General features: G+C 46.1%; 3 protein-coding genes across 13 annotated transcripts; 1 reads left to right on the top strand and 2 right to left on the bottom strand.

The window, feature by feature from the left end:
- The first annotated feature begins 72,430 nt into the window (after positions 1 to 72,430).
- On the top strand, positions 72,431 to 103,645 carry FOXN4 (forkhead box N4). 4 transcript variants are annotated; one of them, XM_055236602.2, is made up of 10 exons: positions 72,431 to 72,619; positions 73,416 to 73,504; positions 91,292 to 91,437; positions 93,405 to 93,529; positions 93,631 to 93,741; positions 94,056 to 94,183; positions 94,822 to 94,918; positions 96,038 to 96,245; positions 99,844 to 100,236; positions 101,697 to 103,645. In XM_055236602.2, exons 2-10 carry the CDS (start codon positions 73,419 to 73,421, stop codon positions 101,954 to 101,956), a joined length of 1,554 nt encoding a protein of 517 aa, XP_055092577.1. In that variant the 5' UTR covers positions 72,431 to 72,619; positions 73,416 to 73,418; the 3' UTR covers positions 101,957 to 103,645. The 4 variants fall into 4 exon arrangements, with proteins under 4 accessions (XP_055092577.1, XP_055092576.1, XP_055092575.1 ...); XM_055236601.2 differs by having other exon boundaries at positions 73,419 to 73,504; positions 93,628 to 93,741; positions 101,697 to 102,883; XM_055236600.2 differs by having other exon boundaries at positions 93,628 to 93,741; positions 101,697 to 102,883.
- Positions 103,646 to 113,632: 9,987 nt separating this feature from the next.
- ACACB (acetyl-CoA carboxylase beta) lies at positions 113,633 to 271,922 on the bottom strand. Of its 6 annotated transcripts, XM_055236594.1 has the most exons (54): positions 271,535 to 271,922; positions 269,288 to 269,442; positions 242,064 to 242,725; positions 213,780 to 213,912; positions 212,733 to 212,871; positions 208,802 to 208,911; positions 208,360 to 208,441; positions 206,494 to 206,592; positions 204,690 to 204,799; positions 204,467 to 204,577; positions 201,431 to 201,640; positions 200,649 to 200,819; positions 194,467 to 194,628; positions 192,084 to 192,247; positions 188,451 to 188,601; positions 188,260 to 188,363; positions 186,347 to 186,428; positions 182,969 to 183,114; positions 180,559 to 180,709; positions 178,465 to 178,599; positions 173,031 to 173,177; positions 170,536 to 170,724; positions 167,635 to 167,735; positions 164,994 to 165,082; positions 164,779 to 164,903; positions 159,107 to 159,220; positions 158,815 to 158,928; positions 157,826 to 157,915; positions 154,233 to 154,351; positions 149,152 to 149,289; positions 148,113 to 148,212; positions 147,917 to 148,024; positions 146,597 to 146,653; positions 146,319 to 146,360; positions 144,582 to 144,797; positions 141,934 to 142,089; positions 140,627 to 140,830; positions 139,317 to 139,472; positions 136,092 to 136,214; positions 135,394 to 135,663; positions 134,139 to 134,236; positions 131,748 to 131,868; positions 129,711 to 129,821; positions 128,701 to 128,844; positions 127,528 to 127,648; positions 125,613 to 125,709; positions 123,499 to 123,595; positions 122,745 to 122,880; positions 121,206 to 121,383; positions 119,383 to 119,495; positions 117,484 to 117,638; positions 116,578 to 116,748; positions 116,333 to 116,469; positions 113,633 to 115,616 (listed from the first exon to the last, which is right to left on the bottom strand). In XM_055236594.1, exons 3-54 carry the CDS (start codon positions 242,714 to 242,716, stop codon positions 115,490 to 115,492), a joined length of 7,377 nt encoding a protein of 2,458 aa, XP_055092569.1. In that variant the 5' UTR covers positions 242,717 to 242,725; positions 269,288 to 269,442; positions 271,535 to 271,922; the 3' UTR covers positions 113,633 to 115,489. The 6 variants fall into 6 exon arrangements, with proteins under 6 accessions (XP_055092569.1, XP_055092571.1, XP_055092572.1 ...); XM_055236596.1 differs by lacking the exons at positions 242,064 to 242,725; positions 269,288 to 269,442; positions 271,535 to 271,922 and adding an exon at positions 226,922 to 227,183; XM_055236597.1 differs by lacking the exons at positions 170,536 to 170,724; positions 242,064 to 242,725; positions 269,288 to 269,442; positions 271,535 to 271,922 and adding an exon at positions 226,922 to 227,183.
- Positions 271,923 to 271,996: 74 nt separating this feature from the next.
- Positions 271,997 to 285,286, bottom strand: UNG (uracil DNA glycosylase). 3 transcript variants are annotated; one of them, XM_055236603.2, is made up of 7 exons: positions 285,035 to 285,286; positions 284,192 to 284,398; positions 283,546 to 283,641; positions 280,828 to 280,925; positions 279,770 to 279,858; positions 279,088 to 279,266; positions 271,997 to 273,169 (listed from the first exon to the last, which is right to left on the bottom strand). In XM_055236603.2, the coding sequence occupies exons 1-7, from the start codon at positions 285,164 to 285,166 to the stop codon at positions 273,029 to 273,031; spliced, it is 942 nt and encodes a 313-aa protein (XP_055092578.1). In that variant the 5' UTR covers positions 285,167 to 285,286; the 3' UTR covers positions 271,997 to 273,028. The 3 variants fall into 3 exon arrangements, with proteins under 3 accessions (XP_055092578.1, XP_063470590.1, XP_063470591.1); XM_063614520.1 differs by lacking the exon at positions 271,997 to 273,169 and adding an exon at positions 275,800 to 277,612 and having other exon boundaries at positions 285,035 to 285,273; XM_063614521.1 differs by lacking the exons at positions 271,997 to 273,169; positions 285,035 to 285,286 and adding an exon at positions 275,800 to 277,612 and having other exon boundaries at positions 284,192 to 284,655.
- Positions 285,287 to 288,358: the final 3,072 nt, after the last annotated feature.

Here is a 288,358-nt window from a genome sequence, read left to right as displayed (position 1 = left end):
TCTTCTCTTTTCTCCCATCCAAAAATTCTGGTTCAATGACATGAGCAATGTTTCATTGGCTTTATTAACAATATACACACAACAGTCTCAAAATAATCATACCAACGCTGTCACCAATGGGATTACTGAAAACCATCTAAAACTTTTTGAATTCTTTGTCCTCAGGGTAAACCTCACTGGAATTGTAGAGACACATTACTGTGTTTTTTAGGTTCCCTTGAAATAGTCAATCTCTCTTTCTATGCTAGCAACCAGATGTACATTTTTTTTTCATTTTACTGTTCATATCAGGGGATTGATTTTTAAATTTAATTTTGTTTTATAAGTATGTAGAATATTTAATGATGCCAAGGAATAAAATAGGGCATATTCAGAGAACTAGCTCCTGTTCTTACCCTTTCCTCTCCATTCTCTTTCTCCCCCTGTAAACAACTATTTTTTAAATGTTAAAATTGGTCCGGGTGTGGTGGCTCTCATGTGTAATCCCAGCACTTTGGGAGGCTGAGGCAGGAGGATCACTTGAGGCCAGGAGTTTGAAACCAGCGTGGGCAACAAAGCGAAACCCTATCTCTACAAAACGTAAAAAATGAAATAAAAATTTTAAAAAGTTAAAATTGCTGGCCGGGCCTGGTGGCTTATGTCTGTAATCCCAGCACTTTGGGAGGCTGAGGTGGGCGGATCACGAGGTCAAGACATTGACACCATGCTGGCCAACATGGTGAAACTCCATCTGTACTGAAAATACAAAAATTAGCTGGGTGTGGTGGTGAGTGCCTGTAGTCTCAGCTACTTGGGAAGCTGAGGCAAAAGAATCACTTGAACCTGGGAAGCGGAGGTTGCAGTGAGCCGAGATTGCGCCACTGCACTCCAGCCTGGCAACAGAATGAGACTCCATCTCAAAAAAAAAAAAAAAAAAAAAAAAAAATTAAAATTGCTAAAAGTTTTTTTAAATATAAGCAATTTACATGTAGATTTGTTTTCCTCCTTTCTTAGGCAAATGTTTGCAAACTATATATGCTATTTTTCAATCTTGTCTTTTTTGGAGCTCACTTGGGAGTTGTTTAGAGAGATATTCCTCATTTTTTTTTAGAACTGCAAAGTATTTCACTGTTTGTGCTTACTATATTGCAGTTTACCAAAACAACCCCATAGTGAGGGATCATAACTAGCCTTTCTCTGATAGAAACTGACAGAAACCAATGGCAAAAAGCCCTCAATAGCACATAGAAAATCAAACACCACAATCAACTAACACATGTAGACCACTGCACCCAACAACTGGAGCGTATACATTTTAGTTCAAAAGCACATAGAACTTTTTAAAAATGGACATTATTCCCAGCCATAAAGTAAATCTCAAGTTTCAAAAGATTGAAATCCTATAGAGCTGAATCTGATCTAGCCCCTAAGTCAGCGCTGTCAAATAGAATCTTCTGACATGATGAAAATGTTTGATAGCTTCACTGTTCAGTACAGCAGCCAATAGCCACATGTGTGGCCTTTTAGCACTTGAAATGTGGTGAGGCTGAGGAACTGAAATTTGTATTTAATTTTAATTTATTTAAATTTACATAGCCATAGGTGACCAGTGCCTAGTACTCAGGGAGCACAGATTTAGATCTAACTTCCAATTCAAAGGACAGTAAGGAATGGAAAAGACATTAAACAATGCTGTAGTATACCATCACGTAAATCCAGACTGGGAGATGCTACAGGAAAATCTAGTTAGTTTCTTCAACATTTGTTGAAGAAAACTACAAGGAAACCTATATTTTAAAAGAGATAAAAGTAGAAAACGCAACTCAAAACCACAATGAGATACCACTTCACACTCACCCCCATCCCTCCCTCTCTCCCTCTCTTGCTTCATCTCACACCATGTAATCTCTCTACATGCTAGCTTCCCTTTACCTTCCACTATGAGTAGAAGCAGCCTGAGGCCCTCACCAGGGAAAATATCAGATAACAAGTGTCGGCAAGGAACTAAAAAAATTAGAACCCTCATGCATTGTTGGTGGGAATATAAAATGGTGCAGGTTGGGCACAGTGGCGCATGCCTGCAATCCCAGCCTTTTGGGAGGCCCAGGCGGGGACCTGAGCTCAGGAGTTTGAGACTAGCCTGGGTAGCATAGCGAGACCCCATCTCTACAAAAAAATGAAAAAAAAAATTAGCTGGGTATGGTGGTGCACACCTGGGGTACCATCTATTTTGGAGGCTGAGGTGGGAGAATTGCTTAAGTCTGGGAGGTCAAGGCTGCAGTAAGCCGTGATCACACCACTGGACTCCAGCCTGGGCAAAAGAGTGAGACCTTATCTCAAAAAAAAAAAAAAAAAAAAAAAAAAAGAAAAAAAAAGAAAAAGAAAAAGAAAAGAAAATGGTGCAGCCACTTTGGAAAACATTCTGGTAGTTCCTCCAAAGATTAAACAGAGCTACCATATGACCCAGCAGTTCCACTCTTAGGTATCTACCCAAATAAATGGAAACATGTCCATGATGTGGTGATGATTGCATAACCCTGCAAATATACTAAAAACAAGTGAATTGTACACTTTAAATAGATGAATTGTATAGCATATGAATTAGATCTCAACAAAGCTGTTATTTTAAAAAAGAGATGAAAAAGGGTTATCAATAATCACAATGTATGGCATAGTGGTTATGTTTTTAAAAGATTCTGTATCACTTAGAAATAAATACTGAAATAGGGAGGAAATGACATTGTGTCTGGAATTGTATCAGAGTAACCTGGCTATGGGAAATAAGTGGGGAAGGAGGTAAGACATCACTGGCCATGAGCTGATTATTATTCTGGTGGTGACAGTTACTAGGAGATTCATTATACTATTCTTTCTACTTTTATACAAAGCTTATTGGTTGCATGACATATAGAATGTTTATTTTTCATAATACGTATTTAAAATGTTTCACGATAAAGTTAAAGATTCTTTAGGAATAAATCTAACAGAAGATACATAAGACTGCTATAGGAGAAAATGATAAGACATTATTGGATAAACAGAATTGATAAAGCCATAGAGGCAGAATGCAGATTGGTGGTTGCCAAATGCTTTGGTTTAGATATGGTTTGTTCCCACCAAGTCTCATGTTGAAATTTGATCCCCAGTGTTGGAGGTGGGGCCGTCTAGGAGGTGCTTGGGTCATAGGCTCCATCCCATGGATCCCTCATGAATAAATTAATGCCCTCCCTCAGGATGAGTGAGTTTTCACTCTATTTGTTCCTGCAAGAGCTGGTTATTTAAAAAGAGAGAGCCCATAAGGCGATAACTCCACCTCCTCTCTCTTGCTTCCTCACTCACTGTGTGATCTCTGCACATGCTAGTTTCCCTTTATCTTCCACTATGAGGCCCTCACCACGTGCAGATGCCCAATCTTGAACTTTCCAGCCATCAGAATTGTAAGCCAAATAAACCTTTCTTTCTTTATAAACTATTCAGCCTCAAGTATTCCTTTATAGCAACACAAAATGGACTAAGACAGCAAGAGATAGTGGGAGGGAACATGAGTGGAAACTGCTTAATGGGAAGATATTTTACTTTGGAGTGATGGAAATGTTTTGAAACTATTTCAAACATATTGAAACTGCACGATATTGTGAGTTTACAAAATGCCACTGAATCTGATTACTTTAAAACAGTTAATTTTACATTATGTGAATTTCACCTCAATACATTTTGAAGGAAAACAATTAGAAGAAATTAAAGAACAATGAAAGGGTATACCATATTCATGAATGGAAAGACTCAGTATTCTAAAGATGTTATGTTCTCCCACACTGGTCCTTAGATTCAATACTATCACAATCGAAATCCCAACAAGTTTAAGTAAAACTTGACAAGCTGCTTCTGAAACTTTTGTGAAATTGCAAAGGACCAAGAATAGCCAAGATAATCTGTATGCAGAACAGCTTACTGTTGTCTGATGACTTGCTCTACTAGTTACCAAGCCATACTGTAAAACTACATTAATCCAAATAGTATGATATTGGTATGGGGATATAAAGACACCAGTGTAACAGAATAGAGTGCCCAGGATCAGACCTACAAATAAATGAACACTTTATGTTGACAAAGGTAGCAGAACAAAAGCAGTGAGAAAAGGGCAGCCTTTTCCAAATATCATCCTGGGACACTAGGAGGTGTGCACAAAAAAAAAAAAAACTGTATGCCTACCTCATACCATACAGAAAAGTAATTTTCAGTGGATTAAAGACCTAAATGTGGCAATAAAAAGGAGTACTAATGCATGTTACAACATGGATGAACCTTGAAAACATTATGCTAAGTGAAAGAAGCAGTTACAAAAGGACAACTACTATATGACTTCATTTATATGAAATATCCAGAACAGTGAAATCTATAGACATGGAAAGTGGATCAGTGGTTACCAAGTGCTAGGCAGTTGGAGGTGACTGCTAAAGGGCATGAGATTTCTTTTCAAGGTGCTGAAATGTTCTAAAATTGATTGTGTTGATGGTTGTGTAACTCTGTGAATAAACTAAAAACCTTGAGGTTATCTACTCTAAATTGTATGGTGTATGAATTGTATTTCAGTAAGATGGTTACCAAAAAAAAATCTAAATGTGAAAGGCAAAACTATAAAGCTTTAGAAGAGAATATAGAAGATATCTTCATGGCCTTGGGGTAGGAAATAATTTGTTTCTTTCCATTGATTGATTGAGACAGGGTCTTGCTCTGTCGCCCAGGCAGGCTGGAGTGTAGTGGTGCTATTATAGATCACTGTAGCCTCAAACTTCTGGGCTCAAATGATCCTCTTGCCTCAGCTTCCCAAGTAGGTGAGACCACAGGCACTCACCATCACACCCTGCTAATTTTTGTATTTTTTTGTAGAGAAAGGGTTTTGCCATATTGCCCAGGCTGGTCTCAAACACCTAGGCTCAAGTGATCCATCTGCCTCGGCCTTCCAAAGTGCTGGGATTACAGGCATGAGCCACTATGCCCAGCCAGGATTTCTTCATAATTCACATGAAAAAGCATCAGCCATAAAGAATCTTGATTACATTAAAATCAATATATTTTGTTTATTAAAAGATATAAAAAGAGTGAAGCCCAAAGCTATGGAGTTGGGGAAGCTATTTCCAATACATAAAAAGGATCTAGAAATGAATAAGAAAAATCAAACAGTCCAATCTAAAAATAGAATGGTGGCAAACAGGCATTTTATATAAAAATTGAATGGCTGGCCGGGTGTGGTGGCTCCCACTTGTAATCTTAACATTTTGGGAGGCCAAGGTGGGCAGATCACTTGAGGCCATGAGTTTGAGACCAGCGTGGGCAACATGGCAAAACCCCATCTCTATAAAAGATATGAAAATTAGCTGAGTGTGGTGGTACACGCTTGCAACCCCAGCAACCCAGGAGGCTGAGGTGGGAGGGTGGCTTCAGCCTGGGAGGTGGAGGCTGCAGTGAGCCAAGACTGTGCCACTGCACTCCAGCCTGGGCAATAGAGCCAGACCTTGTCAAAAAAAAAAAAAAAAATCCGCCGAGCACGGTGGCTCAAACCTGTAATATCAGCACTTTGGGAGGCCAAGGCGGGTGGATCACCTTAGATCAGGAGTTTGAGACCAGCCTGGCCAACATGGCGAAACCCCGTCTCTACTAAAAATACAAAAATTCGCTGGGCACAGTGGCAGGCACGTGTAATCCAGCTACTCAGGAGGCTGAGGCAGGAGAATCGCTTGAACCCAGGAGGTGGAGGTTGCAGTGAGCCAAGATCATGCCACTACACTCCAGCCTAGGCAACAGAGCCAGACTTTGTCTCAAAAAAAAAAAAAATCAAATGGCCAATACAAATATGAAATGTGCAAATTAATATGCACCGGAATACAATTTTATACTTACCAAAGTGACAAAAATTTTAAAGCCTAACAAGACAAGCTGGGAAGGATGTGAAGCAAGAGAAACTCTTATACTATATGGATGGGAATGTAAATTGGTACAATTACTTTGGAAAACAATTTGGTATAGCCTAGAAAAGTTGAAGACACATATCCTCTGACCAAGCCACTTAATTCCTCTTGTTTATGTGCTGTGGCAGACAAGCATAGGAAGTCACACGGCAGCATTATTTATAACAACTCCAAAACAAGAAACACACTCAACTTCCACCAATAAAAGAATATGTTACTATTATGACTGCACAGTGGTATAGTCATATCACAAACAATTATATAGAACTTACAGCCTGCCAGGCACTGCCCCAAGTGCTTCTTATATATGAATTCATTTGAAACCTTTCAATAACCCTAATGAGGTAGTAGGTATTTTAGCTCCCATTTTACAGACGGGGAAACTGAGACCCAGAGAGGTTAAATAACTTGCCACATAGCTAGTACATGTCAACTGAGATGGACACTAAACAGCCTGACTCCAGAATCCATATTCTTTTTAACACACTCCAGAAGGACACAAAAGATGACTTATAGAAATGGAAAAACAGGCCAATTTGGGATTCAACAAAAATGTTTAATTCAATCATGCTGTGTACAATTGTGGAAGTGAATGCATCATGTGCTGATAAACATGGTTCAGTCTCAAAGAATAGCATTGTTCCAAGAAAGCTAGTTATGTAAGAGTATATGTAGTTTAATTCTATTATAACAAGGGCCCCAAATAAGCAAAATTAAGCAATCTATTGCTTTCTTTGAGACAGAGTCTCACTCCGTCGCCCAGGCTGGAGTGCAGTGGTGTGATCTCAGCTCACTGCAGCCTCCACCTCCCAGATTCAAGTGATTCTCCTGCCTCAGCCTCCCAAGTAGCTGGGATTACAGGTATGTGCCACCATTCTGGCTAGAGAATACTTTTACAGGTGGTAAAACAACAAAGAAAACCAAGGGTAGGTTTTGTATCTTTCACTGGGTGGAGGCATATGAGTGTTTGTTATTCTTTAAGGTATACATACTCATATATACTTTTCTGTGTGTGATATTTTGTAATAAAAATATAAAAGAAACTAGACCAACCTCATCTTAGGAATGTCAAAACCAAATTCCTCAATAAGTGATTAGCAAGTTGAATTCAACAAAACATAAAGAAATAATAAAATATGACCAAATGGGATTTATTCCAGGAATGTTATATCAGAAAATCTAGTAATAAAATAGATTATTCTAGGGATACAATATTAGAAAACCTATTAATAATAGATTTACCAAATCAATAGATGATGTGAAAAATTATACATCTCTATAAATTTTAAAAAAGCATTTGATCAACTCAATTTTCATTCTTGATAATTATAATTATATTACATTCTTGATAATTACAAAAACAGTAGACACTTATTTAACATTATAAAAATACAGCTATGTCTCAAAAGCTAGCACTATACTTAATAAACATAAAAGCACGCCTCTTAAAGTCAAGAAAAGGACGTAAGTTTTCTTTATCATCCTAATTGGAAGTACTGGCCAATGCAATTAGATAAGAGGAGGAAATAAAAATAGAAACATTGGAGAAGAAAAGCATCTGCCGATTACTATTTCCAAGGAAAATCCAAACATTATATATGATATGTAAATTCAGGCCATATACAAAGTTAATAAACAAAAATCAATAGCTCTAATGTAACCAAATAATTATTAGTTAGAATATGCAATGGTAGAAATAACTCCCCTTAAGATATTGACTAAAGAGATAAAGTATAGAATAAGCTTATCACCAAATGTGCCAGATTTCTATAAAAATAATTTTAACACACTCTTGAGGAACACACAAAAAATTCAAACAGATGGAAAGATACACTATGTTCTTGGATAGGGAGATTCAATATCATAAGTTATTAATTTACCTAAGTTCAACCATAAACTCCCATTTAAAATACTGCCATGATTTATTGCATGCTAAACAAATTGAGTCTAAAGCTCATATAGAAAAATAAGTAAGAATATCCAGGAAATTTCTGAAAGAAACAAAAAGATTAATGAGAAGGTACCAGCCTTAGGAGATATTATGACATAAATTCAATGTTAAGACATAAATTAAGACATAATGACATATTTCTTTAATTAAGACATAAATTCAATAACATATCCTTGCACATGAATCGACAAGCAATTCAATGTTGCTAAATGGAAAGAATAGAATTTATCCCAAACATACAGGGGGATTTATTAAATGGTTAAGGTAGCATTTCAAATTCATGGTAAGAAAATGAGTTATTCAATAAATGGCATTATGCAATTGTAAAAACTCAGAGAAATGTCATCTAAAAGTGTGAATTTTACTGAATGTAAATTATACATTTATCAACCTAATTTTCAAAATTAATGTTGGAAACAATGGATAGTTCTATAAAAGGAAGGCTGGACATCTATGTCATATTTTACACCAAAACAATTTCGGAAGGATCAAAGATTTAAACACTAAAAAATAATGAAAGGAAAGTACTAGAAGAAAATATGAATGAAGCAAGACATGCCTAAGTATGACTAAAAACAACCAGAAGCCACAGAAGAACAGACTGTTCATTCAACTACGTAGAAAATATTTCTCCCTAGGCCGGGCGCGGTGGCTCATGCCTGTAATCCCAGCACTTTGGGAGGCCGAGGCAGGTGGATCATGAGGTCAGGAGATCGAGACCACGGTGAAACCCTGTCTCTACTAAAAATACAAAAAATTAGCTGGGCGCGGTGGCGGGCGCCTGTAGTCCCAGCTACTCAGGAGGCTGAGGCAGGAGAATGGCGTGAACCCGGGAGGCGGAGCTTGCAGTCAGCTGAGATCGCGCCACTGCACTCCAGCCCGGGCGACAGCGAGACTCCGTCTCAAAAAAAAAAAAAAAAAAGAAAAAAGAAAATATTTCTCCCTAGAAAAAAACATTATAAGCAGAGTTAAAAGACAAATCAATTTTGGGAAAAATATTTACAATTTATAGCTCAGATAAATCATTAGTTTTCTTAATATATAAAAAGCTTCCATAAATCAATAAAAGCCCAACACCCCATACAAATACACCAAAAATGAAGGATGTAAACAATAATTCATAGAAAATACAACTTTGTGTTTTAAATATATGTAGAAGATACTCCATTTCACTCAAAAGAAGAATGCTATTCAAATATACTGAGATACCATTTTCATTTTTGGCACTCTGATAGCTAAGTTTGAGAACACACTCTCAGTGAGTGTGGAAAGGAATTACTAGCATCTACTACAGGTGAGAAGGTATGTATATTATAGAATCTTTATGAAATGTAATTTGAAAGTATATTTCAAAAATTAGACATATATTCTTTGACACAATAATTTCATTTGTAGATATTTATCCTCTAGATATGCTCTCATGTGAACAAAATAATAAGCAACCTCAATAGCCATCAATAGGAAACAAATAGGTAAATTAAATTATGGTTCATACATCCAATGAAAGACCATAGAGCTATAGAACCTCCTAAATAGAATGCTACCATTTGTAAGAAAAACAAGGCTGGGCATGGTAGCTCACACCTGTAATCCCAGAGCTTTGGAAGGCGGAGGCAGGCAGATCGCTTTAGCTCAGGAGTCTGAGATCAGCCTGGGCAACATGGCCAAACCGCATCTCTACAAAAAAATACAAAAATTAGCCAGGTGCGATGGCACACACCTGAAGTCCCAGCTACTTAGGAGACCAAGGTAGGAAGATCATCTGAGCCCGGGGAGGTAGAGGCTGAAGTGAGTCATAACTGCACCACTGTACTCCAGCCTGGGTAGCAGAGTGAGACCCTATTTCAAAAAAAAAAAAAAAAGAAAAAGAAAGAAAGACAAAAAAGAAAACCAACGTACGTGTGCATACATAGATGCTTATAAAGTCACAACATCTCCCTAAAAGCATGCCCAAGGAATTGAAAACAGTAGTTGCTTCTGGAAAAGAAGGCTTAAGCTTTGTTATATATATCTGCCAGCTCTTTCTAAATTTTGTAACTTGTTTTTGAAACATTTATAAAATAAGCAAATTCCTCCATTATTAAATATCTCTTCACCCTATTTCTTTATAGCATTTTGTACAACTTACAGTTGTGAAACTGCTGTTATCCTAATAACTGCTGCTGACAGCGATTCTAATTACTTGATTCCTTGATCTTAGGCTGAGCCCTTCTAGAAGCCTCTCAGGGGTAAGTCTTGTTCATTGTGTGTCCCCAGCTTCTAGCTCAAGTCTTGCCACATAATTGGTGCTCAGCAGATTTGTCAAATGAGTGAATAAATTCCGTGCCATGTATAGATTTGAAATAATCTAGAGAATTCAAAGAGGAAGCATTCTAACTAAAGCCACTGGTCTGAGAGCGAGCACAGGTTAAAGAAGGAAAATCAATATTGATTTACCCAAATGTACCTCCCTGCCAATCAAATGTAATATTAAAATGGGTAGTAGCCCTATTTATTGAGTTTCTACTGTGCACAGAGCCCAGTAACTGGGCAGTTTACAAACCTCTGTCTCATGTATTACCCACAACAACTCCATAGCCAGATGGTATTTTCCTCTTTATGAAAGTAGAAACAGGGAAGCTAAGTGATGGGGGAGGCTGTGGAAGGGATCAGAATTTCAGCCTCATCCCACTGCTGGGTAGACATGTGACTTTGACTAATGTCACTGCCTCCTTTGGACCTTGGCATGATAGAGATGCCAGGAACTACCTTCCCACCTACATCCTCTTCCAAGAGAATCCTTCCCCTGCTCAGTCCTGTTGAAGGGGTGAGCTGAGCTGGTCACATGTAGACAAGGGCATGGCACTACCCTGGCTTCAGCCAAGGAGGGGAATAGACCTACATTGGCAAGACAGAAATGGGCCTGGGAATCTGGGTCAGGGAGTGATATGGTTTGGCTGTGTCCCCACCCAAATCTCATCTTGAGTTGTAGCTCCCACAATTCCCATGTGTCATGGGAGGGACACGGTGGGAGGTAATTGAATCATGGGGGCGGGTCTTTCTTGTGCTGTTCTCATGACAGTGAACAAATCTCACAAGATCTGATAGTTTTATAAAGGGGAGTTTCCCTGTACAAGTTCTCTATTTTCTGCTGCCATGTAAGACGTGCCTTTCGCCTTCTGCCATAATTGTGAGGCCTCCCCAGCCACATGGAACTGTGAGTCCATTAAACCTCTTTTTCTTTATAATTATAAATTACCCCATCTGAGGTATGTCTTTATCAGCAGCAAGAAAATGGACTAATACAGGGGATCCTGTGAGGCTTAATTCATTTTGTCATGGAGAAGTGAATTACAGGGTTATGACGACCTATGCTGCTGACCATACTGGCCAATGCATAGGCAAAGACATCAATTTGCAATCCCAGAGATAGAAAGACAGACACAGACTCTTACAACCTCGTAACTTCTTGGTTCCCATGAGATCTGGCCATATGTCCTATAACATGGCACACATGTACATACATGTGTATGGGTGTATGTGTGTGAGAGAGAGATTTTTAAATATTATCATTAATACCCATCCAATTTTTAAGCATTAAACAGTCTGAAAAGCAAAAGCCACTCTCATCTCTTTGAACCTCAGTCTCTCCCCAGAGGTTTACTACCCTTCCTTGTGCATCCTTCCTGAAAATTTATGCCTCGATATCATTTGGTTTTTGTATTTACCCAGACAAAATCACATAAGATGCAGCATACTGCATTTTGCTTTTTTCTTCCTTAACAATGTATTCTCTTGGATAGAGAAAATTTGGTACATATACACCATGGAATACTGTGCAGCCATAAAAAAGAATGAGCCAGGCATGGTGGCTTACGCCTGTAATCCCAGCACTTTGGGAGGCTGAGGCGGGTGGATCACCTGAGGTCAGGAGTTTGAGACTAACCTGGCCAACATGGTGAAACCCTGTCTCTAGTAAAAATACAAAAATTAGCCGGGCGTGGTGGCACATGCCTGTAATCCCAGCTACTTGGGAGGCTGAGGCAGGAGAATTGCTTGAACCCAGGAGGCAGAGTTTGCAGTGAGCTGAGATCACAACACTATATTCCAGCCTGGGTGACAACAGTGAAACTCAATCTCAAAAAAAAAAAAAAAAAAAAAAAAAAGAAATCATGTCCTTTGCATCAACATGGATGCAGCTACTGGCCATTACCCTAAGTGAATTAATGCAGGAACAGAAAACCAAATATGGCATGTTCTCACTTACAAGTGGGAGCTAAACACTGGTTACTCATGGACATAAAGATGGCAATAACAGAAACTGGGGACTACTGGGGGGGAAGGGAGAGAGGGGGAAAGGGTTGAAAAACTAACTATTGGGTACTGTGCATCACAAAATAAGCCCAGGTAACAAACCTGCATGTGTACCCCCTGAATCTAAAATAAAAGCTGGAAAAACCCCAATATATCCTTAACATCTTTTCCTATCTGCAAGAACTCTCTTATTCTTTTTTTTTTTTTTTTTTTTTTTTTAGATGGAGTCTTGCTTTGTTGCCCAGGCTGATATCAGCTCACTGTAACCTCCACCTCTCGGGTTCAAGCATTCTCCTGCCTCAGCCTCCCAAGTAGCCGGGATTACAGGTATGTGCCACTGCACCTGGATAATTTTTATATTTTTAGTAGAGGTTGGGTTTCGCCACGTTGCCCAGGATGGTCTCAAACTCCTGACCTCAGGTGATCCGCCTGCCTTGGCCTCCCAAAGTGCTGGGATTACAGGCATGAGCCACCACACCCAGCCTATCTTATTCTTTTTAATGACTGTACATTGTCCCATTGTTTATTACCTTCAATTATCTGCCAAACATCTATTGAGCTCTTTTTATATCTCAAGCCCTGCTTTAGGCACTTGCTTGGGATATTTCAGTGAACAAGCCAGAAAGATATTCCTGTCCTTGAGGAGCGGACAGTCCTATAAACAAACTTTAATGTGTTTTTAGTTTTGCGTGTCACAAACCATCTTGTAATGGGTATCTTACTGCTTATTATTTGGCCTCTTCTTTGAGAGAACCAGTAGGAGATACTTGCAGAGGAGGAATTGCTAGGTCAAGACAATTTGGTAAACTTACTTAGCAAATATTCATCAAAAAGATTGCTGCTGGCCACGAATGGTGGTGCAACACCTGTAGTCCCAGCAACCCAGGAGGCTGAAGCGGGAGCATCACATGAGCCCAGGAGTTTGAGGTTGCAGTGGGCCATGATTGTGCCACTGCACTCCAGCCTGGGTGACAGAGCGAGACCTGGTCTTTAAAAAATAATTAAAAAATAGGCCAGGCACGGTAGCTCACGCCTGTAATCCCAGCACTTTGGGAGGCTGAGGCGGGCAGATCATGAGGTCAGGAGATCGAGACCATCCTGGCTAACACGGTGAAACCCCGTCTCTACTAAAAATACAAAAAAATTAGCTGGGCGTGGTGGCGGGCGCCTGTAGCCCCAGCTACTCAGGAGGCTGAGGAAGGAGAATGGGGTGAACCTGGGAGGTGGAGCTTGCAGTGAGCCAAGATTGTGTCATTGTACTCCAGCCTGGACGACAGAGAAAGACTCTGTCTCAAAATAAATAAATAAATGAATAAATAAATAAATAAGATTGCTGCAACTTCCCCTTCCACAAACTGGGTATGAAAATGCATTTTTCCCCCAAATCTCTTTAGTACTTGTGTTATGGGTCTTTTAAAAAATTTTCTCCAGCAACATAGCTGGAGATGGAAGCATTCCCTGAATTGCAAGCGGGAGAGAACATATTTTTGTATAGATAATGGGCTTTTGTATCTCTTTTTCTATGATCCACCTACTCATATCCTTCCTAAGGGTCTAATGAGAACTTATTTTTGTCTTTCATTTGTACAGTCTCTTTGTAAAGTTAGGAAATTAGCCTTTTCCTGTGCACTGTGAATATTTTTCCCCATTTTCCCATTTGTCTTTTGACTTTGCTTATGAAACTTTTCCTGCAGAGAAATATGTGATGAAGGTAACTATGTAAAAGTAAGTTTTTCTTCCCCTGGAAGTAGCAGATAATAAAATAAAAATTGATGTACAGGTTGAGTATCCCTTATCTGAAGTGCTTGGGACCAGAAATACATGAGATTTTGAACTTTTTTCTGATTTTGGAATATTTGCATTATAGTTGCTGGTTGAGCATCTCACATCTGAAAATCTGAATAGAAAAAAAAAAGAAAATCTGAAATCCAAAATTCTCCAATGACCGTTTCCTTTGAGCATCAAGCGGGCACTCATAAAGTTTCGGATTTGCGGGCATTTTGGATTTTTGGATCCGGGAAGTTCAATCTGTAATAATAAGTGACAATGTTTCTACAGCTGGTAAGTGGCAGAGCTGAGATTCAACCCACGTCCATCACGCTTCTTGCTCATCCTTCTTGCCTCTACTCAGTTTGGCCTTTTATATATCAAATGCAAATATTTTGTCTACATCTGTTCACTGCTCAATTTTGCACTTTGTTGCTTTGCATCTATAATTAAGTTTTTCTGCATCTGAAGGAGAGTCACTGATTAGTCTGGCACAGGGAGCTTCCCGTTCTTTGGCAAGGAGATTGTTCTGGAAGTTCAGAAGGAGGCACCTGAGTATGGTTTCTTGTCCTCATAAACCGTGAAACAAACCCCACAGCTATGTGGTCTCAAGCCAGTTCCACATTTGTTTCAAGGATTCTTACATGGTTAGCCTTGAGGGTTACTGAGAGGCCCCTGACTTCTCCAAGTCTGCCCCCACCTTGAATAAACTATAGCATTGGCTAACAATTCACCCCTGGATCCCTTTACTTCAGGCATTTAAAAGTTGATGGGCCATTGGTACACAGACTGAAGCTGACAGGACTTAGATTGAAGTTAATGGGACATTGGTACACAGATTAAAGTTGATGGAACACGGGTTTGGGATATTTTGCAAAAAGAAATGATTGGAAAGAAAAGGCATAAGAAGTTCTGAAGAAGGCACATCTGGGTGGTCTAGGTCAGTGGTCAGTTGTCCCCAACCTTTTTGTCACCAGGGACTGGTTTCGTGGAAGACAATTTTTCCATGGACGGGACAAGAGGGAGGGAATGGTTTCAGGTTGAAACTCCTGTTCCACCTGAGATCACCAGGCATTAGATCCTCATGAGTGTTCAATCTAGATCCTTCACATGTGCAGTTCACCACAGGCTTCACACTCCTATGAGAGTCTAATGCTGCCATGGATCTAACAGGAGCCGGAGCATCGGCAGTAATGCTAGCTCACCCACCACTCATCTCCTTGCTGTGCGGCCTGGTTCCTAACAGGCCTTGGACCGGTACCAGTCCACTGCCCAGGGGTTGGGTACCCCTGGTGTAAATGGTAGGAGCTCACAGAAGCATCTAGGCCTCCCGTTCCATCATGCAGCCTGCATGTTGGCTCTGGGCCATGGTCTCACGTTGATCATCTCATCATCTTATTTAATCCTCACAAACCCCCTGTGAAATAGGTATTATCATCTCGATTTTTCAAAAGAGCAAACTAAGGCTTAACTATCTAAGACCCACAGATGGTAAGCAAGGAAGGCAGGATTCAAAATCAACAGCTGAACTCCAGAGCCTGTGCTCCCAACCAGCCTCCAACCAAGCTCACCACCTCCGCTGAGGCTCCAAGTGTCCGAGGGAGGGGAAAAGTACCAGAAGAAAGAGACTGAGAAGAAAGCCCCAAAGCCATAATTCTAAATAGATGCTTGATCTACTTCAGTTTTACCTAGATACAGCCATCTGCCTGGGAAGTATTTTCAGTTTCATGACAGAGATGGAATTGGCCCATGCTGAGCTATGTTACTGTTAGTTCAGTTGCTGGTTCCTGTTCAAAGATTACCTTGTTTATTTATTTATTTTAAAAGATGGGATCTTGCTCTGTTGCCCAGGCTGGAGTGTTGTGGCACAATCATAGCTCACTGCAGCCTTGAACTCTGGGATTTAAGTGATCCTCCTGCCTCAGCCTCTTGAGTAACTGGGACTACAAGTACACACTACCACATCAAGCTGTCTTGCTTTTAATTTTTTGTAGAGACAATGTCTTACTATGTTGCCCAGGCTGGACTCGATCTCCTAGCCTCAAGTGATCTTCCCGCCTCGGCCTCCCAAAGCACTGGGATTATAGTTGTGAACCACCACACCCTGCCTGAAGATTGCCTTTTGACGCTCAACATCAGTAATAATTACATGTATGCAAATTAAATCAGCAGTACCAAGTTATTACCATAAGGTGACAAGTAAGGGAAAGAATAATACTTGTGCATTAATTAATACTGACAAGGTTGAAGTGAAATTATAACCCAAACACACTGGAGATAGCATTGTAAATTTTGATTATCCCTTTGAAAGGTAACATTATCATATGGAAAAAAAATATATTGCTATTCCTTAGGACTTTGACTAGGGAAATATTTTAAGCAATTACAAAAATTATCTGTGTTTCTTTGGTGTTATCTAAAATGGTGATTTACATTAAATTTACAACAATAAGACATAATAGTAATACCTACGAACATTACTTAACCAATATTTTCTGCCTTTTAAAAAAGAACGTGGGAAGCCGAGGCAGGTGGATCTCTTGAACTCAGGAGTTCAAGCCCAGCCTGGGCAATATGGAGAAACCCCATCTCTACAAAAAATACAAAAATTGGCCTGGCATAGTGGTGCATGCCCAGTAGTCCCAGGTACTTGGGGACCTGAGGTGGGAGGATTGAGCCAAGGAGGTCGAGGCTGCAGTGAGCAGTGTTCACGCCACCACACTCCAGGCCTGGGCAAAAAAGTGAGACCCTGCTCAAAAAGAACAGCAGAATACAATGTATATGGACACTATGATTATTAAATATGTATGTATGTGTATGCTTATCCACACAGACTGGACTGGACAGACAGTTACATGAGGCAGGAGGTACAGGTACTGGATTGCCCATGCTGTTCCCACTTCTTCTTCTTTTTTTTTTTTTTTTTAAGACATGGTCTCTCTCTGTTGCCCAGTCTGGAGTGCAGTGGCGTGATCTTGGCTCACTGCAACCTCTGCCTCCCAGGTTCAAACAATTCTCCTGCCTCAGACTTCCTGGCTAATTTTTTTTTTTTTTTTTTTGTATTTTTTGATAGAGATGGGGTTTCACCATGTTGGCAAAGCTGGTCTCAAACTCCAGACCTCAAGTGATCCACCCACCTCAGCCTCCCAAAGTGCTGGGATTACAGGCATGAGCCACTGCACCTGGCCTGCTAGTTTTCATGACACATATTAAGACATAATTGTGCTCATCTCTATGCCAGTTAGAATCATCTAGATACTTTCACTTTGTGAAACTAGTTTGATTTTTTTAAGCTTTTTGGGGGGTAAATCCTCAGCAAATGACTCAAAAACGAGTCATGAAAATCCGAATAGTGGTTATCTTTAGTGGGTATGAAGGGAGTTAAATGGAGGAGGTATATGAGGGGCTTCTGGGGTGCTAGAACCTTCTATTTCTTTACCTGGATGGTTACTACATGGGTGTACGCTTTATAATAATTAAGTTGCACATTTATTTTATGCACTTTTCAGTGTGTGGGTTATGTCCTACAATAATAAGCCTTTTAAAAACATTACATGGCAAAATTCGGTTGTATTTTCCTTCAAAGAAAAGAATTGGGACAACAGTTCCAATGGTCAGAGAAAGGCCACACTTTGATTTTTTACTTATTCTTCATAAAATTACAGGTGGGGAAGCCAAGTAGGTGAGAAGCCTTATTTTATCTGGAAAATTAGACTTGTGGAGATAGCAGGGAAATAGCAAAAGGGAAGAACAACTTGACAGACGTGAATTGTGTTCATAGGTTGGGAAGGAGACTCTATCAGTACTCCGTTATACCTTCAAAAAGTGTTGATTATTGTTTCTATTTCTCCCCTAACATAGAATTCTGTGGTTGTCTCATGTCTAAAACGTAAAAACCAACCAAGATTTTAGGCAGTCTTGTAAACAAGACCTATTTCTGTTAACCTCTCTAATTCACAATTGAGAAATGCTCATTTGTTTTTTTCTTTATGGAGTTCAGTATGATTATTCTTATGGAGAAAGAGCAACACTATAGATTTTTTTGACTCCAGTTCACACATCTTCCATCAGGACTAAGGAAATATTTTTCACGGAACAAACACACCTACTCTCTACCCTCATGAAGGCAGAAGCTTGAGAAGTTAGAAAACTGTGTTCCACAAAACATTTAGCCTCCAGTCATCAGAAAACAACAGCTATTCTTGTCTTCAGTCCTCAATATTATTAGTGAAGAGAGAGAGACAGGGGCAGGCTAGACCCTGGCTATGGTGGTCGCCTAATTGGCAACAAAACATCATTGAAACTCTGAAGTTCACATCTTTGCATTGATTCATGAGGCACCAGAAACTCCCATTAATTTTGTCATAAACCGATTAGAGCTGGTACACAAACTCAAGGGTCTCAGTATTTAGAGACGCAATGAATAGCCACCCAAATCCCAATACTTTCCCCAGTAAAACCCACTGGGAAACTCTGAATAAGTTCACAACGAGGTGACATTTGAAATTCCCTGCAGTCTCATATTTATCCACATACATGCAGGAAATTAAAAAAAAGAAAGAAGAAAAAGAAAAAAGAAGAGTAGCCAAGAGAAAGTGCCAGCTACCCATTCCTGGGACCTCTTGCTTGTTCCTAACAAATAGGCTCCAAGAATCTTGTAAAGGGCTGACCGTCCGGCCGCCGGAACAGGACAGAGGTCGGGGGGAGTCGCTTCACTTTCCCAAATCAAAAGGGGGGAAAGTAAGTGAGAAAATCTCCCGAGTTCAAACATTCCTTTAAACCCCGCAACTTTAAATACTAACTGCGTTTCATGGCTGCCATCTTGAAAAACATTAGTTTGCCAAAGACGCCCTTTGATTCCCATTTGGGATGGAAACGCTTGCAGATAATCCATTGAAACAGGTCCGCACAAAGGCCTTTTCGCAACAATCATGGTGCTTGTGAAGGACAACATTTTTGTGCGCAAAATAAAACATTTTAATGCGCTACAATCCATTACACATATAGCCCTCCATTTCCTTTCAGTAATTATTCATTAGAAAACATTTAACGTCACTGTGGATTTCACACTAGGCAGTCCGGACACAAAGAACAAGAGATGGCCCATTTATAAGGGGCTGGGGCCTTCTTTTCTAATCTGAGAAACTCCAAGGAGGTGGGGCCCGCGGGACACAACAGGCAGGCTAAATTGTGCGGTTAACGGTCAAAGCCCCCCTGCCTACTTTGACACTCATTTAAAGATGACAGGGAACAATAGAGATTTGTTCTGTGCAACCCTTTCTTGTTATGCCGGCGACATCAGCTCCACACATGAAACTGCCCGATATTTCATTCCACCTGCCACCTCCCTCCCGCCTCGGTCGACTCTCTCCTCTGCTACTTTGCTTGTCCCCACTTTAACACAAAGAGACAGGTAAAGAATATCGTTAAGAAGGGTCCATTCAGCATGTCAGTTTTCATAATACAATTGCCTGTCAGGTTCCCCATGAGCTATGAGGCGCTCAAATGTCTGGGTTTAGGCCAGAAATCCGAACCACGGTTAGGTTAGTGAGCGGGGACAGCTCCCCGGCCACCTCCTGCCCTCCCGTAGCGGAAGGCCATCTCCCGGGCACAGACACCGAAAACCATCTTTGCTAACAACAGTTTGAAACACTTGCTATACATCAGCGAGGGACCACATGCCAGCTCCTGATGGGCTGGGTGTATATTCCTTGAATGCCTGTGTTTAAAAATTTTACTAAAAACTCATACTCAAAGGCCCAAAACCCTGTTGGAAAGGTTGGGAAATATTTATCTTAGAGCCATTTTTTTAAAAAAAAACACCACAGGATACTTCCCCCAGAAGTGGTGGAGGAAAAAAAAAAAATCTTAAAGCCTCGCCAGATTATCTGATGTAACTAACCATACAGGAATATGTACAGACCTAAAACGCTCCTGGTATCGCTTTTACTCTGCATACTGCAGAGAACACACTATCTCGTGATGCTTGCAGAATGCACTGAGAGGAAACCAGTGAGTCAGAATAGGAACTGGCTTTCATAAAAAGCCTTTCAAAAACACTGCATGGCAAAATTCGGTTGTATTTTCCCTCAAAGAAAAGAATTAGGACAACAGCCCCGGAGACGAAGTCCACACTTTCATTTTCAACTTACTCTTTATAAAATTACAGTTGGGGAAGCTGAGTAGGTGAGAAGCCTTGTTTTATCTGGAAAATTAGTTAGCCTTGTGGAGATAGCAGGGAAATAGCAAAACCAAAAGAGATCAACTTGATTATACCGTCAAAAAGGGTAGATTATTGTTTCTATTTCTCCCCTAACACAGAATCCTGTGGTTGCCTCATGTCTAAAGCTTAAAAACCAACCAGGACTTCAGGTTTAGAGTCTTGTATACCTTTTCACATTTCTGAAAAAATGACTTGTGTCACTGTGTTGTTATTTTTATGACAGCAATCCTGATATTTGCACATTACATTTGCTTCTGGTAACTGTCATGATGCGTTATTGAAAACTGCCTCTGATCATTGAGCCAAACCTAAGAACATACTAGGTATCAGTGGATGCTTAAGTAGAAAGCAATATTCATAATGATGCCAATTGTAGAAACTCAGTGAGTGGTCAAGGAAATTCAAAAAGCAAACAGTTTTGCTGCTCTGCATGAAAAATCAGCAAATGATGGCTCATGGCCCCAATCCAGCCCACTGCCTGTTTTAGAATGACCCTTGAGCTAGGAATGGCTTTTACATTTTTAAATGGTTGGGAGAAAAAAATCAAGAGAATAGTATTTCACGGCATGAGAAATGGTTGGGAGAAGAAAAATCAAGAGAATAGTATTTCATGGCATGAGAAAATTATATGAAATTCAAATTTCAGTATCCATAAATAAAGTTTTATTGGAACACAGACACATTTATGTTTGCCTGTGGCTGCTTTTATGCTAAAAAGAGGTGAGCCTAAGATACTTACTGTCTGGCCCCTTACAGAAAAAGTTTGCCAACCCTGTTCAATGTCCTGTTTAGCACACATCCTTCTTTAGGAACCATATTTCTGAATCAATGGTATTTTAAAACTGCACACACCGGCCGGGCGCGGTGGCTCACGCTTGTAATCCCAGCACTTTGGGAGGCCAAGGAGGGCAGATCACGAGGTCAGGAGATGGAGACCACGGTGAAACCCCGTCTCTACTAAAAATACAAAAAAAAAATTAGCCGGGCGTGGTGGCGGGCGCCTGTAGTCCCAGCTACTCGGAGAGGCTGAGGCAGGAGAATGGCGTGAACCCCGGGAGGCGGAGCTTGCAGTGCGCCGAGATTGCGCCACTGCACTCCAGCCTGGGCGACAGAGAGAGACTCCGTCTCAAAAAAAAAAAAAAAAAAACCACACACACCAAGAGAAGCAAAGTGGAATTTCAAATATAACCCTTTTCCAACCAATGTTTAATGGTTTGTAATACATCCCTCAAGTTGGGATACTTCTAAATTAGGACCTTTTTTTATTCCCAGCAGCTCTGTGTTCACAGCACCTAACAGTGTTGAAAAAGAATGTTATTTAAAACCCGAGTTGAGACATCATCTTTCCAGACCCATGATTGCTTCCTGGCTCACTAAACACGAACCAGAAATTAATGCTGCAAAGAGCAGGCAGTAGTTTCCTCATATAACTGAATGCATTTTTGTTCAATGATCAGACGGAGAGGGCTGCTCTCTAGGAAGCCTCTCAAAAGGTGCTGTCCCCAATTTGGAATAATACTCAGTGGCAGCTAAAATGTAAACCAAACACACATCAAGAAAGAAGCACGGTCTGATGCTTTGATTCAAGGGGTCTTAGCTATGGAATTTACAAGAATCAAATCTGAGAATGATAATATTGCAAGTTTTTATGTGTTTGACTTACCCAACACTGACAGCTCTACAGTTGAAATGAAGGATTATCTTTTTATCTAACAACAAGGAGACTGTTGGTGTTTTATTATCCAGCTGCAGTCTCTTAATCACCACTGAATGCGTATAATTATGAATATCAGCAAACAGAATAGTGCTTCTAAATTACCTTAGGGATTAAATAGTCTCCTAGTAAAAATGAGAGCAGTTCATAGTCTTAATTGGCCCATGGCAGTTAGAGGTGGAGGGGAAAAAAACATGCCATTACATGACCATCATTTTCAGCATAAATAGAGGGTTAAAAAACATTAAATGCAAAGCCTAGTCTTCTTGTACTACTTCCTACTGATAAATATTAGAAAAAAAAGATTGTTGGAAGTTTATAGCAGTTTTAAATAGAGGATATATATTCTGATCACATTTAAGCTTTCCCAGAGCCCATGAAGTTCTTTGAAGTTGTTTACCTAAAAGAGTTTGTAGCTGATCTTGTAAAAAAACAAAAAAACAAAACAACAAAAAAAACCAAAAAGGGCTTTTCTTGCCTTAAGGAGAATCCTCCTGGTATCCACAGCTATCTTTCCCTGGAACAAAAGATATTTCATCGTCTGGGAGCCTTGCAAACACTCAGTAGAAATTGGATATCGACAATGGATTATGTTAAAACCTGTTTGGACCATCAAATGCAATTTTTTTTCAGGGTTTTGTTTTTTCATCTCAGTCTGAGTCCCTTGGGTTAGTAAAAAAATTAGTAGACTTCACACAGTAGACAGCTTTCAACATGGCTTTTAAATTATTCATCACCCAAAAAGGGGAGTTTAAATAATACTTGGTTAAAAGTGGTTGTGACTTGAGGCACATTTGGAAACCACTTAAAGCTAAGGCTGTGGCCAGGTGTGGTGGCTCACGCCTGTAATCCAAGCACTTTGGGAGGCCGAGATGGGCAGATCACTTGAGGTCAGGAGTTTAAGATCAGCCTGGCCAAATGATGAAACCCTATCTCTACTAAAAATACCAAAAAAAAAAAAAAAAAAAAAAAAAAAAATTAGCTGGGCGTGGCAGCACACACCTGTAATCCCAACTACTTGGGAGGCTGAGGCAGGAGAATCACTTGAACTGGGGAGGCAGAGGTTGCAGTGAGCCAAATCAGGCCACTGCACTCCAGCCTGGTTGACAGGTTGAGACTTCATCTCAAAAAAAAAAAAAAAAAAAAGAAAAACCAAAAACCAAACAAACAAAAACCAAACAGCAAAACAAAAACAAAAACAAACCAAAAAAACCAAAAACCTAAGGCTGTGGTTCTCAAACCTCAGCATGCAGGAATTTTACATGCAGGATGCAAACTTTAGCATCCTGGTGGATCTAGGAAACCCACAAGAGAGGGTCCAGGAAGCTGCATGCTTGACAGGTATATCGTAGATCATTTCTATAAGGGTATCCCAGGCCCATAGCTATAAGCCCTTAAATTGTGGTCCATGGATGCAGTTCGAGCATCCATAGAACAAAACCTCAGGTCCTGCTTGAGTCAGAATCTGCATTTTAACAAGTTCCCCAAGGTAATTTGGGTGCACTTTGCTGTTTAAATTACATGGGTGTGAATACGACCCAGTCATACATTTCCCCAGTGATCTAGGGAAAATTTAAAGATTAAGTTAAGGAAGATTGAATGTAAGGAGAATTGTTATTCCCTTGAAGTCGTGTGAATACAGAAACATTCATATTGAAGTTGAAGACCACCAGAGACAGAAAACTCCACCAAACACTGTGGGGTGGAAAATGGGGCTCACAGAGGAGGGACGAAGGAACCAAACCACCAGGATAGACTTCTGCTAGCTCTGGCTACCAGGAACTCAGGGCCTGTTGACTGTGCGGATGGCAAGGCCAGCTTTTCCTTCTTTTCCCACAACTAGACCTTATTAGAATTTGTCCATCCCCTTTTCCTCCATATCAAATGCAAGTCAGGCTATTTCTCTTTTGTAATACTAAACTTGCCAGGGAGGACAGGCCCCCTCTTCTCTTCTCTTCCTTCTGGAGAGTTGGGCCAAAAAGGTCTAATCTCAAATCTGTAAAAGTAAAGGCTAGGCAGACACCAAAACCAAAAAGATACTGCTAGTCCCTAAGATTCCTCTTCTTGAAGAAACATATTTTTTTCTGTCCCAATTTTTAAATAAAAAGCAAAATATACAAGCTCTTTAGCCAGAAACTGGCTATGTTTACTGGAAACATTCATTCCCTAAAGGGTAGACATCTTGGGCACTTATCCTGGGCATGTGGTAACCTGGGAATTGCGGGCTGGGATTTCTTTCTTTTCTTTTTTCTTTCTTTCTTTTTTTAGACAGAGTCTCGCTCTGTCACCCAGGCTGGAGTGTAATGGCGCGATCTCGGCTCACTGCAACCTCCACCTCCTGGGTTAAAGTGATTCTCCTGCCTCAGCCTCCTTAGTAGCTGGTACTACATGCGTGTGCCTCCACGCCCAGCTAATATTTTGTATTGTTTTCTTTCTTTTTTTTTTTTTTTGTAGAGACAAGAGATTTCACTGTGTTAACCAGGATGGTCTTGATCTCCTGACTTCATGATCCGCCTGCCTCAGCCTCCCAAAGTGCTGGGATTACAGGCTTGAGCCACCGTGCCTGGCTTCAGGCTGGGATTTTTAGTTTATTATGGCAAGGGAGGAGACAGAGAATAAAAGAAGAGGAAAGAGCATACACAGTCACCCCTTGTGTGACAAATATGCAAGAAATAAAGATAAATGTGTACAATTCTTACAATTTTACTTTTCTGAATTTTGCTATTGCACTGAATGATTTGTGATAAGACAGATAGGGATGAAAAATATACTTATTAAATAAACAGCTATTAAAAGCCCCTAAAACTCTTTAAAATGGGATCTTTTTGTTTGATTACAAAAGAACTACACCTTTATTTTAGACATTCTGGAAAACATGCAACAAAGAGAATAAAAATCATTCGTAATCCCACTGCTCAGAAATTACCATTGCTGGCCAGGCACAGTGGCTCATGCCTGAATCCCAGCACTTTGAGGGCTAAGGCAGGCAGATCACCTGAGGTCAGGAGTTTGAGAGACCAGCCTGGCCAACATGGTGAAACCCCGTCTCTACTAAAAATAAAAAAAATTAGCCAAGTGTGCTGGTGGGTGCCTGTAATACCAGCTACTCAAGAGGCTGAGGCGGGAGAATCACTTGAACCTGGGAGGCGGAGGTTGCAGTGAGCTGAGATCGCGCCACTGCACTCCAGCCTGGGTGACAGACCAAGACTGCTTATTGTGGAATATTCCTTCTAGTTCTCCCCACCCCTATGCATGTGTGTGTGTGTATAAATAATACTGGGATAACATTTTATATATGGTTTTAGATCATTTAAAAAATAACATGATTCATCTTCATAAATTAAGAACGACACACCTAAATATATTTCAAATATCACATCATTTAGATTGGAAACATCTAGAATTACAAGTTTAGGAATCAAAATTCAAGCAACAGTTTATTTCCCGATAAGTTCTATAACCACAATAATTTTTTTTTTTTTTTTTTTTTTTGAGACAGAGTCTCGCTCTGTCGCCCAGGCTGGAGAATAATTTTTTAAATTAATTAATTACTTTATTTATTTACACCCCCAGGCTGGAGTGCAATGGCACAATATTGACTCACTGCAATCTCCGCCTCCCGGGTTCAAGTGATTCTCCTGCCTCAGCCTCCTGAGTAGCTGGGATTACAGGTGTGCACCACCACACCCGGCTAATTTTTGTCTTTAGTAGTGATGAAGTTTCACTGTGTTGGCCAGGCTGGTCTCAAACTCCTGACCTCAGGTGATCCACCCACCTCGGCCTCCCAAAGTGCCAGGATTACAGGCATGAGCCACTGTGCCCAGCCTCACAATAATATTGTTTATGAGTATTTGGGGCAAGTACCCTTGATTATAGTATTAATATTAAGGACTAAAATTATTTTCATCAACAAATGTTACCACTTAAAGGCTCTATTAAAAGTGATATTATGTTGGGTTGGGGCATGAGAACACCTTTTGAGGTAATAGTGGTGCTCTGTGTCTCAACAGGGATTTGGGTCACACAGGTATATACCTTTGTCAAAACTTACCAAATGATATATCCAAGGTTAGTGCTTTAGATTGTATATACTATTTACCTCGAAAGAAAAAACGTTGAACACTAGCTAATGGCAGGTGTGCAAAGCATTTAGGGGGAAGTATGCTGATGTCTATAACTTTCTTTGAAATCTATCCCCCCAAAATAAGATGGAATAGTGGTTACAGGGATAGATAGACGAAAAGTAAGCATAATAGGTTAATGGTAGAATCTAGGTAGTGGGTGTTTTCTGCACAATTTCTTCTTTTCTGTATGTTTAACATGCTTCATCATACAGTGTCAGGGAGAAAAATAATCTGTTAGATCTATGCTAAAAGGCTCAAGGGATGTCTACAATGAGACATGCAAGAGGTAGCAAAAGTGTGTGTAATAAGGATTCTAGTTTTGTAGAATAAACAATGATGAAAATACATTCATATATGTATGTGGGTAGCTACCCAAATAGCCCCATATGTTTCTATACCATGAAGACAATTACATAAGGTCTCTGGGGGAAGGAGGTGGAGAGTGGGAGGTGAGAGGTGAGGACTGAATATGCTCATGCACATGAAGAAATGCAAGATGCATGCGCCCCAACATGCCGTTGTTAGCCAGGGCTGGCAGAATTTCAAATCATTGTCATTTTCTTACAATTTCCTATACCGTTTAAAAGATCCTCTCTACAATGGTCATTTATCATTTATGTAGTTAAAAAGCAATCTTCATGGAAAAAAATAAAAGTGGTATTATGAACAGAGCCAGGCTTATATGACGACAAGGAATCTATTCCCCAAAAGAGAAAAAAGGCTTCATCTTCTGGACTGTATTGAGAGAAACTTCTTGTCCCACTCACTAGTAAAAGTTACATTCTGAAGCAAAGAGAGCAAAGCATATCTTACGGAATCCTGAATGTCTAGAAAATAACATGGAAGGGAAAATAGAGTTTCCTTTTCTACATATGACAGTGATGAGTAAAAGCATGCAGTAATTTGAAGCAGCATCTCCAACCACCATGGAATCTTCCACATCAGATGGTACTTTTACCAAGCAGAGACTAAATGAAATAATTTTGTGGCATCTGCAAAAACTACTATTAGAAACGTTTACCCCAGAATCTGTGTTTTCAGCTTAAGAAGCAAATGATCACACTGGAAATTTGAGTGACTCTAATAGGGACATGAATGTGATTACAATCATCCTAGCCATGGGGGCTTTCTTCTTATTTTTCAAGTGAACCCAGCAGCTGAACAACCAATCAGCAAATATTTTCTGAGTATCTACTGTGTGCAAGGCATTATAGGAGGTACCTGGTCCCCAGGAATTTACAATCTCTTTAGAAATATAATGCAATTACAGGAGCAGTGAACAAGGCACCAATTCTGGACACAATGTCTAATCTTTTAGAAGGCTTTTAAGCAGATACCAGTAAAAAGATGGTTAATTAGGAAGTTACTTAAAATATTGTCATAAGTGTCTGTGGTGAAAATGTGTGATTTGGCTTTTTCCCCTCACAGTTTTGATATAAAATGTTTATTTTGTTAGTCAAAAGATAAGGTAAGATGGTAGAGGTTGATGGGAGGAAAGTGTTCATATTTTTACCTGGCATAAGAGTCTTTACAGTGATAATATAAAAACATCCTGGCCAGGTTTAAATTCAAGCTTTGATGTGAAAATCAGCGATAGTAAGATCAGTTGCAAAATTAAAAATAAAGGTCTCTGAAATAAGAGCCAAGAAGCAATTTATCTAACCCAGTTATGTGCTAAACCCAACATATTACTTGTACACCACTTCACCCATCTTCTAGTGAACCTGCCTACTAATGGAACATGAGAATGAGTCTATTCAAGGCTTAATGAGCTTAATTAATTAGCACTTAAGACACTCAGGGTAAAAATAATTACTACTGATTGTGGTTGTTCCATAAATCTACAGATGTAACAAAATGGCATGTAACTGTATATGCACATTGTACCAGCATTATTTGTCCTGGTTTAGATATTGTGCTCTAATTAGGTAAGATGTAATCATTGAGGGATATTTGAGACCTCTCTGTATTATTTTTGTTACTTCTTGTGAGTCTATCATTATTTTAAAATAAAAATTTTTAAAAAATTATATCACTTTGATTCTTTGATGTGTTATAAAGTCATGAAAATATATTTGAACCATGGAAAAGTGCTCATCTGAAACAGTAGAAGCCACCTTCTATAAATATTGAATGAACATGGATATAAGCCATGAGTCTCTTCCTCATTATCTGACAGGGAGCTGTATTAGTTCGTTTTCACACTGCTAATACAGACATACTTGAGACTGGGCAATTTACAAAGGAAAGAGGTTTCATGGACTCACAGTTCCACGTGGCTGGGGAGGCCTTACAACCACAGTGGAAGGTGAAAGCCATGTCTCACATGGCGGCAGAGAAGAGAATGAGAGCCAAGTGAAAGAGATTTCCCCTTATAAGACCATCAGATCTCATGAGACTTATTCTCTACCACGAGAACAGTATGGGGGAAATTGCCCCCATGATTCAATAATCTCCCACGGGTCCCTCCCACAACACGAGGGAATTATGGGAGCTACAATTCAAGATGAGATTTGGGTGGGGACAAAGTCAAACCATATCAGGAGTTTATGGATTCCCTACAACCCAACTAACTTGGAGAGAAGAGGCAACTGCCCAAATGATTTGCATAAAGTGAACTTTTGAATGAATCACCTGTGAACTAAATATGCTACCATGTGGGCAATGGCAATCAATAGCATTCAACAGCACGAAGCAAATGCTCGCTAAAATCAGAATTGTTATTCATGGTGCTTCAGCTCTTCATTTTGCTTTGTTCATCAAACTCAGCTCCTTCCGAGGTCATTTCTAAATGTCTCCATCTCTAATATTTAATATAATATTATATAATAATATAATAATATTAACATGGGTTTTTTTTTTTTTGAGACGGAGTCTTGCTCTGTTGCCCAGCCTGGAGTGCAGTGGCGCAATCTCCGCTCACTGCAAGCTCTGCCTCCCGGGTTCACGCCATTCTCCTGACTCAGCCTCCCAAGTAGCTGTGACTACAGGTGCCCCCTACCACTCCTGGCTAACTTTTTTGTATTTTTAGTAGAGATGGGGTTTCACCGTGTTAGCCAGGATGGTCTCGATCTCCTGACCTCGCGATCTGCCTGCCTCGGCCTCCCAAAGTGCTGGGATTACAGATATGAGCCACCGCACCCAGCCTTTTTTTTTTTTTTTTGAGACAGGGTTTCACACCATCACCCAGGCTGAGTGCATGGCATGATCACAGCTCACTGCAACCTTGACCTCCCTAGCTCAAGTGATCCTCCCACCTTAGCCTCCGGAGTAGCTGGGACCACAGGCATGTGCTACCACATCCAGCTACTTTTTAATTTTTTTGTAGGGGGGCGGGTCACACTATGTTGCTCAGGCTGCTCTCGAACTCCTAGTCTCAAGGGATCCTCCCACCTTGGCCTTCCAAAGTGCTGGGATTATAGGCACAAGCCACCATGCCCAGCCCAGTTTGCTCTTTTTTAATTTGGAGTAAACTGCATCCAAACAATGTTTTACCAAAGGAATCTGGGAATTAATTCAAAAGAAGGAAGAGCTTCCTCCATTTTTCAAAAAAGTGTAACTATGTATAAGTCAATCTGCATGGTTACTTCTACATGCATTTTGTAAAGCCATGACAATTAAAAAAAGGCACATGTGACCTTGAGGACAGACCTATCTGTTGTCTTTCATTGCAAGACCTACAGCAAATACTCCTCTCCATCAACTAAATTATTTTCTCCCTATGAATCATGCTTCCTAGAGTTACCACTTTGAGATATCACGCAAGAATGGCAACTAAAACCAGGACTTTGTTCTGGGCATTCAGATACATTTTCGGTCAAGGACAGTGCCATTTTGAGTTACCAGTTGCCAAGGTGACAGTATTCAGTGCTATAGAAATGGGTAATCGACTGAATGGATCAATGACAAGCTGTAGCTAGGGTTTCTTCATGGTGCCTGAGGCTTCTGTGAACAGCTACTAAATTATTCTAACTACATCCATAAATGTTTCTGTAAGCTTTTTGGCTGTCTAGGCAAGAGGAGAAACAATCCTTCAGCAGATAATGTTTTCTAAACAGAGAACACATGAGATGATTATGCTATCGAAACCCAGAAAACCTGTCCTTGGAAGTCTTTATGCTTATAATTAACTCCTGGAAAGAGGCAATAGGTTTGACACTCAAGTTCTGTCTTCTATCTTCCCAGGAGAGCTTTACCATTGTCTACCTGATAATAAAAACAGCTGTTCTAGCTTCTTAAAATGATCATTACCTGGGACAATTTGGGCTTATTGCATTTAAAAGGAAACACAAAGTATCTAGGGTAATGAAGAAAACGTACCAATAGTCTTACATGTAAGACCAATTATTACCTACAATTTCCTTCAACATGAGGTCACCATCTATTATTTAAGACCCAACCATGCTAACGCAGTAGCCACTAGCCACGTGTGGCTATTTAAATTAATGAAAATTCAGTCAAATTTACAATTCAGTTCCCCAGGCACCAGCCACAGTTCAACCACTCAGTAGTCACACATAGCCAATGGCTCTTGCATTAGGCAGTGCTAACAGAGACCATTTCTGTCTTTATTGCACAGCACGCTGTTCTAGACCAACATGAAATGAATCAGTAACTCTCCCACGCTTTGGTTCTAAATCATCATACTCGCCCCCACCAACAGAAGGAAGATACCTACATGATCATCTTACATATAATTTTTCATCAAATAAATTGAGAATCTTATTCACAAGCCCAGTTCTCTCCAGGCCTGGCAGAGGCCCAGCATTATAGTCATTTGGAAAGTTCTTGGTAGAAAAGAGGTCACCAGGTGTGACCACCTTCAAGTGTTCAAGTCACATTACCTTGGATTCCATCACGCACAGAGGGAGAACAGGTTGTTAACAACTATTCCTCTTGAGCCACTCAAAACTTGCTTCCCACTGACTTATGATTCTGTGATGCCGGACACCCAGCAACAAGGTATGAGGCTATTCTAGCTTGCGGGGTGGAGCTAAGTTAATAATTTACAGTGGGAGGCAGAGACTGCATCTTATGGCCATCTACCTGTAGGCACACAGGGCTGCTGCAGGGAGATAAGAACTGGAAACCCGACCTCCCTTGAGTTTACGTTACAGACACTGCTGATCTTTGATTAGTTGCTTATGTTCCTGACCAGTCGCTGACTATTGAAATAATGGCAGGACTCTCGGTGAGCTATGCTTAAAAAGAAAAAAGAAAGAAAAGAAAATTCTCCCAATCTCTTAGCCTAGGATCCAGCTCCAGGGAACTCCTGCTGGAAGTACCTGTTAGCTCTGTGTGAAAAACTTTACATCCTTAAACTTCAGGGAATCAAGTTGATTGGGTAACTTCAAGGTTTCATAATACGGAGACTCTGGACTTTACTTTCATTTTATTATTATTTTCAGATGCTAAAGTGATACAGGGGTACTATCATCTTGTAAAAAATCACAAGGTTGCTTATACTGGAGGCTGTTCAGTTACAGATGGGTTTACCATGAAGCTCAGAGTTCACCCCTTCCTGGTCTGGACCTCATCGTATGTTTATAAAGTTCTATTCTTGTTCTTTCAGACAACCCCACCCATTACCCACCACATTGTATGCCTCGGGCCCCCAAACTTGAGCCTGCTACTGCAACAGGATCATGGCTAAGAGTATGGACAGTGGATTCAGTGCTGGGTTCACTTGAACCTAAACAGCACCCCCTGTTGGATGGAGGACTGTGGGCCAGCGACTGACCTCAGGATGTGATTTATTAATCCCATTTCATGTATCTCTCTCTCTGTATATATATCCTATTGGAGAACCCCTAACACAAGCCCTGACAAGAGCAGAAACATGCTAATAATTCTTTGGACACTCTAATTTTTGATCAATCGACTTTTTTAAAGAAATGATTCCATTTTTTGTAATTGAATAGGTAATATAGCATATCCTTGATTTGGTTACAAAGGGACAACCAGAAATAGTATACTAAAAATGTTTTTTTAAAATATGTAATTATATATATATTTTTTTAATTTTTTAATTTTTTTTTCTTGAGATGGAGTCTTGCTCTGTTGCCCAGGCTGGAGCACAGTGGCAGGATCTCAGCTCAGTGCAACCTCTGCCTCCCAGGTTCAAGTGATTCTGCTGCCTCAGCCTCCTGAGTAGCTGGGATTACAAGGCATCTGCCACAATGCCCAGCTAACTTTTGTATTTTTAGTAAAGATAAGGTTTCATCATGTTGACCAGGCTGGTCTTGAACTCCTGACTTCAAGTGATCCACCCGCCTCAGCCTCCCAAAGTGCTGGAATTACAGGTGTGGGTCATTGCGCCTGGCCTATTTGATTCTTTATACATTTTTGCATGTCTGAAATATATTTTTAATTGAAATATAAATCACATATAACATTCACTTATTTAAAGTATACAGTTCATTGTTTTTGAAGTACAGTTGTACCTGTCTGTGGGGGATTTGTTCCAGGACCTTCGAAATCCATGGATGCTCAATTGCCTGACATAAAATGGCATAGTATTTGAATATAACCTATACACATCCTCCTGTACACTTTAAATCATTGTCAGATAACTTATGATACCTAATAGAATGTAAATGCTATGTAAATAGTTGTTATACTATATTGTCTAGGCAATAATGACAAAATATATCTGTACATCTTCATAGAGATGAAAATTTTTCCCCGAATACTTTTGATCCAAGGTTGATTGAATTCATGGAATTGGAACCCATAAATATGGAGGGACTATTATAGATTCACAATGTTGTGCAATCATCATCACTATCTAATTCAAGAACATTTTCATGACCCCCAGAAGAAATCCTATATCCATTATCTATGATCTCCCTTTTCCCCACCCTAGCACCTGGAAACCACTAATCTGCTGTCTCTATAGATTTGCCTATCATGCACATTTCATATGAACACAATCATACAATATGTGACCTTTCATGACTGGCTTCTTTCACTTAGCATTGTGTCTTCAAGTTTCATCCATGCTGTAGCGTGAACCAGTACACTTCATTTTTATCGCCACACAATGTCTCTGGTATGGATATACCACATTTTGTTTATCCATCAGTTGATGGACATTTGGGTTTTTTCCACTTTTTGACTGTTGCAAATCATGCTATGAACATTCACATGCAAATTTTTGTGTGGACTTGCTTTCATTTATCTTGGGTATATGCCTAGGAGTAGAATTGCTGGGTTACGTGTTAACTCTATGTTTAACTTTTTAAGGACCTGCCAAACTGTTTTCCAAACTGGTCACGTCATTTTACATTCCCACCAACAATGTATGAGGTTTCCAGTTTCTCCGAATTCTTGCCAACACCTGTTATTGTTGTTCACCTTTTTTATTCTGGCCAAGCTAGTTGATGTGCAGTGGTATCTCATTGTGGTTTTTATTTACATTTCACTGATGATGACGATGCTAAGCATCTTTTCATGTGTATTTACAATTTCTATACCTTCTTTGGAGAACTGTCTATGCAAATCCTTTGCCCATTTTCAAGATGGGTTGTCTTTTTGTTGTTGAGTTGCAGAAGCTCCTTATATATTCTGGATACTAGACCTTTATCTGACACTGTATATGATTTGCAAATATTTTCTCATTCTGCAGGTTGTCTTTTCACTTTCTTGATAGTATCCTTTGAAACACAAAAGACTTAAACTTTGATGAAGCCTAATTTATCTATTTTTTCCCTTTGGTTTCTTGTGTTTTAAGTATAATATCTAAGAAACCATTGCATAATTCAAGGTCACAAAGATGTACACCTGTGTTTTCTTCTAATAGTTTTATAGTTAATTCATTTGGAATAAATTTTTGTACATTATGTGAAGGAGACATCTAACTTTATAACATTGCATGTGGCATGTTGAAAAATTATTCTTTCCCCCATTGAATCATCTTGGCTCCCTTGTTGAAAATCAACTGACCATAAACATAGTAGTTTACACCTGAACTTTTAATTCTATTCCATTGATCTACATGTCTGTCCTTATAGCCGTACCACACAGTCTTGATCACTGTAGCTTTGTAGTCAGTTTTAAAATCAGGAAATGTAAAACATCCAATTTCATTTCCTTTTTTAAAGATAGTTTTGGCCATTCTGGGTCCCTTGCATTTCCATAAATTTTAGAGTCAGTCTATCAATTTCTGCAAATAAGCCAGATAGTATTTTGATAAGGATGGCGTTGAATGTGTAGGTCAATTTGGGGAGTACTGACATCTTAATGATATTGTCTTCCAATCTGTGAGCATAGGATATCTTTCCATTTATTTAGGTCTTCTTTAATTTCTTTCAATGACACTTTATAGTTTTCAGTGTTAAGTCTTACACGTCTTTTGCTAACTTTATTCCTAAGTATTTTATTCTTCTCGATGTTTTTGTAAGTAGATTTATTGCATTTTCAGATTGTTCATTGCCAGCATACAAAAATATAATTGACTTTTGTGTATTGATCTTGTATCCTGCAACCTTGCTGAAATCATTTATTAGCTGTAACAGTTTTCTTGGTGTCATAATATATTTTTGAGTTTAAAAAGAGGTCAGGTCAACATAAACTGTTACATATCATGTTGACAGTATGTGCCCTTAATGTGATGTGATGAAAATAACACCCTGCCTCTGTGGTCTTCCCAATAACCCGTAACACCAATATAATGATGAGAAGAATATCAGACAAATTTAAATATTGGGGCAACCTACAAAATGCCTGCCTTGCACTCCTCAAAATTGTCAAGGTCATCCATAACAAGGAAAGTCTGAGAAACTGTCACAGCCAAGAGAAGCCAAAGGAGACATGATGACTAAATGGAATGTACCTTGTAGGGGATCATGGAACAGAAAAAGGACATTGGGTACAAACTAAAGAAATAGCTTATGTAATACACCTAGTGCAATGCCTTGTACATTGCTCAATGAACAGAAGTCCCCAGAGAGTCAGCTAGGACACAGACTAGCTCCCATCCCACTTCTGTTTCCCACACTTCCTCTTGAAAAGTTACCACTTCAATAATGTCTTCTATGTTCTTTCAGTCATTCCATTCATCAATATGTATGTATGTAAGTACATTTATTGCTTAAAACACATGCAAGTGGGAGCATATAATATACACACACTCTAGTCCTTTCTTTTGAATTTTTTCCTTACTCTCTCATTGTGATATTCGATTCTGTTAAAGTATCTCCAGTGGCATATGGGTTGGGGGTTGGGGATAGCAGGAGTACTTAGGTGTCTGTAGAAAATTTACAAATAATAATAAAACAATTAAGTCAGCCTGCTTTTTATTATCACCAGGCACTAGCAATTCTAAGCAATGTCAGTGATAAAAATATTCCTCCCTAAAAAGAATTTTTTTGTTAATTGAATGATTAATTCAATGATTAATCATTGAATTAATCATTGCTGTGGTTTTGAATTGAATGATTGCTGTGGTTTCTGTTGAGTTATAATAATGGACATATAAACTTCACATGATTTCACTTTGTTGATTATCCCTTAAAAAGCATTGCATTCTACATTCTACACAGAAGTTTTTCTGGAGAATTTCTAGTTATGCTAACATCCCCTGGCACATACAAACTTACGTATGTGTGTTCATTTTCTGAGCAAGATCTTATCAAATTCGCATTGTTTGAGCTTACTTCAGGCACGATTTGTGTTTCTAGTCCCTGTGATACTACATATTTTTGACTTTATACACTAAACTAGAAATAAATCATGATAGCTAGGTGCAATTTTTTTTCTGAGTTAATTTTTGCTTATGTGATTTTTTTTTTTTTTTTTTTAAAGAGATGGGATCTTGGTTTGTGGCTCAGACTGGTCTTGAATTCCTGGCTTCAAGTGATCCTCCCCATCTTGGCCTCCCAAAGTGCTGGGATAACAAGTGTCAGCCATCATGCCTGGTCCTTATGTGATGTTTTAAGTGAGGTTAATCAGTCATAAAAATATTTGGGAAGAGGCAGAATTAGCCTGACCACCAACCTTTGCAATTATCTCTGGGCCAGGTACAGTGGCTCACACCTATAACCTCAGCACTTTCAGAGGCCAAGGTGGAAGGATCACTTGAAGCCAGGAGTTCGAGACCAGCCTGGGCAACATAGAGAGGCCCTGTCTCTACAAAAAATTTTAAAATTAGCCAGACATGGTGGTGTGCACCTGTGATCCCAGATACTTGGGAGGCTGAGGTGGGAGGATCGCTTGAACACAGGAGATCAAGGCTGCAGTGAGCCATGTTCACACCACTGCACTCCAGCTTGTGCGACAGAGCATGACCCTGTCTGAAAAAAAAAAAAAGTCTCCTGAAGATCCTCACACAGAAATTGTAGAGAAAACCATAAACCACCCAACAGAAAAATAAAAGGAAATGAATATATACATTAAAAAAAAAAATCAGGGCTGGATGCAGTGGCTCACGCTTGCAATCCCAACACTTCGGGAGGCCAAGGTGGGCAGATCACTTGAGGTCAGGAGTTCAAGACCAGCCTGGACAACATGGTGAAACCCCATCTGTATTAAAAATACAAAAATTAGCTGAGCACGGTGGCACATGCCTGTAGTCCCAGCTGCTTGGGAGGCTGAGGAAGGAGAACTGCTTGAACCCAGGAGGCGGAGGTTGCGGTGAGCCAAGAGAGTGCCACTGCACTCCAGCCTGGGTGACAGAGTCATCCAGATGGAGATTTGAGCCTCTGTCTCAAAAAAAAAAAAAAAAAAAAATCAAATTTCAAAGCAGCATGGCAGAAAAACAACAAAACATACTGATTTTACCGAAAGAAATGAAGTATTTAAATGCTTTGATCATTTCTGAAACATGTTCTGAAACAAAGGACAAAATAATATTAATGCCATGAAGGACTGAATATACAGATTATCAATGACCAGGCCATATATAAAACCAGAAATCTGACCCACAGCCTGCAGCAACCTACCCAGAAAGCCAGCCTGTTGTCTGCAGTAACCAATCCAGGAAGCCAGCAAACTACACGTCACACTTGTAAGAAATCAGACCACTAACTCTAGTAACAACCCAGGGAGTCAAACAATAACCTTAGAACAATCAACCCAAGGTAGCCAGTACTTGATTCATCACTGACAACTTCCCTAATTTTTATCCCTGCTTTCTACTTAGGATCAACTAGAGTAGCCCAAATATGCACCCCTAACCCATCACAGAGGATGCCCTGCTTCTGGCTAGTCCACCTGCAGCTTCCTCCCTGCAAACAGCCTCCAATTAGGGCACACCTGAAGCCTTCTTCCTTTTCCCCAGTATGAAACTTTCCTACTCTTCTGCCTGCCATTGAGTCTCCGCCACAAATGCATGCGATGATGGCTGACTCCCTTGCTATAGCAAACTCTGAATATTTGCTTATTCTCATTTTGTTGGTCTTCATTTATTTCCACAATTGCTGTCATTCAGCCATTTTATCTGATTTTTTGCAGAAATTCTTAGCAAATATAATAGAAATGTATGATGAATTCTGTAGTGAAGATGTCTTAGTGGAAAATTTTCAACAATGGAGGCATGTGAAAACTGCAAGAATTAATCTGAAGAAACAAAGACATAGACGATATTACCATTTCTGGAATGTGCTGTGAAAAAAAATTTTTTTTTTTTTGAGACGAAGTCTTGCTTTGTCACCTAGGCTAGAGTGCAAGTGGCACAATCTCAGCTCACTGCAACCTCCACCTCCTGGATTCAAGCAATTCTCCTGCCTCAGCCTCCTGAGTAGCTGGGATTACAGGTGCCTGCCACCACGCGTAGCTAATTTTTTGTATTTTTGATAGAGATGGGGTTCTCCATGTTGACCACGATGGTCTTGAACTCCTGACCTCAAGTGATCCGCCCACCTCTGCCTCCCAAAAGTGCTGGGATTACAGGCATGAGCCACTGAGCCTGGTCATGAACAGGAATTTTTATGAATCTCTACCAACCTATCCTTAAGGCTTCCCCCAACCATTTATATATCTGTTGCTTTCTATCTACTGAACATGCATATGCAAAAAGGATCAATATTGATAAAAATCATTGACAGATTTGCCAGAATTGAAAACAGAAACTAATGACAAATATGTAGATATAACTTTTTAATCTTTTGTCAAAAAAATACATGAATGTAATTTAAAAAGACTAATCCATTACTACTTCTCCCATTTTGTACTGCAATATTTAATTTTGAATTTGTTTCTTTTACTGCATGATTTTATATATCCAAAGTTCAATGAAACATCTCACTGTCTCTACTTCTTTTCTGGCTATTAGTGTTACTTATTTCATTTCATGACCATTGCTGAAAATAATTTTGTTGTAGAGAACAGGGGGGTGTTAAAAATGATCTCTTGCCAGGAACGGTGGCTCATGCCTATAATCTCAGCACTTCGGGAGGCCAAGGCAGGTGGATCACCTAAGGTCAGGAGTTTGAGACCAGCCTGGCCAACATGGTGAAACCCCATTCTACTAAAAATACAAAAATTAGCCGGGCGCCTGTAATTAGTGGTGGCGGGCGCCTGTAATCCCAGCTACTCGGGAGGCTGAGGCAGGAGAATCGCTTGAACCGGGGTTGCAGAGGTTGCAGTGAGCCAAGAATCGTGCCACTCACTGCACTCCAGCCTGGGCGACAGAGCAAGATTCCATCTAAAATAAATAAATTTAAAAAATGAACTCTTACAGGTGTGTGATACTGTAGGTATGCCACTGTATCACCTAATGTACTTTTAAATGGATATTGTGTGGATTCTCCATAGAAGATTGAACTAGGTCCCAGAGGTTAGTGTTTAAATTGTTTCAAGTTTTGCTATTAATACTATAAACAATGCTGTAATCTGACTCTAAGACATACATATATGGAAAATTGTAGGATATGGAGTTCCTATAAGTTGAATTACTGAGTCAAAGTTTACATGACATTTATTATTTTGCTAAACACTGTCATAATGCCTTACATCAAAGATGAACGAATTGACATTTCCAGCAGTGCACAAAGATACTTGTCTTCTATACTCTGGTTATCACTTTGTATTAGCAAGTCTTGATTGTTGCCTATTTCAGGATTTTCATAATTGTAAGGAAGCCTGATCCTCTTTTCTTATGCTTCAAAGCCATCTGAATTTATCTTTAAGCCTTCCTCTCCCTGCTTTTGTCTTCTCTCTTCTTCCCAACTTTTTTGGATTGTTGGTCTTTTTCTCATTTATTTGCAAGAGCTCTTTATATCTTAAGGCAATTTGTCATTTGTCATGTGCTGCAAATAATCATCCCAGTTTGTTTCTTCCCTTCAACATTATTTAGGATTTTTCAAAATTTGTTTTCAATTTGTACATAAATTTTGTCAGAGGTTTTTTCTTAATGGTTTCTAGGTTAGAATTTTGTTTGTCAAGGACTTTGCCACTCCAAATATTCTCTGTAGTCTTTTAAGCATAACAATAGCTTAAAAGTGGAAATGTTAACTTATTTTTATTTTTTTGAGGAGTAGGCTCACTCTGTCGCCCATGCTGGAGTGCAGTGCAATGGCACTATCTTGGCTCACTGCAACCTCTGCCTTCCACATTCAAGCAATTCTCCTGCCTCAGTCTCCTGCATAGCTGGGATTACAGGTGCCTGCCACCACTTCTGGCTAATTTTTGTAATTTTAGTAGAGACACGGTTTCACCATGCTGGCCAGGCTGGTCTCCAACTCCTGATCTCAAGTGATTCACCCACTTTGGCCTCCCAAAGTGCTGGGATTACAGGCATGAGCCACCACACCTGGCCGGAAATGTTAATTTATTAATGAGAAGCACTTCTTTCCTCCTGAAAATTTACATATGAAACAATAGTGTTATGAACAAACTATTCTCTTATGGAAAAATATAAAGATTTTGAAAGCCTCCTGTAAGCTTGAGCATCGTAACAGGAACCCTATTGCTTCCCCACAAAAGGACAAGACTTTATCAATTCACTTCAAGAAATAAGGGCAGGCTCTAGGGTCAGAGGCCTAAGAATTCTGGAATCCAACAAGGTGGGTGTGAGGTCTCTCTCCACCACTTCCTCCCTGAGTGGCTTTTGGAAAGTGTTTGAATCATGCTAAGCCTCAGTTTCTATGTCTGTGAAATGGGAGCAAATGATATTTCCTACTGTGCAGGGTTGTCTTTGGATTAAATGAGGTAATTAACCCATGAGTGTAGCATGATTCCTGGCTCATCACAAACACACTGCTACTGATTTAAATGGAAGTAGGGACAATGTCAGCTACTCCCATTTACTAAACAACTACCCTACAGGAGGCAGGAAATACAGAAACACGACGGAAGAGCATAAAAATGCAATATGATTGGGTGAGGCAAGAATACAAGTCACCAACATACCAGGGCAAGGGAAGGAGATGAGCAAAATGGCTGTCAGGGTCAAGAACAATCTGAAGCTTTCATGCAGGAGGGGATATATGAGATGGTCCCTGAAGGACGGGGTAGGAAATGATTTGAGGCAAAGGGAACTAGAAAATTGGCAGAAGGCTGGGCGCAGTGGCTCACGCCTGTAATCTCAGCACTTTGGGAGGCCAAGGCAGGCAGATCACGAGGTGAGATCGAGACCATCCTGGCTAACGTGGTGAAACCCCGTCTCTACTAAAAATACAAAAAGTTAGCCGGGCATGGTGGCAGGCGCCTATAGTCCCAGCTACTCGGAGAGGCTGAGGCAGGTGAATGGAGTGAAGCCGGGAGGCGGAGCTTGCAGTGAGCCGAGATCGCGCCACTGCACTCCAGCATGGGCGACAGAGCAAGACTCCATCAGAAAGAAAGAAAGAAAGAGAAAGAGAGAAAAAGAAAGAAAGAAAGAGAAAGAGAAAGAAAGAGAGAAAAAGAAAGAAAAAGAAAAAGAAAGAAAGAAAGGAAAAGAAAAGAAAATTGGCAGAAAAATCAGCCAACGTTTAGATTTACGTGGAGTACAGGGTACCTAGAAGTAAGTGGTGGCTAGACATGTAAGCTGTAGGCAGTCAGCTGTGGTCCTTTGTAAGGTCTTTCACCAGTAGAAAATACATCTCTCTTGTCACTTAACTTCATGTTGCAAACAGCAGGGACCTCATGTGGCATGTTCCCCTTTTCTTTTTAGGAATATACCCCCTTCCACAACTGTTGGCCAGGCACGTGGCTGTCCAGCTAGAAACTACATTTCCCAAGCTCCTTTGCAGTCAGGTATGGCCATGTGACTTGGTTCTCACCAATGGGATGTGAGCAGAGTGAAGCCTGCACATTCTGTATCTCTGTTGCCCAGGCTGGAGTGCAGTGGCGCAGTCTCGGTTTACTGCAACCTCCGCCTCCCGGGTTCAAGCTATTCTTGTGCCTCAGCCTCCTGAGCAGCTGGGATTACAGGTGCCGCCACCATGCCCGGCTAATTTTTGTGTTTTTAGTAGAGACAGGGTTTCACCATGTTGGCCAGGCTGATCTTAAACTCCTGACCTCAGGTGATCTGCCTACCTCAGCCTCCCAAAGTGCTGGGATTACAGGCATCAGCCACCATGCCTGGCCCTATATCTCTTTCTTTAAAAGGAAATTGTTTGGCTTCTACCCCTCACTGTTCCCCTTTTCCTATTGGCTGGATTATATTAATATCTCTTGTGGTAAACTGGTTTTGACCATGCAGACAAGGACAACTCCTAGGAGATAGAGTAACAAGATGGAAGGTATCTGTGATCCTGGATAGTGTGGCAGAACAGACACCTACCAGCGCTGGACCACTTATCTGCCTCCGACGGGAGAGGGGAATAGGTTTTACCTTCTTTGAGACTCTGCCTTTTGGAGTTTCTGTTTTAGTAGCTGATATGGTTTGGCTGTGTCTGCACCCAAAACTCATCTGGCAGGTCAGAGTCCCCAAAGGTATCCAAATTAGATATGCTGTGCTGTAACATTTTATATTCTATGAATTATTGTAGTTTACTTAATTTGAATTTCATTGTGTCTCCACTTGAACTGTAGGCTTCTTCTGAGCAGGAATATCATTACATGTCTTTCTACCTTCCACTCAAGACCTTCCAGAGGTTGTGGGGGGCCTGGGTCACTCAAGTTTTCTGACATTTCAGGCAGTGCAAACCACAAGGCAATGCTAAAAACAGAAGCACAGTCATTTCTCTTTTGTCACAGTCCACATAACATGGTGGTTGGAGACTTCTAAACCAGACTGCCTGGGGTTCAATTCCCAGCCCCACAAGCTCTGTGACCTTGGACAAGTCACCTTGCCTCTCTGTGTCTCAATATCCCCATCTGTCAAATGGAATAATGATACCCTACTTAGTTATAACTTACTAAGACTAAACAATTATTCTAACAAACCCCTATTAATTAGTAGTGTTTTATTAATGTCCTCCAATCACTTGGGGGAGAGTTCCCCTTTTTTTCTTAGCTTTCCGGTTTCTGATACAGATAGGCCCTAGATTGAACCCTTGCTGAGGTCTGGGGAGCTTTCTGTATCTGTGTAGAGAGCCATGTTTACAGTCACAAAGATCTCAGAAAATCATTGCAAACGATTAGTAGGGTTTTGATAGAATAATTGTTTACGTTTAGTAAGTTATAACTTTAAACACAAAATCAAACACAAAGTAATGTAAATGTGTTCTTCAAGATAATTCCAGAATTCATAATCTAATAATAAATCCTTGGTACACTACAGGAGGGGTCCCCAACCTCCAGTACTGTTCCGTGGCCTGTTAAGAACGGGGCCACCCAGCAGGAGGTGAGTAGTGAGTGAGCAAGCATTACTGTCGAGCTCCGCCTCCTGTCAGATCAGCAGCAGCAGATTCTCACAGGAGGGTGAACCCTATTGTGAACTGCGCATGCAAGGGATCTAGGTTGCACACTCCTTATGAGAATCTAATGCCTGATGATCTGAGGTGAAACAGTTTCATCCCAAAACCACTCCCGCCCCTCCCTGCCCTGGTCTGTTGAAAAATGGTCCTTCCACAAAACCAGTCCTTGGGGCCAAAAAGCTTGGAGACCACTGCACTACAGGTTGAAATGTTGTAAGTTGAACCATGGTTACCTTCTTTCAGTCTCATTGGTGTTTCTTTGTGATTATATATATATCCTTACTTGGAGATGATATCCAAAATCTAATCAATGTGGCTCTTGGCAACCATGAAGCTCAGACAGAACTGCCCTCCAAGCCCCTCGATATACCATAAAGTGCACTGCCTCCAGGGTACTAAGCCCCACTAGCCACTTATAATCCAAATGTTTGAAGTAAGAAAAAGGGAAGGAAGGAAGGAAGAGGAAGATTGAAGGGAGGGGAGATGAAGAAAGGAGAGAGGGAAGGAAGGGATGGACTTGAAGCAGAAAAGCAGAAAGCAAGGAAAAAAAAATTTTTTTTTTTTGAGATGGAGTCTTGCTCTGTCATCCAGGCTGTAGTGCAGTGGCACAATCTCAGCTCACTGCAACCTCCGCCTCCGACTCAAGCGATTCTCCTGTCTCAGCCTCCCGAGTAGCTGGGATTACAGGCGCATGCCATCACACCCAGCTGATTTTTGTATTTTTAGTGGAGACGAGGTTTCACCATGTTGGCCAGGCTGCTCTCTAATTCCTGACCTCAAGTGATCTGCCCATCTCGGCCTTCCAAAGTGCTGGGATTACAGGTGTGAGCCACCATGCCTGGCCAGAAAATTAACTTTAGATGTGATCAAGACACCCAAGAGAGGTCAGACTGGAAATGTGACCTTGGAGAGACAGGGGTGGTCAGAAGCCAGCCCTCAGACGTCTGTTTTTGCCCTCTGAGTTGCCATCCATTCAAGTGATACAGTTGTAGTTGAAAGAGAAATACTGGGCCTATGGCTTCTTTTTTCTAGGTTGGTAAAGTACAATGCTTGAAAGTGTCTCGTCTGATGAGGGGTTGGTATTCTAAATGGTTTTAAAGGCTGAGTTCAGTGGCTCACACTTATATTCCCAACACTCTGGGAGGCCAAAGCAGGAGGATCGCTTGAGCTCAGGAGTTCAAGGCTGCAGTGAGCCGTAATGGCGCCACTGCACTCCAGCCTGGGCAACAGAACAAGACCCTGTCTCAAAAACAAAAAATCCATCAAGTAAATGATTTTAAGCATTTGGGAGACATTTCCCCTTTTTTTCTTAGCTTTCCAGTTTCTGATAACAGACAACCCCTAAATTAAACCCTTGCTGAAGTCTGGGGAGCTTTTTGTACCTATGTGGAGATCCACATATACATTCACAAAGATCTCAGAAAATCATTGCCAAACATCCCAACTGTCTACTGAGTTGGAAAATTCATGGTTTGATCAGCTAGGTCTGTGCATATTGTACTACCCTCAGATTAAAGCTTCTGTGATCACAAATGAGTACATAACAGGTTTCACTCCTCCCAAAAGCAGGGTTCCAGAAGTCAAACCCTTATGATATGGTTTGGCTATGTCCCCACCTAAATCTCATCTTGAATTGTAGCTCCCATAATCCCCACATGTCATGGGAGGGACCCTGTGGGAGGTAATTGAATCATGGGGGCAGGTCTTTCTCATGCTCTTCTCGTGATAGTGAATAAGTCTCACTAGATCTGATGGTTTTATAAAGGGGAGTTCCCCCGCACATGATCGCTTGCCTGCTGCCATGTATGACGTGTCTTGGTTCCCCTTCAGTTTCCACCACAATTGTGAGGCCTCCCCAGCCATGTGGAACTGTGAGTCAATTAAACCTCTTTTCTTTATAAATTACCTAGCCTTGCATTATGTCTTTATTATCAGCATGACAACAGATTAACACACCCTATCAAGGTGGGATTTACATTTATCACTGATAGTTCTCTGCATGGTTCCCCGGGAGTGGGCATACTATTACTACAGTTATGGTCTTCCTCATATTTGAATTATAAGAATATATATAGCTAATTCTTTCAATTGTTTCAATTCTTTGAGAGGAAAAAGAGGAAAAAAAACCTCTCTGGAAATCACAGGAGAAAATGCTTTCAGGTTTCTTAACCCCTGGAAGCAAAAATGGACATGAAAAGTTACAATGTATCATAGTCACTGTCATTTAATCTCTGTGCTTCCTTCCTTCCCTCCAATGACTGTGTTCCAGCTGGAAGGTAGAAGAGAGGTTCTATAAGTGTCTTAGTTTTGGGATGGGGTAGTGGGTTCCTGTTTTTTTCTGCCCATCAGCCTCCCTCCTTCTAGTAAGTGTATTTTCCTTTGCCTTGACTCCAGGCCTCCAACTCCATGTTTGGCCCATGTTAGTCAACTCCATGCTTCAAAGAAGCCCCATGACCCAGAGCACTCTATCACCTATGACAACGGCAGTTGGTTCAGGAATGGACATGTGACCCAGGCTTGGCCAGAATTCTGCACCATCTCTGACCATAGTAATTGGTGGGGGACTGGGCATGTGACCCAGGCCTGGCCAATCAGAGTTCTGTATCACCTCTTAACCAGAGTGGATTGTTCAGGAATTAACTAACTAACTAGAGCCTCAAGGCACTCTGACAACAGTTCATTCTGGATTTTTTCTTTTAACGTCTGAGAGAGAAAAGTCCTTATTTTTTTCTACCAAAATTGCTAAACTGTTGGTACTTAGCCTATAGTACGTGGAGACCACCTTAAGGAGAGAATCTGCCTGAGAATAACCACCAGGGGAAAAACAGAGCTGAGAGAGAGCACAAGACTAAGTGTTGATGTCAGTATTGAACCCCGTGATCCAGCCAAGTGTTTTCAGAAGTGCAGTCTAATACTCAAGCCAGTTTGAGTTGCATTTTTTTCTTTTTCTTCTCTCTCTCCTCTAACATTCTAAATGAATACAGATATGATTGCAGAAGATGTGGTGGTAACAGGGGTTAGAAGGCAATGAAGTTGTCAAGGTGGATTGAAAAGTGAGGAAGAAGGAATGGGCTAAATAGGGAAAGGTCTGTGATTGGAGGAGAGTCTTAGGGCTTGGGAAGAACAAGGAGAAGTAGAAATAAGAGACCTGAGAGGCAACATCAAGGGACAGCAAAACGGATTCATAGAAGAGTCAGGGAACGTTGACTGCTGTGTCACTTGAAGGTTTTAAAAATCAAGAGGATTGGGATTGCCTGAGCCCAGGGGTTTGAGGATGCAGTGAGCCATGATTGTGCCACTGCACTTCAGCCTGGACAGCAGAGCAAGACTCTGTCTCAAAAAAAAAAAAGAAAAGAAAAAGAAAGAAAAAGGAGAGGATTGAAGATGAAAGCATGATGTGCTTAGAAAATCTAACAGAAACCATGCAAAAGTCCCTAGAATTAATGAGAAAACTCAGCAAAGTGGCTGAATATAAGACAAACACATTTTTTAAATTGCCTATTGATTTATTAACAGAAACTGGGAAGAAAATGTCAGCTACATAGCCAATAAAATATCTGGCACCAATATTGGAAAGAAATGCATAGGAGCCTTATAAAGAAAACTATAAAACTTTACTAAGAGAGATAAAAGATGGCTTCAGCATTCCTAGTGAAGAGACTGAATATTATAAAAAATGTCAATCATCCCCCAACTAATTTTACATAGATTTGATGCAATTCCAATTCACAGGTCAATGCATTTTTGAAAACTGGCAAAATACATATATGTATATATATGTATTTTTTTTTTTTACAAAAGAATAAACAGATTGTAATAGCTAAAAATAAAGAGTATGATTGAGCGGGGATAGGGTTTGAACTGGTGTCCCCACCCAAATTTCATGTTGAAATGTAATCCCCAATGCTGGAGGTGGGGCCTGGTGGGAGATGGTTGAATCATGGGAGCAATTTCTTATAGTTTAACAACATCCCCCTTGGCGCTGTCATCACGATAGTTCTCATGAGCTCTAGTTGTTTCAAAGTATATGGCACCTCCCCCACACCTGCTTCCTGCTCTGGCCATGTGAAGTTCTAGTTTCCCCTTTGCCTTCTGCCATGATTGTAAGTTCCCTGAGGCCTCCCCAGAAACATCAATATTCACAGTAGCATTATTCATAATAGCCCCAAATCAGAAACCACTCAGATTTTCATCAACTGACAAACAGATAAATAAAATGTGATATATTATTATAATGGACTATTATACAGCCATGAAAAGGAGCAAAGTATTGCTACATGTTACAACACAGATGAACCTTAAAGATATTATGCTAAGGAAGCCACTTATATGAAATTTCCAGAATAAACAAATCCATGGAAACAAAAATCTGTAGAGACAGAATAGCTTACTGGTTGCCAGGGACTGAGGGGAAAAGGGAGAGACTGCTAATGGGTACAGGGTTTCTTTTTGGGGGAAGAGAAATGTTCTCAAATAGTGGTGACAGTTCATAACTTTGTAAATATGCTAAAACCTACTACCCTTTTACAACCTATTGTACATTTTTAAAGGGCAAATTTTATGGTATGTGAATTCCCTCTCAATAAAGCTTTTATTTTAAAAGCAACACAAATAACAAGCCAGAAGGAAAATTGATCACAGAACTAATAGGAATGCTAAATATAAGAAGAGGGAAAATATCTGTAAGTAAAACAAAGGCTTTGAGATACATAGCCAAGAAAAATACCCTGCTAAAAAGGAGAAGGAAACTTGAGCTGGTGAGAAGTGTAATAGCTTTAGCAGGCAATTTCAATGGATCTGGTCCTGGCTTTCCTAGATGCTTAACCTTTTTGAGCCTTATTTTCTCATCTACAACAATGTGGATAATAATATCTATTTCCTTGCTGGGCATGGTGCCTCACACCTGTAAGCCCAGCTATTTGAGAGGCTGAGGCAGGAGGACTGCGTGAGGCCAGGAGTTCAAGACCAGCCTGAGCAACATAGCAAGACCCCTGTCAATCAACCAATCAACAATAAATAAACATGTAAATAAGTAAACAAATAAGTAGGGCTGGGCGCAGTGGCTCATGCCTGTAATCCCAGTCACTTTGGGAGACGGGGGCAGGGAGATCACCTGAGGTCAGGAGTTTGAGACCAGCCTGGCCAATACGGTGAAACCCCATCTCTACTTAAAAAATACAAAAATTAGCTGCGTGTGGTAGTGTGTGCCTATAATCCCAGCTACTCAGGAGGCTGAGGCAGGAGAATCGCTTGAACCCAGAAGGTGGAGGTTGCAGTGAGTCAAGATCGCATCATTGCACTCTGGCCTGGGCGACAGAGTGAGACTCTGTCTCAAAAAAAAAGTAAACAAATAAGTAAATAATGAGTACATAAACAAGTAAATAAGCAAATAAATAAGCAAGTAAATATATAAGTAATAAATAAAATTTAAAATAGATAAATAAACTAAATAAAATGAATCAATGAAATTTCCCTGGGTTGGTAGGAGGGTTCATGAGGTGACTTCTACAGGTGCCCCTTAACAATGGGGTTACATCCCGATAAACCCATCATAACCTGAAAACATTCTAAGTCCAAAGTGCATTTTCCACTTGATATTTTCAATTTAGGATGGATTTATCCAGATGCACCCGCATCATAAGCTGAGGAGCATGCTTGGGTGTGTATTGCTTTCACGTCATTGTAAAGTCAGACGATCCTAAGTTGAAGGATCGCCAAGTCAGGAACCATCTGTCTCCAGGCCCTGGCACACACTTAGGACCCCTCCTTATGCTGGCCACAGTCACGTGTTCCTGTGTGCTTCTGGCTGCAGTCTTAGTTCATCTCTTAGAGACAAATAAAGCAGCAGGGACTAGACTGAAAAGGCAAAGGTGGAGAGAGAAAGAACCTTAGAGGAGATTGGTGCCTACAGAGAAGGAGAGAAAACCAGCAAATGAACAAACAAGCAAGAGAAGGCAATGGATGATCCATGCATCCATGAGTCCTCAGAAAGGACGCGATACAACATAAGGTCCCTAAGGCCTCTAGGTAACATCTGAACTTTTTTTTTTTTTTTTTTTTTTTTTTTTTGAGACAGAGTTTCACTCTTGTCTTCAAGGCTAGAGTGCAATGGTGTGATCTCGGCTCACTGCAACCTCCGCCTCCCAGGTTCAAGTGATTCTCCTGCCTCAACCTCCCATGTAGCTGGGATTACATGCACCTGCCACCACGCCTGGCCAGTTTTTGTATTTTTAGTAGAAATGGGGTTACACCATGTTGGCCAGGCTGGTCTCAAACTCCTGACCTCAGGTGATCCACCCACCTCAGCCTCCCAAAGTGCTGGGATTACAGGCGTGACCCATGGCACCTGGTGTTTTTACATTGTTTTTTAAATTAACAAGTCCAAAGAAAACCTTCATAGAATTGCGATCATAATACAAATTATGGCGACCTGCATATAAAACCTGGCACCAAATTTGGCCTTCGGGGAACATTTGTGTAGAAAAATGTGCATTAAGATCTGCACCAGGCTGGGCACGGTGGCTCACGCCTGTAATCCTAGCACCTTGGGAAGAAAGGCAGGAAGACTGCTTAAGCCCCAGACTTTGAGACCAGTTTGGGCAACATAGTGAGACCCCCATCTCTACAATAAAAATTTTTAAATTATTAGCCAGGTGTGGTGGCATGTGCCTGTAGTCTCAGCTACTCAGGAAGCTGAGGCAAGAGGATCACCTGAGCCCAGGAGTTTGAGGCTGCAGTGTGCTAGGATTGCACCACTGCACTGCAGCGTGGGCAACAGAGCGAGACCCTGGCCTCTAAGAAAATAAAAATGAAAATGAAAATCTGCACCAGGGCACAGTGCAGTTGCAGATGGATGACCTTGACAGGAACGGCCACAAGGGCACTTGGTCTGTGGCCACAGGAAGCTCTTGGTCTCCAGCCTTAGGCCTGAGCCCTACATGAGCATGTCTGCTCAGAGGAAGGGCCAGAAGAGCTTGTGTCTGAAGGCAGGCCCCCTTCATCCAAAATGCCACAAGCCTGGGATGAAACAAAACTGGTCCTGGGGAAAAGGGCAGGAGAGAAGGGCTCATCTTCCCATCTCCTGTTTCTGGGCTCTGACCACTATTGGAGGATTCTAGCTGTCTGGCAGACATATCATCTTTAACTTTGGAACTTTTGCAATTTCCAAATACTACACTGTTTTCCAAGTAAGTGGACCAATTCTAACTTAAATTTGGGAGTTGGCTTAAAATGGACTGAGATTCATGAAAATCCTACTGCTCTCTGGTAAACAGCAAATCCCAATACAGCACTTGCTCTCTGCCAGACACTGTGCTGAGTATTTTATACATTTTAAATCATTTGCTCCTTACGACACCCCATAAGATAGATCTTATTATAACATTATTCCTGTGCTCAAATTAAGGAAATGAAAGCACAGAGGAGTTAAATAACTTACTCAAAGGCACACAGCACCAAAATCTGATCTTTGTACTGGAGACAAAAAGAGATTTCAAGAGGATCTCAAACATGAGAGGGTTAGGCTGTATACACACTGCAGAACTGCACTAAATGCAAAAGCATTAGGAACAAATTAGACAAAAGCAGCTTATCTCCAGCTGTCATGCAGGAGCTATATTTTCAAGCTGTTTGCAGGAGGGAGAGTAATTGCACGGGAGAACTGCAGGGATGGACCACTGCCCCATCCATTTTTCACATTCCCTGGAATGACTGCCCCAGCCTTTTTCTCTTTCCTGAAAGGTCTAAAAAGTGTCCCTGAGGAAGCAGAGTGACAGCTACCGCTTCCAAAGTCCTCCTTCCAGGGTGGTCTTCTTTTCTTACAAGAAGCCTTTGGCTCCAAGGAGGGCCCAGACTTTGTGTCTGAATGTTTGGCAAAATGTCTCAGGCTCTCAGCACCCCACCCCCACCCCACCACACCCCAGTCTGTTCCTGCTCTCTCAAGGGGTACGGCCCATGCCAAATCTCAGAACTTCTACCTCGAGTGGAAGCAAGTCCTCAAAAGGCCTTGGAAAGCATTCAAGCTTGTTAAAGAAAGGTCAATGTCTATGTGGTGGGATGAAGAGCATATTAAAAATTAAAAAGAGAATGTGTCGCTACCTTGGATTGTTAAAATATTAGGAGAGCTGGGACAACTAAAAACTATCAAGAGTGAGTAAAGACAGACTCTGCTATGGATTTCCTAAAATGAATTTCCTGCTTCTGGTGCTGACCGATTTTAGCAACATCAGGATAATGATGAAAAAACAGGAAAGCATATATATTTGTGAAGGATTGCCTGCTCTATAGTAAACTAGAAAAATGAGCAAAAATGAGTGTCTTTAAGCAAGGGAAATTTATCCGTGGCGTAACGCCATGCCCAAAGCAGTATGCAAATGATACTTAAGTGAGCAATCTGTCAAATTGCTGCGTATTATCATATTCATTAATTTTGAAAGAAAAATCTACACGACCACCACCCAGATGCTAAAAACCCCTCCGACATAAACACGGACAGTCCCCATTCAAATATTATTTTTAGTCTGACGACCCAAGACTACAACTGTAAAGTTAGCTGGGGGAAAAACAGGGCAGAAAAATAGTGTGATTTCCTGGAAATCCCACAATGCAATTTCACTTTGAACTTGCAAGCAAATATCCAGGCATGATCTGCATGAAACTGGGTGGTGTTTCGTTCTAGAACTATGGGTCCCAATTAAAAATAATGAGGCCTGTCTCCAGCCGCCAGACCCAATTAGAGATAATGAGGACTGATGGTTCCTGAAATAGATTCATTTTTCTCTGATATACGAATTGGGACAGGGGTCTTGGTAGGGGTCACTGGAATAGACCTGGCAACAAAGCATGGGTCACTCAAGCTTACGAAGCCCTTACGAATCCAGTTATTAAATGAGGAAGTGGGAAGTTCCTTAGCTTCCAAAGCACAGGAGTAACCTTGCGAGACATGTGCCCATCAAGCACATTCAGATATACATCGTTAGCCAAATGGTAGTCTGTTGCTATTAAAAATTTATAATAACGACAGTATCACTTAAGTAATTGCTTAAAAAATACTGAAAAAGTATAGCCAGCTTCATGTATGTATGTATATGTGTGTGTGTATGTTTTCATGCACGTATCCACACACACACACTTTATTTGGAATAATTTTAGACTTACAGAGAGGTTGCAAACACAGTGCAGGCAGTCCCATATACCCTGTCTCAGTTTCCCCTAATGTTAGCATTTCACCTAACCCGGTACAGTGGGAACAACTAAGAAATGAAATTAATGTTACCATTAACTAGACTCCCGATTTGATTCAGATTTCACCAGTTTTGCCACAAATGTTTGTTTTCTGTCCCAGGCCCCCAATCCGGTTCACCACCATGCTGTCCGAAATTATCTTGCCATTCACTTGTTTACTTCCTCATCATCTGCCTCCTCCCCCGTAAATTCCTCGAAAGCAGAGACTACGGCTGTCCTATCCACAGCTGCAGCCCCAGTGCTTAGCCTTGATCACAAGGTGGAATTCTAGGAACAAATGCATACTATCGTCCAAGTGTGTAGAAGGTTCTATTGTCAAGGGCTCGGCATAATCACTGGCATATAATTGGCACATGATGTATGAGGTTGAATTGTTTTTAAGGAGCACAGCATCATGGTAAGAATACGCACTGGCAGGTGGTTAATTATTATTAGTTGAATGAGTGAAAGGAAAAGCCATTATTCAGGGAAGGCAGGAACCAAAAGATCTACAGACAGCTCCTGGATTATGAGCTATTTCAACCACCTGCATTTAAGCCTTCTTTGAATCATTTTCTAGCTTAAGAAGTGACAAAAGGCTAGCTCACAATCCCTGAGTAGTCAAAAATTCATCTCAGCACCCACTGAGGATGACTGGTTAATCTGTTCTTTCCAGAGCCTCCGTTGGAAAGATTCTCTCCCTCTCTGTTCGCCTTCCTAAGCCCAAGAGAGAGAAAGCAACCCTACCGAAGGCAAGGTTCAGCAGAATTTTTCTGGGAAGAGTTAGACAGGAAATATTTTAGGCTTTCAGGTCATAAAGGGCTCTGTTACAACTACTCAACTCTGCTCTTGTGGCTGAAAAGCAGCCATGGACAATATTGTACACTAATGAACATGGCTGTACAATAAAGCTTTACTTATAAAAACAAGCCGTGGGCCACAGGCTGTTTTTCAATCTGGGGCATACCCACCCATAAAAACTACACAGATATATACAATAAACACGTGGAACAGAAGATCAGGTACAAAACTGAAAACACCATCCAATTAACAGAGTTTGTGCATATAAAGAAAGGAGGTTCCTAAAAACAGCCAGATTTACAAAAAAAAAGAAAAAGAAAACTGATTTTATTTTACTGAGAGCTGATGTACCATAACTATTAGGAACAAAAGTCTCATCACTTTACACAGTTACCACTTTTTATGTGTGGTGAGAACATTTAAGGTCTACTCTCTCAGCAAATTTCAAGAATGTGTTAATTAGCTTAATCATGCTAATCATTCCACAAAATATTTGTATATCAAAGCATCGCATTGTACACCTTAAATGTATACAATTTTATGTGTCAATAATACCTCAAATACAGCTGGAAAGAAGAAAATACTTGTGACACAATATTTAGCGAAAATATAGGTAAAAAGATATGTCTCTGTAAAACAGAGGAAAAAAACATTAGAAGAAAATCCATTTTTAGAGATGTTATTTTTATAATTTCAATGTTGTTTTGGATTTATTAAAATGCGTGAAATGCAGAAGGGGAAAGGAACAAAAAGTTCAGAACCAGCATTATCACAGCCTAGCTCTGTGACCTATTCTGTAACTTCACAGTGTGTCAGTTGTCTCATCAGTTTAAAAGGGATACTAAAGCCAGGTGTAGCAGCTCACACCAGTAATCCCAGAACTTTGGGAGGCTGAGGTGGGAGGACTGCTTGAGCCCAGAAGTTCAAGACAAGTTTGGGCAACATAAGCAAGACCCCCATCTCTTAAAAAATAAGATAAAATAAAAGGAGTACTGATAGCATCTCTCTCACAGGCTTGTTGTAAGGATTAAGAATTAATGCATGTTGCTTGCACAACATTGTGAATGTACCAAATGCCACTGAATTGTTCGGTTGGTAATACCTAATTTTACAGTAATGAGAATTTCACCCCAATTTAAAAAACTAAGGTAAATCACATATGCATAAAACACACACACACGTGTGTGTGTGTGTGTTACGATCCCCAATGATTATTCTCAGAATTTTACTCAGAGATCAAAACATCTTGACAATAGTGAAGCAGCTACGATGGGACTTTTTAGCTATCACCATCCTTCTTCTGAGCTTTAAATTCTAAGTGGTATATCAAACAATGCAATCAACCTAAAATACTTTCGGAAGTCTAAAAAGAGTTGATGCATAGAAAGCATTTAGGACAGGACCCAGCACTGAGCAAACAGTGAATAAATGCTAGTTATTATTATGGCTGTTAAGTTATGAGTGACCAGAATATTTTTAAGTTGAATTAAATTCTAGAAGAAAGCACATTGGAAACACCACATCAGGCAGAAGAGGCACTTTTTCTTTTCTGTTTTTCTTTTTTTTTTTTTGTTTTGAGACAGCATTTTGCTCTTTCAGGATGGAGTGCAGTGGCACAATCTCTGCTCACTGCAACCTCTGCCTCTTGGGTTCAAGTGATCCTCCTGCTTCAGCCTCCTAAGTAGCTGGGATTACAGGCACCTGCCACCACACCTGGCTAATTTTTGTATTTTTAGTAGAGAGGGTTTTTGCCATGTTAGCCAGGCTGGTCTCAAACTCCTGACCTCAGGTGATCCACCCTCAGCCTCCCAAAGTATAGGTATTACAGGCGTGAGCCGCCGTGCCCAGCCGGCACATTCTCTTCCTTTTTAAAATAACTACAGAAGGCCAGGCACGGTGGCTCATGCCTGTAATCCCAGCACTTTGGGAGGCCAAGGCGGGTGGATCACAAGGTCAGGAGTTCAAGACCAGCCTGGCCAAGATGGTGAAACCCCATCTCTACTAAAAATACAAAAAAATTAGCCAGGCATGGTGGCGGGTGCCTGTAATCCCAGCTACTTGGGAGGCTGAGGCAGAGAATTGCTTGAACCTGGGAGGCAGAGGTTCCAGGGAGCTGAGATCGAGCCACTACACTCCAGCCTGGGTGACAGAGGGAGACTCTGTCTCAAAAAAAAAAAGAAAAAGAAAAAAGAAAAAAAAATTAAATAACTACAGAACCTGGGGACACATTCTACTGTAGCGTAAAGAAGAGTTCCCTCCTCATCCTTGCTCCATGAGCAAAATTTTAAACTCTAATGTAATAACAGTGTTAATATCTAGGAGATGTACTGAAGAGGTGTATTTTGTCAAAGGTATCTTACCCATAGAGTGGGGGGAAAGCCTATAAGTTTGGCAGAATAGATTTTCCAAAGATGGTCACAATAGTGCCTCCCATCCCACTTGCTCTTCTAAACCTTGCCCATTCCCCCATCAAAAGGTAGAGTCTGGGCCAGGTACGGTGGCACATGCCTGTAATCCCAGCACTTTGGGAGGCTGAGGTGGGTGGATCGCTAGAAGCCAGGGGTTTGAGACCAGCCTGGGCAATACGGCGAAACCCCATGTCTACTAAAAATACAAAAATTAGCCGGGCATGGTGGCATGCCTGTAATCCCGGCTACTCGGGAGGCTGAGGCAGGAGCATTGCTTGAATCCAGGAGGCGGAGGTTGCAGTGAGCCAAGATTGTGCCACTGCACTTCATACTGAACGACAGAGTGAGATGCTGTCTCAAAAAATAAAATAAAATAAAATAAAATAAAAAATAAAAAGGTAGAGTCTAATTCCCTCCCTTGAATCTAGGTGGCTTGTTACTCACTTGTAACCAACAGAACGTGGGGTAGCATGGATGAAGAGTTCCTTCCTCATCCCCCATGTGGAGGAATGGTGTGTTCCCAAGACCCACTAGCCTGGGAATGGGAGAAGACAGACCAAGAAGGGATGACAGAAAGCATGGAAGTAGGGAGAGAGGATGCAGCAGGAAGTGATCTAGAAACATACAAACTGCTGGGGCCCTGGGCAACTGGCCAGTGATGGAATCATTCACCTGGTGGACGAGGAGGATGCCTGGACAGGCACAGGCAGGCCAGCAGGTTGTGCCTGAGAAATCTGATTCACCTCTTCAGGTAAGCACTGCTGCATGCTGACAGGGCCTCAGATAGCAGTCTCCTTGGACCACAGAAAATACTTTCTAGACAGGGCCTTTACCCAATACTGAAGAATTGCTATCAGGGATGGTCTTGTGTAAGCCTTAAAGAATGAGAACTAATTTACACTCCCACCAACAGTGTAAAAGCGTTCATATTTCTCCACAGCCTCGCCAACATTGGTAGTTTCCTGACTTTTTAATAATCGCCATTCTGACTGGCGTGAGATGGAATCTCGTTGTGGTTCTGATTTGCATTTCTCTAATGATCAGTGATGATGAGCTCTTTTTCATGTTTTCTTGGCCGCATAAATGTCTTCTTTTGAGAAGGGTCTGTTCATATCCTTTGCCCACTTTTTGATGGGTTTTTCTTGTAAATTTGTTTAAATTCCTTGTAGATTCTGGATATTAGCCCTTTGTCAGATGGATAGATTGCAAAATTTTTCTCCCGTTGTGTAGGCTGCCTGTTCACTCTGATGCTAGCTTTTTTTGCTGTGCAAAAGCTCTTTAATTAGATCCCATTTGTCAATTTCGGCTTTTGTTGAAATTGCTTTTGGTGTTTTAGTCATGAAGTCTTTGCCTATGCCTATGTCCTGAATGGTATTGCCTAGGTTTTCTTTTAGGGTTTTTATGGTTTTGGGTTTTACACTTAAGTCTTTAATCATCTTGAGTTAATTTTTGTATAAGATATTTTTAGGAAGGGGTCCAAGTTTCAGTTTTCTGCATATGGCTAGCCAGTTTTCCCAGCATCATTTATTAAATAGGGAATCCTTTCCCCATTGCTTGTTCTAGTTCAACCATTGTAGAAGACAGTGTGGCAATTCCTCAAGGATCTAGAACCAGAAATACCATTTGATCCAGCAATCCCATTACTGGGTATATACTCAAAGGATTATAAATCATTCTACTATAAAGACACATGCACACGTATGTTTATTGCAGTACTATTTACAATAGCAATGACTTGGAACCAACCCAAATGCCCATCAATGATAGACTAAAGTAAATGTGGTACATATACACCATGGAATACCATGCAGCCATATAAAGAATGAGTTCATGTCTTTTGCAGGGACATGGATGAGGCTGGAAGCCGTCATTCTCAGCAAACTAACACATGAACAGAAAACCAACCACCACTTGTTCTCACTCATAAGTGGGGGTTGAACGATGAGAACACATGGACACAGGGAGGGGAACATCATACACCAGGGCCTGTTGGAGGGTGGGGAAAAAGGAGAGGGAGAGCATTAGGCCAAATATCTAATGCATGCAGGGCTTAAAACCTAGACGATGGGTTGGATAGTGCAGCAAACCACCATGGCACATGTATACCTATGTAACAAACGTGCACATTCTGCAAACGTATCCTGGAACTTAAAGTAAAATTTAAAAAAAAAGAAAAAGAAAAAGGCTTTCTCAGATAAGGTAACAAATCTAGAAAGAAATCAGTGTTCACCCATTATCTTCACTCTTGGCTCCCTGAGCAGAATTTTCGACCCTAATATCAATTACACAATTTTAATATCTAAGAGACACATTGAAGAGGTGTGGTGTTTTGTCAAAAGCATCTTAATCATGGCAGGGGGCAGCTTATAAAATAAGTTTGGCAGATTAGATTTTCCAAAGACATTCACAACAGTATCTCCCATCCCACTTGTTCTACACCTTGCCACTCCCCTATCAAAAGGTAGAGTGTAACTCTCTCCCTTGAATCTAGGTGGCTTGTGACTCACTTGTAACCAACAGAATGTGGCAGAAGGGACACTGTGTGGCTTCTGGGGCTAGATCAAAGACAGAGCTTCCATTGCAGCATCTGGCCCCCTGAGGCCGCCAAGCTGTAAGAAAGCCCAGCGCATGGAAAGGCCACCTGTAGGCATTCTGGTCAGTTGGCCTCATCCTCCAGTCCCCCGAGTCCAGGAGCCAGGCATGAGAGTGAGTCTTAGGATGACTTGAGATCAACTATCAAGTCACTCCCACCCCAGCCTTGGGGTCTTCCCAGCTGAGGTCCCAGACATTGAGGACCAAAGACGAGCCAGCTCTGTTGAACACTTTCTTTTTTTCTTTTTCTTGAGTCAGGGTCTCACTATGTTTCCCAGACTAATTTCAAACTCAGGCTCAAGGGATCCTCCCGCCTCAGCTTCCCAAATGTTGGGATTGCAAGCATTAGCCACCACACCTGACCAACCATTATACAATTTCTGAATTCCTTGCTCACCAAGTTGGTGAGAATAAAAGGGTGATTTTATGCCACTAAGTTTGGGGTAGTTTATTACTCCCCAGGAGTAACTGAAGCAATAAGGAATAGACTTTCTTAACTGACCTCTATGAATCAAACCCCAACTCGTTACTGCTTTCCATACCCTGTTGGACACACTGATGCTACCAGGCATGCTGAACTGTCAAAAACAGTAGAACTTCTAGAACCTTCTTACCTTAGGTCTGGGGCCAGCAGCATCACTACCCTCTGGGAGCACTTAGAAATGAAAAATCCCAGATCCTCTCCCAGACTTAACTGAATCAGAAACTGCTTTTTAATAAGATCCTCAAGGGACCTAAGTGCGCTGGCAAGTTTGAGAAACAGGGCTCTCTAGAACATCCATGCATTTCTATTCCCATCAACAAACACAGGTGACTCATAAGAATTCAACTCAGCTGGTGGGAACAGAAATGCAAGGATGTTCTGTTTTTGTGCCCATGACACTTGCTATTTTAATTAATTCATTTCAACATCAGAGTGCATAGACATCTTTCAATGTGTATTACAAAGAGAATGTAGCCTGTGGGTTAATTTCCATTAAATTTGGTAAGGGGAGAAAACTGTAAAAGATCTAGGATAAAAACCTAGAAGGTATTCTATACTCAGATTGCTTTGCACGTGTTAAGTCCCCATTGCACAATAAAGAAACTGACCCTGGGAATTACAGACAATTCATTATGGGTATAGTTTTTTCTTTTTGTTTTTGAGACAGAGTCTCTGTCGCCCAGGCTGGAGTGCAGTGGTGTGATCTCAGTTCACTGCAACCTCCACCTCCCGGGTTTAAGCAATTCTCCTGCCTCAGCCTCCCAAGTAGCTAGGACCACAGGCGCACACCACCATGCCCAGCTAATTTTTGTATTTTTAGTAGAGATGGGGTTTCACCATATTGGCCAGGATGGTCTCAATCTCCTGACCCCGTGATCCGCCTGCCTCAGCCTCCCAAAGTGCTGGGATTACAGGGGTGATTTTTTTTTTTTTTTTGAGACAGAGTCTCGCTCTGTCACCCAGGCTGGAGTGCAGTGGCATGATATCGGCTCACTAGAACCTCCGCTTCCCAGGTTCAAGTGATTCTCCTGCCTCAGCCTCCTGAGTAGCTGGGATTACAGGTGCCTGCCACCATGCCCAGCTAATTTTTGTAATTTTAGTAGAGACAGGGTTTCACCATATTGGTCAGGCTGGTCTCGAACTCCTGGACCTCATGATCCACCTGCCTCAGCCTCCCAAAGTACTGGGATTACAGGCCTGAGCCACCACGCCTGGCCTTACAGGTATAGTTAAAGCAAGAACATTACTTGGCTTTGTCCCACATCCTAAAACAAACAAACAGTAACTGTGATCCCACTGAAAAGATGTATAAATCAATATGCATTAATATGGTTACATTAAAGACCATAAAGAGAGCCAGCTCATATGTGGCTCTCTGCTTGATCCACCTTGCCTAACCCATCCATTTCCCCAAGGATAGATATTTAGGTCAATTCTAACTCATCGCTGTCTCAGACAACAGTATGATGAACACCTTCAGATGTGTTCCCTTTGGGACCTGTGTACAGTTTCTTGGGGGCATATGGCCAGAGATAAGAGTGGTCATAAGGGCATTGCATGCGTAATTACATCGTGTTCTGCAAAACTCTTTTCTGGAATGGTTGTAGTCATCAGTCCCTCAAAAGCGCATTACAATTTTCCCTGTATGTCTATTTCTCTGTATCATTGCCATTAGGTGGTATTTTCAGGCTGCACAATCTTTGCCAGTTTGATGGGTATAAAGTGGTATTCTGTTGTTTAATTTTGTATTAATCTGATTTTTTGATGAGCTTATAGAAGAGTGATTAACCACAAATGTTTATTAGCCAGTAAGCTTCTCATTCTGGAAATGGTCCAGTCATATGAACACCTGACCTTTTCTACAAGCGTCCTATCTTTCCCATTGATTTGCAGTGTTTCCTTTTTTTTTTTTTGAGAGGGATCTCACTCTATCGCCCAGGCTGGAGAGCAGTGGCACAATCTCAGTTCACTGCAACCTCCACCTCCTGGGTTCAAGCGATTCTCCTGCCTCAGCCTCCTAAGTAGCTGGGATTACAGGTGCCCGTCACCACACCTGGCTAATTTTTGTACTTTTAGTACAGACAAGGGGGTTTCACCATATTGGCCAGGCTGGTCTCGAACTCCTGACCTTAAGTGATCTGCTTGCCTCAGCCTCCCAAAGTGCTGGATTACAGGCGTGAGCCACCATGCCTGGCCTCAGAATTTCCATTTGTATTCTAGGTCTAGAGCAGAATCCCTGGCTGGTTTAGACATTGCAAAGATCTTTGAGTCTGTCACCTATTGTGCATGGTATCCTTAATTGAACATAAGTCTTTAATTTTTATGCAGGCAGATTTACCCACTTATGCCCTTAATTTGTGTTTTGGGGGGTTTTTAAGATGGAGTATTGCTCTGTCGCCCAGGCTGGAATGCAGTGGCACGATCTTGGCTCACTGCAACCTCTGCCTCCTGGGTTCAAGCAATTCTGCCTCAGCCTCCCAAGTAGCTGGGATTGCAGGTACCCGCCACCATGCCCAGCTAATTTTGTTATTTTTGGTAGAGACGGGGTTTCACCACATTGGCCAGGATGGTCACACTATCTCTTGACCTCGTGATCCGCCCGCCTCAGCCTCCCAAAGTGCTGGGATTACAGACATGAGCCACCGCGCCCGGCCGAGGATCTTCTTTAACAAGTCCTTCCCAATATTCTCCTATATATTGTTTCAGATTGATATTAATCCTTTTACAGTTTGTCTTCTAAACCCTTCTAGCATTTACCTTTGTATATGAGATGAGGCAATAACTCAACTTACTTTCCTTCACATACAAAAGCAGTTTTTTTGTTGTTGTTGTTGTTTTTTTTTTTTTTTTTTTTTTTGAGAGAGAGTCATGCACTGTTGCCCAGGCTGGAGTGCAGTGGTGCGATCTCAGCTCACTGCAACCTCTGCTTCCCGGGTTCAAGCAATTCTCCTGCCTCAGTCTCCCAAATAGCTGAGATTACAGGCACATGCCACCACATCTGGCTTTTTTTTTTTTTTTTTGTATTTTTAATAGAGATGGAGTTTCATCATGTTGGCCAGGGTAGTCTGGAACTCCTGTCCTCAAGTGATCCCCCCACCTTGGCCTCCCAAAGTGCTGAGATTACAGGCGTGAGCCACCACGTCCGGCCCGTTTTTTCTTTTGAGACAGGGTCTTGCTCTCCCAGTCTGGAGTGCAGTGGTACAATAATAGCTCTCTGCAGCCTCAAACTCCTGGGCTCAAGTGATCCTCCTACCTCTGCTTCCCAAGTAGCTGGGACTACGGGAACCTCCCACCATGCCCAACTGTTTTTAATTTTTATTTTTTGTAGAGACAATCTCTCAGTTGCCCAGGCTGGTCTCAAACTCCTGGGCTCAAGCAATCTTCCCACCTCAGTCTCCTAAAGCACTGGGATTACAGGCATAAACCACTATGCCTTGCCAATAAATTTTATTTTAAATTTACATAGCCCCCTATGGTTCATGGCTACCATATTAGACAATGAAAGTCTAGCCAATTTAGTAATTCAAAACAAAACAAAACAAAACAAAAAAACAATCTGTTTTGTTTCCTCTCCAGTCTTCTAAGGCCAGTGGTTCTAACCTGGGGGCAATTTTGCTCCTGAGCCCCAAGGAACATTTATCATCATCTGGAGGTAGTTTTGCTCGTCATGATGTGGGCAACATCTAACATCTAGTGGCTAGAATCCAGGGAGCCACTAAATATCCTACAACACACAGAAAATGCCCCCAAACAAAAAATCATCCAGCCCCAAATGTCTTTAACACCAAGACTGAGAACTTTGCCACAGGCCTTTCTCATGGCAAGCAAAGGTTTTCCTAACTTGTATAATTGTTATACTCATTTCCTTGATTTAATTGTGGTAAAAAAAAAAAAAAAAAAAAACAAAAAAAAAAACCACCACCACCACCACCTAACAAAATTAACCAACTAACCCATTCTAAGTGTACAGTTCATTAGTGTTACATTCACCTTGTGCACCAGATCTCCAGAAGTTTTTCCATCTTGAAAATCAGAAACTCTATACCTATTAAACAAGCACTCCCAGTTTTTCCCTTCCCCCAGCCCCCTGACAACTCTCATTCTAATTTGTTTCTGAGTCTGACTACTCTGTGTATCTCATATAAGTAGAATAATGCAGTCTGCCTTTTTTGTGACTAGCTTATTTCCCTTAGTATAACATCTTCAAAGTTCATCCATGCTCTTGCATGTGCCTGAATTTCCTTGTTAAGACTGAATATTCCATTGCATGGAGATGCCACGTTGTGTTTATCCATTCATCTGTTGATGGGCAGTTGGGTTGTTGAGTTGCTTCCACCTTTTGGTTATTGTGAATAATGCTGCTATGAATATGAGTATGCAAATATCTCTTTGAGATCCTGCTTTCCATTGTTTTGGGTATATGCTTAGAACATGGATGTATCATTTTCTTGATTAAATACACTTTTTGGTTTTGAATGATTTTAGAATTACAGAAGAGTTGCAAAGAAAATGCATAGAGTTCCCAAATGCCTCACACCCGATTTCCCCTCCCCTCACTCCCGCCCATCATTTCACATTACCATGGTACATTTCTCACAAGTAAGACATCCACTTTGGTGCATTCCTATCTAAACTCCAGTCTTGATTTGGACTTTACCGCCTTCCCCAGAAATGTCCTCTTCCTGCTGCAGGATCCAACCCAGGACCCCACACTGCATTTCACTGTCATGCCCGCCCAGTCGCTTCTGGTCTGGGACAGTGTCTCCTGCTTCCTTGTTTCTCATGACCTTGACAATTTTGGAGTGTGTTGGTCCGGTCTATTGTAGAATGTGTCTCGACTTGGGGTTGTCTGATGTTTTTCCTCATGAGTTGAATGGGGTTATAGATTTTGGGGAAGAATAGCATGGAAGTGAAGCACCTCTGTGCCTTCATCATTTATCGGGGAAGCATGAGAGCCACTGACAGTGCTGCTGACCTTAACCTTTATCACTTGGTCAAGGTCACGTGTGCCAACCTGCTCCACTGCAAAGCTACTTTTTATTCTTCTCCATACTCTGTTATTTGGAGGCCAGTCACCAAGACCAGCCAAACAGTGAAGGGAAGGAGTGAAGGGAAAATTAGCCTCCACCTCCTAGGGGAAGGATCATCTACATTTATAAGGAATATTTATAAATTCTTTTATAAGAAATATTTTTTATAATAAATATAAACTTGTTTCAATGTAGCATAAGAAATATGGTTACACTGGGATTCTAAGAAATATTTGTTACTTCTCCCCCATGTAAGTATTTCTTTAATCAGCATTTACTGACAGATACTTGTTTTATACTTTGGGTTATAACCTAAATTTGTTCAGCTTTGACCACTCCTTGCTTTTTTAAGCTATGCACCAACAACTATAGGTTTTGTTCGATACTTTAATGTATGTTTTAAACCTGATAGAACAGACTTTTTCCAGGGAATAAATCTTGCTGCACAATGTCATAAATGTCATTGATAACCGTGACAATAAAGGCTACCCTGGTCATTTTGAACAAGATGTTATCCAGACCCAGTGCCTGAGAGACACAGTTGAAATGAGGACCAGTTGCGCAGCACCTCTAGAATTACCCTGAGAAGCTTACAAGCATCCTCTCAAGACAGAGCTGTAAAGCCCTTCTGGGAGGGTAATTAATTGGTCCAATAGAGAGGACACTGTCATTAATACTCAAGCTGGTCCAATGCTGTCCCAAATCCCTGGCTGAGTTCAGGGAAAAGCCACAAAACCAGGGTGGAGGCTGTATCTCTAAAAGGAAACAAAGCTCTGTCTTCAGCCAGACACAGACATTCAGGTGCAACATCGCCTGTGCTTTTATTTTGCTGTGAGCCCTACATCAAAAAGGTGGGTGGAAAAATAATATTTAGGATAAACAACAGTTCACTGGAATAAAGAGTTTCTTGAGAAGCCCTGAAAAAGGCCAGGGAAGTGTGTTTTTCTCTGAGAATATATTCTCCTGGCTGCAAAGTTATTTCTCATCTTTGCATCTGAAATCAAGTAGAGATTAGGAGAACTTATTTGAACTTAAATTACTATCGAAATGGTTATTACTCTCTGATTTAAATTTTTAATGAACAATTGGGTAATGAGACACTGTTTCTTTAAAAAATTAAATTATTTAAATAGAAACAGACTTATTACTTGGTTATTTCAGTCTCCAGCACATGCTGGCTGGCCACTACTGTAAAGTGATCTGCATTCAAGATTGTGTGTATAAGTGTGCCATTTTCATTCTCAACATCAAGCATGTCATGGAGTTTACAGTGAGTCAGGCAAGTGACAGTTTCAAAATCAGGAGAATTGTATTTCAGAATCAGTGCTTTTCATCTCAAGGGCAGATTAATTTTTGAGGCAATCAACACATCCCAGCTCATACAATGCATGACAACTTCCTTCCTGATGATTAGTGAATCTGCAGGTATTGGTTTTGATAATGAACTATCAGCAAAGTACATCTACCAAACCCTCACTGCCTCCTCCACTGTGCAGTTGCTCTTTAAACAAATTCAAATGGAATCTAAGCACTAAAGCTAAGCACACTGAAAGAACATTTCTATACATGCACTTGGTAGGTTTCAAAGCTCACAGAACAGACCGCAGAATTTCACATATGCAAGGTGATGAAACACATTCTTAGGGACCTGAGGGTCCCAAACAAGTCAGGCGCTAGGACCTCCACCGTATTCTCCAGGCCCAAGTTGTGGAGGTCTTTTTGTCCGTTACACCCATGCATGTAATCAGCGATTGTTCCCATTGTAAATCCTAGATTCACCATCTGTATGCTCCAAAAGGCTGGGGGATTGTTAAGACCCCGTCCCTATGGGATTAATCTGCAATTTCACACTAAGTGATTTTTAAGTATAATTTGTTACAATGATACATTACCATTTCTAAAACAAACAGTCAGGATTGTTAGGAGGCAAGTATCTGGGGAGTGCTATATTGGAACAAGTTTATATGCCCCAGTTTCACGTTCACCTCACTTTAGACACAAATGGGAAAAGATGGGAAAAGCCCCATCTAGAACCTTGGGAATGGGCTGTTGGGAAGTGAACATGCCGCTTTTTGTTACTGGGGAGCATGATCCGAACACACAATAGTGATAAGACTGAAAGAAAGTTCTCTAAGCAGTTCTTTAAAACCACTCAGGGTTGCTGGGTGTTTGCAGGATAAAGCTGTTTGCAGTGAAAAGTACGAGTTTGGATTCTCTGTTGAGCAACGAACTATTTAAAAAGGCTTTTTTGTGGACAAAGGAAGAGCTCCCCTCCAACCACCCAAATCAATCTGTGACATAAAAAAGAGGTGGCTTGAAGCATGCAGAGGAATTATGCATTTTCATGTAACACTCTTACTTTTGTCTTAGTTTATTCCACGAAAGACATTATTCTAACCAAAAGTTACCATGAATTTCAAAGTATATTACACAGAAGAATATACTTATTTGAAATCAAGTCTAAAGAAAGCAACAGCACCAAACGCCCACCTCACAGCATCATCAGGAAGTCAGAATGAGATGTATAGAACTTAGCGCCTTGTTGGGCAGAGTAAGTTGTTTGAAAGGATAGCTTATACTTTGTATTAGCTACTGACAATTTTTGAAATTTTGATAGCAACACGGAGACAGAAAATATTTTATTTTTGTCTTCACTGTATTATAAGACAAAAGAAAGACATGTTCCAAGTCTTGGGATTGGGTGATAAGGACTGGTAAGGTCTGGGGCATACTGAAAACCCTGGGACCAGCCCTTTAACAGGCGGCAAGCTGCACTTGGTCCCAGCTGATAGCTATCTTGAGGGATCGTGGGCCTAGTGTGGCCAACTTTTTGATTTTTAAAGAAAAAACCCCAACGTGTAGAATTGAAAAATTCTGGCATCTAATTCAAAATTTTTAAAAGAACACCTTTGAGCCAAACAAAGCCTGTCTGTGGCTGAATGTGGCCTGTAGATCCCTGGCTCAAGATCCCTGATTTGAAAAAGTAGAAAAACACATACAAAGAAAATAGAATACAGAATAGAGTAATAGTCCCAGTCTAATAATGTAGACCCAGATTAGACATGGAAGTATACATAAATGCACCTATAACATAAGTTCAATGGCTAGAGCAACAATCCTGCACGATATGAGAAAATAACACTAAAAGAGATACACAAAGTGGTCAAATTCAATCAGCTATAGAATTCAGAGGCAGGACAGCTTTTCCTTGATTGGTGATTGGTGAATGGAATTTCCTGATGGAAAATGAAGGCAAGATCTTAGATTGGGTGAGGTAATGGATTCAGGGCAGAAGACAAGGGCCCTGAATATTTTTTATTTTATTTTTGATACAGGGTCTTGGTTTGTAGCCCAGGCTGGAGTGCAGTGGCACGATCATGGCTCACTGCAGCCTCCGCCTTCCGGGCTCAAGCGATCCTCCTACCTCAGCCTCCTGAGTAGCTGGAACTACAGACGCACGTCACCACACCTGGGTAATTTTTGTATTTTTTTGCAGAGATGGGGTTCTACCATGTGGCCCAAGCTGGTCTCGAATTCCTGGGCTCAAGTGATCTGCTGACCTCGGTCTCCCAAAGTGCTGGGATTACAGGTGTGAGCCCAGCCAACTTGATTATTCTTTACTTTTTCTGGGCCAATCTAGATACAGAACAAGGAGAAGCGCCTTTAGAAACAGTCACCTGAAAACATAGCTGTTGCCTGTTGAGCACCTTCTAGCATCAGGTGCTGTCTTTAAGCCTCTCAGAACCCTGAAAGATGAGTGGTGGTATTCGTTTTTGAGAGATGGGGAAGTGAGGGTACAGGGAATACTTGTCCAGAAACACTCAGCCAGGGGGTACTAGGGGAGGGACAGCTTTGAGACTTGAACCTGGTCTGCCTCACAGCGGAGCCATCACGAAGCCCTTTTCCTAGAGGGCTGTCACCCCGTTGAAAGAGCCTGCTAGCAGCAGGGAATGGGTGGTTTTGAGCAAATATTCTAATTCATATGGAATCACTGGGTTAATACATCATGGATTATTCACTAGCCAACAATAAAACATGCTTAAGGTTAAAATGATGCCAATTTGTTATGTCTTTGATGATTCAGAAGGTATCTCAGAATTTTCCAGGGCCTGGTAAGTATCAATTAGCAGCATAACAATGTAGATAGATATTCAGTAGTATCAGCCAAGAGACAGCCCAGATTTTTTTTAAAAAAAAAAGCTAAAAAAAAAAAAAAAAAAAAAAAGAAAGAAAAAAAGAAAAAGAAAGGAAAAAGAAAAAAAGTAAAAAAAGCCGGGCATGGTGGCTGATACCTGTAATCCCAGCATTTTGTGAGGTCAAGGCGAGCAGATCACTTGAGGTCAGGAGTTCTAGACCAGTCTGGGCAATATGGTAAAACCCCATGTCTACTAAAAATAGAAAAATTAGCCAGGCATGGTGGTGCGTGCCTGTAATATCAGCTACTCAGGAGCCTGAGGCAGAAGAATCGCTTGAACCGGGGAGGCAAACGTTGCATTGAGCCAAGATCCCACCACTGCACTCCAGACTGGGGAAAAAGAGCGAAACTCCGTCTAAAAAAAAACAAGAAAAAAAAAAACTCCAAAGAAAACACTTTTCATAAAGGAATGCCTGGACATATTGACTAAAACCACCACAAAATTAAATTAGGTTATTAAAAAAGGATGGAAAAGAATTTTTAAAAAATGCTCTTGCAATTTGCCCAGTGCACATTTGTGGATCATAGTCCATAACAGGCTTGATTTTGTTAGCTGCTGTGTCCGCTTTTCTGGGAAGTAGAACAGAACAGTGATGGACCTGGATCTGGGCTGAGGTTGTAGGATGATATCACAAAGGTGCAAAGACATTAGAGCATTCCCTTCCTGGAAACATCCAAGGGTTTAGCATCCTCTTATTAAATAAGACATATAACAACAATGATAAGCAGTTCTTCTGCAATCGCATTCCCAAAGAGAACGATCATACACATATCAGTCATGCTAACAGCGGCGGAGATCAATGGCCAGTGTATTTTCATGGTCTCCTAAAGGGGAAAAAATAATCTATGCTCCCATCTTCCGAAGTTGTTGTTGGACATTAAATGGCGGCTCCACAGTGCTACGGAACTGTACATCTTAGGAAACCAGAATTCGAAATTACTGGCATGCACCTTGGAGAGGGGACACTGGATAAACTCTCCTGTAAGAACTTGTGGGGTTTTGTTTTGTTTTTTTGAGACAGGTTCTCACTCTGTTGTCCAGGCTGGAGTGCAGTAGTGCAATCTTAACTCACTGCAGCCTCAACCTCCAGGGGCTCAAAGCAATCCTCCCATCTCAGCCTCCCAAGTAGCTGGGCCTACAAGCATGCACCACCATGCCTGGCTAATTTTTTATTTTTATTTTTTGTAGAGACAGTGTCTCACCATGTTGCTCAGGCTGGTCTCGAACTCCTGAGCTCAAGCATCCACCTGCCTCAGCCTCCCAAAGTGCAGGGATTACAGCCCTGAGCCACCACACCCAGCCTCCGTTGAGAACTTTCTTATAAGAAAATATCACCTAGCTTTTAGGAATTGACAAAGCAAGGGAAAAAAAGTGCCTATAAATCTCCAGGGTACTTACTATGTGCCAGACACAGCCCAGGGAGCCATGGCCCTGGAGGGTTCTAGTTTAATGGTTCATGGGGGAAAAAAAAAAAAAAGACCTTGGTATTTCTGCTTCATAGACATGCCCTGCAGTTCACTAGACCAAGCCAACGGTCAAGGCAAAGAAAGAGACCTGATCATTACAATAAATCACATATTCCAGACCTCACTCCCTTTTCCTCCTCACCATTGGAAAACTAGACCAATAAGCAAAGCAAAAGTTAATGACTTGAGAAAAAGGAGAAGAAATGGTCATGACCTGTTAATAAAACCGAACTTGTAGGCCAGGCGCGGTGGCTCACGCCTGTAATCCCAGCACTTTGGGAGACCGAAGCGGGCGGATCACAAGGTCAGGAGATCAAGACCAACTTGGCTAACACGGTGAAACACCGTCTCTACTAAAAAAGAAAAAAAAAAAAATACAAAAAATTAGCTGGGCATCGTGGCGGGTGCCTGTAGTCCCAGCTACTCTGGAGGCTGAGGCAGGAGAATGGCGTGAGCCCGGGAGGCGGAGCTTGCAGTGAGCCCAGATCATGCCACTGCACTCCAGCCTGGGTGACAGAGCGAGCCTCCATCTCAAACACAAAAAACAAAACAAAAAAAACCCTGAACTTCTTGATCAAATAAAACCTGCTTTCAGCTTGCCAAGTGAGTTAATATTCTTAATCCTTCAGTATAAACACTTTCTACACATTGCATGTGAGGAACTGGTGTTCCCAGTTATGACTGAATTGGTTTATAAGCTTATCAGCAATATGAACAAATATTTGTTACATAGCCATGGGCACCTTAGCTTTGAACAGACCATGCAGATAACAGATCAGGCAGATAACTACACTGCTTAACTATCAAACCTAAGCAACCAAGACGCAGATTAGAGCATTTTCCACTGCATAGAACTGGAAAGGAAAGCCAAAGCCACATACCTATTGCTTTTTCTTTCTTCTGCAAGATTTCCTGTATAATCGGAGGTCTGGTAAAATGGGTTTGTGTTGGGCCTCGTAGAAATCGTGCTAAGAGGGAATCTGAAGAAATCAGGACCAATATAAGGCCTGGGATCCTCTCCCTACACCGGAGCAAAGGATCATGTGTAATGAAGCTATGGACGCAGGTGAATTTCACATTCTTTCATTTAAACAAGAAAAAAAAAAAGGTGGGTATTGGCTGCCTTTAGCTCAGTGAAAGCATCACCTAGTACAGGTGTCCTCATTTGCTTGACCATAAAATCACCTGAGGCACTTGTTAAACAATAAAGATTCCTAAGCTTTGCATTTTATGGTTCTGACGTCACCCCAGGTGACCTACTACAATTGAAAAATGCCATGTATTTATATAAGGGAGAAACAGATTGATCTAACAAAGTGAAAGCAGCGTTTTTGTTAAGTTCCCTGGGTTTTGTAGCAGTAGGTGTTTTAGTGGCAATATTTTTACCAACCAGTCCTGAAGCAGTGAACTCAAAAATCTCAATTTTTTAATTAAATGACCTCCCCAAACACCGTCAACCTCCCACCCCACTCCTTTTTAGTGGGAGGGGCTGTCTTTTAGTGAAGGATTCTTGCTTTTCTTTTCCGTATTTCATGAGTCTACAGAACTCACAGACTGGATGCCTTTTATTTTAAAAACTTTACTGAATCCATCAGCTTTCAGAAGAGACAATTTCTTTCCAAACCATTCTGAAGATATAAAATTATACCTTAATGAAAAGGACTGTGACCTCAAAAGGAGGTTGTCAGGTCACCCACGTTTCCTTACAACTCCAAGAAGGATTAACAGAAATAAACCCAAATGCTTTGAATGCTTACAACTTGACTGGTGAATTAATTATATGTCATTCAGGGACATTCAAAGCAACATAAACTATGTAAACCACTTTCCTAACCGGTCAAAACACATTTTAAATACATGCTGGTCAGGGGGAGATGAAAACTGAGAAAGTTTCATGACTGTGACCTCAACTAACATCTGTAAACTACATCTTTTTCCTCCCTAGAGAATGAAAGCTAATATATTTCCTCCTGGCAAAGAAGAAAGGCGGAAGGACGTCCAGGTGCTACCAGAAAACCATTTGTGCGGACATGGACCAGTGCCAAGGGCACAGCCCACCTGAATAGAATTTGAAATCCAGGCACACCCAGTCCAGGGGAACCCTGAGTTCTTCCTGAACTTAAACACCGGGTTTTAAAATAAAAGCTTCACAGTCACAGGTGCGGGGACACTGGTCCCCTGCCTGCTGCGAAGTAGATAACTCGAGGACAGCCTCAAAACAACTCCAGACGCTTCGGGTGCCTGAGCCTCACTCGGTGGGGGCGGCGCAGACGTCCACGTGCAGTACGCGAGCTGGGGAGGTGCGGAAGCCCGCGCTCTGCCCGTGCGCCGCCGACCCACTCACTGCCGCTCGGGGCTTCGGGTTCCCCCCATGCAAAAGGGGGACCATGCTATGTCATCAAGGGCTGATGCGAAGAAGAACCCAGAAGGAGGCGTCAATAAGTAACGAAAGAATAGGGGTGGCCGTGCCTAGTATCGTCGCTGCCGTGGCAATTACTGCAACGGAGGCTCGAGAGTTAGGACGCCAGAAACGCAAACTTTCCAGGGGACCAAACTCATCCAAGCCTCCTAAGGGGCCTGTGGAGACCTCTGCCCGCGCTGGGCCCCGCCGCCGTCCGCGGTCCGCGCCACCTTTCCCGCGGCTGGCTCCAGGCGGGGAGGGGCAGCGGCGGCGCGGGCCGGGCGGCGGGGCAGGGCGGGAGCGCGGTTGCACACGCGGGCCACTGCCCCCAACGGCTGCGCTGGACTCGCGGCGCCGTACCCCGAACGCCGCAGCCTCCACCGCCGGCACCGCCGTAGTCGTCGTCGCGGCTGCTCGGGCAGCCGAGCCCCGCCGCGCTCGCTCCGGGCGGGCTCACCCTCCTCGCGGGACAGGGGGGCGCAGCGCGCAGTCCCGGGGAGCCCTCCTCGCCTCGCCGCCGCGCTCGGCTCGGGCCCCCCCCCTCGTGGCCCCAGCAGGTGGAGGCGCCCCGCGCCCCGCTCCGCAGCCCCCTCCCGCCGCGCGCCAGCCAGCGCGGGCGCAACTTTCTTAAAGGGACAGGTGGCCCGAATCCGCGTCCACCTGGGGCCGCGTCTCTGCCTCCCGGCCCGTCCTCCACTTTGGGGGAGAGAGGGGGTTGCAACAGATCTTTCCGCCCGCCCACGTCCTTTGCCCCAGGCGGGATTGCAAGTTTTAATGCACCCAGCCTCCTTTTGCAACTTAATTCCCTTGGCCGAAATCACCCTCCCACTGCTCCTCAACGCATGCTCGCGGGCATGCAGTTGTTGTCACTGTTGGCAAAGTTTGAAGAGGGGTCCCTACCCGTGCACCCTTCCGCCCCGCCCCCCTCACACACACCCCCAGAACCCCGGGGCGTGCAAGGCTCGCGGCTGCTGGGAAACGCCCGCTGCAATCCCCTTGACCCTGCCCTGTAACTGACCCTTGGAGAAAAGCCCCCCGCACGGCTACTGCGCATGCTCTGAGCTGGACAGCTCCAGAGAGGGAAATTTAAAAACGGTTCGAGCTGCGACGGCGGCCAAATTGCGGAACGCGAGGGGCGAGCGCGAGGGAGCCCCCCTCCGGAACCCCTGCCCACCCCCGGAGCGCCGGCAGCGGCGGCCCCGCGAGGATCAGCTCCAGGTACCACCTTGCAGGGTCGGCTTTGCTCCCTCCTCCCGGGCAATGCCGGGCATTGCATTTCCAGGGTAGAGACCCGGGCGCAGGGGCTGCGGGGCCGCCTCCCTCTGCTCCCTTTTCCTCCTTCCTGGGAATCCTTCGATGGCGTTGGGGGCGGAACTGAGCCTTTGGTGGGCTTTTATGTTGGTTCAGGCTTGGAGTTTGAGAAACTTAGGGAACTCAAATATTTCTATTATTTTTTTAAGGCAGTGTTTGTGTGTTGCGGGGATGTGGGTGTTTGGATTGGTTTTCCAGTAAGGGCTTGTGGCATTTCTGAAGGCATTTCAGGGCAGGAGCTTGCGGGGATTATTCCCTTTGCAAGTGGGAATTTGTTCTCCCAGAGAAATACACGTCGCATCCAGCTGCCCCTTATTTTCAAAGTGATCATAACCAAACTGAGGTTGAAAATATAAGGCTTGGAAGGAAATCGTTTTTCTGATTCCTATTTTGTGAGTCCACATTTTCCAGGTTTGACATTTGGATTCTAGAGGCTTCCCTTGCTCTTCCCCCATTAATTCGAAAGAATCGGAAATTTCATTTCATTCTCTTCATTTGCTTCTAAAACCCTGTAGAATTGCCCTGGGAAAGTGACCTGAGATGCCCAGGAATCCTCTAGAACTTTTTTCTTTAAAGAAAAAAAAAAAAGTGTTCTGTGAGTTGATTGCGCTCCATCTTTCTGAATTGCGGGAAAACTGTGGGTTTCTGCCCTGTCCATATCGTCGCTGATGGGAGCTTTGTTTTCTGCTTATCTTTTCCCAAGGAGATGATAGAAAGTGACACCTCATCCATAATGTCAGGAATTATTCGAAACTCAGGGCAAAATCACCACCCCTCTCCACAGGAATACAGGTGAGGGCTCCAACAATAACAAACTATGTATTTTTTCATTACTCAAAGTGTTTATATGCTGTTTATGGTTTCTGAAACTGCCCAAGAACTATTGTTATGTTCAATTCTGTGATTTTTGCGGCAGAGCTGGAAGGTCTTGATTTCAATGTTGGTCTTGCTAAGGGTGGCTGGGCCACAACCTGGCCCAGTGGGACCACGAAATGCCTGCTGTCTCTTGTCCCCTCCAAAAGAGGTCCCTTTCTGCATTTGATACTGTTTGGGCATCCTGGTGAATGTTAAGATGACAATAGCAGCTACTGCTTCCCCTCCAGTGGCCTTAATGGGGGCTGTGGGAAATGCTCCCCCCCCCCCCCCAAAACAAAACCTTCTGGGAGGAATTGGGTTCTGTCCTCCATGGATGTTAAGAAAGTAGTCAGATCTGCTAAGTTCTCAGCCAGGCTGTGTGACATTCAGCAAGTCCTTTGCCCTGAGCCTCACTTCCTCATCATTTAATTGATCTTATTGAATTAGATGATCTTAAGGTTTCTTCTAGGCCTCATGTGTTTGAAGAGTAAATTAGATGGAAACTGAGACAAAATAAATTATTTCTTGAAATAGGGTGAAGCAAGATACAAGTGAGAGGATGCATGGAAGACTTCAGAGCCCTTCTGTCTTTTTTGTCTTCAAACCTCATAGCCGAAAAGGCCTTTAGGAGGTCAACCGGTCTGCGCACCCCCTATTTTTTTTACAGTTGGGGAAACTGAGGCCAAGAAAGGAGAAAGGGCTTGTCTAAGGTCTCCAGGAGGGAAAAGGAGGAAAAGGAAGGACCTGGAGTCCCCTCCCGGCCTCTCTCCCCTGGAAATGAGGTCAGGGCTCCCCCGACAAAGCAGGCAACATGTCTGTAGGCTGAGGGGGCACAGTCCAGATTACGGAATGGGGACAGGACCAGGGCTGGCCTGGGAAGAGCAGGCTGTCACCTCCTATCAGTCCTGTTTACCTAGGGGTTGTCTGGCCCCCCGGGGTCACTGCAACTCACCAGCAGTGCCTGCTGGGGCAGACCGCAGCCCCCAATTAGAGGGAGGCTGCTTCCTGAGGGCTGTGGGCCTGGAGGCTGCCTTCTGAGATCCAAATGAGGACACAGATTCAAACAGATATTTGCAGAGAGCCTGCTGTGTGCAGAGCTGGGGCCAGGTACGTGGCAGTTTGCAAGCACCTACTGTGTGCCATCCCCCATCGCTCACCTCATCTCGGGAGGTTGCTCTGATGAGCCCTGTTGTATAGGTGAGGAAACTGAGGCTCAGAAAAATGAAATGGCTTCTCCCAAGGTCACACAGCCAAGAGCCTCTAGGCTTCCTTCCAGCACTCACAGGGTTTAAATAATGCCAAGTGATTTAGGGCAGTGTAAGGGTTAGCAGCTTAGGCTCTCAAGTCCATTATAATCCCAACTTCTCTGGCTGTGTGGAGCTCTCTGAGCCTCAGCTTCTTCATCTGTAGAGTGGGGATAGAAATAGTACCCACTGCATGGAGTTGTTATGACAATTTAGTAATCATTTTTGGCTCTGCCATTCACCAATTATGAGCAGATTCACCTGTGAACTTTCATAGTTTTGTACAATGGGGATAATAAAAGCTAGCTCTGGAGGGTTAAATGATATATGTATCATATTATCTATGAAGGTACCTGACACCCAGCAGGCACTGAATGTATCCAGGGTGAATCTACTTCTGCCCTCCTAGCTGCAAGCCTGGGCGAGCGCATCCTTCCTCCAGGTTGGCTTTAAGAGCTCAAAGACATTGAATCTTACTGTTGCCTAAAAGCATCCCTTAAAAGCACTGGAGATAGGGGAGTCAGAGAGTGAGAACAATTCCTAGGATTCAGACACGTGCAGGTTCAAAGCCCAGCTTTAGGCAGGGCCGGTGACTTGCTTTCGTTTCTCATCTTTAAAATGGGCATGATCATGGCTCTTCCCTCATGCAGTCACTGGGAGGATTAAGTAAATAAAGCTTGTAGAGCAAGAAACACATAATCAGTAGTTGCTGTTGCTGTTACCACTTAGTTACATTAGAGAGTCCAGCTTCCCGAAAGAGACGCGTCTATGGAGGGCTCTCACGGTGGCAAGTGGGGAGGAACTTGGAGGGTGGGAGAAACCCTGAATCCAGGTGCCCAGGTGCTGCCCAGGAGGGGCTCCCATCAGACTCAGCCCCGGAGTCTTGGGCTTGTTCATCTGGGCCACCCAGCTGACAAACTCTCTGGGGCACTAAGCAGCTGCCCTTCTCCAAAAACAGGGCAGGGCAAGCAGAGAACTTCTTGGGGGCCTGGCAATGCCTAGCCAGTCCACTGCCCAGCTAGCAGGGGTCAGGGGTTGGGGAGTGAGGAAGAGAAGCAGGCCTGTTCCCATCAGCACTGGATCCAGAGGTGCCCAGGCTCCTGGTCTGGCGCAAGCCTTTCCTATTCACGTGGATTCAAGGCTGGTTTTTGGTTTTTTTTTTTTTTACACTTGTATTTTTTGTGTGTATGCAAGTCACTCCGTCACCCAGGCCGGAGTGCAGTGGTGTGAACTCAGTACACTGCAACCTCCGCCTCCCAGACTCAAGCAATTCTCCTGCCTCAGCCTCCCTAATAGCTGGGATTACAGGCGAGAGCAACTGTGCCTGGCTAATTTTTGTATTTTTAGTAGAGACAGGGTTTTGCCATGTTGGTCAGGCTGGTCTCAAACTCCTGACCTCAAGTGATCTGTCTGCCTCGACCTCCTCCCAAAGTGCTGGGATTATAGGCGTGAGCCACCGTGCCCAGCCGTGTTTTCTTATATCAAATAGCCAGAGTATCCAGAAGGCAAAATAACATAATAACAACAATAATAATAGCAGCTGGTAGTTTCTTAACCTTTTACTGCCTGCTTCCTTGTGCCAGGCTCTTGGCATAAATCCCCATCAAATCCCATCAAATCCCCAAAACCACCCCATGAGGGTAGCACTCTTGGGCCCATTTGGTGAATGAGGAAACCAAGGCTGAGCCTGTTTAAATGGCTTAACAAGATGGCACAGCTCATCATGGGTACAGTGGAGACTTGGCCCCAAAGCGGTTGCACCCTGAGAGTATTTGTAACCACCATTTGTGACCACTGGCCCCAAGTCCCACTGGCCATGAGCACGGGTGTTGGAACAGAATAAGCTGCTCCATCACCTCACTGCAGTGTGACCCTGGACAAGTCACTGCCTCTCTCTGAGCCTCAGGTTCTTCATCAGTGAAATGGAGCCACCCAATTTGCAGGTTTGCTGGGAGGATTCTGCACCTCAAATGGGTCAAGGCATTCAGAGGGGCCTGGGAGAGAGTGCTTTCTTGTGGAGGGGGTTTTATGATTACACAGTGACTTCCCGCTTCCAACCACTCCCATTTTTCTCCCCAAATAATAGCCCAGGAGAAGTTTATGGGCTTCTCATTCGCCCTCCTACATCCCAGAGAAGGGCTCCAAGGACCACTCAGGCTGTGGGTCCAGCCTCTCGTGCAGCCGCCTGGCTCTCCATCCCCCTGGGGCCGAGTTTGGCCGTTAATTTTCAATGGCTGTGTGCAGGAGGGCGGGGGGCAGCAGCTAGAGGCGGCTGCCCTGTCCCTGGGGAGCTGTCAGGAGTCAGTGGCGGGGCTTAGACAGCAAACTGGCAGCAGCCTCTCAGCCCTGCTGCTGATGAAGGGGCAGGGGACCAGCGGTGGTCCTGACCTCTTGGGCAACGGTAAACAGGGCTCATGCGCAATGTGGGTTAGCTGGATTTCTCTCTAGCTTGGGGTGGGAGGAAAGTCCACCCTTAGAGGTGCTAAAACAGAGTTATTAAGTACCTACTGTGTGCCAGGCACCTGCAAAACATCTTAGCAAGGGCAGCATCCCATTTCATCTTTTTCTTTCTTTCTTTTTTTTTTTTTTTTTTTTTTTTTTTGAGACGGAGTCTGGCTGTATCGTCCAGGCTGGAGTGCGGTGGCGCGATCTCGGCTCACTGCAACTTCCACTTCCTGGGTTCCAGCAATTCTCCTTCCTCAGCCTCCTGAGTAGCTGGGATTACAGACACCCACCACCACACCCAGCTAATTTTTGTATTTTTAGTAGAGATGGGGTTTCACCGTGTTGTCCAGGCTGGTCTTCAACACCTGATCTTAAGTGATCCGCCTGCCTCAGCCTCCCAAAGTGCTGGGATTACAGGCGTGCCACTTTTTTATAGTAACAACCATGAGACAGGTACTGACGTTATCCCAATCTACAGATAAGGATACTGAGGCCAAGAGACATGACTTGCTCAAAGGCGCACATTTATGAAGGGGCAGAACTTATTAATCACCCGCCCCCACCTTTTAGAATTTATTCTAGAGGTCAGGTCCAACAAGCTCCTTTCACAGATTGGGAACCTGAGGCCCAGTGAGATGACGGAAGGCAGGCTTCTGGCTTCTTGGACCCTCACCTTCTCCCAGGGCCACGAGGCTCCATGGTCCTCCTTCCAGATCCTTGTGCTGGATGTTCACTTCCCAAAATCTCAGTCCCTGCTCTAAGAAGTGAGGCGACCTTGGGGGAAAGCCCTTCCTCTCTCTGGATGGTGGTTCTCTTATCTGTGGACTGCAATGCTGGGCACACGGTAGATAAAAGTTAATACGTATGTACTGGATAGATGGTTGAATGGACAAATATCACGTGAAAATAACACATCCATGGAAACACAGGGAGGCTTCATGCTCAAGGGATGATAAATTCCTCTTGAACCCACACTGCGTGTGGGGATAGTTTAACCTGTATCAGGTGGCTTCACCCATCAATTGTGATCTCCTCGGAAGGGGCTCCATTTCTCAGGGGCAGTAACCATCCCAATGTCTTCCCATTCCTTCATCCTCAGGGTGGAGAGGACAACTCCTCAGGCGACCTTATGGGCAAGGAAGAGAGGTAGCCTCTCTGTGGTCCGACTCTTTCCAGGTCTTGCAGTTTCATCCCTAAAAAACACATGTGTGCATGTACTCACACACACATGCACGTTCTAAGTCCCAAGCCAACACTTGTTCTAGAAAGGAAAGATTCTTTTATCCAAATTCCTAATCAAATCATTTCACACTACACTGACCTTTGGCCAAGTTGGGAATTTCTGAGCTTGCTAAATTGTATTTGATTTTCTTTTTCCTGTACATGGTTACAAAAGATGTGTTAGCTAAATAAACACCTCCATGAAATGCTTAATCCCTTTTTGTGTAATGGTTGGATTGGGAACAAGAACAGCTTTCAGTGATGTAACAGCTTCTTACCAACCACATCTCAAGAAGGCAGGCAAAACCTTGTTCAGGGCGGAGTTGCCGCCCAGGTAGGGCAGGACATGTCTCTCAATCTCTGGAATGGTGATCTGAGCCCCACCCTGAGGGAGGCAATATTTGTCAGGCAGACCCCTCCTAAATGACAACGCAGAGGAGAGAATGAAGTGGGAAGAGAGAAATGTGGTCTGAGCACCTACTATGTGTCTGGCTTTGTCTTAGAGGTTACCTGATCTTATCCTCACATCTGCCCCCTGTGGTGAGAATTATTATTATTCCATTTTACTTATGAGGAAACTGCGGCACAGAGAGGTCAAGTGACTTGCCCCAAATCACACAGCTACAAAGAGGTTGAGATGGGATTTGAACTAAACTCAAGATGGATATTCTTTCCTCTGTACAATTCCTGTATCAACCTAAGGAATCCCAAGGTAGGAAATAAAGAGTTAATTGTGGTCTCTGGACTTCAGCTATGTAGGCAAGGATTCCCACAGAAACCATAATCCATCCATAAATATGTGTGACCTTGTGTGGGCACCTGCCAGGCTCTATGGCAAGTTCATTACATTTCACGTTTACGGCAACAATCACAGGACAGTGATCATGGGGGTCCAGTTCACATTGGGGGGACAAATATTTGTCAAATGAAAGGCTCAGAGCTGGCTGCTATGGGTCTTGTAATGAGGTGTAAGACACATCCATCTTTGTCCTCTTGGCATTTAGTATCTAGAAGGGAGGAGTGGGTAAGAACAGATGCCTGGGTTACATTAGTGGTTGATCATGAGTGGTCTGTGCTACATGTAGATACTGACAGCGCTAACCATTTCAGGAGAAGGGAAGACTGGGAGATGCTGAACTGGTCTGGGAGGGTTTCCTGGAGGAGGTGTATTTAAGCTGGGCAGGAAATGGATGGAGATTGAAGAATGCAAGATATGTTGGGGCTGGGCTGGGCTGAGGACTCTTCCTCCCTTTCTGACTCTAGCTTTCATACTTGAGAGTATGTAATAGATGCCCACAGGGTGTCGGGTCCTATGCCAGGTGCTAAACAAAATAGAGGGCCTCCTGGTCCTTGCCATCCTATGGCAGAAAGACTGGGAACATGTATAAGTAAATATCTCATTGCAAAAGAAGTATTCTGTGGACACACACAGGAAGAGATAGGGAGGGCCTGGAGGGCCTCTTGTAGGAGAGATCATTTAGGCTGAGAAAGAGCCAGCGATAAATGAGTACATGGAACAGCATTCCAGGCAGAGGGAACAGTGTGTACAGTGATCTTAAGATGGGTGAGAATTAGAATGTTTGAGGAACTGAGAGATGGACAGATTGCTAGAGCAGAGAGAATGGAAGGAGAGAGGTGGGGAAGGAGATGGCCGAGTGCCAGGTCAAGGTGAGGAGCTTGACTCTCACTCCCTTGGTGGGTTTTAAGGACAATGACAGGTTCCGACGTCCCTTGTAAAAGGTCACTTTGGCTGCTAGGTGTTAGATCCATTCCACAAACAGTTCTCCAGTGCCTACCTGGAGCCAAACACGGCGCCTATGGTTTGCCTACCCCGAACTAAGAGGCAGGCTCTGTTCTCTCCTCTGTTCCGTACACGAGGATGCTGGGGTTCAAAGGGCATTGAGTTATTTGCCCAAGACTTCCCCATTAAGAGTGGAGCTGGACTGGAATGCAGGTTTCCCTGGTCCCTGTCTTCCTGTTCCCTGCCAGTTTCTTTCCTCCCTCCAGCAACACAACTGATTAAGGACATTGTCCATTAAAGTGGGTTGCGTTGGTCTCCCAGTCAGCGTAGGACAGAAACCATGGACTCCAGTGGTGTCTTGCCTTGCCCAGAGCCACCACAGGGTCCCCTGACAAGTGACCGTGACACCATGGGGATACCTGGCAGCTGGATTTTTTTATTTTCTATTTTTATTTTTTAGAAACAGGGTCTTGCTCTGTCGCCCAGGCTGGAGTGCAGCAGCGTAATCATAACTCACTGCAGCCTCAAACTTGTGGGCTCAAACAATCCTCCTGCCTCAGCCTCCTAAGTAGCTGGGACCACAGGCATGCATCACCATACCTGGCTAATTTTAAAAAAATTTTGTAGAGGCAAGGTGTCAGTATGTTGTCCAGGCTGGTCTTGAACTCCTGGCCTCAAGTGATCCTCCTGCGTCAGCCTCCCAAAGTGCTGGGATTACAAGCATGAGCCATCACGACTGGACACCCCCTGATTTTTTAAATAAATGATATGATGAGGGTTTGCCCTTCCTGCATTTCAACCAAACTGGTAGAGCAGCTGAGTGAAGAGGCTCCAGGCTCTGAGTGCGTCCCTGGTTCAAATCCCAGCTCCTTTGCAGATATGCTATGTGGCTGAGACATGTCACTCATCTCTCTGGGCCTCAGCCGTCCCATCTGTGAAATGAGGATGACAGGTAGCTGCCCCCACAGGCTATCAGGAGACTAGAGAGTTTTGGACCTAGGGGGTTGGCAGGAAGGTGGCATCCCATGCAGGGGTCTCTCCTGTGCATTCTGGCGTCAATTGGAAAGTTACTTCCTCGGATGCAGAGAGTTGCTTCTGCCTGTCAGAACACTGCCTGGCAAGTGAGAGTTCAAGAAACGCTGTGGAATAAAGCAGACACTTCCCGAGTGCAGGACACCCTGCTGTTGGCTGTCTTCACAGGGCCCACTTCTCCATACTCTTCAGGAGATGTTTACTATAATGGGACCACCACCACTGGGGTGAGCAGCCCAGCTGTGTGCCTTCATCCAGTCCTCACCATACCTTGTGAGATGGATGAGCATTAGCACTCCATTTTACAGATGTGCAAACTGAGGCTCAGAGAGGCAGACAGCTGCAGACAATTCTCACAGCTGCTAAGTGGCCAGACCTAGGCCTGGCTGACCCCAAAGCCTACCTGGGTGACCATTCCACTGCACTGCCACAGAGAGAGCAAAGGGGGACCCGCGTCTGGGCTGCCCAGCTGGGATGGGCTTAGGATGTGGCATTGCAGAACTCGGAGCCTTCTGAGCAAAACTCAGAAGGGCACACAGGTAACACCCGTGAAGTGCTAAGCACATAGTAGGTACTTGGGAAATGGATTACACCAATGATAGAGTGTTATTCTGACATTGATGTTGCCAGGGTGCCACCTCAATCCTTTCCCGGATCTGTCTCAGACCTTGAATGCTCCACGTGCTCCGTCCCTTCAAAAGGGGACCCAACCCTTCAGCATGCCCCCACTTCCTGGCAGAGGGGGGACTGCCTAAAAAAAAAAAGGTGGCACCCCAGATGGGGAGATTGAGGCCCAAGGAGGGAGGTGCTGAAGCAGCTACCTGGGGCTGCTGAAGCTTGGGGATTTGGCGAAGTCACCTGGCTTGACCTCACCTTTCCTATCTGTTAAAAGGGGTGATGAAGCCTCTAGGGTCTGTGGGCATGTGCATGTGTGTGTTTACATGCACGTGTGTGTTGTGTGTGCATATGTGTGTTGTGTGCGTGCACGTGTGTGTGCACACATACATGTGCGTCGCATGTGTAGTGTGCATGCGTGCGTGTGTGTGTCTGTGTGCGTATGCGTTTTGATAAGGAAAAATATGCACCTGCAAAAGGCCGAGCTTTGAAAAGCAAGAAGCATCCTTGGGGGCGGGGGAAGTTGCTGGTGAACTATTGAATTCAGGGAGAATCTGGAGCACCAGATAGGTCTTTTATGTTCTTTTTGCCCAAAAAGCTCTCTGCTCACTAATGAGGACTCCCTGTGGGTGACAGATCACCCACGTAGTTTAAGAAAGACACATTGTCAGGAGTCACCCTGGGGACCCCTGAACTAATAGTTCTGCCTGTCTTTTCAGCAGACCAGATGCCTCATCTGATCTGATGCTTAAATAAATTATTGATGAACTGTTGTCATTTTCTCTTAGGCAACTCCCTTAGGGTAGCTGCTATTATTATTCCCACTGTCTACACAGTGAAACTGAGGCCCAGGGCAGATAAGTCACAAGCCCCAGGTCACACAGCCAGGAAGAGCTCACACCTGTGGCCCTGAGGGACCCTCTACTCTGTTGCTGCTGCTTTATAGGTGGGGAAATTGAGGTCTGGAGAGGGAAAGGTGCTTGCCCAAGATGATGGAACTTTGGAAATGCACCCAGGGGGTTCACCTGCAGGTTTCTCCCACAAATGTCGGAGTCTTTGCATCAAAAGGAACCTTAGAAGGGCTGGGCGTGGTGGCTCACACCTGTAATCCCAGCACTTTGGGAGGCCTAGGTGGGCGGATCACCTAAGGTCAGGAATTTGAGAGCAGCCTGGCCAACATGGTGAAACCTTGTCTTTACTAAAAATAGCAAAAATTAGCTGGGCATAGTGGTGGGTGCCTGTAATCCCAACTACTCAGGAGGCTGAGACAGGAGAATCGCTTGAACCCAGGAGGCAGAGGTTGCAGTGAGCCGAGATGGTGCCATTGCACTCAACCTGGGCAAGAAGAGCGAAACTCCATCTCAAAAACAAAAACAAAACAAAACGAAGCCAAAAAAAAAAAAAAGAAAAAGAAAAGAAAACCCGAAACAAAAGGAACCGTAGAGGTTGCTTGGGCTCATCTTTCATCCAACAGGGGCCTGGCAGTTCATCCCCTCGGCTACTGCTTGGATAGGTCTGGGATGGGGGGCTCACAACTTTGTGAGTTGCCCTAATGCACAGCTCCTGTTTTTACAGAGCTCTTCCCTGCAACCTCCTTGCTGGTGGTAGGGATGGCGGATGGGGGACTCCTTTTATAATGAAACATACTAAAACTCAAAATTCCATGAAATCATCTCCTTAAATTTCCAGATCTAAATCAAATTTCTAGTTGTTTTAAGGCAATGTAAGAACACAGATTTTTTCCATCAAGATAGAAAAGATTGTTTCAGATCACTGCCACCTAGAACTTTCTCCACTGATGGAAACATTTCATATCTGCACTGGCCATGTGTGACCATTCAGCACTTCAAACGTGGCTGGTGGGCCAAGGAACAAAATTTGTACATTTGATATTATTTTAATGAATTTAAATGTAAATAGCTGCTTGTGGCTGCCTATTGGGGAGACGCTGAGAGGATTTTCTAGATATCATAGAGCAGCAGTCTCAGCCTTTTTGGCACCAGGGATTGGTTTTGTGAAAGAGAATTTTTCTATGGACTGGGTGAAGAAAGGGGGATGGTTTCGGGATGAAACTGTTTCACCTCATATCATCAGACATTAGATTCTCATAAGGAGGCCGGGCACCGTGGCTCATGCCTGTAATCCCAGCACTTTGGGAGGCCAAGGCGGGTGGATCACTTGAGGTCAGGAGTTCAAGGCCAGCCAGGCCAACACGGTGAAACCCCATCTCTGCTAAAAATACAAAGACTGAGCTGGGCGTGGTGACGCCTGTAATCCCAGTTACTTGGGAGTCCGAGACAGGAGAATCGCTTGAACCCAGGAGGTAGAGGTTGCAGTGAGCCAAGATCATGCCACTGCACTCCAGCCTGGGCGAAAAGAGCAAGCCCCTGTCTCAAGAAAACAAAACAAAACAAAAAGATTCTCATAAGGAGTGGACAACCTAAATCTCTTGCATGCGCAGTTCACAATAGGGTTTACGCTCCTATGAGAATCTAATGCCACTGCTGATCTGACAGGTGGTGGAGCTCAGGCACCTGCTACTCACCTCCTTCTATGCAGCCCGGTTCCTAACAGGCCACGGACCAGTACTGGTCCTCAGCCTGGAGGTCGTTGACCTCTGTAATAGAGCACGCTTCTTCAGCCAGGGAGGAAAGGACAGGGTTGTTGTGGCCAACCTGGTCTCTGGAGGTGGATGTCCTGGTTCCACCGCTCCCTGGCTGGGTGACCCTAGACAGGCCTGTTTCTCTCTGGCCTCAGTGTTCCCGTCTGGCAGATGGGAAGGCGGTGTGACAACAGTCCCTGCCCGATCAGGCTCTTGCAAGGATGATGTGAGATCCAGTGTGAAAGTGGCTTTAGCTCAGGGCTGGGCGCATACCAGGGACTTGTCCACCCCATGCCACATCCATGAGGGGACAGCTGACCCCAGGGGAGTGTGGGTGGAGCAACCAGAATGCTGGGTCTGTTTGCTCATCTGTGTTCATCTGTGGGTACTTATGAAGCAGGCTTTGTGTGCCTGGCCCTGTGCTGGGCACTGGGAGTTTGGCTCCTCCCGTGGGGGCATGAGGGTCCTTGCTTCAGCATCAGGGTCTCTGGGGGCTGCCTGCACCCAGCAGGGGACTCAACTCCTGTCCTGTCCTGGTCTCCTCCCTGCCAGACCCTTAGAGACCCTCAAGACCTGAAGGTGTAGCCCCTGCCCTCCCTGGGGCCACCAGTTGGGCTCAGAAGAAAGTTGTAGCCAACTAGAGTGCTCCCTGGGCCTCAGAGAACTCGGGAATCCAATGGGGAGACACTGAAAGGTGCAGAGAAGGAGAAGGAAAGGCATCCTTTGTGAGGGAACAGAAGGCGCGGAGACACAGAGGAAGGCACACGGAGAAGGGGGGAAGGACATTTGGCCCCAGCTGGGACCTTTAGTGCAACGGAGGCTTGTCACACACCACACCTGAGTGAGAGCACGGGGGTCACCTGAACAGGTTGGAGGGTGGGATGGGGCCACAGCTCCCCAGCACTGGGTGTGCAGGAACCACCTGAGGCTGGGGGATGCGTTAATTGCAGGTACCCAGCCTCTTCCCCAGAAAGCCTGGCTCAGTGGCTCTGGGTGACCCAGCGGCAGGGCTGGTACCATGCAGGGGACTGTGGGTGAGTGGAGTGGAGACAGGTCCATGGGAGACGGGGACCCTGGACGCCATGTCAGAGAAGGGGGAAGAGGAGAGGATGGGCACTTATCAGAGCTCTTGTGGGTGCTCTGCCTTCATCATTGTTGCCCCCATTCTACAGTTGAGGAAACTGAAGCTCAGGAAGGTTAGGAAGCAAATCAGATGCCACCAAACCTGAAGGGCAGGGCTGGGACTTCCTTCCAGGGCCCCTCAGTTACAGTGACAGACACAGAAGAAGAGAGAAAGGGAGTCAGAGATGGAGGGAGAGTGGAGGAAGCAGGTGGAAGGAGTTAGGTCTTCTTTTTCTGAGACAGAATCTTGCTCTGTCGCCCAGGCTGGAGTGCAGTGGCGTGATCTTGGCTCACTGCAACCTCCACCTCCAGGGTTCAAGCAATTCTCCCGCCTCAGTCTCCCGAGTAGCTGGGATTACAGGCACATGCCGCCGTGCCCAGCTTTTTGTATTTTTAGTAGAGACAGGGTTTCGCCATGTTGGCCAGGCTGGTCTCAAACTCCTGACCTCAGGTAATCTGCCTGGCTTGGCCTCCCAAAGTGCTGGGATTACAGGCATGAGCCACCGCGCCCGGCCAGAGTTGGGTCTTTGAAGTTGATTCTTCTCAAAGCCTCCTCTGGAGGTGACCCTAGGCAGGCAGGCAGGTGTCAGTGACATGGATGACTCAGGGTTAGCGGGGCTGAATTTTCCTCTCACCCAGAAACTGAAGTGACACACCCAGATGGGGAGCAGAACAGGCCTTGGGAGGAGAGCCCAGGGCAGTGGGGCTAGAATGTGCCTTTTTCTTTGAATTAAAAATGTGCTGTCATTTTCCAGTAGAGGAGAAACTTAGGAGGTTGATTTAGGGTCTCTCTGTGTGGCTCTCTCTGTTACACACACACCAGGGAATATTCCCAAACCCTCTAAGATGGCAGGGTGGATCACAAAGCCACTCTGCCTCCACACCAGTTTGCCAGCCTGGGGGGTATGAGGTATTGCGGCTATTACTATTATTATTATCATCACTCATGCCCATTTTACAGGTGGGAAACTGAGGCTGGGGATTAAGTGCCCTCCCCAGGGCCTATGGCTGAGAAGCCAGAATGGGTGGTTCCAGAACCAAGGAGTCTTTCCTGAGTTACAGCTGCTCTGAGCCCTGTAGTTTACACTGTCTCAAATGAGGCACCAGGAGAGGCAAGGGCACATGGGGACGCCTTTAATGAGGGAACTTCAGGCATTGATGAGGGAGAGGTGTGGAGCAGGCTTCGCATGCCACTGTGGAGAGGGGCACGTGCTGACCTTTCTGCAGGGGACAGAGGTCAGTGTGGGCAGGGGGTTGGGGGATGAGAAATTCTCATGTAGGCCCTGGTGCATCAGCCCCTGGCCCTTGCTATGCACATAGAAGACATGCCTGAATGCCAGAGAGACCGTAAGAGACAGCAGGAAGTTAGCCAGGCTTCGGAGCCAGTGGACTCCCACCACAGTGTTCCTGGTGCCCGCAGCCACTGCAGGTGTCCAGGGTGCTGGCTGGGGCCACCTGTCAGGTGCACTGAGGTGGACATTCTGACATGGGCAGTGGGCACAAGAGAGGACCAGATGACCTTTGGGATGCCTGGGGTAGTGGGGAAGCAGGGGCCTGGCCATCGACCCCAAGCATGTACAGCAAACCCCCGAGAAGGGAGTTGGGGACTGCACCTGTGCCAAAAGTCAGTCACACAGTGGCTCACCTGATCCTATGACAGCCAGGGAGTGGAGCCCCAGGGACCTGCAGTGACTTGTCCAAGATCACGCAGCTCAGGGGTTACCAGGACTTGAACCTAGATCTGTCCAGTCAAAGCCTGAGATTTGGCCGTGCCCCCTGTGGGCTGTCCTTCCCCCAGAGCATAGCTGGAAGTTCCAAGGGTGGGGCTTCAGGGTCTGAGCTGGGGCCCCAACTCTGCATTTTAACTGGCTCTCTGGGAGATGCCGGTCGCACAGCCCCAAGTGAGAGCCCGGGACCCCGGGTGGGGTATCTCCCCCAGAAGACGTCTGATCTCCGCCTGTAGTGCCACAGGAACAATCTGAGGGAGGCAGACAGACCCAGGTTTGAATTCTGACTGCCTCACTTATAAACAAAGGGATTTTGCTTTTACTGGGCTGGCCTCAGCTTCCCCATCTGTGAAGTGGGGCTGCCTACTCTCTGTCCCTGTCCTGGGGCTGTGGCAGGACCTGAGGAGGCAGAAGACAGCTCTGTCAGTTCAAAAGAGCTAGATGTGACCATCACTGTCACACCAACTCTCAGCACTGGTGGCCTGCGGTCAGCCTGTTTCAACCAGCCAAGCAGGCATTTAAAGGGCACCCACTTTGGGAGGCCGAGACAGGTGGATCACAAGGTCAGGAGTTCAACACCAGCCTGACCAACATGGTGAAACCCCATATCTACTAAAAATACAAAAATTAGCCCAGCGTGGTGACTTGTGTCTGTACTCCCAGCTACTCAGGAGACCGAGGCAGGAGAATCGCTTGAGCTCAGGAGGCGGAGGTTGCAGTGAGCTGAGATCATGCCACTACACTCTAGCCTGGGCGACAGAGCACTCTGTCTCAAAAAACAAAGGCATCCACTGTGTGCAAGGACATGGGGCAATATGGGGTTTGGAGCCAACACTCAGTGAGCCAGAAGGCAGGGTGATGGGGCAGAGACCTAGACAGTGCAGGACTCGCTGGTCCTGGCGAAGTGTAGAGAGCAGTCAGGGTGCAGAGTGGGTCCCTGTGCCTGGGGTCTGGGTGGCAAAGGCTTCCCAGAGGAGGTGCTGCTCTCAGGGTAGCAGGAACCTGCACGGGGAGTCAGGACCCCAGCCCTGGTCCTTTTCCAGACTGTGAGATGGGGAGCAAACCAATCTCTGCTTTCCAGAGGTAAAATAAGAGGTAGGGTCCAGTGATGTCTGCAGGATGTCTGGGGTGAAGAGGCCAGAAGTCAGACTTTGCAGTGAGCCTCCAGGGGTGGGCGTGGGTGCAGGGGAGGGAGCAGAAAGGGCATTATTCCTACAAGGGGAACGGCAAATGCACAGGTGTGGAGGTGAGCCCTGCCTGGGCCTGCGGGGGGGCTGCAGGAGTGGGGTGCAGGAAGGGGGAGCCAGAGGGGCTCACGAGTAGCAGGAAAGAGAAGAAACAAGAGAGCGCCATTGACTCAGCCCAACTAGATGCTCAGCCATATGCTAAGCCCTTAATACATGACTTCGTGTAATCTTCACTCTATAGGGAAACAGGCTGACAGCATTGAAGTGACCACTCAGACCTGAGTTTCTTCATCTGTAAAATGGGGCCAGTGTAAAACCCAGGGTCTGGCACACAGGCAGTGCTCATTACATGGGAGTGTTTAGTGGTAGCAGTGGCCGGGGCATGTCGATGTGACCCCCAGACCCCAAAGCTTCAGTGTACTTCCAGCCCCCTGGTGACCTGGTGAATATTAATATGAGCATTAATGTTGGTATTAATATTAATAGCAGCTAAATATTCATATTACATTTACTGTGAGCCACTGTTCCAAGTGCTTTACATGCAATTACATATTTCTTATGACATCCTATGAGATAAGAGCTATTGTTATCCCCATTATACAGATAAGAAACTGAGGCTCAGAGAGGTTAAGCCAGTGGCCCAAGGGCACACAGGCAATTGGAAACTAGGATTAGAATCCAGAGCCCAAATATTTAACCACCACGGGTACTGCCTGTTAGGTTTACCTGCTGCCAGAGATCCTGCCCCACAGTGGCACTTAGGAATCTGGTTTATTTATAGACCCTCCCCCCGACTACTCAGGGAGTTTTGGAGGGCAGCCACCTTACCAAACCTGCCAGCAGGGATCCATCTCCACTTCTCCTTGTTACCGCAGTGCCAAGCAGAGCAGCCAGGGCAGTGGGGAGTCACAAAAGGTTACTGAACAGGAGCATGGCTTGCACCACCAGGCGCCAGGAGGTTGGCTGGCCAGTGGGTGAGAAAGGGAGGGTGAGGACTGGCCAGCACCCCCAACAGCGGGTGGCATAGGAGGCCCTGCCCCTGCACCTCACCCTGTGGTCTCCCAGGGCCTGAGGGGACAGATGGTATCGCCCAGGCCCGGGGCCGTGGCTGTCACTTGGCCAGATGAGTTACGAGCAGACTGGAGGGGTGGCAGCCGGGGGGCCGCAGAAACAATTGCACTGAGCCCCTGGGACAATGGGGGCCACGTGCCACAGGGGCAACAGTCGTTTGTCACACAATGGGATGCCGGGGGACAGCAGCCGGGCCAACTGCTGCCACTGACACGGCCGGCCGCGTTTTCAAATCGTTTCCAGGCTCTGTTTCCCTATGAGGCAGCCAATCGCGGGGGCAGCCAGGCAGTCACCTGATGCCAGCTTCGTGGGCCCAGGGCCCAGCCCTGTGACAACTGAGCAGTGTGGCCATGGCAACGCTAATTGTGGCCCTAAAACACAAGAGGGGAGAGATGGGGAGGAGCAGAGAGAGAGACAGGGAGGAGGAGGGAGAGGGAGAACATGAGGCAGAGCTGGCCAAGCAGATGGAGGGAGGGAAGGGGCTGGGCCTCGCTGGAGCCTCCGAGAGGAGCAGAAAACCAGGGCAGGATGGGTCGGTGTCCCGCCTCTCTCTGCCCCTCAATCTATGAGGCTATTTTTGAAACATGGAGCTTAGAATTTAGACTGTGGGCCTCTTGGTGGTGACACAGAAAGCCGCTGGCTGCAGGGGTGGCAGATGTGGTGGGGTCTGGCGTGTGCTCCTGGGCTGGTCTGCACCATCACGACAGGGCCCACATGGTGGTGTAAGACCCGGTGCTCTTGGAGTCACGTGGCAAGCGTGACTTTGGGGCACTGGGGAGTGACGTGGCTATCCCAAATCACTGACCTGTCTGGCACCTCCATGGGTAGCTATCCTATATCCACTACAAGCGACGTTTTGCCCATGAATCTGTTGCGACTGGTGGGCGTGGGTCCTAACTGGAGCCTCCCGGGGCCACCAGGGGTCGAATTGAAGGGCTCAGGCTTCAGGAGGCACTGACTGGATCTCAGCCCCACCACCTCCTGTTCTGTGTTGCCTTGGGCAGGTGACTCTGTGCTTTGAGCCTCAGTTTTCTCATCTGTACAAGGGGAGTATGGGCCCACCCTACATCTCACAGCAGCTGTGGGGATTGTGCAGGCCAGCGCTTGTTGAATGCTGAGTCCAGGGCCTGGCAGGTAGCAGGCACTCAGCTGCCTCAGCACATGGCAGGATCATCCACGCAGACCGTCCCCAAGTTCCATGTTCCTCACAGCTACAGTACAGCAGGAAACTGCCCTGGACATGGAGTCAGGTGACTGATCCTGTCATGGCAGGTGGGACCCTGACCACAGGCCCTGAGTGCTCTGTGCTGTAGCGTCCCATAGTAGGTGAGCTCCAACTGTGCCTCAGTTTCCCCATCTGTAAAATAGGAATAATAACACCTGCCTCGTAGGGTGACTGGGAGTGTAAAAAGGCTTGACTGGTGCCTGGCACTGGTCAAGTCCTCAACAAATATTCGTGTGCATTGTTCATGTGGTAGGTGCTAAGTAGGATGCGTTAAGTGGGCTAAGGAAGGAATGATGAGGATGAAAGATCTGGCTGCCGAAAGGGATCTGGGACCAGGTTCCCGTGTCCAGTCCTGGGGACGGGCAGGTTGGAGGGCTGGCGTGGCTTGGGGAGATGAGGCACATTAAGTGGGTGCTTCCAGAGGTCAGGATGCACCCCCAGGAGCTGGCCTAAGCTCCCCCTCCCGCCCGAGTTCTCTGTTCCTCTTTGCAGGCTTCTAGCCACCACCAGCGATGACGACCTTCCCGGGGACCTGCAGTCGCTGTCGTGGCTCACGGCGGTGGACGTGCCTCGGCTGCAGCAGATGGCAAGTGGCCGCGTGGACCTGGGTGGCCCCTGCATGCCACATCCACACCCAGGTAGGCTCAGGGACAAGGTGGGCAGGGAGGAGGGTGATATAGGAGAGGGGTGATTCCCAGCCCTGCCACCCACCCACTGTGCAGCCATGACCCGGTCTCCCAGTCTCTCTGGGCCTCTCTTTCTGCATCTGTAAAATGGGACAAATGCTCCCTTCCTTAGAGAGATGTGGTTTATCATTTGCTTAACTGTGTGCCAGGCCCTGGGTGAGCTAAGGTTTCTGTGAATACAGTCCTGCTGCCACACTGGTGCATCTTGAACCTCTAGGGCAGTTGGCAAACTATAGCCCATGGGCCAAATGCAGCCTACGACCTGTTTTTGTACAGCCTTTGTGTTAGGAATGGATTTTACATTTTCCAAGGGTTGTAAAAACACAGAGACCATCTGGCTAGCAAAGCCTAAAATATTTGCCATCTGGCCCTTCACAAAAGAAGTTTGCTGCCCCCTGATCGAGAGGATTCCAAGAGATAATATGTGGAAAGTGCTGAGTATAGAGTCTGGCACACAGTAGAGGCTCAATAAATGGCAGCTAGTGGCAGTTAGCTGCAATCATAGCAAATGGATAAAATGCTTAGAGACACAGAAAGTATTGAATAAAAGCGAAACAGTGACAAAACAAACAATAGTATATTAAAATACGAGTGGTTGAAAAATACTTGTCTAGGATTATTTATTTCACTGGGCAAATTGTTCTTGGGCAAAGCATGTATAGCAGGGGTCAGCAAACTTTGTCAAGGGCCAGGTAGTAAATATTTTAGATTTTGTAGGTCAACTATCTGTCAAAACGATTCAACTTTGCCATCGTAACACAAAACCAGCCACAGCCAATATGTAAATGAATCAATGCAACTCTGTGCCAATAAAACTTTATTTACAAAAACAGAGTTTGGCTGCCAGTTTGCCATCCGCTGATCTAGAACCCCCAGGGAACAGCTGTGTGATCTCAGCCAAGTGCTTTCTGCCCTGACTGGTTTCCACATTTGCAGCAAAAGTGTAACAGAACTGCCTGCATGGGACATTGTGAGGATTCAATGCAGAAAGTGCCTTGAATGCAGGACATGTTTAATAAATGGTGAAATAAGGACACCTCTTCTTTCTCCACTGTGGCTGCTGGGTACTTTCTGTGGGCCTGTTACTGTGCCAGGCATTTGGAGCAATGAGTGGTATAAGATGTGGTCCCAGTTCTTAGGGAGCTGATGATCTGGTCAGAGAGAGAAGGACAAGACAAACACATCTAGGGACAGTGGCAGCTAGAAATCAGAGGAGAGCTGAAGGACCCAGAGGGCTTCCTGGAAGAGGTGGCCCTAGGGCAAGACCATCCTGCAGGTCAACTTTGCTTGATTGGAGGTGGCTGCCTAAAATCAGGCTAGTGCAGTAAGAATCTGTGATAGATTAGCAATGTCTGTCACAAGCCCAGCACAAGATGGGGGAAGTATGTCTGCTATTCTCATCCTGTGTGGAGCAACAGGGCTTGGCAAAGGGGAGAGGAGGCACAAAGGTACTTTGGACCGAAACGTAGAGGCACTCGGGAGCCATGGCATGTTTTTGAGGACAAGAAATGAACAGTGAATTGGTGTTTTAGCTTCATGAAGGATAGGAACTAAGGTATTACATAATCATGATTATCATTTATTATTGACTCATGTTTATTGAGATATTATCATATGCCCAGCAGTGTGCTAAGCACTTGATAGACATTATCTCATTTAACCCTCACAGCAAATTTATAGTTAGGGGAATCAGTAGTTCAAGTACAAATGGGAAAACTGAGGCTGACCTAAGGTTATACAGCTGGTAAGAACCTACTTTTCACTACACACCAGGGAAGTGATTTGCCAAGCACCTACTATGTGCCTGGCCCGAGGAAAGGGGCTGGCTCCGTTCTCGGAGACACCTGGGCACTGGGCTGTTCCTGGTGGCAGCCATCATTCCTCTGGCCTGGCAGCGTCTCTGTGCTTCTCTCCTGCAGGTGCCTTGGCTGGGGTGGCCGACCTGCATGTGGGAGCCACTCCAAGTCCCCTTCTCCATGGCCCAGCAGGCATGGCCCCCCGAGGCATGCCAGGTCTGGGCCCCATAACTGGCCACAGAGACAGCGTAAGTGCCACTGCATGGACTGCGGAGGGTGGGCAGTACCCTCCAGACTGGGTGTCTACCCCCACCCTGACCCTCTGTCTCTTCCTCTTCCGGCGCAGCAGATGAGCCAGTTCCCGGTGGGGGGCCAGCCCTCATCTGGCCTGCAGGACCCGCCGCATCTGTACTCACCTGCCACCCAACCACAGTTCCCGCTACCCCCGGGTGCCCAGCAGGTACCAAGGGCTCAGGGGAGCCCTGGACTGAGCAGCAGACACCTTGGGCTGGCCGGGGACCCCTCTGAGCCTCAGTTTACTCACCCAGAACATGGGGATAACATTCCCCCCATGCTCATGTCATGGGGTCATTCATTCCATTCCCCCAAAACTCCTGCCCTGAGCGGAGACAAGATTGTTTCCTGGATGGTTGTGAATCCCCACACAAGGCGTTTTGAAACTGGGTTGGGGACAGGGTTACTGTGAGTGACGTGTGTTATTTCTCACCTTCTCTCTCTCTCTGCCACTTTCTCCCTGCCCCTGCCTGTGGGAAGTGCCCTCCTGTGGGCCTCTATGGCCCCCCATTTGGGGTGCGGCCCCCCTACCCCCAGCCCCACATGGCTGTGCATTCATCTCAGGAACTGCACCCCAAACACTACCCCAAGCCCATCTACTCGTACAGGTGAGGTCCAGGGCGGGCCGGGTCAGGGCCAAGGGCGGCTCCGGGAGGAGAGGGATGAGGCTGCCCTCAGGGCATCTCAGACAGCTACTGTGGCAGCCCAGACTTCCAAGGGGGAGGTTTTGGGGAGTGAGGAACCCCCAGGTGGGAGTTTTCTCAGGAAGGAGCATCACAGCATCCCCGGGGTCAAGAGCCCACTGCAGACCTGAGTCCAGTGCCACAGTTCACTTCCTTCACAAGCCGCGTGGCCTTGGGGAAGTGGGATGACCTCTCTGAGCCTCGATTTTCCCAAATGTAAAAAGTCATCAAAATAATAGTATTGTATACCTCGTGGGAGTTTGGGGAGGGGGAAACAACCTAGGTAAAGTCTAAAGGCTCATAGCCATTAAAATTATGGGGATGCAATAAAGAGGGGAAAGGGTAAGACTTCTCAAGTCAGTACCAATTGTTGTGCCCAGGGTCAAGGAGAAAGGGCAAAGGGTGGGAAAGACATCGGGCCATAAAAAGATATTGAGAGCTCACTGTGTGTGAGTGTGTAGGGTCAAGCAGGGCAGGCTTCCTGGCAAAGGAGGCATTGGGCTGTCAGCCTGAGACCCTTTCACGCCTGGCCTGCCCTGCCCTGCCCCACCTCCTGCCCCCAGCTGTCTGATCGCCATGGCCCTGAAGAACAGCAAGACAGGCAGCCTGCCTGTGAGCGAGATCTACAGCTTCATGAAGGAGCACTTCCCCTACTTCAAGGTGAGGGGTCCCAAGCCAAGGTAGAGGTGCTGGAGCTGCCCTGGTCTCTTCCTGGTGCTGCCAGAATCCAGGGCTGGCCCTGGGCCAACCCTCTTCGGTTCCCAGTTATGTCTGTACATCCTGGTGGTTAGGACATGTGCACATACACTCACATAGAAGAAAGAAAGAGAGGAGGGCATTTGAACTGGGTTTTGACAGATGAAGAGGAGTTCACTAGGCATCCCAAGGAGAAAAGGGTAGAGGCACCAGACTAGTTACTCAGCACAGATTCGGTACAACATAATGATGCAAAACAACAGAATTGTCAAGAGCCTTCACCTCTGAGCCTCAGTATCCTCATCTGTCAGGTGTGGAGAATCGTCCCAAGCTGGCAAGGTCATGAAGATCCTGCAGATAAAGGGCCTGGCAGCTTCCAGCATAGGGTTGGTCACTAGTAATGTTATCCTTGTTAGCATCAAAGCAAAAAGTGGAGCAGGAAGTTAGAGGGTACACCAAGCTGTGGGGTCCCTGGCCTGGACAGTGTCCTTAGCAAAAATACTGCGGTACGGTGTGTGTGCACACATGTGGTGTGAGATGCATTGTGATATCTGCTTATCTAGCATTTCAAAATAATTTGCTGGTGGTGCACACCTGTAGTCCCAGCTACTTGGGGGGCTGAGGTGGGAAGACTGTTTGATCCCAGGAGGTCGAGGTTGCAGTGAGCCGTGATCATACCACTGTACTCCAGCCTGGGTGATGGAACAAGACCCTGTCGCAAAAAAAAGTAAATTTGCATTGAATACACTTGACCAGTTATCCATTTATTGGCATCATTCTTCCTCGCTTGCTTCCTGAATGGGAGAGAGAATATGGAAGATCCAGCAGGCCAGGCTGCATCCTCCTATAGTAACAGTTGGCTGGAGCTGAATTGTAGTTCCCCTCTCATCAGGGCATGGCCACACCAGTTGACCTCAGTCCCCAGCACTCTCTCTTGTCTCTCCAACTTGAGGCTGAGTGTCAGGCACTGTCAAATTACTCCTGCCACCACGGTGTCCTGCCCCTATAGGCCTGAGTAGGAGATCCCCGGGGTGGGGGGAAGGGCTTACAGGGAGGCCTCTGAATGCCCATGTGTCTTCATAGACGGCCCCCGACGGGTGGAAGAACTCGGTGCGGCACAACCTGTCTCTGAACAAGTGCTTCGAGAAGGTGGAGAACAAGATGAGCGGCTCCTCCCGCAAGGGCTGCCTGTGGGCTCTGAACCTGGCCCGCATCGACAAGATGGAGGAGGAGATGCACAAGTGGAAGAGGAAGGACCTGGCTGCCATCCACCGGAGCATGGCCAACCCTGGTGAGGGCCGGACAGCCCGCAGCGCGCGCACACACACACACAAATGTACACACACGCACACGGAAGAGGAAGGACCTGGTGGACATCCACCAGAGCATGCCCAACCCTGGTGAAGCCCAGATGCACACACGTGCGCACGTGCACACACACAAATACACTCACACGCACACAGAAGAGGAAGGACCTGGCTGCCATCCACCGGAGCATGGCCAAACCCAGTGAGGCCCAGATGCACACAGGCACACACACACACACAAATACGCACACACACAAATGCACTCACACACCTGTGCACACAAATGCGCACACACATGCAGAAGAGGAAGGACCTGGCCGCCATCCACTGGAGCATAGCCAATCCCAGTGAGGCCCAGACAGCCTGCAGCACGCACACACACACAAATGCACACACATACACAAATGCACACGTGCGTGCACACACACACGCAGAAGAGGAAGGACCTGGCCAGCATCCACTGGAGCATGGCCAACCCCGGTGAAGCCCAGACAGCCCGCAGCATGTGCACACACACACAAATGCACACACATGCACAAACACACACACACAGAATAGGAAGGACCTGGCCGCCATCCACCAGTGCATGGCCAACCCCGGCGAGGCCCGGATGTGCACACACACACGTGGAAGAGGAAGGACCTGACCACCATCCACCGGAGCACGGCCAACTCTGGTGAGGCCCGGACAGCCCACAGTGTGCACACACACACGTACACACACGCAGAAGAGGAAGGACCTGGCCACCAACCACCGGAGCATGGCCAAGAGGCCCGGACAGCCCAGACAGCCCAAAGCGTGCACACACACACACACATATGCATGCACACACACGTGTGCACACACAAGTGGAAGAGGAAGGACCTGGCTACCATCCACCAGAGCATGGCCAAGAGGCCCGGACAGCCCCTAGTGTGTGCACACACGCACACATGCACGCACACATATGCATGCACACACACAGCACGCGCCCCTCCTCCCAGCCCAGCCCAGCCCCAGCTCTGCCTATGCCCTAGCTAGTCTGCAACACTTCTCAGCCAGGATGATGGGAAGACAGGCGTCTGGCAAACCTCCCTCCCTCCTATGAAATAGGCCTCCCCCTCCCCAACCCTATCCAGTGGCAGGAGTAGTAGAGGGGCCTGATCAGAAACAGGAAAAGCTGTTGGATCTCACTCATCATCCATAGTTTCTTGCCCAGAAATGCCAAACTACACAATCATGGGATACACATTGCTTTCCTACCACATTGTCAGAGATGTTTAAAATAACAACACTCAGTGTGGGCTAGGATGTGGAAAGATAGACAGCTTCGTATACAATGGATAGGAATTTAAGCTGTTAAACTTTTTGAGGGAAAGCTAATATACCAAACACCTGCAAATGGTACCCATGGATTGGTCCAATTATTCTACTTCCGACAATGTGTACTGTGAAGAGCAAAGATTTGAGCAGAAGGTTTGTGAACAAAGTTATCCATCACAAAATTATTTCTAAGAGTGAAACACAGAAAGCAGTCCAGACATCTCACAAGAGGGGTTGGTTAAATAAATAGAATGGCATACCATGCAAGTATTAGAGATGAGAAATATTTTAAAATATTTTTGGAATATAAATAAATGTTAGGCCGGGCGCAGTGGCTCATGCCCGTAATCCCAGCACTTTGGGAGGCCAAGGCAGGTGGATCACCTGAGGTCAGGAGTTCAAGACCAGCCTGGCCAATGTGGTGAAACCCCATCTCTACTAAAAATACAAAAATTAGCCAGGCATGGTGGCAGGTGCCTGTAATCCCAGCTACTTAAGAGGCTGAGGCAGGAGAATCACTTGAACCCAGGAGGCGGAGGTTGCAGTGACCTGAGATCAAGTCACCGTACTCCAGCCCGGGTGACAGAGCAAGACTCCATCTCAAAAAGAAAAAAAAAATGTTCTCAAACAATAAGTGAAAAGGGGCAGGTTATAAATCAATATCGACAGCAAGATCACATTTTAAAATACATATATATCCATATTCACTTCCCTCCCAAAAATGTATGTATCTGAGAGAGAGCGAGCAAGAGAATGAGAATAAATATGCTTGTGTGTTTGGGAAGAAATAAACCAAAATCTTTACTGTGAATGGAGAGACCATTGATAACTTTTATATTTTTCACATATTTCTGTATTTTCCAAAACTTCTATCCTGTTCCTAATTAGAAAAAGGATTGCATCTGCTTTTAAAAAAAAATTAATGGATTTGGGGAGGGGCCATCTAAGGGACATATGCATGCGGACTGCCCCAGCCTTCGGAGTATGGCCAGAGTCTGTTGGGTATCACCGTGCGGGGTAGGGATGGGACGAGGGGTGTGGCTTGGGGATGAACAACTCAAGGCAGGGAGAAGGGCTATAGCGGGAGCCAATGGTCCCTCAGTTGAGGGTGTATCACATCGCGCCCACCCCACCGAGAGCTCTGGGGTCTGGCTTGAGACCCAGGGCCAGTGCTGACACATATTCAGAGTGAAGTCTTGGGCAAGTTATTTTGCCTTCTACATTCTAAGTGCTCTCATTTCTAAAATGGGTACAACCCAAATAGATCTGGGGACTCTACCAGTCTACTCTCAACCCTGCGTTGCACTCAACAAGACATAGCCATTAACCAAAAACAATTTGAGAGTAATTTGTCTTTACTTGTTTATATCCAAGAGTATCAAGGATTTTTAACCCACAGCAACATTTCTTAATGTCTCTTTAGTAGCTGGGAGTGGCTAGGGCCCCTTGCATGTTAATACATTTTGTCCTAGTCTTATGGGATTTGTAATCTCGGCCTTACCTCCTTCTTGCAGGGCTGTTATGAGATTTAAGTGAAGTCCTAGGGTTACAAGGCTGTCCTGTAAGGCACTGTCCCAATGAAAGATGAAAGGGGCTAGTGTTACTATCTGATGACTTTTTTTTTTTTTTTTAAAGGCAGGGTCTTGCTCTATCACCCAGGCTGGAGTACAGTAGTGCAATCATGTCTTACTGCAGCCTCAACCTCCTGGGCTCAAGTGATCCCCCCACCTCAGCCTCCCAATAGCTGGTACTACAGGCACACACCACCACGCTCAGCTAAAAATTTTTATTTTTTGTAGAGATGGTATCTCACTATGTTGTTCAGGCTAATCTTGAACTCCTGGCCTCAAGCTGTCCTCCTGCTTCTGCCTCCCAAAGCACTGGGATTGCATGAGCCCAGCCTTTGATGTCGTCTCTTATTCCTCAAAGATTCTGCACAGTTTGTGATTTTGTTACATCTCCACAACAACCCTTTGCAGAGTGTATGATGTTTTGCTAGATGGGCAGAGATGTTTAAAATAACAAAATATTAACACCCAGCATGGGCTAGGACGCAGAGAAGTATTTAATAGACACCTTCATTTACAGTGGGTGGCAATGTTAAGTTGTGAGATGAGATGATGCCTATGTCATTTCATAGGTGAGGAGACAGAGGTTCTGAGTGTCCAAGAGGCTTGCTAAGGTCACACAAGTGGTGACACTGGAATTTAAACCCAGGCCTGGGCTGGGGCCTGGTAACTGCTGGGTGGGTTCTGAGTGACCTCTCCCACTTGCCTGCAGAGGAGTTGGACAAGCTGATCTCCGACCGGCCTGAAAGCTGCCGGCGCCCTGGCAAACCGGGGGAACCAGAGGCCCCCGTGCTGACTCATGCCACCACAGTGGCCGTGGCGCATGGCTGCCTGGCTGTCTCCCAGCTCCCACCCCAGCCACTGATGACCCTGTCCCTGCAGTCAGTCCCCCTGCACCACCAGGTCCAGCCCCAGGCACATCTTGCTCCAGACTCTCCAGCACCAGCCCAGACCCCGCCACTGCACGCCCTGCCGGACCTCAGCCCCAGCCCTCTCCCCCACCCCGCCATGGGAGGGGCTCCTGTAGACTTCATCAACATCAGCACCGACATGAACACTGAGGTGGATGCCCTCGACCCAAGCATCATGGACTTCGCTCTGCAGGGTGAGGCCAGAGGAATGGAGTGATGGGAATGGAACGGGGAGGGGAGAGGCCGGGGGGCCAAAGGGAGTGAGGGAGAGGACTGTACAGCCTGCGTTTGCCCCACAGTCTTGTTCCCGAAGCAACAACCTTTACAAGTTGCACATCCCTGATCCAGAATCCAAAATGCTCCAAAATCCGAAAAGTTTTGAGCTCTGACAAGACGCTCAAAGGTCATGCTCGTTGGAGCAGTTCAGATTTCAGATGTTTGGTTGGATTAGGGATGTTCAACCTGTTACAGCCAATGACAGCCAACAGGGAATGAGCATTTGCTGTATGCCAGGCCAAAGCATTCCATAGGCATCACCTGAGGTCACCACCATTCCACATCCCTGTTCTGCCAAGGAGGAAACTGAGGCAGAGAGAAGTGAAGTCACTCACCCAAGGTCACCTGGCTAGTAAGTGGCAGAGTCTGGAGTTAAACCTCAGTCTGACCCCAAAGTTTTCATCAGTAACTGCTTCAACTCACATGTGCCAGCCCCATGCCAGGCCACACTCTGACCTGCTGCCTTGCCGCATGATCATCTCCAATAAATGGGACGTGATGAATGAACGAACAAGGGAATTTCAGGTTTCAGTGAAGGCTCACACTTCATCCATTCACTAGCACGGGTGCAGCTCTTATGTTCCAGCCAAGGGTGGAGACAGCCTCTGCCCTGAGTTCTGTCTCTAGCGAGGGAAATGGACAAGGTGGCAAGTCAGTTGCAGCTGTGAAGTGGGTATATTTGTACCTCCCTGCCTCTTTCCCCCTGGATTGTGGTGTAGTTCGATGTGCTGAAGAAAGAGAAGCATTGTCTTCTCCCCCTGGTTTTGACCATAATGATACCATGAGCACTGAATGCTTTTCACAAGTCCTCTTGTTTAACTCTTGCCACAGCCTTAGGAGCTGGGTTCACTGATCATCTCCATCTTATTCTGAGATGGAAGTGACTTTCCCAAAGACATTCAGTGGGAAGGTGAGGGCCCGGGGCTGCGACTCTGGCCCTTCCATGCTTTTTTTTTTTTTTTTTTTGGGATGGAGTCTCACTCTGTCACCCAGGCTGTAGTGCAGTGGGGCAATCTCGGCTCACTGCAACCTCCAACTCCTGGGTTCAAGTGATTCTTGTGCCTCAGCCTCCCAAGTAGCTGAGATTACAGGTGTGTGCTACCAGGCCAGGCTAATTTTTGTATTTTTAGTGGAGATGGGGTTTGGACATGTTGGCCAGGCTGGCGTCGAACTCCTGACCTCAAGTGATCCACCCACCTCGGCCTCCCAAAGTGCTGGGATTACAGGCTTGAGCCACCAGGCCCGGCCCCATGCCCTTTTTCTACAATACATGACTTAGACGCCACACATGGTCTCTGCCTCTTCCCTAAGATGGGGGATTCGAACTCAGGTCGTTTGATGTGAAGCCAGCTCACCCTAATGCTTTTGTCTTTGAAAGGGAACCTGTGGGAGGAGATGAAGGACGAGGGATTCAGCTTGGACACGCTGGGTGCCTTTGGAGACTCCCCGCTTGGCTGTGACCTGGGGGCCTCAGGCCTGACCCCTGCCTCGGGTGGCAGCGACCAGTCCTTCCCAGACTTGCAGGTGACGGGTCTCTACACAGCGTACTCCACTCCGGACAGTGTGGCTGCATCAGGCACCAGCTCCTCCTCCCAGTACCTGGGTGCACAGGGGAACAAGCCTATAGCCCTGCTTTGAGCTGTCAGCCTCACCTGCCCCGGAACCCCGGCACCCGGCTTGGGCAGAGAACTGACTGGAACAGGGTGTTCCCAGAAGGCAGGTCCCTCATTGTCTCCGAAGCCTCTCCTGGACCTGTGGTGAAGTTGCCGGCTGGACAGGGAAGCGGTTCCCCTCAGCAGCCGCTCTCCTTCTCATGCCTCCCCCTGGAGCTTCCAGGGCAGTTTCTGGGGGGCTCTTCCAAGTCAGAAGGACGGAGGAAGGTGGACAAGCAACCCAGCATCCCCCGACTCCTTGACACTCCTCGGAGGCCTGAGCCGAACGCCTGGCCATGTCGAGTGAGACTTCTCCATCCTGGATCCTGGCTGGGTGACCTCAATGACCTGCACCCCATTTTGGGACACCTTGGTGCATTAAGGAAACACCCTGGGGTGAAAGCCCTTGAATTCATCCTCATGGGAAACGGCTGAGCGGATCAAACCTCAGCCGCAGCCTCCGGGGGACAGGCCCAGGGCGGGAAGTGGAGCCAGAGAAGCTTGAGCCTGTCTCTTGGATAGGACAAGCTGAACTCTGAAATGGGAGCCAGTCCAGGTGGCTTTCAGCCCCACCTTTCCGACAGTCTGTTAGAATTTTACTGGAGCAGATTCCTGGGCCATGCCGGGCACCGTGACCGTGTGTAAATTTATTTATATTTATTGTGGCCCATCCACCCAACTTCTGCAAACCCAGCCCGAGGCCTCTGGAATGAGACTCCTTCTCCCTCCCTACCTCCCAGCCATCCTAACTCCTACAGGCCGGAGAATGACATCTCTAACTGGCTCGTAATCCCTTGGCAGCCTGGGGCTACTTTTTAGAACCAGCAAGCACTGTTGATACTGTGAAACATCCTATTTTTTCCATATTGGAGACCAGATATTTTTCTACCTGTTCATGATTCACATCTCTTCTTGCATGTACCTAAGAGGGGCGGTGCCATTGTTTGGGGGTTTGGGGGGCTTTCAAAGGGAAAATGCGATGGGAGAGGGAGGAACTGGGGGGGGTGCTTTTGTACTGGGATTTAAGACACCCCTGATGGAATGAAAGCCAACTGAACCATGTAAAGCTCAACCACGTGGCGAGTGGTGGACAAAACTTCAATGCATGATATTTATTGGCACTTCCTCACCTCCCTTTGCCCTGCAGCTGTTTTTATGTTTCTTTTTCTCTCCTTGCTAATTACTGACTCCCCAAGTGGCAAGTTCCACAGATAGCTGGGTTAGAAGAGAGACAGGGGAGTGAGCTAGTCAAATGTGAAAAATGCTCTCCCAGCAAAGTTGAGACAAAACTGGAGAAGCTGCAGCCTCACGCACCATCCCCCTCTTTCCACCAGATGGATGTTGACTCCGTGTCTGGGAGTTCCTGAACCCTAGAGCCAGGATGTTCTGTTTAATCAACAGCTCAGCCAGCTGCTTGGGAGTTTTGGCATTAAGCCCCGCCTTGAAGGGCGAGCTTTAAGTTTTTCCTAGTTCTGGAACTTTCCACTGAGTATCCACCACCCTTAGACACAATCCCAGTGCTACCCGTCTGACCTGCACTGCTCGTCTGCTTTGTGTAACATGACCCCGATAAGATGTTGAAATTGTTATTCACAAAGACACCATGTTCGGGCAACATCAAGACTGTAAGTGTAAAATTGAGCAACTGTCTTCTATCAATAAAGGTTGAATGGCAGCTCTGTGGCTTGTGAGAAGGTCAAAGGGAGATAAGGATAATGACATCACTCACTCATCCCTTACAGGTGAGATCCCATTTATAGATGGGGAAATTGAGGCCCAGAGAGGTGACACCACTCAGACCCAGGCGTTCTGACACCAAGTTCCCATAGCACCAGAAACTGGGGGAAGTTTGTCATGAAGGTTACAATGAGCACGGCCTTCATTTACTTTCCCTGAGACTTGGCGCTTGACAGGCATCATTTCAGGCAGGGATCGTGAGCGCCATTTACCATGCAGAAGGCAGAGGCTTGGAGAGGTAGGGTTGGCTGAGTGTGTGTCCTGGAGCTCAGCAGCACAGCTCAGGTGTGGACCTCATGTCGGAAAAGACAAGATGGAAAGAGACGCACGCCTTCCAGCACCTGCTATATGCCAGGCCCTGTACTAGTCACTGCTGTAAATTAGTTCATTTGGTCCTCATAACAGCCCTAGGAAGCATGTCTGATTTGTTACTACACCCATTTCACAGGTGAAGAAACTGAGGCTCAGGGAAATAAAGCAGGTGACTTGCTGTCCAAGATATAACAGGCAAAGGATATATTAATTAGGAGTCTAACTTTTTATTTTTTGAGATGGAGTCTCACTCTGTCGCCAGGCTGGGGTGCAGTGGTGCGATCTTGGCTTACTGCAACCTCTGCCTCCCAGGTTCAAGCGATTCTCCTGGCTCAGCCTCCCGAGTAGCTGGGACTACAGGCAACGCCACCACGCCCAGCTAATTTTTGTATTTTTAGTATAGATAAGGTTTCATCCTGTTGGCCAGGATGGTCTTGATCTCTTGACCTCGTGATCCGCCCGCCTCGGCCTCCCAAAGTGCTAGGATTACAGGCAGGAGTCTAACTCTTAAGCCCACCCAGGAAGTGGCCTGCAGCCTCAGGGGAGACGAGATTCGTGCACATGCAACGTTTCACGAGTGAGGAAGTATGTCTGGGAGGATGGGCTGTGGGTGGTGTCAGGAAGTGCTTGGTGAAGGCCAGGCACGGGGTAGGGAGAGGGTGCCTGCAGCAGCCCTGGCTTTCTCTGCCCAGCACCTGTACCACCCTTTCCTTGGCTTGGCTCCTAAATGACCCTGTGAACCCAGCCTGGCCAAAAAGAGCATCGCGGCCCCCGGTCACCCTCTGAAATTGGCTGAAGTGGGGAACGAGTGACCTAGGGCACGGTGTTCACAGCCAATGAGCATCCCCCAGGGACTTTGCAGGAGCTAGGGGACAGGGGCACCCTCCATCTGGAATGCACAGCTGGGAGAATGGAGCCCAGCCACTGGGTCACCACAAGGGAAGGGCTGGGAGCCACCGTTGAGTCTGACTTCTGTTCCTGACTATGGGCAAGTGGGAGTCAGGTGTGCAGAGTCCACGCAAAAATGCCAGGGTCGTAAGCTCTAGGCAGAGCTCTGGGCACAGCCAGAGTGCCACCTGGCCACGACGACACCAGAAGAAAGCATGCAGGAGACATGGGGGGAATGAGGCTCCTTCTGGGGCTGAGCAACTAATGGGAGAAAAACACAAATTGCCGGCATGTAAGCACCTGCCGTGTGCTGCACGGAGTTCAACACTAGTCAGGCAGCATCTCCCTGGAACCGCACCACAGCCTGCACAACCAGTGGGATGATCCCATTTCCCAGATGAGGAAACAGGCTCAGAGATCATGTTTCTAAAGCTTTTCTTCCTCTCCTATGAGAAATCACCCACATTCTAACAACAAAAATAGTAACAGCATTCACTAGCATGTATAGGGGGCTTATTCCCTGCAGTGTATACAGGACACTATCTTTATTTTCCTCCCTGGTCCTAATCCTTGGAACCAGCGAATATGTTATTACCAGGCAAGTGGGGGTAAAAGATGCACATGGAATTATGGTTGCTAATCAGCTGCCTTAAAATAGGGGGAATTGGCGGGTGTGGTGGCTCACACTTGTAATCCCAGCGCTTTGGGAGGCCGAGGCAGATGGATTGCCTGAGCCCAGGAGTTTGCAACCAGCCTGGGCAACATACTAAGACTCCATCTTAACAAAAAATAAAAATAAATAAAGGATTAGCCAAGCAGGGTGGTGCATGCCTGTAGTCTCAGCTACTCAGGAGGCTGAGGCAGGAGAATCACTTGAGTCCAGGAGATCAAGCCTGCAGTGAGCTGTGATTGCACCACCACACTCTAGGCTGGGTGACAGAGCAAGACACTGTCTCAAAAAAAAAAAAAAAAAAAAAATGGTGGAGGATTACCCCAGGTTATCAAGGTAGGCCAATGTAATCATAAGGGTCCTATGGGTAAAAGAGGGAGGCAAGAGAGTCAGTGTCAGATTTAAAGATGCTGTGAGGATGGAATGGGGCCTCTAGACACTGGAAAAGGCAAGAGAATGGATTCTCTCCCCTGGGGCCTCCAGAAAGATGGCAGCCCCACTGACACTTTGATTTTAGCCAAGGGAGACACATGTTGGACTTCTGACCTCCAGAACTGTAGGATGATAAATTTGTATTGTTTTAAGCCACTAAGTTTGTGGGGATTCTTACAGAAGCCATAGACAATAAATACATCCCCATTTTACAGAAGAGAAAACTGAGGCTCAGAGAGGCTAGGTAGCTTAGGTATGATTAGTAAAGGGTAGAGATGGGATTCAAATGACACTGTGCTTCCCCATAGTCTTTTATCACATCTCAGAGGCCTCAGCTGACACCATCTGTTTGCTGGTTTACATAGGAACAAAATTCTCTGAGGTTATGTGACTGGGATTTAACCCCAAGTCTGCAGGTCTCCCCGCCCCTCCATGGCACTGTAATGGCTTAGTGTAGGCTACTAAAGGGCAGTCAGTGGAAGTTCAGGGAAAGGAATAAGAAGATGGATCAGAAGAAGGAGATGAGGTGGTGGAGCTAAGCATCACCTCCTTTGGAGGATGCTGGTTGTGTGGACTGTTGATCCTATGGGTATAGACGCTGGACCTCTGATCTCTGGAATCAAAACCCTCAAGAGTCCAGGGGAAGCAGGACAGAGATCTCACTGGCAGCTGAAATGTGGGCAAATCCAACAGCAGCCAAAGAGCCAGGCCAGGCCATCCCCAAGGGGTGTCCAGTCCACGAGAACCTGTCCAGTATCTTCCACAGCCACTCACAGGTTGCCATAGGACAGAAGCAAACACTCCCAGGAGAGGGACAACTGGGCTCATCTCTAGGACCCACATCCTCTGACCCCAAGGCTGCCCAGGCTTCCTCCTGTGGGGTAAGTGCCCCCCAATGGGTGGAAGCATCTCTGATCGTCTCCAGGGGGGTGCTTCCCACCTTCCATCATTGACTAGCATCTCTGGTAACCACAGAAATGTGGTCAAACTTGCAGACTACCAACATCTCCTGGGGCCTTTTAAGATCTAGATCTCAGCCTGGGCAACATAGCAAGACCCCATCTTGGCCAGGTGCAGTGGCTTATACCTGTAATCCCAGCACTTTGGGAGGCCAAGGCAGGAGGATAGCTTGAGCCCAGGAGTTAGAGACCACCCTGAGAGACATAGCAAGACCCCATCTCTACAAATAATAAATTAGAAAATTAGGTGGTCATGGTGGTGTGTACCTGTAGTTCCAGCTACTGGGGAGGCTGAGGTGGGAGGATAGCTTGGGCCTGCGAGGTTGAAGCTACAGTGAGCTGTGATAGTGCCACTGCACTCCAGCCTGGGCAACATAATGAGACCCCCATCTCAAAAAAAAAATAATAATAACAAAAAAGATCTAGCTCTCCAGATCCTTCTGGGATTCTGAGGCATGGCTGGGCACGGTGGCTCACGCCTGTAATCCCAGCACTTTGGGAGGCCAAGTTGACTGGATCACTTAAGGTCAGGAGTTTGAGACCAGCCTGGCCAACATGATGAAACCCCGTCTCTACTAAAAATACAAAAATTAGCTGTGTGTGGTGGTGCACACCTGTAATCCCAGCTACTCAGGAGGCTGAGGCAGGAGAATCACTTGAACCCAGTAGGAGGAGGTTGCAGTGAGCTGAGATCATGCCACTGCGCTCCAGCCTCAGCGACAGAGTGAAACTCCATCTCGAAAAAAAAAAAAAGAGAGAGAGAGACTGAAGCAGGGCCAGAGTCAATCTGAGCTTTTTAAACAAGCACCCCTGCTACGCTTGGGAGCTGGTGAGGGGAAGGGTGAGAAGATTCTAAGACAGAGTGAGGAGGGGATCGCAGGGTGGGCCTGTGAACTGAGATAAGGCAGACCCGAGGGCTAGGGACACGGAACATTCCTCTGACTTGGACTGAGAAAGGCCTTGCACTTGTGTGGCCTGCAGGTGAACCTGGCGGCAACTAAAGGGAAGAGGAGGCTCCCAGAAAGGTTCAGGCAGTGGGAGTGAGAAGGGGAAAGTTGGACAAAGTACCTTGGGTGCCATCTCACTGAGAATGAGCCTGGCTGGCCAGCCGCTTCCTTCTCCACGGGCCTCCAGGAGTCCTGCCACTGCCTGGGTCTGCGGGCGTCTGGATTTCAGCATCATCGCAGAATGCGGAGCAGGTGGGAGAGAAGAGAGGGAGGCGTGGCCGCAGCAGCGGGGTGGGGCCAGCTGGATGAGCGAGGGAAGCAAAAGGCAGAGGAATCGGAAGTCCGGGTCACAGGTGGGGTCTATATATCCCGTCCGTGACAATCGAGGCATGCAAGTAAAAAGGTGCAATGACTTTTGAGTTCAATTGCTTCTAGACTCCACCCCTTAGATGGCTATTATCAAACAAACACATAAAAACCAAAAACAAAAGGAGGAAAACAAATAGTATTGGCAAGGATGTGGAGAAATTAGGGAAGTTTGTGCATTGTTGGTGGGAATGTAAAATGGCACAGCAGCGTTGGAAAAACAGTACGCTGATTGTGCAAAGAATTAAAAAGAATTACCACCAGGTCCAGGAATCCCGTTTGCTTTTTTTTTTTTTTTTTTCTGAGATGTAGTCTCGCTCTGTTGCCCAGGCTGGAGTGAGTGTTGCTATCTCAGCTCACTGCAACCTCTGCCTCCCAGGTTCAAGCCATTCTCCTGCCCCAGCCTCCCGGGTAGCTGGGACTATAGGTGCATACCACCACACCTGGCTACTTTTTGTATTTTTTGTAGAAATGGGGTTTCACCTTGTTAGCCATGCTGGTCTCGAACTCCTGACCTCAGGTGATCCACCCGCCTCAGCCTCCTAAAGTGCTGGGATTACAGGCGTGAGCCACTGCACCTGACTCTGTACCCCCATTTTCATAGCAGCAGTATTCACAACCACCAAAAGGTGGAAGCCACCAAGTAATTCATTGATGGATGCATGGATACACAAACTGTGCTCTAGCCATGCAATGGAGTATTATTTAGCCTTAAAAAGGAAGGAGGTTCTGACCCATGCTACAACATGGATGAACCCGGAGGACATTATGCTAAGTGGGATAAGCCAGTCACAAAGAGGACAAATACTATATGATTCCACTTATACGAGGTACCTAGAGTAGTCAAATTCATAGACACAGAAAGTAGAATGGGGGTTGCCAGGGGCTGGGAGGGGAGGGGAGGGGAGTGGGGAGTTAGTGTTTAATGGGTACAGAGCTTCACTCTTGCAAGATGAAAAGTATTCTGGAGATTGATTGCACAACAGTGTGGATGCGCTTAACACTACTGAACTATACGCTTAAAAATGGTTAAGATTTTGTTATGTATATTTTGCCACAATAAAAATATACAAAATACAAAATATTAGACCAGGTGTGGTGGCTCACACCTGTAATCCCAGCACTTTGGGAGGTGGAGGTGGGTGGATCACTTGAGGTCAGGGGTTCAAGACCAGCCTGGCCAACAGGACAAAACCCCATCTCTACTAAAAATACAAAAGTTAGCCAGGCATGGTGGCATGTGCCTGTAATCCCAGCTACTTGGGAGGCTGAGGGAGGAGAATCACTTGAACCCAGGAGGCAGAGGTTTCGGTGTGCTGAGATTGCACCACTGCACTCCAGGCTGGGCGACAGAGCAAGACTCTGTCTCAAAAAAACAAAAACAGGGGGAGGGGGGAGGGACAGCATTAGGAGATACACCTAATGCTAAATGACGAATTAATGGGTGCAGGAAATCAACATGGCACATGGATACATATGTAACAAACCTGCACATTGTGCACATGTACCCTAAAACCCTAAAGTATAATAAAAAAAAAATAAATTAAAAAAAAAATAAAAAAAATAAAATACCTTTAGAAAATAAAAACAAAAACAAAAACAAAAACAAAAAAACGTGTAGGCTCTTTGCCTGTGTTTCCTACACAGTATTTCATCCAGAGATATACCCCATTGGTCAGGGTATTACAAAATACAGAACATCATCAGGAGCATCCTCTCTCCTCCCCTTCCAGGAGAGGACCACCTCTCTGTCAGCAGACTGTTCTCCAAAATCCAGCCCTGGTTCAGCAACCAGAAACACCTAGGGATCCCTGTGTGTTTTAGTTAGACATCTGTTTCATATATGTTACATAAAAGAGAGAGAACAGGGGCTGTCAGAGCACAGAGGAGGGCTCCCAACCCATGGGAGAGGTGGTCAAAGAAGGCTGCCTGGGGGGAAGTGCCATTTGAGTTGGGTTTTGAGGGATGAGTAGGAGTCAGCCAGACAAAGGCCAAGGGGGAAGAAGTTCCCCAGGAGAAACAGACAGTGCTCACCTGGAGATGAACTGACAGTTTAGACTGGTTGGTTCACGGTAGTAACAAGACACTCTCGCATAGCTGAAGTTGGGCCCCAGGACTCATGCCATGTCTTATGGGATTGAATGATACTTTTGTCCCAAGGGCACTTAGTACAGGGAAGTGGCATTTTGGGCAGATCTGTCTGGACGTTAAGCAGTGTGGCTCAGTGTGTCAGCTGCACGGCCAGTGCCCAGAAGAGGGCTGATTTGTCCACACTGGTTGAGTTAGCAGAAGCCATAGGGAGGCTTTGCTGTGCGTGGTGGTTATTCAGAACCTTTCTGTGGCCTGTGTGGATGGTCCTTGTTCCCTTCTCTATCACGTTCCTGTCACAGGGACTCTGAAAAGTGGACCCTGGACATTTCTGGATTTAACAGTCACTGTTTTTGACTAGTTGTGACCCTAAACATCTCCTTATGGGTAGCCACTTCAATTTCTACCTGTTGGGAATCCCAGGATATCAGTCCCCAAGGGCAGAAGTGGGTTGCCTTGCTCATGGCAGCACCCTGTCACAGTGCTAGGCCTTTGGCACATGCTCATAAAAGAGTGGAAAAAAGCATTTTTCTGGTGCTGTGTGCACTGTGAGAGCTGGGGTTCCCTCTCTGGCCACACGGCTGGCTGCTTCGTCTCAACACAGCTGTTGATCTGGATGTGCTCTCAGCTGCAGAAAAGCTCAGGAAGTGATTTACAAAACAAACAACTGGTTTTGAAATGCAAAAATAACTCTGGAGAAATGTATTAATGTCTGCAATTTACTCTGAAATGTGACAAAATAATAACATGCATCACAGATAAAGAGAGAGTGGGACAGATGGAGAGAGTGGTGTTAAAGAAGGTACAAGCACAGTCAGATGTCAATGGTGGCATCAAGATGGTGGGTTGGGGTGAGTGCTATGAAATATTTTGACTTTTTGGCATTTGGAAATTTTCATAATAAAAGGTTAGGGGAAAAGAATGACCCTGTGAAAAAAGGCCAACTGACTTTTGGAGCAGAGGAAGGCAAAATAGTAAGATAATAAATAAAATAATCAACTGGGGAGGCCAAAGAAAGGAGTAGAAATGGGGATAACCCAGTCCACATTTACATTTGTGATGTGGAGGAGCCCACTGTGCATGCAGAAATGTGAGGTTCCTCTGAGTGGTTTAGGGGCTACAGAATCTGCCAATCAAGGGCTGAAAAATCTGACAATTGGGAAAGAGGGCAGCCCACCCTAGTGTGGGCTCTTGGCATGGAGAGCATGAGGCTTTTGATGAGGATCTGAATGATGGCATTGGCTGAATTAGCCAGGAAGTCAGGGAGGCAGGAGGAGTGGAGCTTGGTCTACAGGATGCTCTCATGTTTTGGGATCTGACGCTTGCAAAGGTTCAGGATTTATGGAAAGGCATTAAGCCAGCCTGGGTTCCTGGCCTGGCCCCTCCTTTTACCTGCTATGTGCACTTGGAGAAGTCTGCTCATCTCTGAGCCTGGGTTTTCTCTTCTATAAAAATGAGGATAGAAGCTGGGTATAGTGGCTCACACCTGTAATTCTAGCACTCTAGGATGCTGAGGTGGGAGGATCACTTGAGGCCAGGAGTTTGAGACCGGCCTGGACAACATAGATAGACCCTGTCTCTACAAAAACTAAAAAAGTTAGCTGGGCATGGTGGTGCATGCCTGTAGTCCCAGTTACTGTGGAGGCTGAGGTGGGAGGATCATTTGTGCCCAGGAGGTTGAGGCTGCAGTGAGCTGAAATCACATCACTGGACTCCAGCCTGGGCAACAGAGCGAGACCCTGTCTCATGAAAAAAAAAAAAAAATGAGGATAGAGTGTATGTAGCAACCACCTCCAAGGGTCACATGAGGATTGTGTGGAAAGAGGCCAGAACCTGGCACATGACCAGTGGCCATCGTGGGGAGTGTTCAGTTAGCACCCAACTTGCCCAACAAGACCTCTGTCCACACTCAGTAGTCTGATCCTTTCTCCCTTCCCCTTGTGACTGGCTACACTAAGTCCTTCAAGGGAGAAAAGTCAGCCTTGTCAGGGAAAGCACTTTCAGCTGATGTCCACAGAGTAAACTCCAGCATCCTTAGCGGCAGATGGCAACTTGTGTCCGCGTTTCAAATCCAGATGAAAACAAACAATTGACCTGTAGTCTTCAGGATGCAAAATCAAATCAGAGCTTCCTCCTCCCCATCCCAGAGGGCTGCATTTCAGCTTGTTCTCAACTCCTCGCCTCCCTGCCTGGAGGGTCTGCTGATGCAGACCACCATTGGGTGCTGCTGTGGGTGGAAATTAACTGCTGTCTTCTGGGCTAACTGGGCCATCTCCAGGGCTAAGGATAGAGCTCCAACTCAAACTAGTGCAAGCATTTAAAAAACAACAACAACAACAACAACAAAAACCATAGATCGGTTCCTGGGACTGGGCTACTGACTTCAGGCATGGCTTGATCCAGGCATCCAAGTACCACCAACAGGACTGGGTCTCCCCCTCTATCTCTGGGCTTGGCTTCCCCCTGCATTGGTAGGTTCTCTCCACATCAGCACTGTCACCCATCCCTAAAGAATTCTGATCCGCTCTACTGGGGATACACGCCCATACCTGCGTCAGTCACTGTCAGGGGGAATGGAGAACTCTGATTGGCCCATCCCTGGTGAGGGGGAAATGCCTGGAAAAGGTGTCAGGCAGAATCAAGGTAACAGTTGTTGTTATGTGTTTTGGAGACAAAATTGAATAGTCCGTGTATGCTGAGAAGCCACGGTGGGGGGCGGGTAGGGGGGTTCTTCTGCAGTTTGAGTCCATGTACAACCAACTCCTAAGTGTGGCTTAAGCCTGCCCACCAAGGACCTAGGTCATAAAAGGAAAGGGCTGGGTTCTGGAGCCAAGCAGGCTTGATTCCGTCCCTGCATAACCATGGACAAATGTCTTCACCTCTCTGTGCCTCAGCTTCCTCATCTGCACAACAGGGGTGGATCAAGGTGGTGGAAAGGAATGGAACTTGCACGTGAAGTGCCTGGGCCAACCCCCGCACCCCGTCTTCCAGAGAAGCTCCCTTTTTGCCTGTGGTATAGACTAGGCTTGCATATAATTTTCTAAAACATTTTTTCCCCAGTGCTTTCAAAAAGGGATGACTTTGTCCAATTCAGTTCAGCCTTCAGCTCCCTTCACTGCATCCCCATCTGCCCCTGTGATGGGAACTCACTCAAGGTCTCAGCTATGGTGTCAAGAATGGAGGGTGCAAAGGTGAACACCTACCTTTGCCCCTGGAGGCAACCTGCCTTCTCCAATCCAGATAATAAAGTCAAGGCCAAAGTGTTTCCTTCAAAAAATAGTTTATTCTGAACATTTCCTAGTAGGCTTTCTGCCCACAGTTCCAGGGTAGCAGCTACTCATAACTTGTCTTTCTCTCCGAAACCAAGAAGGCCTTCCCAACAGAAAAACCTTCAGTTCCCAAAGCAGCATCGATTCTTCCCCTCACCCCAGCAAACCCCGGGGTGGAATAATGAATAATTCACCTTCTCCCACCCCTCACTGCCCCGCCCCACCTTCATTTGCCAGGACTGTCACTGGCTGATGGTCAGATTTTGTCTTTTTCAACTTGGATACCCTCAAGCATCCCAGCTTTTGGAGGCTTCCCTGGGCAACCTCATGGGCTTCCACATTGATCAAGCATCACATTCAGCATCCTCGGACAAACCGCCCATCAGCGCAGTGGGTTGTGGCCAGCTCCCTCCCCTGCCGACTCCGCCCCAATGGGAGAAACCAGAGGATCGCAGGGCCCCAGGCTGTGCCGCCTGCAGAGCCAGGAGCTGCTGGGTTCACTGCAATGTCCTCCCTGAGCAAAGCGGCATGGTCACCACAGTCCAGTCCTTAGTCACCGACAGCTCTGCCCCTCGGGGTCAGATCCCACCATCCGTGCTCATCAAGCCAGCAGGCGAGGGAGCAACAGTGACTCAAGTGGCCCTGCAAGGGAGCAGTGGTGACTGTCACAGAGGTGACGCTCGTGAGCAAACTGGGCCGTGGGTGTGGTAAGGTATTCCTCTCTGTCCTCTGTGCTCCCCACTTGGGCAAGAGGAGGGTGCATGCGCAGGCTGGGGGCCAATCCTGCAGGGGAAGGGGCAGTCCTCATTTTCCTTGGAGGGAAAAGGCAGGCAGAGGACCTCGAGCTATGCGAGAGCATCCTCCAGAAGCCCTGAAACCTCCAGCTGAGCACTTCCATTCATTTTGCTTTCCCTCTCTCAAAAAGAGAATCCCTGGCAACCAGTGCTAAACATGGCCTATCAGTGGGACCCTCTTAGTGATTCACTAGCGCCATTTGGGGAACAAAATACCATTTCATTCTCTCAATAAAAAAATCATCTGGCTGAAGATGGTGACTCATGCCTGTAATCCCAGCACTTTGGGAGGCCAAGGTGGGTGGATTACCTGAAGTCAAGAGTTCGAGACCAGCCTGACCAACATGGTGAAACTCTGTCTCTACCAAAAATACAAAAATTAGCTGGGCGTGGCGGTGGGCACCTGTAATCCCAGTTATCTAGGAGGCTGAGACAGGAGGTGGAGGTTGCAGTGAGATATGCCACTGCACTCCAGCCTGGGTGACACAGTGAGACTTCGTCTCAAAAAAAAAAAAAAAATTCATCCATACATTTTCCTGGGTGACTAGACAGTATCCAAAGAAACATCATTACAAAAATAGGTTTTCTCTAGTCCTGTCTATATATATATATTTTTTTCCTTGGCCCATTTATTTGGCTGAAATATATGAGATGCTTACATCTAGTGCTGGTCTCAGAGTAAAAAAATAAAAGATTTCATGATGTGATATCCAAGGAGCCTAAAGAACACCTGGATCCCACATGCCAGGCACTGTTTTGCAAAAGGAAACAGGGATGTTTTAGTTTGATTAGATTTAGTGATGCAATAAAAATGCTGTCTTCAGAGACAAAACAAAATAAACTTCCAAGCTATGGAGAGGAGGCTGTTTCTGTTTGGAAGAGGCACTCCTGGGCCTTTTATTGAGACAGGTGTCAGCTCGGAACCAGCAGCCCTGCAGAAGTGCCCAGGATTTTCTTTTTTTAAAAGCAAGTCTTCAAGGTCTGCTGAGGGTGTACGGGTGGTGGGTCTGGGTGGTTCCTTTGGCCATGGTCCCGGGAGTGGCCGGGTGGGCCAGGGTCAGGTGGAGGCCGGGCTGTCCATGGTAGACAGCAGGTGAACGACCTGCGCCCGCTCAGCTGGGCTGATGTGCTGGCTCAGGTATATCACACAGTCCACGGCCACCTCGGGGTTTTCTTCAACCAGGCTGTGGGGGAGGTGAGATGAGGGCTGGGGTCACTCCAGCCACTTTTTCAGTGGCCCCAAGCGTGGCAGAGTCCTTGTCCTTGTGTGGGGCCACACCCCAGAACCCAGAGCTCTGGAGTCCCTGCTGTGGTCCCCACAGGGGTGATGGTCCTGTGCAGCAGGAGGGGCTGTGACCTGAAGTTCAGAATGCCTTGAGGCACCACCGTCCCTACTGGTCACTGCTGTGTGACATGACCTGAGACAAGACACTGCCCTGAGTCTCAGCTTCATCCCCAAAATGGGGTCCCCTATGCTCGACTCCCTCCTTCACGGGGTAACCCCATGGCAATTGGGGGAGGGGACCCTCTGGAAAGGCCAACACTGGCATGGAAGCCAGCAGCCTGAAGGCTAGCGGTTCCAAATGTGGGTTCTGTGACCAACCCTGCTCCAGCTGTGACTTTGGACAAGTCCATATTCCAGCAAGGTTCATGAGTTGGAAGCATCTCACACGGCCTTCATAGCTCCCCTGGGCTCTCTGCCCCACCCCAGCCACTGTGCTGGGAGACCGGGCACTAGGGAGTGTGGTCTCTTTGCTGGGGATGGGGAGGGGGTGGGGGCCACCCCAGACTTCACAGTGTGGGGGGTTCAAGTGGCTGCATTGGGAGTCGGGCAGCTGGGGGTCAATCCTGGCTCGGGTCCTTGCCAGGAGGCTGGGAAGCAGGTGTGGTGGCCACTCACCCTCGGATGGTCTTGAGGACAGAGTCATGCTTCAGGTACGTGATGTTCTCACGGATGGTGGAGCGTGGGCCATCACCCGCCTGCCAGTGCTGTTCCAGCCACTGCACAACCACCTGGTTGTTGTCCCACAAGTAGGCCTGGGGAGGGGGCAGAGGATGCCTCAGAGAGGGACCCAGCTGTGGTCCGGCTGTCTCAGCCTCCAGCACCCCCTGTGCCCACCGGCCTCGTTCTCACCCCAGGCCCACCTTGACGGCCCCCTCCGTCTCCACGAACCAACGGCGTAGCATGGACTGGATGTGCACGTGACTCAGCTCCCCGCTGGCCTGCAGGATCTCCTGCTTGACCTGGTCCTCCAGGAGGAGGCGGCGCAGACGCCAGTACAGGAAGGTGCGTGCGGTCTTCCACTCCAGGATGTCCTGTGGACGAGCTAGGCTTGAATCCCCAGAAAGGGAAGGAGGAGACGGGACACTGGCTCTGACCACACCCATGACAGTGGCTGCCCGGGGCTGGGCCCAGGCTCTGAGATCATTCCCAGATCATCCCAGGCAAGCAAGCTGAAGCTCAGGGAGGGGAAGGCACCTGCTCAGAGCCAGGATGTCACCAGGACTCCAGATTGGCCATAAGTGAAAAAATGTCTCCCATAAAAACCCAGCACCCAACTCTACCTCAGCCGATACAAACACAGGCTCATGTGAGGCATGAGTCAGCTGGGAGGGAGAACAATGCAGCAAGAGAACCAATGAGCACTGGACATGGGTAGGAGGTGACTGTGGGAGTCCTTGCAATGGTGAGGGGTGAGGTGAATGCTGGACAGGAACAATGGTTTCTACCCCTCGTCCAGGTCCAAACTGACCGAGCCATCACACTAGTGGTCCCTGAACTTTGCTGCTTATTAGAATCTCTTGGGGATCTTTAAAAATTACGACTGCCTGGCTTCCATCCAGGTGTTTGGATTTCATTGGTCTGCAGTGCCACCTGGGGATCGGGATTATTTTAAAGTTCCCAGGTGACTCCCACCTCCTGCAGCATTTGACCCATCCCAACCACCGCTGCCCTCCCCGCCCCCCCGCCGCCCCCGAGCCCAAATGTCCTCCATGTTTTGGAAAACAGGGTGGGCTCTTTGCACCCTACACAGCAGCTGTGGCTCTCACAGATATGACGCCCTTCTCCAGCATCCGGCCGGGCGTGTCGTGGAAGTCGGCGAACTGCACCGCCACCTGGTGGTAGATGGGGAGCAGCAGGTCCTCGCGAGCCTTCAGCCGGCCCTCCAGGTCCTTGCGGTCCTTGTCCGAGAGATCAGGTTCCCCTGCAGGTGAGCAGAAAGGCCAGTCAAGCCATGGAAGCTGGCCATATGTGGGGGAGATTTTTTTTTTTGAAGATGGCACAAATCAGGATTTGCAGGACAGGCCTTGCCTTGTGAGAGGTCTGAGCTTTAACTCTGATATTACCCCTGCTGCTACACAGGCTGCCCTCAGCCCCCTAGGCCCCCCAGAGTCCACGGGCCTGGCCCCCACCCCAGGCCCATCTTGATGGCCCCCTTTTTCTCAGATCAAATAGCTAGTACAGTCTCCGAAATGCACTCACAATTGCAAGACAGCATTCAACATGCAACTCTACATTTTCCCCTTCCATCAGACCCACTGTGCTTGTAGGATACTATATCAATTATTTTTAGTACATATTGTAAAATATGATAAGGGAATACTATAAGCAACTCTATGCCAAATTGACAACTCAAGATGAAATAGACAAATTCCTTGAAACACACAAACCACCAAAGCTCACCTAGGAGGAAACAGATAACACAAATAGTCCTATATATAACAAAGAAGTTGAATTTATAGGTAAAACCCTCTATCAAAAACATAAAGAAATAATGCCAATTCTGCACAAACTCAGAAAATAGGAGCGAACACTTCAACTCATTCTATAAGATCAGCATTACCCTGATACCAACCAAAGAAATTACATGCACACACTGTAAAAAATCTTGTGAATAGCACAGTTATAAAGACATTGACACTTAAAATGGATATTTAAAGAGAATTACATCTTGTGGCCAGACTCAGTGGCTCACGCCTGTAATCCCAGCACTTTGGGAGGCTGAGGCAAGCAAATCATTTGAGGCCAGGAGTTCGAGACTAGCCTGGCCAACATGGTGAAACCCTGTCTCTACTAAAAACACAAAAATTAGCCAGGTGTGGTGGTGCACACCTGTAATTCCTGCTACTTGAGAGGCTGAGGCATGAGAATCGCTCAAACCTGGGAGGCAGAGGTTGCAGTGAGCTGAGATTGCGCCACTGCACTCCAGCCTGGGCGACAGAGCAAGACTCTGTCTCAAAAATAAACAAACAAATAAATAAACAGAATTACATCTAAAGATGACAAGTAAAACAAAGCTGTCATTCAAACAAAATTAGTAAAATATCTTATGTCTGATTGGGAATTCTAAAGGAACATTTTGCCACCAAAATTCTGATATTCCCCATCAGCCCCAAATACTTCAATTGCTATCTTTTGTGTATGCTGAGAAATAAATTCACGATGGCAATATATATATATATACAATGTTAAAAAGGTTGATTTAGAAATGTGAATGTCCTCCAGTCATGGTAGCTCATGCCTGTAATCCCAGCATTTTGGGAGGCTGAGGCAGGTGGATTGCTTGAGCCCAGGAGTTTGAGACCAGCCTGGGCAACATGGCGAAACCCCAAATCTACAAAAATACAAAAATTAGCTAGGCATGGTGGTGCGTACCTGCAGTCCCAGCTACTCAGGCTGAGATGGGAGGATGGCTTATGCCTGGGAGGCAGAGGTTGTGGTGAGCTGAGATTGCACCCTGCACTCCAGCCTAGGCAATAGAGCCAGACCTCAAAAAAACAAAATAAAACAAACAAAGACAAATGTGAATATCTTTAAAAATCTCACAGTTATTATAGCTGTATTTTGGTATTTCTTCATTTTATTTTTAACATCCTAGAAACCCCCAGCAGTGGGCTGGCTGGGCCTCTCTTGACCTCTGAGAGGTGAAGCCTTTGGGACCCCCTTACCTAGCTGTTCCATGAGCTTCTTGTAAGCTGGATCGATCCTTCTCATGGACTTTATCAGATCTTTCTTTCGGAACTTAATCTCCACTGTCCCCTCTGGTTCCAGAACACCCCCCCTTAAAAGAGAAGAGGCAGGGATGGGGGTGTATGAGGCATTGCCCAGCAAGCAACGGCTAATGGATGTGGGGGGAGCTGGAGGGAAGACAGCCAGAAGATCTGGGTGTCAGTCCTCAGCTCTTTTACCCCCACACATGCTGTGTGCCCTTAGGCAAGTCACTTTCCCTTGCTGGGCCTCTGTATCTTTACCCACAGATGGAAAGACTGAGCCAACTGTTTAAAATAATGCTTTCTGAACTCTGGAGGGCCCCTTTCAGGTCTAAGAGTGTACGACTTTTTCCATGGCAGCATAACCCTCCTGCTCTCCAGCCACAGTCCTCTCTAACTTTGCTAATTTCTGCCCTCCTAGAGGCGGGGCACTGTTTCTGATCGCTTTAAATCTCACAAAAGCACCTTAAGAGCCCAGCGTAGTCTTGTGTGAGCTGTCCTCCCATTTCCAACATACATTTTCTTTTCCTTTTTTTTTTTTTTTTTTTTGTTTTTTTTTTTTAGACAGGGTCTCACTCTGTCACCCAGGCTGGAGTGCAGTGGCACTATCTCAGTTCACTGCAATCTCTGCCTCCTGGGTTCAAGTGATTCTCCTGCCTCAGCTCCCCAAGCAGCTGGGATTACAGGCGCGTACCACCATGCCCAGCTAATTTTTGTATTTTTAGTAGAGATGGGGTTTCACTGTGTTGGCCAGGCTGGTCTTGAACTCCTGGCCTCAAGTGATCTGCCCCCCTTAGCCTCCCAAAGTGCTGGGATTACAGGCGTGAGCCACCACGCCTGGCCTCATTTCCAACATTTTTATTTACCCCTCATTCTCCCCCTGCCCCCTTTTGCTTTTGACAGTTTAGAAGCCCTGAAGAATACTATCAGTAGCTCTGAGCTTCCTGGTGGCCAGCATGAAAAGTTAGCAATGACTCCATTCAAGTGCTGCTCAGTATCCTGAGTCCTCCTGGAGGACTGACCTCAGCAGTCCCTGACAAGGGTCTAAGTGCCCTGAATGCAGGACAAGCTTGGCCCATTTGCCACCATATCACAATGTCTAGCAGAATGGCTGGCACAGGGTGAGGTAATCAATGGATATTCATTGAATTAACAAATGAATGAGGGAGTGAACACAGGAATGCCGTGCCTATATTTGGAGCCGAATGACTCTTGAGGCCTTTACATCCTGTGTAACATGTAGTTTTCACTTCAAAATCATCAGTCACTGTGCTGTGAACATTATTGTCATCATCCTTTCTGTAAGAATCTCTGGAATAAATTCCTCCTAAGGAAAGTGCCAAGGAGGTTACCTCTCCCGCGAAGAACCAGCATCCTCTCATGCAAGTATTCATTCAGTCATTTGTTTAGCCAGTATTTTCTGACCACCTACCAGGAGTAAGGCACTGTGCTAGACCCTGGGATATAAAACTGAATAAAACATTTCCTATAGGAACTCATAGCTTTGGGAGAAGCTCAGAGTCTAATGAGAGATACTTGGCTCATATTTCCCTTTTCATCCTGGCTGCCAGGAAGCTCAAGTGCTTTCAGTCTTTCCTTTTTATTTTTTGATTGCAAACTTCCTTGGGAAGGAGGAGTATAAACCATGAAAGAAGAGACAACATTTCTCCACCACCTACAGGTTCCAGCCACTGCATCCCTCCATGATCCTCCAAGGTCATGGGCTCTCAAGGCTGGGAGAACAAGAAAAGGCTAAGCCAGGCTAAGAGCAACACACCTACCTGCTCTCTTTGTCCGCATACATTTCTATGCACAGCGGGTTGATGGTGGCGTCTATGACCACCCAGGAGCCTCCCCGGAGCTCCGCATAGGGCGGGATATAGATCAGGATGGGCTGTTTGTATTGTCTAAGGCCGTCCACGATGTAGGCTCCAAACTTCAGCACCTGGTCATACATGTCTGAAAAGCAAAGCAGCCTCCCAGTTCAGGGCCCTCACTCATCCACACATGGAACCCACTGCCCTAGTTGTCCTGGGGGTCCTGAGAGAGTGAGCTCAGCTGGGAGGCTTGGAGAGCACTGGGCTGGGAGTCGGGAGCACTGATTGCTCTCTAAGTGGCTGTGTGACCTCGAACAGGTCATTCACCCAGCGTGGGCCTCAGTGGCCTCATCTATGAAGGCACAGGGAGAAACCAATCTCTAGGATTCTTTCCAACTGGAATTGAGATGCCCTCACCCGTGACTGTCCCTGCCCTGCCCCACCATTTCCAGCAAAGAAAACCCTCGCTAACAGTCCCACTGATCCTTCCCCAGTGTGCACGGGCAACATGGCCCTTATCTTCCACCAAGACACATCTCTCCAGGTCCCCAGGCACCCTACATGAAAACAAGAATGCAATAATAACAGCACTGACAATCACACTGCATGCCAGCAATTAGCTCATCAGACCCTTACCTCGGCCCTCTGAGGTTGGTCCTGTTCTTAACCCCCTTTTACAAAGGAGGGAAACTGAGGCTCAGTGATGTCACCCAGCTAACAAGGACTCACAGCAGGTCTTTCTGCCTCCCATCCAGCTCTGTCCTCAACACCCCAGTGATCCAACAGCCACTCTCTCTCAAAACATGCTTGGTGGCTTAAAAAGCCCTCACACAATTGTAAGGTCACATGAGGCTCAGAGCAGCTTTCTGCAGAGGGAAGGGCAGACAAACATCCTCCTCACCTTGCCAAATGGGGAGGTGCCTGCCCAGGTCACTCGGCATCTCCTGGGGCTGCCCCTCCCTGACCTGCACCTCATGGTGTGACCTCTAGAAAGTGACACTTTGCCTCTAACCCTCAGTTCCTCATTTTTTTTTTTTTTGAAATGGGGGTCTCACTCTGTTGCCCAGGCTGGAGTACAGCCTCAACCTCCTGGGCTCAAGCAATCCTCCCACCTCAGCTCCCAAATAGCTGGGACAATAGGCATGCGCCACCATGCCCAGCTAAGTTTTTAAACATTTATTTTATTTTTTGTAGAGACAGGGTCTTGCTATACTGTCCAGGCTGGTCTCAAACTCCTGGCCTCAAATGATCCTTCTGCCTTGGCCTCCCAAAGCATCGGGATTACAGGTGCCTGCCACTGTGCCCAGCAGTTCCTCATCTTTAAAACGGGGTGGTGGGGCACCTGAATAGTCTTTTGTCCTCAGGGTTGTTGGGAGACACAGCTAAGATGATGACAGGCACAGACTAGGATATTAGCATCACCACCCAGAGGGTGCTGTCCCGGGTGCTGACCCCAGGCTGACCCCAAGGCTTTGGGGTAACCACAGGCAGGGAGGGGCTTACCTTTCATGCCGCCAGAGAACCCCCTCCAGTTGGCAAAGATCATCAGGGGCAACTTCTCCCGGTTGAAGTCCTTGATGGCCTGGGCAGTTTTGTAGGCTGAGTCTGGGAACCACACCTGTCCTGCCTGCTGAATTATCTGGAACACAGAGCTGTGGGGATCAGGTGCCTCTGCACAACAGCAGCCCAGGACACAGGGATGGCAGTCAGAGCCTCGCCCTGGGTGGCAGGTGATCTGATCTGTGCTGGCCCCAGCACCAGAGCCAGGGCTCAGAAGGTCAGAAGGATGGAGCCCCATCTCCTCCGCTCAGGACCAGGCTTGACCCTCCCACTGCAGCCCAGCAAGGTTCCCGTTGCCATCGTTTACAGGCTCCGAGGGGTGCTGAGCTTGTCAAGGTCACACTGAGTTGGGGGAAAGCTGGCCCTGGGACCCAGCCCTCTTGACTCCTGAGCTCTTCTCAGTCTGTGCCCTGGCCTAGCGCACAAACAGCAACAGAGGCAGTGCAGGAGGCGGGAGGGGTTTCTACGGACCTTTATCATCTGCTGAGGAAGAAGCAAGATGGTGCAGCCCTTTATGCAACCCATAGAGAAAGTGTCAGAGAAACAGGCACTGAGCCCCCCAGGGCCAGGGACTGCACTGGGTCCCCCGCTTCTCCACCTGAGCTGGCAGGGCAGGGATGGGATCCCCACGCCCAGGACCCACTCTCAAGACAGTACTGCTGGCTGAACCAGCAGCCACAGCTCCCGGCCCCCTCACCTTGGCCTCGGAATCCAGGTTGGCAGGGTCCGCAGGGACTGCCACCTCCACAGTCCGTGTCTCCACAGCAATCACTCCCACAGGAATCCCCCCAAGCCTGGAAAATGAGCACCAGTGAGCCAGGCCCTGAGCAGCACCCCAGGCGCATTTGGGGACCTCTGGGTGTGGGGGTGAGGGCCTGTGGAGGAGAATGTTCTTTTTAATCTGGCAGATTATTTTATTGGAAGGCAAAGAAAAAGCCCCAAAATGGTAAGAGCCTCGAAAGGTAGCAGACCTATTGGTGCCCTTTTTGAGGCAAGAACCATCAGAGGGGGGCTGGGATGGTATAGGGCCTGGAGCAGCATGAGCCACTAGAACTTTCCGTGATGAGGGCCACGTTCTCCATCTGCACTGTCCAATACAGGAGCTGTGGGCTGCACGTGGAATGTGGCAAGTGTGAGGAATGGAACAGGTCATCCTCTGTCACTTTGACTTAGTTCAATTTAAACTGAAGGAGCTGGGCATGGTGGCTTATGCCTGTAATCCCAGCACTTTGGGAGTCTGAGTCCAGGAGTTTGAGACCAGCCTGGACAGCATAGTGAGACCCTGTATCTGCAAAAAAATAAAAAAAACTGGCTAGGTGTGGTGGCGCACACCTCTAGTCCCAGCTACTTGGGAGGCTGAGGTGGGAGGATTGCTTGAGCCCAGGAGGTCAAGGCTGCAAAGAGCAGTGATCACGCCTCTGCACTCCAGCCTGGGTGACACAGCAAGACCCTGTCTCAAAATAATAATAATGAAACTAAAGCATCACATGTGGCCAGCAGCTACTACACTGGTCTAGACAGCAAGTTGCACTTGGAAAGGGCTGAGGGATATTGAACTGGACAGAGACTCAGCTCAGGGGATGCCATGACATCAGTTACTTGCTACTGAACTGTGCATCACTACATGGTTCTCCTTTACCCTACGAGGCAGGGATGGGGGAGAGCAGTCTTCAAATCAAAGCGTTTTCACATGGAAGGAGGAGTGGATTTTTTTTTTATTTTTTGCTTTTAAAAATATAATTTATTTTATTTTATTTCATTTACTTTGAAGAGGAGTCTCGCTCTGTCACCCAGGCTGGAGTGCAACGGTGCAATCTCGGCTCACTGCAACCTCCACCTCCTGGGTTCAAGCAATTCTGCTGCTTCAGCCTCCTGAGTAGCTGGGATTATAGGTGACTGCCACCAGACCCAGCTAATTTTTGTATTTTCAGTAGAGACGGGGTTTCGCCATGTTGGCCAGGCTGGTCTTGAACTCCTGACCGCAGGTGATCCACCCACCTTGGCCTCCCAAAGTGCTGGGATTACAGGTGTAAGCTGCCACACCCGGCCCTGGCTGCACTTTAGTATTTATTGCCCAAGATGTAAATGATAGCAGCCATTCCCACTTATGGAGTATGTCGATTTTAAGTATTTCACATATGTTATTGCATCTAATCATCACAATAATCCTTTGGGGTAGAATCATTATCCCTGTTTTACAGATGTGAAGGGCTAGAGAGGGTGAGTGATGGAGATGGGGCTTGGCCTCAGGTCTAATGCAGAGCCTGGACTTATAGCTGCAACATCGTACCAGGAATCTGAGTGGTAAATGATGAGGAGGCAGCTCGGGGCTCATTATAAGGAGGAACTTTCAGGCAGGTGGAGCTGTCCAAAGAGATGAAGGCTACAAGGCTGAAGGGTGAGCTGCCCAGCTCAGAAAGCATGCAAGCATTTCAGCCTCCCACCAACAGTGGCATACAACAGGGCTCCTGTCCATGGCTCTCCTAAGATGGAATTCAGAGTGCCAGTGTCTGTGAAGTTTTCTGGGGAGAGCACCCAAGGCCACCTTCTGATGCCCAAAGGGGTTGTTAGCCCTCGTGGCCTGGGGACTGACTACAGGCAGGGGTCCCAGGCCTCAGGAGGAGGTTGGCTGAGATACCTTCTAAGGGCACACACAGACACTCCAGAAACCATTCCCCAAATTGTTTTTTTCTTTTAGAAAATCCTGAGGCCAAGAAGAAAATTGCCCCTGGAGGTCCCTGGCCTCACATCTGGGGGCCCCAATGCCTGGTGAGCCAGACATGGGCAGCCTGCTCCCGTCTTCATGATTACCTTGCTCGTCCTGTCACCACGGTCTGCGCCCAGGGTGCCATGATTTCCTTGAAACTGCCGTGGTCAAAGAATCCGCTCTGCCACGTTCCCTTCAGAGCTGTGGGCAGAAGGGCAGAAGCCCAGGCTGGAGGGCCAGGTGGCTGGGGGCCCCCAGGACACGCCTGGCTGTGCAAAATCTCCGTAAGGACAGCCTGGCTTTAACCTCATAGCCCAGATACCCCTTTCTACCTAAAACCACAAAGGTCCCAACCCCTTCCTCCATTCCCAAAATGCCTCAAAAGACAAACAGGGCTGCAATAAATATACCAAGTCAAGAATTCAGTCTGTATGGAACATGTGACTACCATCAACAGCCAGCCAACTCCAAACACATAGATTCTAATCACAGTCTCTGCCTTCTCTTCCTAAGACGCAGAGAGTGGACAGACACCTCCAGAAGGGGGGATATCAGGAAGGGACCACCTGCCCTGAAAAACTCATCCCTCACCTGCTAGCTGCTGGCTGCAGCTTCATAACCACTTAATTGGGAAAAAAGTTTCAATTTCCCAGAGAGACAGAGAGAGAATATGATGATGTCAACGACAGCCATCGGTGGGGAAGAAATGATGACTTCAATCCATGAGACAGCGTAAATGGCTGTGGCTCTGACCTGGAGGGCGCAGCCAGAGTAAGAGGCATCTCAGGCGTGGGAGGCCCAGCACCCAGGCATGCAACAGCCCAACTTCAGCATCTGCCGAGGACTGGCCTGACAGTGAGAAGCCGAACATTTTTTAATTGAGATAAGCAGCCCCCTCAGTGTTTACAGGCCAGAAAGCCCAAGAGAAATGAAAAGCGAGAGAAGGAAGCCACAGGGCTCCTTGCACTGGCTGGAGTCTAGCACGCTCCCGAGGGTCACCTCTCCTGCATCGCACAGCCAAGGAGCAGCCAAGTCTAAAGGTAGCAGCACGTGAAATTCTAGATTTGGGATACAGTGACAGGAGCAGCTCAACTTTCCTGTTGTGTTCTGGTTGCTCAGAATGAAGTAATATACCTCCAAGAGAGAAACTCATCCCTTTCAGAGAAAAAGAGAGAAAGTGTGTGTGCAAAAATGTGTGTGTATGTGCATGTGTGTTCACGTGTCCACGTGCGTGTGTGTGTCTGTGTGTGTGCGTGTAGGTATAGAAGAGGTAAAATTGGCCAGGCATGGTGGCTCATGTCTGTAATTCCAGCACTTTGGGAGGCTGAGGCAGGCGGATCACTTGAGGTCAGGTGTTCAAGACCAGCCTGGCCAACATGGTGAAACTCCACCTCTACTAAAAATACAAAAATTAGCTGGGTGTGGTGGCAGGCACCTGTAATCCCAGCTACTCGGTAGACTGAGGCAGGAGAATCACTTGAACCCAGGAGGCAGAGATTGCAGTGAGCCAAGATTGTGCCACTGCACTCCAGCCTGGGCGACAGTGCAATACTGTCTCAAAAGAAAAAAAAAAAAAAAAAAAAAAAAAAAGAGACCAAATTGCCTATCCTGTGTAAACTCACAGAGTTCCTTTGTAAGAGAGAAAGAAAGAGAGAAAGATGCAGTCTTCTCTTTGAAACTCTGATGTTTCAGCACTGAATTTTCTACTGATGAGACAGTGGGGTAGTTAGAGACCATGGAGCATGGAGCATCAGGGGAGGGAGACCATGACCACCATTGCACCCCACCTCCATCTATTAGCTCCAGAAACTGGAGGCTGTTTCCACCCCTTCTTGGTCAATGGCTCAGGAAAAGCCTAGAGTAAAATCTCCATTTCTCTACTCTCCCTGCATTTGATTTCAGGTATACCTCTCTGGGATATGAGAACAAATATCAAGCCTTCTACCTAAGTGCTCCTTTGTCGCAAGCCCTAGAAAGAAACCCAAGACCAGGTCCTAGGCAAAATACTTTAGAACTTACTTGGGTGAGGCCTTCCTGCAAGCATCCACCGGGGGTCGTAGGGAGCTCTGGATGGGAGGAATTCAATTTCTCTGTCAATGGGGTCAGTGGGTGTGATGATAGGGACAGGGCTGTGATTATCCTAAAAAAAAAAGCCAAGTCTCTGACTCAGTCTGTGGTGCTTGTCAATAATACCTCTGATCAGCACTTTGCTCCTCTGACTACAATTATGCCTGGTTATGCAGCAATATCCCCTCCCTAGGGCTCCTGAAGCCACTGCTCTGATTGGAAAATGCCAGATAAGGACTGGCCATCCCATGAATTCTTCTGAAATCTAGTTTATGAACTCCTGAGTGTGCTTCCCGGTTCAGATGGCGTCACTGATGCTGGGAAGTTACAGAAACGCAGGAAAGGGTTGCTACTGCTATATATGGTCAGATAGGAGGAAAAACATCTTAAAGAAAAAGAGATTGGTTGCAGAGAATGGTAACAGATGGCATGCAGATGGGGAAAAGGGGCATTTGGGAATACAAACTGACATTTGTGACTTGGGGTTCTTGGCAGAAGATCTGGAATGACCTGAACTCTGTAAACCCAACCTCTCAGAAATGGTTATAATGAAGAATGACAACCTCACTCATTTGTAAGGAATGTTACAGTTAACCAAGAACTGTGCCCACGATTGTCCCCTTCTTACTTTGGTGAGGACCTACCAAACGCTGTGCTTCAAATATCACTTCACTTAATCATCATGATAACACCATGAGTTAGGTGCTATTATTATTCTCATTTCACAGATGAGGAAACAGGCTCAGAAAAACTTAGGGACTCTCCCAGTGTCTTAGAGCTACTGAGGAGGAAGGCAGGAATCAAATCCAGCCTGACTGTAAAGCTTGAAGACTCAGTATTGTCCAATGCTGCCTCTTGTCAAGAGGCAATACTACCTCTTTCTAAAGGATCAACAGATAGCATCCTTACAATGGCATTAGTGCCACCAAAAGAGCAAAGGACAGCTAGTACAGGGCCGAGCGTCAGAGAAGGAAGAAGGAGTAAGAAAAATCAACCCCAGCCACATGTGCAGTGCTTCCTGCTTCTCAGCCTCCCACACCACCCAGGAGGTGACAGGGACACAGTTAGCCAATGAGCTTGATAATAGAGTCTTCCAGGCTCTAAGCTGCAGGGGGAGTACTGCACCTTTGGCATATAGGACAGCCACTCCAGGATGGTATAAACCCCCTCAAAGTCATCTGGCACGGTGATGTGGGAGACGCCGTTGTAATACATGATCTGAACGCCGCCCAGCTGGTTGTTGGATGTGTAGACCTCTCTTCCCAGGACCTGCTTTGACACAACATGGTTAGCAATGTCCTGCATGGTGCAGGGCTCTACCACCTGTTTGGAAATCATCTCGGTGCTTCTCAATCTTGGCTACACATTAGAATCACCCAGGAGATTTCACAAATCCTGATGCTCAGGCTACATCCAGACCAATTATATCAGAATCTTCGAGGCATTGGTTTTTGTGTTTTGTTTTTTAGTTTCTAGGTAATTCCAATATGCAGCCCAGTTTGAGAACCAGTGATGCAGCTGACTTCTACCTTGACCATCTCAAAAGCAAAACCCTAGCTAGTGTTTCTGATTCAGCAGGTCTTCAGCAGGGCTTGATCATGTGCATTTCTAACAAGTTCCCAGCTGATGCTGATGCTGTTGGTTCAAGAGCCAGGCTTTGAGACTTTGGCTGGGATTTGAGCAGACATTAAGTATAGAGACTTTTCAACATGGAAAATGTTTTAATACAGTGAAAAAAGTAGAATACAAAACTGTGTATTCACTATAAATTAACTACATAAAGACAGAAGATGAGAGGGAACTATACCAGAATGATAGAAGCTGCAAAATTACTTTTTTTGGGGGGGGTCCTTTTCTAATTTTCTGCAATGTGTAATAGCACTTTAATAATCTGTTTTAAAACGTCAGTAATATAGGGAGTTAGATCCACCAGAATAGCCTAACACTAATTCTTTTTTTTTTTTTTTCCTCATAAGGAGCCCAGATAGCTGCAAATTGGAAAAAAAGAGCTCTTGTATCAGTAGGAACGAAACTGGTTTCATATTGAGAAAAATCCCCCACCAGAGACCAACGGGAATGTTAAAATGGCTCCTGGCCCCCAAGGATCCACTCTGCACAGGCCCCTTTTCGGTCACCTTGTTGAGAGCACTTGCTCCCGTGAGGATGATGTGGGAGTTCTCCACCTGGATCACTCGCTGGCCCAGCCTCACCAAGTAGGCCCCAATCCCAAGGGCTCGGCAGGTCACCTGTGGAGAGAGGACCCCTTCTGAATTCTGGAGAGTGGCGAGGGACCCACCCCTACAGCAGGGAAGAGTCCAGGAACCTGCTGGGACTAAATGGAAGTTACGTTTTGACCAATGGCAACCCGATTTGGAGCCAAACCATAGTAGAGGCAAAAGCCTATTCTTCGGGCCACTGTGTTGAGCTTGGATTCCTATCTGGAAATAACACTGTTAACAAAGATTGCCATAAAGACAAGCAGCAGACACTGAATGTTTCAGATCTTAAAAGGCTTGTGTGCAGCTCTTCTGAGCTTGGGCATTCATGGGCCATTGCAGCCTCTTAACAACCAAAAGGACACCTAGGAGTGCATGTAAAAACTGGTGAAATTCAAATAAGGTCTGTACTGAGTTAACAATATTGTGCCAAAGTCAATTTCCTGGTTTTGATAATGTACTATGGTTATGTAAGTACCATAGGGGAAGCTAGGTGAAGGGTACTTAGAAATTTTCTGTACTATCTTATAACATATGGTGGGTCCTAAATGACTTCAAAATAAAAAGACTATACATATAATCTAGAAAATAAGCCCAAGGAAGATGCCTATGACCAACATGTTCCACCTTGGAAACTGATGATTCAACATTGCATGTGAAAATAAGGCTTTCCGAGGCAGTTTATCATTAAAGAGTACTATTATTCCTGCTGCTGCTGCTGTTAGAGTAGGTAGTTAGGCAGACATGAGCAGGGCAGGAGAGGAAGGCAACCATCAGGTGATAGTTAGGCAGTTGTTAAAGTGTCTCTCTAAAATAATCATTGGTCACAGCTGGCTCCAGGGAAAGGCAGGCTCCTGCTAGATAGAAAACACCGGAAGCTAGTGATAAGCAGCTTCCCAATAAGATATCAGGAGCTGGGCGGGTGGGCTCAAGCATGCACACTAAGAGGCAAGATGGCAGAGTTTATCTGGTACCGTGACCTTCTTCTAGGAACACTTGACTGGTAAAGGAGGAAAGCCTCAAGTGAGCATGCACACAACTTCAGGAAACACACTGTGCATGCGGCCCCTCCTAGGTGCTGGCAGGCCACTTGCATGCAGACAGCCCACCCCAAGGGAAGAATCAGGGGAGAAGAAACACAAACCCTGGAATCATGCCAATGCATAAAACCCCAAAAGGGTTGGATGAGGCACTTGGATCTCACAGGTTGCCTTGCTTGGCCCTCTTCCAAGTGTACTTCATTTCGTTCTTGCTCTATAACTTTTTAATAAACTTTCACTCCTGCTTAGAAACTTGCCTCGGTCTCTCACTCTGCCTTAGACCCATACAGATTCACCACCACAAACACTACCACTACTACTACTACTGCTGCTGCTGCTAGTACTAGAATTACTACTAGTAATACTACTACTACTACTACAGTAGTGCTACTACTAGAAACAAAACATTTTTGGAAAGGCCATGGGGATGGGATGGGGACTACTCCTTATATGCCAGTTAAAGTCAGATAAAAGTTCTTCTAAACATTCAGTACCTTTAAAATAAGATGAGATTGGACCCTGATTCAAACAAATCACTAGAAAAGGGTATTTTGAGATAACTGTTAAACCACACTGGGTTCCAATGATACTGCTGATTCTGTTGGGTGTAATATTAGTATTTCAGTTATGTTTTTAAAAAGCGGGGGAAGAGGGCGGGAGTCATTATCCGTAAAGATCTACCCTTAAGTATTTATGGATGAAAAGACATGACAGGGGCTGGCTTTAAAATACTCTAAAACAGGGTGCAGGGGATGGGGGTGAGATTGAGGAAATAGCAGTGGGGCGGCATGCGGTAACTGTAGGAGGTATGTGACGGGCACATGGGGCTTATTATTGATTCTCTCTAATTTTGTGACAATTTTAAAGTTTCTATAATGGAAAGTTGAAAGGTAAGAGAAAATAGAAGAAGACTCACCAAGCTAATGGTGACGATCTCTTCGTAAGCCAGAGAGGACTCCCCAGCAATCATGCCTGAGCCCCTCAGATTCTCCACGCCCAAGCCATCATCCTTCCCGATGATATCCGTGATCATGTATCTTCAAAAGCAAACACAGGTTAAAGGCTGGGCTCCAGCCCCAAAAAGCCCAAGGTGGATGCATTTCCCAAGGAGGGACTGGCTGGGCAGCAAGGTGAGAGATTGGAAGCAGACAAAGCATCCAGAGGCAAAATGAAATTGGCATCTAGGACCCTCACAATGAGTGCTAAGATTTCTAAAAGGGCAAGTACGGTATCAACAATCATCACCCTGCTCCATAATCCCAGCAGTTTGGGAGGACGAGGCGGGCAGATTGTTTGAGGTCGGGAGTTTGAGACCAGCCTGGCCAATATGGCGAAACCCCATCTCTACTAAAAATACAAAAGTTAGCTGGGCGTGGTGGTACACGCCTGTAATCCCAGCTACTTGGGAAGCTGAGGCAGAAGAATCGCTTGAACCTGGGAAGTGGAGGTTGCAGTGAGCCGAGATCGCACCACTGCACTCCAGCCTGGGTGACAGAGCGAGATTCTGTCTCAAATAAATAAATAAATCATCACCCTGCTCCCATTTGTGAAAGGAAAATAAAAACTAGGACCATGATTCACAATGCCAAAAGGAACAATTGAAGCTGAAGCTGAGTTGTGCAAGCTGCCTTTCCTTTTGTTTCTTTTCTAAGCAGATAGATACCGATAAAAGGTGAAATATCTCCACAGGTAGTTCCTCTATGTCCACCTTATCTTATAGAAAGTGTTGACTTACTGAGCACAAGAAGAATACATAACTGACTTCCCCTGCCTGCGCCTTTTCTCTTGCAACATGTGATTACCAGAACTTCCCTCCTTCCCCTCCAGCCTGCTTTTCTCCTTTAAATACTGAAGGCCTCCAAATCATCTTTGAAGAAAGGCACAGGCCACAGTTGGTTTCTGTGATTCTGTGTTCTTTGCTTCTGGATGTGTCCTTAACCTTGGCAAAATAAACTTCTCAATTGATTGAGACCTGTCTCAGATACTTTTTGGTTTATACAACCAAAGATGTCTGCCTGTTCAGAGGCTGTCTCAGTGAAATATCATCCTCAGCCCATATTCCTCCAACGGTCTACAGAGAGATGGGGGTACACAGAGGAAGCCTGTTCACAATCAATCAATCAATCAAAGATTTCAGGGCCACATAATGAGAAACACTGTCCAGCCAGCCTCTGTTAGAGATTCACAATGCACCGTAGCATGTGTGATGGTTAATATTAAGTGTCAACTTTAGGATGCAAAGTACTGTTTCTGGGTGTGTCTTTGAGGGTGTTGCTAGAGGAGATTAACCTTTGAGTCAGTGGACTGGGAGAGGAAGACCCATCCTCAATGTGGGTGGGCACCATCCAATCATCCAGCTGCCAGCGCAGCTAGAAAAGGCAGGCGAAAGAAGGTAGAGTAAGCTGGCTTGCTGGGTCTTCTGGCTTTCGTCTTTCTCACATGCTGGATGCTTTCTGCCCTCAAACATCAGACTCCAGGTTCTTCGGCCTTTGGACTCTTGGACTTTCGCCAGTGGTTTGCCAGGGGCCCTCAGGCCTTTGGCCACTGAAGCTTGCACTATTGGCTTCCCTACTTTTGAGGCTTTTAGACTCAGACCGAGCCACTACTGGCTTCCTTGCTCCTCAGCTTGCAGATGGACTATGATGGGACTTCACCTTATGATCATGTGAGTCAATTCTCCTTAATAAAGTCCCTTTCATATATACATATATCCTACTAGTCCTGTCCCTCTGGAGGATGCTGACTAATACAGCATGCTACAGGTACTGAGAAGGCCTGCAATAAAGATGTTTATGAGATCTCATTTAACCCAGTGTTTCCCAAACTCATCTGACTATGGAATTTCCCCCCAGCTTGTCACTAACATTGCAAAAAGCCCAGTCTGGTAAATCCTGAGTCAGTTAATCCCACTAAGAAAAACATAACTTGTCCTGGAAAAGATAGTAGCCTTTGAATGACCTCTCTCTGCCCCACCCATACCTTCCCAGTTTGCCAAGTCACCGCTGCATCAGTTTGGTCACAAAATATGAGCCTGTGGCTCCTAGGAGATTCACAAGAATCCAATCTCATTCTCCCTGCATGATGTGCTACTTTTTGTGAAAGGAGTCACTCATTTTAGAATGACAAGGATGGATTCACCTTGGATAGTATAACAAATGTTTAAGGCATCAGTGCCCCCAACAGGCATTGGTTCCCATCATACAAACACCACCACCCCACTGGAAAATCTCGCCACAAGCCCCGAGGAAAGAAGACAGCTGAAATTAACCACGAGCAAAATTAAGGAGCTACCTGATAAGTTATTTACCTGGATTCTCCTCCTTCCTCGATGTGTTTACAGTGGACGGAGTTCAGGGAGCTGATTCTGGTGTAGTCTTGGGGAGTCAGGTACAGGTATTTAAATCCCTTAAAAAATACTGTAGTGAGGCTATGAATCCAGTTCCCTGCACTGAAAGCCACTGTTTTTTTTTTTTTTAATGTGAATATTGTAGGGATGGATGTTAATAACATGTTAGTAACATGTCAATAACACATTAACACATCTCATGTAAATACCATATTAATAACAGCCATAAACTGAAGTTCTGCTTTGAGCTAAGCTCTCCTTTAAGGACTATCTCATTTTTATTTCTTACTGCCAGCACCCCAACATGAAATTTTAATTTTCAAGATACACTGTTTATCCACTGTTTACATACTCTGTATATGTATATATGTTAAAAAAAATATTTTATTACCACCCCAAAAATTATTTTTCTGTCTTCTTGGGGGTAGTGGGCAATATCACCCCCGAGAATGCATGCTCTGAATGGAAAGGATGACTGTCCCGTCGTTTCACATCACAGAATGTGTGCGCTTCCCTCATTCATCTTGCCTTTTATGGCAGCTGGTATCTATACAACTCCCCGAAGATTTTTCTTTTTTTTTGAGATGGGGGGTCTCACTCAGTTGCCCAGTCTGGAGTGCAGTGGTATGATGATCATGGCTCACTGCAGCCTTGAACTCCTGGGCTCCAAGTGATCCTCCCACCTCAACTTCCCAAGTAGCTGGGGCTGACTACAGGCATGCACCATCATGCTCACCTAGTTTTTCCACTAGTAGAGACGAAGTCTAGCTATGCTGCCTAGGTTACCTAGGTTGGTCATGAATTCCTGGCTTCAAGCTATCCTCCCATCCAAGCCTCCTGAGTTGCTGGGATGACAGGTGTGAGCCATAATTCTAAGAACGCTATGAGGCCAGGGAGTTGACACAATCACCTCTGCATTCTCAGCGCACACTGCATTCAGGAGCGCTCAGTATGTATCAGCTCAGGGTTTATAGACTTTTTTCATTATCCCTGTTAAGGAGCCTTTTCAGATCTTTTTTTTTTCTAATCACCATGCCCCCCCACAGTGAAATATTACTATCACTGATATACTGTATGCCTGTTTATACACTACATGTACATCTGTGCTTTATACATAAGTGAGATTTTTTTCACTTCTTGCAGGTGCTAGCACTCCCACTGAAAATACAGTAGTAGCTGAGCAGAATCACCCTGCCCCACCAGCTTCACGACGTACTTTGTGGGGGTCTTCTGGGTCCACCCAAGCCACATGGAACATGTGTTTGATCTCCTCTGCCATGCCAATACGGGCGCCACTGTTGGCTGCCACGTAGATTTTGGGAATGCCCTCTGCCCGGGCCATCTCGGATGCCCGCAGGTACAGAAGGTCCTCCCTGGGGCCAAAGGATCCAATGCGAAAGGTGATGTCGTTGCCGATGACGATCACGTCCCGTCCTTCTGGGTACTCCTGGGTCTTAAACCTCATTTTGAAGGCCACCATCCCCACCTGGCAAGGGGATGAATGCACAAGGAAAATGAGTTTGTTTCTTTGGGGGAAAACTTTTTATTTTATTTTAGTTATTATTATTTTTTAGATACAGGGTCTTGCTCTGTTGCCCAGGCCAGAGTGTGGTGGTGCAATCACAGCTCATTGCAGCCTCAACCTTCTGGGCTTATGCAATCACTCCTGCCTCAGTCTCTCGAGTAGCTGGGACTATAGGTGTGCACCACCACACCCAGCTAATTTTTAAATTTTATGTAGACACAGGCTCTCACCATGTAGCCAAGGCTGGTCTTGAACTTCTGACCTCAAGTGATCCACCCACCTTGGCCTCCCAAAGCACTGAGATTACAGGTGTGAGCTACTGCACCTGGCCCAAAAATATTTTTAAGGGGGTGACTCCAGCCAGGGGCTAGCCTCTGCTGAGCTATTACCTCATTTCCACCAGGAAGTCGGTTCATCTCCACCAGCTGGCCCTGAGAGTCCAACACTAATTCAGTGTATGTCAGGATGTCTTTGGGATACTTGTCTGGGGAGCCCCACAGTTTAAAGAGAGCCTGGGGAGAGAAGAGGAAAGAGAAAAAACTTGAAGTCATCAGTAGGGAAGAACTATCTTTCCCAGATAGAGATGATCTGTCATGATTCCAGGGTGAATTTTGTAGTTCACTCTCTTTTTGAATCATGAAATATTTAAAGTATATTTAAACATGGGCACCCATCCAGTGGCTCTGTCAAATCTTGATTCTTCCATAGTTGTTTAAGGTTTTTGAAAGAAAGAAGAAAGATGTGATTGAAGCCCCAGCTCATTCTTCCTCCCAACTCCAACCCACAGGTGACCATTCCCTTGAATTCAGTGCCTACCAGTCCTATGCATGCTTTTTTTTTTTTCATTTTCCTTCATCCTGTATGCATACATTGGAAACACACAGTATTATTTTGCACTGCAAACTTCAAATAAATGGTACCACACTGTACACATCCTTCCGCAAATTATTTTTTCTATTTTTTTTTTTTTTTTGCTCTTGTTGCCCAGGCTGGAGTGCAATGTCTCGATCTCAGCTCACCGCAACCTCTGCCTCCCGAATTCAGTGATTCTCCTGCCTCAACCTCCCAAGTAGCTGGAATTACAGGGATGCACCACCACACCTGGCTAATTTTGTATTTTCAGTAGAGACAGGGTTTCTCCATGTTGGTCAGGCTAGTCTCAAATTCCTGACCTCAGGTGATCCACCCACCATGGCCTCTCAAAGTGCTAGGATTACAGGCGTGAGCCACCACGCCTGGCTGCAAATTACTTTTTCTACTCCTTTTTGTTTGAGAGATTTATCCATATTGATAAATTTAGCTCTGGTCTGCTGTTCAGTTTTCCATTCTCTCGATAGATAGATAGATAGATAGACAGACAGACAGACAGACAGACAGACAGACAGATAGATAGATAGATAATCGAGAGATACAGACATAGATATAGATATAGAGGCAGACAGACAGATAGACGGCTGGGTGTGGTGGCTCACGCCTGTAATCCAAACACTTCAGGAGGCTGAGGCAGGCAGATCACCAGAGGCCAGGAGTTTGAGACCAGCCTGGCCAACATAGTGAATCCCTGTCTCCACTATAAATAAAAAAATTAGCCAGGCATAGTGGCTCACGCCTGTAAAAAAGAGACGATAGATTTATCTAAAAAAGAGACGATGGATTTGCTTCTGGTTTATTCATGTTTCTTCCCTTGTGGCTCTTGAGGTCAAAGGCAAAAGGATACAGACAATGACATTCTTAATCATAAGAGTTTCCACTTATTAAGCACCCACTGAATACATACACTTTTCCAACAACTTTTGGTAGGTACTGTTATTATCCTTATTTTACAGAAGAGGAAACTGAGGCCCAGAGAGGTGAAGGAACTTGGCTAGGGACAGCAGGAAGCAAGGGGACAGATCCAGCATTTGAGCTGAGGCCCGAGTGACTCTAAAGAGCAGCTTTTCCTACTCTTTCGTATCCTCTATGCATGAGGCATAGGCACAGGTAGGAACAGACGCTTCCTGCCTACACTGGAAGGTCCTTGACCTCGGTTTCATGAATGTCATTCACTTGTTGATGGGGTTGTTTTTTTCTTGTAAATTTGTTTGAGTTCTTTGTAGATTCTGGATATTAGCCCTTTGTCAGATGAGTAGATTGCAAAAATTTTCTCCCATTCTCTAGGTTGCCTGTTCAGTCTGATGGTAGTTTCCTTTGCTGTGCAGAAGCTCTTTAGTTTAATTAGATCCCATACCAACATGGCACATGTATACATATGTAACAAACCTGCACGTTGTGCACATGTACCCTAGAACTTAAAGTATAATAAATAAATATATATATATATATATATATATATAAAATGTCATTCCAAAGCAATGCTGGGAAGTGAAGAGACATTCACATCACCAACGTCAGTGGTTCAGGCTCCTTTAAAGACCCTACGGCATAAACATACAAAGGCATAAAAAATACGTGAAGAAAATGCACCCAAATGTTCTTTCAGGCATTGATGGTGGGAAAATTACATATGAATAAAATTTTATTTCCTTATTCTTACCTTTCCATAGTTTCCTATGTATACTTTAATCATCAGAAAAACATAACAAAACATTATTTTTTTGTTTTTGTTTTTGAGACAGAGTCTCGCTCTGTCACCAGGGCTGGAGTGCAGTGGCGCCATCTCAGCTCACTGCAGCCTCCACCTCCCGGGTTCAAGCGATTCTCCTGCCTCAGCCTACCGAGTAGCTGGGACTACAGGTGCCCGCCACTACACCTGGTTAATTTTTGTATTTTTAGTAGAGATGGGGTTTCACCATGTTGGCCAGGCTGGTCTTAAACTCCTGACCTCAAATGATCCACCTGCCTCAGCCTCCCAAAGTGCTGGGATTACAGGCGTGAGCCACTGCGCCAAACCCAAAACATTATTTTCTAAGAGTAGACTAAAAATTACTCAAAGGCAGTGACCCCCTCCTCTTTCCCAAAGCTGTCTAGACTTCGAATGGTGCCTGGTAAGTAGCAGGTACTTAATAAATGACCATTAAAAAGACCAGGAGGAAACACATCAAAATGTTAAGCGATTTGTCATCAGAGTGTGGGACTAGGAATTATTTTTTCTTTGTTCCATCCTCCTTTATTTTCTGAAGTTTCTATATCCTATTACTTTTATCATTGGGATAAATTAGTCTTATTTGGAGAAAAATACTATGAAGTCGTTCTCAACACATTAATTTCTTTTTCTTCAATGCAGAGCTTGTTCTTTTTTTTTGAAGATGGGGTCTCACTCAGTCACCTAGGCTGGAGTGCAGTGGTGCCATCATGGCTCACTGCAGCCTCGACCTCCCAGGCTCAGGTGATCCTTCCTGCCTCAGCCTTCAAGTAGCTGGGACTACAGGCATGTGCTACCATGCCCGGCTAATTTTTGTGTATTTTGTAGAGATGGGGTTCTTCAACTCCTGGGCTCAAGCAATCCTCCCTCCTCGGCCTCCCGAAGTGCTGGATTATAGGCATGAGCCACCGCACCTGGCAAGACCTTGTCCTTTAGACTAGGTCTTTAGAAGGAGAATTAAAGATGGGCTTTGGTTCTGGTGGAGTCCGCTGGGAGGACCTGGGGGGTACCGCGTCTGAGCCGCCGGACTTGCCTGCCTGAACATTTCCGGAAAGTCATAGATGTAGGTGGTTCCCAGGGACTGGGCCTGGAATCGCTTGGCCTGGAGCAGATCCTTGGTGACGTAGGGAGTATTGATCAGCATCCCGTGCTGGGGCCCTTGCTTGTTGCTGAAGGAGTGAAACATGATCTGGACCAGAAAGGAAGGAAAACAGAGAGTGAGAGAGAATCACACTACTCCCCCAACTTATTTCTGCCCAGTCCTCAATGAAAATGCAGGTGGGGGAAGCAAAGCATGTCACATGGCATAACAAAGTGAGTGCCTGGGCTAGGTAAAACTCTCTTCTTCACCACTGTGGAGAGCCAGAACAAGAAGGGTCAACATGGGCTGTGTATATGCAGTTTCAAAAATACAGTGATCAAGGCATCGCACACTCCCAACAAACAGGGTGCATGGAAACGCTGTTGAAATCTGAACGTGGTCCGTGTTGATGCGAACAGTCCTGGGCCAATGTCAATTTCCTATTTTAATGACGTACAATGGCGAAGTTCAACATTAACACTGGGGGAAACTGGGTGAAAATCCTCTGCACTATTTTTTTCCCTCTGTACTAATTTTGCAACTGCTTGAGAGTCTTCAGTCTTCAATTACTCAAAAATAAAAAGTGCATAGACCAGGCACAATGGCATGTGCCTGTAGTCCCAGCTACTTGGGAGGCCGAGGCCAGAAGATTGCTTGAACCCAGGAGTTCAAGCCCAGTCTAGGCAATATCTCTTTAAAAAATGGTGTGTATATATACATCTATATTTATGTACACACATAGGAATTTAAATGGCAGTCAAAAGAATATTTAATTCACTTTACAAAAGTCTGTCCTAGAACATGGTTGGGAAAAGTATTGCCCTAAGTGAACCAATCTGAGGACTGCATTATAGTCAACCACAGCAGTGCACAACTTGTCCCAAATATAGCTATATGGCCAGGTGTGGTGGCTCACGCCTATAATCCCAGGACTTTGGGAGGTCAAGGAGGGCAGATCACTTGAAGTCAGGAGTTCGAGACCAGCCTGGCCAATATGGCAACACCTTGTCTCTATCAAAAATCCAATATGGCCACAGAATGGATTAAACTTGGAGATTCACTCTCCTTCTTAGGTGAGTGAAAAACCAAGATTCAAAGGCTAACACATTTAACGTAACACTCAGAGGGGGCTACCCCAACCCAGAATGACATGGGAGAGCAAGGCAAGAGTGCCTCCAAATGCCATCTTAACCTACAAATTGATGGCCCAAGCAGCCTGCTTCTGCTTTGACTTAGACCCCCATGGCGCGGGCCAGCCTTACATTTCCAGATCTGGAGTCAGTCACTTCTTTGTAGAGGCTGATGTCCAGGTAGTAGCCCGACTCATTGGTGATGAACAGGCGGATGGGAACGGCACTGCCGGTGGTGGTCTGGCGGATGTTGATCTTGACCTCAGCCTGCAGCACGCGGAGTTTCCACAACCGGCTGCCATAGCGCATAACCATGTAGCGCACAGACTCCTCGATCTGCCCCAAAACACAGCAATTCCAGTTTCAGGGCCAAGACATCCCAAGGACATTTGCAATAGCACTGATACTAATAAGAGGATGAGATATACTGACTGCAAAAATGCCTGGGACATAGTTTGTATCCAACAAAAAGTATTAACTAATAACCAGCACCAGCTCTTGCTAAGCATTTAAAACTCTTTACCTCATCTTGCCCTCGTAAGTACTCAAGAGAAGCGAGCTTTTCTAATCCCTCATTGACAGATGAGGAAACTGAGGCCGATAAGTGACTGAGCTAGTACTGCTACGTTATACTATCTTTACATGCCTTTGACTCAAGCCATTGCACTGCTTCCTTCTGGAACTATGTGAACTAGTGAGGTCAGAGCATCCACATGGAACCCCTGAATCCCCCAGATACCAAACGGATGTGCCAGGACTTCTCTTTTTAATAATACTATTGTATTAATTATTTTTAATAATATATATTATTAAATAATAAAATAAAATATATTTATATATTTTAATATTTTATTAATGTATCAATATTGATATTAATTTTATTAATAATCTTAATATTATTTTATTTTTTAATTTTTAAAATTTTTAGTAGAGATGGGGTCTCTCCATGTTGCTCAGGCTTGTCTCAGATTCCTGGGCTCAAGCAATCTACCCACCTCAGCCTCCCAAAGTACTGGGATTACAAGCGGGGCTTCTTTCATTCCAGAATTACTACCATAAAAGTCTGTCTGCTTGTGAAGAGCCACCTGACAGGCAACACTCAGCCACAGACCTCACGGTCTCACGTCTCTCCCCACCCACATGCAGTCCCCAGTGCAGCCTGGAACCAGGGAAAGGACAAAATTTTGTTTTGAAAGACATTTTGAGCATGCTTGTCATCCTTAAAGTAAAGCATTCCCGTGTGGGGCATGGCTAAAACATAGCTCTAGAATTGAATGGCAGAAGGTCTGCTCTCCTCCCGCAGCAACTAACTGAGGCTCAGATACGCATGGATTCATCCTGGAACCCAGGTCTTGAGTGGCAGGAGACAATACCCCAAAGCAACATGGCTCAGAGGGTGAACCCAGAGCCCGGTGAGAGCCCCCCCACAAAGGCGAGACCTTGAAGGGGTCCATGATGACAGTGGGCACGAAGTTGAGGAAGATGTGGTTGCAGTCGGTGCGCACGCTGGTGTTATTGAACGCCACCTCCAGCTCGTCCATGGCCTCCAGGAGCAGCCGCTCACCCTCGTTCTGCAGGTATTCGAAGGAGGCTTCCTGCCAAAGGGTGGAAGGGGCAGCTGCTCAGGCCAGGGGTGCAGGCCTACTCCCAGCTGGCTAGAAACTCAGCCCCAAAGAGGCAGAGACAGGAGGAAAACATTCTCCTCCTCCAAAAAGTGTGCCAGGCAAGAACAGCAGAGCCCTGCCTCTCAGAGGCGAAGGGACTGCAAAGCTGTTGAGTGTATTGACATGTGTCCTATTTTCTGAATTCTGACACTTTGACACCTGGGGCCTTGCTGACCCTGGATCATACCTGGGGACACAAACCACCGGCCCTATCACCCAGGGCCAGATTCTTGAGAACCAGAGGCAGCTTCTATATCCCAGGGTCTGCTGAGATGATTCACAGCCAATCCTAAACCCGTTTACTCAGCCTCACTTTTTTCTTCTCCAGGAAACCACAATCAAGGCTCTCGTCCGTGTCTTCCATGTCTTCCCCTCCGTCCCTCTGCTGCCTGACCAACCCCAGAGCCTCCCCATGTGGCCCCGAGGCAGGGAGAGCCCCTTCTTCTTGGGAACTATGAGTAATAAACTGTCTTTTTGATGGCAGTTGTCTCCTGATCTGTTGGCCCCACCATACCTCAACAATAATAAAACCTATTAAAACAGCTTGGCCAGGCACAGTGGCTCACGCCTATAATCCCAGCACTTTGGGAGGCTGAGATGGGTGGATCAGTTGAGGTCAGGAGTTCGAGACCAGCCTGGCCAACATGGTGAAACTCCATCTCTACTAAAAATACAAAAATCAGCTGGGCATGGTGGTAGGCACCTATAATCCCAGCTACTTGGGAAGCTGACGCAGGAGAATCGCTTGAACCCGGGAGGCAGAGGTGGCAGTGAGCCAAGATCACGCCACTGCACTCCAGCCTGGGTGACGAGAGCGAAACTCTGTATCAAAAAAATAAAAATAAAAATAAAACGTCTAGTTAACAGGTAGCAAAAAACTGCAGTTACCTTAATATCCATCAATAGGGCCAGGCGTGGTGGCTCACACCTCTAATCCCAGCACTTTGGGAGGCTGAGGAAGGCGGATCACCTGAGGTCGGGAGTTTCAGACCAGCCTGACCAACATGGAGAAATCCCATCTCTACTAAAAATACAAAATTAGCCAGGCATGGTGGGGTGTGCCTGTAGTCCCAGCTACTCAGAAGGCTGAGGCAGGAGAACTGCTTGAACCCGGGGGCGCGGAGGTTGCAGTGAGCTGAGATCGCGCCACTGTACTCCAGCCTGGGCAACAAGAGCAAAACTCCATCTCAAAAAATAGATATATATAATAATTATATATACATTTATATAAATATATAATATATATTTATATAAATATATATTATATTGATGTATTGATGGATACATATATATTATATGTTATATATGTTATATATAATATAATATAATATAGAATATAATATAGAATAGAATAGAATAGAATATATTATATACAATATATAATATAATATGTAATATAATATAATAATATATATAATATATAATTATATATATGTATCCATCAATAGAGGATTAGTAAAAAAAAAAAATTATACACGGTACATCCGTGCAAGGAAATAATATGTGGTGGACCATTCTTTATTAACAATGAAAGAGGTCCACAAGTAACTGACCAATTAACGAATAATGTATTCAAATGATCTGTCCACTCTGAGCTCTTATCTGCAACTTATGCCTGCAACTCTAGGTTTTAGGGACACAATTGTGTCTAGAAACAGTCAACAACTGAGCTGGCCCCTCAGTGACAGGATTCTGGGTCCTTGCACTAGGTTCTTAAAAACAGTTTTTGGTCTTATTTAAAATTTTCACAATATAATCATGGATTTCTTCTGTCTCTTTTTTTTTTTTTTTTTGTGACAGGGTCTCGCTCTGTCCCCCAGGCTGAAGTACAATGGCTCCATCTCAGCTCACTACAACCTCCGCCTCCCAGGTTCAAGCAATTCTCATGCCTCAGCCTCCTGAGTAGCTGGAATTACAGGTGTACGCCACCATGCCCAGGTAATTTTTGTATTTTTAGTAGACACAGGGTTTCACCATGTTGGCCAGGCTGGTTTTGAACCCCTGACCTCAAGTGATCCGCCCACCTCAGCCTCCCAAAGTACTGGGATTACAGGCATGGGTCACTGCACCCGGCTATGGGCTACTTTTCTAAATGCAAGAAAGAATGGAAAACGATCACTCAGTCAGCAAATATAAGAAATTCCCCGAACAAACCAGTATTTTTCTATCCTGGAAAGTTTCTTCTTATGCACAGAGACCCACATAATACAAGAAACAGATCCAAGTGCCACCAGCCTGGACATGATCACAGGCCACTTTACTGTCCGCCTCCTGCCCCGGACTAGAGCATCGCAAGGGCAGGACCCTGGGTGTTGGTGTACTCTCCATCCCCAGCGTGCAGCCCAGGACCCAGCACAGAGCAGGAGTGTAAGGAAGGGAGGGCCAGGTTCTGAGAGAGGAAGAAATGCTCTGCGATGTCTTACCTTTGTAATCAGGTCAGAGTGCCTGATGATGGCGCGGATGAAGAACCTATGGTCCGTCACTTCCACTCCTTCCTTCACCTTGGCAGCACCCAGGTAAAGGTGCATCTTGTGGTTGGCACAGGGCACGGCGGTCAGGTCAAAGTTACGCATCCGGTTGAGTTCCAGCTGGAAGGCCAGGGCAGGTTCCAAGTGACGGTAAATGCGATCTTCTGCAAACTGTAGGCGGACCAGAGAGAGAAGACAGACACATACACACACAGCCTGACGTTGGAGCTGCGTGCCTGCTTGGTCCACACCCTACTCTGCAGACCCGTGGTGTCCATGGGTTTGGCACTCAGGAATGCAGCATTCATGATGTCCCCTAATTGTAAGCTACCCCCAGGGCTCCAGATATTTGGGGTTTTGCTAAGATCTGAGGAGAGCTACCGGCATTGCAAGCCTGGTGTGCTGGGTGCAGCGCTGGCTCCTGGGGGAACCTAGCTAATCCCTATCACCTGCCAGCATGAGCTGTTCTCTATCTGTCACAGCTAATTCTCATGAAACCACTAACCCCTGGTTTCTTGGTGGAAATTGGTCCCCGAAAAGAAAGCAACTGACAGTACTGGAAACTAAACTGAAAAAAAAAAAAAAATGAAGACTTTAAGAAAAGGATGTGTCTTAGCTAGAAAAATAAAACTTTGGATAAATTAAAATGCAAAATGCTGAATTTGGTGGGGTCTTGCATCAGTGCTGGGAATAAACCTACCTGTTCTACAACAGGGATCGGTAAATGTTTTCTTAAATGGCCAGAGAGTAAATGTTTTAGGCTGATGGATCATACGGGCTCTGTCACAACTACTCAATTCTGCTACTGTTAGAGTGAAAGCCAGAGCAGACAATGTGGAATCAAATGGGTGTGGCTGTATTCCAATAAAACTTTATTCGTAAAAACAGGCAGCTGGTCTGCAAGTGAGTTTGCCAACCACTGTTCTAGAAGAGCATAAGAAAAACAGTTTGGAAAAAATGTCTTACTGAGTACATCAGCAGGTACTGAAAATTATTCAAGCAAGACAGAAACTTGTAGTGAGGCTGAAAGGGCAAGATTCTCAGGTCTGAGTGCCATGCAGGGAACAGAGGGCTCTCAATGGAAATACAATCTCAGAGGAAGACTGCAGTCTACACAAAAGTTGCTACATTATTGAATATGGGGATGGCTTAAGGACTGCAGACTATATTCTTCATGAATATCAAAGATGCCAGGGAGCTGGGAGGCATGGTGGCATGTGCCTATAGTCCCAGCTACTCAGGAGGCTGAAGCAAGAGGATCGCTTGAGCCATAAGTTCGAGTCCAGCCTGGGCAACATAGTTAGACCCCATCTCTTTTTTTTCCTTTTTTTTTTTTTTTTTGAGACAGAGTCTCACTCTGTCACCCAGGCTAGAGTGCGGTGGCATCATCTTGGCTCACTGAAACCTCTACTTCCCAAGTTCAAGCAATCCTCCCACCTCAACCTCCCAAGTAGCTGGGACCACAGGCTTGCACCACAATGCCAGGCTGATTTTTTAATTTTTTTGTAGAGACAGGGTCTCACTATATAACCCAGGCTAGTCTAGAACTCCTGAGCTCAAGCAAACCTCCTGCCTCAGCCTCCCAAAGTGCTAGGATTACGGGCATGAGCCACCACACCCGGCCCCATCCCATCTCTTAAAAAATAAAAAAAGATGCCAGAAAAGAGAAAACATCATTACTTTTGGTCATACCTCATCTCTTGCTCTGAATGTGAAAAACTTGGGAAATTCTTTCTGCAAAAAGAAATCCACACACAAGACAATTAAATCAAGCAAGACACATTGAAATATGTACATCCTTATTTAGTGATTGTAAACGATTACATTCACTTCTAGAATGAATCATTTGGAAATCCTTCTCTTTTCTAATGATCTCTTTCACCCAAATCTACAAAATAAATATCAAATAAATGGCACACACCAAGGCTTGGAGAATGGAAAAGACTAATAGAAATGAACTGTGAACCAACCTCTTGGGCAATCAAGAATGTGATTCGTCGGAGTCCATAATCCACAAGGATATTTTTCTGCATTAAAAACCAAAGACACAATGGAATATTATTTAGCCATAAAAAGAACTGAAGTATTGCTGCATGTTACCACACAGATGAACCTGTAAACATTATGCTAAGTGGAAGATGTCAATCGTAAGAGACCTCCTGTGATCCGATTCCATTTATATGAAACGTCCAGAATAGGCAAATCTATATAGAGAGAAAGTAGATTAGTGGTTGCCTAGAGCTGTGGTGGGGAGAGGGTTTTTGGGTCAGGGACAGAGGGGAGTGAACAGGTACAGCCTTTTTCTATGAAGTGATGAGAATGTCCTAAAGTTGATTCTGGTGATGGTTGTGCAACCTGGTGAATATACTAAAAATATATTAAATTGTACACTTTTTTCCTATTTCTTCTAAAAAAAAAAAAACAGGATACATGTGCAGAACGTGCAGGCTTGTTATACAGGTATATATGTGCCATGGTGGTTTGCTGCACCTACTAACCTGTCCTCTAAGTTCCCTCCCCGTGCCCCTCCACCCCCTGATAGGCCCCGCTGTGTGTTGTTCCCTTCCCTGTGCCCATGTGTTCTCAATGTTCAGCTCCCACTTACGAGTGAGAACATGAGGTGTTTGGTTTTCTGTTCCTGTGTTAGTTTGCTGAGGATGATGGCTTCCAGCTTCATCCATGTCCCTGCGAAGGACATGATCTTATTCCTTTTTATGGCTGCAAAATTGCACACTTTAAATGGGTGAATTGTGTAGTATGTCAATGATGTCTCAATAAAGCTGTTATTAAAAAGATAATTAAAAAATATCACGTTGTATACTGTGAATATATATAATTTTTTTTGAGACAGGGTCTCGCTCTGTCACCCAGGCTGAAATACAATGGCATCACAGGCTTAAAGAGCAACCTGCTGTTACTGGCACACTTGGTCATCAATGTAAGTAGCCATTTTAAAACTGCCAGTTTCTGGATTATTCCAACAAAAACATTCCCAGAAAATCTCCAAACTATTTATTGGGTGTGCCCTCTGTACCTGGGACTGGCTAAGCCATGTATATACTTTGTCATTGAATCATTGCAACACCGTGAGCGACAGAAATGCTGTCCCCACATTCAGCCACATCTGCCCAAGGTCACCAGCTACGAGGCGAGCAGAGCTAGAATGGGAAGCCAGGTCTGTGGCTCTGACGTACTCAGCAGGCCTGCTTCCCCAAGGGCCGCCTCGACGAGCCCAGCCCCTCCTCCTTCTCCAAGAACCCCCACCAAAACCAGAGGCACGCCCAGAGTACCTTGGACTGTACGAACGTCCGTAAAATTGGCACCAGTGCCTCATCCTCCAGGTGGTCTGCACACTGGATGCACACATTCAGAATGTGGATGGGCTCTTCTCTGAGGCTCTGAGAGGGAGAAGCAAGGGGTAGGGCTGGAAAGCCTGGGGGCCACGGCCCACCCGCTCCCCAGGTTGCTCCCTGGGCTGACACTTACCTTGCAGTCATCCTCGGAGTACAGGGAGGTGCGGGCCTCGCTGAAGAGGGGGGTGTCTTTGGGCACATTGGCGAAGCAAGAGATGACTTCATCAAAATTTCTGGGGGTGCAGGTAGAGAGGGAGGGCTGAGGGGCTGCTGACCCATGGGGATGAGGTCAAGCTTCCAAGCCAGGCAGCAGGGAACGCCAGACCCTCCCAATTTCCCAGCTAACACCCCTTGATCTTATCCAACTCTACAGAGCTCAGGAGGTTCCCTGTCTACTTTGTCCAGAGCACCGTGATGGGGTCCTTCCCAAAAGGGAAGAATGAACCTAAGTGATCTGTGATCAGGAATACAGGGAAGGATTCCAACGCTTTCAGGCATCAGCTGGGCTTGAGATCAACTCTTGGCTCCCATTTTTACTGGCTGGGACATCCTAGAAACCTCACCTCACCCCGAGTCAAAGAAAGGTAATAAGAGTAATCTCTACGCCTCATGAGGCTGTTGTGAAAATTCTACGAGATACTCCAAGCACAAAGTAGAACACACAGTGAAAGGCTGAAAAAAGACCGTAACAGTAACTATTGAGAGCTAACATTTAGTCACTATGTTATCTGCACACTAATTATACTTTAAATATGTTATTTCACATATATTATCTCATTTAATTCTCATGGCGCCCCAATGAAGTGGGTCCTTTATTGTTCCCATTTTACAGATGAGAAAACGAAGGTATGGGGAGGTTAAAATATTTTGCTCAGTCTCTTAGTTAGAAAGCAAGAGCCAGAATTCAAACCAGGCAAGCTGACACGCAGGCTCACACTCTTGGCTACGATGCTCTTATTATTCTGTTGTTATTGATGTGCTGTGCCAGGCAAGCTGACATGTAGGCTCACACTCTTGGCTACAATGCTATTATTATTCTGTTGTTATTGATGCACTGTGCCACGTGTCTAGGTCTCTCCCACCCCACCTGTCCAGTGAATTGGGGGGAGATTCAAGGGAAGCCTGCCCAGCCCCCATGCTCAGGGTGTTGGAGACCGGGCCATGCTGGGTACCTGGTGAAGTCCTCGAATCTCCTGAAGGCTACCATGGCTCCCATGCGCTGGCACAGTGGGGAGAAGCCGCTGTCCATGAAGAGCTCTGTGCTGTGCCTCAGCAGGTCAGGGTTGGTGATGCTGATGGGCACAGTCATCCTGTAGGGTGATGGCAAGTGGGGGATGAGGCAGCTGCTTGCAGACCCAATTCTGCGAGCTGCTCCTGCTCCTGAAGCTTCAGTGAGCTGGACCAGATTTAGAGCTCTTTCAAAGCAGGGCTTAAAATGGGCAGGGGATGAGACAATGGCTGGGGCTGGGGCCTGAGGAGGGTCTCATCTGATCCCTCAGGACCTGGTGAAGAGTAAGAGCTCAACAAGTATAGGAATCAATGATTCGTGCATGAGAGTCCAGTCTCAACGCAGCCCCGAGGGGAGCCCCAAGTGCTGAACTTGACCACAGAGAAGAAACACTCCCAGCATCAATTTCTCCTGGAGAAATCCACCAGCCCCAGGCAGCTGGTGAGAGAGTCAGGCTGGGTCCTGACGGACACTTCAGTCCTCTGCTCCCTCTAATCCCTCCCCCTCCATCAAACTTGCCCTTGGGACAAAGTCAGCAGCCGTCTGGAGTTTAGACAACGATGCTCCCAGAACCGGCTGCTCACCAGCAGCAAATCTCAATGGGCCACCTGAGGTTGTTAGAGTTGGGCCTTGGAATCAGGTACAGGAGGGGTAATCAAATGGTGTGCAGGAAGTCAATACAGCAGGCCCCACACTGCTCTTCTGAGAAAGGAGACCTGCTTGCTTGCAAGGGCAGCCCTTGGCTGGCCTCTGGGAACTTGGACTTGGGGAAGGTTCCTATCATTCCCTGAAGGTGACAAGGGTGGCTCACTGCGCCTCAACTGTTTGCACAAACAGTGTGGTTTATGCTGAACACCTGCTTTCTTCTGCAAGCCTGAGATTTTGATGCAGGGTAGAGGGTGATGTGACCAGCCACCAATCCCTTGTGCAGAGCTGGAAGACAATCCTTCATTTGTGTTGTCACAACTCCTTGCTGGGGGAATGAAGTGCACCCTGCATGAATCCACTGGGAGAGGACCCTGGCAGCACACCTGCTTTCCTCTGGACTTCACCCTGATGCTTCTGCCTTGGCTAACTGCTTGGTATCCTTGCCCCCTAATAAGTCAGAGCTATGAGCATGACTACGTCCTGAGAGCTGTGAGTTCTCCTAGGTGATGATCGCAACTGGGGGTGCTTTTGGGGACACTGACACAGGTGTGTGCATTCCTGTTGGGTGCTCTGAAATCATGATCATGGCCCCTCTGCTCCCCGACAGCTCAATCCAGGGGTCACAAACTTGCAGTGGCAGTGTGGCTGAATGCCGCTCATAGAATGACTTTGGTCCATGCAGCATTTTAATAACATACATGAATTAACATGCATTCATGTATTCATTTAACATGAATTACGTGCCCCCACTGAAAAATGGAAGGACTTCAGGTTAAAAAAAAAATAGATTTCCTGCGTCTGCTGGAAAAAAACATGGAGAAGTCTGGTTGTGATTGTCAGTTTCCTGCAGGGCAACAGTGGGCAGAGCTAGGACAGCAGCCCCATCACAGGGGGCATGTAGCCAGTTCCCACCCAGCACAGAGGTCCAGGTCCAGGCTGCAGCTGGCACAAAGCCCTGACAACCTCTTATCTGACCTTCCCTTGGGTCTCGGTGACCTAAAGCACCACGTGCCTGGCTCTACACACACAGGTGTTGAGGGCCAAGCCAGGCCATCTTGGGGGTAGACTTTATTCCTCATGGCCCTTTACAGAGGTATTAAAGGGCTGGGTGGTGGGGGCAGCCGCAGGCAAGGTCTCTTCACAGGCCCAGAGTACATTTCTGGCACTGACAGCAATCGTGAGATTCTTAGATGGCCAGGAATCCCCCAGGTCCTCAATGTCTCTCTGGGTCAAAAAAGGACCCTGTGCCCATACTGAAAATCACAACCAATAACCTGGATATACATGTAGATCACAAGGCATGACCCACAGCCCTCAGGAGAGCCACCCTTCCCTTCCTAACAGGGCTGACTTGCTGAGACAATAAGATCAAAAGAGAAGGCCAGGCACAGGGGCTCATGCCTATAATACCAGCACTTTGGGAGGCCAAGGCAGGAGGATCACTTGAGCCCAGGAGTTCAAGACCAACCTGGGCCACATAGTGAGACCCCCCCCATGTCTGCAAAAAAATATTTTTAAAGAATTAGCCAGGTGTGGTGGTGCAAGCCTATAGTCCCAGCTACACAGGGAGCTGAGGTGGGAGGATCACTTGAGCCCAGGAGTTCAAGGCTGTAGTGAGCTATGATCATGCCACTGCACTCTAGCCTGGGTGACAGAACTAGACTCTGTCTCCAAATAACCAGACAAAAAAATCAAAAGAGAAAAGAATTCCTTCTCAGGAGTAGACAGCTACAAAATATCTTACACCACCACTGCTCCCCAAATCCCCAGAATGACCCCGGACTGCAAGCAGTCAGTCCCCTTTCCCTCAATGGGGTAAAATGTCACAATCCTATTTTTGCAAATAAGAAGGGTAAAAACAAGTAACTAGGAAAGGCAGTGCCTCCTGGGGAAGCCCCCTTTTCTTCATCCAAAACATAGCAGCATCTTTCTTCTTAAAATCAACAGGAAAAGAAAGTTATTTTAAAAATCCCAAGAGGCCAGAAAAATCCCTGCTTCACCAAAGCATGAACCCTATTGCCTGTACAGATCTGATCAACCTAACTCCCAAATCACAATGACATCAATGTAGTCGTAGGCAAGGCCTTGGGCACCCCCATAAGAACTAAAACCAGAGGGGCGAGGGAACGTGAGAGAGAACACTTCGAATCCCAAGGAGACATAATTACTTTAAGAGAAGGTATCGCACTCTATCTGACCTAAATGGTATTAATACTTTGGGTCCTGAAACAAGATGAACTGAAAAAAAGACTGTGAGTGAGGAACTCAGACACATCAGATATTCTTAGGTGAGCCAGGCATGGTGGCACCTGTAATCCCATCACTTTGGGAGGCTGAGGTAGACAGATCATTTGAGGTCAGGAGTTCCAGACCAACCTGGTCAACAGAGTGAAACCCCATCTCTACCTGGACACAGACAGGACAGTGTGTGTGCCCCCACCCCTGGCTCAGAGGGCCCCTGGATGCTGTGGAAAGGACTTGGAGGTAAGAGTATGGCCTGGGCTCAAATTCCCACTCCACATGCACAAGCAGCTCAGCCTAGGTCAGGTGATGGCCCAGGGTTCCCATGTGTAAAACGAGGATGAGAACACATTTTTGGCCGACAGAGGATAAGAGCTGAATAAAATAAGAGTGTGGGCTGGGCACGGTGGCTCACACCTGTAATCCCAGCACTTTGGGAGGCCGAGGCAGGTGGATCACCTGAGGTCAGGCATTCAAGACCAGCCTGGCTAACATGATGAAGCCCCATCTCTACTAAAAATATAAAAATTAGCCGAGCATGGTGGTGTGCGCCTGTAGTCCCAGCTACTCGGGATGCTGAGGCAGGAGAATCGCTTGAATCTGGGAGCTGAGATTGTGTCACTGCACTCCAGCTTGAGCAACAGAGCGAGACTCTATCTCAAAAAAAAAAAAAGAGTGTGGGAGCGCTGAGCAGAGCGCCCAGGCCAATGGCATGCCACTAGATGGTAATAACAGTGTTAGTCATGATCATCCCTGGGATCACTCACAGTCAACAACTTTCTTTGTGCCAGGCACTGTCTAAAATGCTACATGTGCCTTATCTCATGACTCTTCCCAATGGCTTGGGTGGCACTGTCTACTAGAACTTTCTACCATGACAGAATGTTCTACAACTCCACTGTCAAATAATACGGCAGCCATGAGCCACACAGTATGACTGAGAAGCTGAATTTTTTTTTTTTTTTTGAGACAGAGTCTCACTCTGTCACGCAGGCTGGAGTGCAGTGGCACAATCTTGGCTCACTGCAACCTCTGCCTCCCAGGTTTGTGATTCTCGTCCCTCAGCCTCCCGAGTAACCTGGGATTACAGGGTGCGCCACCACGCCTGGCAAATTTTTATATTTTTAGTAGAGACTGGGTTTCACCAACTTGGCCGGGCTGGTGTCAAACTCCAGGCCTCAAGTTCCTGATCTGCCCCCTTCAGCCCTCCGAAGTGCTAGGATTACAGGTGTGGGCCACCATGGCTGGCTCATTTGCATTCTTTGTTTTTTCTCTTTTTTTTTTTTTGAGACGGACTCTTGCTCTGTCGCCCAGGCTGGCATGTAGTGGCGCAATCTCAGCTCACTGCAACCTCTGCCTCCCGGGTTCAAGCAGTTCTCCCTCAGCCTCCCAGGTAGCTGGGATTACCAGTGCACGCCACCATGCCAGGCTAATTTTTGTATTTTTTTTAGTAGAGATAGGGTTTCACCGTGTTGGCCAGGCTGGTCTCGAACTCCTGACCTTGTGATCCACCCACCTCGGCCTCCCAAAGTGCTGAGATTACAGGTGTGAGCCACTACTGTGCCTGGCCTCTTTTTTTTTTTTTTTTTTTTGAGACGGAGTCTCGCTTCTCTGCCCAGGCTGGAGTGCAGCGGGGCAATCTCGGCTCACTGACTCACTCCGCCTCCTGGGTTCAAGTGATCCTCCTGCCTCAACCTCCCCAGTAGCTGGGATTACAGGCATGTGCCACCACACCCGGCTAATTTTTGTATTTTTAGTAGAGATGGGGTTTCACCATGTTGGCCAGGCTGGTCTGGAACTCCTGACCTCAAGTGATCTGCCCACCTCGGCCTCCCTAAGTGCTGGGATTACAGACGTGAGGCACCGCGCCCGGCCCATGTGCATTCATTTTAATGTAAATAGGCACACATGGCTACTGTACTGAACAGTGCAGGTGTAGGAGGTGGGCTCTGCATTATCACCATGTTAGAGGGGAGAAAATGGTGCTGCAGGGAGCTCCCACGGGGAAAGTGCTTATCGCTGATGTCTCCCCAGCAGCATGCCCAAACACACTTGCCAGGTCTTTCCAGAGACAGGACGACAGAGGTCAGGAAGAACAGAAACACAGGCCATCCCTGGGTGTGTCCCACTCCATACCGGTTTGGGTGGGAGGAGGGCAGCATGAACTGGAATTCTACCACGCAGGTGCCGTCCGGGAGCTGCCGGTGCTGCAGGCTGTTTAACTCATAGGCGATGTAGCCCCTCCGCACGTAAACCTGACAAGGCAGAAGCACACGGACATTCTCTCAGGGGGCACTGCAGAGTGTCCTCAAAAGCTGAGGGCACTCACGGGGAATGGGTACCAGAAATGACCTCTAAAAGATCTATCTCTAAGCAGGCCGGGTGCGGTGGCTCAGGCCTGCAATTCCAGCGTTTTGGAAGGTCAGGGCAGGTAGGTCACTTGAACCCAGGAGTTCGAGACCAGTCTAGGCAACATGGCAAATCCCCATGTCTACTAAAAATACAAAGACTAGCCAGGCGTGGTGGCAGGCACCTGTAGTGCCAGATGCTCGGGAGGCTGAGGTGGGAGGACTGCTTGAGCACAGGATGTTGAGGCTGCAGTGAGCTATGATAGCACCACTGCACTTCAGCCTGGGCAACAGAGAAAAATCCTTCCTCAATTAAAAAAAAAAAAGATTTCTAAGCAGCAGTTAAGAGCAAATTTGCTCATATTTCAGAATGTTACTAGTTACACAAAATCCACTCTAAACTCTGGAGCAGGGGTTGATAAACTTCTCTAAGAGATAGGTAGTAAATATTTTAGGCTTTGTGGGACATACCATCTTGGCTGCAACTACTCAACTCTGCTGTTAGCACGCAAGTAGCTGTGGACAATATGTAAATGAATGGGTGTGGCTACGTTCTTCTTTTTTTTTTTTTGAGACGGAGCTTTGTTCTTGTTGCCCAGGCTGGAGTGCAATGGCGTGATCTCAGCTCACTGCAACCTCCTCCTCCCAGGTTCAAGCGATTCTCCTGCCTCAGCCTCCTGAGTAGCTGAGATTACAGGCATGTGCCACCACGCCCAGCTAATTTTGTATTTTTAGTAGAGACGGGGTTTCTCCATGTTGGTCAGGGCTGGTCTCGAATTCCCGACCTCAGGTGATCTGCCTGCCTTGGCCTCCCAAAGTGCTGGGATTACAGGCATGAGCAACCGCACCTGGCCGCGTTCTGATAAAACTTTACAGAAACAGGTGGTGGGCCAAATATGGTCCATGGTCTATAGTTTATCAACCCCTGCTTTAGAGCAGTGCTGTCCAACAGAAATATAACACAAGCTGTGTATGTAACTTTATTTTATTTACTTTTGAGACAAGGTCTCACTCCGTCACCCAGGCTGGAGTACAATGGTGAGATCATAACCCACTGCAGCCTTGAACTCCTGAGCTCAAAGGATCCTCCTACTTCAGCCTCCCAAGTAGCTGGGACTACAGGCACCACCACACCTGGCTAATCTTTTTTGTTTTTTATTTTTAGTAAAGACAGGATCTTGCTATGTTGCCCAGGCTGGTCTGCAACTACTGAGCTCGGTGATTCTCCCACCTCAGCCTCCTAAAGTGCTGGGATTACAGGCATAAGCCACCTCACCTGGCCTGTAATTTAAAATTTTCTAGTAACCACTTAGAAAAAAGATAAAAAATAATTTTAATAATATATTTTATTTCACCCCAAATATGCAAATATTATCATTTCAACATGTAATCAATATAAGAAATTATTGAGATGGTTTACATTCTTTTCTCCATACAGTACTACATCTTTGGAATGGAGTGTGTATTTTCCACTTAGAGCACAGCTCGATTCAGACTGGATGCAGTTCAAGTGCTCACTAACCACACGTGGCTGGTGGCTGCCATAGTGGACAATGCAGTTCTGGAGTTTAAACACTGAACGCTTTTCAACTGAACAGGAAATGCAGGAACTGGGCAGCAGGAGCTAATACAGCAATTAGCAGACACAATTGCTTTCCATTAAAAGACTTGCCCTTGGCCAGCACTGGGGAAGTTGAATTTGGGGAAGGTTCCCACCATTCCCTGTCAAGAATGGGGTCAGGCATGGTGGCACACGCCTGTAATCCCAGTACTCTGGGGAGCCAAAGCAGGCAGATCGTGTGAGCCCAGGAATTCCAGGCCAGCCTGGATGACGTGGCAAAACCCCATCTCTACTAAAAATACAAAAATTAGCTGGGCGTGGTGGAAAAACAAAACAAATAAACAAAAAAACCCAAAAGCATCCTAGAAAAATCTCTAATTGACACAAACAGCATTTAGCACTTTAAAAAGTAACTATAAGTCAAGCATGGTGGCATGCACCTGTAGTCCCAGCTACTGGGGAGGCTGAGGCAGGAGGATCGCTTGAGCCTAGAAGTTCAAGTCCAGCCTGGGCAACATGGCAAGACCTGTCTCTAACAAAACCAAAATTGTGTTTAAAGTAACTACAGAAGAGGTGTATTAGGTCTCACTGTTAGAAACAAAGAGTGAGGCCTGAGAAAGATTCTTCCAGAGGTGAAACTCATAGAGAGATAAAAGCTGCAGGCCCAGGAGACCCTGTGGCTGTAACATGCTAACAAGCCCAAGATGGTCTCCATGAAGACCCAGTAAACCTTCTCACTGTGTGACTTACAGGCTCCCAAAGATGCAGAAGAGAAAGTGGGGGCAACAGGGGACTGAGACTCTGAGCTCAGAAGATAAAGAATATTGGAAAAACTACTGCAGCAAAGCAGACCCGGGTAAGAGAGCCATGTTAAAAACACGAGACGTCATCTCATATTTTCTTAAAAAGATTCTAAAAGGGTAGCAGATTTATTGGGAGGCTGAGGCAGGCAGATCACCTGAGGTCAGGAGTTCCAGACCAGCCTGGCCAACATGGTGAAACCCTGTCTCTACTAACAATACAAAAATTAGCCAGGTGTGGTGGTGTGCCCCTGCAGGCCCACCTACTGGGGAGGCTGAGGAAGGAGAATCGTTTGAACCTGGGAGGCAGAGGCTGCAGTGAGCCGAGATAGAGCCACTGCACTCCACCCTAAGCACCAGAGCGAGTCTCAAAATAATAATAATAATAAAAAAGCAGATTTAAAATTCTGATTTCTTGGAACCAACACAACACCTCTTGGTTCCTGAATTCAAGAAGACCTGAATTCTTGCTCCCAGGAGCAAGAACACCTGGGATCACCTGGCTGTAATCTGGGTTTTGCTACTGGCCACGCCCTTCTACCTCATCACTTGGGGGGGGCAGGGGGTCACTTTAAGTTGTCACCTGGGCTCCTCTCGCTCTGGCAGTTCCAAGCAGAAAAGTCTTTCAGAGGTATTTAATGCACGTGAGTCAGAAAGTTTAGATGAGGTGCCTCAGACTTGGCTCTCAGGGAGTAGTATTTAATGTGCCCTGCCTGGAAGAGGCTCAAATGACACATGAGACAGCAGTGGTGACTAGCACGGAATCTGGAATGAGACAGACCCAATAATGCAAAACCTGGTTCTGCCACTTTCTAGCTGTGTGACGCTACATAAGCCACTTTACCTCTCTAAGCCTCAGTTCCTTCCTCTGTAAGATGGGACTATTAACATACCTACGTTGTAGAGAAAAGGATAGGATCACATTCACAAGGTGCGTGGCCTAGGGTCAGGTGCCTGGTGGCGGCAGTGAACACTAGAACTGGCATGGTCAGTGCTGTTCTCTGGGCCTCTCCTGCTTACCTCCAAGGACGCCATGCACACGACTTTGTTTGCGTGATAGAAGAAAGCAGGCAGGACGTCGAAGATGGTTGTTTCCGAAAGTATTAATTTCTATGGGAAATGAAAAGGGGAAACAAGGAAAAGTAAATGTGAACAAGTTTCAGGTTTTTCTTTGTTTTTGTTTGTTTGAGATAAACTGGAGTGCAGTGGTGTGATCATAGCTCACCGCAGCCTCAAACTCTCAGGCTGAAGCAATCTTCCCACCTCAACCTCTTGAGTAGCTGGGACTACAGTGTGCACCAACATCTTAGCTCTTTTTTTGTGTGTGTGTGTATTTTTTGTAGAGACAGGGTCTCACTATGTTGCCCAGGCTGGCCTCAAATTCCTGGGCTTAAGTGATCCTCTAGTCTTGGCCTCCCGAGTGCTGGGATTACAGGTATGAGCCATCACGCCCAGCCAGTGAGAAAGTTTTTTAATCACCAGTCTGATGAGTGGGGGCGGTGGGAGCAGGCAGAAGTCATGCTTTCACCACTAAAAGCGATCAGTGCCCTGCAGTGCACTGGGCTCCTCCCCTATTTAATCGTAGGAGAGCTAGTAAAGAACTCTGGGATGACGGCACCTGGGACAGGTCTCCCATCAGGCACTGAGGGCGTACCTGAGAACATGTAAATGAGCCAGAGTCCAGGAATAGGGAAGATGAGGCCATGGAGGGCTCACAGCTTCCAGATACGTTCCATTATGGCTGAGGTTTGTAAACTGCACCAGGTGAGCCCCCACTGCTGTCACACTGTCCTTCCTGAAGGACTGGGCTCCATGCCCACCTCTCCTAGAGTCTCCCCAGGTGACCCCTCGGGCAGCCCTGGCCACATTGGGCTGACCTGTCTGCATCTGTGGCTGTGCCCTGCACCCCACTGAGCACCTGGAGGGCAGGAGGAGCCGTTTCCCCAGAGGTCCCCACCTGGGCCACAGTGTGTGCTCTGTAGACGGTGAAAGGAAGGAGACGGGCTCACCTTGAGGTTCTCGGGACAGAACTGGTGGCCGTACATGTCAATGGCAGACAGGAAAATGGACTCCACCTGGTTATGCCGCAGCTCGTAGGAGGGGAGGTGGGAGGCAATCAGGATCTGCAGGGGGAGGGACGGGGGTGCTGGCGTGAGCCAACCTCCCAGGGGAGAAGGCAGAGGCTCAGACGCGGGCCGGCAGCACAGTGGGACCATGCATGGTGAGGGCTGAGCACGGTAGGGGACACATAGGAGGGTGTGGGGAAACGCACATTGTGGGGACCACACCCCGAGACCCTACCTGGCGGGCTCTGAGGGCCACTTTGCAGTGCTCGCTTTTGCTCAACTGAGTGAGCTCGTTGAGGATGGAGATCAGCTCGTCCGACAGGGAAGGGTCTGGGCCACACAGCTCATCCTTAGGGAACAGAAAAAGAAGCCAAATGGCTTTTCTCCAGCCCAGGGAAACATGCAGCACTCATCTTGGCTGGGGGAGCACCCACCGCAAAAGCCAGGCAGCTGCTCCACTCTCCAAACAGGCCCGGCACAGCCTGCTATGCAAACCCTCACCACTTTCTACTGTGCACCCACCCCAGTCATTCACTCACTCACTCACTCACTCAGCCACCCATTCATCCAGCCCAAAACATGCTCTAAATGCCTGGTAAGAACAAACAAATACAACTAAGCCCCTGCCTACATTACTATTAATAGCCAGTGATTAGGCCAGGCATGGTGGCTCACACCTGTAATCCCAGCACTTTGGGTGGCTGAGGCAGGAGGATTGCTTGAGCTCAGGAGTTTGAGACCAGCCTGGGCAACAGGGCAAAACCTTGTCTCTACAAAAAAAATAGAAAAATTATCCGGGCATGGTGGCACATGCCTGTAGTCCCAGCTACTCAGAAGGCTGAGGTGAGAGGATGATTTGATCATCCCTTGGGAGGTAGAGGTTGCAGTGAGCTGAGATTGCACCACTGCACTCCAGCCTGGGCAACAGAGCCAGACTCTTGTCTCCAAAAACAAAAAAAAAGGCCAGTGATTATCAGGCACATACTATGTGCCAGGTGGCTAGTGAACAGCTAGACCCTTTATATACAACTCCCCAAATTCTCCCACCTCCATGAGGAGTTACTTATTTTGATTCCCATTTTACAGATGGGAACTCTGAGGCTCAAAGAGGCAATATGCCTCACCCCAAAGCCAGCAAACATGTGCAAGACAGAGTCAGATTCAAACACAGGACTATTCTGCCCCCAAAGCCTCCTGCTCTTTCCCCTACACATTGCTGCCTGACTTAAGGGGCTCACAGTTTCAGAGGAGAGGGATGTGGGGTTGAATCTTGCAGGAGAGGGAGGGACAATGTGTCTGTGTTGCATCCCTCCTCTCTGCTTCTGAAAGAAGGGCCTTTCTGCTGGAGACCAGGGCTGGGTGCAGCCGGTGTTCGCATCTCCTGTTGTGCGCTAAGTGTATATGGGGCTTGGGAACGGCTCAGCGCAGGTGCTCCCTAACCACCCACTGAAGATGGAGCAATGAATGCTAAATATCAGAGCTCCTGAGCAATATGCCCCCATTCCCCACCCCGGGCATCCACTAAGACTGGTCTTCAAGAGGTCACCAGATGGTAGAGCTGTGGGGCATTTTTTTCTACATGTGTTTCTGCATTTTCGTATTATAATGAACCGATACTGATTTTATCATCAGAAAAAACTTTAACATATTGATATTTCATACACAAAGACACAGGAACGTCAATGCTGAAGAAATTGGTAGGAAAGTATTCTAAATCTCCTCTCCCTTCTCTGATTTGCTTTCCATTATCAAACGGTGGTGGCATAACTCTCCACCAATCCCCTAGGCTTGTGGCTCCCAGGCCAGGACAGCACAGGTGCTGGCCAATAGCTAGACTGGTGCTTTTCGAAGAGGTGAAAAACTCAAGAGTAGTTTGTGTGAACATTTTTTAAATTCTGCCCCACACACACACACACATCTAAGTGTGAATGTTAAAAAATCTAACCATTGCCTTCTACATACAAAAAATAATAATAATAATAACAAAAACATTTTTCTAGGCAGGGCACGGTGGCTCATGCCTGTAATCCCTGCACTTTGGGAGGCCAAGGCGGACAAATCACATGAGGCCAGGAGTTCAAGACCAGCCTGGCCAACAAGGCGAAACCCTGTTTCCTACTAAAACTAAAAGAAAATTAGTCAGGTGTTGTGGTGCATGCCTGTAATCCCAGCTACTTGGGAGGCTGAGGCAGGAGAATCAGCTGAACCCAGGAGGCAGAGGTTGCAGTGAGCCGAGATTGCGCCACTGCACTCCAACCTGGGCGACAGAGCAAGACTCCGTCTTGAAAACAAACAAACAAACAAAAAACAAACCATTTTTCTTTCTTGTTAACTTAGTGAAGCAGTCTCATCTTGTATATTTTAGTTCACAGAATCATGTTTTGTTTGCTTTGTTTTGTCACTAACGAAGTCCCATGACCAGAGAACTGGTGTCAGAAACTAGGTCCATTTAAAAGCCTCAAAAAAATTCATTTCAAAATAATCATTCAATTCACAAGTCTTTGTTCAAAACCTCTCAGGTACCAAATACCATCAGGTGCAGAGAACTCACTATTTTCTAACAAATGGGACCAAGAAAGTCAGAAGAATAATGAATCTCACATTTATCCCCAGACTGTAATTGGTTCAACATTTTTAGCCTCTATCACCAAGGAGGTCCAGGAAAATGTCCCAATTCCCAAGAGCTGGGGGCTGCTCCACCCATCTTCCCTTGGCTGTCCTCTGGTGTACGTGATATTTCATGACTTTATGCCCAGAAGACAGTCAATATGTGCACAGAAGAATGAACAGCAAAATAACCCACAGACCCACTTGCGTTTGAATGGCAAGCTGACTGTAATAGATTACAGGCATATTTTGCTTGACAAACACTCAAACTCCAGGAAATTCCATCCAAAGAATGTATTTTGAAAAGCATTATATTATTTTAGTAATAGAACTCCCCCCAAAGAGTGGATATCTCCTTAGGCATAAATTCCCAGTCCTGGCTGCGCGTTGCAATCACTTGGGGAGTCCTCTCTCCCAATTAATTTTTACAAACTTCAAAACTACAGAAGAATTGAAGATCAGTATGTTAAAAACCCATAGTAATCACCTAGATTCACTAATTGTTAAACTTTTGCCACATTATCATATTTGATTTTTCTCTAATAAGAACGTGCGTGCGCATACACACACACTCTTTTTCTGAAAGTCAGTTGCAGACATCACAATCCTTTATACTATTGTAGCACATATCTCCCTCTCACCTAACTACAGAACCATTAAAACACCAAAGAAACTGAACATTAAACCAATAATATTATCTAATATACAGTGCACGTTTAGGTTTCCCACAGGGAAACTTTCAAAAAGCACTAATGCCTGGGCCCTACCCCTAGAAACTCTGATTAAATTGACCAAGGGTGGGACATGGGCAATTGTATTTTTTAAAAGTCTCCCCACCCCCTAGGTGATTCTAATGTACAGCCAGGATTAAAAGCTGCTGCATGAGATTTTTAAATGATTCTTTACCAAAAATCCCAATATTTATTAATGCAACTTGGATAGGAGACAGGGTATTAACTATTCTCTGAGATCATGGCCAAACTCTGCCCACTGACTGTTTTTGTAAATAAAGTTTTATTGGAACATAGTCACCCCCATTCATGTACCTATTGTCTAGTTGTTTTCAGGCTACAGTGGCAGAGCTCATGGAGCTGAGTAGCGGCAACAGGGGGTGGACATCCTCAAGCCTAAAATCTTTACTATCTGGGGCCCTTTACAAAAAAAATTTGCAAGGCCGGGTGTGGTGGCTCATGCCTATAATCCCAGCACTTTGGGAGGCCGAGGCCGGTGGATCACCTGAGGTCAGGAATTCAAGACCAGCCTGGCTAACATGGTGAAACCACGTCTCTACTAAAAACACAAAAATTAGCCCGGCGTGGTGGCGCATGCCTATAATCCCAGCTACTCTGGAGGCTGAAACAGGAGAATTGCTTGAACCCTGGAGGCGGAGGTTGCAGTGAACAGAGATTGTGCCACTGCACTCCAGTCTGGGTGATAGAGTGAGACTCTGTCTCAAAAAAAAAAAAAAAAAAAGATAGATAGAACCCGGGACGCAGAGGTTGCAGTGAGCCAAGATTGTGCCATTGCACTCCAGCCTGGGCAACAGAGCAAGACTCCGTCTCAAAAAAAAAAAAAAAAAAAAAATTGTCAAACCCCTTTCTACTATAAGCCAAGTCCGAGTTGCTCTTACTCTGCTGATCCTACATTTTCCAAGTCAGTTGCCAGGGACATACCAAAGAAAAATATTTTTAGTTATAAAAGACTGCTATTATCGGCCAGGCGCAGTGGCTTATGCCTGTAATCCCAGCACTTTGGGAGGACAAGGCGGGAGGATTGCTTGAGCCCGGGAGTTCAAGACAAGACTGGGCAACATAGTGAGACCTCATCTCTACAAAACAAACAAATAAACAAACAAACAAACTAGCTGGGCATGGTGGTATGAGTCTGTAATCCCAGCTACTTGGGAGGCTGAGGTGAGAGGATGGCTTAAGCCCAGGGGATAGAGGCTACAGTGAGCCATGATGGTGCCACTGCACTCCAGCCTGGGCAACAGAGTGAGACTCTGTCTGAAAAGAAAAAACAGACAAAAAACAAAAGACTGCTATTATCAAGTGGAAAGAGAAACAAGAACAGAGACTCCATACTTCTTCTTCTCTACACACAGGACTCAAAATCCAATATCCTGCAGCTAACAGTTCATGAGTCTGGAGTCAGACTATTGGTTCAAATCCTGGCTCTACATTTAGGAGCTGGGTGCCCTTGGGCAAGTGGCTTAACCTCTCTGTGCTCTGCCGAAGAGCTGTGACAGCAGTACCCACTTTCTAGGACTGCTGTGAGATTAAATGAGCAACTATTTATTTGGAAAGCACTTCAAGAGTACATGGCACAAACTAGGTGCTTTGCATTAGTCATGATCTCCCTGGCGCCAATAAACCCCGCTCATTGCCTGTTTTTATATACAAAGTTGGGGTTTTTTTTTGTTGTTTTTTGAGACAGGATCTCATTCTGTCACCCAGGCTGGAGTGTAGTGGTGTGATCACAGCTTACTGCAGCCTGAACATCCCAGGCTCAAGAGATCCTCCTGCCTCAGCCCCCTCAGTAGCTGGGACTACAGGTGCACACCACCACACCTGGCTAATTTTTGTACTTTTTGTAGAGATGGGGTCTCCCTATGTTGCCCAGGCTCGTCTCAAACTCCTGGCCTCAAGTGATTCTCCTGCCTCAGCCTCCCAAAGTGCTGGGATTACAGATGTGAGCCACAGTGCCCAGTTTTAATATTTTTCTAAGAAATGGAGTCTTGCAATGTTGCCTAGGCTGGACTTGAACTCCTAGGCTCAAGTGATCCTCCCACCTTGGGCTCCCAACAAAGTTTTACGGGAACACAGGCATGCTTACATTGTACAAAGGCAGTGTTGAGTGGTCACAACAGAGACCACGCCAACCTGCAAAGCCTAAAATATTTACTTGCTGGCTTACTTTTTCTTTTATTTATTTTTTGAGACAGAATCTCGCCCTGCTGCCCAGGCTGGAGTGCAGTGGCACAATCTCGGCTCACTGCAACCTCTGCCTTCTGAGTTCAAGTGATTTCTTCTGCTTCAGGCTCCCAAGTAGCTGGGATTACAGGTATGAGCCACCACGGCCAGCTAATTTTTGTATTTTTAGTAGAGACGAGGTTTCACTATGTTGGCCAGGCTGGTCTCGAACTCCTGACCTCAAGTGATCTGCCCACCACAGCCTCCCAAAGTGATGGGATTACAGGCATGAGCCGCCGCACCCAGCCACTTTCTGGCCCTTTTAAGAAAACGTTTGTGGACTCCTGACCCACCCCCGGTCTGGGTAACAGGCCCTCTTCCTGCTTACGATCAACATGATCACCAGCTGGTTCTTCTTGGCCACCTGTGCATGGGAGAAGATGCAGTCCAACACCTGGGACATGTCTGGCTTGAACTGCTCCCTGAGGTTTATCACACACTTGTCGTAGTGGGCTAGGGGGAGACAAAACACCACACAGAGGTAAAGCTCAGGCTCCTCACGGCCCCCACCATCCCACTGGTGTTGGCATCAGCATCTCTTGCCTTGCTGAAAATGGTGCTCAACACGCAAGTATCTTCTCAGGAGATCCAACACCACTGTTTTCATATAGCCACGGATCCCGCTGCGGTATCTGGGGAGAAGGGAAGGCTGCTCTTAATGCTCACACCCTTCCTTGAGTACCTGAATATTTAGTATTTTCTTTTTATGATTTTTAAAAAGAGAAAGGATTGGCTGGGCGCGGTGGCTCATGCCTGTAATCCCAGCACTTTGGGAGGCCGAGGCAGGCAGACTATGAGGTCAAGAGATCGAGACCAGCCTGGCCAAAATGGTGAAACCCCGTCTCTACTAAAAATACAAAAACTAGCTGGGCATAGTGGCACGCGCCGGTAGTCCCAGCTATTCGGGAGGCTGAGGCATGAGAATAGCTTGAATCCGGGAAGAGGAGGTTGCAGTGAGCCGAGATCGCACCACTGCACTCCAGCCTGGGCGACAGAGCAAGACTCTGTCTCAAAAAAAAAAAAAAAAAAAGAGAGAGAGAGAAAGGATTTTAGAAAGGACACTGAGGTGGGAGGATCACTGGAGCCCAGGAGTTCACGCCTGGGCAATATAGCCAAGACCCCATATCTACAAAACAAAACAAAAAAATTAAGGCCAGGCATGGTGGCTCACACCAATAATCCCAGCACTTTGGGAGGCTGAGGCGGGAGGACCATTTGAGCCCAGAAGTTCAAGAGCAGCCTGGGCAACAAGGTGAGACCTTGTCTTTACAAAAAATCAAAAAAATTAGCCGGCAGTGGTAGCGCATGACTGTGGTCCCAGGTACATAGGAGGCTGAGGTGAGAGGATCACTTGAGCCCAGGAGGTCAAGGCTGTCGTGAGCTATGATTGCACTGCTGCACTCCAGCCTGGGTGATAGCTTGTCTCAAAATAAATAAATAAAAATTGATTAATTAGTTAATTTAAAAATAAATTTTTTTTTTTTTGAAACGGAGTCTCGCTCAGTCACCCAGGCTGGAGTGCGGTGGCGTGATTTTCGGCTCACTGCAAGCTCCGCCTCCCGGGTTCACGCCATCCTTCTGCCTCAGCCTCCCGAGTAGCTGGGACTACAGGCGCCTGCCACCCATGCCTGGCTAATTTTTTTGTATTTTTAGTAGAGACGGGGTTTCACCGCCAGAGAGATGGGGAATCCACACTAAAATCTCTCTCCCTAACAGCTGAGGAGCTCCTTGAAAAGAAGGCCAGTTTTCTACAATCTCACATTCTTTGTACCTGTGAGTTTCTGGCACATGGGAAACACGCCTGGAATTTACTGGTTCAAATCCAAGAATGCTTTGATTCCTTTTTTTCTTTTTCATAAAAGACAAGGTCTTGCTCTGTCCCCCAGGCTGGAGGGCAATGGCGCGATCACAGCTCACTGTAACCTCGAACTCCTGAGCTCAAGCAGTCCTCTCACCTCAGCCTCCTGAGTAGCTGGGCCTATAGGTAAACACCACCATGCCTGACTCATTTTTTTTTCTTTTTTTTTGTAGAGACAGGGTCTCGCTACATCACCCAGGCTGGTCTCCAACTCCTGGCCTCAAGTGATCCTCTTGCCTTGGCCTCCCAAAATGCTGGGATTACAGGCATAAGCCACAGCGCCTGGCCCTGATTGTCTTCATAAGGAAAGCTTTCTTGCTAGGTGGATTTTTCATGAAAAGTGGCAGAAAATCCTTTTGTCAGCCGGGCGTGGTGGCTCACACTTGTAATCCCAGCACTTTGGGAGGCCGAGGCAGGGGGATCACCAGGTCAGGAGATTGAGACCATCCTGGCTAACATGGTGAAACCCCATCTCTGCTAAAAACACACACAAAAAATTAGCCGGGCATGGTGGTGGGCGCCTGTAGTTCCAGCTACTCGGTAGGCTGAGGCAGCAGAAGAATGGCGTGAACCCGGGAGGCGGAGCTTGCAGTGAGCCAAGATCGCACCACTACACTCCAGCCTGGCCAACAGAGCGAGACTCCATCTCAAAAAAAAAAAAGAAAATCCTTTTGTCATCAGAACAGTCCTGCAGCAGAAAACCCCTGTACAATAAATAATTACTTGAGATGAAATACAATTATTCATCCACTTTCCTTTGCAATTGTCCCAAAAGCTACAATAACAATTTGTGCAGTCTTTTATCATACATAAAGCTATTTTATCCCATTGTCTCAATCTAATGTATCTATCAAGTATTTACTATTTGTCAGCACTTCACAAAACTTAATACATTTATAGGCCAGACATGGTGGCTCACGCCTGTAATCCCAGCACTTTGGGAGGTCGAGGCAAATGGATCACTTGAGGTCAGGAGTTCGAGACCAGCCTGGCCAACATGGTGAAACACCATCTCTATTAAAAGTACAAGTATTAGCCAGGCATGGTGGCACATGCCTGTAATCCCAGCTATTCAGGAGGCTGAGGCAGGAGAATCGCTTGAACCTGGGAGGCGGAGGTTGCAGCGAGCTGAGATTTACAAACAGAGATTTACAGAAGTAAAGTACCTTACCCAGGGTTCTGCTGCTAGTAATGGCACTGCAGGACTATAACACACTTTCTCTCAGTTCAAGCCTGCCCTGAAGACAGCCCTAGAGCACCACCCTGGTGCAATGCATGCGCCAATTCAGGTGACAACCACATCCTACGGGGAGACCCAGGATTCACCTCTGGACCAACTGCACGATGCTCTGGGTGTTGATGAAGAAGACCTCTCGATCGGCCTTCCGCTGCAGGGTGGCTGCGTGGCAGTCCAGGATGGTGGCTATCTGGATGGAAAAACAAGACAGGTCTGACTGCTGATGATTCAGATGCCACACAGCAGTCCCCTAAAGCAGGGGTCCCCAAACCAGTACCCAAACCAGCACTGGTCCGTGGCCTGTTAGGAACTGGCTGAACAGCGGGAGGTAAGCAGTGGGTGAGGGAGCGAAGCTTCATCTGTATTTACAGCCCCTCCCCATTGCTCATATTACCATCTGAGCTCCACCTCCTGTCAGATCAGCGGGAGCATTAGATTCTCACAGGAGCGCAAACCCTGCTGTGAACTGCGCATGCGAGGGATCTAGGTTGCATGCTCGTTACGAGAATCTAAGGCCTGATGATCTGTCCTGTCTCCCATCACCCCCAGATGGGACTGTCTAGGTACAGAAAAACAAGCCTGGGGCTCTCAGATTCTACATTATGGTGAGTTGTATAATTATTTCATTATATATTACAATGTAATCATAATAGAAATAAAGTGCACCATAAATGTAACGTGCTTGAATCATCCCAAAACTATCCCCCTCCCCGGTCCATGGAAAAACTATCTTCCACAAAACCAGTCCCTGGTGCTAAAAAGGTTGGGAACTGCTGACCTAAAGAACCCACCACAGCCTCCCAGGGAGGTCCCATCCAAGACTCATTTGAAGATTGAAAATTCCAGGCCCAAAGCCTTCCAGCTATCCTGAAACACCCCTGTTCATCCCCTCAACGGTAAGGAATTCAAGCGCTCAAAATGCCAGCAATCACATGGAGGAGTGCACACATTCGCCTTATACCATTCCGCACATATGAATGAGATGGGGAACGAGGAGATGGAAATGTCCCACTCTAGCAAAAACCAGGGTGCTGGTGGGGAAGGGTCCTGTCTTTATCATTAGACATAATGTTATCGGTATATTGCCTTTGGCATCAAAAATATTTTTAAAGAAAAAAAAACCTGGATCAATGACAAATTCCTGAAAGTTCCAAGTGTGTATTTTTTCAGTTAGGATCCTCTAGAGTTTGGCTTTTGTTATTTTTTAGTTCAGATATAACTTACACACCATCATATTCCACCATCTCCCTTTAGAGTGTATATTCAGTGGTTAGTAGCGTATTCATAAAGTTGTGCAACTATCACCACCATCTAATTTTAAAGCATTTTCGTCACTCTAAAAAGAAACCTTGTAGTCATTAGCGCTTACTCTCCATTTTCCCTGTGCTGCAGCCCCTGGCGGCCACTAATCTGCTTCCTACTTCATGAACATGCCTATTCTGGACATTTCATAAAAATGGAATCACACAGGGCTGGGCACCATGACTCATGCCTGTAATCCCAGCACTCTGGGAGGCCGAGGCAGGCAAATCACCTGAGGTCAGGAGTTCAAGACCAGCCTGGCCAACATGGTGAAAACCCATCTCCACTAAAAAAATACAAAAAATTAGCTGCGAATGGTGGTGCACACCTGTAATCCCAACTATTCGGGAGGTCTCAAAAAAAAAAAAAAAAGAGGAATCATATAATATGTGGTCTTTTGTGCCTGGCTTATTTCCCTTAGCACAACAGGTTCATCCATGCGGGAGCATGAACCAGTATTCTTTCTTTCTTTGGCTGAACAATATTCCAACCCTTAGAACTCCTAACCTCTGAGAATGGCCTGAACTACACTGTCCTCTGGTTTCCCAAATCACCAATTTGTGGGTGGGTGGATGATGATGGTGGGGAACCCTCCCACCAGAGGGCAGGAAGGCAAACACGCAGAGGGGCTCTTCCCAGTGCAAATGCCTTTCAAATGCCCCACAAAACCAACAACCACAACAAAATGAACAACGCGAGGCCGATGTGTAAATAACAGAGATATTTCATACTACCCTGGAATGGCTTCCATTCTTTTTTTTTTTTTTTTTAGCGTGTTCACAAATGCAACTATGATTATGATGAGACATCTCAGTACATTCTTTTTTTTTTTTTTTGGAGCGCAGTGGTGCGATCTCGGCTCACTGCAACCTCCGCCTCCTGGGTTCAAGCAATTCTCCTGCCTCAGCCTCCTGAGTAGTTGGGATTGCAGGTGTGCGCCACCATGCCCAGCTAATTTTTGTTTTTTTTTTAATATAGACAGGGTTTCACCATGTTGGCCAGGCTGGTCTCGAACTCCTGACCTCAAGTGATCCATCTGCCTCGGCCTCCCAAAATGCTGGGATTATAGGCGTGAGCCAACGCACCCGACCTCAGTACAAGTCTTAAAAAATATTACATATATACACATATATATGTATATATGTATATACACACATATATATGTATGTGTGTGTATATATACGTATACACACACACATAGGTGTGTGTGTACACACATAGGTATGTGTGTGTGTATATATATACATATATATACACACATACACACACACACATACATGGAGCTCCCCGACGATCACCTACAAAATCCAGGGGCAGAAAATCAAAGCTGCAAACCAGTGAAAAAACAAAAATAAAAAAACTTGCAGTTTCCTCTAATGATGTCAGCCAGTTTATTTTTTGGGAAATGCTCACTCCATCTGCATCAACTGCTCACTCCTATTTGGAATCTTGAGTTTTAGGCAATGAGGCCTAAGGAATATCGATGTTCATTCAAACAACTGTTGCTTTGAGTAAATGATAGGATTCTGCAGACAAGGCTCGAAAGGAAACCCTTGGCCCCTGATATGTTAGGCTATAAGTGGGTCTCAAGGAGTTCAACTTGATCAGAGGCCAGATACCGAGCCAGACCGGGAGCTGGCCCAGTGTGAGCATCCTGGGGGGGTGGGGCTGGGCTGGGGAGCACGTACCTGCTGGCTGGGGAACTGGCACAGCACCGAGGTGATGTTGCTGGCATACTGGGCCATCACCCTGCGGACTGACTTCTCCACGGGGGCGGGGATGCGGCCTGCCACACTGGTCATGATCTCCTGCAGCTCCAGCAGCGGCAGTGACGGGTGCCGGAGGGTCATCATGAGCTTCTGCACCCACTCCTTCAGCTGAAGCGGGGACCACAGCATCAGCCCCCAGCCCTGCATGGGCATGGGCACCACTGCCCCCAACAGGGCACCCAACACAGCTCAACTCATCCTGACCCCATGCACTCAAGTGGCTGAAGATCCAGACCCAGCAGCCTCTGGGGCAGTCCAGAGTGGAATGGCCTCCTGACCACAGGGGAATACTCAGTTTCCCCACATAGGAAGACCCTGACTCCCCCTCTCTGTGCCTCAGAAAGCCAGCATGGTGGGGGGATCAAACATAAGGTCACATGATGAGCTGATGTTTATAGGATATTTGCTTAGTGCCAGACAGTGTTCTAGGACTTTTCTTTACATGTTCTCATTTGATCCCTAAAAGCAACCATATAAAGGAAGTCTAATGATTTTGTCCATTTTGCAGCTGAGGCAACTGAAACACAGAGAGGTTAGTTAAGTTAACCAAAGTCACTCAGCTAGTAAGAAGCAAACCCAGGCTAGTCAGCTCCTGAGACTCTGAACTGCTGCCCTATGCTGTTTCCGGGGTGTCTCAGTAGCCAATGCTGATGGTCTTTGGATGACGATGACAGTGGGGCCAACACCCTAGTGTGGCTGTGAGGTTTCAAAGTGAACTGATGCATAAACTGCGAAGTGCCCCAACTAATAAAAGTTGCAATTATTGTGGGGTGCAGTGGCTGATGCCTGTAATCTGAACACTTTGGGAGGCCAAGGTGGGAGGATCACTTGAGCCCAGGAGTTCAAGACTAGCCTGGACAACATGGCGAGACTCTGTCTCTACAAAAAATTAGCTGGGTGTGGTGGCAGGTGCCTGTAACCCTAGCTACTTGGAAGGCTGAAGTGGGACGATTGCTTGAACCCAGGAGGTCGAGGTTGTAGTGAGCAGTGTTTCCACTACTGTACTCCAGCCTGGGAGACAGAGCAAGGCCCTGTCTCCAAAAAAAAAAAAAAAAAGTTGCAATGATGGCAATAATCATCAGGCAGCATAACGTGGGGGCGAAGAGCACAGAGTCAGAATCCTGACGGCCATGGTTCAGATCTCATCTTTGCCTCCTCATGTATGAAGCACGGCAAGTCTCTTAGTCTCTGTGTCCCTCAGTTGCCTCAACTGTAAATGGAAATAAGAGTTCCTACCTTATTGGTTGCTGGGAGGATGAAATGATTGAACTTTTAAGTAGTTAGAAGGTGACACAGCAGGCATGGTGGCTCATGCCTGTAATCCCAGTACTTTGGGAGGCCAAGGTGGGTGGATCACCTGAGGTCAGGAGTTCAAGACCAGCCTGGCCAACATGGTAGAACCCTGTCTCTACTAAAAAATACAAAAATTAGCTGGGTATGGTGGCACATGCCTGTAATGCCAGCTACTCGGGAGGCTGAGGCAGGAGAATCGCTTGAACCTGGGAGGCAGAGGTTGCAGTGAGACAAGATCGTGCCACCACACTTCAGTGTGGGTGACAGAGCAAGGCTCCCTCTCAAAAAAAAGGGGGGCTGACACATGGTACATATTTGCTAAGGGTTGGTGGTTATTATCATCATCACCATCGTGATTTGCTCTCCTGAGATGGACCCGATACAGCACAGTGTGACGGTTAGTCACTGCTATGAGCATCATGGGTCTTTCAAGGAGGTCTGCAAATCAGAGGACTTCTTGTCTCTCTACTGAGTGAGCAGATGAGACCCAGCAAGGGTGAATGACGAACAGAGGTGTGTTTCAAACAAAGTGCCTTGTCTGTCATCTCCTTAAGTGGGGTGACCCCCACTGACTCCTTCCTTAATGTCCCACTGGAGTATTCTCAGTCTTGAGCTGAACTGCTACAAGCCCAGTTTACGATCAAGGAGAAAAAGTCAGGCCAATGTTTACAATTGAATTGAGGAATTCCCTGAGGACAGGTCCTTCATAAACACAACCAAGGGGCTGGGTGCGGTGGCTCAGGCCTATAATCCCAGCACTTTGGGAGGACCAGGCGGACGGATCACTTGAGCCCAAGACTTCGAGACCAGCATGGGGAACACGGCAAAACGCCATCTCTACAAAAATACAAAAAATTAGCCGGGCATGGTGGGGTGCACCTATAGTCCCAGCTACTCGGGAGGCTGAGGTGGTAGGATCTCTTGAGCCCGGGAGGTCGAGGCTGCAGTGAGTCTGGGTGACAGGGTGAGACCTTGTCTCAAAAAATAAAATAAATAAAATAAAAACAACAGAGGACTAACCATTTTCTCATTTCTTACTCAGTAATGACCTCTACTGTCACGGGGTGGACCTTCTGACCCTCTGCACTGGTCTACACGCCTGCGCTCACAGGTGACTTTACCTTTATGCTAAAAATGGGCTCTGGCAGACAAAAGCCACTCATGACGTTGGTGAGGTTTTCCAGGACGCTGTGGAAGACCTGGTGCAGCTTCTCTCCGAGGATGGGCAGTGTCTGCTGGGCAGGGAGTTCTCCTGTGAACGGTTCAGCCTGATGAGACACCACAAGAACAACAGGTCAGGAAAACTCTGGGAATCCCAAATGGGACCGGGCAGAATGGGAGGCGGGACAGATCCGCCGGCTTCCATAATCAAGTGAGGATGAGGCCTGAGGAAAAAATCAAAGACAATGAACTGGAAAGTTAAAATGGCCAAACTCACACCCCAATATGGGTTTTCCAAACCATTCCTTTTGCAAATGGCCCAGTACACAGTTTCATATCCCAAACAGTTTTGGGGGGTGGCGGTGAGATCTGGTTTTTTTTTTTTGTTTTTTTTTTTTGAGACACTCGCACTGTCACCAGGCTGGAATGCAGTGCCATGACCTTGGCTCACTGCAACCTCTTCCTCCCGGGTTCAAGCAATTCTACCTCAGTCTCCCGAGCAGCTGGGACTACAGGCGCAGGCCACCACGCCCAGCTAATTTTTGTATTTTTAGTATAGACAGGGTTTCACCATGTTGGCCAGGATGGTCTCGATCTCTTGACCTCATGATCTGCCCGCCTCGGCCTCCCAAAGTGCTGGGATTACAGGCGTGAGCCACCACGCCCGGCCCATCTGTTTGTTGTTGTTGTTGTTTTGCTTTATAATCAACAAATCTCCCTATGTTCTCTATTTATTTTCATTCTCTATTGAATCCCAAAGTTAAACACCTTACAGTAGGATGAAAATTTATGAACATCTCATACAAATGCACCTGATTTTTGTAAATAATAAAAATTCAGTCTTAGGTAAACACATGGAAAAATAAAAAGCTCCCTAGAGGGCAACACAGACTAAATGTGCTCATTCATCTACTCATTCATTCTACAAATACCTACTGTGCATGACGCACAGTGCTGGGGTGTGCTGTTCTCCCAGCAAAGAACACTCCGTTTCCTGCCCACCCTCTACCCCTCCACCCACACCCATCCCCACCCCTAGCCCTGCAGGCTCTTCTTCCCTTTTAAGAGATGACTTGGCCAGGCATGGTGGCTCATGCCCATAATCCCAGCACTTTGGGAGTCCAAGGCGGGAGGATGAACTGAGGTCAAGAATTCGAGACCAGCCTGGCCAACATGGTGAAACCCCATCTCTACTAAAAATATACAAAAAAATTAGCCAGTCATGGTGGCTCGTGCCTGTAATCTGAGCTACTCCAGAGGCTGAGGCAGGAGAATCACTTGAACCTGGGAGGCGGAGGTTGCAGCGAGCCAAGATTGTGCCATTGCACTCCAGCCTGGGTAATGGAGTGAAATTCTATCTCAATAAAAAAAGAGCCGACTTGAGGGTTTTCCCCTACACAATCTGATCATGGCTTCTCCATGTGGGCCCCCACAGCCCAGAGCCAAGGGCAGTCTTCTAACTACACTCACCAAGTAAAATTACTGGATCTCCCAGTCTGTCTCACCAGCATTTATGTGAGGCTGCAGGGAATGGGTGGCCAGGCCCTGCCTCATTAACCCAGCACAGGAAATGTGTGCTGAAAGGAATCACAGTACAGGTACCCAGACCTGCCCACTGATCCAAAAATGCCCAGTCTATTCCTAGGGAGTTTTGGGAACTCCCTAAAGAGACTAATGATGCCAGGCACAGTGGCTCACCCTTGTAATCCCAGCACTTTGGGAGGCCAAGGTGGACGGATCGCTCGAGGCCAGGAGTTCAAGATCAGCCTGGCCAACCTAGTGAAACCCCATCACTACTAAAAATACAAAAATTAGTCAGGCATGGTCACACAAACCTGTGGTCCCAGCTACTTGCTACCTGGGAGTCTGAGGCAGGAGAATTGCTTGAACCCAGGAAGTGGAGATTGCAGTGAGCCAAGACTGTGCCACTGCACGCCAGCCTGGGTGACAGAGTGAGACTGTCTCAAAAAAAGAGAGAGAGAGACTAATGAAAAGAAATGTAACACACGCTTGTAATCCCAGCACTTTGGGAAGCCGAGGCAGGCGGATCACGAGGTCAGGAGATCGAGACCACGGTGAAATCCCGTCTCTACTAAAAAAAATACAAAAAATTAGCCGGGCGTGGTGGCGGGCGCCTGTAGTCCCAGCTACTGGGAGAGGCTGAGGCAGGAGAATGGCGTGAACCCGGGAGGCGGAGCTTGCAGTGAGCCGAGATCACTCCACTGCACTCCAGCCTGGGTGACAGAGCGAGACTCCGTCTCAAAAAAAAAAAAAAAAAAAAAAAAAAAGAATTGTAACAACAGTCATTTGCAGCAACACGGATGGAACTGGAGGATATTACATCAAGTGAAATAAGCTGGGCACAGAAAGACAAATTTAGCATGTTCTCACTCATATGTGGGAGCTGAAAATTAAAACAAATAAATGCATGGAAATAGAATGTAGAGTGATGGCTGCCAGGGTAGTAGGGCTGGTGGGAGTGGGGATGGTTAGTGGGTGCAAAAATCCAGTTAGATAGAATGAATAAGATCTAGTATTGAGGCTGGACGTGGTGGCTCACACCTGCAATCCCAGCACTTTGGGAGGCTGAGGCGGGCGGACCACCTGAGGTCAGGAGTTCGAGATCAGCCTGGCCAACATGGTGAAACCCCATCTCTACTAAAAATACAAAAATTAGCTGGGCATAGTGGCAGGCGCCTGAAGTCCCAGCTACTCGGGAGGCTGAGGCATGAGAATTGCTTGAACCCTGGAGGCAAAGGTTGCAGTGAGCTGAGATCACACCACTGCACTCCAGCCTGGGTGACAAGAGCAAAACTCCATCTCAAAAAAAAAAAAAAAGATCTAGTATTGATAGCACTACAGGGTGACTCTACAGTCAATTAAAATTGACTGTATATTTTAAACTAACCAAAAGAGTATAATTGGAATGTTCCTAGCGCAAAGAAATGATAAATGCTTGAGGTGATAGATACCCCAATCACCCTGATTTGATTATTAGATGGTATGCCTATATCAAAAGATCACATGTACCCCATAAACATATACACCTATTATGTACCCATAATAATTATAATTTTTTAAAAAAAGAAAACAAATACAATCAATAGAATACTCTGGAGAAAAGAGACAATGTGATATTTTTAAATGTTTTTTTTACTAGACAGATGTACTAATTATTTTAGAGTCTTGCTTAGGAGGGTGTAAACATTCATTCATTCATCAAGACTTGTTATTTCTGAGCACCCACTATGCTCCGAGCACTGTGCTAAGCCCCAGGATCACAACAGTGAACATCAAAAGTAGTCCTTGACCTCAGGGACTCATCAGTAATGACAGGGCTTGACAAATTAAGAGGAATCTAAATCGGAGGTGCCCCCAAGAGCCTGAGCTCAGGGTCACATGACAGACACCCTGGTGCACCCCCTAGTGGTCCTGAGGACAGGGTGACGCCCCCGGCACCTGCACTGCTATACGTTCATCCAACAACCAATATTTACAGAGCACCTCTGATGTACCAGGCCCCGTTTTTGGCACTGGGGCCCCAGCAGCGAGCAAGAAAGCCAAAATGCCCTGTTCTCGTGGTGTTTCCAGTCTCCTGGAGGCCAAATAATAAAGCAACAAGACAATCAGTGAGATCGTCTCTGTGAGGTGTGGTGTGTGTTTGCGCGTGGGTAGAGGTGAGCACAATTTTTAAAGGGCGATTGAAAGAGACATGACAACTATATGCAATGTGCTAACCTGGATGGGATCCTGGACAATAGGTAAAAACTAAGAAAATCGTACACTCATGTTCATAGCTGCCTTATTCACAGTAGCCAAAAGGTAGAAACAATCCAAGTGTCCATCAGTGGATGAGTGGATAAACAAAATGTGATTCACCCCTACAAGGGAATATTATGCAGCCTTAAAAAACAGGGAAATTCTGCCACATGCTATAAGATGGATGAAACTTGGAGACATTATGCTAAATGAAATAAGCTAGTCACAAAAGGCCAGATACTATATAGATTCCACCTATATGAGGCACCTAGAGGAGTTGAATTGATAGAAAGCAGAACAGTGGTTGCCAGGGGCTGGAGGGAGGAGGGAGGAGGGAGTTACTATTTAACAAGTGTCAAGTTTCGGTTTTGCAAGTGCTGGAGATGGATGATGGTGATGGTTGTGCAACAATGTGAATGGATTTAATACTGCTCAAGAGAACATTTAAAAAAGGCTAAGATGGTAAATTTTATGTTATGTGTATTTAACCATAATTTTTTAAAAATGATCTGAGGAAATCTGAGTGAACAAAATGTAACAATATTGGTTCATTAAATGTGACAAATGGACCATATTATTGCAATAATAGGTAAATTTAAAAGTTAATTATTATTTGTAAACAATAATACCTAATATATCAATACTAGTTCATTAAATATGACAAATGGACAACACTTGTGCAATAATAGTTAAATTAATAACAGTAAATTGATAACAATAGTAATTAATTGAGGCCAGGCGCAGTGGCTCACACCTGTAATCCCATCACTTTGGGAGGCTGAGGAGGGTGGATCATCTGAGGTCAGGAGTTCAAGACCAGCATGGCCAACATGGTGAAACCCTGTCTCTACTAAAAATACAAAAATTAGCTGGTATGGTGGGACACACCTATGATCCCCAGCTACTCAGGAGGCTGAGGCAGGAGAATCACTTGAACCAGGGAGGAAGAGGTTGCAGTGAGCAGAGATCATGCCACTGCACTCCAGCCTGGGCGACAGAGCGAGAGTCTGTCTCAAAAAAAAATGAATAATACTAACAATTAATTGAATAATAATTAAATGAATGACAGGGAAACTGGCTACAGAGAATATGGGAACTCTGTACTACTTACATAACTGCTCTGTACATCTAAAACTATACTAAAAATTAAGTCTATTAAAAAGAAAAGGTGGCCAATGGTCAAGAATGCCCTCATTGAGGGGAAGACATTGGAATCGAAGCTCCCAGGAGTTGAGAGTGAACCCTGCAAAGTCTGGGGTAGGTCCTTCATGGCAGAGAGGACAGCCCCCAGGAGGGAGGGGTCCAGTGTATTCAAGTAAGTGATGGGGAGAGGGACAGAGGAGAAAGGCAGAGAAGAAAGCATTGAACAGCTAGCTCACTTGGGGTCTTGTAGGTCACTGGCAGAAATTGGGTTTTATTCTAAGCAGGATGGAGAGCCACAGGGAGGGATCTGAGCAAAGCAGGGCATGCTTCCTTGTGTTTCTGCACCATCACGGTGGCTGCTGCGATGAGCTCTGTCTGCAGGCGGAGGCAGGAAAAGAGCTACCAGCCTTGAGTCCACCTGTCTCACTGAACCAGCGGAGGCCACGAGTGCACCCGCACCAGCCAGAGCACTTGGGCCATGGAGCCACATACCGGGTGGACTTTAGAAGGGTCATCAAGCTCCAGCCTGGCCACCACGCAGCCTGCTTCCAGCACGGCACCTGGACGCTTGATGTACTTCACCCGGCCACTTTCCTGCACGTTCAGGGTCATGATCATCTTCATCACCTATTTCGTAAAAAGAAGAAACAGTACAGAGCCCACCAGGATTGACACCCAGAGCCACACAGAACTAGTGATGCCAGAGCAGGGATGCGCCATTTAAACAGAATGACTCCCTGCGTAGTGTTCAGGCAGAAGGGACAAGGAAAAGTGACCTTTACTGGAAGCCTGCTAAGTGCCAGGCAAGTGCCATTCAATCTGCAAACCCAGCCAAGGAGGTGTTTATGATGCCCATTTTACAGATATGGAAACTGACGTTTATTTCTAAAGGGGGAGTCTTCTCTTAGAAATACTGTTAAATCATATTACACAGATTGGTTCACATACACGTTCCTAAAACGTACTGCATAAATCAAACATTTTGTGAATGGTTTGTTTTATTAAAGGCACTTAGAAAACCCTCAGGGAACACTCTGTGAAATGAAGAATCTGCTCATCAGCCCTTTTAATTTTCCCAAATGTCTGGATACGTGGATGGCATGAGCTTTGTCACCATGGTGTCGGCTGCAGAGCCAGGACTGTGCTATCTCTCTTGCTTGGCAGTTCACAGCTTGGGCACCCAAGTCAGCCAGGCCTGGACTAGAATCCCAGGACCTGCCCCCCACCAATACCTCTGTGATCTTCAGAAGTGGCTCCCCTCCTTGAGCCTCAGTTTCCCCAAGTGTAAAATGAGGAATAATGACAGTTTCACCTCTTAGGGCTCTTACGAGGATTAAATGAGATGCAGATCCTGCCATGCAGCAGGTCAATACACAGTAGCTACTATTATTGATGTATTTTCATTGCTATTATTGTTATTATTTTCTGGGTTTGAATCCTGGCTTTGTGTGACCTCCAGCGAGTTTCTTAGCCTGCCTGGGCCCAGCTTTTTTATAAAATGGGCATCACATTTGTGCCCATCTCATATATTTGCTGGGAAGGTTAAAAAATAAAGATCAGTAAAATGCTTAGAACAGCACCTGCCACATGGTTACGGCTTTGCAAGTGTTGGCTTAACACCTTTCAATCATTGCTGGGGTCAATATTTAATATTTAATCATTGATTAATTCTTGGCTGTGTGCAATGGCTCATGCCTGCAATCCCAGCACTTTCAGAGGCCAAAGCAGGTGGATCACCTGAGCTCAGGTGTTTGACCAGCTTGGGCAACATGACAAAACCCTGTCACTACCAAAAACACAAAATATTAAGCCAGGCATGGTGGTGCATGCCTGTAATCCCAACTACTTGGAAGGCTGAGGTGGGAGGATCACTTGAGCCTGGGAGGTGGAGTTTGCGGTGAGACAAGATCACGCCACTACACTCCAGCCTGGGTGACAGACTGAGACTGTCTCAAAAAAAAAAAAAAAAAAAAAAAATCAAGGAAACTGATTTACACAATTTACAGAACAGTTACGTAAATAGTACAGAGAGTTCCCATATTCTCTGTACCCAGTTTCTCTGTCATTAACCTTCTTACTCATTCCTGGGGAGATGTGCATTTTTTGAAGTTATTTATTTATTTATTTTTTGAGATAGAGTCTTTCTCTGTCGCTCAGGCTGGAGTGCAGTGGTGCCATCTCAGCTCACTACAAGCTCTGCCTCCCAGGTTCACGCCATCCTCCTGCCTCAGCCTCCCGAGTAGCTGGGACTACAGGCGCCTGCCACATGCTCGGCTAATTTTTTGTATTTTTAGTAGAGACAGGGTTTCACCATGTTAGCCAGGATGGTCTTGATCTCCTGACCTCATGATCCACCCGCCTCGGCCTCCCAAAGTGCTGGGATTACAGGCATGAGACACCCCCGGCCTGAAGTTTTTTTCTTCGAATACTTCAGGGGATTTGGCTGAAATCCACAGACTGATTCCCTTAGAAATTTGCAGACAGCGGCCAAGGGGAGAGGTAGGCCTGTTTGTTTAGACATGGGACAAAGCCAGAGGAGTGGGAGTTTGAGGGTTCAGGATTCCCCACGGCCGGCTCTGCAGTCACCTCCATCTCGGCATAGCTGCTCCCAGCCTCAACGTGGCCCCCATCCTCCACTGTGTACTGTGTCAGCTTCCCAGCCGAGGGGGATCTCAGGACCGTAGGATCGTTCTCCTTCTCAAACACACACGTCTTATTGCCGATGGTAATTCGGTAACTGTGAGAGAGGAGGAGTGGGGTAGGGAGACTGATGAGGACCACCAACTCAGCAAGCGCTAGTCCAGCTTTCAATACCATTTCCCGTTCCTAAAGGGGGAGTGTACCCTCTACATTCCCAAAGGGTGGCATTTGATAGTTATCTCAGAGACATTGAGAGTGAGGTGGGTGAACAAAAAGGCTGTGATGCTTTCTTTTTTTTTTTTTTTTTGAGACGGAGTCTTGCTCTGTCGCCCAGGCTGGAGTGCAGTGGTGCGATCTCGGCTCACTGCAAGCTCTGCCTCCTGGGTTCACGCCATTCTCCTGCCTCAGCCTCCCGAGTAGATGGGACTACAGGCGCCCGCCACCACGCCCGGCTAATTTTTCTTTTTGTATTTTTAGTAAAGACAAGGTTTCACCATGTTAGCCAGGATGGTCTCGATCTCCTGACCTCGTGATCCACCCACCTCAGCCTCCCAAAGTGCTGGGATTACAGGCGTGAGCCACCGTGCCCGGCCAAGGCTGTGATGCTTTCTTTGGGAGGATTGCTTGAGGCCAGGAGTTCAAGACAAGCTTGGGCAACACAGTGAGACCCTGTCTCTACAAAAAATTTAAAAAAAAAATAGCTGGGCGTGGTAGCATATGCCAGTAGTCCCAGCTACACAGGAGGCTGAGGCAGGAGAATCCTTTGAGCCCAGGAGTTCGAGGCTATTGTGAGCTATAATTACTCTGTCACCCAGGCTGGAGTGCAGTGGCACAATCATGGTTCACTGAAGCCTCGACCTCCCTGGGGTCAGGTGATCCTCCCATCACAACCCCCTGAATTGCTGGGACTACAGGCACATGCCACCACACTTGGCTAATCATCGTATTTTATAGAGATGGGGTTTTGCCATGTTGCCCAGGCTAGTCTCAAACTTCTGGACTCAAGCGATCAGGGTCTCACTCTTGCCTAGGCTGGGCAACAGAGTAAGAACCAATCTTTAAAATAAAATAGAATAGAATAAAATAAAATAAAATAAAATAAAATAAAATAAAATAAAATAAAATAATAAAAAGGATGTGACCCTTTTTTGGCTGAAAGCTGGCTCCTTTTACTGACATACTTCCAACAAGGCCTGACACAGAAAACTCAATCAGTGGATATGATTCAACAAATATTTACTGACTCAGTCTTAACCTTTGAACTGGGGAAAGTGGAACCTATAGTAATCCTGAACATTCTTGGCAGATAGAACATGGGTTAAAAAAGAGATAACAGGCAGGGTGCAGTGGCTCATGCCTGCAATCCCAGCACTTTGGGAGGCCAAGGCTGGCCAACTGCTTGAGTCCAGAAGTTCAAGACCAGCCTGGGCAACATGGCAAAACCCCGTCTCTACAAAAAATACAAAAATTAGCCGGGCGTGGTGGCACATGCCCATAGTCCCAGTAACTTGGGGGACTGAGGTGGGGGGATCATCTCGGAGCCCACGGAAGTTGAGGCTGCAGTGCGTCATGATGGCGCCATTGCACCACTCCAGCCTGGGTGAGAGAGCGAGACCCTCTCTCAAAAAAAAAACAAAAAAAACGAGATAACAAAATATTACTCTGGCATAAACCCAGTCTGCCTTCTCCACTCTCTAAATGGAGCTTTTCAGACATCCCTTCCCCTTTCATCACCTTGGCCAGGGTCTGTTTCATTGCATGATCTTGGGGTGATCAGACACACTGGAAGCGGGGCATCTTTGGGGCCTATCTTACTATCTCACAAGCCCCCATGCTAAGAGCTTCCAGGGCATCTTGTGTGTTACCCATCAGGTACACGACACCCTTTCCTGCCACTATCTGTTTGTTCAGTGTGTCATCTTCCCCAATGGGCTGAAAGCTCCGTGAGTCACGCCCAGAATGCTATCCCAACACCCAGCACAGCGCCTGGTATGGAGGAGCTTAGTAGGTCACTGCCGCGCTAACTGGGTGGATGCCACAGCCCAGATGCACAGGCAGCAGGCACCTTGTCACACATCTTGCAGACCACGGAGCTGAGAGTCACGTCCCTTTCAGCTCTGAATCTCCACCAACCAGGTTACTAAAAAAGGGCCTCCTAGGATCCTCCCCTAAATATCTGCCAGTTGCACAGAATTCCAACCAAGAGATTAACTTCTCTGCACACCCCCAGAATTTACCGGAGAGGCACCTTCTCTAAGACCCTTGGACCTGCACATAGGCCAGCACTGTGTTTTCCATGCCTAGGACAGAGAGCTGTGCACACCCAGCCCACAGTAGGACTCGCACCCCCATGCACCTGTCAACCTCTTCCTTCATGTAGGTGGTGTAGCTGTTCCCATTGTAGGAGAGCAGGAGCCCCCCATCATTCAGCCGGTGGGCGTCGATCTCGATGTGGCAGCCATTCATGATGAGAACGAACATGGTCAGAGACTGCCGGGCCACCTGTGGGGACAAGCCCCTTGTCACTGCCTGGGTTCAGAATGTGCTCCCAGAGCACTGTTTGGCCCCGCTAACAACAAACAAGAGCTGGTTGTCCACCACAGAGGGCCAAGATGAACACTCCTGTCTCTCAGACCCAGCCCTCACAATCCCTGCCAAGGAAGCAGCTGCTGATGGGGCTGGGGGAGGCCTGGAGTAGCGAGCCACATCTGCCCCATGAGTAGGCTAATGGCCGCTGATATAGTCCCTGTCAAGCCGTGTTGGCAACTGCATGTCCTCTGGGGCTAGAGACTCCCTTCTGATTCCTGTCTCCAGCTCTCACTCTGTGTGAGGCAGCCCCAGAGACTCCACCAGCAGACAGGTGCAATGGACTAAACTTTTGTGTCCCCGCAAAATTCGTAAGTTGAAATCCCAACCCCTAATGTGATGGCTCTAGGAGGTGGAGGCTTTGGGAGGTGATGAGATCATGAAGGTGAGGCCCTTGTAAAAGAGATTAGTGCCCTTATAAAAGATCCCCTGTAGAGCTCTGTGGCCCATTTCTGACATCTAAGGACATAGTGAAAGGACAGCGTCTATGAAACGAAAGGTGGGTCCTCAGTAGATACCAAATCTGCCAGTATCTTGATATTGACCTTCCCAGCCTAGAGAATTGTGAGAAATACAGTGTGTGGTTTAGAAGCCACTCAGTCTTTGGTATTTTATGACAGTAGCCCAAATGGACTAAGACACCTGGACATGGACTAGGACTCTGCTCCCCAGACCCAGCTCTGCCCAGGAGCACACAAGAACTTTGGGACACATGAGAGAGACACAGCCAAGCCCTGGCCCCAGCACTACATCTCCCTCCAGGAAGAGCGCCTGCCCCATCTGGTACTTCAGTTCAGTTTTCTCTCAGAAAACACACACCCTAAAGGGCTTTCAACCTATAAAATTCACAGTTTATGACACAAGGTAGCAAGAAATAGAGGAATGTGTATTGCAGCATTATTTGTAATAACAACAAAAATTAGAACCAAATTAGCAAGCCAACAACCTTGCGATGGAACACTATAGATCTGCCCTGTCTGATATGGTGACCCCTAACCACAAACAGCTATTTAAATTGATCAAAATTAAATAAAATGTAAAATTCAGTTCCTCAGTCACACTGGCCACTTTCAAGTGCTCAGTCACCGCATAAGGGCAGCATCTTGGACACAGCAGATAGGGAGCGTTCCCTATCTGAAGGACAGTGCCACAGACATGAGTTTAGACGTGTGTTTAAAAAAACTTGTTAGTAACATGGAAAACTTTATGCCATGATCATATCAAAGCTGTAAAACTGTATTTGCACTATGACCTCAACTTTGTAAAATTAATGCAAAAGGAAAAAAATATATAACAAAGATTTGCTAAAATGTTCACCAGGATTACTTCTAGGCATTAGCACATGATGGATTTGTTTTCCTGATTTTTTATGCTCGCTTGAGATTTTGAAATTTTCTACATTGTGCATATGTGACATTTAAAATCAAGTTGGGGGCAGCCAGGTCCCCAAAGGTAGCCAAGAGGCATTAGGGGCAAAGGAGGATGATTGTGAAAGCACATCCTGATTAATGACACACAGGTTTAGTTGAACTAAAGCCCCCAAATCTCCCAAGTTGTGAGTCCTACTCATGCTCATCAATATTAAATAGAAAGTATTAATTAAAGAAAACAAAAATTCTGTCTCAGAAGCAGACTCAAAATCTGTCTTTTTTTCCCTCCTGACAATGTGAGGCTGGGAAGTACTGGGCAGGCCTGGGCTTACAGGGGACACAGCCTCCTGCCATTGCACTGGAACCCGGGGCACTGATGCCACAGCCGGCTTACCCCAACAAGGACCTTGGGCCCAGAACACTATGGCTAGGACACCAAGCCTCACCCCCTACCGTGCATCTCAGAGACATTTCTGACACTGTTGAATTGACTGACCTTGGATGGCCCACAAAGGGCAACTAGGCACTTCTGACAGAGGAGAGCAACCGGAGTAAGCCCCAGGGACTCCAGTAGCAAATCAGGGAAGATGCCAGAAATCCACACGTGGTGCAGAGACAGAGAACAAAACCAGCCTCAGAGCCCCTGGAAACAGACCCGGGCCCACTATTCTGTCTCAGCAAAGGCCCAGCTCACATTCTATAGGGGTTGAATAATATCCTCCAAAATTCATGGCCTTCCTGGAACCTCGGAATGTGACCTTATTTGGAATGAGGTCTCTGCAGATGCAATTAAGATGAAATCGTACTGGATTAGGGTGGGTGCTAAATCCAATGTGACTGGTGTTCTTACAAGAGAAGAGACACAAAGACACAGTCATGGAAGATAATGTGAACACACACACACACACACACACACACACACAGAGGCAGAGGCCAGGGGGTGTGGCTCATGGCTGTAATCCCAGCACTTTGGGAGGCCAATGTGAACACATATACATACACACACATACACACACACACACACACACACACAGAGGCAGAGGCCAGGGGGTGGCTCACACCTGTAATCCCAGCACTTTGGGAGGCCAAGGCAGGCAGATCACTTGAGCTCAGGAGTTCAAGACCAGCCTAGGCAACATGGTGAAATCCCATTTCTACTAAAAATACAAAAATTAGCCAGGCATGGTGGCATATGCCTATAATCTCAGCTACATGGGGGACTGAGGCAGAAGAATTCCTTGAACCTGGGAGAAGGAGGTTGCAGTGAGCCAACACTGCGCCACTGCACTCCAGCCTGGGTGACAGAGTGAGGCTCCGTTTGAAAAAAAAAAAAACAGAGACTGAGGCACGGCATCCACAAGCCAAAAATCACCAGGGACTGCCAGCAGCACCAGAAGCTGGGGAGGCTCAGAACAGATCCTGCCCCAGCGCTTTCAGAGAGACCATGACCCGCCAACACCTTGATTTTAGACTTGGCTTCCAGAACTGGGACAGAATAAATTTTTGTTGGTTTAAACTGGTTTGTGGTACCTTGTTACTGCAGCTACAGGAAACTTATCCACGCTCCACTGTGCCCTCTGCAGACTGCACAGCCCTACGTGTTCTAAAAGCCAAAGTGTTTAGGTGTCAAGGTCATGGACTACATGGGGATTCCCGAGGAACACAAGAGCTCAAACCCAAGCATGAGCAAATCCACTCCAGGGATGGTTCACGGAAGAAAGAAACTCCCTGAAGCTTGCAGAGTGTTGCAGACATTGGAGAGGCACGGGGGCATTTACCTTGAGAATGTACTTAACGCCTCCGTAAATTAATTCCACATCTACGAGGTTCAGTAGTGAATCCGCTGGGAGGACCTGGCCCCTGAAAGAAAAGACAGGGTTGTGGTCAGCCTTGGGAGGGACTGAGAACTCCACAGCCATCCCTTGCATTTAAAAAAATTAAATGCTCTCTGAGGCTAGAGTCTCCCTTCTGATTCCTGTCTCCAGCTCTCACTCTGGGTGAGGCAGCCCCGGAGACTCCACCAGCAGCCAGGTACAATGGACTAAACATTTGTGTCCCCGCAAAATTCATAAGTTGAAATCCCAGCCCCTAATGTGATGCAGCTCTCTGCATCAGCAAACCTGACTGCACTAAAAATGCTAAGCCTGGGCCAGGCGCAATGGTTCACGCCTGTAATCCCTGCACCTTGGGAGGCCGAGGCAGGCGGATCACTTGAGGCCAAGAGTTCGAGACCAGCCTGGCCAACATGGCAAAACCCCATCTCTACTAAAAATACAAAAATTAGCCGGGCATGGTGGCATGCGCCTGTCATCCCAGCTACTTGGGAGGCTGAGGCACAAGAATTGCTTGAACACGGGAGGCGGAGGTTGCAGTGAACTGAGATCACCCCATTGCCCTCCAGCCTGGGTGACAGAGCGAGACTGTATCTCAAAAAAAAAAAAGCTAAGTCTGATTAAAAGGCATGCACAGAACGTGAATCACCCCGAGGAGCCTGATATTGCTCAGAACTTAAGGAATTGGCACTTGCTGAAGGATTTGAAATCTTAAAAAGGCTTTTCAGGAGCAAAGTCCATAACGGTCTCTTGGGAAAATTTCACATATGGGATCCTGCCTCCTGCTTATGAAAGAAACCAGAGCAGGGACTGTGATTCTACTACTGTTCAAAAGCATAACCAAGCACTAAAAACATTTCTCACCAGGCGCAGTGGTTCACACCTATAATCTCAGCACTTTCAGAGTTGAGGCAGGAGGATTGCTTGAGGCCATGAGTTTGAGACCAGCCTGGGGGGCAACATAGTGAGACCCCATCTATACAAAAAGTTAAAAAAATTGGCCAGGCATGATGGCATGCACTGGTGGTCCCAACTACTTGGGAGGCTGAGGTGGGCAGATCACTGGAGCCCAGGAAGTTGAGGCTGCAGTGAGCCGTGATCATACCACTGCACTCTAGCCTGGGTGACAGCCTGGATGACAGAGCAAGATTCTGTCTCAAAAAAAAAAAAAAAAAAGTTTATCCTTTATTTTCTTTTTGATAGTTCCTTTGCCTCTTGCAGCAGTTCTCAACTGGGGGTGATTATTCTGCTCCTTAACCCTGGGACATTGGGCAATGTCTGGAGATATATTTGATTGTCATGACTCAGAGGGAAGGGCTGCTGCTGGCATTTAGTGGGTAGAGGCCAGGAATGCTGCTAACATCCTACGATGCACAGGACGGGCTCCCGCACAAAATGTTAATGGTGCTGAGGCTGAGAAACCCCAGCCTATCCTAACAGAGATCGCCTGGTTACTTTCCATTCTGGTCCATTTCATGATGACCCTCTGATTCTGGTGAGGGTCTGGGAATGCACTCACTTGTAGAGATGACCTTTAAGCCACTTTGCTTCCTAAATCCACCTCCTTGAACTCAGAACTCCTGACTATTATGATGTACCTTACACAAGACAGCATGGATCCGTACACAACAGCCTGTACACTGACTGCCACCCTGGCCTCGAGAATCCCATTCCCTAACCCACGGCCTCTTCAAGGGTGGCCTAGGTTGATCCGCAGAGGAATTTCGCAGAGGCAAGACTGGAGGAGAGACTCACCAATTGCCTAGTGACTAATTGGCCACACGAATAAAGGAGACAGATTCAGCCTCCTAAGCCGCTAACACATCACAGAAGCAGAAGGGAACTGCCACAGCCCCTACCTTTCCAGGGAGTGTAAGAAATCTGTCATGCACGTTCTGAACATCGCATCGGCCACGTTCAAGGCCCCGCATACCACCCCAAGCATGATATCTGGTTTCTCCGCCTAGGAGAGAATACACTTTAGTATCCTCAGGAAGCCGAGGTCTCGGCCATCCAGAGGGGAGAGAGACACAGGCAGCTCACTCCCTACCTGCACTTTCTCAGCAATGAGGTAGTCCAACCACCCAGTGTCGATGTCATTGTTCTGGAAGCTCTCGGTCTCCAGGAGGTTAATGAGGTATTCCACGGTAGTCCTAAAGTCGCCTCGGATGGACAGTTCCTTCAAAGCCACCACCATGTTCCTTGAAGGGAAAGGCACATGGATCATTTTCCAAATTCATGCATATATCAACAGAGTTGCTGCAATGATGTGGTTCAGAGAACTAGAAAAGCACAGGAGTGGCCGGGTGTGGTTGCTCATGCCTGTAATCCCAGCACTTTGGGAGGCTGAGGCAGGCGTATTACTTGAGGTCAGGAGTTCAAGACCAGCCTGGCCAACATGGCGAAACCCCATCTCTACCAAAAATACAAAAATTAGCTCAGCATGGTGGAAGACGCCTGTAATCTCAGCTACTCAGGAGGCTGAGGCAGGAGAATCACTTGAATCTGGGAGGCAGAGGTTGCAGTGAGCTGAGATCACACCACTGCACTCCGGGCTGGGTGACAGAGCAAGACTCTGTCTCCAAAAAAAAAAAAACAGAAAAGAAAAGCACAGGAGTTAAGAGAGGGCTCTGACTGACACAGCCAGTGCATTGAATCAGTGCCAGGGTTTACTGCCTGGCTAATCTTGGCCAACTGACTTGAGAATTCTGGGCCTCAGTTTCCTCATGTGGAAAATGGGGAAATAGCCCTGACTTCATGAGGGTGTTCAAGAATTGAAATGAGACAATCCATGTAATGCACATGGTCATTGATCAATAAATGTTAACTACAATGAACGTGATTAGTTATTATTGTTATAATTATTGACCATAGCAGTTAATGATTAGTAGAGAAAGAACCGGCCAGGCATGGTGGTTCATGCCTGTAATCCCACTGCTTTGGGAGTCTGAGGTGGGAGGATTGCTTGAGGCCACGAGTTCAAGACCAGCCTGGGCAACATAGTGAGACCCCATCTCTACAAAAAAATTTTTTAAATCAGCCAAGCATGGTGGTAAGTGACTGTAATCCCAGCTACTCAGGAGGCTGAAGGGGGAGGATCGCTTGAGCCCAGGAGTTTGAGGCTGCAATGAGCTATGATCACACTACTGCACTCCAGCCTGGGCAACACAGTGAGACACTATCTCTTAAAAGAAGAAAAAAACAAAGGGAAAATTGGTCACTGCCTCTGTCTCTCCCTTGACCTATTCAAATCTCCTGTCCCCAGAGCTGGTGCCACCCTCTCACCATCCACACAGCTGCTCTGCCTGGTGTGTGTGGAGTGCACCTGCAGATGGACGGCACTGTCACCCAGCTCAGGGGCCTGGTGGGCCCCATCGCTGCCTCTTCCCAACACACAGCCTCCAAATCTCCAAGAGCACCAGTTCAAATGGCTAAACCTCAGGCCGGTTGCAGTGTCTCACGCCTGTAATCCCAACACTTTGGGAGACCGAGGCGGGTGGATCACCTGAGGTCAGGAGTTCGAGACCAGCCTGACCAACATGGAGAAATCCCGTCTCTACTAAAAATACAAAACTAGCCGGGCGTGGTGGGACGCGCCTATAGTCCCAGCTACTCGGGAAGCTGAGCCTTATGAATTCATGGTGAGTGTGGGCAGGTATCTGAACACCTCTTCTTCTGGGAGAGAAAGCTTTCTTTTTTCTTTTTTTTTTTTTTTTTGAGACAGAGTTTCACTCTTGTTGCCCAGGCTGGAGTGAAATGGCACGATCTCAGCTCACTGCAACCTCCACCTCCCAGGTTCAAGCAATTCTCCTGCCTCAGCCTCCCGAGTAGCTGGGATTACAGAGGGCCAGCAGGATGCCCAGCTAATTTCTGCATTTTTAGTAGAGACAGGGTTTCGTCATGTTGGCCAGGCTGGTCTTGAACTCCTGGCTTCAAGTGATCTGCCCACCTTGGCCTCCCAAAGTGCTGGGATTACAGGCGTGAGCCACTGTGCCTGGCCGAGTAAGCTTTCATGTCTTGCAGCATCCTGTGTGCTGTCAGCAGGTAATGGGGAAGGACACTGATGACCCCATTTTGGGGGTGAGAAAATGAAGACCCAGTGAGGTCAAACAAGGGTTTCCATACGCCATGAAAAGTCAGCTGTGGGTCTGGAAGCTGGGTCTGAGAGTTAACCCGCTGGCCTCACGGGTGAGTGACTTGTCCCAGTTTCCTCGGGGCGGTCCCCATTTTAGCACTGAGAAGTCCTTCAACCTGAGAAACCGGTGCTAGGAAAACGAGGACAGTTGATCCCCCTACTGGACTCTCACTAAGAGCAATAAGAAAAGCTGGAATTTCTGCCTGTGAGTTCTGTTGAAGTTGCGGTTGGTCCAGTCGTAGCATGTGACAAGCCACAGGTCACTTCAGTCGGAGGGGTCTGGGCTGGCTGATCTGTCTTCCACCTCCTCCTATTGAGCCCTTTTTGCTGCAATCTTCCATAAACTTCAAGGATCTCTATTTTTCACTAAGCATGATTAAAATTAATTATTCTAAGCTGGCAAAGAAAACCTGATCATCAAAACTGCCCAGGTCAGATTTTAATGCTAAGGCCTTTGGGATTTTTTCACTCCGAAGTGCAGTTACCCACACAAAAACATTTAATTACAAAGTAAACTAGTTTTATACCTTTCCACACCCATGTCAAGTCAGGAGAAGTGTTGGATGTGGTGTGTCAGAATTTGGGGGTCCCTCTGTCAATGTGGGCTTCTCAGCTCTGCAGAAACTATCACAAGTATGGGAGGACTTGGCTGAGCTGGGGACATGGGGCTGCTGTCACAGGCCTCAGGGTGGTGGGTGGTTCACAGCAGGACACACTCCTTAAAATTTAGTCTTCGGTGTCAAATACAACCAATTAGATAACTACTGACAAGGTTTAAATGTAAAGGAGTTTCCCTCCCCCTTTCTTCAGCTATAGTACTTAGCACCTTTTACACTTTGGGTATCTCCTAGAACAAACTTTAGATCTCCTTCAAGCTAGACCTCTTACAAGCTCAAGACCAAATGACCTTGGTGCACTCATTTTACTTTGTGAATCTTCAATAAAGGAAAAGGGCAGGCTTTGATCTTGAACTTCAAGCACAGGGTATTTAAAATGGGGCCTACCCTGTGATTTACTTTTCTTGGTCTCCTGAAATGCTACTGTATCTGAAGCCCCAGGGGACTGTTTCGTTTCTTAAAGGAAGGAATTGGGAAAAGGAGGAAGTGGGAAGGGAGGGAATGCAGGAAGGAAAGAAAGAAGGAGGAAGAAAGGGAGGGGGAGGAAAGCAGAGAAGGCAGGAAAAGAAGGATGGAGGGAAGAAGGGAGGAAGAAAGAAGGCAGGAAGACAGGAAGGAAGGGAGGAAAGAAGGGAAGGGGAGGAGAAGGGAGGAGAGGAAGGAAGGGAGGGGAAGGGATGGAAGGGGAGGGGAGGGCAGAAGATGGGAGGAAGGAAGGAAGAAAGGAAGGCAGGATGACAACAGAAGGGAAGGAAGGAAGAAAGGAGAAAGGCTGAGAGGGAGGAAAGAAGGAAGGAAGGGAGGAGAAAGAGAAGGAAGGAAGAGGGGAAGAAGGGAGAGAGGGAGGGAAGGAGGAAGGAGGAAGGAGGAAGGAAGGAAGGAAGGAAGGAAGGAAGGAAGGAAGGAAGGAAGGAAGGAAGGAGATACTGACGAAATGGCCTCTTCCCGGTTCTCTCCCCAGGAGAAGCAGTGCCCAAACTGGGAATCCGCAAACTCGTGCAGGCCTCCAGTAGCGGCCACGCTGAAGTAACCCCACACGTTCTTGCTGCTCCGGAAATTCAGTTCCTGGACAGTCCCGGAGCTCGGCTTAAAACCCTGGAGTACGGACAGAAAATGCAAAATGGAAGAAATCATTACTCCAGATATATTTTCATCAGAATTCAGTCCTGGGAAAACCCAAGAACCCCTACCCTAACCAAAAGCTTAGGGTACTCAATAAAACACTGATGTCTCTTGTTACACGTATGGATGTATCTATTCATGGGTGTACCCATATGAGCACCTCAATGCCTATAATTCTTATTTTTTTTAACTGTAAAAAAATAACCAAGTTGGGTCAGTTGCAGTGGCTCATGTCTGTAATCCCAGCACTTTGGGAGGCAGAGGTAGGAGGATCACTTGAGCCCAGGAGTTCAAAACCAGCCAGAGTAACATCAGGAGACCCCATCTCTACAAAAAATAAAAAAATTAGCCAGGTGTGGTGGCACACGCCTGTAGTCCCATCTACTTGTGGGGCTGAGGCAGGAGGATCTCTTGAGCCCAGGAGATTAGGCTGCAGTGAGGCATGACTACGCCACTGCACTCCTGCCTGGGTGACAGAGCTAGACACTGTCTCAAATAAATAAATAAATTAAATAAGCGAGTTGGGACAGAGATGGCAGTGCAGGTGTTAAACGGGCGAATGTTGATGATTGTTGGAGCTGAGTGAAGGGACATTCTGACTTTATATGCTTGACATTTTGAAAATAAAAAGTTTAAATAAAAGTGAAGACAGGTTAGATTTCCAATTCTGGATAATGAAAACCTCTGCAGGTGAAGAAATCCAGGGTGTCCTGGGCAGGGCCCTTGCTGCTAGGGAAGAGGCTATTTCGTCGGTATTTCCTTCCTTTCTTCTCTCCTTCCTTCCTCCTTCCCTCCCTCCTTCCCTCTCTCCCTTCGTCCTTCCTCACTCCCCTCTTCCCTCCTTCCTTTCCTACCCCTTCCTCCCTTCCTCCCTCCATCCCCCTCTTCCTCACCCCATCGGCCAGGCTGCTGCCAACCCACACCTGATCCCCTCTGGGGGGACGGCCCGTCTCCCTCTGAGTACAATTTTGGTAGAGTGGGTGGACAGGGCACCTCTCACTGGGATTAGGGCTCCTGAACTAAGGGACGAAGGATTTGGGGAGAAGTATGTAGAGGTGAGAGATGGAGCGACCCAAGTGCCTGGGCTGTTACCGTACCTGGTCCTCCATCCTCCCAGGAACCTGGGAACGAGCCATCATCCCTCCAAAAAATTCCCTTTTTGTGTGTCCCCCCAGAGTCGGTGTTTGGTTCGCAGCCAAGAACCCCAAACGAATACAGCTACCCTAGCTTAAAATTATTTAATTAAAAGGGGTGGAGGTGTATCCTCTCTTACCCCCAGTTTCCTGAGTGTAATAATTAAGCAATTAAGTTGTAGTAGATTGATGAGTCCTGTGACAATCAACGGTCGGTATGCATGTAAACTGTAAGGGATGCCAGTTGGTTTGTTTTTTAAGATCCAAGTAAGACCAAGTCACAAAGGGACTCTCTACAATGAGCCAGACTTTATACTGTGACAAAAAGCACACAGGGCCAGAAATCCAAGGACTAGGGTTCTAAACCTGGCTGCTTGTCCCAAAGACAGGCATGGCTTTTGGAGTCCACTGCTGGGTCTCAGCAGGTCCCAGGTGGGAGACAGGAAGCAAGTTACCCCAGGCTCTTTGCCTGTAATGTGGGGTGACAATGTCCAGCAGCAGTAGTGTCCTGTAAGTGAGCACTGAGACCCAGGAAGGCTCGGCCCAGAGCCTGGCAATAATCCAAAAATCCAGTAAATCCAGCCAGGTGTGGTGGCTCACACCTGTAATCCCAACACTTTGGGAAGCCGACGGGGGGATCACTCGAGGTCAGGAGTTCCAGACCAGCCTGGCCAATATGGTGAAACCCCGTCTCTACTAAAAATACAAAAATTAGCCAGGCGTGGTGGTGGGCGCCTGTAATCCCAGCTACTTGGGAGACTGAGGCAGGAGAATCGCTTGAACCTGGGAGGCAGATGTTGTAGTGAGCCAAGATCGCGCCACTACACTCCAGCCTGGGTGACAGGGTGAGACTCCATCTCAAAAAAATAAAAATAAATAAAAATAAAAATCCAATAATCTGATAAACCACGGCATGTCCCTTCCCATGCCTCAGCTTCCCCATTTGTAAACTGAGATGCCTGTATAGCTTGTGGGTGTCTCTTCTCAGGCTAACATCCAGGGTGCCCCACATGCTGAGAGATCTGAGATGGTGGAAACACAGGGGCCCCCATAACTTGCCTCGTCTGGGTTTTCGCTGGTGATTCTGGCAGCAATGACATGGCCTCGGGCGAGGGGAGGGTTTGAGGGGGTTTCAAAAGAAATGGGAGTCACTCCCCATGGTGACTCTCCGTACAGAAGCCGGATATCCTTCAGCCGGTGCAGTGGCACGCCCATGGCTATCTAAAATCAAGAAATCCAACCCACAGACTGTCAGAACACGGCCCCAAAACACCAGGCACAGTGGTAGATGCAACAGAGGTTCAGTCAATGATTTCGGATATACAGACACTACTCTATAGACAACATGGTGCTCTACTGTGGCCAGAGAGCCAAAGAAAGAAAAAGCCATAAGGCATGAACTTCTCACAGTGGAGCAAATAGTACAGTTGGGATAAGGAAAGATATTTATGAAACAACATCACACAACACGAAAATACATGCATCAAGTAAAAGCACTAGACTTTTAGAGCTAGGGAAGGTGAGAAGTAACCATGTTGGCTGCAGAGTTAAAGGAAGTTTTTGTAAAGGGCACCCGAAGAGGAAACTGGACATGAAGAATGGGTAAAAAGTAGACAATTATGGAACCAGCCTAACCGCATGATCAGGTTTAACATGCTTCATGATGGGATGCATTAAGGACACAACACCTGTGTAGTATTCTGCCAAAATATGTAGCAGGAATCGAACCAGGAAGAAATAATCAGAGAGATCCAGTGAGGGACATTCTGCCCGAGTTCCTCAAAAATGCCAGTGTCCCTGCCTGTAATCCCAGCACTTTGGGACGCTGAAGCAGGCAGATCGCTTGAGCCTAGGAGTTGGAGACCAGCCTGGGCAACAGAATGAGACCCCATCTCTACAGAAAAAATTAAAAAAACATTATCCAGGCATGGTGACTTGCACCTGTGGTCCCAGCTACTCAGGAGGCTGAGGTGGGAGGATCTCTTGAGTCTGGGAGGTTGAAGCTGTAGTGAGTCATGATTGCACCACTGCACTCCAGCCTGAGTGACAGAGCGAGACTCCACCACCAAAAAAAAAAAAAAAAAAAAAAAAAAAAAATTTAATGCCAATGTCAAGGATGAAAAAAGACTATGGAATGCTTTCAGATTAAAGAGATTAAAAGACACATGAAAATAAAATGGAATGTGTCACCCTGGGTTGGATCCTGGATTTAAGAGACAAAAAACAGCCATAAAAAGACCTTATTGGAACAACAGGGAAAATATTTAATGTGAATGGTATATATTAGATATAGATGTGGTATCAATGCTCTATTTCTCAAGTGTCATAATTGCACTGGCGCGTTGGGCCAGAATGCTCTTGTTCTAGGAGGCCTTTAGAATGAAGTATTCAGAGGCCATATGTTACGAAGGTTCACTCAAACCATTGCTCAAAAGATTGAGCCCATGGCCGGGCACAGTGGTGCACACCTGTAATGCCAGCATTTTGGGAGGCCGAGGTGGGCTGATTAGTTGAGGTCAGGAGTTTGAGACCAGCCTGGCCAACATGGTGAAGCCCCGTCTCTACTAAAAATATAAAAATTAGCTGGGTGTGGTGGCAGGCACCTATAATCCCAGCTACTCGGGAGGCTGAGGCAGGAGAATCGCTTGAACCTGGGAGGTGGAGGTTGCAGTGAGCCAAGATTGCACCACTGCACTCCAGCCTGGGTGAAAGGGCAAGACGCCACCTCAAAGAAAAAAAAAAGATTGAGCCCCCTAAAATTATACAAACCGACAGAAGAGAGACAAAGCAAATGTGGCAACTGATGGATCTACATGCAGGGCATATGGGTATTAATTGTATCATTCTTGCAACTTTTTTGAAATCTTTCAGACTAAAAAAAAATAGAGAAAACTTCTTTAAAAATTCTGCTGAAGGAAGAAAAAGAGGAAGGGAGGGAGACCAGCCTGGGCAACATAATGAGACCCCATTATGGGAAGAAAGAAGGAAGGAAGGAAGAAAGCAATAAAAATAATTTAGAGAAGAAATAAAGGACATCCAAATTGGAAAGGAAGAAGTCCAATTATCCTTGTTTACAGATTATATGATCTTAAAATTGGAAAAACGTAAAGAATCCACCAAAAAACAATTCGAAATGACAAACGAATTCAGTAAATCTACAGGATACAAAATCAGCATATAAAAATCAGTAGCATTTCTATATGCCAAGAGTGAATGGTCTGGAAAAAAAAATCAAGAAAGTAGTCCATTTACGATAGCTACAAATAAAATAAAATCTCTGGAATAAACTTACCCAAAGAAGTGAAAGGTCTCTATAATAAAAAGCATAAAACACTGATGTGAGAAATTGAAGAGGACACACAAAAATGGAAAGATATTCCATGTTCATGGTTTGGAAGAATCAGCATTGTTAAAATAGCTACATTACCCAAAGCAATCTGTAGATTCAATGCAATCCCTATCAAAATACCAATGACATTCTTCACAGAAATAGAAAAAAAAAATCCTAAAGTTTATATGGAAACACAAAAGACCCAGAATAGCCAATATCACCCTGAATAAAAAGAACAAACACTGGAGGAATCCAATTACCTGACTATGAGTTATATTATAGAGCTACAGTAACCAAAACAGGGTGGTACTGACATAAAAACAAACACATAGATCAATGGGACAGAATAGAGAATCCAGAAACAAATCCATACATCTACAGTGAACTCATTTTTGACAAACTTGCAAAGAACATGCAATGGGGAAAAAGTCTCTTCAATAAATGGTGCTGGGAAAACTGGATATCCATATGCAGAATCATAAATGAAGAATCAAATTCTTCAAATCAAAATGGACTAAAGACTTAAATCTAAGACCTGAACTTATGAAACTACTAGAAGAAAACATTGGGGGAACTCTCAGGAACATCAGTCTGGGCAAAAATTTATTGAGTAATACCCCAAAGACACAGACAACTAAAGCAAAAAAAGGACAAATGGGATCACATCAAGTTAAGACACTTCTGCACAGCAAAGGAAACAATCAACAAAGGGAAGAGACAATCCACAGCATGGGAGAAAACATTTGTAAACTAGCCACCTGACAAGGGATTAATAACCAGAATACATAAGAAGCTCAAGGATGAGCATGGTGACTTATGCCTGTAACACCAGCACTTTGGGAGGCTGAGGTGAGAGGGTTGCTTGAACCCAAGAGTTTGAGACCAGCCTAGACAACATAGTGAGACCTTATCTCTACAAAAAATTTTAAAAAGTTAGCTGGGCATGGTGTTGCACACCTGTAGTCTCAGCTACTCAGGAGGTTGATGTGGGAGAATCGCTTGAGCCCAGGAGGTCAAGACTGCAGTGAGCCATGATCATGCCACTGCATTCCCGCCTGGGCAACAGAGCAAGGACCTGGCTCAAAAAGAAAAAAGAAGCTAAACAACTCAGTAGGAAAAAAGTCTCATGAATCCAATTAAAAATAGACAAAAGATCTGAATAGACATTTCCCAAAAGAAGACATACGAATGGCAAACAGGCATAGGAAAAGGCGCCAACATCACCGATCATCAGAGAAATGCAAATCAAAACCACAATGAGACATCATCTCACTCCAGTTAAAATGGCTTTTATCCAAAAGACAGGCAATAAGAAATACTAACAGCTGCGCACGGTGGCTCAACGCTGTAATCCCAGCACTTTGGGAGGCTGAGGTGGGTGGATCACGAGGTCAGGAGATCAAGACTATCCCGGATAACACAGTGAAACCCCATCTCTACTAAATATACAAAAAATTAGCCAGGCATCGTGGCACACGCCTGTAGTCCCAGCTACTCAGGAAGCTGAGGCAGGAGAATTGTTCGAATCATGAGGCAGAGGTTGCAGTGAGCCAAGATCGCACCACTGTACTCCAGCCTGGGTGACAAAGCAAGACTCACTCTCAAAAAAAATAAAAAAAGAAAAAAAGAAAAAAGAAAACAGAAAAAGAAATGCTAGCAAGGACGTGGAGAAAAGGGACCCCTCATACACTGTTGGTAGGACTGAAAATTAGTACAACCACTATGGAGGACAATATGGAGGTTCCTTAAAAAACTAAAAGTAGAACTACCAATCTAGGAATCCTACTGCTAAATATATACTCAAAAGAGAGGAAATCAGTATATCGAAGAGTATCTGTACTCCCATGTTTATTGTAGCACTATTCACAATAGCCAAGATTTGGAATCAACCTAAATGTCCATCAACAGATGACTGGATAAAGAAAACTGGAAAGGAAGAAGTCCAATTATCCTTGTTTACAGATGATATGATCTTAAAATTGGAAAAACCTAAAGAATCCACCAAAAGATGATTCGAATTGACAAACAAATTCAGTAAATCTACAGGATACGGCTGGGCGCGGTGGCTCACGCCTGTAATCCCAGCACTTTGGGAGGCCGAGGCGGGTGGATCACGAGGTCAGGAGATCGAGACCATCCTGGCTAACACGGTGAAACCCCGTCTCTACTAAAAATACAAAAAATTAGCCGGGCGAGGTGGCAGGCGCCTGTAGTCCCAGCTACGCGGGAGGCTGAAGCAGGAGAATGGCGTGAACCCCGGGGGGCGGAGCCTGCAGTGAGCCGAGATCGCGCCACTGCACTCCAGCCTGGGTGAAAGAGCGAGACTCCGTCTCAAAAAATAAAAAAAATTTAAAAAAATAAAAAAATAAAAAAATAAAAATAAAATCTACAGGATACAAAATCAACATATAAAAATCAGTAGCATTTCTATATGCCAAGAGTGAATGGTCTGGAAAAAAAGTCTGTACAGGCCAGGTGCAGTGGCTCATGCCTGTAATCCTAGCACTTTGGGAAGTCGAGGTGGGCAGATCATCTGAGGTCAGGAGTTTGAGACCAGCCTGGCCAATATGGTGAAACCCCATCTCTACTAAAAATGCAAAAATTAGCTGGGCATGGTAGTGTGCACCCGTAATCCCAACTACTAGGGAGGCTGAGGCAGGATAATTGCTTGAACCCAAGAGGTGGGTGTTGTAGTGAGCCGAGATTGCACCACTACACTCCAGCCTGGGCGACAGAGCAAGACTCCATTTCAAAAAAAAAAAAAAAACAGAAAAAGAAAAAGGAAAAAGAAAATGTGGTATATACACACAATGGAGTACTATTCAGACATGAAAAAGAATGAGACCATGATTTGCAACAACGTGGATGGAACTGGAGAACATTATGTTAAATGAAATGAGCCAGGCACAGAAAAACAAACTTTGCATGTTCTTACTCATTTGTGGGAGCTAAAAATTAAAATAATGGAACTCACAGACACAGAGAGTAGAATGATGGTTACCAGAGGCTGGAAATGAAGCGGTAGGGGCATGGAAAGCGAGGATGGTTAATTGGCGCAAAAATATAGTGACTAAGAGAACAAATACGGCCTGGTATTTGATATAGTACAACAGGGCGACTACAGTCAACAATAATTTATTATACATTTTAAAATTAACTAAAAGAGTATAATTGGAATATTCATAACACCATAACACAAAGAAAGGATAAATGCTGGAGGGGGATGGATACCCATTTACCCTGATGTGATTATTACACATTGTATGCCTGGGAGGCGGAGGCTGCAGTGAGCTGAGATTGCACCACTGCACTCCAGCCTGGGCAACAGAGCAAGACCCCGTCTCAAAAAAACAAAAACAAAAACAAAAATCTCTTGCACCCTATAAATATATAGACTTACTATATACCCATAAAAATTAAAAATAAAAAAAAATTTAGAGTTCCCTTTAACCCAAGGGGTTATAACTCTGGATCACATATTCTTAACAGGGGTGATATTGCCTCTGAAGAGACAAATATTTGTTCTTGGGAGTGAAAAAAACTCACTCTTTTCATGAAAAAAGCACAGATATATCTATGATATCCAAACAGGTATGTGGTATATTTGTGATATTAACATTTCACAAGACAGGGATTAGGATATAAAATGTGTCCAAAGGATGCTTGCAGGGAGTGATAATGATAACAAGGTTAAGAAACATTTCTCTAGGTCTATGAATGTCCTGAAATTGTATAAAAGATATTTTCCCAGGGAGAACTGTAGCTTTTACAGATTTCTCAAAATGCTCTTTGGCCAGTCATTCCCCTGGGACAGTCAGCCAAGAGATGGGCGGGATGGACTAATGGGAGCAGCACATGGACCCCTGACCCAGGGCAGAGAAGTCCCAGGGCCCCGAGCCCGTTTTCTCACCTGTAGCTGGGCGGCCGGCAGATTGACGTCAGCAATCATTTCTGTGCAGGGATGTTCCACCTGCAAGCGAGGATTCAGCTCCAAGAAGTGGAAGCTGCCGTCCTGGCTATAGAGGTATTCCACTGTCCCTGCACTCACATAGCCCACGGTCTTGGCCAGGCGGACGGCACACTGTGAAGAAACAGAAAGAGGCCAAGGGGGTTCCAGAGGTCTTTTCAGGGAACTGTAAATGGTGACTATCAGTTCCTTCACCAAATGCAGACTGAGCACCTGCTACATGTGAAAGATTTTGGGACTGGCCAGGTGTGGTGGCTCATGCCTATCACCCTAGCACTTAAGGAGGCCAAGGCGGGAGGATCACTTGAGGCCAGGAGTTCAAGGCCAGCCTGGGCAACATAGCAAGACTCTGTCTCTACAAAAAAATTTTTTAAAAAATTAGCTGGACATGATGACATGTTCCTGTAGTCCCAGCTACTCGGGAGGCTGAGGTGGGAGGATCACTTGAGCCCAGGACTTACAGGCTGCTGTGAACTATCATCGCACCACTGCAGTCCAGCCTGGCAACACAGTGAGACTCTGTCTCAAAAAAGAAAAGAAATATTTGGGGAGTTCACAGACTGGCTAATCCAATGTGATGCTGAAATCACCTCTGGAATGGGTCCTCGTCCCTCTTGTTAGGCACCCATGCCACCATTCAGCCACACTGACCGTAGAAAGTTCTTCCTGACTCTGAGCTGAGACGGCTCTCTCTGAAGCTGCCCCCTGGGCTCTGAGAAGTGTACCTGCTCCATGAACTCGAATATGGCCAGAGGGGCGATGGTGGCTGGTGCTTCCTCTACGATCTTCTGATGCCGCCGCTGGATGGAGCAGTCGCGACCAAACAGAGACACGGCATTCCCATACTGGTCAGCGAGGATCTGAACTTCCAGGTGACGGGCGTGCTGGGCCAGCTTCATGAGAAAGATGGGCGAGCCTGGGATCTCACTCTGTACCTGTCGGGGGAAGCAGAGCAGCCTGATCTTCATGGGGAAACCAGCTCTGGAAGCTTCTGGAAGTTCTCAGGAGAGAACATAAAACAAACGCAGTAATGTGTTTAGGGTACTCATCCAGGACTCTGCTGATCTTTTACTTTCGTTGTCTCAAAGACATAATATTCTGTGGAGTCCTGACTCCACAGTAACAAGGAGAAAGGGGCCCCAGGTTGGGGAGGGCCCCAGGTGGGAAAGAACAATGAACAACTGCTCGAGAGATGGCTAATCACAAACAACTCCAGGACATAACGACCTCATAGCCCCTCCTTCAGCACCACCCGATAAAACCTCCCACCAGCCCTTGCCTCTTTGCAGATAGCCCCTTCTCTGCTGTGCTGCCTGTTGCAATCTTGCAACATATTTTCATACTTCCTCCAATAAATCTGCCTTTCTTTACCTACAACTGTCTTAGTAAATTCCTTTACCAGCTGCACCACCAGCCCCAGATAGTCACTACCTGCAACAGATTCTCTTTTTTAAGTCAAACTTTGTGAAATGGTAAAATCTCCCCACAATCACATCCCCTAAAGATATCGCACTGTTAAGAGTTTGGTGTCCAAACTGGCTTTCTTCTATGCATATAGCAACACATACAGAGAAAGTTTCTTTGAATGAAAATGGGACCAAAACACACTAATCTGTGGTTGTCTTTTTCTTCCACTTACTGCGCTTTCTCAGCTAGCTCTCCCGGGTGGAACCTAAGGACAAACTTACTTCATCCTGTTAAGAGCTGAAAGGCAATGTTTTATAGGCATGTCTTCTAGAGATTCTTAAAGACAATGTGAAAAGTATTCACGTGCAATGATTTCTAAGACAAATTAAGTTTAAAAAAATAATTTGCAATAATGAATGGGATGAACTCACGCAAAAAATAATAAAACAACTGTATGAATGTCTATGTAAAAGTATATACAGGGACAGTGCTGAAAAGAGCCCCCCCACCATCAGCAGCTGCTAATAGTGGTTACATCTGAGAAAGGAGAGTTGGAATGTGATGGGGAAAAGGGTTTTTCCTTTTTTATTCTTAACACATGGCTGACTTGATTGACTCTACATTAAGAACATATTCATAGTGCACTCATATAAGTAAAATAAAAAAGCTTGGGCATCTGTGTGCACATGAGGGCCTGGGGTATGTGGGAACTCTCTATTCTTTCTGCTCCATTTTGCTGTGACCCTAAAACTACTCTAATAAATAAAGTCTATTTTTTAAAAAGCAAAAAAGCTTTAAAATCTGTATGACCCCTAATGCAATATGGAATCCAGGACTGAATCCTGCAACAGGAAAGGGACATTGGTGCAAAAACGGATGAAATTCAATCTAGTCTGGAGTTTACCGAACAGAAAAGTGCCCACGTTAATCTCTTAGTTGCAAAGTTATATGAAAAATGTTAACGAGTGAAACCGGGTGAAGGATAGATGTGAACTTTCTGTACTGCTGCTACAACTTCCCTTTTAATATCAATTCTTCCCCCAACTCAAATCCCCAAACACCTGTACACCCCAACAGCGATACAATGGTAGTGAAACTGCTGCTTTATACAACATTCACATATCATACCAAGAGTGGTATAATTAGTAAAACTCCTAGAAAGCAATGTACTGATATGTGTTTCAAAGTGCATGTAAAGCGTGTGCTATTTAACTAAGTCTTTCTCCCCACGTCTTTATCCAAGAAAATAATTAAGAAGAAGAAAAAAGAGCTAAGTGTTATTTATAGTACTAAATATCATATTATACTATAGTATTATTATTCATAATAAAGTAGAAATAAACTAAACATTTAACAAAAAAGGAAAGGTTTCATAAATAAGGCTATAGCCACACATAAAATATTGAGTAATCATCAAAATAATTGCCAAGGCAGGAATAACATAATAATATTCATGATCTACAATTTGGAATGCTTTAAATGCAGAACAAAATTTTGTGTAGACTGAATACAGCTCTTTAAAATATACATATGAAGAAGGTCTAGAAGAAAAGCTAGAAATATTAAAATAGCTTTAAGAATGGGAAGATTGTCAGTATAAATGTTTTCTAAACATTGCTAACAGACATAAGGTTTTAAAAGAGGAAAACTAGCTACCAGTAAGTAAATATGCAATTCGTTCCTACAGTTCAAATTGATCAGGCAGGGCGCAGTGGATCACGCCTGTAATCCCAGCACTTTGGGAGGCCAGGGTGGGCGGATCACTCAAGGCCAAGAGTTTGAGACCAGCCCAGCCAACATGGTGAAACTCTGTCTCTACTAAAAAGACAAAAATGAGCTGGGTGTGGTGGCACACGCCTGTAATCCCAGCTACTCAAGAGGCTGAGGCACTAGAATCATTTGAACCTGGGAGGCAGAGGTTGCAGTGAGCTGAGCTTGTGCCACTGCACTCCAGCCTGGGTGACAGAGTGAGACTCTGTCTCAAAAATAAAATAAAATAGATCATCTAGAAACATTAGAAATACCAAGAGTACTAAAATTTATAAAATATCCCATTCCTCTATAGGCCAACATAGTCACAAACAGCTATTTTGATCCTGTATCTCTGAAATCATTTCTACATACACTGATTTATAGACTTGAACTACCTAAAAGATGCTGTCAAGATCAACGCAAAACCGTGGGCTTTTCTGAGTAAAAATGTACGCATTTGTTGCAAAATACGATACAACAATACATCCAGCTCCTACAAATGTCTTCTTGACTGTCACAGAATAATGCTAAGAGAAATAATCTGGCAGCCCACAAACAATTCCCAAAGACAGATGGGAAAAGACACAGCAAGAACTGCTCACTTGTCTGAAAAGGATCGGGAAGTCCTCCGCACTCTCAGCCTTCCGGATTCCCTTCCCTCCGCCACCTTCAGAAGCTTTGATCATCAATGGAAAACCAATTCTTTCTGCTGCCTGGGTGCAAAGGACAAACAGACCACTTTAGAGGTTAGCCAGTTGCCAACCGCTACCAGGACAGAGGCAGTTCAGTTCTGGCCCCCCTGGCCCCCACAGGCTCTGCATTTACCTCCAAGCCCTCATCTACGTCTTTCACGCAACCCTTGTCATAAACATCTTCTGGGACACTGATTCTTTTTCCCTGCTGCAGATCATCTTCTGTCCACTCCACTGTCAGGCCTGGAGAGTCACAAAGAAAGCTGATTCCTCCCAAATCCAGGAGAAACACACATAACCCAGAAACCACAGGGCCTCTCCCTGCTGACATAGTGCTAGACCTGGGCTTCTGGACCAGCGGAATACAGACACTCCCTTCAGCTTCTCACAGTGGCTTTTCATTTCCTCAAGAACTAACCCAACCTTGAATGAGAAATCAAGCTTAAGAAACTAACTGCCAGGTGTGGTGGCTCATGCTTGTAATCCCTGGGAGGCTGAGGTAGGGGGAATCGCTTGAACCCAGGACTTTAAGACCAACCCTGGCAATATAGTGAGACCTTGTCTTTACAAAAAAAAAAATTTATAATTAGCCAGGCATGGTGGCATGGGGCTATAGTCCCAGCTACTCGGGAGGCTGATACAGGAGGATCACTTGAGCCCAGGAGGTCAAGACTGCTGTGAGCTATGACCATGCCACTACAGTCTAGCCTGGGTGACAGAGTGAGACCCTGTCTCAAAAACAAAACAACAAAAAAGGAAAGAAACTCAGACTGAGTCGACCAACAACAACCATATTAATCTAAATCCAAAAAAAAAATCCCAATTCTACCTTATGGAGTCATTTATATGTGAATAATTATTTCCCAAAACCATGCAAAGATTTAACAAATGAAAGCAAATTTTCAATCCCAAATTTAAAATTCAACTTTTGGGGGAAAAAAAACAAATTTAATAGGAAACTTTTGAGACTGTCCTATTTATTTTTTAATTTGTCCTAGAAACTCCACGGTTAGGAATTTATCCTACGAAAATTATTAAAATGCACACATACATTTAGCTGTAAGATTATCAAAGCTCCATTCCTTTGAATATTTTTTAAATTAGAAAAAATAAATTGGAAACAACCTAAATTGTTTAACTATGAGGACTGTTAAGTAAATTATGATACATCCATAAGATATAATCCTATGCAGGCATCTTAAATGGTGTAAAGTGTATTTTTTATATTGAAAGATATTCATTAGTGAGGAAAAAAAAAAGTCACAAACTAGGAAATGTAAGATGGGTTGTTGTTTCCTTTTAAAGACAGGGTCTCATCACCCAGGCTGGAGTGCAGTGGTGCCATCATAGTTCACTGTAACCTCGACTTCCTAGGCTCAAGCCATCCTCCTGCCTCAGCCTCCTGAGTAGTTGGGACTACAGGCATGCACCACCATAACCAGTTAATTTTTTTTTTTTTTACTTTTTCTAGAGATGGGGTCTTGCTATGTTACCTAGGCTGGTCTTGAACTCCTGGCTTCAAGTGATCCTCCTCCCTCAGCCTCTGAAAGCACTGGGTAGGGGGGTGGTTACAGACATGAGCCACTGGCCAAGATCTGTCTTTTTTTTTTTTTTTTTTTTTCAAAGAATATGCCCAGAAAAAGGTTGGAAAGGTAGATACCTACAATGTAATAAATATTCAACACTGGGTCATAGGATTATGAATGATTTCCATTTCTTTTTTGTACCTCTTGTATTTTCTAAATTGCCTACAATAAATTGTACCACTTGTTTACTAATTTAAAATTTTAAAATATTTTGCTAATGACTAAAAAATAAAAGTAAGTAACATTTGTAATGGAAAGAATTGTTACAAGCATACTTCTGTCACCCTGACTGTTCACATTATCAAGACTGGGCTGAGAAGCTCCCCCAGAGGGGAGCTCAGGGTCCCTTACCGCTTCCACTCCAGGGCAGGGTTGGGATCTGTAGCGTCTGGGCGACAATGGTGGAGGCGATCTTATCTCCTAAGGCCCACATGGCCTCACTGGGAGGGCCTGAGGAGTCGGGGACAAGAAGGGAAGCAGAATCTGGTCAGTCACAAGACCCTCGAGGCTGAATGCTGACCGAATGCACGGTGGTAGGGCCAGGTGAAGAGCAGATGACAGAGAAAATCCTCTGGTCCCAGTTCTCAAGGAGCTTAACCTCACGTTAGGGAAGAAAAATAATCTGTTAGTCTGCTATTGCATCAGTCAACTTTCAACATATGTGGATTGTAAACCTGTTGTGAGTTACAGCCTAGGCTACAGTGGCATATACAAAATTCACTTTGGAGGGAAGGCAGAAAGCTAGATCAAGAGGTAAGCTAGGAGCTCAAAGAGCTGGACCATAGGTTAGCAAACTCTTTCTATAAAGAGCCAGATGGGAAATACTTTCAGTTTGGGAGCCTGCAGGTCTCTGTCACAATGACTCAACTTTGCCAGTGTAGGGTGAAAGCAGCCACAGGCAATACATAAATGAATGAGCATGACCATGTTTTAATAAAACTTTATTTACAAAGGCAAGCCATAGGCTGGATTTGGCCTATGAGCTGAAGTTTGTCCAGTGGGCTGGATCATCAATCCCCAGAGGAATTAAGACTGATAATGAGAGTCCTGGGTGACTGTCAGACAGGACAGATGCCCACATGTACTCAGAGTCCACAAAGAAAACGTCAGTGGGCATGGGACTCCTGGCTGTACCTCAGGTGAATATCAGGTATTGATCCGCACTGAGCTGCTTCACATTTGGGCAAGACTGTTTTCAGACCCACCGGTAAGGAGAAGCTGGGATTTATTATATGATAGTAAATGATTCCCCTAAACTACACAAGGACATGGACATAATTACATGTGCAAATTTGTTATACAGGTAAACTTATGTCACAGGGGTTTGTGGTACAGACTATTTCATCACCCAGGTACCAACCCTAGTATCCAATAGTTATTTTTTCTGCTTTTCTCCCTCCTCTCGCCTTTCACCCTCAAGTAGTGTCTGCTGTTCCCCTTTATGTCTATGTGTTCTCATCATTCAGCTCCCACTTATAAGTGAGAACATGTAATATTTGGTTTTCTGTTCATGTGTTAGTTTGCTAAGGATAACGGCCTCCAGCTCCATCCATGTTCCCACAAAAGACATAATCTCAGTATTTTGATGGCTGCATAGTATTCCACGGTGTATATGTACCACATTTTCTTTATCCAATCTGTTATTGATGGGCATTTAGCTTGACTCCATGCCTTTGCTATTGTGAATAGTGCTGCAATAAACATTCGTGTTCATGCGTCTTTATGGTTGAATGATTTTATATTCCTCTGGGTATATACCCAGTAACAGGATTGCTGGGTTAAATGGTAGTTCTATTTTTGGCTCTTTGAGGAATTGCCACACTGTTTTCCACAATGGTTGAACTAGTTTACACTCCCACCAACAGTGCATAAGCGTTCCCTTTTCTCCACAATCTCAGAATCTGTCAAGAAATGGTATCTCACTCTGGTTTTGACTTGCTTTTCTCTAATGATCAGTGATGTTGAGCTTTGTTTCATATGCTTGTTGGCTGCCTGTGTGTCTTCCTTTGAAAAGCGGGCAGCTCCTAATTCCATGAGTTGGCAGATTAGCTATGTGCCCTTCCAGCCTGGGACTCACTCACTCCTCGCAACGAAAGTGTGAGGTGGGAAATCAAACGGACCTCTGCTTTACAGGACAGGAGTAGAAAGAGGGTCAGACCCAGCAGAGTGTCCCAGCAATGCCCCAATTCCCACGTATCTGATGGGGACACACTCTACCTAAGAAAGCAACTCCATTCTTGCACAGCAGCTCCGGAAGTTTAGGGTTTTCTGAAGCATGGCCCCAGCCAGCCCACACCGCCTGCAAACACAGAAAGGGGTGAGCAACAATCTTCCTTCAAGAATATGCCTCCCAGCCAGGCACAGTAACTCACGCCTGTAATCCCAGCACTTTGGGAGGCCAAGGCAGGAGGATCACTTGAGCCCAGAAGTTCGAGACCAGCCTGGCCAACATGGCGAGATTCTGTCTATAAAATTTCTTTTAAAAAACAGAATGTGCTTCGCATCACTTGAACACTCTTTTCTGTGTTATATCAGCCCAGGAATTTGGAGCCTTGTGGGATCTGGACCCTCCACCCCTTGTGAACTGTGGAATTGAACTAGAACCTAGGGGCATCATCCCACACTCAGGGGCCACACTCGGGCACCCCGGTCCGTCTACCTGCACAGGGATTCTCTTGGCAATGTCCACAATCAGCTCCACGTTGGCATAGTTGTTGTTATTGGGCCCTCCTGGGACGGGGACGTAATGATCCGCCATCTTGATGTACTCTGAAATTAAACGGGAGGGAGAAAGAAGGAACTGCTGACAGACTGACATCAATGGCAGAACATTACAAGATGTGACTATGTACAGCCATGGAAAGCAGAACCATGCAGATTTCTGTGGTAACAATGGACAAACACATATGAAAATGTAAAGAGAAGGCCGGGCGTGGTGGCTCATGCCTGTAATCCCAGCACTTTGGGAGGCCGAGGCAGGCAGATGGCCTGAGGCCAGGAGTTCAAAACCGGCCTGGGCAACATGGTGAAATTCTGTCTCTACTAAAAATACAAAAATTAGCTGGGCGTCGTGGTGGGCACCTGTAATCCAAGGTACTCAAGAGGCTGAGGGAGGAGAATCGCTTGAACCCAGGAGGCGGAGGTAGCAGTGAGCTGAGATCACACCACTGCACTCCAGCCTGGGGGACAGAATGAGACTCTGTCTGATAAAAAAAAAAGAAAACTTAAATAAAATGAAATATGATTTTAATTACGTGATACAGATATGTTTCTGGACAAGGCCTGGAAGGCCTAGAAAGGAACGAAGGAAGAAGGAAGTAATCTGTCAACAGACTGGGATTAGAGGTGGGTTTTTAAAAAAAAATCCTATTTAAAGTTTATCTTAATATTGTTTTACCATTAAATAATATAATAGGGCTGGGTGCGGTGGCGCATGCCTGTCATCCCAGCACTTTGGGAGGCAGAGGCAGGAGGATCGCTTGAGGCCAGGAATTCAAGACCAGTTTGGGCAACACACGGAGACTTTGTCTCTACAAAAAAAAAAAAAAAAAAAAAAATCCAAAAAAAGTAGCCAGGAATGGTGGTGCGTGCCTATAGTCCCAGCTACTTGGGAGGCTAAGGCAGGAGGATCACTTGAGTCTGGAAGGTCGAGGCTATAGTGAGTCGTGATCATGTCACTGTGCTCCAGCCTGGGCGACAGAGCAAGACCCTGTCTCAAAAAACAAACAAACAAAAATACAATCGGAGTTTTAAATTATGGTTAAAAAAAAAAAAAACATAAAATTTACCATCTTAACCATTTTTGAGTGTACACTTCAATAGTGAAGTATATTTATATTGTGAAACAGATGTCCAGAACTTTTTCATTTTATGAATCTGAAACTCTATACTCATGAACAACTCCCTTTTTCTCCCTCCCTGAAGTCCTTGGCAACCAACGATCTACTCTCTCTCTTTCTATGAATTGCACTACTCTAGTTATCCCTTATACATGGAATCATGCAGTATTTGTCTTTTTGTGACTGGCTTATTTCACTTTTTGTGACCAGCATAATGTTCTCAAGGTTCATCTGTGTTGTAACATATGACGGGATTTCCTTCCTTTTTAAGGCTGAACATAACGCACTGTTTTGATTTTAAAATACTCATGCTCTTTAAGCCAGAAATTCCATGTCTAGGAATATGTCCTTAAAAAAAAACACACGTTGGCTGGGCGCAGTGGCTGACACCTGTAATCCAGCACTTTGGGAGGCTGAGGCGGGCAGATCACCTGAAGTCAGGAGTTCAAGACTAGCCTTGCCAACATGGTGAAACTCCATCTCCACTAAAAATACAAAAATTAGCCGGTCGTGGTGGTGCATGCCTGAAGTCTCAGCTACTTGGGAGGCTGAGGCACGAGAATTGCTTGAACCTGGGAGGTGGAGGCTGCAGTGAGCAAGATCGCACCACTGCACTCTAGCCTGGGCAACAGAGCAAGACTCCCATCTCAAAAAAACAACAACCACAAACAAACAAACAAAAACCCACATATCAATGAGGCCAAAGTCAGAGAACAGCCACTGAGCAGTGTTTTGGACTAGGAAAAGTTAGACTCAATGTAAACACAGGGGTTGGGACATCTGTACTATAGAATTGCTAAGATCCTGAAATTGAACAATGTGGCACTTTACGTGCAAACACAGAAAGAAACCCCAGAGCAGCTGTTCCTTCCGGCCTGCCTGCCTCCTACGTTTATCAAACACAGAAGTGTCGGCCAATGGGGAGATTCCAGAGATGATGAAGTGAGTGGCCAGACAGGCTTCCTGGTCCTTGTCCAATTTTTCTTTTATGTTGGAGAAGATAAACAAGAAAATAAACACAGTAACTACAGACTCAGGTCAGTGCTGGGAAGAAAATAAATGAGGTTCTCTGAGAGAGATGCGATGATCATGTTGAGACCTACAGGCTGGGTGGAGAGGGAGTCCACTGCACAAAGGGCTCTGGGAGAAGCACCTTCAATAGAGGCTCCAGCAAGTGCCAAGACTCTGTAACAGGCCCACGAGCTGCCAGAGGCCAGCGTAACTGGTACCCGGCTGATGGAGGACAAGAGGTTCGAGATGGAGCCAGGAGGGGAATTAACGGGCCTGGGTGAGAATCTTGAATTTTAGGCTAACCAAGATGGGAGGACCCACTGGATAATGCTCTGAACCCAGACCAGGGTTCCCATCCCACCTGCATCACATGATGGTTGTATGACCCCGGACAAGTGATAAATTCACGTCCCTGTGCCTTGACTGTGCCATCTGTAAAACAGAGCTGTAAGTAACAAATGAGGCATGTCTGCGAAGAGCTTGGGGCAGGAAGGCTTAGGGGATGGTGCTGAGGTTGCTAATACTGGGAACAGCACACAGCCTCTGATGCACTTTAAGGAGAAGCACGAAAAGACATGAAGACCTGACTTATGTTGGTTTTTGTTTTGCTTTTTTTTTTTTTTTCTTTTTTTGAGACAGAGTCTCACTCTGTCACCCAGGCCGCAGTGCAGTGGAGTGATCTCAGCCCACTGTAACCTCCACCTCTTGGGTTCAAACAATTCTCCTGCCTCAGCCTCTTGAATAGCTGGGACTACAGGCGCCTGCCACCATGCCCGGCTATTTTTTGGGAGGTATTTTTAGTAGAGATGGGGTTCCACCACATTGGGCAGGCTGATCTCAAAACTCCTGGCCTCGAGTGATTCGCCCATCTTGGCCTCCCAAAGTGCTGGGATTACAGGCATGAGCCACTGTGCTCAGACCTGAGTTATGCTTTTAGGTTTATGTTGTTTTATTTGAGATAGAGTCTCAGTCTGTTTCCCAAGCTGGAATGCAGTGGTGTAATCACAGCTCACTGCAGCCTAGACCCCCTGGGCTGAAGCGATCCTCCCATCTCAGCTTCCTGAGTAGCTGAGACTACAGGTGTGTGCCACTGTACCCAGTTAATTTTTTTATTTTTATTTTTTGTAGAGACAGGGTCTTATTATGTCGCCCAGGCTGCTCTCGAACTCAAGGGCTCAAGCAGTCCTCCCGCTTCAGCCTCCCAAAGTGCTGGGATTACAGGCGTGAGCCAGCACTCTGGCTGAGGTTTGTTTTTAACAACCTTCAGAAAACACAGCAGAAGAAGTTATGTTTTTAAAAGGTCACTTTGGCTGCTGTGGGGAATAGGGCCTATAAAAGGATAAGACTGTTCAGGAAAAAAGTAAATCATCCAACAGTGGTTTATAGAATGATTCATTATAATAAACTTAGGCAAATGAACAGAAGAATGAACAAATGATTGAAATACAATTACATACACCTGTAGGAGAAACAGCCCCCAATCTGCTAGAACACAGACATTTCTCAAAGATCGAATTTCCTCTCTGCATGTTAACCATCTGCATTTTTGTAAGGCACATGAGTTGTTCTTGAGGTCAGCAGATGTTTTAATTAAATAAACAAGGAAGGACAAATAAATACAGACTCACAAGAGGTCCTGACCATCGGGAGTCCAGGATGGACTTGCCTAGGCACAGGGGAAGGAGGCGAGGGCAGGCAAGGACGGGGCGTGATGGGAGGAGAGGGTCACGGCCCAGGTACCTGCGTTGGCCTTAAGGTCCTCGGGGGTCACCATCACAACAAACCGGATGGCCCGCTCGTTGCGGAACATCTCATAGGCCCACCTGCGGATGGAGCGCATGCACTTCACGGCAGCGATCCCGTTGTTGGCAATAAGCACCTGCATAAGAATTCAAGGAAGGAGCTGAAGATGCACATCTACCTGCACTGGGGGCCACGTGCTACCTCGAGTCCACCTCACAGCTGCAGAGCCTCCTGCAGCCCCCGCAGCACATCATTCCTCTTGGTATTTTTGTGTATTTCCATGGCACACACCCCAGCACAGAGCAGGAGCTCAAAGTCTGCCATCCACATGAATGGATCATCAAATGGATGGATGGATGGATGGATGGATGGATGGATGGATGGATGGATGGATGTTTGGATGAAATATATATATATATATATATATTTTTTTTTTGAGACAGAGTCTTGCTCTGTCACCCAGGCTGGAGTGTGGTGGTGCAATCACAGCTCACTGCAGCTTCGACCTTCCAGGTTCAAGTGATCCTCCCACCTAAGCCTCCCGAGTAGCTGGGACTACAGGTGTACACCACCACATCCTGCTAATTTTTTTATTTTTTTGCAGAGACAGGATTTCGTCACGTTGCCCATGCTGGTCTTGAACTTGAACACAAACCCAGGCTGGGCCCAAATGATCTGCCCACCTCATCCTCCCAAAGTGCTGGAATTACAGGCATGAGCCACTGTGCCGAGCCCAGTGAATGATTTTTTTTATTCCTTTGGTGTCATCGTGATCACCCTTGACACTTTATGAGTGTTTTACAGTACAATGTGTTTTACCTGCGTTATTTCATTTCATCCTCACAACAGCCCTTTGAAAGAGGTTTCACTATTATTTCTATTTGAGGGTTAAACTATTAACCCTCAACTCAGAGGAGTGTGGCCCTCACCCCCTCTCTGCAGCAGGCAGAACGAGCCTGAACCCGAATCTCCCACCTCCAGCTGACAGGAGGGGCCCCTGCACCCCAATCGGACCCCACCCAGAGTGCCGAGACCCGTCCGTACCTTCTCGATGACCCGATCCCCCCCAAAGCGTGTGACAAACTCAGCAGGAGAAGCCACGGTAAAGTCTCTGTGCAGGTCCAGCTTCTTGTGTTCCCGTCCCCTCTTCACCAGGTGGAGTCCTGACATGCTTGGCCTGCACAGTAAGAATGAGGGACAGATGTGCATGAGGCAAGAAGCCCGGGACTCAGAGCTCGGCACCTGTAAAGCCAGTGGGGCAGAGGAGCCGAAGGAGCCGAAGTGCACCAGAGCCCCCCTGCTTTGCACTTGCTCTCCAGAGCCCCTGAAGCAATTTACAAGGAGGCTCAAGGGCAGGAAGCACTTTCTCTCTTTTTTTTTTTTTTTTTTTTTGAGACGGGATCTCATTCTATCACCCAGGCTAGTATGCAGTGGTGCAATCGTGGCTCACTGCAGCCTCGACATCCTTGGGTAGCTGGGACCACAGAGGTGTACTACCAAGCCCAGCCGATTTTTAAACATTTTTGTAGAGATGGGGTCTCACTATGTTGCCCAGGCTGGTCCAAACTCTTGATGTCAAGTGACGTCAAAGCCTTTCAAAGCATTGGGATTACAGGCGTGAACCACTGTACCCAACTGAAAGCACCTTAAGAGGCCAGCTAAGGTACCAGCACATGAACTAGAAGGTGCAGTTTCTTCTACCTGTCCCAAGGTGGATGTGTAGGTTTTTAATCCTAAGTTAATTTTTACTTTATATGCCCATCGTTTAGGAACCCAAATAATACTAAAAAACTTATAACAAGGGTAAGAGTTTTATGATCAGGGAAGAAGTCCACACATTCTAATCGTTCAGACTTATTACATGGTATTAACATCTTTCATATACTTTTCTACATTTGTATTTCGGAAGTTTTTAAATTTTATTTTTTGTAGAGACAGGGGTCTCACTTTGTTGCCCAGGCTAGTCTTGAACTCCTGGCTTCAAGCGATCCTCCCACCTCGGCCTTCCAAAATACAGGCATGAGCTGCCACGCCCAGTCCACAAAATTTCTTTAGAAAACTGAAAACAATTTTTTAAATGTTTAACAACAAAATAGGTTTCCTGCTCTGTCCCTCCACACCAGAGGAAACTGATGCTGATTTTTTCTAGCAATTACACATCTCCATAGTCCTAAACAACAAGTGTATACAATCTTGTGAGTCATCCACGTGAGACAGCACTATGGCCTTCCCATCCTGAGAGATGTGAATTTAGTTATCTCACAAGGCCACCCCATCGGCTCCCCTCCACCAGCTGGTCAATACCATAGAAGTCTACTGTAATTTAGCAAACTGGGTATTCAATGTTTCACTAGTTTGTGATCATTATTGACATACGAATTTTGTGATCATTATTCACATATGAGAGCTGCAGTGTACCAGATTTTAATTCCTTTCTTTTTGCCTTTTCCTGGAGTTAATGATTTTTTTCCTTTACTTAGTGTTCCTTGTACCTGTTGCTAAATCACCCCACTCCTCCTAATAGATTCCCAGTACACATAAGATAATTGATCAGGCCACATGCAGTGGCTCATACCTGTAATCCCAGCACTTTGGGAGCCCAAGGCAGGAGGATTGCTTGAGACCAGGAGTTCGAGACCAGCCTGGGCAACATAGCAAGACCCCATCTCATTAAAAATAATAATAATAAATAATTGATCAGTTCTGTTTTTTTCCACTGGTGGCATCTCTCCTGGAGGCCTCTGTTCTCCTTCTATAGGTACTGACTGTCCTCTAGGCCCCTACATCACCATCATTTTGGGGCTTCCCTTTGCTGACATCCTTAGAATTCCCTTTGCCTTTCCTTGGGGTTGGATTCCTAATTTGGGGGAATGGGTGGCTTGTCTTTCTTGGTAGACTCCCTTGTTTTTCTGGGGCATATCCTCCAGTAGTTTCATCCACTTAACAAGACGGTAGAATGGCAGGACACATGACAATGATGCCCTCAATTTCCCTGCCCTATTCCTGACTGGGCTTCCTTATCACCATCACCCTGGAGATTCCCTTTGAGTCTATGTTGAATCTCCTGTTTCCTGTCTCCTGTGTGTTGCTCTTCCTTGGTTTACCGTCTGGTTTCAGTGGAAGATATCCTCAAGTAGCTTTCTAAGAAAGGCTATTCAGGGCCAGGTGTGGTGGCTCACACCTGTAATCCCAGCACTTTGGAAAGCCGAGGAGGCAGAATTGCTTGAACCCGGGAGGCGGAGGTTACAGTGAGCCGAGACTGCGCCACTGCACTCCAGACTGGGCAACAGGGTCAGACTCCATCTCAAAAAAAAAAAAAAAAAATTTAAATTAGCCAGGCATGGTGGCACCTGTCTGTAGTCCTAGCTACTCAGGAGGCTAAGGTAGGAGGATCACTTGAGCCCAGGGGGTCAAAGCTGCAGTGAGCTAGGATTGCACCATTGCACTTCAGCCTTTCTCCTGCCCTCACATTCAACCTTACTGCTTGGCTGTGTATGAAATGCTAGGAAGGGCCAGGCATGGTGGCTCATGCCTGTAATCCTAGCACTTTGGGAGGCTGAGGTGGGTAGATCACTTGAGGTCAGGAGTTTGAGACCAGCCCGGCCAATATGGTGAACCACATCTCTACAAAAAATACAAAAGTTATCCAGACACAGTGGTGTGCACCTGTAATCCCAGCTACTTGGGAGACTGAGGTAGGAGAATCGATTGAACCCGGAGGATGGAGGTTGCAGTGAGCCGAGATGGTGCCACTGGACTCCAGCCTGGGTGACAGAGTGAGACTCTATCTCAAACAAAAAGAAATTCCAGGAAGGAAAACCTTCTTCAGAGTTTTAGAAGCCTTGTGCCGTTGTGTTGTGGCTTCTAAGGCTGCTAGAACAAGAGTAATTCTGATCCTTGATCCTTTGTAGGTGACCTGTTTTTTCATACCCAGATGCTTATAGGAGCGTCCCTCTGTCCCCAGAACTCTACGATTTCACAGTGATGGGCTCAGGTATGTGTCTGCTTCCACCAATGAGGCTGCACATCTCTCAAGCCCTCTCAATATGGAAACTTCCATCCTGGGAATTTGTCTTCAAATACTTCCTTGATGGGCTGAACATGGTGGCTTACGCCTGTGATCCCAGCATTTTTGGAGGCTGAAGTGGGAAGATCACTTAAGGTCAGGAGTTAGAGACCAGCTTGGCCAACATGGTGAAACCCCATCTCTACTAAAAATACAAAAATTATCCGGGCATGGTAGCGTGCATCTGTAATCCCAGCTACTTAGGAGGCTGAAGCAGGAGAATCACTTGAACCCAGGAGGTGGATGTTGTAGTGAGCCAAGATTGCACCACTGCACTCCAGCCTGGGCAATAGAATGAGACTCCATCTCAAAAAACAACAACAATGACAACAACAACAACAAGAAACAAATACTTCCTTGATGATGTCCTTGCCTCTTTTTTTCTCTATTTTTTCCCGAAGTCCTTTATTTGGATGTTGAAATTCCTACACTGGCCTACTGGTTTATGTATTTTTCCCCTCTCCTATTCTCTCTCTTCTTCTACTTGCTGGTTGATTTTTCTCAGCCTCATCTTCTAAACATTCAGTGGAGTTCTTCATTTCTGCTATCATGTTTTTGATGTCTACGAGCCTGTTTTTGGCCTGCAAATGTTCCCTTCGTTATAGCATCCTCTTCCTATGAGTGCAACATCCTGTCTGACCTCAATGATGATATTAATGAGAGCTTTTTAAACTTCTCTTTGTTTCTGTTTCTTCCAAGCTTCCTGTGTCTACTAGTTTGGACCTTGACTTACATATGAGAAACTGGACCTCAGGGCCTGGTGCGGTGGCTCACACCTGTAATCCCAGCACTATGGGAGGCCGAGGCAGACGAATCACCTGAGTTCAGGAGCTTGAGACCAGCCTGGTCAACATGGTGAAACCCCATCTCTACTAAAAATACAAAACATTAGCCAGGCTTGGTGGCGTGCACCTGTAGTCCCCCCTACATGGGAGGCTGAGGCAGGAGAATTGCTTGAACCTGAGAGGCGGGGGTTGCAGTGAGCTGAGATTGTGCCATTACGCTCCAGCCTGGGCAACAAGAGCAAAACTCCATCTCAAAAAAGAAAATGGAAAAGAAAAAGAAACTGAACCCAAATGTCAGGGAAGCCTTGGTTCCAACCTTGTGACTATGAGTGAGAACAGAATTTCTGAGACTGTGGTGGACCTGGTTGACCCTGAGCTCAATGTAGGGTGAGGTAGGAGTGCGTTAGGGATCCCCTGAGTCAGTATCTTCGTGTCTTTCTCTCTCGCTGGCCAGATTCCCCAGGGAGAAGTTTTCCAGTCTTCTGCCTGGACAGTAAAGGTCAGCCTGGAGCCCCGGGGGGAATGGGGAAGTTCTAAGAATTCAGCACGTATTCAGACCCTTATCTTCCTATTTGGGATACAGGCCCCATGCACTCAACTGTGCCTGTCGATCCCCTCTCCCAAGACCCTCTATATGTCCCTTTGAACTGCTGCCTTCTGTTGGGGTCGAAGTGGACAGCCCCTTCCGCAGGAGACAGGGGAGGGGACCTGGGACTCTTCCGCCCAGTCCTTCTCATTTTGGTACCCTCCTTACCCCTCAGCTCCAGGGGCATCCCTTGTTGCCAGACACCATGCCTTTTGGGGGTTCTGTGGTACAGATGGCCAGAGGTCCCCAACTTTCCTCACTGCTCCATTAGGACTCAGCCTTAAGCCAGTGACCACTCATTTATCTACTTTCTAGCTTCTAAAAGGTTAATGCTAAGCCGGGCACGGTGGCTCACGCCTGTAATCCCTGTAATCCCAGCACTTTGGGAGGCAAAGATGGGCAGATCAGTTGAGGGCAAGAGTTTGAGGCCAGCCTGGCCAACATGATGAAACCCCATCCCAACTAAAAATATACAAAAGTAGCTGGGCATGGTGGCGCACGCCTGTGGTCCCAGCTACTGGGGAGGCTGAGGCACAAAAATCACTTGAACCCGGGAGGCGGAGGTTGCAGTGAGCCGAGATCACACCACTGCACTCCAGCCTGGGCAACAGAGTGAAACTCTACCTAAAAAAAAAAAAAAAGAGAGAGAACTTTATTTATTTACAAAAAAAGGTAGATGCAACCCAAGGGACATCATTTGCAGACAGACCCCTGATCTGGGGGAAAAAATGCTAAAGTATTAAGAGCCGTTATCTCTTTGCTATGTTTTAAAAGATGTTCTGCAATGATGTGTTGTTTTCAATAAGAAAAAAGCTATTAATTTTGTAAGAGGAACACCCAAAGCCACAGCCACTCCAGTGCCCCTTGGGCAAAGCACTCAGTTTCCCACCTGTAAAATGGGGATAATAACACGTACTTCATTCATAAGTCAATACATAGAAATAAAGGTTAAATAAGGTTCTGAGGATTAAATATGTCAAGACCTAGTAAGTAAAAGATGGTGTTGGTGCATAGTAAGTGCTATATTAACACTCAATGCAGTGATGCAGAGATACAGCTGATCTCCTAACCTAACCAGGGAGAGCAGCAGGCCACTCATCTGCTCCAGGCTCCATGAAGCCCATGGCCTGCTCCCTGCCCATCCACGCTCCCCATTCTTGTTTGTATAAATTTAGGGTGTACAATGCTGTTTTGTTACACGGATATATTATGTAGTGATGAAGTGTGGACTTGTAGTGTAACCATCACTCAAATAGTACACCTTGTATCTAACAGGTAGTATTTCATCCCACACTCCTTCCACCCTTCCACCCTTCCAAGTCTCCAGTGTCTATTATTCCATACTCCACATCCATGTGGAAACACTATTTCACTCCCACAGTGAGAATATGTGATATTTGACTTTCTGACTTATTTCATTTAAGATGATGGCCTCGGCTGGGTGCAGTGGCTCACACCTGTAATCCCAGCACTTTGGGAGGCCGAGGCGGGTGGATCGCTTGAGCTCAGGAATTCGAGACCAGCCTGGGTAACATGGCAAAACTCCATCTCTACCAAAAATACAAAAATTAGGCAGTCTTATAATCTAGTCTCAAAAGAAATTAATTAATTTAAAAAATTAAATAATTTTTTAAAAAACGGCCTCCAGTTGTATCCATGTTGCTGCAAAAGACATGATGTCATTCTTTTTTGTGGCACAGTATTCCCTGGTGTGTGTGTATATATATGTACACTGTACACACATATATATACATATCTATATATACTCACACATAGATACACATATATGTGTACATATATGTACACATATCCACATACGTGTGAATATATACACATTATATACACATATATAGAGATACATGTACATATATACATGTATACATGTAGGTATACACACACACACACACACCACACACACACACAAAAGAATACTACTGAGCCATAAAAAAAATTATATATATATATATATATATATACCAAATTTTCTTTATCTAGTCATCTGTTGATGGACACTTAGGTTGATTCCATATCTTTGCTACTGTGAATAGTGCTGTGATAACTATACAAGTACAGGTATCTTTTGATATAATTATTTCTTTATTTTATTTTATTTTATTTTATTTTATTTTATTTTATTTTTTTGAGACTGAGTCTCACTCTGTCACCCAGGCTGAAGTGCAGTGGCATAATCTCGGCTCACTGCAACCTCCACCTCCCGGGTTCAAGCAATTTTCCTCCCTCAGCTTCCCGAGCAACTAGGGTTACAGGTGCCCGCCACCATGTCCGGCTAAATTTTGTATTTTTAGTAGAGACGGGGTTTTACATGTTGGCCAGAGTGGTCTTGAACCCCTGACCTCAAGTGATCTGCCTGCCTCAGCCTCCCAAGTGCTGGGATTACAGGCATGAGCCCCCACAACTGGACTCCATGCTAATTTTATTTATTGTTTTCAACCAATCATGTTAAGATCCTCCCAATGAAAAGAGAATCTGACCGAGTGAGTTCTTTTCCTTCGTGTACATACCCAGTAGTGGGATTGCTGGAGAGACTGGCAGATCTATTTTAGTTCCTTGAGAACTCTCCAAACTGTTTTCCACAGAGGTTGTACTAACTGACATTCCCACCCACAGCCACACCCCTCATTCTGTCCATGACCTTCCCTGACTGGCTGGCTTGACGGTTCAGCTTCAGAAAGTCTGAGACATCCCATTTCTACACACACAAACATTAAAACTCTAGCAATTTGGCCTAAAGCACAACAAAGAAAAACTTCGTCTGTGGCCTAGGGGGAGAAAAACCATTCTTGGCCACCATGTTGATTTCAAAACTGGTGACAGAGCCCCTCCATCAGGCAGGCCACAAGCCCATTACCGCAGGCTAGGCAAGCGAACACACAAAGCTGCCGGACTGGCCTTGTTTCAGGCCCAATCTCCAGGCGAGTGGCTATTTTAATTCTTTTTGATAAAGCTGGAAGCCAACAAACATTGGCTCTAGAGAGCTGACCTTCAGCCAGCATTTGCTTCCTTCCACTGAAGGAGGATCATCCTAAGTGCCACTGTCCAGTGAGAAGCCCTGTCCTTATACAGCACGGCAAGGGTGAGAGCTGAAATGTTTCAAGGTGACTTTGGAAATGACTTCAGGTACAATCAACAGCAGAGGTGTCAGCCAAACACCAAATACAGTCAGCTGCCGGAGCACAAGACCAGGCAGAATAGTGTCAAGAATGGAGGAAATCAACATTCTCGGCTGCCCACTGTGGACTGGGCACAGGGGGCCTCTCAGTGAATCTCCACAGCCCTGTATGGAGGAGTCTGTCATCTCCAAGTTCACAATGAGGAAATCGAGGTTCAGAGAGGACCATTTACCTCCAGTTACACAGCTGGCAAGTGGCAGAACCCCGTTTCTAATCCAACTCTAGCTGATCTCAGAATCTAACTTCTAGGCAGAAAGACAATCTGAGATAAATGGAAGCCCCTCTATTAATTAGACTTTTAAAACTTGCATTACACATATGGCCTCTTATATTCCTCTCAAATAAGAGACAAACATGTATAATGCTGAGGTTTTTTCTTTGTTTGTTTGTTTGGTTGGTTGGTTTTTTTTTTTTTTGAGACAGCGTCTAGCTCTGTCACCCAGGCTGGAGTGAAGTGGCACCATCTTGGCTCACTGCAACCTCTGCCTCCCAGATTCAAGTGATTCTCCTGTCTCAGCCTCCCGAGTAGCTGGCACTATAGGCGCCCGCCACCACGCCCGGCTAATTTCTGTATTTTTCGTAGAAATGGGGTTTCACTATCTTGGCCAGGCTGGTCTCGAACTCCTGACCTCAGGTGATCTGCCCACCTTGGCCTCCCAAAGTGCTGGGATTACAGGCGTGAGCCACCGCGACTGGCCCTGAGTGCTTAACTGGGGGAAATTTTGCTCCCCGGGGAGCAATACCTGGAGACATCTTTGGTTGTCACAACTTGGGGGATGCGCTACTGGCATCTAGTGGGTGGAGACCAGGGATGCTGCACAACACCCTGCAATGCACAGGACAGCCCTACAAAGAACTGGACAGCCCCAAGTGTCAACAGAGCCGCAGCTTAGAAACACTGGTAGACTGCGGCCATCCTCCTAGGCTTTGAAGCCAGAGTCTACCGCTTATAACCTGTGTAATCCTGGGAAAGTTACTTCAATACTCCCTGCCTCAGTTTCCTCACATGATGGAATTAACAGTTTATCCCTGGACCTAGCCAAAGTAAACAGCTTGCAACATTTTAGCTACCATGTACCTCTGCAGGATAGCATTACAGGAGCCCAGGTTGGGCCATTAGGCTAGGGCCCTGGCATTAATCAGACCTTCAATTCCTTGCCTCTCTTTTCTTCTATAAAATAGAGATGCTAACGGCTACCCGCACTGCTAAAAGCTGATTCTGAGCCAGGCAATTCTGTAATTACAACTACTTCCAAACAAGAAAGCAAGAAAGAACACTGTGTAGCCCAGTAAAGGCTGATATCGTTCACACAGCACAAAACCACGCTCTCCAGAAATGGACCCTTGGAAATTTCTCAAGCCATCTGCCCCATCAGTACCCCCTGGAATGACTACCTTGGCTAGGCCAGGGGTGGTGGGCAAACTAGGACCTATGGGCCAAATCCACTCGGCCACCTGTTTTTGTATCTCCCACAAGCTAAGAGTGGTTTTAACTTTTTAGATTGTTTTTTGTTTTGTTTCGTTTGTTTGTTTTGAAAGGGATTCTTGCTCTGTCGCCCAGGCTGGAATGCAGCGGCGTGATCTCAGCTCACTGCTACCTCCACCTCTCAGGTTCAAGTGATTTTCCTGCCTCAGCCTCCCGAGTAGCTGGGACTACAGGTGTGTGCCACCAGGCTCTGCTAATTTTTGTATTTTTATTAGAGACAGGGTTTTACCATGTTGGCCAGGCTGGTCTTGAACTCCTGACCTCAGGGCGATCCGCCCACCTTGGCCTCCCAAAGTGCTGGGACCACAAGCGTGAGCCACTGCACCCAGCCTTAAATTGTTTTTTATAGAGACAGGGTCTCCCTCTGTTGCCAGGACTACAGTGCAGTGGTGCAAAAATAGTTCACTGCAGCCTCAAAACTCCTGGGCTCGAACGATCCTCCCACCTCAGCCTCTGGAGTAGCTGGGACTGCAGTTGTGCACGACCATGCCCAACTAATTGTTTTATTTTTGTAGAGACGGGTTTCATCATGTTGCCCAGACTGGTCTCAAACTCCTCAAGCAACCCTCCTGTCTTGGCCTCCTAAAGTGCTGGGACTATAGACATAAGCCACCATGCCCAGCCAACATTTTTAAATCATCGAAAAAAAAAAAAATCAAAAGAATCCTGTTTTGTGACACATAAAAATTAAATGAACTTCGAATTTCCCCATCTATAAATAATGTCTGATTGAAACACAGCCAGGCCTGTTCAATTACATAACTATGGCTTCTGATGCAGGAAACAGCAGAGTTGAGTAGTTATAACAGAGACCACATGGCCATAAAGCCAAAAATATTTACTGTCTGGCTGTTTACAATAGCAGTCTGCTGACCCCGAGCTAGGCATGAGTTTTCAACACTGACATGAAGAACTATAAGATTCTGATGTCGGGGTCCCATCAGCATCTCTAGCGGGGTAGAGGTGGGGTCCCCGGCATCTAGATTTTTCAAAAATCCCCCCACCAGGAAATTCTAATGTGTAGCCAAGAGTGAAAACCCCTGATAGGTCTACAGCCAATATTTGCATGCAGGCAGCTGGCCTTTCAGAGCAGAATTGCATGGCAGTGAAATGGGACTCATTAAAAAACAACTTCTGCCTCCTCATCCCCAACTTTATTTCAAGCCCTTCTGCACTCTGATCCACAATCATTTCTCTACTCTCTGAACTGTGACCCCGTTCTCATGCCATGAAAAATCAGTCATCATTTGCAACCTCACCTTCTTAGGAGTTCTGGCTTCTTAGATGGCCCAAGCCTTCAGGACAAGATCCCAAATGCCCCCAACTCCAGAGGGCTCTTTCATAACTGAACACTGTCTTTACTTATTAGTTTTTGTCAATGTTTATGCTGACCCAGGGCAGTACTCAAGACCAGCGACTTCCACACAGAGTCTCAACGAACCAAGAAAGAGCTGGGCATGGTGGCTCATGCCTGTAATCCCAGCACTTTGGGAGGCTGAGTTGTGAGGATTGCTTAGCTCAAGAGTTCAAGACCAGCCTGGGAAACATGGTGAAACTCTGTCTCTCTAAAAAATACAAAAAATTAGCTGGGTGTGGTGGCACATGCCTGTGGTCCCACTACTTGGAAGGCTGAGGTGGGAGGACTTCTTGAGCCCGGAGGCTGAGGCTGTAATGAGCCATGATCATGCCACTGTCTGGGCAACAGCGCAAGACCCTGTCTCTAATAATAATAATAATAATAATAATAGTAATGACAACTCTAGAAAGGCCTATGAAGGCTAGTCCCTTGGACAGATGGGGAAACTGAGATTCCAAGGCTTGATGGTACCTGCTTCAGAAGATCACACAGCTTGGTGGCAAAGTTGGATCGTCCAAATCCATCTTTTTAGCCACTCTAAGCTAAGAGAGGAACGATGTAGTCCCCCAACAAAGTATGTCCGTATTATTATAAATAGGGGGACCCCATGTCCCGGACTTGCTGGGACAATTCCAAATTTGTGTGAGGTTTTTTTTTTTTTCCATTAAAGTGGTTTGTGAAATGGGTACAACAGCCTCCACTTAGTGCCCCACAGTGGTATTTTGAAGATGGCCTGAGACCACACCTACAAAGCACTTGGCCTGGCATACCAAAAGCACCCCATGAATGGTAGTGGCTATTACCGTTGTACCAGTCGGCCTTGAATTGGAGTTACTGAGAAGACATCTGCCTTCCATAATGGAACCAAAGTTCCTGGAGGGCGGAGGTCACGGTTTCCAAACATTTTGCGACCCTTCCTGCTACCAGATGCAGGCCTTATGCATGAGAGGTGTGCATGAATGTTTATGGACCAGGTAAACATATCCTAAGAAAATAAAGGATGGAGGCAGAGATTCAGCTACAAGGGTATTCTTCACTGTGCTGTTGATAATAGCCAAAAAAAAAAAAAAGGAGAAACAGCCTGAATATCCACTTCTTATAGGGGATTACTTATACTTTTTTTTAAGAGACAGGGTCTTGCTGTGTTGCCCAGGCTGGAGTGCAGTGGCACAATCATTGCTCACTACAGCCTCGATCTCCCAGGCTCAGGCAATCCTCTTCCCTTAGTCTTTCTGGTAGCTGAAACTCCAGGCATGCATCACCATCCTCAGCTAATTTTCTTTTAAGTAGAGATGGGGGGTCTCACTATGTTGCCCAAGCTGGTCTCGAACTCCCGAGTTCAAGCAATTCTCCTGCCTTGGCCTCCCAAAGCGCTAGGATTACAGGCATGAGCCACCACACCTGGGCACATTTTTTTCTTAGAGATGGGGTCTTGCTATGTTGCCCAGGCTAGAGTGCAGTGGCTGTTCACAGGAACGATCATAGCACACTGCAGCCTCCAACTCCTGGGCAAAGGCATCCTCCCTCCTCAGTCTCCTGAGTATTTGGGACTACAGGCTTGCACCACCCTGCCTGGCGAGGATTATTCATACATTTTAAGGTGCAACCATTTAAAGGAACACTATGAATCCAGTAAAAGCATGTTGTAGGCAGGGATTGGCAAACATTGTCTGTCAAGGGTCAGGCAGTAAATACTTTAGATCTGGTCAGTCTCTGTCCCACCACTCAAATCCTCCAGTGAGGCACAAAAGCAGCCATAAACTAGGCATAAATCATAAATCAATGAGCATGGCTGCATTCCAATTAAACTTTATTCGTAGACACTGAAATTTGAATTTCATGTAATTTTCACGTGTCACAAAACAATCTCCTTTTGATTTTTTTTTCAATCACTTAAACATGAAAAAACCATTCTCTGCTTGCAGGCCATACCAAAACAGGCAGTGGGTCATAGTTTGCCAAGCCCAGTGGTAGAAAAATACTTAATGTTGAATGAAAAAGTGAGTTACAGAACGTTCTGCATGATTCAAGTTTATAAATTAAAACATATCTGCACCGAAAAAAAAAAAAAGCTGAAGAATATACAACTGTTAACAAACATCACAGGGGTGGAATTATGGGTGATTTCTGTTCCTCTTTTTTGCTTATCTATAATTTTCTGAATTGTCAACAACAGATATACCATCACTTTGGTAATTTTTTTAAGTGCAATAAAATGAGGACAAAAAAGGAAAGAAACAAAACCAAGTAGGTAGAGCTACAAAGCACTCAGGCACTGAGATGCCTACGCTAATCTGCTCAGAAAATGACCCTAAATGAGAGCCTGTTCAAGTTCACGTCGATTCGCCCGGGCTTCAGCTTCAAAAAAGACCTGCCTTCCACAACCATCAGCTTCTGGAGGCGAAGGAGAGAAAGCGGGGAAGGGGTGCCCCTGCGCACGGGCTGATCTTTAGGCACCTGTGTGCTCCGAAGCGACCTCCTCCAAGCAACGTCACCCCCAACGTCCAGCCTCCTTCCTCCCCTCCCGCCAAGGCCAGCTAGAGTTTCCAAGGCGGGCATCATCTCCCCAGCAGCCAACTCAAGCCCGTGTTTCTTTGGATGGGGATGGGGGTAAAGGGGATGGTGCTAAGAGGACATACAGCTTGACTTCAAGGGGAAGGAAGACTGCGTAAGTTTGTAAAAGATCATGGTCATTCCAATTGCAGGCTTACTTACTTTACTTCGCGATCAGGGAAACAGATCTTGCACTTGGCAGGACTCATGTTGACCACCCCGCAGGCCAATCCCACCGGGCTCCCGCAGGGGTGCAGAGCATGCACCCCTTAACAGCCTGAAGCCGACCCGAGGCCCAGAACCCAGCAGGACAGCCAGGTCGCGACCCGGAGGCCGAGATGCGGTCCTAGAGCGCCGCGGGCGGGGTTCTGCTGCAGCCGGCGGGCGCCCAACTTCGCGCTGCGCTTGCTCCATCCCGAAACGCGCCCTGCGCGCCAGTCCCTAGCCCACGCGCCCGCCCAGGCCCCACCCAGGCCCCGCCCCCACGCCGCCCCCGCCCCTGGAGGGCCCCGCCTTCCGGACAGAGCCCCGCCCCCGGGCCGGCCTACCTCCGACCCGCCGCTGACCTTGGGCAGCCGAAATGAGCTGCGGAGATAAATTTTTTTAAAGCCTCTCTTCTGCTTTGCTCCCCAATATGGGACACCCCTACATATTGGCAGCAATTGATATGCTTGAATACACACACGATAGGGAAGCGGTGGAAAATATGGGAAATTTAAAATGTGAGTCAGAGGTCGCCACTGTGCCCGTTAAAAGTCCCTGTTGTCAGGTCGACTTCTATTTTCCAAAGTCCTGGTTTCTCTCATCTTTTAACCTCCACTCCATGGGACAGGTGGCTGCGCGATCACCCAGTGTGCTTCTAGCACGCACTTTGCACCACCTGGGTCCGCTACTAAAGCGAGTGCCTCCAGGACAGGGAGGACCCCAGCAGCCCGGTGATCAGAAATAAACTCCTGGTAAGACTAACATTTACTAAGTGCTCCTTTGTTCCTCTGTGTCACTTAATCCTCGTGGGAATCTTATTGTTTTTATCCCTACAATACAGATAAGGAAACTGGGGCCCAGAGATGCATGTTATCTGAAGTGCCAGAGCCCAGGGTCTTGAACTCAGACAAACTGATTCCAGTTAGAATAAATGAATGAGGCCGGGCCTAGTAGCTCATGCCTGTAATACCAGCACTTTGGGAGGCTGAGGCAGGCGCTTGAGGTCAGGAGTTTGAGACCAGCCTGGCCAACATGGTGACACCCTGTCTCTACTAATAATACAAAAATTAGCCAGTCATGGTGGTGCACACCTGTAGTCCCAGCTACTCGAGAGGCTGAGGAGAGAGAATCACTAAAACCCGGGAAGCGGAGGTTGAAGTGAGCCCAGATGGTGGTACTGCACTCCAGCCTGAGTGACAGAGTGAGACTCCATCTCAAAAAATCAACAATAAACGAATGAATGCTTCTTCAAGTAATATAATAAATGCAAAGAACCAAAACACTACCTAGAAGTCATCGCAGTAATAATAAAGGTAGCCTAATTTCATAGCCAACAAACCAACCAAAAATAATGTAAATGCTGGCCAGTAAATTCCCTTCTGGGTAATCACTCTGCGGTTCTCCCAGTGTACACATTAATTAAATTTGTGTGTCTTTTCTCCAACTAATCTGCCTTTTACAAGTTAATTTTTCAGCGAAACTTCAGAGGGCAAAGCAGAAGATATTCCCTTGGTCCCTACAATCATTATGCATTCTATGCATGTAACAAAATTTTACATGTATCCTATAAATACGTAAAAATATAATGTATCAGAATCATGAAAACAGGCCAGGCATGGTGGCTCATGCCTGTAATCCCAGCACTTTGGGAGGCCGAGGTGGGCAGATCGCTTGAGGTCAGGAGTTCAAGACCAGCCTGGCCAACATGGTGAAATTTCGTCTCTACTAAAACTACAAAAATTAGCTGGGTGTGGTGGCGGGGTAGCCTGAAGTCCCAGCTACTCCACAGGCTGAGGCAGGAGAATCACTTGAACCCACGAGGCAGAGGTTTAAGTGAGCCGAGATCAGGCCACTGCATTCCAGCCTAGGCACCATTGCAAGACTCTGTCTCAAAACAAACAAACAAACAAAAACATGAAAACAAATTTTAAAATACAATTAAAAATTCACTTCACAGGCAGACCACGTGCAGTGGCTCACACCTGTAATCCCAGCACTTTAGGAGGCCGAGGCAGGCAGATCACTTGAGGCCGGCAGTTCAAGACCAACCTGACCAACAGAGTGAAACCCCATCTCTACTAAAAATATGAAAATTAGCCAGCGTGGTGGTGCATACCTGTAATTCCAGCTATTCAGGAGGCTGAGGCGGGAGGATTACCTGAGCCCAGGTAGCTGAGGCTGCACTCCAGCCTGGGCAATAGAGCGAGACCCTTTCTCAAAAAAAAAAAAAAGAAAGAAAGAAAAGGCACAGGCAGAGCCACACGTCCAGGGGGTGCCAAGTACTTGGCCACAACATAGACACCCTGGGCCCCTGTTTAAGCAGTCATGCCTGACAGCAGTGGACAGCTATGCTCTGACCATATATTAAATAACATTTCAACAACAGGTTTAAGAAAAAAAACAGATAAACAAAATTCTCAGTTGAACTTCAAGTTTCTGGGAAGGTGTTCACAGCCTTGTCTTCGCCTCCTCCAAAGAAGTAACCCACTATATCCCGATTTTCAGAGTTTCAAACCAAAACCAACAAGTATTCATCCCCCAAATGTCCCCAGGGTAAATCTAACCACCTCAAAATAGGGAAAGCAATGAAAATCAAGAAATGAAGATATTTCAAAACACCTCAACCCTACCAAAGTCAGTTAGGATCATGCAGAAGAGAACTGCTTGCCAGCATACTTGTATTGCTCTAGATTTTTATTCTCTATTGCAAAAACCCCAACACTACTTAAACACTGTATAGATATTCTCACTTCTCTGCTAATACAGCCTGAAAGACAGCCTCACACATCTCACTATGACCCAGGGTCTCAAATAAGGGATTTCACTTAGATGGGTGGGCTCATCATTTCATCACAGTGATCATGACCTTGCATTTTTCTCTAATTGCATTATTAGGGAATAGAAGACGGAAAGAAATGAATAATATTCAGTTGGTGCAAAGCTAATTGCAGTTTCTGCCATTAAAAGGGATTGCAAAAACCACGATTACTTTTGCACCAACCTAATATCCACCTCCAAGCACAACACCACCTTTATACAAACATCCATAGTTGTGCTTTTTGATGAAACAGTTCAAGCATGGCGGTAGTTGCTGTCTCATGCATTAAGCCTTTCCTCTCAGACTTACTAGAAGCTCAATTTTACTTGCTGGTATTGCAGAGGGAAAACCCAGGTCAATGAACAATACACACACAAAATCAACAAGAAAATCCACATGCACGTGGCCAGCAGCGTGGTAGAAAGACTGTGCCATCCATGGGCTTGAACTTACCTTTCCCCTCACGGATGACCTTAAGTAAATCCCTTCTCTCCATTTCCTCAACTATAAAATTATCCACATATAATTTGCCTTCATTTTTGCAGAAAAGAAAAATGAAATAATCTCTTTCAATATATGGGGTGAGGGGGACTGTGTTACATTAAGTATAGAGCAGAAGGCCGGGCGCGGTGGCTCACGCTTGTAATCCCAGCACTTTGGGAGGCCGAGGCGGGCGGATCACGAGGTCAGGAGATCGAGACCACGGTGAAACCCCGTCTCTACTAAAAATACAAAAAATTAGCCGGGCATGGTGGCGGGTGCCTGTAATCCCAGCTACTCGGAGAGGCTGAGGCAGGAGAATGGTGTGAACCCGGGAGGCGGAGCTTGCAGCGAGCCGAGATCGCGCCACTGCACTCCAGCCTGGGTGAGAGAGCCAGACTCTGTCTCAAAAAAAAAAAAAAATGTATAGAGCAGAAGTGAATGATTCTTCTAAAATAGGGCAATGATGCTTAAGGGGGAGGGGAATGTATGAATGGTTAGTTGCTCTGTACCTTGTATTAACTTAATACAAGAACAACTCAAAGACAAGGATCCTCTTTCCCCCAAGCTCCTAGAAAACATTTTAGGAGGCCGGGCGCAGTGGATCACGCCTGTAATCCCAGCACTTTGGGAGGCCAAGGAGGGCAGATCACGAGGTCAGGAGTTCAAGACCAGCCTGGACAACATGGTGAAACGCTGTCTCAATTAAAAATACAAAAATTAGCTGGGCATGGTGGTACATGCCTGTAATCCCAGCTACTCGGGAGGCTGAGGCAGGAGAATTGCTTGAACCAGGACCCGGGCGGTAGAGGTTGCAGTGAGCTGAAATTGCGCCACTGCACTCCAGCCTGAGCTACAGAGCGAGACTCTGTCTCAAAAAAAAAAAAAGAAAAGAAAGAAAAAGAAAAAGTAAACATTTTAGGAGCTAAAGAGACTTGAAAAGAGAGTTTCTCCCAGCCCCTTTCTAAGTCAATAAATGAATAAATTAAACATTACAGAAAGATCCTTGGCATTTCACTCAGGGGCGCATAAAACTATGCATAGACAATTTAGTTTCCTGACCTGCTCCTTGCTTGGAGCTGATAAGAGGTGTGGGCTGGGATGACGAACAAGCAGCTGGGAGGCTGCACTGCAAGCCCCACCCAGTCTGCTATCTGGGAAAGTGGGGGCGATGCCAGGTCCCTGGTGTCAGCTCCTTTTCCTGGTATTCCTTCACCTACCTTTGCCTGCAGGCCCCCCTCTGTATGTCCAGACACCACAGAGCCTCATTTGCCTTCCTGGGATCTGAGGTCTGCCTTGCTAAACTGTTCTTACCTCAGTGATCCCAACATGGTCGTAAATGGTGGCAGGAAGGAACACTTCAGCACCCATCTGCTGTTTCGGACTTTATCCTTTTATCAGGACACTTCACCTGCCTTTTCAATCCTCTCCCTCCTCCGTGGACACAGGTTACTACACCTTCAAGGTGTAAGCCCGGCCAGGGCTTGGGAATAACCATGAGCACAGGAAAGAACTTTGGAAGAAGCCCACCCAACTAATGGCTACTGAACCACCTCTGGGCCGTCCACCCCCAGCACTTGCTCCCACTTGATCTCAACAATCTTCTAAAGTAGGCACTAGTATTATCCTGCCTCAACAGAGCAGGAAATTGCAGCTCAGAGACATAACAGGAGAGGTCTGAATCCAGACCTGATTGTGGGTCCTGGGCTCTTATGCCGTGCACTGGATCTAATGACCATGATCGCACCATGGGTGCTGCTTTGAGTGCTGTGCTCACAGCAACTCAATGAAGCCTGATCCCAACCCTGTGAGGGAGGTAACACTATGACTTCATTTCAGAGGAAACTGAGGCACAGAAAGTCACAGAACTTGGCCCCAAGTCACATGATGGCTAGGTGGAGAAGCCAGCACACCAGCCTCCAGCCTCAGCCACCAGCATGTTGTGCTCTTAACTATTCCACAGCTCTCTCTGTAAAAATGATGGGGAATGCCCTGGCCTGTGGGCTCTCAGACCCCTTGCCCTCGCCTCCCTAAGGACAGAGGCTGTATCTCACCATCTTTGCATCTGTAGTGCCAACTGAGTGTCTGGCACCCAGCACGGTTGCAATAACTGTTCCTGGGCCAACAAATGGATGGGACAAACCTTGGCTTCCCCACCTACCATTTCATCCCTTAGTGTGTCCTCTCTCTTGCCTAGAACCCAGACTATCTGTGGTCATTTACCAGGGAGAAAATGGTTCTAAATTAACAATTTTCTTAAGAGAGACAGGGTCTTGCTCTGTTGCTCAGGCTGGGGTACATTGGCACAATCATAGCTCACTGCAGCCTCAAACTCCTGGGCTCAAACGATCCTCCTGCTTCAGCCTGCCTGTAAATTAACAAACTTTTCCCCCATTTTCCAGCTACTCTCCTTCTCTATCTCCCAGCCCCCTCCCTACTGTCCATTCCTCCACATATAAAGGAATAAAGCCACCAACTGTTAGAGCCACAAAGAACTTCAGAGTGTCCAATCTGGCCCCTAAGAAGGTAGATGATGTCCTCAAGCTCACACAACTTAAAGGTTATCCATAAACTACCCCAATCCCCCAACCTTCCCACTAACAGAAAGAACAAGTTAGGAGGAGGACGGAGGTGCCCGTCCTGGAGTCCAAGCCTCTTACCCGCTGGGGGAAGGTTAGGCAGTGACACTAATACTAGCAGTTCGTTGACTGATTTCACATCCACATCTAACGAGGGTCTGGGTTCAAATGGTGCTCTGGGCCTCTGATTACCTTGCTGAGAGGCCTGGAATCTCTCTGGGCTTCAGCTTCCTATCTAGGAAGTGAGATGATTGGTTTACTCTTTCTCCCAATATTTTTATACTGTTTTATTATTATACATTGTTAAAATGCATTATAAAATGATATTTAGAGCAGAAAGTTAGAAAATGCAGAAGAAAATTTAAATCACTCGTAATCATACCACATAAAAATGATTATTTACTATTTGGAAACACTCTTTACAGTCTCTCTAAGTCACACACATACAAACACATACACCTACAAACACACACGCATTTATTAGGCACATTTACTAAGCAGAAGTATTTTTTATGCTTACTATATGCCAGGAACTATTCTAAGCATATTATATATAGCCCATAATCCCTTATCTGAAATTCCCAGGGCCTGATGTGCTTTGGAACTTGGAAATTATTGTTTTTAGGAAGGTAAAACTTTCTGTTCCACATTATCATATTAATATTTCAGCAGCAGAATAGGATAATTACTATACATAACTTCACACCACCAATTCAGGACAGGTTTTGCTGCCAAATGAGTTCACCACTAATTTATGAACTTCAATTTCAGAGCTTTAAGTTTCAGGATTCCAGCTGCAATCTCAGCAATCCTGAACCTGTCCCATTCCATTCAGTCCACATGTGCACCCCACAGGGTCATACTAAGTAGGGGTACAAGCTAGGAAGAGGTGGCTTTGGACCTGAGTGTCTTATCATAGGCCCACTATGCACTAACCACATGCTATTTGTCCAACAAAATGGGATCACACGGAACAGGAGGTTCTTGTAACCATGCTCATCTCAGAGCATGTAGGCAGTGATTTTGCCACATCATGTAATGTTCTCATTAGCTCTGTTTCTAAGTGTTGCATGGGATTTCAAACCATCGGGGACTGTTTCCAAGTCCAAGGAAAGGCCAAGTTCTAATCCCTGCCCTGAGATCAACCCAAAGGGGAGGAGATGGGAGGAGAGAGCTTAACACACTGCACGAGGTCATTGGATTCATATTCTCAGCCAGCCCTAGCCAGCTGGGAGAAAGGAGAGAAAGGCTGAGTTTGCATGATCCTATCAAAGACAGAAGAAAAATTTAAAATTGGAGTTTCACCCCAGAACTAGTCTCCAAAGTCACAAGATATAAGCAGAAAGAATTTTATGAAAACAAAAATTTACTGCTGCTAAAGAGCAACAAATATAAAATGCCTATTCACCTATTAATTAATTAATTAATCCATTCATTCATTCATCCATTCGTTCATCCATTCCCACACTCATTCATCATGTGTTTTGCATTCCCCTGTAATGCAGAATTCTGTCTTTGGCAAGCTTGTTGCAGCTCATTTCATTCATGTATTTGGCAGATATTCAAAGCCTACCATAAGCCGGCACCAGCCTAGGCAGTGGGGGAAAACAGAGACCACTATAACTATGGCCCTGCCTTCAAGGAATTTGCTTTCTAGTGTAGGGAGACAGGTAATAACCAAGTAGATCATAAAAAAAAAAAAGTCATAATCTTTTAGGAGCCAGTTGTGGAGGCTCACACCTGTAATCTCAGCACTTTGGGAGGCTGAGGTGGGTGGATTGCTTGAACTCAGGAGTTCAAGACCAGCCTAGCCAACATGGTGAAACCCAGCCTCTACTAAAAATACTAAAAAAAAAAAAAAAAAAAAATAGCCAGGCATGGTGATGCATGCCTGTAGTCCCAGCTTCTCAGGAGGCTGATGTGGGAGGATTGCCTGAGCCCGAGGGGTGGAGGTTGCAGTGAGCTGAGATCGCACCACAGCACTCCAGCCTGGGTGACAGAGTGAGACTCTGTGTCAAAACAAACAAACAAACAAAAACAGACATAATCTCAAGAAATAATTAAATGTTGCAAAGACAACTAATCAGAGTGATTGATAAAGATACTGAAGGTGATTGGGGGTAGATATTTTAAATGTGAGAAGGGGACAGGGAAGGCCCTTTGAGGAAGCGACTCTGATGGGCAAAGAGCTAGCAGTAGAGGCAGGACCGACTACAGAATTTGCAGGACCCAGTGCAAAATGAAAACACAGAGCCCCTTGTTGAAAAATTATTGTGAATTTGGGGCTGGGTGCAGTGGCTTATGCCTGTAATCCCAGTACTTTGGGAGGCCGAGGTGGGCAGATTGCTTGAGCTCATGAGTTTCCGACCAGCCTGAGCAAAATGGCAAAACCTCATCTTTACCAAAAATAAAAAAATTAGCCAGCTGTGGTGGCACGTGCCTGTAGTCCCAGCTACTCGGGAGGCTGAGATGGGAGGATCACTTGAGCCCAGGAAGTCAAGGCTGCAGTGAGCCATGACCATGCTACTGCACTCCAGCCTGGGTATCAGAGCAAGATCATGTCTCAAAAAACAAAAGAAAAAAGAATCTCAAGACGGCGACAACAGAGCGTCAAAACAAGTACGGGGTCCCTTGAAGCACAGGGCATGCCTGTGAAGCTGGCCCTGGTGGGAGGTCTGGGTTCAGGGGTTGGGAGAAAGAGAGTGTTTCAGTTCAGAGGGAACAGCCAGTGTGAAGTCCCAAGACGGGAACACAATTGTGAGAACTCTGGGATGCTATGGGCACCTCAGGAAGGAGACGGCCCCTTGAAGACTGCTTCAGAAAGAGCTTCCTCCCAAACCACAGACTTAACACAAGAATTTTGCATCCGTGCCTTGCCAGTCTCCCAGCTACTGGCCTGGCAGGAAGAGGCGAATGTAGGAAGTGGCCTTCCAGGGCAGAGCAGCAGTGAAGTGACTGCCCAAGGAAACTGCAGAGAGCAGAAGCAGATCCACAAATACAAGTCACTCCTTCACTGTGGCTTCCACATGAGTCAGAACCCTCGAATAAATACCCCTGGCCTCTTCTCCCAGGTCTTAGTTGTTTGTCTTGGAAATGGGGCAAGGGTTGGGTCCTGTCTGGAAGGACTAGCTTAAACCTCTAGCCCCTGCTTCCATTTTGCAGAAACACGTCCTCAAACGGTTAGAAGATTTGCCAGAGGGTACAGATTATTTAGCAACTTATCAAGAAAAATAATAATAATTTTTTTTTCGAGTCAGAGTCTCACTCTGTCGCCTAGACTGGAGTGTAGTGGCGTGGTCTCAGCTCACTGCAACCTCTGCCTCTCAGGTTCAAGCGATTCTCCTACCTCAGCCTCCTGAAGAGCTGAGATTACAGGCACCTGCCACCACACCCAGCTGATTTTTGTATTTTTTTTTTAGTAGAGATGGGGTTTCGCCATGTTGGCCAGGCTGGTCTCAAACTCCTGACCTTGGGATCTGCCCACCTTGGCCTCCCAAAGTGCTGGGATTACAGGTGTGACCCGCCGTGCCTGGCCTCAAGAAAAATAATATATTTTTTTCAGAAGGAGTTCCTGGATTTAACTAACAGGGATTCTTGCTCAGTGTATTTGCCTTTTTGGGTCAGGCTTCATTTCCTCAATGCTCCAGCTGGTTACAGGCAACTGGCTGGCTGGCCTGCATGCACTACCCTTAAATATAATTTATGCTTGTTCTCACTTTTTAAGTGGAGCTAAATAAAGTGTATGCATGGACAGAAAGAGTAGAATAATAGATACTAGAGATTCGGAAAGGTGGCACGGTGGGAAGGGGTGAGGAATGAGAAATTACCTAATAGATACAATGTACAGGCTACGTAAAAGCCCAGGCTTCACCACTGGGAAATACATCCAAGTGACAAAACTGCACTTGTACCCCCCAAATCTCAAAAATTAAAACAAAATTTTAATATATGGGAGGCCATGATTTTGAACTGAGCTCCTGTGCTTAGCCCCAACAGACCAAACCAAAATGGATCACTCCTGGCCAACTGCCTTGCAATCAATCTGAACTTTGAAACTGACCAGTTTTCCAAAAAACAGGAGATTCATAGCAACCAATCAGAAGGGGTCCAGTGTACCTGAGCCAACATGATAAGAAAGTTGTGTTTGTTTTAACCCTGTAAGGAAAGTCACTTTGAAACTATGAAGCGGGCCGGGCGCAGTGGCTCATGCCTGTAATCCCAGCACTTTGGGAGGCCTAGGCAGGTGGATCACGAGGTCAGGAGATGGAGACCAGCCTAGCTAACATGGTGAAACCCCATCTCTACTAAAAATACAAAAAATTAGCCAGGCATGGTGGCACGTGGCTGTAGTCCCAGATACTCAGGAGGCTGAGGCAGAAGAATCGCTTGAACCTGGGAGGCAGAGGTTGCAGTGAGCCGAGATTGTGCCACTGCACTCCAGCCTCCAGCGTGGGTGACAGAGCAAGACTCTGTCTCAAAAAAAAAAAAAAAAAAAAAAAAAGAAAAGAAAAAAGAAAAAGAAAGAAAGAAACTATGAAGCTTCTCTTTGTCCCTTGTTTCTGCTTTCTTCAGCCCTGTTCTGTCTATAAAGCCAAGCTCCTCTCTGCTCAGCTCTTTGGAAGACCCATTTTATTTTACACAATGACGTGCTGCATGATTCTAGAATTGTAAATAAAAGCCAATTCGAGTTTTAAATCAAATTTGCTGTGATTTTGTCTTTTGACACCATCTTCCATGGGCCACACCCAAAAACTGCTTGGGTGTTGACCTGTGGACACCAGGGAAGAGGTATTACTACACTGCCTGTATGTGTGCAAAAGAGTCAATGGGTAACCAGCAAACACCAGGCTACCAAGGGTCCCAAAGATGCCAAAATCCAAAGCCAAAAGCTCTACAAGATAATAGAATGCTCAGCCCCATTTAATTTAATTTATTTATTTATTGAGACAGAGTCTCACTCTGTTGCCCATGCTGGAGTGTAGTGGCATGATCTCAGCTCTCTGCAACCTCCACCTCCTGAGTTCAGGCAATTCTCCCACTTCAGCCTCCTGAGTAGCTGGGACTACAGGCGTGCACTACCATGCCTGGCTAATTTTTTGTAGTTTAACAGAGATGGGGTTTCACCATGTTGCCCAGGCTGATCTTGAACTCCTGAGCTCAGGCAATCAACCCACCTCAGCCTCCCAAAGTACTAGGATTACAGGTGTGAGCCACCTTACCTGGCCTCATTTTATTTTTTATTTTTATTTTTACTTTTTGTAGACAGGGTCTCATTATGTTGCCCAGGCTGCTCTCAAACTTCTGGGCTCAAGGGATCCTCCCACCTCAGTCTCCCCAAATGCATGAGTCACCATGCTGGGCCTCAGCCTCATTTTGATATGTGTTGTTTCCAAGAGGGTAGAACACCCAGGTTTGGACATAATTTTTTCATCCAGCCAAACACCAGAGGCAGCAGGCACCAACATACATGTCTAAGGCTTGACTCCCTGAAGATTCTTTGATGTGGGATTCTCACTACAGTTCATTAGAAACAACAAACACACATGAGTCTCCTCTGTCAGAAGCCCCTGATTCTGGGGCCAGGAATGTTCCTCGAGGAAATGCCAGTGTCTCGGGAGGTGCCAGCAGAACCACCCACATTGCCCCTGGATGCTAAAATTCTAAATTCTCAACTCTGAAAATGCACACATACTGGGGACAAAAGAACTAACTGTATGTCAGTGAGCTTTAGGGCTACAGGTCACATCTCAGGAGTCTGGTGCAGCCTCCTCATTCTTTTTTTTTTTTTTTTTTTTTTGAGACAGGGTCTGCCTGTGTCACCCAGGCTGGGATGCAGTGGGGCAATCTCAGCTCACTACAACCTCTGCCTCCTGGGCTTAAGTGATTCTCCCACCTCAGCCTCCCTAGTAGCTGGGACTACAGGTGCACACCACCACAACTGGCTAATTTTTATATTTTTTTGTACAGATGGGGTTTTGCCATGTTGCCCAGGCTGGTCTTGAACTCCTGAGCTCAAGCGATCCACCCACCTCGGCCACCCAAAGTGCTGGAATTACAAGTGTGAGCCACCAGGCCCAGCCTCAGCCTCCTCATTCTAAAGATGAGAAATTGGAAGCTCAGAGAGGGGAAGGGACTCACCCAAGTTCATGCAGCACATCACTCCTTCATTCACTGTATCATAGCCCTTTGAATTGCCCACAATCCTATAATGTCATTCAGCTCCACATTCACTGCCTTTCCAAGATCCCTCTGTCCCTCCTGCCAGCTGTTTGCTGGGACAAAGTAAGGATAAAAGATTTATCTACAATGTTAGGTTTCTATGCCATGAAGACACGAGGGCAGGAAATTCACTCAGCATTTTGGTTTCATTTTCCCTATGAAAGATAGTTAAGTAGGCTAGACGTGATGGCTCCTGCCTGTAATTCCAGCACTTTGGGAGGCCAAGGTGGGCGGATCACTTGAGGTCAGGAGTTCAAGACCAGACTGGCCAACATGGTGAAACTCCGTCTATACTAAAAATACAAAAATTAGCCAGGTGTGGTGGCACACGCCTGTAATTCCAGCTACTTGGGAGGCTGAAGCAGGAGAATTGCTTGAACCCGGGAGGCAGAGGTTGCTGTGAGCCAAGATCATGCCACTGCACTCCAGCCTGGGTGACAGAGTAAGACTCTGTCCAAAAAAATAAAAAAAGAAGAAAGAAAGAGAGAGAGAGATAGTTTCCGCCTTTATAAATGTACCAGCTCAGAAAAGCCATGGTTTAAGCTCAAACCAGTAAAGACCCCTCAAAATGGTGGCAGGAAGACAGTGGGTGGAAAGGTGGGAGACTTGCCCGCCTTTCTACTTATAATCTACCAAATATGGATGCTTTATTCTCTTGCCAAGTACCTGAGAAATATTAGTTCATTTAATCTTCACGACAATTTTGGCATCCAAGACTCAGGAAATAGTAATAATAATAATCATGTTATAAGTTTGTTGGTTTGATACATTCTTTCTTGTTTTTTTGTTTTGAGACAGAGTCTTGCTCTGTTGCCCAGGCTGGAGTGCAGTGGCACAATTATAGCTCACTGTAACCACAAACTTCTGGGCTCAAGTGACCCTCCCGCTTCAGCCTCTCAAGTAGCTGGAACTATAGGTATGCACCACAATGTCTGGCAAATTCTTAATTTTTTTTTTTTAGAGATGAGGGCTCACTATGTTGCCCAGGCTGGTCTTGAACTCCTGGCCTCAAGCGATCCTCCTGCCTTATCCTCCCAAAGTGCTGGAATTACAGGTGTGAGCCACCATGCCTGCCTACATTATCCCATTTAATCCCTTCCACATTTTAGAGAGGTACTAGGGCCTGGAGAGGTGAAGGGTCATGCCCAACGTCACATAGTAGGGGGTGGCAGAGCCAAAGGTTGAACCCTACTCCAGCTGACTCCACAGACTGTGCTCTTTGTACTAGATTCTGAGACTTTCTCTTCCCTTAACCCTTCTAGAAACTCAAATACTCTTCCCCTGAAAAGTTTCAGTATATGGAATACTTTCCTCCTCCTTTTTCTCTGTCTTCTACTTCTAGCTACCAGGGTTAAAACCAAGCTCACTGCTAACGTAGACGTGTATGGAAGACCACCTCTAGATTTTTCTAATTTGGGAGAGAGTACAGGAGATGTTTAAAAGAATAGCCAATAAAACTTCACTCCAGAGGAGAAAAACACACTGGAAGGAAGAAGTAGAACAATGAGAACAGAGGTTTCCCTCTGGCTGGTGAAGTTTTGGTTGGTGGCTCTTTTCTTCTCTCTGTTCTCCTATATTTCCCAAATTTTCTACCTGGAAGTGCTGTATTCCATTTGTAATTTGGGGGTGGCAGAGAAGGTGGATAACAGCAACATCAACAACAAAGCCACTGACTGCAGCCACTGGGATAGTCCCACCTGTTATGAACCTACAGGCATTCATTTCCAACAATCAAATTGATGGAGACCTTTAGAGTGTTTGAGTTTCTGCTTTTCAGGCACCACTGGGGTAAGGCTGGTTTTTCAGTTGTCAGTTACCTGCTGAATGAATGAATGAACGAATGGGCTGGGTGTGGTGGCTCATGCCTATAATCCCAGCACTTTGGGAGACCGAGGATCGCTTGAGTCCAGGAGTTGGAGACCAGCCTGGGCAATATGGTGAGATTCTCATTTCTATAAAAAATTTAAAAATTAGCTAGGTGTGATGGTGCACACCTGTAGTCCCAGCTGCCCAGGAGTGGAGTGCACTGAGGTGGGAGGATTGCTTGAGCCCAGGAGTTTGAGGTTGCAGTGAGCTATGATCTTACCAGTACACTCAGCTAACAGAGTGACAGAGTAAGACCCTGTCTCAAAAAAAAAAAAAAAAATGAATGAATGAATCAATGTCTCTTCAGGAGGCAGAGAGAACTGCCCCTCCCTCTAGATTACCAACATCACTTGTGGCTCTTGCCAGCCTTGGCTCATTCAGCTTAAATTATAACTACACACAAGGTCATCTTCCCCAGCTAGGCTGAGGTCTTCTAGAAAGTCAGTTTCATGGCATCGAGCCCTGTGCATGCAGTAGATGCACAAGGAATTATTTCTTTCCTTTTTTTCTGTTTTGAGACAAGGTCTCACCCTGTCACCCAGGCTGGAGTGCAGTGACGTGATCTCAGCTCACTGCAACCTCAACCTCCTTGGTTCAAGAGATTCTCCCACCTCAGCCTTCCGAGCAGCTGGGATTACAGGCACACGCCTGCATGCCTGGTGAATTTTTGTATTTTTAGTAGAAACGGAGTTTCACCATGTTGGCCAGGCTAGTCTTAAACTCCCGACCTCAAGTGATCTGCCTGCCTTGGCCTCCCAAAGTGCTGGGATTACAGGCATGAGCCACTGTGCCCAGCCTCAAGGAATGATTTTGAAAGGAGGGAAGGAGGGAAGGAAGGAAGGAAGGAAGGAAGGAAGGAAGGAAGGAAGGAAGGAAGGAAGGAAGGAAGGAAGGAAAGAAAGAAAGGAAGAAAGGAAAGGAAAGGAAAGGAAAGGAAAGGAAAGGAAAGGAAAGGAAAGGAAAGGAAAGGAAAGGAAGGAAGCTTCTGAGAAGGCTTGTATTTTCTCCTTTTGTGCATAGCCACCCTTGAAGCGTTGGCATCAGCAAACGGCTTGACCAAGGTAGGTACGGGTTGGGAAGGGTGTGGACCCCACCTGAACTCTGCACTCCTCGGTTACAAGGAGAAAAGGCACATTACCTCATAGTGGGGATGCGGGTCTCCACTTCACCTGTGGTCAGATAAGCCTCCAGGGACAGGGCCCCCAAGCTGGCCCGGCTGCCCTTCCGGGTAGACTCACGAGATGAGCCGGCAACAGAGTCCTCGTCGGAGGAGTAGTCATCAAAAGAGCCCAGGATGAAGTTGGTCATCAGCTGCCTCTTGATGTTTGCCTGCTTCTTGTCTTCTTTGGAGGGCGAGCCAGCTTGCTGGCCCTGGGGCCTGGCTGAGGAGGACAGGCCATTGGTATCTGGGGCCTCCAGACCTTGTGTCCCAGTCCCGTTGGCTTGAAGCTCTGGGGAGGGTGCTGCGTCACTGGAAGAAAGGGGGTTTCTTGGGGGTTTCTGGTGGGAGGGTGGTAGGGAGTTTCTCCGCCGACCGGCATCTTTGGGGCCTTTGTGGGAGGCTGGCTCGGCCTGGCTGGGAGTCTTGGGCAGAGAGTGGCCCTCCCCATTTCTCTGCGGTGTCTCTCCTGAGTTATCAGAGGCTAGAAAGGGCTCTTCGCTCGGGATGAAGTTTGCTTCTGATTTACTCTTGGTGATCGGCTTGGAGTCCGTCATGTTCCCCCAGATTTTTAACCAGGAAAAGGTCAGACAGGAGAAAATCAGACAAGATAGACAAAGAAGCAAGACCATTCAGAAAATCTGTAAGGAGAAAAAGAGAGACATTTTAGGATTTACATAATCAAGTGATTTCTCTCCTAAAGAAGCTAGTGGGGCAGGAGGCTGTTGGGGTGCTGTGTATTCCAGAAACGCTGGACGAGGGGAGAGATGGGGTTCTCCTCCCTGCTCTGCCTGAAACAGGCTTGGACATATTCCTTCACCCCTCTGGATCTTAGTTTCCTGCCAAGATTCAAGGAAGAACCTTGAGAACTGCTAAGTTAAAGAAGCCAATCACAAAAGGTCACATATTATAAGATTCCAAGTATATGAAGTGTGCAGAACAGGCCAATCTTGAGAGACAGAAAACAGATTAGTGGTTGCCAGGACCTAGTGGGATGGGGGTGATGGCTACAGGGTGTAGGGTTTCTGTTTGGGATGATGAAAGTGTTCTAAAGCAAATTGAGGTGATGGTTGTACAACTCTGTGAATACAGTTAAAAAACATTGACTTGTCCTTTACATGAGTGGATTGTATGCCATGTGAATTATCTCTCAATAAAGCTGGGGTTTTTTTGTTTTTTTGTTCTGAGATGGAGTCTCGCTTTGTTGCCCAGGCTGGAGTGCAGTGCCGCAATCTCTGCTCACTGCAAACTCCGCCTCCTGGGTTCAAGCAATTCTGCCTCAGCCTCCTGAGTAGCTTGGGCTACAGGCATGCACCACCATGCCTAGCTAATTTTTGTATTTTTGTGGAGACAGAATTTCACCATGTTGACCAGGCTGCTCTCTAACTCCTGACCTTGGCTTCCCAAAGTGCTAGGATTACAGACGTGATCCACCACGCCCAGCCAAAGCTGTTATTTTTTTTAAAAAGACTCTTAATTATATTCCACTTTATAAATGAAAGGGAATTGTTGCTTCTGTCATCATCATCATCATTCTAGTATTATTATCATATAGTCATTCATCATCACGGCCCTGGAGGGAGGAAGGGTGCCATCATCCCCAGTGTGGGGTATGCTTACAACTAGCATAGAAGCCCAACAAGCCTCGGGAGAGTGTTTTCTATTGCAGGGTCTAGACCAGTGCCTGGTATGCAATGAGGGCTTGCGAGTGTGTATTGAAAGAATGAACCCAGGTATTCCAATCTCTAAGCCACACCTCTTTCTGTCACCCTAACTCTGCCCTACTAATGAGTAGATCATTGTTATTTGAAGGAAATCTTGTTTTAAAAATGAGCCCAGTGTGGTGGCTCATGCCTGTAATCCCAGCACTTTGGGAGGCTGAGGTGGGCAGATCACCTGAGGTTGGGAGTTTGAGACCAGCCTGGCCAACATGGTGAAACGCTGTCTGTACTAAAAATACAAAAATTAGCTGGGCATGGTGGTGGGTGCCTGTAATTCCAGCTACTCAGGAGTCTGAGGCATGAGAATCACTTGAACCTGGAGGTGGAGGTTGCAGTGAGCCGAGATCATGCAACTGCATTCCAGCCCGGGCAACAGAGTGAGACTTTGTCTCAAAAAAAAAGAAAAAAGAAAAAGAAAAAGAAAAAGAAAAGAAAAGTCCGGGAGGCAGAGGTTGAAATGAGCTAAGATGGCACCACTGCACTCCAGCCTGGACAACGGAATGAGACCCTATTTCAAAAAAAATTTTTAAATGGGACCTCTCTCTATGTGTTGAAATTTCTGAACCAATTTTGCCACAATTATATACTAGAAGCATTACAAAAGTAGGACCACAAAGCTCAGCAAGTCAATTTGGTATCTAAAAACTTTTTTTTTTTTTTTTGAGTCAGAATCTCACTCTGTCACCCAGGTGGGAGTATAGTGGCATAATCTCGGCTCACTGCAACCTCTGCCTCCTGGGTTCAAGAGATTCTTGAGCCTCAGCCTCCCTAGTAGCTGGGATTTCAGGTGCCCACCACCATGCCCGGCTAATTTTTGTATTTTTTGTAGAGATGGGGTTTCACCATGTTGGCTAGGCTGGTGTCTAACTCCTGACCTCAAGTGATCCGCCCGCCTCTGCCTCCCAAAGTGCTAGGATTACAGGTGTGAGACACTGCGCCCAGCCATAAAGCTTTTTCTTTTTAAATTTCAATACAATGTTTTTAAGGGAAGTGGAAAAGTTCTCAATATTTCCCAGAACTAAACAATTCAAGTACTTCTTACACACTTTCAGCAGCAGAATTTGCTGATTTGTTGCCAAGGCTATTTTCTAGGTAGTACACAGGGTCAGAAGGGTTTTTTCCTTTTGAGATCATCTTTTTTTTTTTTAAAGAAAAGTCAGCCAAGGGTGGCTCAGTGTCAGTGTAACATGCCACATTAATGGAACAAAGGAAAAAAAAAACACATGATCATCTCAATTGATTCAGGAAAAGCATTTGACAAAATCCAATACCCTTTCATGATAACAACATTCAGAAAATTAGGAACAGAAGGGAACTGCAACTTAATAAAGTACATTTATGAAAAATCCACAGCTAACATCATACTAAATGGGGAAAGACTGATAGCTTTAACCAGGAATAAGACAAGGATGCCCACTTTTACCGATGCTGTTCAACACTGTACTGGAATTTCTAGACAAAGCAATTAGACAATAAAATGAAATAAAAGACATCCAGATTAGGAAGGAAGAAGTAAAGCCACCTCTATTCACAGATTACGTGGTCCTATATGTAGAAAATGCCAGATAATACACACACAGAAAACTTTGGTATTGTAGAGGTAATAAGAATAATTAAGCAAAGTTGCAGGATACAAGATAAATACACAAAAATAGTTGTGTTTCTATATACCAGTGGTAAATAATCTGAAAAGGAAATTAAGAAAACAATTCCATTTATAATAGCATTCAAAAGAATAAAACACCTAGAAATAAATACGTTTAATTTCAATGTTTCCTTTTTCTATTATTGCCTATCACACTTGTTTCCTACCTAGGAATAAATTTAACCAAAGAAGTGAGAGACCTGTACACTGAAAACTACAAAACATTACTAAAAGAAATTAAAGAAGAATTAAATAAATGGAAAGACATACCTTGCTCCTGGATTGGAAGACTTATTGTTAAGATGTCCATATTATCCAAAGGAATATACAGATTTATGTGGAATTTCAAGAGGTCCCAATCAGCCAAAACAATCTTAAAAAATACATTTGAAGATTCACATTTCCCAATTTCAAAACTTACTACAAAGCTACAGTAAACAACATGGTATTTGGCATAAGATAGACATATAGATCAATGGAATAGAAACCTATACATCTATGGTCAATCTATTTTTGACATGGATATCAAGACCATCCAATGGAGAAAGAATTATCTCTTCAGGCTGGCCGCGGTGGTTCACGCCTGTAATCCCAGCACTTTGGGAGGCCGAGGCAGGCAGATCACGAGGTCAAGAGATCAAGACCATCCTGGCTAACACGGTGAAACCCCGTCTCTACTAAAAATACAAAAAAAATTAGCCAGGCATGGTGGCAGGCGCCTGTAGTCCCAGCTACTCGGGAGACTGAGGCAGGAGAATGGCATGAACCTGGGAGGCAGAGCTTGCAGTAAGCCGAGATTGCACCACTGCATTCCAGCCTGGGCGACAGAGCAAGACTCCATTTCAAAAAAAAAAAAAAGTATTATCTCTTCAATACCACATGGTGCTGGAACAACTGGATTTCCGCACGCACAAGAATAAAAAGTTGGACCCCTACTTCATACCACATACAATCGTTAACTCAAAATGGATCAAAGACCTAAATATAAAAGCTAAAACCACAAACCTCTTAGAAGAAAACATAGAAGTAAATCATCATGACCTTGGATTTGTCAATTGATTCTTAGATATGACACCACAAGCATGAGCAACATAAGAAAAAATAGGTAAATTGGACTTCATCAAGATTAAAAGCTTTCGTGAATCATAGGATGCTATCAAGAAAGTGAAAAGATAACCTACAGAATGGGAGGACCATTTGCAAGCCATATATCTGATAAGAGTCTAGTGCCCAGAATGTGTAAAGAACTCCTAAAACTCAACAACAAAAAGACAATCCAATTTTTAAGTGGACAAAAGACTTGGATAGACATTGCTCCAATGAAGATATACAAATGGTCAATAAATAGATGAAAAGATATTCAACATGCTTAGGCATCAGGAAAATGCAAATCATATAATCACAGTGAGATACCACTTCACATGCACTGGGATGGCTATAACCCAAAAGAGAGAGAGAGAGAATAACAAGTGTTGGTGAAGAGGTACAGAAATTGGAACTCTTAACCATTGTCAGTAGGAATTTAAAATGGTGGAGCTGTTGTGGAAAAGAGTTTGGTGGTTCTTTAAAAAGTTGAACATAGAATTATCATATGATCCAGCAATCTCACTCCAAGGTATATCCCAAAAGAATTGAAAACAACGACTCAAACAAATACATAGCAGTACTATGGGTATCTTTCTGATGCCCAAGCCTTGTTCTTAACCCAGGATTTCTCAACTATGGCACTACTGATATTTAGGGCTGGAAAATTCTTTGTGTTGGGGGCTGTCCTGTGCATTATAGTATGTAGAGCAACACCCTTGACCTCTGCCTGTTTGATGCCAGTAGCATCTACCTCCATCAGCTGGAACAACCAAAACATCTCCAGACATTGACAAATGTCCCATGGGAGGCAAAACTGCCCTTTGGTTGTGAATCTCTGGTCTCAACCCCTCTGCCTGGTCCCTGCCTTCCCATCTCCTTTTGCCTCTGAATGGTGAGCTAGGAACCTCTGGGGACAAAGTCTATTTCATATTATTACTATTTCTCTTGCACACAATAAATTCTCAAGAAAATCTTTAAAATTGTCTGCAAGAAAGGTCCGAGTCCTGAAACAGCTGGTTCACACATGCCCTCAGGAAAAATTTTGAAATTAACAACAGGCAGAGAACATTGCCAAAAATGTTGCAAAAGCTATCCTGGCTTTCCCAGAGGCCCAATAGATTAAATCCTACATCCTCCCCAGGAAAGGAGGGCATACGGGGCCCCTCTAAACCTGACCCCTGCTGAGTGGCCACTCCCTCTCATGCCCTCCGCTGGCCACAGTGGCCAAATGCTTTAGAAATTCGGCAGTCCACTCCCTTGGGGCCCTTTGCCCAGTCCATCCTGGCCTGGGAGGCCTGGATACAGACTTCCATCATGGTGACACAGACAACATGGCATGGAAGTCGCTTGTTCGGTTGTCTGTTCTCCTGACCGACTGGGTGGTCCTTGGGGACATAGACCAAGTGTCATTCATTTTGGATCCTTGTACCCAGCTTGGTGCCTGGCACAGAGTAAGAGCTCAAAAACTGTGTGTAAGGTGGGGGCGATGGCTACGTCTGTAATCCCAATACTTTGGGAGGCCAAGGCGGGAGGCTCACTTGAGCCTGGGACATCAAGACTACAGTGAGCCATGATTGCACCAGTGCACAGCCTGGGCAACCAAGCGAGATCCTGTCTCAAAAAAACAAAACAAAACAAATGAAAAAAAACTGTGTGCTGAAAAAATAAAATTATATATATATATATACACGCACACACATTGAGCGCCAACCAATGTCTTGAACCAAGCTGGAATTTTGATTTTTAAAGTTCTCATTTCTGAAACTGCATTCAGGAACACCAAGAGAATGAGCCAAGTATCTCCATGACAGTTTTGAAAGAAAGGGCTGAAGAGAACAACTCATACAAATGCGACCAATCTTAGGCAAATTTTAAATGTGCACATTTGAAATTGTGAGATATAAGAAACAGCAGGTGCATAAAATTGATAGGGTGGGTATCCCCCACCCCAGTTAAAAAATACTTGAATTATTGCTTAGAAAAGTGCAGCATCAAGGCCAGGCACGGTGGCTCATGCCTGTAACCCCAGCACTTTCAGAGGCCAAGGCGGGCAGATCTCTTGAGCTCAGGAGTTTACAACCTGCCTGGGCCAACATGGCGAAAGCCAGTCTCTACAAAAAATATAAAAATTAGCCATGGGCAGTGGTGTGTGCCTGTAGTCCCAGGTACTTGGGAGGCTGAGGCAGGAGAATTGCTTGAGCTCAGGAGGGGGAGGTTGCAGTGAGCCAAGATCACGCCACTGCACTCCAGCATGGACAACGAGAGAGAGAGAGAGAAGTGTAGCATCAAGACAAAAATGTGCTACAACGGTTGTGAATTATGAGTTGTGAGAATACATTGTTTACATTGATTCCTGTTGGAAAGCCAATCAAATTATGCAAGTTTTGCATGATGTAAGTTCTTTTTTTTTTTTTTTTTTTTTGAGACGGAGTCTCGCTCTGTCGTCCAGGCTGGAGTGCAGTGGCGCAATCTCGGCTCACTGCAAGCTCCGCCTCCTGGGTTCACGCCATTCTCCTGCCTCAGCCTCTCCGAGTAGCTGGGACTACAGGCACCCGCCACCGCGCCCGGCTAATTTTTTGTATTTTTAGTAGAGACGGGGTTTCACCGTGGTCTCGATCTCCTGACCTCGTGATCCACCCGCCTCGGCCTCCCAAAGTGCTGGGATTACAAGCGTGAGCCACCGTGCCCGGCCGCATGATGTAAGTTCTTCAAGAACTTGCTTAGAAAATCCTGGCTGGCTGGACAAATGGATGGCAGATTAACTACAGATAGAAGGATGAGTAGGTGGTGCGTGGGGAGAGAAGGTGAGTGGATGAGTCGATGGGCAAGATGGTTAGACACACGCATGGCAGGTGATAGAGGGATGGCAGGTAAAGCTGCAAGCTGTACAGCAGAGGCTCTGATGAATGCAGTGGCCAGCTCTTCTCCCTAGTTCAGCCCTTCTCTCACTCTGCAAATCCTTTACAATCTGTTATTCTGTTGGATCTAATCCCCCAAACCTTCCTTGCCAGGGTTACCTACATGAAAAACCTCAGAGCCTTTCCCTTTTCTTTGTGGAGTAATGACATGGGACCCAAAGGTCACCCCACACAAGAAATTTTCCTAAGTGAATACACAGAGACAAATCGGGGAACTATTTGAGAAAGCTACAGAAGAAACTCTCTGAGCCTCAGTTTCCTCATCTATAAAATGGAGATACGAATTCTCACCCCATTCACCTCACTGCTGCTCTCTGCATAACATCTGTACCTATATAGCAACCACACATATAAGCCATCAAATTTGTGGAGCGTCTTCAAGCTCCCAAGACCCTCACCACCACCTCCCTCCAATCCTCAAAACACCCCCATGGGACCGGGCGTGATGGCTCACACCTGTAATCCAAGCAATTTTGGAGGCTGAGGCAGGTGGATCACCTGAGGTCAGAAGTTTGAGACCAGCCTGGCCAACAAGGTGAAACCTCATTCTACTAAAAAATACAAAAATTAGCTGGGCATGGTGGTGCACGCCTGTAATCCCAGCTACTTGGGAGGCTGAGGCAGGAGAATCACTTGAACCCAGGAGGCACGGGTTGCAGTGAGCTGAGATCACACCACTGCACTCCAGCCTGGGTGACAGAGTGAGACACCATCTCAAAAAAAAAAAAAAAAAAGGAACAACCCAATGGACGTTATTATTGTCATTGTCATTATTTGACTTCCATTTTACAGCTTGGTAAACTGTGGATCAGTAACTTTCCCTTGCTCATACCTTTTCCAGTGTCCCACCACCGCAGTGGAGATAAGTAAATTCCATAAGGCAGCAGGTGGTACAAGGAGTGTGTAGATATGATCCTAAAAGCAGACAGACACCTGGCTGTGTACCTTTAAGACACAGCCACAGATGGACACGTAAACTAATGGTGCCAGACGGGGGTTGGGGGGGCCATGGTCGAGAATGAGCACTGATCATGCAGTTTGATTCCATGAGCAAGAAAGGCCAGATGAGCCCTTCCAGTGAACCTCTGTGGATGCTATCATGACAAGCTGCTGCCCTTCGCTGAAATAACCCAACCCGACCTGAAAACCAGGTGCCAGACAAAGCTATTTTTATGTCTTGCAAACCTAACCCAAGCAACAGCTGCCCGGTGGAAGAGCGATCGTGGCCTTCACCACAATGAACGCAAGAAACTGCTCAGTCCTGGTAAGTGCTGGCCAGTCACCAGGCAAGGGCAGGGAAAAAACGGGAGTCAAGAGTCTGTTTTCCAGTACCTCCCCCCCCTCCAACACAGTACACTCATCCCCATGCCTGGTGAGGTCTTTGAAGGACAGAGGGGACAGAATGTCGGCATCCAGCAATCCCCATCCATGCTTGGATTTTTCCTCCCACCAAGATTAACTCCCCAGCACTTGTTGCCACTTACCGTCACTGGGGATGCAGCCACCAGCTCCATTCTTGAGTGAGGCTGACAGGCGCCCACAGGGTGACTAAGGGAACCCAGCTGGCAGAGTGTCACCTTTCAACAGAAGGCTGGTGGTGTGCATCATGCCATGGGGGCGGGGCTTGGACCGGCCAGCACTCCGACATGGGTGAGCGTTCCCCCAAGTTGGCAGTGCAGCATGCCTTTATCTGTCACCCATAAATTTAAGCCATTTCAAAGGTCCTCACTCAGCCTTCTCCTGACCTCAAGCTTAGGTAGTTAAGAGGCTATCTGCGCTCCCAGGGGCTTCGTGGGCTCGAGGGCCACCTCCCTCCGGCTTGCCACATTTCTGTACTTAGCCTTATTTCACTGCTCATGCAATTGCCCTCTTGCCCAACTCTCCATCTCTGCAATAGGCTTTAAACAGTCCTGTAATCACAACAGCCCTGGGTGGACAGGAAAACAACATCGACAGATGTTCCAAGGGGTTCATCTATCAGACGCCTGTCCAGAAGGGAGGGTGAGACTCAGCACAACTTGTGTTTGGCCATACTGGGCACGAATGGCCAGCTGGACACACAGGTCAGCCCAGGCAGGAAAGAGAAGCAACAGTATCGGGACGAAGAGGGGGTGGTCAGGGGCCCTCCAGCAAGTTGCACAATGTCCTTTCGCAAATTCAGAGATAATTAAACTGATGGGGACAGGCCAAGTGTGGCTGCCAGGGCGTAAGAGGCTGACTGGTGGACACCTTCACCTGCACTCGGCCTGCAGGTCCGGGGTGTCACAGATCAGAGTGTTTCTCAAAAGCCACCTGCTGCAACCTACAGCTGAATGTGGGGAAGCACAGGGATCATCAAGTCCAGTGTGCTTGTTTTGTAGGTGAGCAAATGGAGGCCAGGAGCAATTAGCCACACAGCCAAAGACTGGGACCAACCAAGATCCCCAGCTCCGGGCCAGTTCTTCCACTATATTGAGGCATGATTGGCGGCCAAAGTTGACTGTCAGCGGGCACCTTGTTTGGTCCCCTGGAAACTGATCTGGGTTCACATGTCAGTTCTGCCACTTACAAGCTGGGGAAAGCTTGGACAAGTTAAATGCCCTGTCTGATCATCAGTCTCCTCATCTGCAAAATGGGGATAAGGATGGTACCTACAGCATTGCTGGGCTGTTAAGAGCTCAATGAGTTCATTCCCCCTGGGGAACTGAGTGCAGTGCTGGATGCAGTTGGGCTGTACACATCTGAGCCATCAGCATTCACCATCTGTACTTAGAGCACCACGGGCAGTGTGAGCCACCACTCCAGGACTCTGCCACCAACAGACAGTGTGATCTTGAACAAATCACCTCCCCTCTCCAAACCTCAGTGTCCCCATCTAGAAAAGGGGCAAAATACCCAGCCTCGCCTACCTCACCTGCCTTATTGTGAGAATCAACCAAGATTCATGTAGTCACTCAACACCAAATAGAGCCTTCCCCTTCCTGGTGCACCAAACAGAAAGAACCAGGCAGGTGATAGTGATTGCGGCTTCTGCTGTGAGCATCTTCCTCCACTCACGGACAGAAAGGATTCACATCTGGTTCGCAGCACCTGTCAGTCCTGGTCAGGTGTCAGAGCCACTCTCTAAGGATCGGCCAGCCCAGGCAGGACAGGCAGATAGATCCCCCCATCAAGGACAGCTTCCCAGGCCTGCAGCCTAGAACTCTTTGGCGGGGCAGAGGGGATGGTGCCCTGCAGGGGCAGGTATTTTTCCAAAGGGGAAAGTCTCTGGGCTTTCGGCAGCATGCACCAGGCTGAATTAACATCCTATCTGTTCCCTGATCCAATGAGGATGCTCCTAAGGACTCTGGGTGTGTTTGGGGGCCCAGGGAGACCATTTTTTAGGTTATTTCAACAAAGGATTATTTTTTTAATGCCCACATAGGGGTTGAAGAAGGGAAGAAAGGAAATGTTAGGGAGTGTTGCAGGGAAGAGGAAGTGATTCCTAATAAGTCATGACAAGTGTTTTTCTGTGTCACTGGCATGTGTGTGGCCTATGACAGCCACTGTGCTAAGAGCTTTACATGCAGGGTCCTGCTCCTTTCACAGGCGAGAAAACCAAGGCCCAGTCACTCCTAAGCCCACACTTTAAGACCCACGTGGCCTCACTTTGGAGTCTGAGCTCCTAATTCTCACACTCTCCTGCTCTACATGAATAATTTCTGTCCACAAACGCTAGAAAAGGGCCTAATGACTGGTCACTGCCTTGTTTTTTAGAGTTGTGGGCTTGTTTTTAAATCTGTAGCCATTCTTTTTTATTTATTTATTTATTTATTTTCGAGACAGGGTCTTGCTTTGTCACCCAGGCTGGCCTCCAGTGATCCTCCCACTTTGGCCTCCCAAAGTGTTGGCATTACAGGCCTGAGCCACTGTGCCTGGCTTGTGTCCAGGCCACAAATAAATAAGCAATGTTTATTTGTCAATTAATAATTTATTAAGTTGACCAGACACAGTGGCTCATGCCTATAATTCCAGCACTTTGGGAGGCCAAAGTGGGAGGATCGTTTGCGCCCAGGAGTTCAGGACCAGCCTGGGTAACATAGCGAGACCCTCTCTCAGAAAACAAATTAATTAATTAAATTGGGGAAAAAAAGTCCATCTACTATTGCTTTAAAAAAAAAAAAAAAGAAAGCAACAAAAGTACTTCTGTAGACTTTGGGTTCTTCTTCTTGGAAAGACTTTGGGGGAGATAGGTATGTTCTGCCCAAATAAAGAAAAACTTTTAAAGTTAAAATCTAATTACTGACTGGGTGCAGTGGCTCATGCCCATAATCCCAGCACTTTGGGAGGCTGAGGCAGGCGGATCACTTGAGTTTGGGAGTTCGAGACCAGCCTAGCCAACATAGTGAAACCCCGTCTCTACTAAAAACACAAAAAATTAGCTGGCCGTGGTGGGGGATGCCTGTAATCCCAGCTACTTGGGAGGCTGAGGCGGGAGAATCACTTGAACCCAGGAGGCGTAAGTTGCAGTGAGCCAAGATCGTGCCATCACACTCCAGCCTGGGCAACAAGAGTGAAACTCCGTCTAAAAAAAAAAAAAGAAAAGAAAAGAAAAGAAAAAAAGAAAAAAAAAGACCAAAAAAATTAGCCAGGTGTGGTGGCAGGCAGCAGTAATCCCAGCTACTAGGGAGGCTGAGGCAGGAGAATCACTTGAACCCGGGAGGTGGAGCTTGCAGTAAGCCGAGATCATACTACTGCACTGCAGCCTGGGCGACAGAGCAAAACTCTGTAAGATCTAATTGCTAGAATCTCAGAATCAGGAAAAGCCGCATCTAGAAGGCAGTTCACAGAGGATAGTTCTGGGTTGGAGACAGACGTGAGGCAGAGCAAAAAGTAAAGAACATCTGCACTGGGACTTTGAAGGTTGAATAGGAGCTCACCAGGCTGCCAAGGGAGCAGGACATCTCAAGCAGAATTTACTCTTGGGGGCCAGGTGCGGTGGCTCACGCTTGTAATCCCAGCACTTTGGGAGGCCGAGGTGGGCGGATCATGAGGTCAGGAGATCGAGACCACGGTGAAACCCCGTCTCTACTAAAAATACAAAAAAAAATTAGCCGGGCGTGGTGGCGGGCGCCTGTAGTCCCAGCTACTCGGAGAGGCTGAGGTGGGAGAATGGCACGAACCCAGGAGGCGGAGCTTGCAGTGAGGCGAGACTGCACCACTGCACTCCAGCCTGGGCGACAGAGCGAGACTCCGTCTCAAAAAAAAAAAAAAAAAAGAATTTACTTTTGGGGACTCTGCCAAAGTTCCTAAAGCAGGAGCTGTGATTAGCAAATCGGCTATGTTGTGAAGGATGATCCTTTAAGATTTTTGCATCTGAAGAAGATACGTGACAACTTTTAGCTGGCAGTGGAGGGAGGTCTACCCTCCCTGTGAACTGTAAGACTTGAAAAGGCACACCCCTAGTGTGATCCAAGAACTTCGCCTTCCCCTGCAACTGTGCTTGACGGCACTGGTGACACACCATGCTCCCTTACCCCAGAGGAACGAATGTTCTGGGACAGCAAAATAATTGCAACCGTCATCTCTAGGAATCTAGGGAGTGAGTCTGCTCCCTGACACTCCCTGACTGCAAATACTAAGAACTTTATTCCTTTTTTTTGAGGCGAATTCTGGATCTATCACCCAGGACGGAGTGCAGTGGCATGATCTTGGCTCACTGCAACCTCTGCCTCCCAGGCTCAAGCCATCCTCCCACCTCAGCCTCCAGAGTAGCTGGGACTACAGGCATGTGCCACCATGCCCAGATAAGTTTTGTTTTTTTGTTTTTTTGTTTTTTGTAGAGACAGGATCTCACTTTGTTGCCCAGGCTGGTCTTGAACTCCTAAGAGCTTTATCCTAATAATTAATAATACCAATAATGCCTTCCATTATAAGCATCTTGTTTACACATATCCCATTTCACACATGAGAATTCAATGTCCAGAGAGGTGGAGTGACTTGTTTGAAGTCACACCAGCTTGGAGGTATACATGGCATTCAACCCTGGGCTACCTGACTCTAAAGCTAGATTTGTCATAGGTGGAGGTGACCAGGTCGTTGATTCAATTGTTTAATGGGCTACCCTATTGGATTGGTGGAATCAGAGCCTGAAAAAGACACCCAAAGAGGGTCAGCAGTTTTCAAACTTACAACAAGTCAGACCATCTGGGTCTTCAGAGAATCCCAGCCAGTACTGCTAGAGTAAGCAAAGATTATTACATCTCTGGTTTTGTGCCAAATCCCAAACCACTCCATCCTAGAGTTGAATACAGGTGTACAGCATTCAAGGCCTCTGATTTTGGAACAACTTCAGGGAGCAAAACATATTTAAGAGAAGTCTGTACATTTCAGCTTCTCCCTCAGCCAGGAAATTACTCAAATGATTGAGTCTCCCAGGGCTCTCTGAGAGTATAGACCCAGAAAGATGCACATCCACAATGCCTGGTACACTGTAGGTGCTCAATTAATGCCTGTTGAGACAAACCAAACTTTTTTCTTTCTTTTTTTTTTTTTTTTTGTGTGTGTGTAGAGATAAGGTCTCTCTCTGTCACCCAGGCTGGAGTCCAGTGGCACAATCATAACTGACTGCAGGCTTGAACTCCTGGGATCAAGCAGTCCTCCTGTTTTAGCCTCCCAAATAGCTGGGACTACAGGTGCACACCATGACACCTAATCTTTTTTATATTTTGTAGAGGTAGGGTCTTTCTATGTTGCCCAGGCTGGTCTTGAACTCCTGTCCTCAAGCAATCTTCCCACCTCTGCCTCCCAAAGTTCTGGGATTACAGGCATAAGCCACCATTTGAACCACCATGCCTGGTTCAAATCAAATTCTTGATGTAGTGAATCTGCCATCCCAAGCAAAACCGGCCTGAAGGGTTCCAGATCGGCCCCTGCCTTGAAGGAAGGTAAGAGGAGCCGTTTCTCCACCTCCAATGGAAAACATGTTCCGCCGTCTAAAGGCCTGTCTGTCTGATCTGTTCGGCTAGCCTCTCACTTGAATTATCCCTGCAGAAATTGTTGAAGTCTGCTGTTCAGCTCTCCTAAGTTCTGGTCCTTGCCATCTTCACAGGTGGAATCCTATCCTCCTTCCCCTCTTCCCCTGCTGTGCTGTGAATTTGCCTTCTTCAGCCATTCACTCATTCATTAGCAGATATTTCCTGAGCACCTGCCAGGTGTGGTACAGGCTGCTGGAGACATGGAGCAAACAAGACAGGAATGGCCCAGCCCCGCCCTCGTGGGTTTATGATCTCACTGGGAAGCAAATAAAATCACAAACCTAAGGGCACAACCAGGAGAATTGCCATGAACTCATGATGGATCAGGTTTTGCACCGAAATGTAAGTCATTTTTGAGTGTGAAACCAAGAACCCTCTGGGCGACACAGTGCATTGGTTGGAGCACGAGATCTGGATTCAGGTTCTATTTCTGCTGTTCATTTCCTGTGTGACCTTGAACAAGTTTCCTCACCTCTCTGAGCTTGGGTTTTCTCATGTATACAATGATAAGGAAGTCTTCCTCATACAGTTTTGGAGTTTAAGTAAACAAATACAGATCAAGTCATTGACGAAAGAGTGTGCTACCATTTATGGTGCTCTCCAGCATGTACCAAGCATTGCGCTAAGTGATTTACCTAAGATCAAATTCAAGCCACTTTTATATCTCACTTGGGCCACTGCACAAGTCTCTTGACCCGTCTCTCTCGCCCGGTCTTGTCCCTCCAGTTCATTATGCACAGAGAAGCCAAAGCGATCTTGTAAAAATTCCACAGACATCATTAGTGTCCAGATTATGATGTCTCTAAGAACATTTCCCACCGAAAGGAACCAGGACTCCTTGGAGAAATGGCTGATTCTAGGGCTGGGGCAGAAATGTACATGATGAGCTGAGATATCTTCTTGCCTGAAAACGAGGACCCTCCAGGGGCATGGGCTGCCAAAGAGAGGCTGCAAACGGATGATGACTGCAGTGGATTGAAACACATCAAAATAGCTTTCAAAACCATAAGGTCGTAACACCACTCAAAACAAAAACAACTCGTTGATACTTTTCATGGCTGCTAGGGCTACTCATTACTCTGAAAATAGACTTAGCCCTGCCCACACACAAAAAGAGGACATAATCAACCACGTACTCTGCCTTTCAGGGACTGTATTTCAGGGTAAGCAAATGCTTGAGGAAAGTCATGTGGTAGAGAACAATGAGAGTTGGGCCGGGCACAGTGGCTCATGCCTGTAATCCCAGCTCTTTGGAAGGCCAAGGCAGGAGTATCGCTTGAGCTCAGGTTTGAGACCAGCCTGGGCAACATAGTGAAACCTCATCTCTATCAAAAACACATAAAATTAGCCAGGCATGGTGGCGAGCGCCTGTGGTCCCAGCTATGCAAGAGGCTGAGGCAGGAGGATCGCTTGAACCTGAAAAGTTGAGGTTGCAGTGAGCCAAGATTGTGCCACTGCACTCTAGCCTGGGTGACAGAGAGAGACCCTGTCTCAAAACAAACAAACAAACAAAACCAGAAACAACAACACAAAAAACAAGAGCTAATAAGCACAGAAAGATTGATGGAAGTAGAAAATCACTATAGTAATGAAACAATAATCTGGGCTTTGCTCATCAGCAGGCTGTAAAGTCATTTGGCAAGAGGGTAATAGGGAACTTTACGACGGAGGTCAGACTGATACCCTAAACTCACTAATGAACCAACATCACTAAAAGTGGGCTAGCCGAACTTTATGTTCTTGACTTGCGAGCAAGAGAAAACAGAAAAACACCTTCAAAGTATTCCTGCCAAGGATCTGCACCTGAATTGATTCAAGCCTCTTGACCTAGTACTTATTTATAGGTACAGAAGAACATGTTAGATGACACTTGGAAGATGCAATCAGCCAAATCCAGAATATGGAAAATTCTACGGGACAAATGACCCAGTTTCAATAAGTAACTGGCATTTAATAAAGGGAGTTGCTGATTATTACAGATGAGAAGAGACTTAAGAGAACCCCTGTGGGTCCTGATTTGAAGAAAACGGTTCAAAGACATCTCTGAGACACCTGGAGGACAGTCAGCATGAACTAGGTACTAGATTAAGGAATTATCATTCATTCTGTTAGATAGACATAATTATGGCAATGGTTTAAAAAAAAAAAAAACTTGTGTCTTTTAGAGATGTGTGCTAAAGTATTACAGGGAAAACAGTGTGATATCTGGCTGTGAGAATTGCTTGAAAATACTCTGGGGGCCAGATGCAGTGGCTCACATCTATAATCCCAGCACTTTGGGAGGCCAAGGCAGGAGGATTGCTTGAGCCCAGGAGTTTAAGACCAGCCCGAGCAACATGGCAAACCCTATTACCTAAAAAAAAAAAAAAAATTAGTCAGGCGTGGTGGCGTGTCCCTGCAGTCCCAGCTACTCTGGAGGCTGAGATGGGAGCCCAGGGTAGTAGAGGCTGCAGTGAGCCGAGATTGTGCCACTGCACTCCAGCCTGGGCAACAGAGCGATACTCTGTCTCTTTTTTTTTTTTGAGACAGAGTCTCACTCTGTCACCCAGGCTGGAGTGTAGTGGCACAATCTTGGCTCACTGCAACCTCTGCCTCCCAGGTTCAAAAGATTCTCCTGCCTCAGCCTCCTGAGTAGTTGGGATTACAGGTGCATGCCACCAGGCCCGGCTAATTTTTGTATTTTTTGTAGAGATGGGGTTTTTCCATGTTGGCCAGGCTGGTCTCAAACTCCTGGCCTCAAGCGATCTGCCCGCCTCGGCCTCCCAAAGTGCTGGAATTACAGATGTGAGCCACCACGCCTGGCTTAAGACCCTCTTAAAACAAACAAACAAACAAAACTCTGGAACTCTAATTAATGATATGCATGTTGAAGTATTCAAGGATAAAGACACTGATATCTGCAATTTACAGGTGACAAATACAGAAAAATGGTAATGGCAGAATCTAATCAGGGGTATATGGGCACCCACTGTAAAATTCTTTCAACTTGTATGCTTAAAATTTTTTTTTTTTTTTTGAGATGGAGTCTCGCCCTGTCGCCCAGGCTGGAGTGCAGTGGTGCGATCTCTCAGCTCACTGCAAGCTCTGCCTCCCAGGTTCACGCCATTCTCCTGCTTCAGCCTCCCCAGTAGCTAGGACTACAGGCGCCTGCCACCATGCCTGGCTAATTTTTTGTATTTTTAGTAGAGACGGGGTTTCACTATGTTAGCCAGGTTGGTCTCAATCTCCTGACCTCGTGATCCGCCCGCCTCCGCCCCCCAAATGCTGGGATTACAGGCGTGAGCCACTGCACCCGGCCTAAATTTTTTTTATAATAAAATTTTGGGGGAATAATATAGGGAAAATGGGTATAGGAAGATGAAACTAGAAGGGCAGAAAGGCAATGGTTATTGAAGCTGGCTGATGAATGCACTGGGGGACCACTGTGCTATTTACTCTGCTTCTGAAGGTATTAAAAAAAAAAAGGTCAACTTTTTTTCCTATACCAAAAAGTCAAAAAGTTCATAAAGTACAATTCAAGTGCCCACTAGCTGATTGAAACCTGAATATTAATAGCTAATACTTATGAGTACTAATTTGTGCTAGGCTCTGTATTCAGCATCTTTTTTTTTTTTTTTTTTTGAGACAATATCTGACTCTGTTGCCTAGGCTGGAGTGCAGTGGCACAATCATAGCTCATTGCAGCCTTGAATTCCTAGGCTCAAGCAATCCCCCTCCTCGGCCTCCCAAAGCACTGGGATTATAGGCATGTACCACCACGCTCAGCGAAATTTTTTATATTTTGTAGAGACAGGGACTCAAGCAACCCTCCCGCCTTGGCCTCCTAACGCACTGGGATTACAGGCATGAACCACCATACCCGGCCTATATAAAGCATTTTATAATCATTGTCTCATTCCACCTTGTGAGACCAGTACCAGGGGAAGCCTTGTTTTATTGATGAGGAAGTTCTGGGTTCGAGAAGTTAAAGTGCTGCAAAGTCACTCACCTGGGTAGTAAGCAGATGAACTGAATTTCAACTTTTCAATGATTGCTCACTGCACACCTTCCCATGGTCTACATGGCCCTGGCAAACCGGCCTCTGCCACACTGGCCCCTCTACATTCCTCTGCACATGCTGCCTGGAATGTTCTGGAATGTTCTTCCCCTCCCTGCCCCCACTTCTGTCCTTTGCATGGTTATCTCTTGCTCTTTTTCTGATGGTTGGCTTCAGTGTCCCCACCTCAAACCCACCCTGATACTCAGTGGTCTTATTCTATAGGACACGTGCCATTCATCACATGCTGACCTGACTCTGTGCATTCACCAATGAGTTTGTCCCTCTTCTCCACTGGAATAGAAGCTTCCTAAGGGCAAGTACTGGCTCTGTCTTGCTCTGGGCTCTCCAGCACAGTGCCTAGCACACAGAAGCGTTAGGGTCAGTGAACACTTGCTGGAGGCCTGCACCCAGCTCAGATGTGTCTGTGCCACCCCCACCCCTGCTGCCTACCTGGGGAATCCTCCTGCTCCACTGAGTCCTTGGGGCTGGGAGTGTCCAGGTGAGGCCCTGGGCACAGGCATCTGCACAGCTGTTGAACCCCTGCTGCCTGCTCCCTCATACTGCTGTATCAGGGGCTGCCAGAGACACCATGGAACACCATGCTCTTGCTCTATGCCCCACGGTTCCCTGACCTCTTCCTCCTGGCACTCATCATAGGTTGTAGTTATGTGGGTCATTATTACACATCTACCAGTGTCCCCCACTAGAAGGTAAGATCTGTGAGAGCAGGCAAGGCTTAAAACCCACAGGCGCACAGATTTATCATCAATTTCTGACTTCATCTCCCCCCACCCCTTCCCCAGTCTATTTGTGACTCTGAAAATAGGGTTCTTTTGTAACTCCAGTATAGATACACTGGGAGGCATATAGTAGTCCCTCAAGGAACCCATAAAAGCATGTTGAATAAGAATGAAAGCTGGCAGGTGTGGTCTCTCATGCCTGTAATTCCAGCACTTTGGGAGGCCTAGGTGGGCAGATCACTTGAGGTCAGGAGTTCGAGACCAGCCTGGCCAACATGGTGAAACCCTGTTTCCACTAAAAATACAAAAATTAGCCGAGTGTGGTGATATGCACCTGTGGTCCCAGATACTTGGGAGGCCAAGGCAGGAGAATCGCTTGAACCTGGGAGGTGGAGGTTGCAGTGAGCTGAGATCATGCCACCGCACCCCAGCCTGGGGAACAGAGCGAGACTACGTCTCAAAAAAATAAAAAAGAAAGCTAATGTTTGCTGAGCACCTACTACACAGAGTCTTATGCTATGCACTTAGTGTGTGTTATCTCTTTAAATGTTCACAAAAATGATAAGATGAGGCACAGAGAGAAAGTCTGTTGTTCAGAGTCACATCATTGAGTGGCAGAGCTGGGCCCCGGGTTGGGCCCTCCAGCTCCACGTGTGCACATGTGTGGCACACGTGCGTGGGTGTGTTTTCTTCATCCCTTCCCCTACGCCCACCATTGCCTCACTCCAAGGCTGAGCTAGTGCAACAGCCTGTTAGCAGATCTCCCTGAATCAATTCTAGTTTCTCCCTGTTCAAATTAATCCAGAACCCTGGGAGACAGTGCTCTATTTACGCACACACGCACGCACACACGCACACACGCACGCACACATGCACGCACACACACATGCACACACACACCCCTTGCGCCCTGCTCAAGAGCTCGAGCCTGTAAACCTCATCCACTCCATGGTCCTGCCTCCCAGGATCCTGTAAGGAGATGAGGAAGGCATGAAATGAAACGGTTCCAAGTTTTGCAAGAGGTGGCTATGAATACCAATCCTGAAAGATGGTCCCCACCCTTGCCAAAAAATAACATTTCTAGGGCCAAATCCCAATGTCACATCTTGGAGAGTCCCACTGCATTTAGCATAGTAAAGTCTCTGAGAAGTCCTACTGTAAACCACAGGCAGCCAGGTGTTTCCCAAACTGATTGGCCCTGGAGGCCTGTTTCCACCTTGCATGGGCAGCTCTCCACATCAGAAGAGCGCCAAAAACCTCACTTTGTGGGGAACACGGAAATAAAAGACCGAAGCCTTACTTATAACACAGCAGAGAAAGCCTTCCAGGTCAGTTGGGAGGGGCATGTCCAACAACTGATTATTCTATAATAGCTAGTATTGAAGTCTGTGGCTGATTTGCTTCTAAATAGAAAGGAGAGTGTGTTCAAGTTGTCCTCTGATATCACCTCCACTCATTATTTAATTTAAAAATATGGAGCTTAATTAGTTCAACAGGAGTGGTGCAAAATCCTTTAATCCTTTTTTTTTTTTTTTTTTTTTGAGATGGAATCTCGCTCTGTCGCCCAGGCTGGAGTGCAGTGGCGCGATCTCAGCTTGCTGCAACCTCTGCTTCCCAGGTTCAAGCGATTCTTCTGCCTCAGCCTCCCAAGTAGCTGGGATTACAGGCGCAGCACGACACCCAGCTAATTTTTGTATTTTTAGTAGAGACAGGGTTTTGCCATGTTGGTCAGGCTGTCCTTGAACTCCTGACCTCAAGTGATCTGCCTACCTCGGCCTCCCAAAGTGCTGAGATTTTAGGTGTGAGCCACTGAGCCCAGTCTCAAAATCTTTTTTTTTTTTTTTTTTGAGACAGAGTCTTGCTCTGTTGCCCAGGCTGGAGTGCGGTGGCACCATCTCGCTTCACTGCAAGCTTCACCTCCTGTGTTCAAGGGATTCTCCTACCTGAAACTCCCAAGTCGCTGGGATTATAGGCACTAGCCACCACACCCAGCTAATTTTTGTATTTTTAGTAGAGAAAGGGTTTCACCGTGTTGGCCAGGCTGGTCTCAAAACTCCTGATCTCAAGTGATCTAGCTCCTCAGCCTCCCAAAGTGCTGGGATTACAGGCGTGAGCCACTGTGTCTGGCCTGAAGCGACCTTTTCTATGTGTAGTTGTTTTCTGGGGCCCCAGCATGGGTCGGAATGGCTAAGGTATGAGCCCAGAGAGCAGGACTTCTGGAGTACAGCAGACCTGGGTGGAGGCTTTGCCATTTGTTATCTGATTGGCCTGAGCCCATCATGGAAATTCTCTGAACCTTGGTTTCCTGGCCTGTGGAATGGAATAAATAAAATCTCCTTCCTAGGATTGTCCTTAAAATTATGTGAGATCCCATAATTATTATGAATACCTGGGGTATGCCTACTACTCAATAATCAATACCTTGGTTTCTCTGCTGTGCCCAGCCTGGATTCTCTGATACAAGGATCCCTGGATTGCTGGAATAAATGAACACGGTCTACCTAGAAAATCACCTTACTCTACGGTCATAAATTTACTATTATCATTGCAAACAGAGAGATCTATTAGGATAGGATGTGAAATGTGCATGCATTTTTCAGATCAAATGCAAGATTTCTAACTGTGTTTCCTGGTTTCCCTGGGTACAGGTGAACTCTACTTTGAAGTAAGAAGTCACTGAATCACAAATTCAGAGGAAGCATGAGAACAAGGTATTCCAGGCCGGGTGCAGTGGCTCATGCCCATAATCCCAGCACTTTGGGAGGCCAAGGTGAGCAGATCATTTGAGGTCAGGAGTTCGAGACCAGCCTGGCCAACATGGCAAAACCCCATCTCTACTAAAAATATAAAAATTAGCTGGACATGGTAGTGCTTGCCTGCAATCCCAGCTACTCGGGAGACTGAGACTGAGGAATTGCTTGAACCTGGGAGGCAGGGGTTGCAGTGAGCCAAGATTGTGCCATCGCACTCCAGCCTGGGTGACAGGACGAGACTCTGTCTCAAAAAAAAAAAGAGCAAGGTCAAACTTTCTACTGGGATAAGACTTCAAGGAAACCTCCATTTCAAAAGATTAAAATGTTTATTTCCCCATGAAGATTGGGTATCTCATGTAATGTAATACTCAAATTTCTGTCTCAGACCTAAAGCTGTTGAAAGTATGAGCGAGTTTACACAACAGCCGAGCAGGAGCAAATAAAACTGTTAAGAGCTTCTGAAAGAAAGTTACAGATTAGAGATATTTTCATCTCTAAATCACATGAATTAGGATTGGCTGGGTCTTTCCACTTAAAACTTGGAGAAGTCATAAAAATAAATCTTGTAAAGAACTCCATGTCACTATTAGCAGAAACATGCAATTTATAAAATGATATCTTTGGCCGGGCATGGTGGCTCACGCCTGTAATCCCAGCACTTTGGGAGGCCAAGGTGGGCGGATCACTTGAGGTCAGGAGATAGACACCATCCTGGCTAACACAGTGAAACCCCATCTCTATTAAAAATACCAAAAAAATTAGCTGGGCGTGGTGTCGGGTGCCTGTAGTCCCAGCTACTTGGGAGGCTGAGGCAGGAGAATGGCGTGAACCTGGGAGGCGGAGCTTGCAGTGAGCCGAGATTGCGCCACTGCCCCCAGCCTGGGTGACAGAGCGAGACTCCATCTCAAGTAATAATAATAATAATAATAATAATATCTTCACCTTTCAGTTTTTAAATTGCAAGTCCCATGTCTTGGGAATTCCCCAGTCCTGGGCAAATTGGGATGGTTGGTCATCCAACCTATATGGATGCCCATTGATATTAAAAAACAAAAGTAACCACAATAGACATGAGGGAGATAGTTGTGTATGGTGTGAGTGTACAGAATAAAAGGTCTAGGGGGTTTATACCAAAATGTGCACAGTGGCTACCTGGAGGAGGAGGGTTAGACAGGAACAACAGAGCAAGGAGACTTTTGCACAGTGCTGAGTGACTTTTTAACTTGCATATTATTTTGCAATGCATTTTTTAAACATTTAAAGAAAGTCATGTCTTCCTAGGAATATAGGATACAGGACCACTACAAACGCTTTACTCTTAGTCTCCTTTTTTTCTTTTTCTTTTTTTTTTTTTTGAGACAGAGTCTTGCTCTGTCAGTCAGGCTGGAATGCAGTGGCGCAATTTTAGCTCACTGCAACCCCCACCTCCTGGGTTCAAGTGATTCTCCTGCCTCAGCCTCCCAAGTAGCTGGGATTACACGCGCCCATCACCACATCTGGCTACTTTTTATATGTTTAGTAGAGATGGGGTTTCGCCATGTTGGCCAGGCTGGTCTTGAATTCCTAACCTCAAGTGATCCACCCGTCTCTGCCTCCCAAAGTGCTGGGTGGCATGAGCCACCGTGCCTGGCCTTAGTCTGCTTAAAAAAAAAGAACAACCATTTGAGGAAACAGAAACAGAATATTATTCCTTAAGACAGTAGCAGCTTTGGAGGCAAAAAAACAAAAAACAGAATTGTTTATAAAAGGTTGTGGAACTTATATGGGAGCATGTCCAGGAATCCACACCACCATTTATAGAAGCAAAGAAAGGCCCTTCTCTTTCATCTGCATTACATTTCGAGGTCTTCTGATCAGCTTCCTTCAAACACGACAGGAGTCGTTTTTCCCCTGGGGACCCCAAGTGCATGCCTTCAAACAGGGTCTGCTCTCACTATACATTGGGTTCGAATTTACCTGGAAGTTGGCAGAATGGTCCGGACCCCAGGGAGGGGCGAGCTGACTTACCACTTTATTCCTGCCGCTTTTCTCTTGCCATGTCCTCCCCACCGTGCATTCAGGGTTACATTTTCCAGGTTCCTTGTTTGCCGAGGGCCTGAATCTAAGCCTGCTAGCTGCTTACTCTGGGGACTGCAAATGTCACTTTTAGATTAACCGGCCCCTGCTGTTTAAAAATATCCCTGGGACACTTAACCTTCAAAGCAGCAACAACCCAGGGCAAAGATGAGGAAGATCCCACGTCAAACCACTGTGCAGCCCTGGCTACTCCTGAGAGAGTTCTGCTATCTGCCTTTTAATCCCGTAACTCGCTTTATTTCATAATTCTTAGCTATTGAAGCCACGAGGCATTTAAAGTCCATGTTGTCATAAGCAGTAGGCAGAAAGTCATTTGGGCCCTCTTGTGACATGCTGAAAATTAACTGCCTACAGGTGTTGGTCATTTGAGAAACAAGCCCCCAGTGAAAACCGTGAATGGGAAGGTGATCGCTATCAGGTCACCTGGCTTCTCTCCCCTGAAAAGATTTGGCGAAACTGTCTCGAATCACGCCACTTAATGGAATGTTTCCAATTTCTTGTGACTTGGGGATAAAAGAAAAAAGCGGCTCCATTCCCACATTCTCAGCCAGGGTTGACTGGCTCTTGCTAAGGTTGCGCAGAGAAGAGGAAATTCAGCACACACTGCAGTTACACAGTGTTCTGCAACGTGGGGAGGGCTGGCATGTGGGACAAAGGTCGCCTCCAAGGCCCAACTGGAGCAGCCCAGCCAACTAGGCAGCAGGAAAGCGGAGATCACATAGGAGCACATTGTGCTCAGGCAACAGGGAAGGTGGAACAGCAGTTCAGTGGCCCCACTTCCTGCCAACAAGGATGGCCTTACTAAACAGCAAGTGGAGAAACTGGTGAGAGCGCTGAGCAGGGGATCTGTGCAAAATGGTTTGTATGCAAATTGCTGCTGGGGCTGGTGCAGCCTGTTCACAGCTACTTCGTTTCTGGGCTTATTTTCCAATAAGGAACAGTCATTGAATATTGGACTTCTTGGGATTTTCTCCACTGGTTTGGAAGCATGTGCTCTGGAAACCTCAGCGTTACCAGCTATAACCCCACAGCACCAGGTACATGTTACAGGAACCGGGGGTGAAGGAATGCAGGTCAAATGCCTGCACAATGCCCGGCCCGTGTCATATGTTCTCTAGCCACAGTAGCCCTTGTGATGGCTCTTAGACTATTTATTAAGACAATGAAAGAGGTGACTCTCAAACAAATCTGTGTTTCCAGGGAGAGCCATCTGTGATTCAAGGACATTTTTGTAAAATTCCATTGAAAAAAATTCTTAGGCTTCTAACTTCATGACATGAAAAAAAAATTCTTTCCCAATGATTCCAAATAATCATGATCTAGGCAGGGTGTTGACAGTGGCAGGACTATTAGGCTTTGAAATCAAGCTGATGTGGGTTCGAATCCTCCCTCCATTAGCTATGACTTTGAGCAAATGGCTGAGCTTCAGTGTCCTGATCAACTATTTCACCATATGGGTGAGAAAATGAAATGATTTATATTGAGCTTCTGGCACAGGGGCTTGCTCATGACAAGCACTTAATATCTTTCTAATGAAATTCATTACTTTCAAAAAGACTAGACATACCCGCACATACAGATGAAGAACTCTGCAGTGATTCAGTTCTCCCTAGACACTACCTCTTTAAGACACAGGTATTTTCCAGAATATAATTGGAAGACTTGAAACCAAAGTTATCCATAAACTCTTTCCATCAAACACAAGAACGGTAATAGAAATATATTTCTTCAAACAGCTGTTTCAGAAAGTCATAGGTGTCAAATTACATTTTTTGTTTTGTTTTGTTTTAGAAATAGGATCTTGCTCTGTTGCCCAGGCTGGATGGAGTGCAGTGGCATGATCATAGCTCACTGCAGCCTCGAACTCCGGGGCTCAAATGATCCTCCTGCCTCAGCTTCCCAAGTAGCTAGAACTACAGGCACACACCACCCCTGGCTAATTAAAAAAAAAAAATTTTTTTTTAGAGACAAGGTCTCATTATGTTGCCTGGGTTGGTCTTGAACTCCTGGCCTAAAGCGATCTTCTTGCCTCGCTTCCTAAAGCACTGGGATTACAGGCGTGAGCCACTGTGCCTGGACCAAAAAAAATTATTAAGTGATCACATGGTCTAACAAAACAAGGCACCTGGAAAGAAATCACCAGTCCTGCTGCAAACCAGACCCTCTGTGAGAATTCAGATGCCTTCCCCAACCAATTAAATCAGAATTTCCAGGGATGGGGTCTGGCTTTTGCATGTTTTAGTTTCTCTAGGCTGGAGGAGCACTAGCTTCTTGTTGGAAGGCTCCCTACCTTCCTCTCCCACACCCTTACCCCCAACATCATTAAGAGAGACAAAAAAAACATACTGTATACACAACTAACAAGCAGAGAACAAAAATTATTGATCTCCTGGTCTGCTCCACTCACCAATATTTATATTTCCAAGCATATTTCAAAAACTTAAAAATTGGTTCCCTAGCCTGGGCAACTTAGCAAGACCCCATTTCTATTAAAAACTTAGCCAGGTATGGTGGTGCATACCAGTGGTCCCAGCTGCTCAGGAGGCTGAGGCAGGAGGATCACCTGAGCCCAGGAAGTTGAGGCCGCAGTGAGCCATGACTGAGTCACTGTACTCCATCCTAAGCCACAGAGTGAGACTCTATCTCAAAAAAAAGAAAAAAAAATTGGTTCCCATTGACTTAAACTACAAAGGAACTTCCTGTTGTCAGACCCAAATTACAGTGTCAGAAGGACTCTAAACAAGGAGGCCATCTCCAGCAGAGGAATGTTCTAGCTTTCCTCAGCTTGAGTCAGCACAAGTCAGCATGTGAGGTCTTTTCAAAGTAACCCAGAGCACCTCCCTGCAACCTGTTTTTCCTTGTAAATCTTGAAGGTTTGGCAAGGATGAAAAGCCAACACCACCCACATATGCCAAAAAGTTTGCTTCTCCACCAAACATCTCTGCTAAGACTTTTATATGAGAAGCAAACTGAAGCAGAAAGTGAATTTGAACAGAGAGATATATTATCTAATAATGCAAGCATACTAGCAACATGCTAAAGTCTATCTTTAAAAAATGCAAACAATTTACAGTCCCTGACTTTGCCCTGCTGGACGTAGATCAAAAGCAGGCAGTGACTTTCACACAATTAATTATTTTATAACTGGACGTTTCCAGTACAACATTTGCTAATAACTGACTTCCTTGTGTTACCAATTCCAAAAGCTTTCAGAGATCTCCCTAACTCACCTGAAAAGGGAGGAAACAGGAATCGTTAGGCCAGGTTCTCAGAAGCCTCCCAAACCTTGCCACGTGGAACCTTCCGGCTCCACATCCAGCCTGTGGGTCCTGCCTTTGCAGAGGCAGGCTCCTCAGTGTTGAATGCTCTTGTTCCTCTTTGTGGCCTGGAAAGTTCAATATCCACTCAGACATTCCCTCCACTGGGAAATTTCTTCTTTCCTCTGCTGACCCAGCCGTTGCTGCCTTTTTGTTCCCACCGCACTGACAGTGAGTACACACAGGGGTCTGCAGACTGTGGCTCCAGATGCCTGTGTTCCAATAGCTCCCAAGCTAGGAGTGGTTTTTACTTTTTTTTTTTTTTTTTTTTTTTGAGACGGAGTCTCGCTCTGTCGCCCAGGCTGGAGTGCAGTGGCGCAATCTCGGCTCACTGCAAGCTCCGCCTCCCGGGTTCACGCCATTCTCCTGCCTCAGCCTCCGGAGTAGCTGGGACTACAGGCGCCCGCCACCGCGCCCAGCTAATTTTTTGTATTTTTAGTAGAGACGGGGTTTCACCATGGTCTCGATCTCCTGACCTCGTGATCCGCCCGCCTCGGCCTCCCAAAGTGCTGGGATTACAGGCGTGAGCCACCGCGCCCGGCCGGTTTTTACATTTGTTAAATGCTTAGGAAAAAAAAAAAAAAGATTTCGTGACACATGAAAATCATATTAAATACAAATTTCAGTGTCCATAAAGTTTTATTGGAACACAGCCTCGCCCGTTCCTGTACATTTTGCCCACAGCCACTTCCTCTGCAGTGAGTTGTTGAGCAGTTCCCACGGAGAACGGGTAACTGCAAACCCTCAAATATTTACCATCTGACCCTTCACAGAAAGTTTGCCAACCCCTGACCTAAAAGGCTAAGACTACCTTTTATGCATCTTTGCATACTGAGTGCAGGAATATAGCAGACTTGACACATGAAAAAAGCAACTATCACATAGCTAAGAGTTCATCAAAATTAGTTGCCTGGTTGTTTTTTTTTTTTGAGACAGAGTTTCGCTCTTGTGCTCTTGTTGCCCAGTCTGGAGCGCAACGGCGCGATCTCCCGGGTTCAAGCGATTCTTCTGCGTCAGCCTCCCAAGTAGCTGGGATTACAGGCATGTGCCACCACGCCCGGCTAATTTTGTATTTTTAGTAGAGACGGGGTTTGGGTTTCTCCATGTTGGTCAGGCTGCTCTTGAACTCCTGACCTCAGGTAATCTGCCCGCCTCAGCCTCCCAAAGTGCTGGGATTACAAGCGTGAGCCACCACACCTGGCTGCGTTGCCTAGTTTCTAAAGAATCAGTAATTAAACTTTTGGAGAGTCATGGACCCAGAAGCTGTTCTGTGTTCTGTTTGAAGTGTCACCACATGACTAAAGTTCAACATTTATACATGTATATTGAATATATATATATATACATACACATATATTGAATATATATACATATATTGATATACATACATATATATTGAACTTATATATATTCAATATACATATATTGAACTTATATATATTCAATATACATATATTGAACTTTTGTATATATTATATAGAAATGTATGTATATATATTTAAAACCCAAATAATTGTGTTTTGAATTATTCCTGGAAACTTGGAGCTCACTGCTCCCCCTACCGGCAGCGCTGCACCGGGAGAGAGAGAAGTGTGAAAAGCTAACTGGTGTCGAACAATTATCCTTTCACTTCTCCCTTGGCTAAGGGAGTCCACTGTTGTTTAGAGGAAGATCCCAAAGTTACCAGAGGGCAAATCGACAATGCATCCTCCTCCCGTGAAAGCCGGCTTGCTGACCACAAAATGTAGAATGATAAACCCTTCCCTACACAGATAAGGAAAGGAAGCAGTATTTTCAAGCAAAACTCTGGTCTCTCTCCCTGCCCTTTTAAGTAATCCATTTGCTAGTCTCAAGGTTCTGGCTGGATGCATTCTTTCTTGCCCATTTAGTTAAAAGCTGCTCTACTAAAAGTACAAAAATTAGCCGGGCGTGGTAGTGCATGCTTGTAATCCCAGCTACTTGGGAGGCTGAGGTGGGAGGATTGCTTGACCCCCCGGAGGCAGAGGTTGCAGTGAGCCGAGATCGCGCCACTGTACTCCAGCCCGAGCGACAGAGTGAGATCCCCTCTTAAAAAAAAGAGAGAGAAAAAAAAAACACAATTGTGGCTTCTTTTTTCGGACACTAGGGGATCCCACAGATCATCCTGACAGCCCCCACTACCTGAGCCTGGGCTGCGGGCCAGTGCGTCATCAGGGAGTCTTCCTGGAGCCCTGGCCGCACTTCCGAGTTCCAGATGTCTCGGAGTCTAGAAACACGGGCTGAGGGGGGGATGTAGGAGGCTCCCATCGAACGTCACAGGGCTTGGCAGAACGTAGCCACGACGGGCACGCCATGTTCCCCGAAGAAATGCTTTCCTCAGGCCGTTAGTTACCCCTCTGGGGTCTCGGCTGCCAGCCGGTGCTCCACGGTGCTCGGAGTTGGGGCGATGCTCCAGGCCAGGGGTTGGGCCCAGCGCTCACCGCAGCCAGGGGAGGGTTGGGTCGCTCCACTGAGCGGCAGGGCGGGGAGGAGGGGCAAGGGCGGCCCCTCCTGCAGACAATGGTTGCTATGGGGACCCTGGGAGGCGCCAAGGGCAGCCCAAGGACGTCCATGGATGCCCCCGCCTGGACGCACAAAGGACACTTGCACAAAACAAACTTTTATTAACAAACCTCGCGTAGGGCCAACTCTAACCCGACTAACAGCAAAAACAGCATTGTTAACAAGATCAAGGATGGAGGTGCAGACCCAATAAAGATTGTCTCTTAAAAAAAGGATTGGGAAAAAAATATATATATATCTGCATGAGTACTTTTTAAAAAACTAAAACTTTCCAGTGTTGCAGAAAAAAATATCCCAAAGTGATTTCAGTCGGCTAAAAAAAACAGCACTTGGCAGTCTGTGCTGCCTTAAAAACCCCAACTGGAGATAACCCTAGGAGAAAATCACCGCTACCCCATAAAGACAAAATTCTCTTTTCTCCTCTTCCTTGTTCAAATTCCACTGCTTATTCCAACCAACACCCAAGGAATAACAAGACCCAGCTTACTCCTCTCGGTCCCTTATCTGATAAGGCTCACAGCAATCTTAACCTCTACTACAATCAGGAAATTGAGCCCTAATTTCTGGGCCAGATTCTGGAAAGTTGCAAAACATCCTTATGCTGTGAGGGGCCTGAGGACTCCTTCAAAGATCAAGGGGGCAGTGGAACTGGCAGAGACTGGCATGCCTTCCCTGCAGGGCTGAGACAAGGTGACCTTTCTAAGCAAAAACACCCCAACATGCGTCACTGAAAGTCTAACCAGGCAAAACCAAGGAGCAGCAGGCGCCAAATTAGGGCTGTGCCTAAAAGGTGCACATCTCCCCCGTTTTGCCATAAAGGCAAGGGAGATAAAGAGAGCCAACTGAGTATTTGACCTCATCTGTCTTCTGAGAAGTCTGCGTATTTTAGGCCGAAGCCATGTTGCAGAGAAAGACATTTGGTCAAAGGGTAGCCTTTGTTGTTTGTGGTTGGATACAGCTGCCATTCCTGGACAGCCTGGTTCGTGGCTGCTTTCTGGAAGCTTTTCCCCTTATGCAGAGTACTTAAGAATTAATAGGAAAATTTTCAGTGGAACTTCCTAACTGACAAATATGTCAACAGCAGATTCTCAAAGGCCACCCCTCAGCTGATGATCACAGCTCCTTCCAGTCGATGGGCTTCTTGCCAGACTTCTGCAGCAGCTCATTGGTCTTTGAAAAGTGTTTACATCCAAAGAACCCTCTATACACTGACAAAGGGGAAGGATGAGCCGTCTGTAGTACATGGTGCCGCCTCTGAAAGAGATCAAGAATAAAAGGTGACAGATTTGCGACTTTTTAAAATTTTTTTTTTTTTTTTTTTGAGATGGAGTCTTGCTCTGTCCCCAGGCTGGAGTGCAGTGGCGTGATCTCAACTCACTGCAACCTCTGCCTCCCAGGTTCAAGCGATTCTCCTGCCTCAGCCTCCCAAGTAGCTGGGACTACAGGCGCATGCCACCACGCCCAGCTAATTTTTGTATTTTTAGTAGAGATGGGGTTTCACCATATTGGCCAGGATGGTCTCAATCTCTTGACCTTGTGATCCACTCGACTTGGCCTCCCAAAGTGCTGGGATTACAGGCGTGAGCCACTATGCCCGCCGGGACTTTTTTTTTTTTTTTTTTTTTAAGGAAGGACTGTGGCTGTTGCACTTTAAGACCCTGTGCAATTCCCCTTTGCCCTCTAAATTCTCTCCCTTCCAAAGTGGAGCATTCAGCATTTGCATTAGAACATTAGTCTGTTTGTTGAGCAACTACCTACCTTTGCTAGGCTCTGAGATGCAAAGAGGACCACCCTCTGCCTTCAAATTGGCAATTATCTATGCAATTTTCAAGTGCCCCTACCGTACAGCCAGCAATTTCCACTGCTAAGACTGTATTTGCTAAAGGACACCATGATGCATACACACACAGATAAACTCCTCAACTTATTAATACAATGGATGGGGTTAACATCTTGGAAAACCCATCCTAAGTAGAAAATATCCTAAGTTGAAGATATATTTATGACATATAACCTGCTGAACATCATAGCTTAACCTACCCTACCTTAAACATGCCCACAACACCTACACTAGCCTAAAGTTGGGCATAACAAAGCTTTTACAATGAAGTGTTTAGTACCTCATGTAACTCACTGAACACCGTACTGAAAGTGAAAAACAGAATGGGGCCAGTCCCGGTGGCTTACACCTGTAATCCCAGTGCTTTGGGAGGCCAAGGTAGGAGGACTGCATGGGACCAGGAGTTTACCACCAACTGAGGCAACATAGCGAGACCTCATCTCTACAAAAAAATTCAAAAGTTAGCCAAGTGCGATAGCATGCACCTGTAGTCCTAGCTACACAGGAGACTGAGGTGGGAGGATCACTTGAGCCCAGGAGTTCGAGGCTGCAAAAAGCTATAATCGTGCCACTGCACTCCAGCCTGGGTGACAGAGCGAGATCTTTTTTTAAAATTTTTTATTTTTTGAGATGGGGTCTTACTCTGTCACCCAGGCTAGAGTGTAGTGGCATGATTGTGGCCCACTGTAGCCTCCACCTCCCAGGCTCAAGTGACTCTCCCACCTCAGCCTCCTGAGTACCTGGGACCACAGGTGCATGCCACACCAGACTAATTTTTTGTGTTTTTTAGAGACAAGGTCTCACTATGTTGCCCAGGCTGTTCTCAAACCCCTGAGCTCAAATGATCCGCCACCTTGGCCTCTCAAAGTGTTGGGATTACAGGCGTGAGCCACTGCTCCCAGCCAAAAGACCTTGTCTCTTAAAGAAAGAAAAAACAACAACGTGTGAGTGCTCAAAGTATGGTTATACACCATCGTAAAGTTGAAAAAAATCAAGTCAAACTTCATAAGCCAGGGACCAGTTGTACCTACACAAATAGGAACATATAAAGGGACTCACCGACACACTGCTTATGTCAGCTAAAACCTAGTATACAATTCAGTGTTATAGAACTGGCTAAACGTATTTTTCTAAAGTTCTTACAATGTAACACCACATAATTCCTAGAAAAACATGCAAAAGATAAATATATTGATGAGATGACCTCCAAAATTTATCAAGTGAACAAAATGCAAAATAATTTCATTTTTAAAAAACTTTAGAAAAATACCCAAGACACTGTCTTTAGTAGTTCCTTTTAGAGAAAGAAACAGTGGAAGCCATTTACTTTCCATTTTGTGCCTTATCAAGCCAGTGCACTCCAGCCTGGGTGACGAGCTAGACCCTGTCTCAAAAGAAAAAAAGCAATAGTCATACATCACCTAATGACAAGGATGCATTTTGAGAAGTGTGTTGTTAGGCAATTTCACTGCTATCTGTACACCATAGGGGATCTTTACACAAACCCAAATGGGATAACCTACCACTACACACCTACGCTATATAGTGTAGCTTATTGCTCCTGCTCTACAAACCTGTGCAGCATGTTCCTACTGTACTGAATGCTGTAGGCAACTGTGACACAATGGTAGGCATTTGTGTAATCTAAACATAGAAAAGATGCAGTAAAAGGCCGGGCGTGGTGGCTCACGCTTGTAATCCCAGCACTTTGGGAGGCCGAGGCGGGCGGATCACGAGGTCAGGAGATCGAGACCACGGTGAAACCCCGTCTCTACTAAAAATACAAAAAAAAATTAGCCGGGCGTGGTGGCGGGCGCCTGTAGTCCCAGCTACTCGGAGAGGCTGAGGCAGGAGAATGGCGTGAACCCGGGAGGCGGAGCTTGCAGTGAGCCGAGATTGCGCCACTGCACTCCAGCCTGGGCGACGACAAAGCGAGACTCCGTCTCAAAAAAAAAAAAAAAAAAAAAAAAAAAAAAAAAAAAAAAGATGCAGTAAAAATATTATATATGTTTTTTTTTGTTTTTTTTTTTGTTGTTTTTTTTTTGAGATGGAGTCTCACTCTGTTGCCAGGCTGGAGTGCAGTGGCATGATCTCAGCTAACTGCAACCTCTGCCTCCCGGGTTCAAGCAATTCTCCTGCCTCAGCCTCCCAAGTAGCTGGGACTACAGGCACACGCCGCCATGCCTGGCTAATTTTTTGTATTTTAGTAGAGACAGGGTTTCACCATGTTGCCCAGGCTGGTCTCAAACTCCTGAGCTCAGACAATCCACTCGCCTCAGCCTCCCAAAGTGCTGGGATAACAGGCATGAGCCACCACACCCAGCCACAATATTATAATCTTATGGGACCATCATCATATATGCAGTTTATGACTGAAACACCATTATGTGGCAAATGACTACTTTGATTTTTTAAAAACATCAACTATAGTTATTTTAACAGGGAGATATAGACCATTTTTGTTTTCCTCTTCTTTCTGTATATAAAAACTAACAACAGATCACTGTTTCTCAAAACACTCCTGCCTTCAAGGGGCTCAGTCCAGGAGGGGTGATGAGGGTGATGACTAAAGCCAGGCAATCCAGTGTGGTTAATTAAGAGCACAGAGCCCGGAGCCAGACTGCCCGGGGTCGAGGCCTCTAACACTCAGTAGCTGTACCACAGGGAAGTTGCTGCAACTCTAAGCTGCTTCAGTTTTCATCTGTAGACTGGGAATAACAATAGCGTCCAGCTTATGAAGTTACTGTGACCAATCAAATGAGGATCACAGGTGCTGAGTGTGATAAGAAGTCATGCACACCAAATGCTGAACACACACGCAAGCAGCACAGGCCCCTGTAAATGTCAGCCCTCAGAGCTCTAAAGAATCCCAGAAGAAAATGACCTCCACACTGTAGGCAGAGCAAGCAGGATATGCAAAGGCAGGCAAGTGGGGCACTGTGAAAAAGTAAAGGGGAATGGATCAGCCTAGGGATCAGAGTGCAAAGAGGGACAGAGTTAAGTCTGGGAGGCCGATTGGGGGCCACCCTCCTACCCTCGTGAAATCAGACCTTCAGCCTAAGGCAAGGCCTTCCAGGGAGAAAGCATCAGAACCCTCCAGGCAAGATCAGATGAGGGCCTGAATGAAGGCAAAGGTGGTCAGGCAGGGATAGATTTGGAGGGGGAAGAAAGAACACAGATATGAATGACTGACTGCATACGGGAAGGGGGAAAAAAGGACAGAAGAGGGGAGAAAGAGAGGTAGGCAGGTGTCAGTAATAGAATCAGATCTGCCTGGACAACTGGGCAGATGATGGTGCTTTTTGCTGCTAGGGAGTGCAGAGGATCAAGTTTAGTGAAGCATGGATGAGAAAAGGAGAAACTTCGTTTGGAAAATGTTGAATTTGGCATGTTTATGGGGCAGTAGTAAGAAGGCACTCTATAGATCAGGAGAGCCACTGGGCTGGAGATATGCAATTTGGCTTTAATGACCAAGCTACTTTAACAACTTTACTTTCAGACCAAACCATGATTAAAGATTACCAATATACTGCGGAAGAGCAACACTGGCCATAAACCTCCCCTAAGGGATAGAGATCAGCAATTACTCTCACACACACTTCTTACATACCTAGATCATCACATCTTAGCTGTTCATATCAGTCAGATCTTAGGTCACTCATACAGGTGTATGTATACCTCAAAGCCTTTCTGAGATTCTGAGAGTTACGTAAGATTCTGCATGCAAAGTACTCAACCTGGTTGGGTGCGGTGGCTCACATCTGTAATCCCAGCACTTTGGGAGACCAAGATGGGAGGATCGCTTGAGGTCAGGAGATCGAGACCAGCCTTGTCAACATGGTGAAACCCAGTCTCTACTAAAAATAAAAAATATTAGCTGGGTGTGGTGGCAGGCAACTGTAATCCTAGCTACTCGGGAGGCTGAGGCAGGAGAAGGGCTTGAACCCAGGAGGCGGAGGTTGCAGTGAGCCGAGATCATGCCACTGCACTCCAGCCGGGGCGACAGAGAAAGACTCCGTCTCAAAAAACAAAAGTGCTCAACCTAGTACCCACACAAGGTAGGGGTTGAACATATGTGCGCATTTCTGATAACCCCGTTACCTCCTGCTGATACACCAAAAACTACTGTCAGGTTACCTCTGCTAAGCCCTTGCCTTTGATTATTGAAGCATTTACTCCATAATTTCTCCCCCACCCAATGTCTCTCCCATTTGCCAGGGATGAACACACCCCTGGCTCATCTCCTTCCCACCTCCTATCTCTCCCTCCTCCACTCTGCAGCTGTCCATCAAGCCTTCATCTCTAGTCCATCACGGTTCTCCTGGAGAAAGATGACGGTGACTCATGCCTGAGGGGCAGCAGTGGCGAATGAGAAGCAGTAGACTGGGGTGTTTTGGGATGCAGAGTTGATGGGATTTACTGATGGAATGGAGGATTCAAGGATGACTTTTAGGTCTCTGATTTCCACAACCAGGTGTAGAAGTGCTTCAGTAAGTGAAGGGGAAGAAGGGAGGTAGCAGATAGGGGGAAGATGCAGGGAGGGGAGCCACTGGTTTGGTCGTGTTGGGTATCTGCAATTAGACCTTGGGGTTAATAATGATCACTGATAGGCAGGGTATGGTGGCTCATGCCCGTAATCCTAGCACTTTGGAGGCTGAGGAGGACAGATCACTCGAGGTCAGGAGTTCAAAACCAGCCTGGCCAACACTGTGAAACCCCATCTCTACTAAAAAATACAAAAAAATTAGCTGGGTGTGGTGGTGGGTGCCTATAATCCCAGCTACTCGGGAGGCTGAGGAAGAATCACTTAAACCCAGGAGGCGGAGGTTGCAGTGTGCCAAAATCGCACCACTGCACTCCAGCCTGGGTGACAGAGCGAGACTCCATCTTAAAAAAAAAACCCCCAGAAACAAAACAATAATGATCACTGATAGTATTTTCATGGGCAAGTTAAATTCGTGATTGAGTAGAATTCTTTGTGTTTTCTATATGCTCCCAAATTTCTTGGAAGCCAGAAACATGCCTCATCCATCACTTGTTAAGTGAATGGTACCCAGGGACTTGTATCTTGTAGACACCAAGTTCATGCCTACAGCACCAACTGCATTCAGTCACAAGTTGGCCAGTTGCTTTCCTCATACACAACTCATCACTCCTATAATTTGTCCAAATTCTTCTCAGTTTTCAATGGGAAACCCTTATAACACGCCTAAGGGAAAATAAAAGTTATTTTATAACATGGATTTTCCAGGACCAAACACAGCAGGGACCCCTAGAATTCTTTACATTGTTTTTATAGTGTTAAAAAAAAAAGAAAGAAAACAAAACATACCCTATCAATGGCACTGCCCTTCTTCTGAGCATAAGAGCCCCAGAGCAAGAAAACAAGGCCATTCGAGTTCTGATTTAGCCAGGACACAACTGCATCGGTGAATTGCTCCCAGCCTCGCTCCTTATGAGAGTTGGCTTGATGGGCCCGAACCGTGAGGACAGCGTTGAGTAGGAGAACACCTACACACGAGAGAAACAGGTTAAATGTAGGCTCAGGCAAATCAGCCCAATATCCAGCAACAGGAGCTAAATCCATGTTGAAACCAGTGCTTGATGGGATCCAGTGTAGTAAGCTGTGCTTCCCTGCTGCAGCCGGCATAATGGCAGCAGCCATTACCATCAACAATGGAGCCGGGGCCGGGCGTGGTGGCTTATGCCTGTAATCCCAGCACTTTGGGAGGCTGAGGTGGGTGGATCACGAGGTCAGGAGTTCAAGACCAGCCTGGCCAACATGGTGAAACCCTGTCTCTACTAAAAATACATTAAAAAATTAGCCAGGTATGGTGGCTCATGCCTGTGGTCCCAGCTACTTGGGAGGCTGAAGCGCGAGAATCACCTGAACCTGAGAGGCAGAGGTTGCAGTAAGCTGAGATCGCACCACTGCACTCTAGCCTGGGCAACACAGTGAGACTCAGTCTCCAAAAAAAAAAAAAAAAAAAAAAATCTAGCAGTGGCTGGCTTACCTTGCTTGGCCCACCCAGATAAATCTCCATGGCCAGGATGAACAAAACCCTCTATGTCTGTAGACAGCTCTTTATAAATGTTCTCCAAACTGAAAGCAAGCCACAAGAAAAACAAAAAACAGAATCTTAAGCATAATTTTGAAAGCTCAGTAACATCTAAGACATATTTGAAAAGGTTAGAGGTTATAGCCAGCCCTTGGAAGGGACACTGGCACATATGGCACTGTCGTAATGAGATCAACACTGCCAGTCCTCCTTCTAACAGGTGACTCTGCCAAAGACCTTTACTTTAGTCTGTGCTTGGATTTAACAGCACTCTGGAAAACCTAAGTAAATCAACCCAGCAGTTATAACCCAGACCCCCACTGCTGCTCAGGGACAGTTTTCTGTCCTTAGCATATTTATGTATATTATACACCAAATCCTCCAAAAGCAGTGGTTCTTTTTTTTTTGAGTCTTGCTGTGTCGCCCAGGCTAGAGTGCAGTAGCAGGATCTCGGCTCACTGCAAGGCCTCCGCCTCTCAGGATCCAGCGATTCTCCTGCCTCAGCCTCCTGACTAGCTGGGATTACAGGCACCCGCCACCGCGCCTGGCTAATTTTTGTATTTTTAGTAGAGACAGGGTTTCACCATCTTGGCCAGGCTGGTCTTGAACTCCTGACCTCGTGATCCACCCGCCTCAGCCTCCCAAAGTGCTAGGATTACAAGCGTGAGCCACCGCGCCTGGCCCAAAGCAGTGGTTCTTAATCAGGGGTAATTTTACCCCCCACGGGACTTTTGGCAATGTCTGCACATTTTTCATTATCACGAGCTGGGGGCTGCTCCTGGCTTCCAGTGGTAGAGGCCAGGGATATGGCACAATATCCTGCAATAGCACAGGACTCCTCTCCTCCTCCACAACAAAGAATGACTCAGCTCCAAATGTCAATGGTGCTGAGGCTGAGAAATCCTCCTCCGAGGCTAGTGAACAGTGCCCCAGATAGTCCCACTTATAATAAGCTAAGTACACATCTGAAAGGAATCACGTCTGGACTGCAGTCACCTGTAAAGCAACTGTACCTGGGCGGAGGCGGAACAGGCCTTTGAACACTAAAGCAGAGCCCGTGAGCTTGATTAGGTCCATGATATGGATCTTGTCCCAGGACGACAACCTTCACCTGTGAACCACCAGGGGTCAGGAATTAAACAATGTAATGTAATGTAAGCAGCACAGACCCTGCCTCAAACAAACATAAACAAAATAAATAAAACACTTCTATGGCATAGATTGCTAATAGCAGAGTTGCTGGTCAAAGGCTAAGCGTATTTTAAACTTGTAAAGATATGTACCTAGCTGCTTTTTTAATTTTTTGAGACAGGGTTTTGCTCTGTTGCTCAGGCTGAAGTGCAGTGGTGCCATCACAGCTCATGGCAGCCTCGCCCTCCTGGGCTCAAGTGGTCCTCCGACCTGAGCCTCTAGAGTAGCTGGGCCCACAAGAGCGCACCACTATGCCCACCTAATTTTTTTTTTTTTTTTTTTGTAGAGACAGGGTCTCCCTTATGTTGCTGAGGCTGGTCTCAAACTCCTGAGATCAAGGGATCCTCCCTCCTTGGCCTCCCAAAATGCTGAGATTACAGGCATGAGCCACTGTGATAGCCCCCAGTTACTTTTCAATGAATTAAAGCAATTCAGGGCCGGGCGCAGTGGCTCACGCCTGTAATCCCAGCACTTTGGGAGGCCGAGGCAGGCAGATCACGAGGTCAAGATATCAAAACCATCTGGCCAACATGGTGAAACCCCATCTGTACTAAAAATACAAAAATGAGCTGGGTGTGGTGGTGTGAACCTGTAGTCCCAGCTACTTGGGAGGCTGAGGCAGGAGAATCGCTTGAACCCAGGGGGTGGAGGTTGCAGTGAGCCGAGATTGTACCACTGTACTCCGTCTCAAAAAAAAAAAAAAAAAAAAAAAAAAAAAAGCAATTCAGATTTCCCACCAGCAGCATATGAGGGTGTCTGCTCCCCTATATCCTCTAACAGGTGGAGCCAGAAGAGAATGAGGTCAGATCAAAAGGGCTATGGGAGTAGGTGGCAAGAGACAATGAAATGAAATGACGTTCCTGTCACGGGAGGTGTTAAAACACAGGCCGCCTCGTCCTTTCCATCCAGGGCCCACCCACCCAGTCTTCATTCTCAAGCTTCTGCCCATTGCATTCTTAGAATCTTCTGCCACAGCTGAGGTACTCTGTCCTTCAGAATCCAGCTCCAGATGTTCCATGACCAGGAGGCTTTTGGGGACCTCTTGTCCCTCCCCTTGGTGTTCACACCATGCCAACATATTCTCTTGTGAAACAACTCTCCCAATGCTGGTCTGTCAAGAAGCCCTGCTGGCCCATCTGATCCTCATAGGTTTGAAACTGGTTTTTGAGCATTCCCTCAAAATATTCCCTTAAGTATTCCCTGTTTATACTGATCACTGGTATTCAGAATAGGGCATTCAAACAAGAAGCAAACTAGTATTGATCTTAATAGGATTTAATTTAGCTTCAAACCAAAGAGCTAGATTCTAAATTCTTACTCTAAAATTAAGCTTACAAGATTTTCTAAGTATTAGGTGTGGCTGCCTTATCAAGATGATTTATTCACCTATTTCACTTCTATGTCATTTCACAGATATTCATTAAATCACAAGATTCTTGCCCCAGTTTACAAAATAGGGGAGGAAAACGGGTAAGAAACCTAAAAGTCCAGTGTCAGCAGGTGCTAAATGCATCGTAGCGACTCAGAGGAAAACTGGATCAGAGAGGTGGCAGGCAACAGACTTCAAGGAGGTGCCACAGAGGCATCTACTTGATTTTTAAGAGACAGAAGTGGGGAGGGGTTTGCCACACTGTCCAACTCTGGAGTGGGAGAGTGGGAGGTGGAGGTAAGGCTGAGAGGTAGGATGTGGCCCTATTTAAAGAGGGTTGCTCTGCTTTCATAGTTCAACAGTGAGAAGCCACGGTTTTTTTTGTTTTGAGACAGGGTCTGGCTCTGTCGCCTAGGCTGGAGTGCAGTGGTGTGATCTCAGCTTACTGTAACCTCTGCCTCCTGGGCTCATGCGATTCTCCCACCTCAGCCTCCCAAGTAGCTGGAATTACAGGCGAGCACCACAATGCCTGGCTAATTTTTGTATTTTAGGAGAGACCAGGTTTCACTGGCCAGGCTGGTCTTGAACTCCTGACCTCAAATGATCCTCCCACTTTGGCCTCCAAAATGCTGAGATTACAGGCATGAGCCACTGTGCCCAGCCCCACGAACTTTTGAACAGAAGATGGATGAGAGCCGCCAACCAGCAACTGTTACATAAGACAAACTAAAGCAAAGGGATCTGATAACAGAACCACAAAACTGTTCAGGCCAGAAGCCAAGAGCTTGAAAGTGCTAACTATAAGGCAGTATGGTCAGGTCAAGGTGGGGTTGACTGTAACAAGCTGCAAAAGATTTACTGCTTTATGTGTCAGTTTGAACTTCACCACCACCATAATATCTAAACTGCGGGAGGTTAGTTTCAGGATTTAAAAAAAATACAAGAAATAAGAGCACAGGATGTACATAGTTTTCCTTTTTGCCGCATAAATACCATGTGGTAAACATTAAAAAGAGTAAATACAGGCTGAAATACAGTCAGCCAAACCTCAGGATTTCAGTGTTTTATTTACTACTGAATGATGGACTGTGGCTTAACTCCAGTGTCCCTAATTTACAAATACTATTTGGCTCCTTCTCCCCAATAAAAATTATCAACAAGTTGTACTTACATCTCTTATGTCACACATCTGGGTCCAGGTGAAGACTTGGTGTGGGGGTGGATAAACAGTGTAATGCTTTCTTTCTTCTGCAACAAATCCCATTAGCTGATTTAAAGATAAACTAGACTTAAAATCAGATTCTCATTGGAAACCATAAGAATTCAATAAGAAAGCTTCTAGTGCAAGTTATTTGGAACATCATTAGTTCTTTGTCATGTTTTATGTCCAAATTCTTTTAAAAAACAACAAACAAAAACAGTGCCTGCCCCCTACCTAAGTGGTTCAGTCAGGTCAATTCCCTGCCTCTTTCTCTGGGCTGGGTCCTGACAGTGCCACTCCTACCGGCTTTTTAAAGCTCAATCCAGGTTTCATTCAGGATAGTTGGTGGTTTTACTACGCCAGCCTTTCCTGGACAATAGACTATGTGACTTAAATGAATCCATGATATCATCTCACGGGTCGTTAACAACTTTAAGCAATATAAAGCTGCAGACTGAAACATCATGGCTTTCTTTTACCCGCTTTGCGAGTAAAGGACGTTGAAAGGGGTACAACCTAAGCCTATGGAAACATGAACTTGGCCGGCTACACTAACAAGACAAAGGGCCGGCACTCTCCACATTTACCCTTATGGAAGGTGCATTTCTATATTTACCTTGATAAAATACGGTTTCCCGAACTCCCCGCTGAGGTGCTTCTTCCAGCTCTCTCCAAAGCCCACGGGCACGTTGCGGGCCGCGAGTCTGAGCAGGGCCGCGGCCTTGTTCCTCTGGATCCGGTCCAACTGCTCAGCACTCAGCGGCGAGGAGGGCGGCGTCCCGGGCTCCTCCTGCCCAGCCGGGGCCTTCTTGGCTGGGATGGCCTGCAAGGGGTCCCCGCAGAGGCGGCTCAAGAGCTGCAGCGGCCCCTTCCCAGGCGTCCGCAGCTTCCGGCCCAACCCCCACGGCCCAAGGCAGAAGACGCCCATTTGTGGAACAGGTCCCAGCAAAAGCGGACAACAAGAGGCCAGGGCTGGGCCCGGTCTGGGAATTAGGTTCTAAACTGGAGCGGGGAGAGAAGCTGGAAGGCGCCCCGTGGCTTCCCGAGGAGCGTCGCGGGAACTGGGGACCCTGCACCAAGGTGCCCCGCCCCCGCCAGACCCGCCCCACCGCGTCCCCACGTGGCCTTTTCGCGGCAAAAAAAAAAAAAAAAAAAAAAAAAAAACCTCCCTCTGGGTCCCGCCCCCTCTCCCCTCTCATTGGACAGCGCACCGAGCCAGGCGGGACTGCGGCGCGCGGATTGGCGCCATGGACCCCGAGGCGCGTCCCCATTGGCTGGCCCTTCAGCATGGCGGCCCATGGGGGACAGCGGCGGCTATTTTGAACACGTGGAGGCTATTTGGAAAGCTGGGCCCGGGTTTACCGAGTCAGAGGCGCGCTCCTGCACGCCCTCAGTCAGGCAGGGCCCACCGCCTTCCTCCCCCTTCACCCCCTAGCCCCGGCCCCACGCCGCGCCTCACCGCCGCATCTCCTCTTTCCTCAGGCACCCCCTCCGCGCCGGTCCGCAGGACGGCCGGCTCGGGGCTGGGGGCGCGTCGCTTCCTGGCGGGGCTAGGGGAGAAAAAGGAGTAGAGCGTCTTCTGGCCGATCATCCCGGAGCTGAGGAGACAGCGAACACGCGCCACCCGGGAACCCGCGAGGCTAGCCCTGGCTGTGGCGGTCAGCAATTGGCGCCAAGCGGCCCGCGCATGCTCCGAGCGGGGGGCTTTGCTGGGGGCGGGGGGCGGTGGAAGGCCCAGTGCGCATGTGCTGGAGCGCCCCTGGGAGGAGGTGGGGCGTGCAACGGTGTCCGAGGGCCTATTCTTTCATTCGCTTTGTGCCTTCAGCCCACCTCTGCTCTTTGGACAGGCTCTTCAGGCTCAGCTGCAAGAAGAAAAGACTGGTCGGGCGCGGTGGCCCACGCCTGTAATCCTAGCGCTTTGGGAGGCCCAGGCGAGAGGATCGCTTGAGGCCAGAGGGTCGGAGCTGTAGTGAGCTTTGATCGCGCCAATGCACTCCAGGCCTGGGCGACAGAGCGAGACCCTGTCTCTAAGTGGGGTGGGGTCGGGGGGAAGAAAAGTACCTGCCCCTTAGGGGTGTTGTGGGAGTGCAATGAACAATGTAATAATATTGTCCGGGCTTGATGGCTCACGTCTGTAATCCCAGCACTGTAATCCGAGGCGTCTCAAAAACAAACAAACAAACAAATACTATTATATTTTGTGTGTGTGTTTTGTTTTTGAGACAGAGTCTTGCTCTGTCGCCCAGGCTGGAATGCAGTAGTGTGATCTCAGCCCACTGCAACCTCCGCCTCCCGGATTCAAGCGATTCTCATGCCTCAACTAGGATTACAGGCGCGCGCCACCCGCCTGGCTAATTTTTGTATTTTTAGTAGAGACGGGGTTTCACCATGTTTGCCCAGGTGAGTTTTGTATTTTTTTAGTAGAGACGGGGGGGGGGTCTCACCATTTTGGCCAATCTGGTCTCGAACTCCTGACCTCAGGCGATCCGCCCACCTCGGCCTCCCAGAGTGCTGGGATTACAGGCATGAGCCACCACACCTGGCCAATATTATTTGTTGAACTGTTATATACATTATCTCACACAATTTTCATGGCCTATTTTATGACGATAAACTAAGGCTTAGTGCAGTCAAACATTTTGCCTAATGTATCAGGTTTGTGGGAGACTTTCGGGTCATAGAGGTTAAACACCAACGATTTGTCCTCCAAATGACACCACTGTACCGCACCTCCTCCCCACCACTACTAATGCACTTAGGATTCTCTTTCCCTCCCTCACATCCAAACCATCCATATCTGCTTTTGGTTCTTTCTCCAAAGCAAACCTCAAATTCACCTGCTGCTCTTGCATCTCCTGGCTATAGAAGACCAGCTGGGAAGCTGGTGTTCTCTTCTCTAGAGAGAGATTTTTACATCATGACAATACCTGGGGCCCGGCCCAGCTCGGTGGCTCACCCCTGTAATCCCAACACTTTGGGAGGCTGAGGGGGGCGTATTGCTTGAGCACAGGAGTTCGAGACCAGCCTGGCAAACATGGTAAAACCCCGTCTCTACTAAAAATACAAAAATTAGCCAGGCGTGGTGGCACGCATTTGCAATCCCAGCTACTCAGGTGGTTGAGGCAGGAGAATCACTTGAACCCGGAAGGCAGAGGTTGCAGTGAGCTGAGATCGTGCCACTGCACTCCAGCCTGGGCGACAGAGCAAGACCCTGTCTAAAAACAAAAAAAAGGAAAAAGAAAAGAAAAGACAATCCTTAGGTTAAAACCCTTCTTTGGTTTTCAAAAAGGCTTAGAATAAACCCCAGCTTCCTACCCAGGTCTCAATGCTGCTTCCTCTCCGATGGAAGCCCCCACCACCGAGTCCAGCTCCCAGCACAATTGCTGGATACACCCAGCTTGTCCCCCTGTGGCCTGCACACCCTTGCACTCACCGTCCCCTTGCCTGGAAAGCCTCAGGTCTCAGCTCAGGATCTTTCCCTGAAAAGGACTTCTTCTGCCCCACTTTCTAGCCCATTGCTCTATAACTGCTATACTATACAAAAGCATCCTATTTTTTCTTTTTATACAATTTCTTTAGAGACAGCATATTATTTATTCTTTCCTTGTGTGTTTCTGTCTCCATCCCCAAAACGTAACCTGAGTGAAGAAAGGAACTTGCTCCTTCTTGTTGGTGTGTCCCAGTGCCTAGGACAAGAAGCTGAAGTCTAAGGGAGAGAGGCTCAAAGCTGAAAATCATTTGCCCTTAGAGCCACTGTGACCCAGCACTCCCACGCCTAGGCATTTACCCAAGGGAAATGAAAAATTATATTCACACAAAAGCTTGTATGTGAATGTTTATAGTGATTTTACTCATAGTAGCCTAAAACCAGAGAAACAACCCTATGTGGGGCTTACTCCTGTGGGGCATCCCTACTACACCAGTAATAAAAAGAAACAAATAAGTAACACAAATGCGCATATACGACTGGGCACAGCAGCTCACGCCTGCAATTCCAGCACTTTGGGAGGCCAAGGCAGGCAGATTTCTTCAGCTCACCAGCTGAAGACTATGGAGACCAGCCTGGGCAACATGAAAAAAAACCCATCTCTACAAAAAATAAAAAAATTAGCTGGATGTAGTGGTGCATGCCTGTAGTCCCAGCTACTTGGGAGGCTGAGGTGGGAGTGGAGCCTGGGAAGTGGAGGTTGCAGTGAGCCGAGATCATGCAACTGCACTCCAGCTCAGGCAATAGAGCCAGAACTTGTCTCAAAAAAAAAAGTAGGGGGGGGGCATAAATGAATCTTAAAAGCAATATGCTTAAGTGAAAGAAGTCCCACAAAGGCATTTCTCATAGAGGCTGAGAGGTCCGAGGTTGAGGGGCTGCATCTGGTGAAAACCCTTTTGCTGGTGGGGACTCTGCTGAGTCCTGAAGCCGTGCAGGGCATCACATCGCGAGGGGCCTGAGTGTGCTAGCTCACGTCTCTCTTCCTCCTTTTATAAAGCCACCAGTCCCACTCCCACGGTAACCCATTAATCCGTTAACCCGTGAGTCCATTAATCTATTAATTCATTTATGAGGACATTATGACAGAGCTCTTATGTCCCAATCGCCTCTTCAAGGCCCCACCTCTCAATACTGCCACACTGAGGATTAAATTTCAAAGCGGATTTTGGAGGGACAGATATTCAAACCATGGCAATTCCATGTATATGAAATTCTGGAAAAGGCAAAACTGTAGGGAGAGAAGACAGATCAGTGGTTGCTGATGCTGGGTGATGAGCCAAGCTGATAAATTAGAGG

Source organism: Symphalangus syndactylus, chromosome 13 (genome assembly GCF_028878055.3).
Source record: "Symphalangus syndactylus isolate Jambi chromosome 13, NHGRI_mSymSyn1-v2.1_pri, whole genome shotgun sequence".
Classification (NCBI taxonomy): Eukaryota; Metazoa; Chordata; class Mammalia; order Primates; family Hylobatidae; genus Symphalangus; species Symphalangus syndactylus.
The sequence above is the reverse complement of the archived record's forward strand: the minus strand, read 5'-3'. Positions and strand labels throughout refer to the sequence as shown.

Excerpts from the sequence above, each read along its gene's own strand:
- FOXN4 (XM_055236601.2), top strand. The coding sequence starts at position 73,419 with ATGATAGAAAGTGACACCTCATCCATAATGTCAGGAATTATTCGAAAC. Across the intron at positions 73,505-91,291 it reads CCCTCTCCACAGGAATACAG|GCTTCTAGCCACCACCAGCG; the intron begins GTGAGGGCTCCA and ends TCCTCTTTGCAG. Across the intron at positions 93,530-93,627 it reads TAACTGGCCACAGAGACAGC|CAGATGAGCCAGTTCCCGGT; the intron begins GTAAGTGCCACT and ends CTTCCGGCGCAG.
- UNG (XM_055236603.2), bottom strand. The coding sequence starts at position 285,166 with ATGATCGGCCAGAAGACGCTCTACTCCTTTTTCTCCCCTAGCCCCGCC. Across the intron at positions 283,642-284,191 it reads GGAAACCGTATTTTATCAAG|CTAATGGGATTTGTTGCAGA; the intron begins GTAAATATAGAA and ends TCTTTAAATCAG. Across the intron at positions 273,170-279,087 it reads AGGGCAGTGCCATTGATAGG|AGGCGGCACCATGTACTACA; the intron begins GTATGTTTTGTT and ends GATCTCTTTCAG.
- ACACB (XM_055236594.1), bottom strand. The coding sequence starts at position 242,716 with ATGGTCTTGCTTCTTTGTCTATCTTGTCTGATTTTCTCCTGTCTGACC. Across the intron at positions 204,800-206,493 it reads CCTGCCCTGGAGTGGAAGCG|GCCTGACAGTGGAGTGGACA; the intron begins GTAAGGGACCCT and ends GTGACTCTCCAG. Across the intron at positions 128,845-129,710 it reads GAGCAAGTGCTCTCAACAAG|GTCCTGGGAAGAGAGGTCTA; the intron begins GTGACCGAAAAG and ends GTGTCAAAGCAG.